This window comes from Chiloscyllium plagiosum, unplaced genomic scaffold, assembly GCF_037043375.1.
Source record: "Chiloscyllium plagiosum isolate Xiang-an unplaced genomic scaffold, Cpla_swu_hap1 HiC_scaffold_33, whole genome shotgun sequence".
Classification (NCBI taxonomy): Eukaryota; Metazoa; Chordata; class Chondrichthyes; order Orectolobiformes; family Hemiscylliidae; genus Chiloscyllium; species Chiloscyllium plagiosum.
This window is the reverse complement of record NW_028270171.1, coordinates 22,097,352-22,385,709: the sequence shown is the minus strand read 5'-3', so window position 1 is coordinate 22,385,709 and position 288,358 is coordinate 22,097,352. Positions and strand designations below refer to the sequence as shown.

General features: G+C 45.0%; 4 protein-coding genes and 1 long non-coding RNA gene across 10 annotated transcripts; 1 reads left to right on the top strand and 4 right to left on the bottom strand.

Annotated features, from left to right (window-relative positions):
- Nucleotides 1–86,369: 86,369 nt before the first annotated feature.
- Nucleotides 86,370–119,765, bottom strand: LOC122542291 (protein Tob2-like). 4 transcript variants are annotated; one of them, XR_006309771.2, is made up of 3 exons: nucleotides 119,639–119,765; nucleotides 91,311–93,283; nucleotides 86,370–91,177 (listed from the first exon to the last, which is right to left on the bottom strand). XR_006309771.2 is itself a non-coding variant. In XM_043679885.2 (2 exons), exon 2 carries the CDS (start codon nucleotides 93,220–93,222, stop codon nucleotides 92,305–92,307), a length of 918 nt encoding a protein of 305 aa, XP_043535820.1. In that variant the 5' UTR covers nucleotides 93,223–93,283; nucleotides 119,639–119,765; the 3' UTR covers nucleotides 86,370–92,304. The 4 variants fall into 4 exon arrangements, 3 of the variants coding, with proteins under 3 accessions (XP_043535820.1, XP_087834480.1, XP_043535821.1); XM_043679885.2 differs by having other exon boundaries at nucleotides 86,370–93,283; XM_087978354.1 differs by lacking the exon at nucleotides 119,639–119,765 and adding an exon at nucleotides 116,487–116,505 and having other exon boundaries at nucleotides 86,370–93,283.
- Nucleotides 119,766–155,806: 36,041 nt separating this feature from the next.
- phf5a (PHD finger protein 5A) lies at nucleotides 155,807–197,882 on the bottom strand. Of its 2 annotated transcripts, XM_043679884.2 has the most exons (4): nucleotides 197,789–197,882; nucleotides 181,429–181,452; nucleotides 159,485–159,651; nucleotides 155,807–158,374 (listed from the first exon to the last, which is right to left on the bottom strand). In XM_043679884.2, the coding sequence occupies exons 1-4, from the start codon at nucleotides 197,838–197,840 to the stop codon at nucleotides 158,285–158,287; spliced, it is 333 nt and encodes a 110-aa protein (XP_043535819.1). In that variant the 5' UTR covers nucleotides 197,841–197,882; the 3' UTR covers nucleotides 155,807–158,284. The 2 variants fall into 2 exon arrangements, with proteins under 2 accessions (XP_043535819.1, XP_087834478.1); XM_087978352.1 differs by lacking the exons at nucleotides 181,429–181,452; nucleotides 197,789–197,882 and adding an exon at nucleotides 173,599–173,667.
- A 322-nt stretch (nucleotides 197,883–198,204) lies between these two features.
- On the top strand, nucleotides 198,205–252,277 carry aco2 (aconitase 2, mitochondrial). 2 transcript variants are annotated; one of them, XM_043679883.2, is made up of 18 exons: nucleotides 198,205–198,340; nucleotides 207,683–207,822; nucleotides 209,914–210,172; nucleotides 212,465–212,557; nucleotides 215,671–215,829; nucleotides 220,094–220,244; nucleotides 221,701–221,805; nucleotides 226,768–226,859; nucleotides 231,437–231,542; nucleotides 233,916–234,073; nucleotides 239,689–239,762; nucleotides 240,861–240,972; nucleotides 242,706–242,828; nucleotides 246,345–246,500; nucleotides 247,578–247,769; nucleotides 248,452–248,584; nucleotides 249,511–249,632; nucleotides 251,716–252,277. In XM_043679883.2, exons 1-18 carry the CDS (start codon nucleotides 198,305–198,307, stop codon nucleotides 251,848–251,850), a joined length of 2,346 nt encoding a protein of 781 aa, XP_043535818.2. In that variant the 5' UTR covers nucleotides 198,205–198,304; the 3' UTR covers nucleotides 251,851–252,277. The 2 variants fall into 2 exon arrangements, with proteins under 2 accessions (XP_043535818.2, XP_087834477.1); XM_087978351.1 differs by lacking the exon at nucleotides 198,205–198,340 and adding an exon at nucleotides 205,334–205,357.
- Nucleotides 252,092–257,276, bottom strand: LOC148141430 (uncharacterized). Its single transcript, XR_015752571.1, has 2 exons — nucleotides 256,192–257,276; nucleotides 252,092–256,053 (listed from the first exon to the last, which is right to left on the bottom strand). It is a non-coding gene; the product is annotated as an uncharacterized LOC148141430 (long non-coding RNA).
- Nucleotide 257,277: 1 nt separating this feature from the next.
- LOC122542287 (GATOR2 complex protein WDR24-like) lies at nucleotides 257,278–285,561 on the bottom strand. Its single transcript, XM_043679882.2, has 8 exons — nucleotides 284,873–285,561; nucleotides 280,355–280,532; nucleotides 277,221–278,000; nucleotides 267,994–268,118; nucleotides 263,537–263,641; nucleotides 262,623–262,960; nucleotides 260,615–260,799; nucleotides 257,278–260,280 (listed from the first exon to the last, which is right to left on the bottom strand). The coding sequence occupies exons 1-8, from the start codon at nucleotides 285,342–285,344 to the stop codon at nucleotides 260,112–260,114; spliced, it is 2,352 nt and encodes a 783-aa protein (XP_043535817.2). The 5' UTR covers nucleotides 285,345–285,561; the 3' UTR covers nucleotides 257,278–260,111.
- Between the last annotated feature and the right edge of the window lie 2,797 nt (nucleotides 285,562–288,358).

The window sequence follows — 288,358 nt, the reverse complement described above, 5'->3', positions numbered from 1 at the left end:
GTGTTACTCTTTCTCATTCCCGGTCCCTACATATGAATGCTGACAAAATCCAATTATACCTCATCGCCACTTCTTTCAATTCCTTCACTGATTGATTTTTTCCCCTTCAGGGGTGAGTACAAATTACCTTAAGCAAACATTGGGAAGGCTGAAGAGACTGTCTTCAATCCCCTCCACAAACTCCATTCCCTCACCAGTGACTCCAAGCTCCGCCTCCTTGTCCATAGCCTCAATGTCCTATTTGAAAGTGAACTTCGACCCCTATGATCTCGCCATCACTAACATAACGTTGCTGGTAACCTCCCACTGCCTCTGTTTTGCTGCTGAAAAGCCTACTGTTACCCTCAGCTGAATATCTCAGTGGCTGCCTCCTGTCTTCCAGCCTCCGTAAACCTCAGCTCACCGAAAAGCTCCTCAGATAGTCAATCCCACCATCCCATCCATCCATCACCCATTTCCTTCACTGACCTCCGGCCTAGTTCTAATCCCCATGTTCAAATCACTACCTGGCCTTATCCAGCCCTCTCATTATAATCTTTGTCATTTATCATTATTATTTTTGTCAAAACATTCCTACTATCAACACCCCAGGGGTTACCATTGGGCAGAAACTGGACTGACCACATCAAACACTGGCTGCAGACGCAGGTCAGAGGCTGGGAATCCTGCAGCGAGTAACTCACCTCCTGACTCCACCCACTTCCAAAGCCTACCCACCACCTACAAGGCACAAGTCAGGAGTCTGATGGCACACTCACTTGTCTGGGTGGGGGCAGCTCCAGCAACTCTCAAGAAGCTTGACACCATCCAGGGCAACTACATCCACCCCCTCCACCAGTAGTGCATAGGGACAGCAGTGTGTCCATAGTATCTCAATGAGGCACTCATACCTGCAAACCCTGACCTCACCAGAGAGGGGCACCAGATGTATACCGCACACTGACACGTTATGAAAGGCGCTACATTAATGCACTATTTCTTTTTAATGTTTAAAAGACATTTTTAAATGCAGCTTGCTTTTGACTGCAGGATATGGACATAAAAGTATTCAATGTTTTTCTCTTGGGCTTCAACGACTATGCAGTCAGGACTTTAGAAGTCAAATATTTGAGGAATATTTTGAGAATGTTTGTGGAGGAATCTACGGTGCTAGCAATGGAAAACTGAGCACAAACATTGAGGGTCACCTCAATGGACGCGAACGTAACTTCCAAGGTGACTTCTGCTGAGCACCCCAGCTCTGTTGGGTGAAACTCATCTCTGTGCAGCCTTAATCTCCCTTTTTTGTTTAAATTCACCGTTCAGACAGTAGAGGTCATGGGTGTGGGATTCCAGCAGTGCATTTTGCAGATGGTATACTAAGTATTGGTGGTGGAGGGATTAGATGTTTGTGCTGATCAAGTGGGCCACTTTAAGCAAGGGTACCCTTGCAGTAGAGATGGAACAGTGGGGGTTCAACTAAACAGGTCCCTGGAACATGGGGGTTGTCCTTCAATGATAGAGGTGTACAAAATCATGAGGGGGATAGATAAGGTAGATAGCCAACAGCATTTTGCCATGCTAGGGGAGTCTAAAACTAAAGGACATAGGTTTAAGGTGAGAGGGGATAGATGCAAAAAGATACAGAGGGACACTTTTTTTTCCACGCAGAGGGTGGTGAGTGTCTAGAACAAGCTGCCAGAAGTAGTGACGGAGGCAAGTACAATGTTGTCATTTAAAAAACATTTAGACAGCTACACAATCCTTTATCCGAAGATCTGAAAAGCTCCGAAATCCAAAGGTTGTTTGGCGTGTGAACAGGTGACCCAACTCCACACCCACTCGACCCATGAGTGAGGTGGGAGCGTGGCCTAGCATTGGGAGGCATCAGTTGTGTCTCAGCGCTCGTACTATTCACACGTGTGTCTGCAGTTAGGCAACTTTGTTTTACTTCACTGTGAAAATGTCATTTATTCTGAAATCTGAAAAAATCCCAAAATCCGAGATAAAACTGGCCCCAAGGATTTTGGATAAAGGATTGTGTACCTGTACATGGATGGAATAGGTGTGGAGGGATAGGGACCAAACGCAGACAAATGGGACGAGATTAATTGTGAAAACTGGGCGGCATGACAATTTGGGCTGAAGGGCCTGTTTCCATGCTGTAGACCTCTATGAGTAAATTGGCCAATATTCTAAGACAAGGCAATCTCACTAAAATGTGCAGAACCTAACACAATGTCAGGATATGCGGTTGTTCTTTTACAATTGGAATAAGGAGGGTTGTGAATGTATGGAATTCCCTATCACAGAGAGTGGTGGATGCTCCATTGTTGAGTATGTTTGAGGCTGGAGAGAGATTTTCTGGTCTCTCAGGCCAAGGGGGTGAGGGTGGGAAAACCATGATCAGGTGGAATGATGAAGCAGGTTCAGTAGGCTGCATGGCCTACTCCTGCTCTTGTTGTTGAGTCGACCTGGATAGTATCGAGCACGTGGGGATCACTGGGTTCTGCTCTGAACTCCGGACTTTCAAAAATGTTATCGAGACCCTGGAGAAGGTACAAAAACAGATCACAAGAATGAAACCGGAACACCTTTCCCTGAAGAGAATAGAAGATTCGAGCCTCTTTTCCTAACAATCAGAGAATGCTGAGAGGGGTGACCCACTGTGGGAATTAAAATGATTTAAAAAAAGGTTGTGTTTGATTAGACAGAGAGAGAAAAACAACATTCTCACTCATGAGGGAAGAACCAAACAAAAGGGCACAGACATGACATAGACACTAATAAACTGATCCAGTGATGGCCTTGTGGGATTATCATGGCATTGTTAATCCAGCTAATGTCCCAGGGACCTGGTTTCATTCCTGCCACAACCAAAATTTATTGAATTCAATAAAAAATCTGGAATTAAGGGTCCAATGATGACCATGAAGCAATTGTCTGGGGAAAAAAGACCATTTGGTTTACTAGCGCCCTTCAGACATCCTTACCTGGCCCATATGTGACTCCAGACCTACAGCAATGTGGTTGACTCTTAACTGCCCTTTGAGTAGCTCAGCTTGGCCAGTGACACTCACATCCTGTGAACGAGCATATTAAAAAGGATGATTAGGAATTCTGTTGTAGCATTTTTACACAGTGTGGAGAATGTGCAAGTTGCTGCTGTGGACAGTAGGCGGGGAGAATAGGAAACTAGACAGCCACCTGAGGGAGTTAGGGAGGCATTAGGGAGTTAGGGAGGCATTAAGGAGTTAGGCTGGTGGCGTGTGATGAATTGATCTGTGGCCTGTGTCTGTGTGAGGGCACAGGCAAGTGGCCTGTGTCTGTGCTGAGCCATCTGCGTTGTTAGCTGATGAGCTGTTTCCGGGATCTTTCTGTGCACCGATGAGCAGCTCTGAGAGCCATGGGGCCTATGTGTCCTTCCTCTGCCTGTCAACCCTGTGCATACTGACATGAACGTCAGCTCCTGGAAATCTCATAACATCAGAAACTAATTACAGAGGATGGAGAGAAAGGGTTCCAAGGCCCGTGTTATAAATTCCTGCCCTGACAGTACCAGACACAGGAGCTGACAGAATCCTTTCCCACTCTAGGACCTCATGCAGCCTCCATGCCCAATACTCACTTTACTGCCTGACCTACTTACCTCAATAACAGGGAGAAAGTGAGGCCTGCAGATGCTGGCGATCAGAGTCTAGAGTGTGGTGCTGGAAAAGCACAGCCGGTCAGGCAGCATCTGAGGAACAGGAGAGTCAATATTTCAGGCATGAGCTCTTCATCAGGAAGATGATGACTCTCCTGCTCCTCGGATGCTGCCTGACCGGCTGTGCTTTTCCAGCACCACACCTTTTGACTCTTACCTCCAATTACAGTCATGCCAATCCTGAGTGGGTTCCTGCTGTTTGTAAGCATAGAGGAGGCCATTCTGCTACTTCATCTCCACCAAATGCCACAAATTGATACACGTTTAACAAGAAACAGGAGCAGATGTAGGCCACTCGGCCCTTGCAGCCTGCTGTGCGACTCAGTCAGGTTTTGATCTTCAGCCCTCTTTCGTTCCATCTTCCCTCGTCCCTAGATTCCCTGAGAGATGAAAGATTTGTCACAGCCAGTTATTTTCTGCAGCCCTGTCTAAGAGACATTTATTATGGAGTCATACAGCACAGAAACAGACCCTTTGGTCCAACTCGTCCATGCCGACTAGGTTTCCCAAGCTGAACTAGTCCCGTTTGCCAGTACCCAGCCCAGATCCCTCCAAACCCTTCCTGTTCATATACCCATCCAAATGCCTCTTAACTGTTGCAATTGTACCAGCCTCCACCACTTCCTCTGGCAGCTCATTTCATACACGTACCACCCTCTGTATGAAAACGTTGCCCTTTAGGTCCCTTTTATATCTTTCCCCTCTCACCCTAAACCTATTCCCTCTAGTTCTGGACTGCCTCACCCCAGGGAAGAGACTTTGTCTATTTATCCTATCCGTGCCCCTCATGATTTTACAAACCTCTATTAGGTCACCCCTCAACCTCCAACAATCCAGGGAAAAAAATTCCCAGCCTATCCAGCCTCTCCCTATGGCTCAAACCCTCCAGTCCCAGTGGCATCCTGGTACATCTTCTGCCAGCCCCAACTCTGTTTATAGGGAGAAGCTGGAGTTTCTTGATCGTATCTCATGTGGCCAGTGATGTGTTTGTTGCAAGGTCCTATTTTCAGCGTTCCCTTCGCTCTCCACACTTTCCCCTCCTTTTTTGCTGCAGGGTCAGGTGTGACTGTGCCTCTTGGCTCAGGTACAATACACAGTCCAGTGAGCATGGGGCAGGGTTGATCTCCCCACCGCCCACCTCACCCAAACAGTATTAGGTCATAGCCAATACAAACAACCATGCACTAAAGTTGTCCTCAGAACACCCATGAGTGAAGACACCAGGCAAGGGTCTGTTTCTGAGCTGTACATCTCTATGACTCTCTGACTCTATAAGAGGGGGTATGTGTGATGCTTGATTTGGGCTCTCAGCGAAATTTTTTTAAAAATCCTTTTACAAAGGACTAAAGTAAAACCAAAAATACTAAAGAATTAAGACAGACTGTCAACCATGATGTGAATAAATATAAACAAAAATTAAATGTGAAAATGTTCTAAGCATTTACATGCAGGTATTTATTTTTCTGACACATTTACAATCAGATCAAACCTCCAGGATTATACTTTTGTTCGGCTCTGACATTTGAGAAATTCAGATTGACACGATATTTAGAAAAATCACACAGTTTCTTCTGAGCCAAGATCCGCAGGGTTGAATTAGACATGAGTGTGTATGGCACGTGTAAGAGATGTCAATGAGTAACTTCTGTGTTTGCCAAGGAATTAAATCAATGTGGCGAAAATAGTTATGGAAATGTCGTCTCTGTCTGAGGTACCGCAACATGTAAACATTATCTTAGATGAGATTACTTTACAGTGTGGAAACAGGCCCTTCGGCCCAACAAGTCCACACCGACCCGCAAACCATCCATACCCCTACATTTACCCCTAACACTAGGGACAATTTAGCATGGCCAATTCACCTGGCCTGCACATCTTTGGACTGTGGGAGGAAACCGGAGCACCCGGAGGAAACCCACGCAGACACGGGAAGAATGTGCAAACTCTACACAGTCAGTCACCTGATGCGGGAATTGAACCCGGGTCTCTGGCGCTGTGAGGCAGCAGCACTAACCACTGTGCCACCGTGCCGCCCACACTTTTGTGTGGAGAGCGATTGTGGGGAGGGGGCTGGAAGCAGAGGAAATGGAAAGGCGCTTGGAAACGTTTTATAGCACTGAAGATCCTGGCAGTAGCAAAAGCTGCCAAAATTGTAAAATCACTATATGTCATAGAGCGGGGTGGGCAGGTGAGAAGAATGGTGGCTCAGTGGTTAGCACTGTTGCCTCACAGCACAAGGGACCTGAGTTCAATTCCAACCTTAGGTGACTGTCTGGGTGGAGTTTGCACGTTCTCCTCGTGTCTGCTTGAGTTTCCTCCAGTTTCCTCCCACAATCCAAAGATGTGCAGGTTAGGATGCATTGGCTGTGCTAAATTGCCCATAGTGACCAGGGATGTGTAGTTATGTGCTATTAGTCAGGGGTAAATGTAGAGTAATAGGGTAGAGGGAGTGGGTTTGGGTGGATGACTCTTTGGAGGGTGGTGTGGTTGTTGGGCTGAATGGCCTGCTTCCCCACTGTAGGGATTCTCTATGGAGGTGCTTCAGTGTGACTGGGAGAAATTGAATGAGCAGACAAACGTGTGGCAGATGCAGGTTAAGATGAATAAATGTAAGGTTATCCAGCTGTGGGCAAGGTACACCCAATGGCAAATTCAACGTTGGTTTGGTCCAGTGTGGATGGCAGTGACGGAGAAATGGAGATGTAGGTGTCATGGCTGGTGAGCTGGCTCAGGATTGATGGACTCTCTTTAAGCTTTATCTCCCTTTTTTTTCTTAAAACTATTCAAAATGACCCCGGCTCCTGGTGACAGTGTTTTACTTATTTTTCTCACTGCAAAATACACATGACAAAAAAAGAAATTAATTCAATCAAACTCATTCTTCTTTCATTCATTCAGACTGATAGCAAAAGAAGGAAGGTGGATGGGTATCGGAACGGGTGATAAATTGGGAATAGGAAGGTGCAATGACACCTGGGGGTCCTTGTACACCAGGCAACTCTGAGGAAGGGATAGCAAGTGATGAAGAAGCTTCATAGTGAGAGGAGTCGAGTACAGGAACAGGGATGTCCTGCTGCAATTATTCACGGCCTTGGTGAGACCACTCCTGGAGTATTGTGTACAGTTCTGAGGAAGGATGTTCTGACGATGGAGAGAGAGTAGCGAGGATTCACCAGACTGATTCCTGGGGTGGCAGGACTGACGCATGAAGAGAGATTGGGTCAGTCTAAAGTCCAGAAGAATGAGGTGGACCTCATAGAAACGTATAAAATTCTAAGAGAGATAGACAGAGGTAAGATAAAGGTAGGATGTTCCTGTTGACAAGGGACGTAGAACATAGAACATTCCAGCGCAGTACAGGCCCTTCGACCCTCGATGTTGCGTCGACCTGTGAAACCAATCTGAAGCCCATCTAACCTACAATATTCCATTCTCGTCCATATGCCTATCCAATGATCATTTAAATGCCCTTAAAGTTGGCGAGTCTACTAAAGTTGCAGGCAGTGCGTTCCACACCCCTACTACTCTCTGAGTAAAGAAACTATCTCTGACATCTGTCCTATATCTATCACCCCTCAATTTAAAGCTATGTCCCCTCATGCTAGCCATCACCATCCAAGGAAAAAGGCTCTCCCTGTCCACCCTATCTAACCCTCTGATTATCTTCTATGTCTCAATTAAGTCACCTCTCAACCTTCTTCTCTCTAATAAAAACAACGTCAAGTCCCTCAGTCTTTCCTTGTAAGATCTTCCCTCCATACCAGGCAGCATCCTAGTAAATCTCCTCTGAATCCTTTTCAAAGCTTCCACATCTTTCCTATAATGCAGTGACCTGAACTGCACACAATACTCCAAGTGCGGCCGCACCAGAGTTTTGAACAGCTGTAGCATGACCTCATGGTTCTAAAACTCAATCCTTCTACCAATAAAAGCTAACACACTGTATGTTTTCTTAACAACCCTATCAACCTGGGTGGCAACTTTCAGGGATATATGTACCTGGACACTGAGATTCCTCTGCTCATCTACCATTCACCCAGTACTCTGCATTCCTGTTGCTCATTCCAAAGTGAAGCACACACTTTTCCACACTAAACTCCATTTGCCACTTCTCAGCCCAGCTCTGCAGCTTATTTACGTTCCTCTGTAACCCGCAACATTCTTCGGCACAATCCGCAACTCTACTGACCTTAGTGTCATCCGCAAATTTAATAACCCATCCTTCTATGACCTCATCCAGGTCATTTATAAAAATGACAAACAGTAGTGGACCCGAAATAGATCCTTGCGATACACCACTAGTAACTGAACTCCATGTTGAACATTTCCCTTCAACCACCACTCTCTGTTTTCTTTCAGCTAGCCAATTTCTGATCCAAACCGCTAAATCACCCTCAATCCCATACCTCCATATTTGTGCAATAGCCTACCATGGGGAACCTAATCAAACACCTTACTGAAATCCATATACACCACATCAACCACTTTACCCTCATCCACCTGTTTGGTCACCTTCTCAAGGAACTCAATAAGGTTTGTGAGGCACGACCTACTCTTCACAAAACCGTGTTGACTATCCCTAATCAACCTATTCCTTTCTTTATAAATCCTATCTCTGATAACCTTTTCTAACACTTTACCTACAACCGAAGTAAGGCTCACTGATCTATAATTACCAGGATTGTCTCTTCTCCCCTTCTTGAACAAGGAAATATTTGCTATTCTCCAGTCTTCTGGCACCACTCTTGTAGACAATGACGACATAAAGATCAAAGCCAAAGGCTCGGCAATCTCCTCCCTGGCTTCCAAGAGGGAGGATAAATCCCATCCAGCCCGGGGATTTATCTATTTTCACACTTTCCAGGATTGCTAACACCTCCTCCTTGTGAACCTCAATCCCATCTAGTCTAGTAGCCTGTATCTCAGTATTCTCCTCAACAACATTGTCTTTTTCTAGTGTGAATTCTGACAAAAAATACTCATTTAGCGCTTCCCCTATCTCCTCTGACTCCACGCACAACTTCCTACTGCTATCCTTGATTGGCCCTAATCTTACCCTAGTCATTCTTTTATTCCTGATATACCTATAGAAATCTTTAGGGTTTTCCTTGATCCTATCCGCCAACGACTTCTCATGCCCCCGCCTGGCTCTTCTTAGCTCTCTCTTTAGGTCTTTCCTGGCTAACTTGTAACTCTCAAGTGCCCTAACTGACTCATCTCATCCTAACATCAGCCTTCTTCTTCCTCTTGGCAAGAGATTCAACTTCCTTAGTAAACCAGGGTTCCCTCACTCGACAACTTCTTCCCTGCCTGACAGGTGCATACTTATCAAGGACACGCATTAGCTGTTCCTTGGATAAGCTCCACATTTCAATTGTGCCCATCCCCAGCAGTTTCCTTCCCCAACCTATGCATTCTAAATCCTGCCTAATCACATCATAATTGCCTTTCCCCCAGCTATAACTCTTACCCTCCGGTGTATACTTATCCCTTTCCGTCACTAAAGTAAACATAACTAGTAATTATGGTCACTATCACCAAAGTGCTCACCGAGCTTCAAGTGTAACACCTGACCGGGTTCATTACCCAGTACCAAATCTAATGTGGCCTCGCCCCTTGTTGGCCTGTCTACATACTGTGTCAGGAAACCCGCCTGCACACAATGGACAAAAACTGACCCATCATAAGTACTTGAACATTCCTATTCCCAGTCAATATTTGGAAAATTAAAGTCCCCCATACGATTACCCTGTCACTGTCGCTCCTATCGAGGATTATCTTTGCTATCCTTTCCTCTACATCTCTGGAACTATTCAGAGGCCTATAAAAAACTCCCAGCAGGGTGACCTCTCCTTTCCTGTTTCTAACCTTGGCCCATACTATCTCAGTAGACGAGTCCTCAAAAGTCCTTTCTGCCACCGTAATACTGTCCTTGACAAACAATGCCACCCTCTCCCTCTTTTACCATCTTCTCTGTTCTTACTGAAACATCTAAACCCAGGAACCTGCAATAACCATGGAGTTACAATCTAAAGATTTAAGGTAAGCCATTTAGGAATCAGATGAGGAGAAATGTCTTCACCCAGAGAGTGGGGAGCCTGGGGAATTCTCTGCAACAGAAAGCAATTGAAACCAAAACATTGAATGTTTTTGAGAAGGAGTTAGAGATAGTTCTTAGGGTTAAAGGGACCAAAGGATATGGGGGAGAAAGCAGCAACAGGGTTGGATGATCAGTCATGATCCTATTGAATGGCAGAGCAGTCCTGAAGGGCTGAATGGCCTACTCCTGCTCCTACTGTTGTGGAGAAAATATAGAGAACTCCAGGAGACGCAGAGAGTTCTTCAATAAGTAGGTATTTTATTTGCAAATAAAAAACCGTGACACTGAAAAAGCAGATTCTCGAATACCCTCGAACCTCAGGGTCCGTGGGTTTTTATATTATTTTTATCATGTTTCTGTTAGCTTATCAGCACGTCCAACTATATTAATCAAAGTACCTCACTCTAGCTACACAATAAACCAGTGATGTTAGTTCCCATTATCTCTTTAGTTGTACATTCCACTTAATGTTATTCTAATGTCACGGTTAGATATTTATTGCTAACTCTGCTATAGATTACATTACAGTGTGGAAACAGGCCCTTCGGCCCAACAAGTCCACACCGACCCGCCAAAGCGCAACCCATCCATACCCCTACATTTACCCCTTACCTAACACTACAGGCAATTTAGCATGGCCAATTCACCTGACCTGCACATCTTTGGACTGTGGGAGGAAACCGGAGCACCCGGAGGAAACCCACGCAGACACGGGGAGAACGTGCAAACTCCACACAGTCAGTCGCCTGAGGCGGGAATTGAACCCGGGTCTCTGGCGCTGTGAGGCAGCAGTGCTAACCACTGTGCCACCGTGCCGCCCACCTTTGGGCTCCACTTTTGCCTGTTGTTTGTTTCTTGTGTATTGAAAGAAACTTTTACTATCATTTCTAATATTACTGGCTAGCTTACCTTCATATTTGATCCTCTCCTTCCTTATTTCTCTCTTTGTTATCCTCTGTTTGTTTTTGTAGCCTTCCCAATCTTCTGATTTCCCAGTGCTCTTGGCCACTTTATAGGATCTCTCTTTTTCTTTGACATATTTCCTGACTTCCTTTGTTAGCCATGGCTGTCTAATCCCTCCCCGGATAATCTTTCTTTTCTTGGGGATGAACCTCTGTACAGTGTCCTCAATTATATCTACAACCTCCTGCCATTTTTGCTCTACTGTCTTCCCCGCTAGGCTCTGCTTCCAGTTGATTTTCGTCAGTTCCTCTCTCATGCCCTCGTAATTACCTTTATTTAACTGTAACACCATTACATCCGATTTTGCCTTCTCTCTTTCAAACTGCAGACTGAACTCTACCATATTATGATCGCTGCTTCCTTAGTGTTCCCTAACTTTAAGATCTTTTATAAAGTCTGGTTCATTACATAGCACTAGGTCCAGAATAGCCTGCTCCGTTGTGGGCTCCATGACAAGCTGTTCCAAAAAGCCATCCTGTAAGCATTCCATGAATTCCTTTTCTTTGGATCCACTGGCTACATTATTTACCCAGTCCACCTGCATATTAAAGTCCCCCATGATCACCCGCGACCTTGCCTTTCTGACAAGCCTTTTCTATTTCCCGGTACATGTTGCGCCCCTGGTCCTGACCACTGTTAGGAGGTCTGTACATAACTCCCATTATAGTTTTTTTGCCTTTGTGGTTCCTCAATTCCACCCACACAGACTCCACATCATCCAACCCTATGTTGTTCAGTGCCATAGATTTAAATTTGTTCTTAACTAACAAGTCCACCCCGTCCCCTCTGCCCACCTCCCTGTCTTTTCGATAAGTTGTAAATCCTTGGATGTTTAACTGCCAGTCCTGAACCCCCTGCAGCCACGTCTCTGTGATGCCTACCACATCATAATCATTGACGATGATCTGTGCTGTTAGTTTGTCTACTTTGTTACGAATGCTACGAGCATTCAGGTAAAGTGCCTTAATGCTAACTTTCTTATCATTAGAGATATTGGAAGTCATAAGATGTCCTAAGTTATCCTTCCTTTTTGTTGCATTCCTAGTCTGCCTCAAACTTAAATCCACCTGCATACATGTTATCCTCCTGCTTATCTTTCCATTTAACTCCATACTCCCTGTCGCTTTCACTTTCCCTTCCCCCCAACTCAGAAGTTTAAAGTCCTACTGACCACCCTATTTATCCTCTTCGCTAGAACATTGGTACCAGATTGGTTCAGGTGGAGACCGTCCCAACGGTACAGATCCCCCCTGTTCCAAAACTGATGCCAATGCTCCATGAAGTGGAATCCCTCTTTCCCACACCAATCCCTTAGCCACGTGTTTACTTCCCTAATTTTCTTATCCCTATGCCAATTGGCATGTGGCTCGGGCAGTAAACTAGAGATTATGACCCTTGAGGACCTGTACTTCAATTTCCTTCCTAGTGCTTGATAATCCCCAAACAGGTCCTCCACCCTAGCTTTGCCAATGTTGTTAGTCCCAACGTGGACCACAACAACTGGATACTCCTCCTTCCGCGCCAATATCCTTTCAAGCCGGTCGGAGATGTCCCATACCCTGGCACCGGGCAGGCAACACACCATGCGAGACTCCCGATCCGGCTTGCATAAGATACTATCTGTCCCCCTAATTATAGAATCCCCTATAACCACTACTTGTCTTTTTGCTCCCCCCTCTTGAATGGCCTTCTGGACCATGGTGCCTTGGTCAGCTGGCTCATCCTGCAAGAATCTCGTACCTGTTGGACAAGGTCAAGGGCTGAGGCTCCTCCACTCCTGAACTCCGGTTCCCCCTACCTGCCTCACTTACAGTCACACTCTGATGTCCCTGATCACTAACTGGATGTGAATTACTTAATCTCCCAGGTGTGACTGCCTCCTGAAACAAAGCATCCAGGTAACTCTCCCCCTCCCGGATGTGCCGCAGTGTTTGAAGCTCAGATTCCAGATCATCAACTCTGATCCGGAGTTCTTCCAGCAACCAACACTTGCTGCAGATGTGGTCACTGCCGTTCACAATGGGATCAGCCAGCTGCCACATCATACAGCTACAGCACATCACCTGCCCAGCCATCTCTGCTTAGTTAATTACTTTATTACTTTGTATAAATTTCAGTTATTTCCTTTAACTTCGGGAGTCCTACCAACCTCACCAGCAGTGCCTTCAAGTCTCCTATAACCAGCAATCACCCTGTGGTTTCATATTCAAAAGCCCTGATCCCCTTTCCCGCTCCCTCATGTAAACTGGGCAGTGCATTCTTCAGCCCTTCCAGATCCTGAGTTCCCCAAGGAACGTATTGTGGGCTTCTCCCCTCTTTTATAAGGAGCGGTAGCATCCTTCCCTGTTGTCCCTTTTTCCCTTTACTGACCCTACATCTCAATAAGCACCCCCCCCCTCGGGCTCTGAGTCCGATGCTATTTATTCTGCCCTACCTATCTATAGGGTCTTATTTTTTTTTAATTACTTACAGTGTGGAAACAGACCCTTCGGCCCAACAAGTCCACACCGACCCACTGAAGCGCAACCCACCCAGACCCATTCCCCTACATTTACCCCTTCACCGAACACTACGGGCAATTTAGCATGGCCAATTCACCTGACCTGCACATTTTTGGATTGTAGGAGGAAACCGGAGCACCCGGAGGAAACCCGCGCAGAGAATGTGCAAACTCCACACAGAGAGTCGCCTGAGGCGGGAATTGAACCCGGGTCTCTGGCGCTGTGAGGCAGCAGTGCTAACCACTGTGCCACCGTTCTGCCCTATCTATCTATAGGGTCTTACATACACCACGTGGAAGTTTTGCTACTTTTTATTCTTACTCACCCCTTACCCCACTGCGCAGTTTTCTTGACCAATTCTCCACGTCTCCTTCAGCCGCAATTTACCTCTCGCCTTTGGATCTTGGATCAGAGAGACCCTCCGGCAGGTTCCTGCATCTCCGAGTCCCCAAGGACCACTCGAAGCCATCAGAATATAGTCAGAATTCACAACAAAAAAATGCTAACTTTTATTTTGTTGGGTACCCTTATTCTGTCAGTCTGGGGAGTGCCCCCGGTGGACAAGAAGCGCCCTGTTACTGCTGCCCTCTGTCTAGGTGGGTCTCTGTATGACCCTGTTCGCTGCGCCAAATTTGTTGTGGAGAAAATATAGAGAAGCACCAGGAGACGCAGAGAGTTCTTCAAGAAGTAGGTCTTTTATTTGCAAACAAAAAACCGTGACACTGAGAAAGCAGATTCTCAAATACCCCCGAACCTCAGGGTCCGTGGGTTTTTATATTTTTTTTATCATGTTTCTGTTAGCTTATCAGCACGTCCAACTATATTAATCAAAGTACCTCACTCTAGCTACACAATAAACCAGTGATGTTAGTTCCCATTATCTCTTTAGTTGTACATTCTACTTAATGTTATTCTAATGTCCTGGTTAGCCGGCACAGTGGTTAGCCCTGCTGCCTCACAGTGCCAGAGACCCAGGTTCAACTCCTGCCTCAGGCAACTGTCTGTATGGAGTTTGCACATTCTTCCTATGTCTGCGTGGGTTTGCTCTGGTTTCCTCCCACAGTCCAAAGATGTGCAGGTTAGGTGAACTGGCCGTGCTAAATTGCCTGTAGCTTGGGTGAAGGGGTAAATGTAGGGGAATGGGTCTGGGTGGGTTGCTCTTCGGCGGGTTGGTGTGGACTTGTTGAGCTGAAGGGCCTGTTTCCACACTGTAGGGAATCTAATCTTAGATATTTATTGCTAACTCTGCTATAATGGTCTTTCATTCCAGAGGAGAAAGTGAGGTCTGCAGATGCTGGAGATCAAAGTTGAAACTTTATTGCTGGAACAGCACAGCAGGTCAGGCAGCATCCAGGGAACAGGAGATTCGACGTTCCCTGGATGCTGCCTGACCTGCTGTGCTGTTCCAGCAATAAAGTTTCAATCTTTCATTCCAGACCCTACTTGATATTTTCCTAATATCATGATTAGATATTTATTATCACTTCTGCTACAGTAATCTTTCATTGCAGACCAACCTATCATGATAGATATTTAGCTATTCCATCTAGTACAATAATCTCCTGTCTCAAGCTGACTCTACTAACTATTAATTAGATATTTTAATGTCATGTCCCAATATTTACAGTCCCAATCCTGTCATAATAACACTTTACAAAGAAACTTGCTTTATTACTTGTGTTATCTTATCACGCCATAGTGACCTTTCAGCCTTAACCTTACCCTGCTAATTGGTGTAAGAATGTTCCACTATGGTTATCCCATCCTATCTTCCACAGAACACAGGTTACCAGTGGTCTTCATGCTTTAACCCTTCCCATGATTTCATACTCTTTATTTTCCATACTACTTCCTCTGTTTCTGTGCAAATTGCACACCCCAGCGCATCACAAACCCAAAGGAAGTGCTGGGGTGAGGTAGCTTCGTCAAAGGGGAAAGGGTAATGTTAATAAAGTTAAAAATCATTTCAATTGCATTTGTAAACACTGCCAGTGAGAGGCAAGTTTACAGATCCTGCAGCAGCTTGCCGTGCTCCCACAGCAGACAGACCGCCTCGAGGCGAAACCTACCTAGTTCAGTCGGCCCTTAGCGGGAGAATTTCAGCCACTCTGGGTCAGGTCAGTCTGAGCTCGGTGATGCTGCCCTGTTGTAACCACAGATTCAGACAATGGTATCAAATGTCTGCCTGTGGAATGATGTCTTTGAAGTCAGAATTGTCCCTAACAATGCCAGGTGGCATGGTGGCTCAGTGGTTAGCCCTGCTGCCTCATAGTGCCAGGGACCTGGATTCAATTCCAGCCATGGGTTACTGTCTGTGTGGAGTTTGCACCTTCCCCCGTGTCTAGTGTGGGTTCCTCTGGGCATTCTCAATTCCTCCTGCAGTCCAACAGTGTGCAGCTTGGTCATGGTAAATTGTGCAGGTTGGGTGGATTAGCCATGGGAAATGCAGGGGTGGGTCTGGCTGGGATGCTGTTTGGAAGGTGAATGCAGACTCAATGGGCCAAATGGCATCTTTCTGCACTGGAGGGATCCCATGAATCCCCTTGCCCTAAGGATCACTGTTCAGTTTTCCCTTTATTCTTGAGTGGCTAAGCCAATATTTACTGCCTCCATCTCCAATTGCCCTTGAACTGAGTATCTAGCGATTCTAAGAGTCATCCACATTACTGGAGTCATGTGTGGGTCAGACATAGTAAAGATGGCCAATTTCCTTCCCTGGAGGCCATTGGTGAACCAGATGGGTTTTTACAACAATCACTGACAGTCACTGAGGCTACCTTTATATTCCAGGTTTATTTTACTCCTTCATTGGGCCAGCATTTTTCACCTGTCCCTAGTTGCCCCTTGAGAAAGTGAGGGTGAGCTGCCTTCTTGAACCGCTGCAGCCTATGTGCTGTTGGTTAACCCACAATGCCCTTAGGGAGGGAATTAAATTTATTAATTGAATCTAAATTCTACCACAGTGAGATTTGAACTTGTTGTTCCAGTGATTTCACAAGCACAGCACCCATCTCCCTGTTACCCTGGGATGGCTGACACCAGCCAGTGATGGGTGCTTTTCTTTTCAGTGCCAGGGTGTGGCCAGTTGGGGGCAGTATCTCTCCTTGTTACGGTTCTGCCAGTTTATTGGTTGCCTGCAGCTGGTGGACACAATGGGCCAAATGGGAGAAAATAGGAACTGCAGATGCTGGAGAGTCGAAGAGTGTGGTGCTGGAAAAGCACAGCCGATCAGGCAGCATCCGAGGAGCAGGAGAGTTGACATTTTGGGCGTAAGCTTGAGGTAGGGCTTATGCTCGAAACGTCAACTCTCCCGCTCCTTGGATGCTGCTTCACCAGCTGTGCTTTTCCAGCACCACACTCTTCGACATTGGGTCAAATGGCCCCCATCTTTCCACGGTTTCTAACCAGCAGTGTTAATGCAAACAGCTCATGGCCTTTGTTTTTTTGGCCTTTGTCATGTCCGCCCATCTTAAAAAAAACAGACGTTCAGATCATTGGGCACTTTACTTATCCAGTACTCCGCAATAAGCAATGAAAGGAGTGAGGAAGAGAGAAGGGAGGATAGAGAGAAAGAGAGGGAGAGTGGGATGATTGGCAGAGAGGTGGGAGGAGAGTAGCAAAGGAAGGCAATGGAGTGAACTTGCAAGGGGAAAGGAAGGGAGGGAGAGAAGGAGCTAAAGGTTGGAGAAGAGAGGATAGAGAGGGTGGGTTATAGCAACAGGAGAAATTAGATGAAACTTGAGACAGAGGGAAGAAGGATAGGTAAAAAATTTGTAATCAGGTCCAAGATTATAGGAAGGCAAGTGGAATTTTAACAATTATTGCAAGGATCAGTGCTGGGTCCTGTACATTTTTATATAAATGATATGGATGTGAGCATAAGAGGTATAGTTAGTAAGTTTGCAGGTGACACCAAAATTGGAGGTGTAGTGGACAGCAAAGAAGATTACCTCAGATTACAACGGAATCTTAATCAGATGGGCCAATGGGCTGAGAAGTGGCAGATGGAGTTTAATTCAGATAAATGCGAGGTGCTGCATTTTGGGAAAGCAAATCTTAGCAGGACTTATACACTTAATGGTAAAGCCCTAGGGAGTGTTGCTGAACAAAGACACCTTGGAGTGCAAGTTCGTAGCTCCTTGAAAGTGGAGTCGCAGGTAGATAGGATAGTGAAGAAAGCGTATGACATGCTTTCCTTTATTGGTCAGAGTATTGAGTACAGGAGTTGGGAGGTCATGTTGCAGCTGTACAGGACATTGGTTCGGCCACTGTTGGAATATTGTGTGCAATTCTGGTCTCCTTCCTATCAGAAGGATGTTGTGGAACTTGAAAGGGTTCAGAAAGGATTTACAAGGATGTTCAACTATAACCTGGTGTTGTGTGATTTTTAACTTGGTACACCCCAGTCCAACACCGGCATCTCCAAATTACAAGGATGTTGTCAGGGTTGGAGGATCTGAGCTACAGGGAGAGGCTGAACAGGCTGGGGCTGTTTTCCCTGGAGTGTCGGAGGCTGAGGGGTGATCTTATAGAGGTTTACAAAATCATGAGGGGAATAGATAGGATAAATAGACTCTTCCCTAGGGTAGAGGAGTCCACAACTAGAGGGCATAGGTTTAAGGTGAGAGGGGAAAGATATAAAAGAGACCCAAGGGGCAACCTTTGCACACCGAGTGTGATACATGTATGGAATGAGTAGCCAGAGGAAGTGGTGGAGGCTGGTACAATTGCAACATTTAAAAGGCATCTAGATGGGTATATGAATAGGAAGGGTTTGGAGGGATATGGGCTGGGTGCTGGCAGATGGGCCTAGATTGGGTTGGGATATGTGGTTGGCATGGACGAGTTGGGCCGAAGGGTCTGTTTCCATGCTGTACATCTCTATGACTCTGTGTCTCTATGAAGAGAGTATTAAAAGAAGGGAACTGTTGCTAACTGTACAAGACATTTTTGAGACTGCATCTGGAGTATTGTGTACAATTTTGGTCCTTTTTGTCTGAGGAGAGATATAATTAGCCAAATGGCCTCCTCCTACTCCTGATTCTTATATTCTTAAGTAAAAGAAGGAAGGAGGGAAAGGGAGAAGGAGAAAGGATAGAGAGAGACGGCGAGAGGGGAGAGTGCAGGGGGTGCTGACGGAACGACAATAGGCGAGAGCCTGAGGGCAAACAGTAGAACGAGGGGAGAGGAGGGTGGGTGGGGTTGGGTTGGTAGCACTGGCAAAGAAAGGAATAAAGAAGGAGTGGAGAAAGAGCAGAGCAATAAGGAGAGAGGGAGTAGTGGGGAGAAAAATGCACCAGAAGTAGGAGGGAGAGGAGAGAGCACAAAGTGGGAAAGAGGTTCGAGAGAGAGTAAAGCAGAGGGAGAGCAGGAAGAGGTGAGGCGGGAAGTCCCATCGACGTCTCTCAGAGACAAGGCAGCTGTGACCAGGAGGTGAATGTGTGTCTACTGCGAGTGTATATCTCGATCCAGTAGTTGGGACAGTCACATAATAGCTCCGTGCATCAGTCAGAGACCTGCCTAACAACTTCTTCCCAATGACAGTAGTGTGCTCTGGTATTTATCAACCGGCCCTCCCTCCTGTAGACAGTAAGACATGCTTCAGGCCGTCAAACTCTCTGGAGGAATGGCCTTCCTGAAGCCCACCCAGTCAACCATCGCCACTGCTCGTCAAGGATGCTTAACCTGTATCAGAGCACAGTGCTTTCATAGAGTCTTAGAGATGTACAGTGTGGAAACAGGCCCTTCGGTCCAACCTGTCCATGCTGACCAGATATCCCAACCCAATCTAGACCCACTTGCCAGCACCCAGCCCATATCCCTCCAAACCCTTCCTATTCATATACCCATCGAGATGCCTTTTAAATGTTCTGGGACTATTTTCCCTGGAACAGCGGAGTCTGAGGTGTGACTTTACAGAAGTTTATAAAGTCATGAAGTTTGGATAGGGTAAATACCCAGGGCAACTTTGGCTTTTGTGCAATCATTGTTAGCAGAATATTATAGATTGAACGAATCCATCCGCAGTTCCTTTGCTGCCACAGTTGATTTTCGCAATAATCCTTTGGCAGGGACGTGGGTGGAAATGGGTATTAAAGTAATGAAAATTGACTCCTTGCTGCTTCTGTGACCCTCTGACAGTAGTCTTGACCATGTCTGCCACACTCAATACCCATCCACAGCATGTAACCATGGGGCATCCATTAGGTCAATCATGGGCCAAATGGGAAGCCTCCACAGCCACCAAACACCTTGCAACATTCAAATCAGGGCACACTTGCCTTTCCAATTGCAAGTTCATTTATTCATCACAGAGAGGCTTTGGACAATAAAGGCATACCAATTTAAGGCTGAGGTGTGGAGGAATTGCTTCTGTCAGAGAGTTGAGTGTCTTTGGAACTCTTTGCCACAGAAGGCTGTGGGGGCAGAGTGCGTGTGTATGTTTAGAGTGGCGCTGGAAAAGCACAGTCGGTCAGGCAACATCCGAGGAGCAGGAAAATTGACGTTTCGGGCAAAAGCCCTTCATCAGGAATGAAGGCAAGGATTCTCTGGGGTGGAGAGATAAATGGGAGGGGGGTGGGGCTGGGGAGAAGGTAGCTGAGAGTGCAATAAGTGGATGGAGGTGGGGCTAAAGGTGAAAGGTTGGAGAGGAGGGTGGAGTGAATAGGTAGGAAGGAAGATTGACAGGTGGGACAGGTCATGAGGATGGTGCTGAGCTGGAAGGTTGGAGCTGGGTAAGGTGGTTGGAGGGGAAATGAGGAAACTGGTGAAGTCCACATTGATGTCATGGGATTGAAGGGTCCTGAGGCGGAAGATGAGATGTTCTTCCTCCAAAGCGTCGATTTTCCTGCTCCTCGGATGTTGCCAGACCTGCTGTGCTTTTCTAGCACCACTCTAATCTTGACACTAATCTCCAGTATCTGCAGTACCCACCTCTGCCTCCTTGTGTGTATTTAAGACTGAGATCAAGTCTCGATTAGTCGAGGAATCAAGGGTTACAGGGAAAAGGCAGAAAAGTAGATGGGACGGACGTTGGATCAGCTGTCATCCTACTTGATGACTTGAAGGGCTGAATGGCCTCCTCCTGTCCCTGTTTCTTCTGAGGTGAGAAAAATCCAGAGCCTCAACTGTGCCATTTTGTGGTTTGATGTGGACCCCAGTTAGCTTGATGGGGTTAACTCGGAATATTTGGAATGTTTCCACCTACTGGAATGGAAATGAGTGTCTCTCGAAGGAGCTAGTTATTTCTGTGGTGAGTCAGCTAATTGTTTATTTTACAGCCCACAGCCCTGTAGCATGAATCTGTGCCTTGTCTCGTACGAAACAATGACAAAGGATGGAAGTGTATAAAACATGACTGTACTTTGCAATTTGGATTTTAAAGCAGAGATAATATAGCTGTGTGGTTTCAGTTCTAGAAAGATTTTTCTAAATGAGGTCAGAAAGTCATTTGGAACAGTCAACAAAAGAGATAATTCCTGAGAAGGCATGTGATCTAAGTTAAGTGCCTAACGGGATATCTGTGAGGCTAATTTATGAAATGTTTACATAGTTGAACGGGAATGACATAAAGAGTAAACAGACCGGTGGTTTGAATTCAATTTACAATCAGCTTTTGATGTAGTACAGGTTAATTCCATCTCGACAGGGGAGGTGATGGTCTCATGGTATTATTGTTGGATTGTTAATCCAGAGACCCCCGCTAATGTCCTGGGGACCTGGGCTCAAATCCCACCATGGCAGACAGTGGAATTTGAATTCAATAAAAATATCTGGAATTACAAGTCTAATGACTACTATAAATCCATTGCCAATTGTCAGAAACCCCCATCTGCTTCACTAATATCCTTCAGGGAAGGAAGTCTGCTTTCTTTACCTGGTCTGGCCTACATGTGACTCCATACCCACAGCAATATGGTTAACTACCAACTGCCCTCTGGGCATTTAGGGATGAACAATAAATGCTGCCTAGCCAGCGAAGCCCTCATACTGTTACAGAATAAAAAGGACAGTCAGTTAGTCACATGGCAATTCTAGACTGGGAGAGTTTGGCTTGAGAAGTTTCTAAGCTCTGAGAGTTTGTGTCAAAGGTTTTCAAGATGTCCAAGCTGTATGAGTTTTAGGTTGTCAGAACTGTAAAGATGTTTCTAGCCAATCATGAAAGAGTCAGTTAGTTAAGGAGCTAGTACAGGAGGGACAATTGACAGGGATTGAGTATCTGTAAGGATTGTTTCTGGGGAAAAGATAGAAACTTTGCCGGTCAGTGGAATCTCTACTATCATGATATGTAACTCCAGGTCACAATGATCATGTAAAAGTGCATGTTAAAACAATAAATCAAACACTTCCAGGGGTCCAGTTGGTCAGTGTGGGTCAGATTGGTGCAAGCAATGGCCCAGGGTGGATTCAAGGTCTGCCTCGTCTCCTACCCTTCACACAGGCTGGAGATGGAGATGGAGATGGAGATGGAGATGGAGATGGAGATGGAGATGGAGATGGAGATGGAGATGGAGATGGAGATGGAGATGGAGATGGAGATGGAGAAGGGTCAAGGTGGGCAGGAAATCAATTAGGATCCATTACTGAACCTAGCTCAGATCACAGCTCTGTTAGGATCTGTTACTGATCCCAGCTGAGGATCTGTGACTGATCCCAGCTCAGGATCTGTTACTGATCACAGCTCAGGATCTGTGACTGATCCCAGCTGAGGATCTGTGACTGATCCCAGCTCAGGATCTGTTACTGATCACAGCTCAGGATCTGTGACTGATCACAGCTCAGGATCTGTTACTGATCACAGCTCAGGATCTGTGACTGATCACAGCTCAGGATCTGTGACTGATCCCAGCTCAGGATCTGTGACTGATCACAGCTCAGGATCTGTGACTGATCCCAGCTCAGGATCTGTGACTGATCACAGCTCAGGATCTGTGACTGATCCCAGCTCAGGATCTGTTACTGATCACAGCTCAGAATCTGTTACTGATCACAGCTCAGGATCTGTGACTGATCACAGCTCAGGATCTGTGACTGATCCCAGCTCAGGATCTGTTACTGATCACAGCTCAGGATCTGTGACTGATCCCAGCTCAGGATCTGTGACTGATCCCAGCTCAGGATCTGTTACTGATCACAGCTCAGGATCTGTGACTGATCACAGCTCAGGATCTGTGACTGATCCCAGCTCAGGATCTGTTACTGATCACAGCTCAGGATCTGTTACTGATCCCAGCTCAGGATCTGTGACTGATCACTTCTCTGTATGAATCACTTTCCCTTCTTCAGAAGGTCATGGATTTCAGAGATTTGAACACAACATCTGGGCCTGAAGCTCCAGCACCAGCATCAGGTGAGTGAGTGAGTGAGTGTGAATGAGTGTGTGTGTGAGTGAGTGCTTGTGTGTGAGTGAGTGAGCCAGTGTGTGTGTGTGAGTGAGTGTGTGAGTGCGTGTGTGTGTATAAGTGAATGTGTGTGTGTATGAGTGAGTGCTTGTGTGTGAGTGAGTGAGTCAGTGTGTGTGTGAGTGAGTGTGTGAGTGCGTGTGTGTGTATAAGTAAATGTGTGTGTGTATGAGTGAGTGATTGTGTGAGTGCGTGTGTGTGTGTGAGTGAGTGTGTATTGTCAGTGTGAGGAGTAAGTGTGTGAGTGAGTGAATGTGGGTGTGTGAGTGTGAGGGAGTGAGAGAGTGACTGAGTTGTGAGTGAGTGCATGAGTGATTGGTGCATGGGTGAGTGAGGGAGTGAGTTAGTGTGTGTGTGAGTGAGTGCGTGCATGTGTGTGTGTGAGTGAATGAGTGTATGTGACTGAATGAATATGTGTGAGTGAATGTGTCAATGAGTGTGTGAGTGAATGTGTGAGTGTGTGTGCGCGTGAGTTAGTGAATGTGTGCATGTGAGTGTGAGGGAGTGAGTATGTGTGTGAATGTGTGACTGATTGGTGTGTGAGCGAGTAATTACAAATATCAGACAGACCCTTTTGCACTTAGGCACAACGTCATGGATTCTTAAGCCTCAGGAGCGTTACTGCTATCTCCAAGTTTCTCCCTTGTCTGGCATAGCTTTAATCAGTTTTAATTTGACAAAATCCTGTGTGTTCTTTAGATGCTAGCTTCTTTCATGTATCTCTCTGAAACACTGACAATTAACTGATAACTCAGCTCACTTATTACTTATCCAGTGTTCCCTAAACTGATGTCTTCAACAGCCTTGTAGGATGTCTCCCTGTCTGTCACTTGCATAGCCCTGTGTCTCTGGAGCTTTCTTCCCAATGATTTCCAAACAACTCAGGATTTTCCCTCAGACCAGCACCTCTTCCTTTCGCTGAATAAATCTGTTTTTGGCTCATCTGTCTCTCCCTCTGGGCTGTAAAACTGAAGTCAGCAAACACCTTCGTAGTTATCATGCTGGGAACCTGCTGATCATCTATTACCAGGTTTCTTGAAAATACTGCTGAGAACTCACTGTTCAAAATTATTTTCTGACTTTTAAATTTATTTACAGAGCTGTAAACTAAAATTCATCTTTTCTTCACTAGGATCCAGGTTTCTAATTGACAATAACACGTTAGGAACCACCATCTAGGTGATTGTAAGTGTCTCCAGGGCATTATTTTAAAGAAGAGCAAGGGGGAGGGAGAGTTCTTCTGACGTCCCGGGGCCAACATTCATCCCTCACCCATTATGACTAAAATCTCAGGCATCTAATCCTGATTGCAGTGATGGTTTTGGGAGATTGCACTGTGCAAATTGTCTGTACAACCCAGTGACAACAATTCAAAAGCCATTGCACTATCTATAAAAGTACCTTTCAATATGCAGAAGTTGTGTAGGATGTGAATACAAGCACAATTTGGGTGGCACGGTGGCTCAGTGGTTAGCACTGCTGCCTCACAGTATGAGGGTCCCAGGTTCAATCCCAACCTCAGACAACTGTCTGTGTGGAGTTTGTACATTGTCTGTGTGGGTTTCCTCCCACAGTCCAAAGATGTGCAGGGCAGGTGAATTGGCCATGTTAAATTGCCCACAGTGTTAGGTGCATTAGTCAGAGGGAAGTGGGTGTGGACTTGTTGGGCTGAAGGGCCTGTTTCCACACTGTAGGTAATCTAGTCTTTCTTGACTATATTATTATATTGCAGGTGGGACCAATTTAATTTGGGAACATGTTCCACGTGGACTAATTGCACTGAAGAGTCTATTTACATGCTGTATTATTCTATGATTCTATTATAGTATAATAATTCTCTATTATTCAGTCCTAATAGTCTGGGCGTTTAAAGTAACGTCATCATTTTTAAAAATTCATTCACGGGATGAGGGCATCACTGGCTAGGCCAGTTAAAGTCAACCACATCGCCGTGAATCTGGAGTCACATATAGGCCAGATCAGGTAAGGACAGCAGTTTCCTTCCTAAAGGAAGTTAGTGAAGCAAATGGGTTTTTCCTGGCAATCAATTCATGGTTACCATTATACTTTTTTAAAAATTGAATCCAAACTCCACCACCTGCCATGGTGGGATTTGAACCGTGGTCCCCAGACCATTACCTGGCTTTTTAGATTAATGGTCCATCAGTAATACCATTAGGTCATTGCCTATCCTTTGTGCCCATTGGAGAAACCTAGTATGCAAATTCAACCACATATTGTGGTGGGATTTGAACTCAGATCCCCAGAACATTAGTTTAGATTAGAGTGGTGCTGGAAAAGCACAGCAGGTCAGGCAGCATCCGAGCAGCAGGAAAATCAACGTTTTGGGCAAAAGCCCTTCATCAGGAAATTTTCTGCCCAGAACATTACCTGGGTCTCTGAATTAATAGCCCAGCAATAATACCACTAGGTCATCAGCTCTCTTCCAGGCCAAGAGAATGGTTGGTGATGGAAGCTGATTCTAACATGGAATTCAACACGAACAAGCATCATGGTTTGAGAGCAAACAAGTTATAATATTTTAAGCTGACTTTGAATTCAATCATTTATTTATGCTTCTACAAGTAACAAAATAAAAGTGGTGATTTTGTAATGACATAAGTGTGTGAGCATGGAACTGTTAGACTCAAGGTTTTTAATTCAATGTGCTAACAATTGACAGCAAAAACAGAACCTCACATTAGCATCGCACCATTCACATTCTATAAACAACTTGCAGTGCTTCACAGAAACTGAGTTACTTTTCAAGTCATATTACTGTGGATGAGTGAATGATTGAATATAGTTATGCTGCTTGGGTAATTCCTCAGTCAATCCTAGAGATCACACTGCTGTGAGTGACAGAGTTTGACATTATATACAGAGGTTGTGTTGTGTGTTATTAGCTCCCATTAACTGCATTTGACTTTTATCAGAGGTGTTGCAGCTGTTTTGGTGACAAGTTTATTTGTTGCAGTTTGTAGAGACTTCTTTTCTAAAAAAAAAGGTTTATATTAGTCATTTGCTGTAGAGCACAAATTGAGTCGTTTCTGTAGACTGTGTATAGTCTAAACAGACTTTTAGATCATTCGTTACACTGCACTGTTGAGATAGGATCCACAGACTGTTCACTGTGCACTATTTATCTAGATTCTGTAGACTGTTTGCTTTTTAAATAAATTCTCGAGGCATTACAGTTATGTACTATTAAGGTAAAATCTGTAGACCCTTTTCTGTGGTGTGCTGTTTAAAACGATTCTGCAGTCTTCCCTGTCGCACACTATTTAAGTAGATTCTATAGGCTGTTCGTGACAATACACCATTTGAATAAATTATGTAGGCTTTCCTGTTGTGTTTTGTTTAAGTACAGTCTGTGCTGGTTGCTGTACTGTGCTGTTTAAAGACGGCTTATTCTATATACTTTCTAATTAAATACTGTAGAATGTTTGCATTGTTTAAATAAATTCTGTAAACTGTGTGCTGCGATGCACTACTTACATAGAATGAAGATTAAATAGACTCTGTTTGCTGTAAAGATTGATTGATTTATTTATTGTCATGTGCATCTTGTTACAAAATACAGTGAAAAGTGTTGCATAGTGTCACTGCTCTCTGGCACCATCTTAAATCACAGAAAAATAAACCAAAACGTAGAATATAAAGGCAGAAAAATGAATAAAGAGAGTGTCCAAGTCTACAGTCCTTCTCGTTAAGTGCTCTATGCTGGGCCAACAGCCTGGTGGTCAGGCACGAGTGTGTGAGGGATTGGTGCATCGTGTGTAAGTGTGTGCGTGTGAGTAATTGGTGCATTGGTGTGTGAGTGATGAGTGTGTGAGTGATAGGTGCGTAAGTGATTGGTGCATTGGTGTGTGAGTGATGAGTGTGTGAGTGATTGGTACGTTGGTGTGTGAGTGATGAGTGTGTGAGTGATGAGTGTCTGAGTGATTGGTGCGTTGGTGTGTGAGTGATGAGTGTGTGAGTGATTGGTGCATTGGTGTGTGAGTGAATAATTCTGTAAATGAGTAGTGTGTGTGAGATTGGTGCATTGGTGTGTGAGTGATGAGTGTGTGAGTGATTGGTGTATGAGTGATTGGTGTGTGAGTGATGAGTGTGTGAGTGATTGGTGTATGAGTGATTGGTGCATTGGTGTGTGAGTGATGAGTGTGTGTGTGATTGGTGCGTTGGTGTGAGAGTGATGAGTGTGTGAGTAATTGGTGCGTTGGTGTGTGAGTGATTGGTGCGTGAGTGATTGGTGTGTGAGTGATGAGTGTGTGAGTGATTGGTGTGTGAGTGATTGGTGCATTGGTGTGTGAGTGATGAGTGTGTGAGTGATTGGTTGTGAGTGATTGGTGCGTTGGTGTGCGAGTGATGAGTTTGTGAGTGATTGGTGTATTGGTGTGTGAGTGATGAGTGTGTAAACGATTGGTGCATTGGTGTGTGAGAGAATGATTCTGTAAATGATGAGTGCGTTGGTGTGTGAGTAAGTGAGTGTGTGTGATTGGTGCGTTGGTGTGTGAGTGATGAGTGTGTGAGTGAATGGTGTGTTGGTGTGTGAGTGATGAGTGTGTGAGTGATTGGTGCATGAGCGATTGGTGCGTTGGTGTGTGAATGATTAAGTGTGTGAATGTTGTGTGTCAGTGATTGGTGTGTGAGTGATTGGTGCATTGCTGTGTGAGTGATGAGTGTGTGAGTGATTGGTGCATGAGCGATTGGTGCGTTGGTGTGTGAATGATTAAGTGTGTGAATGTTGTGTGTGAGTGATTGGTGTGTGAGTGATTGGTGCATTGCTGTGTGAGTGATGAGTGTGTGAGTGATTGGTGCATTGATGTGTGAGTGATGAGTGTCTGAGTGATTGGTGCATTAGTGTGTGAGTGATGAGTGTCAGTGATGGTGCATTGGTGTGTGAGTGATGCGTGTGTGAATGATTGGTGCGTTGGTGTGTGAGTGATGAGTGTGTGTGATTGGTGTGTGAGTGAGTGTGTATGTGAGTGATTGGTGCTTTAGAGTGTGAGTGATGAGTGTGTGAGTGATTGGTGCATTGGTGTGTGAGTTATGAGTGTGTGAGTGATTGGTGTGTGAGTGATTGGTGTGTTGGTGTGTGAGTGATGAGTGTGCGAGTGATTGGTGCATTGGTGTGTGGGTGATTGGTGCGTTGGTTGTGAGTGATGAGTGTGTGAGTGATTGGTGCATTGGTGTGTGAGTGATTGGTGCATGAGTGATTGGTGCATTGGTGTGTGAGTGATTGGTGTGTGAGTGATTGGTGTGTGAGTGATTGGTGTGTGAGTGATGAGGGTGTGAGTGATTGGTGTGTGAGTGATTGGTGCGTTGGTGTGAGAGTGATGAGTGTGTGAATGATTGGTGCGTTAGTGTGAGAGTGATGAGTGTGTGAGTAATTGGTGCGTTGGTGTGAGAGTGATGAGTGTGTGAGTGATTGGTGCGTTAGTGTGAGAGTGATGAGTGTGTGAGTGATTGGTGTGTGAGCGATTGGTGCATTGGTGTGTGAGTGATGAGTGTGTGAGTTATTGGTGCGTTGATGTGTGAGTGATGAGTGTGTGAGTGATTGGTGTATGAGTGATTGGTGCGATGGTGTGTGAGTGATGAATGTGTGAGTGATGAATGTGTGAGTGTTTGGTGCGTCGGTATGTGAGTAATGAGTGTGTGAGTGATTGGTGCTTTGGTGTGTGAGTGATGAGTGTGTGAGTGATTGGTGTGTGAGTGATTGGTGCGTTGATGTGTGAGTGATGAGTGTGTGAGTGATTGGTGCATTGGTGTGTGAGTGATGAGTGTGTGAGTGATTGGTGTGTGGGTGATTGGTGCATTGGTGTGTGAGTGATGAGTGTGTGAGTGATTGGTGCGTTGGTGTGAGAGTGATGAGTGTGTGAGTGATTGGTGCGTTAGTGTGTAAGTGATTAGTGCTTTGGTGTGTGAGTGATGAGTGTGTGAGTGATTGGTGCATTGGTGTGTGAGTGATGAGTGTGTGAGTGATTGCTGTGTGAGTGATTGGTGCGTTGGTGTGTGAGTGATGAGTGTGTGAGTGATTGGTGCGTTGCTGTGTGAGTGATGAGTGTGTGAGAGATGAGTATGTGAGTGATGAGTGTGTGAGTGATTGGTGTGTGAGTGATTAGTGCGTTGTGTGAGTGATGAGTGTGTGAGTGATTGGTGCGTTGGTGTGTGAGTAATGAGTGTGTGAGTGATTGGTGCATTTGAGTGATGAGTGTGTGAGTGATTGGTGCGCTGGAGAGTGAGTGAGTATGTGTGTGAGTGATTGGTGCATTGGTGTGTGAGTGATGAATGTGTGTGATGAGTGTGTGAGTGATTGGTGTGTGAGTGATTAGTGCGTTGTTTTATGAGTGATGTGTGTGTGAGTGATTGGTGCGTTGGTGTGTGAGTGATGAGTGTGTGAGTGATGCATGTGTGAGTGTTTGGTGCATTGGTATGTGAGTAATGAGTGTGTGAGTGATTGGTGCATTTGTGTGTGAGTGATGAGTGTGTGAGTGATTGGTGCGCTCGAGAGTGAGTGAGTGTGTGTGTGAGTGATTGGTGCATTGGTGTGTGAGTGATGAATGTGTGTGATTGGTGCGTTGGTGTGTGAGTGATTGGTGCACTAGAGAGTGAGTGAGTGTGTGTGTGAGTGATTGGTGCATTGGTGTGTGAGTGATGAGTGTGTGATTGGTGCATTGCTGTGTGAGTGAGTGTGTAAATGTTTGGTGCGTTGGTTTGTGAGTGAATGAGTGTCTAAATGATTGGTGCATTGGTGTGTGAGCGAGTGAGCGTACTGGTGAGTGAGTGAGTGTGTATGTGAGTAATTGGTGCATTAGTGTGAGAGTGATGAGTGTGTGAGTGATTGGTGCGTTCGTGTGAGAGTGATGAGTGTGTGAGTGATTGGTGTGTGAGTGATTGATGGGTTGGTGTGTGAGTGATGAATGTGTGAGTGATTGGTGCATTGGTGTGTGAGTGATGAGCGGGTGAGTGATTGGTGTGTGAGTAATTGGTGCATTGGTGTGTGAGTGATGAGTGTGTGAGTGATTGGTGTGTTGATGTGTGAGTGATGAGTGTGTGAGTGATTGGTGCATTGGTGTGTGAGTGATGAGTGTGTGAGTGATTGGTGTGTGAGTGACTGGTGCATTGGTGTGTGAGTGATGAGTGTGTGTGTGATTGGTGCGTTGGTGTGAGAGTGATGAGTGTGTGAGTGATTGGTGCGTTGGTGTGTGAGTGATTGGTGCGTGTGTGATTGGTGTGTGAGTGATGAGTGTGTGAGCGATTGGTGTGTGTGTGATTGGTGCGTTGGTGTGTGAGTGATGAGTATGTGAGTGATTGGTGCATTGGTGTGTGAGTGATGAGTGTGCGAGTGATGAGTGTGTGAGTGATTGGTGCATGAGCGATTGGTGCGTTGGTGTGTGAGTGATCAGTCTGTGAGTGATTGGTGTGTGAGTGATTGGTGAGTTAGTGTGTGAGTGATTGGTACATTGGTGTGTGAGTGATGAGAGCGTGAGTGACTTGTGCACTGGAGAGTGAATGAGTGTGTGTGTGTGAATGATTGGTGTATTGCTGTGTGAGTGATGAGTGTGTGAGTGATTGGTGCATTGGTGCGTGCGTGAATGATTGTGTAAATGATTGGTGCGTTGGTGTGTGAGTGATGAGTGTGTGTGCGATTGGTGTGTTGGTGTGAGAGTGATGAGTGTGTGAGTGATTGGTGCGTTGGTGTGTGAGTGATGAGTGTGTGAGTGATGAATGTGTGAGTGATGAGTGAGTGAGTGATTGGTGCATTGGTGTGTGTATGAGATGAGTGTGTGAGTGATGAGTGTGTGAGTGATTCGTGTGTGAGTGATTGCTGCGTTGATGTGTGAGTGATGAGTGAGTGAGTGATTGGTGCATTGGTGTGTGTATGAGATGAGTGTGTGAGTGATGAGTGTGTGAGTGATTGGTGTATGAGTGATTGGTGCGTTGGTTTGTGAGTGATGAGTGTGTGAGTAATGAGTGTGTGAGTGATTGGTGCTTTGGTGTGTGAGTGATGAGTGTGTGAGTGATTGGTGCTTTGGTGTGTGAGTGATGAGTGTGTGAGTGATTGGTGTGTGAGTGATTGGTGCGTTGATGTGTGAGTGATGAGTCTGTGAGTGATGAGTCTGTGAGTGATGAGTCTGTGAGTGATTGGTGTGTGAGTGATTGGTGAGTTAGTGTGTGAGTGATTGGTACATTGGTGTGTGAGTGATGAGAGCGTGAGTGATTGGTGCGCTGGAGAGTGAATGAGTGTTTGTGTGTGAATGATTGGTGTATTGCTGTGTGAGTGATGAGTGTGTGAGTGATGAGTGTGTGAGTGATTGGTGCACTGGAGAGCGAGTGAGTGTGAGTGTGAGTGATTGGTGCATTCGTGTGTGAGTGAAGAGTGTGTGAGTGATTGGTGCACTGGAGAGTGAGTGAGTGTGAGTGTGAGTGATTGGTGCATTCGTGTGTGAGTGATGAGTGTGTGAGTGATGAGTGTGTGAGTGATTGGTGCATTGGTGTATGAGTGAAGAGTGTGTGAGTGATTGGTGCACTGGAGAGCGAGTGAGTGTGAGTGTGAGTAATTGGTGCATTAGAGTGTGAGTGATGAGTGTGTGAGTGATTGGTGCATTGCTGTATGAGTGAATGTGTAAATGATTGGTGCGTTGGATTGTGAGCGAGTGAGTGTACTGGAGTTTGAGTGAGTGTGTATGTGAGTGATTGGTGCATTAGTGTGTGAGTGATGAGTGTGTGTGTGAATTATTGGTGTATTGGTGAGTGAGTGTGTGTGAATGATTGGTGTATTGCTGTGTGAGTGATGAGTGTGTGAGTGATTGGTGCACTGGTGCATGCGTGAATGATTGTGTAAATGATTGGTGCGTTGGTGTGTGTGTGATGAGTGTGTGTGAGTGATGTGTTTGTGAGTGATTAGTGTGTGAGTGATTGGTACGTTGGTGTGTGCGTGATGAGTGTGTGAGTGATTGGTGCATTGGTGTGTGAGTGATATGTGTGTGAGTGATTGGTGCGTGAGTGATTGGTGCGTTGGTGTGTGAGTGATGAGTGTGTGAGTGTTTGGTGTGTTAGTGATTGGTGCTTGGTGTGTGAGTGATGAGTGTGTGAATGATTGGTGTGTGTGATTGGTGCGTTGGTGTGTGAGTGATGAGTTTGTGAGTGATTGGTGCATTGGTGTGTGAGTGATGAGTGTGTGTGGTTGGGCGTTGGTGTGTGATTGATGAGTGTGTGAGTGATGAGTGTGTCAGTGATTGTTGCGTTGGTATGTGAGTAATGAGTGTGTGAGTGATTGGTGCGTTGGTGAGTGAGTGATGAGTGTGTGAGTGATGAATGTGTGAGTGATTTGTGCGTTGGTATGTGAGTAATGAGTGTGTAAGTGATTGGTGCGTTGGTGTGTGAGTGATTGGTGCATTGGTGTGTGAGTGATGAGTGTGTGAGTGATGAATATGTGAGTGATTGGTGCGTTGGTATGCGAGTAATGAGTGTGTGAGTGATTGGAGCGTTGGTGTGTGAGTGATGAGTGTGTGAGTGAATGGTGTGTGAGTGATTGGTGCGTTGATGTGTGAGTGATGAGTGTGTGAGTGATTAATGCATTGGTGTTTGAGTGATGAGTGTGTGAATGATTGGTGTGTGAGTGATTGGTGTGTGAGTGATTGGTGCGTTGGAATGTGAGTAATGAGTGTGTGAGTGATTGGTGCATTGGTGTGTGAGTGATGAGTGTGTGAGTGATTGGTGCGCTGGAGAGTGAGTGAGTGTGTGTGAGTGATTGGTGCATTGGTGTGTGAATGAATGAGTCTGTAAGTGATTGGTGCATTGGTGTGTGAGTGAGTGTGTGAGTGATTGGTGCACTGGAGAGTGGGTGAGTGTGTGTGTGAGTGGTGCATTGGTGTGTGAGTGATGAGTGTGTGTGATTGGTGCATTGTTGTGTGAGTGAGTGTGTGAGTGATTGGTGCACTGGAGAGTGAATGAGTGTGTGTGTGAGTGATTGGTGCATTGCTGTGTGAGTGAGTGTGTAAATGTTTGGTGCGTTGGTGTGTGAGTGAATGAGTGTGTAAATGATTGGTGCGTTGGTGTGTGAGCGAGTGAGCGTACTGGAGTGTGAGTGAGTGTGTATGTGAGTGATTGGTGCGTTCGTGTGAGAGTGATGAGTGTGTGAGTGACTGGTGCGTTGGTGTGTGAGTGATGAGTGTGTGAGTGATTGGTGCACTGGTGAGTGAATGAGTGTGTGTGTGAGTGATTGGTGCATTTGCGTGTGAGTGATGAGTGTGTGAGTGATTGGTGCATTGCTATGTGAATGAGTGTGTGAATGTTTGGTGCGTTGGTGTGTGAGCGAGTGAGCGTACTGGAGAGTGAGTGAGTGTGTATGTGAGTGATTGGTGCGTTCGTGTAAGAGTGATGAGTGTGTGAGTGATTGGTGCAATGGTGTGTGAGTGATGAGTGTGTGAGTGATTGGTGCATTAGTGTGTGAGTGATTAGTGCTTTGGTGTGTGAGTGATGAGTGTGTGTGATTGGTGCGTTGGTGTGTGAGTGATGAGTGTGTGAGTGATTGGTGCATTGGTGTGTGATTGATGAGTGTGTGTGTGATTGCTGTGTGAGAGATTGGTGCGTTGGTGTGTGAGTGATTGGTGCATGAGTGATTGGTGCATTGGTGTGTGAGTGATGAGTGTGTGAGTGATTGGTGTATGAGTGATTGGTGTGTGAGTGATGAGTGTGTGAGTGATTGGTGTATGAGTGATTGGTGCATTGGTGTGTGAGTGATGAGTGTGTGAGTGATTGGTGCGTTGGTGTGTGAGTAACAAGTGTGTGAGTGATTGATGCGTTAGTGTGTGAGTGATGAGCGTGTGATTGATTGGTGCGTTGGTATGTGAGTGATGAGTTTGTGAGTGATGAGTGTGTGAGTGATTGATGCATTGGTGTGTGAGTGATGAGTTTGTGAGTGATGAGTGTGTGAGTGATTGGTGCGTTGGTGTGTGAGTGATGAGTGTGTGAGTGTGAGTGTGTGAGTGATTGGTGCGTTGGTGTGTGAGTGATGAGTATGTGAGTGATTGGTGCGTTGGTATGTGAGTGATGAGTATGTGAGTGATTGGTGCGTTGGTATGTGAGTGATTGATGCATTGGTGTGTGAGTGATGAGTGTGTGAGTTATTGGTGTATGAGTGATTGGTGCATTGTTCTGTGAGTGATTGTTGTGTGAGTGATGAGTGTGTGAGTGATTGGTATATGAATGATTGGTGCATTGGTGTGTGAGTGATTGGTGTGTAAGTGACGATTGTGTGAGTGTTTTTTGTGTGAGTGATTGGTGCGTTGGTGTGTGAGTGATTGGTGCGTGAGTGATTGGTGCGTTGATGTGTGAGTGATGAGTGTGTGAATGATTCATGTATGAGTGATTGGTGCGTTGGTGTGAGAGAGATGAGTGTGTGAGTGATTGGTGTATGAGTGATTGGTGCGTTGGTGTGTGAGTGATGAGTGTGTGAGTGATGAGTGTGTGAGTGATGAGTGTGTGAGTGATGAGTGTGTGAGTGATTGGTGTGTGAGTGATTAGTGCGTTGGTGTGTGAATGATGAGTGTGTGAGTGATTGGTGCATTTGTGTGTGAGTGATGAGTATGTGAGTGATTGGTGCATTTGTGTGTGAGTGATGAATGTGTGAGTGATTGGTGCTCTGGAGAGTGAGTGAGTGTGTGTGTGAGTGATTGGTGCGTTGGTGTGTGAGTAACGAGTGTGTGAGTGATTGGTGCGTTAGTGTGTGAGTGATGAGCGTGTGATTGATTGGTGCGTTGGTATGTGAGTGATTGATGCATTGGTGTGTGAGTGATTGGTGCGTTGGTGTGTGAGTGATGAATGTGTGAATGATGAGTGTGTGAGTGATTGGTGCGTTGGTGTGTGAGTGATGAGTATGTGAGTGATTGGTGCGTTGGTATGTGAGTGATTGATGCATTGGTGTGTGAGTGATTGGTGCGTTGGTGTGTGAGTGATGAGTGTGTGAGTGATTGGTGTATGAATGATTGGTGCATTGGTGTGTGAGTGATTGGTGTGTAAGTGACGAGTGTGTGAGTGTTTTTTGTGTGAGTGATTGGTGCGTTGGTGTGTGAGTGATTGGTGCGTGAGTGATTGGTGCGTTGATGTGTGAGTGATGAGTGTGTGAATGATTCATGTATGAGTGATTGGTGCGTTGGTGTGAGAGAGATGAGTGTGTGAGTGATTGGTGTATGAGTGATTGGTGCGTTGGTGTGTGAGTGATGAGTGTGTGAGTGATGAGTGTGTGAGTGATGAGTGTGTGAGTGATTGGTGTGTGAGTGATTAGTGCGTTGGTGTGTGAATGATGAGTGTGTGAGTGATTGGTGCATTTGTGTGTGAGTGATGAGTGTGTGAGTGATTGGTGCATTTGTGTGTGAGTGATGAATGTGTGAGTGATTGGTGCGCTGGAGAGTGAGTGAGTGTGTGTGTGAGTGATTGGTGCATTGGTGTGTGAGTGATGAATGTGTGTGATTGGTGCGTTGGTGTGTGAGTGATTGGTGCACTGGAGAGTGAATGAGTGTGTGTGTGAGTGATTGGTGCATTGGTGTGTGAGTGATGAGTGTGTGATTGGTGCATTGCTGTGTGAGTGAGTGTGTAAATGTTTGGTGCGTTGGTTTGTGAGTGAATGAGTGTCTAAATGATTGATGCGTTGGTGTGTGAGCGAGTGAGCGTACTGGAGAGTGAGTGAATGTGTATATGAGTGATTGGTGCATTAATGAGTGAGTGATGAGTGTGTGAATGATTGGTGTGTGAATGATTGGTGCGTTCGTGTGAGAGTGATGAGTGTGTGAGTGTTTGGTGTGTGAGTGATTGATGCGTTGGTGTGTGAGTGATGAATGTGTGAGTGTTTGGTGTGTGTGATTGGTGCGTTGGTGTGTGAGTGATGAGTTTGTGAGTGATTGGTGCATTGGTGTGTGAGTGATTGGTGCGTTGGTGTGTGAGTGATGAGTGTGTGAATGATTGGTGTGTGTGATTGGTGCGTTGGTGTGTGAGTGATGAGTTTGTGAGTGATTGGTGCATTGGTGTGTGAGTGATTGGTGCGTTGGTGTGTGAGTGATGAGTGTGTGAATGATTGGTGTGTGTGATTGGTGCGTTGGTGTGTGAGTGATGAGTTTGTGAGTGATTGGTGCATTGGTGTATTAGTGATTGGTGCATTGCTATGTGAATGAGTGTGTAAATGTTTGGTGCGTTGGTGTGTGAGCGAGTGAGCGTACTGGAGATTGAGTGAGTGTGTAAGTGAGTGATTGGTGCGTTCGTGTAAGAGTGATGAGTGTGTGAGTGATTGGTGCGTTGGTGTGTGAGTGATGAGTGTGTCAGTGATTGGTGCATTGGTGTTTGAGTGATGAGCGTGTGAGTGATTGGTGTGTGAGTGATTGGTGCATTGGTGTGTGAATGATGAGTGTGTGAGTGATTGGTGTGTGAGTGATTGGTGCGTTGGTGTGTGAGCGGTGAGTGTGTGAGTGATTGGTGCATTGGTGTGTGAGTGATGAGTGTGTGTGTGATTGGTGTGTTGGTGTGAGAGTGATGAGTGTGTGAGTGATTGGTGCGTTGGTGTGTGAGTGCTTGGTGTGTGAGTGATTGGTACATTGGTGTCTGAGTGATGAGTGTGTGTGATTGGTGTGTTGATATGTGAGTAATGAGTGTGTGAGTGATTGGTGCGTTGGTGTGTGAGTGATGAGTGTGTGAGTGATTGGTGTATTGGTGTGTGAGTGATTGGTATGTGAGTGATTGGTGCATTGGTGTGTGAGTGATGAGTGTGTGAGTGATGAGTGTGTGAGTAATTGGTGCATTGGTGTGTGAGTGCTGAGTGTGTGAGTGATTGGTGCATTGGTGTGTGAGTGATGAGTGTGTGAGTGATTGGTGTGTGAGTAATTGGTGTGTTAGTGTGTGAGCGATGAGTGTGTGAGTGACTGGTGCATTGGTGTGTGAGTGATGAGTGTGTAAGTGATTGGTGCATTGGTGTGAGAGTGATGAGTGTGTGAGTGATTGGTTCTTTGGTGTGAGAATGATAAGTGTGTGAGTGATTGGTGCTTTGGTGTGAGAGTGATGAGTGTGTGAGTGATTGGTTCTTTGGTGTGAGAATGATAAGTGTGTGAGTGATTGGTGCTTTGGTGTGAGAGTGATGAGTGTGTGAGTGATTGGTTCTTTGGTGTGAGAATGATAAGTGTGTGAGTGATTGGTGCTTTGGTGTGTGAGTGATGAGACTGTCAGTGATTGGTGTGTGAGTGATTGGTGCGTTAGTGTGTGAGTGATTGGTACATTGGTGTGTGAGTGATGAGAGCGTGAGTGATTGTTGCACTGGAGAGTGAATGAGTGTGTGTGTGTGAATGATTGGTGTATTGCTGTGTGAGTGATGAGTGTGTGAGTGATTGGTGCATTGGTGCGTGCGTGAATGATTGTGTAAATGATTGGTGCGTTGGTGTGTGAGTGAGTGATTGGTGTATTGCTGTGTGAGTGAGTGTGTGAGTGATTGGTGCACTGGAGAGTGAGTGAGTCTGTGTGAGTGATTGGTGCTTTAGCGTGTGAGTGATGAGTGTGTGAGTGATGAGTGTGTGAGTGATTGGTGCGTTGGTGTGTGAGTGATGAGTGTGCGAGTGATTGGTGCATTGGTGTGTGAGTGATGAGTGTGTGAGTGATGAGTGTGTGACTGATTGGTGCGTTGGTGTGTGAGTGATGAGTGTGTGAGTGATGAGTGTGTGAGTGATTGGTGTGTTAGTATGTGAGTAATGATTATGTGAGTGAGTTGTGCATTGGTGTGTGAGTGATGAGAGCGTGAGTGATTGGTGCATTGGTGTGTGAGTGATGAGTGTGTGAGTGATTGGTGCATTGGTGTGTGAGTGATGAGTGTGTGAGTGATCTGTGTGTGAGTGATAGGTGCGTTGGTGTGTGAGTGATGAGTGTGTGAGTGATTATTGCATTGGTGTGTGAGTAATGTGTGTGTGAGTGATGAGTGTGTGAGTGATTGGTGCATTGGTGTGTGAGTGATGAGTGTGTGAGTGATTGGTGCATTGGTGTGTGAGTGATGAGTGTGTGAGTGATTGGTGCATTGGTGTGTGAGTGATGAGTGTGTGAGTGATTGGTGCATTGGTGTGTGAGTGATGAGTGTGTGAGTGATCTGTGTGTGAGTGATAGGTGCGTTGGTGTGTGAGTGATGAGTGTGTGAGTGATTATTGCATTGGTGTGTGAGTAATGTGTGTGTGAGTGATGAGTGTGTGAGTGATTGGTGCATTGGTGTGTGAGTGATGAGTGTGTGAGTGATTGGTGCATTGGTGTGTGAGTGATGAGTGTGTGAGTGATTGGTGCATTGGTGTGTGAGTGATGAGTGTGTGAGTGATCTGTGTGTGAGTGATAGGTGCGTTGGTGTGTGAGTGATGAGTGTGTGAGTGATTATTGCATTGGTGTGTGAGTAATGTGTGTGTGAGTGATGAGTGTGTGAGTGATTGGTGCATTGGTGTGTGAGTGATGAGTGTGTGAGTGATTGGTGCATTGGTGTGTGAGTGATGAGTGTGTGAGTGATTGGTGCATTGGTGTGTGAGTGATGAGTGTGTGAGTGATTGGTGCATTGGTGTGTGAGTGATGAGTGTGTGAGTGATCTGTGTGTGAGTGATAGGTGCGTTGGTGTGTGAGTGATGAGTGTGTGAGTGATTATTGCATTGGTGTGTGAGTAATGTGTGTGTGAGTGATGAGTGTGTGAGTGATTGGTGCATTGGTGTGTGAGTGATGAGTGTGTGAGTGATTGGTGCATTGGTGTGTGAGTGATGAGTGTGTGAGTGATTGGTGAGTGAGTTATTGGTGCATTGGTGCGTGAGTGATGAGACTGTCAGTGATTGGTGTGTGAGTGATTGGTGCGTTGGTGTGTGAGTGTTTGGTACATTGGTGTATGAATGATGAGAGCATGAGTGATTGTTGCACTGGAGAGCGAATGAGTTTGTGTGTGTGAATGATTGGTGTATTGCTGTGTGAGTGATTAGTGTGTGAGTGATTGGTGCATTGGTGCGTGCGTGAATGATTGTGTAAATGATTGGTGCCTTGGTGTTGAGTGAGTGAGTGTGTGAGTGATTGGTGTATTGCTGTGTGAGTGAATGAGTGTGTAAATGATTAGTGTATTGGTGTGTGAGTGAGTGTATGAGTCATTGGTGCACTGGAGAGTCAGTGAGTGTGTGTGAGTGATTGGTGCTTTAGCATGTGAATGATGAGTGTGTGAGTGATGAGTGTGTGAGCGATTGGTGCGTTGGTGTGTGAGTGATGAGCGTGTGAGAGATTGATGCATTGGTGCGTGAGTGAATGATTGTGTAAATGATTGGTGCGTTGGTGTGTGAGTGATGAGTGTGTGAGTGATTGGGGTGTGAGTGATTGGTGCATTGGTGTGTGAGTGATGAGTGTGTGAGTGATTGGTGTGTGAGTTATTGGTGCGTTGGTGTGTGAGTGATGAGTGTGTGAGTGATGAATGTGTGAGTGATGAGTGAGTGAGTGATTGGTGAATTGGTGTGTGAGTGATGAGAGCATGAGTGATCGGTGCACTGGAGAGTGAATGAGTGTGTGTGTGAATGATGGGGGTATAGCTGTGTGAGTGATTAGTGTGTGAGTGACTGGTGCGTTGGCGTGTGAGTGATGAGCGTGTGAGTGATGAGTGTGTGAGTGATTGGTGCATTGGTGTGTGAGTGAAGAGTGTGTGAGTGATTGGTGCACTGGAGAGCGAGTGAGTGTGTGTGTGAGTGATTGGTGCATTCGTGTGTGAGTGATGAGTGTGTGAGTGATTGGTGCATTGCATTATGAGTGAGTGTGTAAATGATTGGTGCGTTGGATTGTGAGCGAGTGAGTGTACTGGAGTTTGAGTGAGTGTATATGTGAGTGATTGGTGCATTAGTGTGTGAGTGATGAGTGTGTGTGTGAGTGATTGGTGTATTGGTGAGTGAGTGTGTGTGAGTGAGTGTGTGTGAGTGAGTGTGTGTGAGTGAGTGTGTGTGAGTGATGTGTTTGTGAGTGATTAGTGTGTGAGTGATTGGTACGTTGGTGTGTGAGTGATGAGTGTGTGAGTGATTGGTGCATTGGTGTGTGAGTGATGAGTGTGTGAGTGACTGGTGTGTGAGTGATTGATGCGTTGGTGTGTGAGTGATGAATGTGTGAGTGTTTGGTGTGTTAGTGATTGGTGCTTGGTGTGTGAGTGATGAGTGTGTGAATGATTGGTGTGTGTGATTGGTGCGTTGGTGTGTGAGTGATGAGTTTGTGAGTGATTGGTGCATTGGTGTGTGAGTGATTGGTGCGTTGGTGTGTGAGTGATGAGTGTGTGTGGTTGGTGCGTTGGTGTGTGATTGATGAGTGTGTGAGTGATGAGTGTGTCAGTGATTGGTGCGTTGGAATGTGAGTAATGAGTGTGTGAGTGATTGGTGCGTTGGTGTGTGAGTGATGAGTGTGTGAGTGATGAATGTGTGAGTGATTTGTGCATTGGTATGTGAGTAATGAGTGTGTAAGTGATTGGTGCGTTGGTGTGTGAGTGATTGGTGCATTGGTGTGTGGGTGATGAGTGTGTGAGTGATGAATATGTGAGTGATTGGTGCGTTGGTATGCGAGTAATGAGTGTGTGAGTGATTGGTGCATTGGTGTGTGAGTGATGAGTGTGTGAGTGATGAATATGTGAGTAATTGGTGCGTTCATGTGAGAGTGATGAGTGTGTGAGTGATTGGTGCACTGGTGAGTGAATGAGTGTGTGCGAGTGATTGGTGCATTTGCGTGTGAGTGATGAGTGTGTGAGTGATTGGTGCGTTGGTGTGTGAGTGATTGGTGCGTTGGTGTGTGAGTGATGAGTGTGTGAGTGATTGTTGTGATAGCGATGAGTGTGTGAGTGATTGGTGCATTAGTGTGTGAGTGATGAGTGTGTGAGTGATTGGTGCGTGAGTGATTGGTGCATTGGTGTGTGAGGGATGAGTGTGTGAGTGATGAGTGTGTGGGTGATTGGTGTGTGAGTGATGAGTGTGTGAGTGATTGGTGCGTTGGTATGTGAGTGATGAGTGTGTGAGTGATGAATGTGTGAGTGATTGGTGCGTTGGTGTGTGAGTGATTGGTGCTTTGGTGTGTGAGTGAGTGTGTGAGTGATGAGTGTGTTTGATTGGTGCATTGGTGTGTGAGTGAGTAAGTGTGTGATTGATTGGTGCACTGGAAAGTGAGTGAGTATGTGTGTGAGTGATTGGTGCATTGGTGTGTGAGTGATGTGTTGTGTGAGTGAATAGTGTGTGAGTGATTGGTGCGTTGGTATGTGAGAGATGAGTGTGTGAGTGATGAATGTGTGAGTGATTTGTGCGTTGGTATGTGAGTAATGAGTGTGTAAGTGATTGGTGCGTTGGTGTGTGAGTGATTGGTGCATTGGTGTGTGGGTGATGAGTGTGTGAGTGATGAATATGTGAGTGATTGGTGCGTTGGTATGCGAGTAATGAGTGTGTGAGTGATTGGTGAATTGGTGTGTGAGTGATGAGAGCGTGAGTGATTGGTGCACTGGAGAGTGAATGAGTGTGTGTGTGAATGATGGGGGTATAGCTGTGTGAGTGATTGGTGCATTGGTGTGTGAGTGATGAGTGTGTGAGTGATTGGTGCATTGGTGTGTGAGTGATGAGTGTGTGAGTGAATGGTGTGTGAGTAATTGGTGTGTTAGTGTGTGAGCGATGAGTGTGTGAGTGATGAGTGTGTGAGTGATTGGTGCATTGGTGTGTGAGTGATGAGTGTGTGAGTGATTGGTGCATTGGTGTGTGAGTGATGAGTGTGTAAGTGATTGGTGCATTGGTGTGAGAGTGATGAGTGTGTGAGTGATTGGTTCTTTGGTGTGAGAATGATGAGTGTGTGAGTGATTGGTGCTTTGGTGTGTGAGTGATGAGTGTGTGAGTGATTGGTAAGTGAGTTATTGGTGCATTGGTGCGTGAGTGATGAGACTGTCAGTGATTGGTGTGTGAGTGATTGGTGCGTTAGTGTGTGAGTGATTGGTACATTGGTGTGTGAGTGATGAGAGCGTGAGTGATTGTTGCACTGGAGAGTGAATGAGTGTGTGTGTGTGAATGATTGGTGTATTGCTGTGTGAATGATGAGTGTGTGAGTGATTGGTGCGTGCGTGAATGATTGTGTAAATGATTGGTGCGTTGGTGTGTGAGTGAGTGAGTGTGTGAGTGATTGGTGTATTGCTGTGTGAGTGAGTGTGTGAGTGATTGGTGCACTGGAGAGTGAGTGAGTGTGTGTGAGTGATTGGTGCTTTAGCGTGTGAGTGATGAGTGTGTGAGTGATTGGTGCATTGGTGTGTGAGTGATTGGTGCGTTGGTGTGTGAGTGATGAGTGTGTGAGTGATTGTTGTGATAGCGATGAGTGTGTGAGTGATTGGTGCATTAGTGTGTGAGTGATGAGTGTGTGAGTGATTGGTGCGTGAGTGATTGGTGCATTGGTGTGTGAGGGATGAGTGTGTGAGTGATGAGTGTGTGGGTGATTGGTGTGTGAGTGATGAGTGTGTGAGTGATTGGTGCGTTGGTATGTGAGTGATGAGTGTGTGAGTGATGAATGTGTGAGTGATTGGTGCGTTGGTGTGTGAGTGATTGGTGCTTTGGTGTGTGAGTGAGTGTGTGAGTGATGAGTGTGTTTGATTGGTGCATTGGTGTGTGAGTGAGTAAGTGTGTGATTGATTGGTGCACTGGAAAGTGAGTGAGTATGTGTGTGAGTGATTGGTGCATTGGTGTGTGAGTGATGTGTTGTGTGAGTGAATAGTGTGTGAGTGATTGGTGCGTTGGTATGTGAGAGATGAGTGTGTGAGTGATGAATGTGTGAGTGATGAGTGAGTGAGTGATTGGTGAATTGGTGTGTGAGTGATGAGAGCGTGAGTGATTGGTGCACTGGAGAGTGAATGAGTGTGTGTGTGAATGATGGGGGTATAGCTGTGTGAGTGATTGGTGCATTGGTGTGTGAGTGATGAGTGTGTGAGTGATTGGTGCATTGGTGTGTGAGTGATGAGTGTGTGAGTGAATGGTGTGTGAGTAATTGGTGTGTTAGTGTGTGAGCGATGAGTGTGTGAGTGATGAGTGTGTGAGTGATTGGTGCATTGGTGTGTGAGTGATGAGTGTGTAAGTGATTGGTGCATTGGTGTGAGAGTGATGAGTGTGTGAGTGATTGGTTCTTTGGTGTGAGAATGATGAGTGTGTGAGTGATTGGTGCTTTGGTGTGTGAGTGATGAGTGTGTGAGTGATTGGTAAGTGAGTTATTGGTGCATTGGTGCGTGAGTGATGAGACTGTCAGTGATTGGTGTGTGAGTGATTGGTGCGTTAGTGTGTGAGTGATTGGTACATTGGTGTGTGAGTGATGAGAGCGTGAGTGATTGTTGCACTGGAGAGTGAATGAGTGTGTGTGTGTGAATGATTGGTGTATTGCTGTGTGAATGATGAGTGTGTGAGTGATTGGTGCGTGCGTGAATGATTGTGTAAATGATTGGTGCGTTGGTGTGTGAGTGAGTGAGTGTGTGAGTGATTGGTGTATTGCTGTGTGAGTGAGTGTGTGAGTGATTGGTGCACTGGAGAGTGAGTGAGTGTGTGTGAGTGATTGGTGCTTTAGCGTGTGAGTGATGAGTGTGTGAGTGATTGGTGCATTGGTGTGTGAGTGATTGGTGCGTTGGTGTGTGAGTGATGAGTGTGTGAGTGATTGTTGTGATAGCGATGAGTGTGTGAGTGATTGGTGCATTAGTGTGTGAGTGATGAGTGTGTGAGTGATTGGTGCGTGAGTGATTGGTGCATTGGTGTGTGAGGGATGAGTGTGTGAGTGATGAGTGTGTGGGTGATTGGTGTGTGAGTGATGAGTGTGTGAGTGATTGGTGCGTTGGTATGTGAGTGATGAGTGTGTGAGTGATGAATGTGTGAGTGATTGGTGCGTTGGTGTGTGAGTGATTGGTGCTTTGGTGTGTGAGTGAGTGTGTGAGTGATGAGTGTGTTTGATTGGTGCATTGGTGTGTGAGTGAGTAAGTGTGTGATTGATTGGTGCACTGGAAAGTGAGTGAGTATGTGTGTGAGTGATTGGTGCATTGGTGTGTGAGTGATGTGTTGTGTGAGTGAATAGTGTGTGAGTGATTGGTGCGTTGGTATGTGAGAGATGAGTGTGTGAGTGATGAATGTGTGAGTGATGAGTGAGTGAGTGATTGGTGAATTGGTGTGTGAGTGATGAGAGCGTGAGTGATTGGTGCACTGGAGAGTGAATGAGTGTGTGTGTGAATGATGGGGGTATAGCTGTGTGAGTGATTGGTGCATTGGTGTGTGAGTGATGAGTGTGTGAGTGATTGGTGCATTGGTGTGTGAGTGATGAGTGTGTGAGTGAATGGTGTGTGAGTAATTGGTGTGTTAGTGTGTGAGCGATGAGTGTGTGAGTGATGAGTGTGTGAGTGATTGGTGCATTGGTGTGTGAGTGATGAGTGTGTAAGTGATTGGTGCATTGGTGTGAGAGTGATGAGTGTGTGAGTGATTGGTTCTTTGGTGTGAGAATGATGAGTGTGTGAGTGATTGGTGCTTTGGTGTGTGAGTGATGAGTGTGTGAGTGATTGGTAAGTGAGTTATTGGTGCATTGGTGCGTGAGTGATGAGACTGTCAGTGATTGGTGTGTGAGTGATTGGTGCGTTAGTGTGTGAGTGATTGGTACATTGGTGTGTGAGTGATGAGAGCGTGAGTGATTGTTGCACTGGAGAGTGAATGAGTGTGTGTGTGTGAATGATTGGTGTATTGCTGTGTGAATGATGAGTGTGTGAGTGATTGGTGCGTGCGTGAATGATTGTGTAAATGATTGGTGCGTTGGTGTGTGAGTGAGTGAGTGTGTGAGTGATTGGTGTATTGCTGTGTGAGTGAGTGTGTGAGTGATTGGTGCACTGGAGAGTGAGTGAGTGTGTGTGAGTGATTGGTGCTTTAGCGTGTGAGTGATGAGTGTGTGAGTGATTGGTGCATTGGTGTGTGAGTGATTGGTGCGTTGGTGTGTGAGTGATGAGTGTGTGAGTGATTGTTGTGATAGCGATGAGTGTGTGAGTGATTGGTGCATTAGTGTGTGAGTGATGAGTGTGCGAGTGATTGGTGCATTGGTGTGTGAGTGATGAGTGTGTGAGTGATGAATGTGTGACTGATTGGTGCGTTGGTGTGTGAGTGATTGGTGCATTGGTGTATGAGTGATGAGTGTGTGAGTGATGAATGTGTGAGTGATTGGTGTGTTGGTATGTGAGTAATGATTATGTGAGTGAGTTGTGCATTGGTGTGTGAGTGATGAGAGCGTGAGTGATTGTTGCACTGGAGAGTGAATGAGTGTGTGTGTGTGAATGATTGGTGTATTGCTGTGTGAATGATGAGTGTGTGAGTGATTGGTGCGTGCGTGAATGATTGTGTAAATGATTGGTGCGTTGGTGTGTGAGTGAGTGAGTGTGTGAGTGATTGGTGTATTGCTGTGTGAGTGAGTGTGTGAGTGATTGGTGCACTGGAGAGTGAGTGAGTGTGTGTGAGTGATTGGTGCTTTAGCATGTGAGTGATGAGTGTGTGAGTGATGAGTGTGTGAGTGATTGGTGCGTTGGCGTGTGAGTGATGAGTTTGCGAGTGATTGGTGCATTGGTAAGTGAGTGATGAGTGTGTGAGTGATGAATGTGTGACTGATTGGTGCATTGGCGTGTGAGTGATGAGTTTGCGAGTGATTGGTGCATTGGTAAGTGAGTGATGAGTGTGTGAGTGATGAATGTGTGACTGATTGGTGCATTGGTGTGTGAGTGATTGGTGCATGAGTGATGAGTGTGTGAGTGATGAATGTGTGAGTGATTGGTGTGTTGGTATGTGAGTAATGATTATGTGAGTGAGTTCTGCATTGGTGTGTGAGTGATGAGTGTGTGAGTGATCGGTGTGTCAGTGATAGGTGCGTTGGTGTGTGAGTGACGGGTGTGTGAGTGATTATTGCATTGGTGTGTGAGTAATGTGTGTGTGAGTGATGAATGTGTGAGTGATGAGTGTGTGAGTGATTGGTGCATTGGTGTGTGAGTGATGAGTGTGTGAGTGATTGGTGTGTGAGTGATTGGTGCGTTAGTGTGTGAGCGATGAGTGTGTGAGTGTCTGGTGCATTGGTGTGTGAGTGATGAGTGTGTAAGTGATTGGTGCATTGGTGTGAGAGTGATAAGTGTGTGAGTGATTGGTGCTTTGGTGTGTGAGTGATGAGTGTGTGAGTGATTGGTGAGTGAGTTATTGGTGCATTGGTGCGTGAGTGATGAGACTGTCAGTGATTGGTGTGTGAGTGATTGGTGCGTTGGTGTGTGAGTGTTTGGTACATTGGTGTATGAATGATGAGAGCATGAGTGATCGGTGCACTGGAGAGTGAATGAGTGTGTGTGTGAATGATGGGGGTATAGCTGTGTGAGTGATTAGTGTGTGAGTGATTGGTGCGTTGGCGTGTGAGTGATGAGCGTGTGAGTGATGAGTGTGTGAGTGATTGGTACATTGGTGTGTGAGTGAAGAGTGTGTGAGTGATTGGTGCACTGGAGAGCGAGTGAGTGTGTGTGTGAGTGATTGGTGCATTCGTGTGTGAGTGATGAGTGTGTGAGTGATTGGTGCATTGCATTATGTGTGAGTGTGTAAATGATTGGTGCGTTGGATTGTGAGCGAGTGAGTGTACTGGAGTTTGAGTGAGTGTATATGTGAGTGATTGGTGCATTAGTGTGTGAGTGATGAGTGTGTGTGTGAGTGATTGGTGTATTGGTGAGTGAGTGTGTGTGAGTGATGTGTTTGTGAGTGATTGGTGTGTGAATGATTGGTACGTTGGTGTGTGAGTGATGAGTGTGTGAGTGATTGGTGCATTGGTGTGTGAGTGATGAGTGTGTGAGTGATTGGTGTGTGAATGATTGGTACGTTGGTGTGTGAGTGATGAGTGTGTGAGTGATAGGTGCATTGGTGTGTGAGTGATGAGTGTGTGAATGATTGGTGTGTGTGATTGGTGCGTTGGTGTGTGAGTGATGAGTTTGTGAGTGATTGCTGCATTGGTGTGTGAGTGATTGGTGCGTTGGTGTGTGAGTGATGAGTGTGTGTGGTTGGTGCGTTGGTGTGTGATTGATGAGTGTGTGAGTGATGAGTGTGTCAGTGATTGGTGCGTTGGTATGTGAGTAATGAGTGTGTGAGTGATTGGTGCGTTGGTGTGTGAGTGATGAATGTTTGAGTGATGAATGTGTGAGTGATTTGTGCGTTGGTATGTGAGTAATGAGTGTGTAAGTGATTGGTGCGTTGGTGTGTGAGTGATTGGTGCATTGGTGTGTGAGTGATGAGTGTGTGAGTGATGAATATGTGAATGATTGGTGCGTTGGTATGCGAGTAATGAGTGTGTGAGTGATTGGTGCATTGGTGTGTGAGTGATGAGTGTGTGAGTGATGAATATGTGAGTAATTGGTGCGTTCGTGTGAGAGTGATGAGTGTGTGAGTGATTGGTGCGTTGGTGTGTGAGTGATTGGTGTGTGAGTGATTGGTGCATTGGTGTGTGAGTGATGAGTGTGTGAGTGATTGGTGTGTGAGTGATTGATGCGTTGGTGTGTGAGTGATGAATGTGTGAGTGTTTTGTGTGTTAGTGATTGGTGTTTGGTGTGTGAGTGTTGAGTGTGTGAATGATTGGTGTGTGTGATTGGTGCGTTGGTGTGTGAGTGATGAGTTTGTGAGTGATTGCTGCATTGGTGTGTGAGTGATTGGTGCGTTGGTGTGTGAGTGATGAGTGTGTGTGGTTGGTGCGTTGGTGTGTGATTGATGAGTGTGTGAGTGATGAGTGTGTCAGTGATTGGTGCATTCGTGTGTGAGTGATGAGTGTGTGAGTGATGAGTGTGTGAGTGATTGGTGCATTGGTGTATGAGTGAAGAGTGTGTGAGTGATTGGTGCACTGGAGAGCGAGTGAGTGTGAGTGTGAGTAATTGGTGCATTAGAGTGTGAGTGATGAGTGTGTGAGTGATTGGTGCATTGCTGTATGAGTGAATGTGTAAATGATTGGTGCGTTGGATTGTGAGCGAGTGAGTGTACTGGAGTTTGAGTGAGTGTGTATGTGAGTGATTGGTGCATTAGTGTGTGAGTGATGAGTGTGTGTGTGAATTATTGGTGTATTGGTGAGTGAGTGTGTGTGAATGATTGGTGTATTGCTGTGTGAGTGATGAGTGTGTGAGTGATTGGTGCACTGGTGCATGCGTGAATGATTGTGTAAATGATTGGTGCGTTGGTGTGTGTGTGATGAGTGTGTGTGAGTGATGTGTTTGTGAGTGATTAGTGTGTGAGTGATTGGTACGTTGGTGTGTGCGTGATGAGTGTGTGAGTGATTGGTGCATTGGTGTGTGAGTGATATGTGTGTGAGTGATTGGTGCGTGAGTGATTGGTGCGTTGGTGTGTGAGTGATGAGTGTGTGAGTGTTTGGTGTGTTAGTGATTGGTGCTTGGTGTGTGAGTGATGAGTGTGTGAATGATTGGTGTGTGTGATTGGTGCGTTGGTGTGTGAGTGATGAGTTTGTGAGTGATTGGTGCATTGGTGTGTGAGTGATGAGTGTGTGTGGTTGGGCGTTGGTGTGTGATTGATGAGTGTGTGAGTGATGAGTGTGTCAGTGATTGTTGCGTTGGTATGTGAGTAATGAGTGTGTGAGTGATTGGTGCGTTGGTGAGTGAGTGATGAGTGTGTGAGTGATGAATGTGTGAGTGATTTGTGCGTTGGTATGTGAGTAATGAGTGTGTAAGTGATTGGTGCGTTGGTGTGTGAGTGATTGGTGCATTGGTGTGTGAGTGATGAGTGTGTGAGTGATGAATATGTGAGTGATTGGTGCGTTGGTATGCGAGTAATGAGTGTGTGAGTGATTGGAGCGTTGGTGTGTGAGTGATGAGTGTGTGAGTGAATGGTGTGTGAGTGATTGGTGCGTTGATGTGTGAGTGATGAGTGTGTGAGTGATTAATGCATTGGTGTTTGAGTGATGAGTGTGTGAATGATTGGTGTGTGAGTGATTGGTGTGTGAGTGATTGGTGCGTTGGAATGTGAGTAATGAGTGTGTGAGTGATTGGTGCATTGGTGTGTGAGTGATGAGTGTGTGAGTGATTGGTGCGCTGGAGAGTGAGTGAGTGTGTGTGAGTGATTGGTGCATTGGTGTGTGAATGAATGAGTCTGTAAGTGATTGGTGCATTGGTGTGTGAGTGAGTGTGTGAGTGATTGGTGCACTGGAGAGTGGGTGAGTGTGTGTGTGAGTGGTGCATTGGTGTGTGAGTGATGAGTGTGTGTGATTGGTGCATTGTTGTGTGAGTGAGTGTGTGAGTGATTGGTGCACTGGAGAGTGAATGAGTGTGTGTGTGAGTGATTGGTGCATTGCTGTGTGAGTGAGTGTGTAAATGTTTGGTGCGTTGGTGTGTGAGTGAATGAGTGTGTAAATGATTGGTGCGTTGGTGTGTGAGCGAGTGAGCGTACTGGAGTGTGAGTGAGTGTGTATGTGAGTGATTGGTGCGTTCGTGTGAGAGTGATGAGTGTGTGAGTGACTGGTGCGTTGGTGTGTGAGTGATGAGTGTGTGAGTGATTGGTGCACTGGTGAGTGAATGAGTGTGTGTGTGAGTGATTGGTGCATTTGCGTGTGAGTGATGAGTGTGTGAGTGATTGGTGCATTGCTATGTGAATGAGTGTGTGAATGTTTGGTGCGTTGGTGTGTGAGCGAGTGAGCGTACTGGAGAGTGAGTGAGTGTGTATGTGAGTGATTGGTGCGTTCGTGTAAGAGTGATGAGTGTGTGAGTGATTGGTGCAATGGTGTGTGAGTGATGAGTGTGTGAGTGATTGGTGCGTTGGTGTGAGAGTGATGAGTGTGTGAGTGATTGGTGCATTAGTGTGTGAGTGATTAGTGCTTTGGTGTGTGAGTGATGAGTGTGTGTGATTGGTGCGTTGGTGTGTGAGTGATGAGTGTGTGAGTGATTGGTGCATTGGTGTGTGATTGATGAGTGTGTGTGTGATTGCTGTGTGAGAGATTGGTGCGTTGGTGTGTGAGTGATTGGTGCATGAGTGATTGGTGCATTGGTGTGTGAGTGATGAGTGTGTGAGTGATTGGTGTATGAGTGATTGGTGTGTGAGTGATGAGTGTGTGAGTGATTGGTGTATGAGTGATTGGTGCATTGGTGTGTGAGTGATGAGTGTGTGAGTGATTGGTGCGTTGGTGTGTGAGTAACAAGTGTGTGAGTGATTGATGCGTTAGTGTGTGAGTGATGAGCGTGTGATTGATTGGTGCGTTGGTATGTGAGTGATGAGTTTGTGAGTGATGAGTGTGTGAGTGATTGATGCATTGGTGTGTGAGTGATGAGTTTGTGAGTGATGAGTGTGTGAGTGATTGGTGCGTTGGTGTGTGAGTGATGAGTGTGTGAGTGTGAGTGTGTGAGTGATTGGTGCGTTGGTGTGTGAGTGATGAGTATGTGAGTGATTGGTGCGTTGGTATGTGAGTGATGAGTATGTGAGTGATTGGTGCGTTGGTATGTGAGTGATTGATGCATTGGTGTGTGAGTGATGAGTGTGTGAGTTATTGGTGTATGAGTGATTGGTGCATTGTTCTGTGAGTGATTGTTGTGTGAGTGATGAGTGTGTGAGTGATTGGTATATGAATGATTGGTGCATTGGTGTGTGAGTGATTGGTGTGTAAGTGACGATTGTGTGAGTGTTTTTTGTGTGAGTGATTGGTGCGTTGGTGTGTGAGTGATTGGTGCGTGAGTGATTGGTGCGTTGATGTGTGAGTGATGAGTGTGTGAATGATTCATGTATGAGTGATTGGTGCGTTGGTGTGAGAGAGATGAGTGTGTGAGTGATTGGTGTATGAGTGATTGGTGCGTTGGTGTGTGAGTGATGAGTGTGTGAGTGATGAGTGTGTGAGTGATGAGTGTGTGAGTGATTGGTGTGTGAGTGATTAGTGCGTTGGTGTGTGAATGATGAGTGTGTGAGTGATTGGTGCATTTGTGTGTGAGTGATGAGTATGTGAGTGATTGGTGCATTTGTGTGTGAGTGATGAATGTGTGAGTGATTGGTGCTCTGGAGAGTGAGTGAGTGTGTGTGTGAGTGATTGGTGCGTTGGTGTGTGAGTAACGAGTGTGTGAGTGATTGGTGCGTTAGTGTGTGAGTGATGAGCGTGTGATTGATTGGTGCGTTGGTATGTGAGTGATTGATGCATTGGTGTGTGAGTGATTGGTGCGTTGGTGTGTGAGTGATGAATGTGTGAATGATGAGTGTGTGAGTGATTGGTGCGTTGGTGTGTGAGTGATGAGTATGTGAGTGATTGGTGCGTTGGTATGTGAGTGATTGATGCATTGGTGTGTGAGTGATTGGTGCGTTGGTGTGTGAGTGATGAGTGTGTGAGTGATTGGTGTATGAATGATTGGTGCATTGGTGTGTGAGTGATTGGTGTGTAAGTGACGAGTGTGTGAGTGTTTTTTGTGTGAGTGATTGGTGCGTTGGTGTGTGAGTGATTGGTGCGTGAGTGATTGGTGCGTTGATGTGTGAGTGATGAGTGTGTGAATGATTCATGTATGAGTGATTGGTGCGTTGGTGTGAGAGAGATGAGTGTGTGAGTGATTGGTGTATGAGTGATTGGTGCGTTGGTGTGTGAGTGATGAGTGTGTGAGTGATGAGTGTGTGAGTGATGAGTGTGTGAGTGATTGGTGTGTGAGTGATTAGTGCGTTGGTGTGTGAATGATGAGTGTGTGAGTGATTGGTGCATTTGTGTGTGAGTGATGAGTGTGTGAGTGATTGGTGCATTTGTGTGTGAGTGATGAATGTGTGAGTGATTGGTGCGCTGGAGAGTGAGTGAGTGTGTGTGTGAGTGATTGGTGCATTGGTGTGTGAGTGATGAATGTGTGTGATTGGTGCGTTGGTGTGTGAGTGATTGGTGCACTGGAGAGTGAATGAGTGTGTGTGTGAGTGATTGGTGCATTGGTGTGTGAGTGATGAGTGTGTGATTGGTGCATTGCTGTGTGAGTGAGTGTGTAAATGTTTGGTGCGTTGGTTTGTGAGTGAATGAGTGTCTAAATGATTGATGCGTTGGTGTGTGAGCGAGTGAGCGTACTGGAGAGTGAGTGAATGTGTATATGAGTGATTGGTGCATTAATGAGTGAGTGATGAGTGTGTGAATGATTGGTGTGTGAATGATTGGTGCGTTCGTGTGAGAGTGATGAGTGTGTGAGTGTTTGGTGTGTGAGTGATTGATGCGTTGGTGTGTGAGTGATGAATGTGTGAGTGTTTGGTGTGTGTGATTGGTGCGTTGGTGTGTGAGTGATGAGTTTGTGAGTGATTGGTGCATTGGTGTGTGAGTGATTGGTGCGTTGGTGTGTGAGTGATGAGTGTGTGAATGATTGGTGTGTGTGATTGGTGCGTTGGTGTGTGAGTGATGAGTTTGTGAGTGATTGGTGCATTGGTGTGTGAGTGATTGGTGCGTTGGTGTGTGAGTGATGAGTGTGTGAATGATTGGTGTGTGTGATTGGTGCGTTGGTGTGTGAGTGATGAGTTTGTGAGTGATTGGTGCATTGGTGTATTAGTGATTGGTGCATTGCTATGTGAATGAGTGTGTAAATGTTTGGTGCGTTGGTGTGTGAGCGAGTGAGCGTACTGGAGATTGAGTGAGTGTGTAAGTGAGTGATTGGTGCGTTCGTGTAAGAGTGATGAGTGTGTGAGTGATTGGTGCGTTGGTGTGTGAGTGATGAGTGTGTCAGTGATTGGTGCATTGGTGTTTGAGTGATGAGCGTGTGAGTGATTGGTGTGTGAGTGATTGGTGCATTGGTGTGTGAATGATGAGTGTGTGAGTGATTGGTGTGTGAGTGATTGGTGCGTTGGTGTGTGAGCGGTGAGTGTGTGAGTGATTGGTGCATTGGTGTGTGAGTGATGAGTGTGTGTGTGATTGGTGTGTTGGTGTGAGAGTGATGAGTGTGTGAGTGATTGGTGCGTTGGTGTGTGAGTGCTTGGTGTGTGAGTGATTGGTACATTGGTGTCTGAGTGATGAGTGTGTGTGATTGGTGTGTTGATATGTGAGTAATGAGTGTGTGAGTGATTGGTGCATTGGTGTGTGAGTGATGAGTGTGTGAGTGATTGGTGTATTGGTGTGTGAGTGATTGGTATGTGAGTGATTGGTGCATTGGTGTGTGAGTGATGAGTGTGTGAGTGATGAGTGTGTGAGTAATTGGTGCATTGGTGTGTGAGTGCTGAGTGTGTGAGTGATTGGTGCATTGGTGTGTGAGTGATGAGTGTGTGAGTGATTGGTGTGTGAGTAATTGGTGTGTTAGTGTGTGAGCGATGAGTGTGTGAGTGACTGGTGCATTGGTGTGTGAGTGATGAGTGTGTAAGTGATTGGTGCATTGGTGTGAGAGTGATGAGTGTGTGAGTGATTGGTTCTTTGGTGTGAGAATGATAAGTGTGTGAGTGATTGGTGCTTTGGTGTGAGAGTGATGAGTGTGTGAGTGATTGGTTCTTTGGTGTGAGAATGATAAGTGTGTGAGTGATTGGTGCTTTGGTGTGAGAGTGATGAGTGTGTGAGTGATTGGTTCTTTGGTGTGAGAATGATAAGTGTGTGAGTGATTGGTGCTTTGGTGTGTGAGTGATGAGACTGTCAGTGATTGGTGTGTGAGTGATTGGTGCGTTAGTGTGTGAGTGATTGGTACATTGGTGTGTGAGTGATGAGAGCGTGAGTGATTGTTGCACTGGAGAGTGAATGAGTGTGTGTGTGTGAATGATTGGTGTATTGCTGTGTGAGTGATGAGTGTGTGAGTGATTGGTGCATTGGTGCGTGCGTGAATGATTGTGTAAATGATTGGTGCGTTGGTGTGTGAGTGAGTGATTGGTGTATTGCTGTGTGAGTGAGTGTGTGAGTGATTGGTGCACTGGAGAGTGAGTGAGTCTGTGTGAGTGATTGGTGCTTTAGCGTGTGAGTGATGAGTGTGTGAGTGATGAGTGTGTGAGTGATTGGTGCGTTGGTGTGTGAGTGATGAGTGTGCGAGTGATTGGTGCATTGGTGTGTGAGTGATGAGTGTGTGAGTGATGAGTGTGTGACTGATTGGTGCGTTGGTGTGTGAGTGATGAGTGTGTGAGTGATGAGTGTGTGAGTGATTGGTGTGTTAGTATGTGAGTAATGATTATGTGAGTGAGTTGTGCATTGGTGTGTGAGTGATGAGAGCGTGAGTGATTGGTGCATTGGTGTGTGAGTGATGAGTGTGTGAGTGATTGGTGCATTGGTGTGTGAGTGATGAGTGTGTGAGTGATCTGTGTGTGAGTGATAGGTGCGTTGGTGTGTGAGTGATGAGTGTGTGAGTGATTATTGCATTGGTGTGTGAGTAATGTGTGTGTGAGTGATGAGTGTGTGAGTGATTGGTGCATTGGTGTGTGAGTGATGAGTGTGTGAGTGATTGGTGCATTGGTGTGTGAGTGATGAGTGTGTGAGTGATCTGTGTGTGAGTGATAGGTGCGTTGGTGTGTGAGTGATGAGTGTGTGAGTGATTATTGCATTGGTGTGTGAGTAATGTGTGTGTGAGTGATGAGTGTGTGAGTGATTGGTGCATTGGTGTGTGAGTGATGAGTGTGTGAGTGATTGGTGCATTGGTGTGTGAGTGATGAGTGTGTGAGTGATTGGTGCATTGGTGTGTGAGTGATGAGTGTGTGAGTGATCTGTGTGTGAGTGATAGGTGCGTTGGTGTGTGAGTGATGAGTGTGTGAGTGATTATTGCATTGGTGTGTGAGTAATGTGTGTGTGAGTGATGAGTGTGTGAGTGATTGGTGCATTGGTGTGTGAGTGATGAGTGTGTGAGTGATTGGTGCATTGGTGTGTGAGTGATGAGTGTGTGAGTGATTGGTGCATTGGTGTGTGAGTGATGAGTGTGTGAGTGATTGGTGCATTGGTGTGTGAGTGATGAGTGTGTGAGTGATCTGTGTGTGAGTGATAGGTGCGTTGGTGTGTGAGTGATGAGTGTGTGAGTGATTATTGCATTGGTGTGTGAGTAATGTGTGTGTGAGTGATGAGTGTGTGAGTGATTGGTGCATTGGTGTGTGAGTGATGAGTGTGTGAGTGATTGGTGCATTGGTGTGTGAGTGATGAGTGTGTGAGTGATTGGTGAGTGAGTTATTGGTGCATTGGTGCGTGAGTGATGAGACTGTCAGTGATTGGTGTGTGAGTGATTGGTGCGTTGGTGTGTGAGTGTTTGGTACATTGGTGTATGAATGATGAGAGCATGAGTGATTGTTGCACTGGAGAGCGAATGAGTTTGTGTGTGTGAATGATTGGTGTATTGCTGTGTGAGTGATTAGTGTGTGAGTGATTGGTGCATTGGTGCGTGCGTGAATGATTGTGTAAATGATTGGTGCCTTGGTGTTGAGTGAGTGAGTGTGTGAGTGATTGGTGTATTGCTGTGTGAGTGAATGAGTGTGTAAATGATTAGTGTATTGGTGTGTGAGTGAGTGTATGAGTCATTGGTGCACTGGAGAGTCAGTGAGTGTGTGTGAGTGATTGGTGCTTTAGCATGTGAATGATGAGTGTGTGAGTGATGAGTGTGTGAGCGATTGGTGCGTTGGTGTGTGAGTGATGAGCGTGTGAGAGATTGATGCATTGGTGCGTGAGTGAATGATTGTGTAAATGATTGGTGCGTTGGTGTGTGAGTGATGAGTGTGTGAGTGATTGGGGTGTGAGTGATTGGTGCATTGGTGTGTGAGTGATGAGTGTGTGAGTGATTGGTGTGTGAGTTATTGGTGCGTTGGTGTGTGAGTGATGAGTGTGTGAGTGATGAATGTGTGAGTGATGAGTGAGTGAGTGATTGGTGAATTGGTGTGTGAGTGATGAGAGCATGAGTGATCGGTGCACTGGAGAGTGAATGAGTGTGTGTGTGAATGATGGGGGTATAGCTGTGTGAGTGATTAGTGTGTGAGTGACTGGTGCGTTGGCGTGTGAGTGATGAGCGTGTGAGTGATGAGTGTGTGAGTGATTGGTGCATTGGTGTGTGAGTGAAGAGTGTGTGAGTGATTGGTGCACTGGAGAGCGAGTGAGTGTGTGTGTGAGTGATTGGTGCATTCGTGTGTGAGTGATGAGTGTGTGAGTGATTGGTGCATTGCATTATGAGTGAGTGTGTAAATGATTGGTGCGTTGGATTGTGAGCGAGTGAGTGTACTGGAGTTTGAGTGAGTGTATATGTGAGTGATTGGTGCATTAGTGTGTGAGTGATGAGTGTGTGTGTGAGTGATTGGTGTATTGGTGAGTGAGTGTGTGTGAGTGAGTGTGTGTGAGTGAGTGTGTGTGAGTGAGTGTGTGTGAGTGATGTGTTTGTGAGTGATTAGTGTGTGAGTGATTGGTACGTTGGTGTGTGAGTGATGAGTGTGTGAGTGATTGGTGCATTGGTGTGTGAGTGATGAGTGTGTGAGTGACTGGTGTGTGAGTGATTGATGCGTTGGTGTGTGAGTGATGAATGTGTGAGTGTTTGGTGTGTTAGTGATTGGTGCTTGGTGTGTGAGTGATGAGTGTGTGAATGATTGGTGTGTGTGATTGGTGCGTTGGTGTGTGAGTGATGAGTTTGTGAGTGATTGGTGCATTGGTGTGTGAGTGATTGGTGCGTTGGTGTGTGAGTGATGAGTGTGTGTGGTTGGTGCGTTGGTGTGTGATTGATGAGTGTGTGAGTGATGAGTGTGTCAGTGATTGGTGCGTTGGAATGTGAGTAATGAGTGTGTGAGTGATTGGTGCGTTGGTGTGTGAGTGATGAGTGTGTGAGTGATGAATGTGTGAGTGATTTGTGCGTTGGTATGTGAGTAATGAGTGTGTAAGTGATTGGTGCGTTGGTGTGTGAGTGATTGGTGCATTGGTGTGTGGGTGATGAGTGTGTGAGTGATGAATATGTGAGTGATTGGTGCGTTGGTATGCGAGTAATGAGTGTGTGAGTGATTGGTGCATTGGTGTGTGAGTGATGAGTGTGTGAGTGATGAATATGTGAGTAATTGGTGCGTTCATGTGAGAGTGATGAGTGTGTGAGTGATTGGTGCACTGGTGAGTGAATGAGTGTGTGCGAGTGATTGGTGCATTTGCGTGTGAGTGATGAGTGTGTGAGTGATTGGTGCGTTGGTGTGTGAGTGATTGGTGCGTTGGTGTGTGAGTGATGAGTGTGTGAGTGATTGTTGTGATAGCGATGAGTGTGTGAGTGATTGGTGCATTAGTGTGTGAGTGATGAGTGTGTGAGTGATTGGTGCGTGAGTGATTGGTGCATTGGTGTGTGAGGGATGAGTGTGTGAGTGATGAGTGTGTGGGTGATTGGTGTGTGAGTGATGAGTGTGTGAGTGATTGGTGCGTTGGTATGTGAGTGATGAGTGTGTGAGTGATGAATGTGTGAGTGATTGGTGCGTTGGTGTGTGAGTGATTGGTGCTTTGGTGTGTGAGTGAGTGTGTGAGTGATGAGTGTGTTTGATTGGTGCATTGGTGTGTGAGTGAGTAAGTGTGTGATTGATTGGTGCACTGGAAAGTGAGTGAGTATGTGTGTGAGTGATTGGTGCATTGGTGTGTGAGTGATGTGTTGTGTGAGTGAATAGTGTGTGAGTGATTGGTGCGTTGGTATGTGAGAGATGAGTGTGTGAGTGATGAATGTGTGAGTGATGAGTGAGTGAGTGATTGGTGAATTGGTGTGTGAGTGATGAGAGCGTGAGTGATTGGTGCACTGGAGAGTGAATGAGTGTGTGTGTGAATGATGGGGGTATAGCTGTGTGAGTGATTGGTGCATTGGTGTGTGAGTGATGAGTGTGTGAGTGATTGGTGCATTGGTGTGTGAGTGATGAGTGTGTGAGTGAATGGTGTGTGAGTAATTGGTGTGTTAGTGTGTGAGCGATGAGTGTGTGAGTGATGAGTGTGTGAGTGATTGGTGCATTGGTGTGTGAGTGATGAGTGTGTGAGTGATTGGTGCATTGGTGTGTGAGTGATGAGTGTGTAAGTGATTGGTGCATTGGTGTGAGAGTGATGAGTGTGTGAGTGATTGGTTCTTTGGTGTGAGAATGATGAGTGTGTGAGTGATTGGTGCTTTGGTGTGTGAGTGATGAGTGTGTGAGTGATTGGTAAGTGAGTTATTGGTGCATTGGTGCGTGAGTGATGAGACTGTCAGTGATTGGTGTGTGAGTGATTGGTGCGTTAGTGTGTGAGTGATTGGTACATTGGTGTGTGAGTGATGAGAGCGTGAGTGATTGTTGCACTGGAGAGTGAATGAGTGTGTGTGTGTGAATGATTGGTGTATTGCTGTGTGAATGATGAGTGTGTGAGTGATTGGTGCGTGCGTGAATGATTGTGTAAATGATTGGTGCGTTGGTGTGTGAGTGAGTGAGTGTGTGAGTGATTGGTGTATTGCTGTGTGAGTGAGTGTGTGAGTGATTGGTGCACTGGAGAGTGAGTGAGTGTGTGTGAGTGATTGGTGCTTTAGCGTGTGAGTGATGAGTGTGTGAGTGATTGGTGCATTGGTGTGTGAGTGATTGGTGCGTTGGTGTGTGAGTGATGAGTGTGTGAGTGATTGTTGTGATAGCGATGAGTGTGTGAGTGATTGGTGCATTAGTGTGTGAGTGATGAGTGTGTGAGTGATTGGTGCGTGAGTGATTGGTGCATTGGTGTGTGAGGGATGAGTGTGTGAGTGATGAGTGTGTGGGTGATTGGTGTGTGAGTGATGAGTGTGTGAGTGATTGGTGCGTTGGTATGTGAGTGATGAGTGTGTGAGTGATGAATGTGTGAGTGATTGGTGCGTTGGTGTGTGAGTGATTGGTGCTTTGGTGTGTGAGTGAGTGTGTGAGTGATGAGTGTGTTTGATTGGTGCATTGGTGTGTGAGTGAGTAAGTGTGTGATTGATTGGTGCACTGGAAAGTGAGTGAGTATGTGTGTGAGTGATTGGTGCATTGGTGTGTGAGTGATGTGTTGTGTGAGTGAATAGTGTGTGAGTGATTGGTGCGTTGGTATGTGAGAGATGAGTGTGTGAGTGATGAATGTGTGAGTGATGAGTGAGTGAGTGATTGGTGAATTGGTGTGTGAGTGATGAGAGCGTGAGTGATTGGTGCACTGGAGAGTGAATGAGTGTGTGTGTGAATGATGGGGGTATAGCTGTGTGAGTGATTGGTGCATTGGTGTGTGAGTGATGAGTGTGTGAGTGATTGGTGCATTGGTGTGTGAGTGATGAGTGTGTGAGTGAATGGTGTGTGAGTAATTGGTGTGTTAGTGTGTGAGCGATGAGTGTGTGAGTGATGAGTGTGTGAGTGATTGGTGCATTGGTGTGTGAGTGATGAGTGTGTAAGTGATTGGTGCATTGGTGTGAGAGTGATGAGTGTGTGAGTGATTGGTTCTTTGGTGTGAGAATGATGAGTGTGTGAGTGATTGGTGCTTTGGTGTGTGAGTGATGAGTGTGTGAGTGATTGGTAAGTGAGTTATTGGTGCATTGGTGCGTGAGTGATGAGACTGTCAGTGATTGGTGTGTGAGTGATTGGTGCGTTAGTGTGTGAGTGATTGGTACATTGGTGTGTGAGTGATGAGAGCGTGAGTGATTGTTGCACTGGAGAGTGAATGAGTGTGTGTGTGTGAATGATTGGTGTATTGCTGTGTGAATGATGAGTGTGTGAGTGATTGGTGCGTGCGTGAATGATTGTGTAAATGATTGGTGCGTTGGTGTGTGAGTGAGTGAGTGTGTGAGTGATTGGTGTATTGCTGTGTGAGTGAGTGTGTGAGTGATTGGTGCACTGGAGAGTGAGTGAGTGTGTGTGAGTGATTGGTGCTTTAGCGTGTGAGTGATGAGTGTGTGAGTGATTGGTGCATTGGTGTGTGAGTGATTGGTGCGTTGGTGTGTGAGTGATGAGTGTGTGAGTGATTGTTGTGATAGCGATGAGTGTGTGAGTGATTGGTGCATTAGTGTGTGAGTGATGAGTGTGCGAGTGATTGGTGCATTGGTGTGTGAGTGATGAGTGTGTGAGTGATGAATGTGTGACTGATTGGTGCGTTGGTGTGTGAGTGATTGGTGCATTGGTGTATGAGTGATGAGTGTGTGAGTGATGAATGTGTGAGTGATTGGTGTGTTGGTATGTGAGTAATGATTATGTGAGTGAGTTGTGCATTGGTGTGTGAGTGATGAGAGCGTGAGTGATTGTTGCACTGGAGAGTGAATGAGTGTGTGTGTGTGAATGATTGGTGTATTGCTGTGTGAATGATGAGTGTGTGAGTGATTGGTGCGTGCGTGAATGATTGTGTAAATGATTGGTGCGTTGGTGTGTGAGTGAGTGAGTGTGTGAGTGATTGGTGTATTGCTGTGTGAGTGAGTGTGTGAGTGATTGGTGCACTGGAGAGTGAGTGAGTGTGTGTGAGTGATTGGTGCTTTAGCATGTGAGTGATGAGTGTGTGAGTGATGAGTGTGTGAGTGATTGGTGCGTTGGCGTGTGAGTGATGAGTTTGCGAGTGATTGGTGCATTGGTAAGTGAGTGATGAGTGTGTGAGTGATGAATGTGTGACTGATTGGTGCATTGGCGTGTGAGTGATGAGTTTGCGAGTGATTGGTGCATTGGTAAGTGAGTGATGAGTGTGTGAGTGATGAATGTGTGACTGATTGGTGCATTGGTGTGTGAGTGATTGGTGCATGAGTGATGAGTGTGTGAGTGATGAATGTGTGAGTGATTGGTGTGTTGGTATGTGAGTAATGATTATGTGAGTGAGTTCTGCATTGGTGTGTGAGTGATGAGTGTGTGAGTGATCGGTGTGTCAGTGATAGGTGCGTTGGTGTGTGAGTGACGGGTGTGTGAGTGATTATTGCATTGGTGTGTGAGTAATGTGTGTGTGAGTGATGAATGTGTGAGTGATGAGTGTGTGAGTGATTGGTGCATTGGTGTGTGAGTGATGAGTGTGTGAGTGATTGGTGTGTGAGTGATTGGTGCGTTAGTGTGTGAGCGATGAGTGTGTGAGTGTCTGGTGCATTGGTGTGTGAGTGATGAGTGTGTAAGTGATTGGTGCATTGGTGTGAGAGTGATAAGTGTGTGAGTGATTGGTGCTTTGGTGTGTGAGTGATGAGTGTGTGAGTGATTGGTGAGTGAGTTATTGGTGCATTGGTGCGTGAGTGATGAGACTGTCAGTGATTGGTGTGTGAGTGATTGGTGCGTTGGTGTGTGAGTGTTTGGTACATTGGTGTATGAATGATGAGAGCATGAGTGATCGGTGCACTGGAGAGTGAATGAGTGTGTGTGTGAATGATGGGGGTATAGCTGTGTGAGTGATTAGTGTGTGAGTGATTGGTGCGTTGGCGTGTGAGTGATGAGCGTGTGAGTGATGAGTGTGTGAGTGATTGGTGCATTGGTGTGTGAGTGAAGAGTGTGTGAGTGATTGGTGCACTGGAGAGCGAGTGAGTGTGTGTGTGAGTGATTGGTGCATTCGTGTGTGAGTGATGAGTGTGTGAGTGATTGGTGCATTGCATTATGTGTGAGTGTGTAAATGATTGGTGCGTTGGATTGTGAGCGAGTGAGTGTACTGGAGTTTGAGTGAGTGTATATGTGAGTGATTGGTGCATTAGTGTGTGAGTGATGAGTGTGTGTGTGAGTGATTGGTGTATTGGTGAGTGAGTGTGTGTGAGTGATGTGTTTGTGAGTGATTGGTGTGTGAATGATTGGTACGTTGGTGTGTGAGTGATGAGTGTGTGAGTGATTGGTGCATTGGTGTGTGAGTGATGAGTGTGTGAGTGATTGGTGTGTGAATGATTGGTACGTTGGTGTGTGAGTGATGAGTGTGTGAGTGATAGGTGCATTGGTGTGTGAGTGATGAGTGTGTGAATGATTGGTGTGTGTGATTGGTGCGTTGGTGTGTGAGTGATGAGTTTGTGAGTGATTGCTGCATTGGTGTGTGAGTGATTGGTGCGTTGGTGTGTGAGTGATGAGTGTGTGTGGTTGGTGCGTTGGTGTGTGATTGATGAGTGTGTGAGTGATGAGTGTGTCAGTGATTGGTGCGTTGGTATGTGAGTAATGAGTGTGTGAGTGATTGGTGCGTTGGTGTGTGAGTGATGAATGTTTGAGTGATGAATGTGTGAGTGATTTGTGCGTTGGTATGTGAGTAATGAGTGTGTAAGTGATTGGTGCGTTGGTGTGTGAGTGATTGGTGCATTGGTGTGTGAGTGATGAGTGTGTGAGTGATGAATATGTGAGTAATTGGTGCGTTCGTGTGAGAGTGATGAGTGTGTGAGTGATTGGTGCGTTGGTGTGTGAGTGATTGGTGTGTGAGTGATTGGTGCATTGGTGTGTGAGTGATGAGTGTGTGAGTGATTGGTGTGTGAGTGATTGATGCGTTGGTGTGTGAGTGATGAATGTGTGAGTGTTTGGTGTGTTAGTGATTGGTGTTTGGTGTGTGAGTGTTGAGTGTGTGAATGATTGGTGTGTGTGATTGGTGCGTTGGTGTGTGAGTGATGAGTTTGTGAGTGATTGCTGCATTGGTGTGTGAGTGATTGGTGCGTTGGTGTGTGAGTGATGAGTGTGTGTGGTTGGTGCGTTGGTGTGTGATTGATGAGTGTGTGAGTGATGAGTGTGTCAGTGATTGGTGCGTTGGTATGTGAGTAATGAGTGTGTGAGTGATTGGTGCGTTGGTGTGTGAGTGATGAGTGTGTGAGTGATGAATGTGTGAGTGATTTGTGCGTTGGTATGTGAGTAATGAGTGTGTAAGTGATTGGTGCGTTGGTGTGTGAGTGATTGGTGCATTGGTGTGTGAGTGATGAGTGTGTGAGTGATGAATATGTGAGTAATTGGTGCGTTCGTGTGAGAGTGATGAGTGTGTGAGTGATTGGTACATTAGTGTGTGAGTAATGAGTGTGTGAGTGATTGGTGCATTGGTGTGTGAGTGATGAGTGTGTGAGTGATTGGTGTATTGGTGTGTGAGTGATGAGTGTGTGAGTGATGAGTGTGTGAGTAATTGGTGCGTTGGTGTGTGAGTGATGAGTGTGTGAGTGATTGGTGCATTAGTGTGTGAGTGATGAGTGTGTGAGTGATTGGTGTGTGAGTAATTGGTGTGTTAGTGTGTGAGCGATGAGTGTGTGAGTGACTGGTGCATTGGTGTGTGAGTGATGAGTGTGTAAGTGATTGGTGCATTGGTGTGAGAGTGATGAGTGTGTGAGTGATTGGTTCTTTGGTGTGAGAATGATAAGTGTGTGAGTGATTGGTGCTTTGGTGTGAGAGTGATGAGTGTGTGAGTGATTGGTTCTTTGGTGTGAGAATGATGAGTGTGTGAGTGATTGGTGCTTTGGTGTGTGAGTGATGAGTGTGTGAGTGATTGGTGTGTGAGTTATTGGTGCATTGGTGCGTGAGTGATGAGACTGTCAGTGATTGGTGTGTGAGTGATTGGTGCGTTAGTGTGTGAGTGATTGGTACATTGGTGTGTGAGTGATGAGAGCGTGAGTGATCGGTGCACTGCAGAGTGAATGAGTTTGTGTGTGTGAATGATTGGTGTATTGCTGTGTGAGTGATGAGTGTGTGAGTGATTGGTGCATTGGTGCGTGCGTGAATGATTGTGTAAATGATTGGTGCGTTGGTGTGTGAGTGAGTGAGTGTGTGAGTGATTGGTGTTGATGAGTGTGTGAGTGATTGGTGCACTGGTGAGTGAATGAGTGTGTGTGAGTGATTGGTGCATTTGCGTGTGAGTGATGAGTGTGTGAGTGATTGGTGCATTGGTGTGTGAGTGACTGGTGCGTTGGTGTGTGAGTGATGAGTGTGTGAGTGATTGTTGTGATAGCGATGAGTGTGTGAGTGATTGGTGCATTAGTGTGTGAGTGATGAGTGTGTGAGTGATTGGTGCATTGTGTGAGTGATGAGTGTGTGAGTGATAGGTGCGTGAGTGATTGGTGCATTGGTGTGTGAGGGATGAGTGTGTGAGTGATGAGTGTGTGGGTGATTGGTGTGTGAGTGATGAGTGTGTGAGTGATTGGTGCGTTGGTATGTGAGTGATGAGTGTGTGAGTGATGAATGTGTGAGTGATTGGTGCGTTGGTGTGTGAGTGATTGGTGCTTTGGTGTGTGAGTGAGTGTGTGAGTGATTGGTGCATTGGTGTGTGAGTGAGTAAGTGTGTGATTGATTGGTGCACTGGAAAGTGAGTGAGTATGTGTGTGAGTGATTGGTGCATTGGTGTGTGAGTGATGTGTTGTGTGAGTGAATAGTGTGTGAGTGATTGGTGCGTTGGTATGTGAGAGATGAGTGTGTGAGTGATGAATGTGTGAGTGATTGGTGCGTTGGTGTGTGTGTGATTGGTGCTTTGGTGTGTGAGTGATGAGTGTGTGAGTGATGAGTGTGTGAGTAATTGGTGCGTTGGTGTGTGAGTGATGAGTGTGTGAGTGATGAGTGTGTGAGTGATTGCTGCGTAGGTGTGTGAGTGATGAGTGTGTGAGTGATAAATGTGTGAGTGATTGGTGCATTGGTGTGTGAGTGATGAGTGTGTGTGATGGGTGCGTTGGTGTGTGAGTGATGAGTGTGTGAGTGATGAGTTTGTGAGTGACTGGTGCACTGGAGAGTGATGAGTGCCTGTGAGTGATTGGTGCTTTGGTGTGTGCGTGATGAGTATGTGTTTGGTGCATTGGTGTGTGAGTGATTGGTGCACTGGAGAGTGGGTGAGTGTGTGTGTGAGTGATTGGTGCATTGGTGTGTGAGGGAGTGTGTGAGAGATTGGTGCACTGGAGAGTGATGAGTGTGTGTGAGTGATTAGTGCATTGGTATGTGAGTAATGAGTTTGTGAGTGATTGGTGCATCAGTGTGTGAGTAATGAGTGTGTGAGAGATTGGTGCACTTGAGAGTGATGAATGTGTGTGAGTGATTGGTGCTTTTGTGTGTGAGTGATGAGTGTGTGTGATTTGTATTGATGTGTGAGTGAAGAGTGTGTGAGTGATAAGTGTGTGAGTGATTGGTGCATTGGTGTGTGAGTGATTGGTGCACTGGAGAGTGGGTGAGTGTGTGTGTGAGTGATTGATGCATTGGTGTGTGTGTGTGTGAGAGAGATTGGTGCACTGGAGAGTGATGAGTGTGTGTGAGTGATTGGTGCGTTGGTGTGTGACTGATGAGTGTGTGAGTGATGGGTGCGTTGGTGTGTGAGTGATGAGTGTGTGAGTAATGAGTTTGTGAGTGATTGGTGCACTGGAGAGTGATGAGTGCCTGTGAGTGATTGGTGCTTTGGTGTGTGAGTGATGAGTGTGTGTTTGGTGCATTGGTGTGTGAGTGATTGGTGCACTGGAGAGTGGGTGTGTGTGTGTGTGAGTGATTGGTGCATTGGTGTGTGAGTGAGTGTGTGAGAGATTGCTGCACTGGAGAGTAATGAGTGTGTGTGAGTGATTAGTGCGTTGGTATGTGAGTAATGAGTTTGTGAGTGATTGGTGCATCGGTGTGTGAGTAATGAGTGTGTGAGTGATTGGTGCATTGGTGTGTGAGTAATGAGTGTGTGAGAGATTGGTGCACTGGAGAGTGATGAATGTGTGTGAGTGATTGGTGCTTTGGTGTGTGAGTGATGAGTGTGTGTGATTTGCATTGATGTGTGAGTGAAGAGTGTGTGAGTGATAAGTGTGTGAGTGATTGGTGCATTGGTGTGTGAGTGATTGGTGCACTGGAGTGTGGGTGAGTGTGTGTGTGTGAGTGATTGGTGCATTGGTGAGTGAGTGAGTGTGTGAGAGATTGGTGCCCTGGAGAGTGATGAGTGTGTGTGACTGATTGGTGCGTTGGTGTGTGAGTGATGAGTGTGTGAGTGATTGGTGCGTTGGTGTGTGAGTGATGAGTGTGTGAGTGATAAATGTGTGAGTGATTGGTGCATTGATGTGTGAGTGATGAGTGTGTGTGATGGGTGCGTTGGTGTGTGAGTGATGAGTGTGTGAGTAATGAGTTTGTGAGTGATTGGTGCACTGGAGAGTGATGAGTGCCTGTGAGTGATTGGTGCTTTGGTGTGTGAGTGATGAGTGTGAGTGATTGGTGCACTGGAGAGTGGGTGAGTGTGTGTGAGTGATTGGTGCATTGGTGTGTGAGTGAGTGTGTGAGAGATTGCTGCACTGGAGAGTGTGTGAGTGATTAGTGCGTTGGTGTGTGAGTGATGAGTGTGTGAGTGATTGGTGCGTTGGTATGTGAGTAATGAGTTTGAGAGTGATTGGTGCATTGGTGTGTGAGTAATGAGTGTGTGAGAGATTGGTGCACTGGAGAGTGATGAATGTGTGTGAGTGATTGGTGCTTTGGTGTGTGAGTGATGAGTGTGTGTGATTGGTGCATTGGTGTGTGAATGAAGAGTGTGTGAGTGATAAGTGTGTGAGTGATTGGTGCATTGGTGTGTGAGTGATTGGCGCACTGGAGAGTGGGTGAGTGTGTGTGTGAGTGATTGGTGCATTGGTGTGTGAGTGATGTGTGTGTGATTGGTGCGTTGGTGTGTGTGAGTGAGTGTGTGAGTGATTGGTGCATTGCTGTGTGAATGAGTATGTAAATGGTTGGTGCGTTGGTGTGTGAGTGATGAGTGTTTGAGTGATTGGTGCATTGGTGTGTAAGTGAGTGAGTGTGTAAATGATTGGTGCGTTGGTGTGTGAGCGAGTGAGCGTACTGGAGAGTGAGTGAGTTTGTATGTGAGTGATTGGTGCATTAGAGTGTGAGTGATGGGTGTGTGTGTGATGAGTGTGTGAGTGGTGCATTGGTGTGTGAGTGATAAGTGTGTGAGTGATTGGTGCGCTGGAGAGTGAGTGATGAGTGTGTGAGTGATTGGTACATTGGTGTGTGAGTGATGAGTGTGTGAATGTTTGGTGCACTGGAGAGTGTGTGATGAGTGTGTGAGTGATTGGTGCACTGCTATGTGAGTGAGTGTGTAAATGTTGATACGTTGGTGTGTGAACGATGAGTGTGTGTGATTGGCGCGTTAGCGTGTGATTGATGAGTGTGTGAGTGATTGGTGCATTGGTGAGTGTCTGTGAGTGATGCGTGTAAGTGATTGGTGTGTGAGTGATTGTTGCATTGATGTGTAAGTGAGTGAGTGTGTCAGTGATTGTGTCAGTGATTGGTGCATTGTTGTGTGAGTGATTGGTGAGTGAGTGAGTGTGAGTGTATGAGTGTGTGAGTGATTCGTGCATTGGTGTGTACGTGATTGGTGTGTGAGTGACTGGTGCATTGGTGTGTGAGTGAGTGTGTAAATGATTGGTGCATTGGTGTGTAAGTGAGTGAGTGTATAAGTGATTGGTGCGTTGGTGTGCGAGTGAGTGTGTGAGTGATTGGTGCATTGGTGTGTGAGTGAGTGAGTGTGTAAGTGATTGGTGCGTTGGGGAGTGAGTGTGTCAGTGTCTTTACAGTCCTCCTGGTTAAGTGCTCCATGCTGGGCCGAGAGCCTGGTGTCCAGGCACAAGTCCCCTTCGCCGCTGGAACAAGAGCCCCCCCACGCTCCCCTCAAAGTCAACTTGCCTCTACCAATGTAACAGGCGCCATCTTGGAAAATAAACACAGAAATAAAGGAAACAAAGCCAAAAGGAATGAGAAATATCCAGATATTGAAGTCTTATTTAAGTCTGGGCCTAGCCACGGCTTGGAGTCTTGGGAGGAGCTGAGTGTTTGCCACCACGCACAGGGCCACCTCTGATCTCCTCCTCCTGCTGCCCCCGATCACTGGGTCCCAGAACATGCTCCGGCATGACCTGTCACCAATATCTTGCCGAAGCAAAAGACTTTTAAATCCAAGTGGAAAGAAGAAAAAGCAAAACGAAACAAAATAAAAGCAGAAGACAGTGAACAAGCTTACGGAGAGCTGCTACTCTGCCGCCATCTTGAATAGAGTGTTAAGCTTATTGCATGTTCAGTTGTAAGTCCTGCACTGCCTCCTCCTCCTCATTGTGCAGCACATTGACAGCGTGGTTCCAATAGATTTCTCTGTAAATTAGAATCATAGAATCCCTACAGTGTGGAAACAGGCCCTTCGGCCCAACAAGTCCACACTCACCCTCTAAAGAATAATCCACCCAGACCCATTCCCCTACATTTACCCCGACACATGCACCCAACCTACACACCCCTGAACACTATGGGGCAATTTAGCATGGTCAATGCACCTGAACTGCACACCTTTGGACTGTGGGAGGAAACCCACACAGACACAGGGAGAATGTGCAAACTCCACACAGACAGTCACCCCGAGGCTGACATCGAAGCTAGGTCTCTGGCGCGGTGAGGCAGCAGTGCTAACCATCATGCCAGCACATTGGGAGTAATCTGCCTGCAGAAAAGTCTCGAAATTGTGAGGAGATAAATGAACTGATAAACATTGGTTACTGTACAAGTCTAGTCTACTTGCTGATCTTCCAACAGGGCCACGGTGTCCTTGACAGCAACTCACGCAGCTAGGTTGGAGTCTTGGAATTAAGGGAGGGCATTTGGAACAGAGAACATGGTAAATGTATTTACACCGAGGGCCGTGTGATTGTGTAATTGCTTCACAATGGAGTTGCCAACCTTCCACTATTGTCCTCAAGTCTCCTATGAATCAAAGCTTCATTTCCTGTGCGTTCCTGTGGTTAAAATCCTGGAGAGAATTGCTCAGGGAATTTGTAAAAGTCTTCTTTCAACACCCCTGTTTTATTTGTAAGAAAAATGTTTTTGACGAGTAGGAGAGGAACGAATAGCAACAATCATTTTATCAACAAATGAAGAGTCTCTCTGATCGTCAATGGGAGTCTCGGGTGCCATGACGACAGACAAGTCAATGACCAATGAGGAGAGGGTAGGTAGGTAGGTAGATCACCCTCCTCCAGAGATGATAATCCTATATCCTGGCTCTGAAAGAGTCCATGACAACGTCAACATTGAAGCCTGGATGGGATATTGGAGGAATGGATTTGGGAATAGGGTGTGTAAATGTGATCTGGATGTGCAGGGTGTGCAGGGATTTGTTGACATGGATAATATGCATGTCTCAGATTTTCCCTATCTCAGAATCATTGGATCCCTTGGTTTTCCTGACAAACTGATCAATGTGGTCATTATCCCAGAAGTTAAACTTCCAATGGATGTGTACCTGACATCTGCTTCCCCCCAAAAGAGTCCTAGACTCTGCGTTACAGTCAGAGACTCCCGATTTACAGACTGGGGGTTGTTACCCTGGGTTACCCACTACTCTGACTTCTCACTGATGATGAAACTGATCCCACATCCAGTCATTTACACTAATGCCCCTCCAAAACACCTGACTATTAATCCACCCCAATACCTGCCCCCTCCCTGAATACCCGACCCTCCCCCTCCAATACCTGACTCTCATCCATTTCCTGATATCTCCAGATACGTGATCAACCACACTCCAAGACTCCCCTTTCCCTGACACCTCAACAATATCCACTCCCCCTCACCCACCCCAATACACACAGACCCATATCTTCTTCCTAGTCACATTCCTGGCATGACTTCTGACTGCATGACCCCCTGACCCAACCCCAGCCCAGCAACTGACCTACTCTACCCCTGTCTCTGCCTGGCACCCAATCCCCTCACTCACTCACTTACCTACCACTTTACTCCCTCACCCACCAGTGCCCCCCATCCGACTTCCATGCTAACCCTTCAACGTGCCACGCCCTACTCACTTCCCCACCCAGCATCCTCCCTTTCCCTCCCTGTCACACTGCATTCTCAACTACCCACCTCTCACCCTCACCCACTCACCTGACACCTTATATTCTCACACCTTAGGTAGTGGGAGGGAGTTGTGCCGCCGTTGATGGTGACGGATTTGGGCGGGTTTGGGCCCAGTGCCCAGTGTGGGACCCGGCATCTTCAATGAAGGTTAAATTGCAGAGATTGGTCCAGTACTGTGTCATTGGTGCAGGCAGGATGGCGCTGAAGATTGGCGACATGGCAAAGGGATTTGAGGACGGCTGACTGTCTTGTGACGGTGATGGTTTCTGGATGAGCATGGACCCAGGCCCGTGGGTAAACACTTTGGGAGGATAGTAATATTGAACTTTTAACTTTATATTTTTACCTTTCTCCTCTTTGCCTGGTGTATTTCTGTATTTCGACATGGAGCTGGAGAATGGCGACATTATACAACACTTTTCACTGAATTTGTAACAAATACACTTGACAATCATCAATCAATCAGATGTTGAGATGGATCCTGTGTTGGGAATCAGGCTGTCAGTGGGAAAGTTAATGTTTTGTCTATCCATAGTTGGAAATAGTGGACCATCATCCAGGTCAGAAGATTTGGTCCCATCCCAACAGCAGCATCCCTGACAGCACAGCACTGCCTCCATGATCTCCTTCGTCCTTTCCTCACTGCATTTCATTTCCTGTGCTCTCATGAAGTTACTGACTCCTCCTGCGGTAGGTCCATTACACCGTGCCCACCGGGAGGTAGGCCTGCAGCTAAACCCAATTCTCGGCTCCTGAGCACAGGGCTCAGAAACTGAGAGTCGTGTGATGGGTTCTGCCACATCCACATGGCTCCATCATTATCTTCCCAGCTCAGTAATGTGTTTTTGGAGTTTGGCTGTCCTGGGGCCTCATCCTGATGTCCTCCTCGGGGAGGTCAGGGCCCCGTCATATCTCCATCCCCGCTCCACCTTTGGTGCTGGCATGGGAAGAGAAGCCAGTATGGCATTGGTCATCTTGGAACCAGGATCCATTTGGTCAATTCGGAGCCACGATCCTGTCTGTTGATTCAAAGCCAGGATTCGGTCGGCCGATTCGGAGCCAGGATCCAGTTGGTCAACCCGGAGCCAGGATTCCATCGATCGTTTCAGATCCAGGATCTGGTTGGTCGACGTCCAACTCAGAGAAAGTTCAGGAACTACTCAGTGGGTGTCTCCAGCTCGGAGGAGGTTTGGGATCCATTCAGAGTGAGTGTCTCCAGCTTGGAGGAGGTTTGGGATCCATTCAGAGTGAGTGTCTCCAGCTTGGAGGAGGTTTGGGATCCATTCAGAGTGAGTGTCTCCAGCTCGGAGGAGGTTCAGGAACTGCTTACTGTGAGTGTCTCCAACTCAGAGGAGGGTCAGGATCTGTTTAGCGTAATTGTCTCCGGCTCGGATGGACCCAGTGATGGCAGGAAAGGGGCAGATTGCCAGGACCTCGGGGACAATGTCAGAGTGGAAGGGAGTGGAAGAACAGAGAGGGAAAGATGAACGTTTGAAGCTGTTTCAGTTTTAGTAATATTAATTTAATAATAATTTATTCATTATTTTACTATTTATACATTTTATGCTGTGATTTATTCTGTAATCCAACGTGGCAGTAGAATGTGGTAACATTATCGCTGTATCCAGGTAAGAGCGATAATATTAAATATATCTAAATCTGAAAAACTCCAAGGGAGCATTTGTTGCCCTTCTCTCCGTCAACCTTTCTACACGACGCACTGCAACACCTCCCCAACACTTCTTAGACAGCATCTTCCAAACCAACAGCCTCCACCATCTAGAAGGACAAGGGCAGCAGATACATGAGGACACCACCATCCACAGAGTCAGAAAGATGTACAGCACAGAAACAGACCCTTCGGTCCAACTCGTCCATGCTGACAGGATATCCTAACCCAATCTAGTCCCATTTGCTAACACTTGGCCCATATCCCTCTTAAACCCCACCTATTCATAGACCCATCCAGATGCCTTTTAAATGCTGTACATGCATCCACTACTTCCTCTGGCAGTTCATTCCATAAATGCACCACCCTCTGGGTGAAAACGTTGTCCCTTAGGTGGGGTCCCAATCCAAACTACTCACTTGAAAATATATCACTGTTCCTTCACTGTTTTAAAATTCTGGAATTCCCTCCCTAATGGCATTGTTGGTCAACCTACAGCACAGGGACTGCAGCTGTTCAAGAAGGCAGCTCACCGCGACCTTCTCAAGGGGCAACTAGGGAATGGCAAAAGGTGCTGGCCGACCCAGCAAAGCCCACACCTTGTGAAAGAATTAAAAAAAAGAACAATTTGGGCACACCTCAATGAAAAGCCTTGACTCCTTGCTTAGAGATGATCAACTCTCTGACTTCTTCCAGTTCTGATGAAAGATCATGAAGCATTTAGAGAGGGTTTTCCCTCTCTGTAGATGTTGTCTGACTCGCTGCGTGTTTTCTACAGTGGTTTCTGTTTTTGTTGCAGGAGGTGGTGCAGTGGGAATCAGCATCATCAGAGGAGAGCTTTAACATAAACAACAGTTCACAACAAGGTGAAGGAACGGGGGCACTGTTAGGGAGGAGCACATCAAGCGGCTCTGTTATTGAGGCCTGAGGCCTAAGGCCTGAGGCTGTGTGTGTGTGTGTGTGTGGGGTGGGGGTGAGGGTGGGGATGGGGGGGGAAGAAACGGGCCCACCGTCCATGGGTGGGGGGCGGGTGTGGGGGTCGCGCTGCTGAGCCGGTGTCGGAAGCTGTGGTCCAGCCCAGGATCAGCACTAAGTCTGTGATTCCTGTCCTTGCCTGAGGGGGTTTGTGAAGATGCTAGGGGGTGGGTTGATCAAATCGCTAAAACAGCGTACAGGATCCTGAGCTTCATAAATGGAATACGAGGAAGTTACGCACGAAATGTTCATCAAACATTATTTCGGCCGCAACTTTGGGACTCTGTAGTTTAGGAAAAATGGGAAAGCGTTTAGAGACCAGGAATGGTTTGCAGGAATGGTCATAGATTCTGGTAATAAGGGATTCCACTGTTATATGGGGATGACTGAGAGGAGACTTGGTTCGGAATTACGAGAGGTCTGCACAGGAGATAAGGAGGGAAACTGTACCCATTACTGGGCAGTCAAGAAACTGAAGACACAGATTCAACATGATTGGCAAAATAGCTCGAGCCAACATGAGGAAAAATTATTTTTACTTGACAAGGGGTTAGGCAGAAACAAAAACAAAAACTGCTGGAAAAGCTCAGCAGGTCTGGCAGCATCTGCAGTGAGAAATCAGAGTCAATACTTCTTTTGTCAAGTGACTCGGATTTCTTTCCACTGATGCTGCCAGTCCTGCAGAGTTTTACCAGCAATTTCTGTTTTCGTTTCCGATTTACTGCATCTTTCGGTTTTTATTAAAGGATTAGACAGATTCAATTGTGCCTTCTAATGAGAGAACATTTGGAGGACAACAATAAGGGAGGTGCTAACTACATTACAAAAACAGAAGTTGCTGGAAAAGCTCAGCAAGTCTGGCAGCACCTGTGAAGAGAAATCAAAGTTAATGTTTCGGGTCCGGTGATCCTTCCTCAGAACTGATGGTAGCGAGGAAAATGTCGGCTTAAATGCTGAAGATAGGGTGGGAGGAGGGGGTAAGGAGTAAAGGATAGGTAAGCATAGAGCCCAAAGAGAGAGAAGGACAGTTGGACAGACAAAGGAGTCGACGGTGATCTGGTTGGAAGGATGAATAGTTGCAGTTGTTGTGGGTATGTTCACAGAGTTGGTTTGCAGATGTTTCATCCCCTTTCTAGGTGACATCCTCAGTGCTGGAGCCTCCTGTAAAGTGCTGTTGTACTGTGTCAGTTGGAATTTATTTGGTTTAGTTCCCGTTGCTTCCGGTTACCGGTTCCAGTTGCTCGTTGGGCTGGTCGGTATATTGGGTCTAAGTCAACGTGTTCATCGATGGATTCCACAGATTAGTGCCATGCTTCTAGAAATTCTCTGACTGTCCTCTGTTAGGCTTGTCCTATTATTGTTGTGTTGCCCCAGTTGAATTCGTGGTCCTTGTCATCTGTGTGTATAGCTACGAGGGACAGCTAGTCATGGCATTTAGTGGCTTGTTGATGTTCATGAATGCGGATTGCTCGTTGTCTGCCTGTTAATGGAGACTGTTAGTGACTAACAATAGGTACCGTGTCATAGCAGACTATGTGGTAACCGAAACGTCGATCCTCCTGCTCCTTGGATGCTGCCTGACCTGCTGCGCTTTTACAGCAACACATTTTCAGCTCTGATCTCCAGCATCTGCAGTCCTCACTTTCTCCTAGTTTGTGGTAATAGAGCCTGGTGTGTGGGGTAGGGGGCTAAAACGTGGAGGAGTTCAGGCCCTAAAATTATTGAACTTGATGTTGAGTCCAGAAGGCTGTAGAGTTCTAAACTACAAAATGAGATGGTATTCTTCCAGCTTACCCAAGCAAGTCTGAGACAGAGGGGTTGGCCAGGAAACACGGTGGTATGTTAAAGTGACATGCTTTTGGAAGCTCAGGGTCTTTTTTGCAAAACGGTCACCCCGTCTACGCTTCGTTTCCCCAATGTAGCAGAGACGACATTGTGAGCAGTGAATACAGTAGACCAGACTGTGAGAAGTGCAGATTAGAATGGTGCTGGAAAAGCACAGCAGGTCAGGCAGCATCCGAAGAGCAGGTAAATCAACGTTTTGGGCAAAAGCCCGAAACGTCGATTTTCCTACTCCTCGGATGCTGCCTGACCTGCTGTGCTTTTCCAGCACCATTCTAGCTTAGACTCTGGTTTCCAGCATCTGCAATCCTCATTTTTGCCCTGTGAGAAGTGTAGTCAAGTGCTGCTTCACCTGGGAGGTGTGTTTGGGTCTTTGGATACTGAGGAGGGAGGAGTAAATGGGCAGGTTATAGAGTCATAGAGATGTACAGCATGGAAACAGACCCTTCGGTCCAACCTGTCCATGCCGACCAGATATCCCAACCCAATCTAGTCCCACCTGCCAGCATCCGGCCCATATCCCTCCAAACCCTTCCTATTCATATACCCATCCAAATGCCTCTTAAATGTTGCAATTGTACCAGCCTCCACCACATCCTCTGGCAGCTCATTCCACACATGCACCACCCTCTGTGTGAAAAAGTTGCCTCTTAGGTCTCTTTTATATCTTTCCCCTCTCACCCTAAACCTATGCCCTCTAGTTCTGGACTTCGCGACCCCAGGGAAAAGACTTTGCCTATTTATCCTATCCATGCCTCTCATAATTTTGTAAACCTCTATAAGGTCACCCCTCAGCCTCCGACGCTGCAGGGAAAACAGCCCCAGCCTGTTCAGCCTCTCCCTGTAGCTCAAATGCTCCAACCCTGGCAACATCCTTGTAAATCTTTTCTGAACCCTTTCAAGTTTCACAACATCTTTCCGACAGGAAGATTAGAATTGCACAAAATATTCCAACAGTGGCCTAACCAACGTCCTGCACAGCCGCAACATGACCTCCCAACTCCTGTACTTAATATTCTGACCAATAAAGGAAAGCATACCAAACACCACCTTCACTATCATATCTACCTGTGACTCCACTTTCAAGGAGTTATGAACCTGCACTCCAAGGTGTCTTTGTTCAGCAACACTCCCTAGGACCTTACCATTAAGTGTATAAGTCCTGCTAAGATTTGCTTTCCCAAAATGCAGCACCTCGCATTTATCTGAATTAAACTCCATCTGCCACTTCTCAGCCATTACACTTTGGCAGGGGAAGATGCCATGGGGCTGTGGATGGGTGTGGGAGTGAAGGAAGAGTGGTCCAGGGTGTCCCAGAGGGACCAGTCCCTGAGGAAGGCGGACAATGGAGGGGAGGGGAATATGCGTCTTCTGGTGGCATTTCGCTGGAGGTGGTGGAAATGGTGGCTGATGATCCTCTGGACATGGATGCCAGTGGGATGGTAGGTATTGACAAGGGGAACCTGATCACTGTTGCGGGAGGGAAGAGAAGGGCCGAGAGCGAAAGTGCAGGAGATGGGTCAGGCCCGGCTGAGGACCATGTTGACAATAGTGCTGGGGAATCCTTGATTGAGGAAGAAGGTGGAGCTGAGGGTCACCAGAATTGATTTCTCTTCACAGCTGCTGCCAGACCTGCTGAGCTTTTGCAGCAACTTCTGTTCTTGTTTCTGATTCACAGCAACCACAACTCTTTCGGTTTTTAGTTGCGAACTGCATTAATTGGGTAGCGTACCACACTGACTCTCCATGTGAGATAATTCAAAGACTCATCTCTCCTTCGCTGGGAAACCTTTAGAAACTAATTAATTAGTTTTCAACTGCAGTCTGTCATGGCAACCAATTTGTGTTCGTTGATGGTGCAGTAAACAGCAGTGAAGTAGTTGACGTGGTTATTGTGCCCGTATGGGTTGAAAGATAAATGTTGGCCAGGATCCCACCAAGTCCCCACTCATCTTCAGAAAACAGGCTGCAATTCACTGCCATAACAATACTGGTGCCAAGCACCACAAACTAACTCATTGTGCTGCTTGATCCACCGGTTGCGAATTCTTCTGAGGATTTGCAAGCGGAATAATATTTGACTTTAAAACTGCAGCTGTGGCTCACTGGAGACAGGGTGAGACTGACTGAGATCGGATCCAGCTGCTTTTATGTCCGTGTGGGAGAGAACACATTAAAGTAAGCTGAGGTTTGAATATTTTGGTTCTAATTCTATGATAGCATCATAGGTTCGTGGACAGCCTTGCCAAATCGGCTGTTTCATGTTGCTATGGATCTGGAATCAGATGTAAACCAGATCGGGTAAGGATGGCAGATTTCCCTCCCCTAAGTGAACCAGCTGAGTTTTTATAACAATTAGTAATGATCACCATTTCTGAGGCTAATTCCAGACGAGTTATCTGAACTTAAGTTTTATCAACCACCATGTTGAGATGTCACCTCACGTCTTTAGAGCATCAATCTAGGCCTCTGGATTATGAGTGCAGTGACATTCCAACATTTCTTCCCCTGACACCATCAATGGAACATTCCTTTTTAAATCAGACCAAAATGCTATGCACAAACCAAGTGCATTCACACCAATTCCCAGGGCAGTTGTTAACAAGACTTCCCTACTTATATATTCCTTCCCCTTGCAATAAAGCCCAAAGGTCTACATGCCTTCCTGATTATTTGCCGTATCTCTATGCATTTTTTGATTCAGAGTTCTACAGCACAGAAACGGACCTTTCAGTCCAACCTTCCATGCTGACCATAATCCCAAACGAAACCAGGCCCATCTGCCTGCTCCTGGCCCATATCTCTCCAAAGCTTTCCTGTTCATTTACTTATCGAAGTGTGTTTTAAATGTTGCAACTGTGCCCACATCCACCACTTCCTCACGAGGACACCCAGATTTCCTCTGCGCCACAGCGTTGTGTTTAAATAATAGCCTGCTTTCCTGTGCTGCTGAGCAAATCTCCAATGGCAACCTGGTTTTCTGCAGTGTCTCCCTCTGGTCTTGAACAAGGGTCTTACATTTGTGATTTACAAAGTTTTCACCCTCAAAACGGATTGGGAATTCTCATGTTATCATCACTCCTCCCTAGAAAATCTTTTACTGGGAATTTATCAATCAATCCTAACTTGGTACATGCTGCTCCTTCTCCGCCTGAAGTTTCTTGACAATTATTTACTGACCCTTGGCAATGAGCTTTGGCTTTTTCACCATGAGGAAGGGCAGGCCTTGAGTTTATCTCAAACAGAACAGGGACTGAACCCTGTGCTGTTGGTGTTAATCTGATCCACATGGTGGATATCTAGCTAACTGAGCCTCTGTCATTCCACATTAGCAGCCCAAGACACCTGCTGTTTGGTCCCAGAACACATTATTGGAGATATATCATAGCAGACAACTATTTGGCACATTTTATTGCTGCTACCTCTGAAAGAGCTACCCACCAGCCCAATTCTCTGACTCTTTCCCCAATACAAATGAGTATTTTACATCAGTATTTACTGTGGAAAAGGATGTGGAAGATATAGACCGTAGGGAAATAGATGGTGACATCTTGCAAAATGTCCAGATTACAGAGGAGGAAGTGCTGGATGTCTTGAAACGCATAAGAGTGGATAAATCCCCAGGACCTGATCAGGTGTACCCTAGAACTCTGTGGGAAGCTAGAGAAGTGATTGCTGGGCCTCTTGCTGAGATATTTGTATCACCGATAGTCACAGGTGAGGTGCTGGAAGACTGGAGGTTGGCTAACGTGGTGCCACTGTTTAAGAAGGGTGGTAAGGACAAGCAGGGAACTATAGACCAGTGAGCCTGACGTCGGTAGTGGGCAAGTTGTTGGAGGGACAGGATGTACATGTATTTGGAAAGGCAAGGACTGATTCAGGATAGTCAACATGGCTTTGTGTGTGGGAGATCATGTCTCACAAACTTGATTGAGTTTTTCTGAGAAAGTAACAAAGAAGATTGATGAGGGCAGAGCAGTAGATGTGATCTATATGGACTTCAGTAAGGCATTCGACAAGGTTCCCCATGGGAGACTGAATAGCGAGGTTAGATCTCACGGAATGCAGGGAGAACTAGCCATTTGTATACAGAACTGGCTCAAAGGTAGAACACAGAGGGTGGTGGTGGAGGGTTGTTTTTTAGACCAGTGGAGTGCCACAAGGATCAGTGCTGGGTCCACTACTTTTTGTCATTTATATAAATGATTTGGATGCGAGCCTAAGAGGTATAGTTAGTAAGTTTGCAGATGACACAAAAATTGGAGGTGTAGTGGACAGTGAAGAGAGTTACCTCAGATTACAACAAGATCTGGACCAGATTGGCCAATGGGCTGAGAAGTGGCAGATGGAGTTTAACTCAGATAAATGTGAGGTGCTGTATTTTGGGAAAGCAAATCTTAGCAGGACTTATACACTTAATGGTAAGGTCCTAGGGAGTGTTGCTGAACAAAGAGACCTTGGAGTGCAGGTTTATAGCTCTTTGAAAGTGGAGTCGCAGGTAGATAGGATAGTGAAGGTGGTGTTTGGTATGCTTCCTTTATTGGTCAGAGTACAGGAGTTGGGAGGTCATGTTGCAGCTGTACAGGACGTTGGTTAGGCCACTGTTGAAATATTGTGTGCAATTCTGGTCTCCTTCCTATTGGAAAGATGTTGTGAAACTTGAAAGGGTTCAGAAAAGATTTACAAAGATGTTACCAGGGTTGGAGGATTTGAGCTATAGGGAGAGGCTGAACAGGCCAGGGCTGTTTTCCCTGGAGTATCGGAGGCTGAGGGGTGACCTTGTAGAGGTTTACAAAATTATGAGGGGCATGGATAGGGTGAAAAGGCAAAGTCTTTTCCCTGGGGCCAGGGAGTCCAGAACTAGAGGGCATAGGTTTAGGGTGAGAGGGGAAAGATATAGAAGAGACCTACGGAGCAACTTTTTCATACAGAGGGTGGTACGTGTATGGAATGAGCTGCCAGAGGAAGTGGTGGAGGCTGATACAATTGCAACATTTAAGAGACATTTGGATGGGTATATGAATAGGAAGGGTTTGGAGGGATATGGGCCAGTTGCTGGCAGGTGGGACTAGATTGGGTTGGGATATCTGGTCGACCTGGGCGGGTTGGACCGAAGGGTCTATTTCCATGTTTCACATCTCAATGACTCTATAATACCTTTATTTCCTTCTAAACAATTTATCCAACTTGTTTTCAGATATTACTGTTGTATAGGCTTCCCTCACCAGCCCAGGCGATACAATCCCAATTATTGAGAGGCTCCCACCACCTCCTCAGCTTCTTTACCCAGTAGCTCGGTATACTGTAATTAGTAGGTGCATCCTCTCAAACCTAAATCCGTCCGTTTCAAGCGCAACCCATTAAATTTCCTCTAAGCTTTCTCCCTGCTCTGGAGAAAACAAATCACTTTCTCTAGCCTCACCATGGAATTGACATTTCTCAGCCCTGGCACCATTTTTGTGAATCTGCTCTGAAGTATTTGCAAGGATTTCTTTTGGGTTTATCTACTATCGGATATTGTTAAACTTGAAAGGGTGCAGAGATTTACAAGAATGTTGCTGGGATTGGAGAGTTTGAGCTATCGGGAGAGGCTAAGTAGTCTGGGACTATTTTCCCTAGACCATCAGAGGCTGAGGTGTGACTTTACAGAAGTTTATAAAATCATGAAGTTTGGATAGGGTAAATACCCAAGGCAATTTTGGCTTTTGTGTAATCATTGTTAGCAGAATATTATAGATTGGACGAATCCATCCGCAGTTCCTTTGCTGCCACAGTTGATTTTCGCAATAATCCTTTGGCAGGGACATGGGTGGAAATGGGTATTAAAGAAAATTGACTCCTTGCTGCTTCTGTGACGGTCACTTAAGCACACCAGAAAAAAAATACCTTAGCATAATGAGGCATTCATGATATGATGCAGGAAATAAAATCAAGACCTAATTAGAACAAGATTGTACCAGACTACTGGTTGTTCATAGTGTTTCAAAGCGAGCCCTTTTAATCTAAAAGCTGTTCCTTGGCTCCAGGAGACTCTTATTGCCCTTCTGAAAAAAAATCAAGGGCAACCAGGCCAGGCTCCGATCAGTCTGGTTTGGTACAGACACGAAAAGGATTTTGAGGGGCCTTTTGTTTATATGTAAAACAGATAAAACTTCAGGCCAAAGTGATCATGTTTTAGAAGGCACCTGTATAATGAAAGGGGAGTGGTCAGCTCTCTAGCTGAGCAGTTTTAGTTCAGTCTTGACCTGGGAAGTTCAACAGGGAGCTGTGTGGAATCTCTCTCGTTTCTGCCCTTCAACTTCAACCTGTAAGCATGTGTTCAATTTATATCTGTTTTTAAAGGGATGCTTGCTTACTGGTACTGTTGTATATATTCAAAACAGCATAATTAAGTAAGTGGAATTCTGTAGGGGTTCTTTATCCTGGTCTTTGTGTTTCATTGTGTAATTTTGTGAATAAATCTTTGTCTGTTTAAAAATCTAGTAGTTAACCTAGCTCTCATACTCCAGATAATTTTCACTGTACACTTAGTGAAAACAAATTGCAAAAGTTATGGTCTGGGGATGCCTGCTTAAGAATGTTTTGAGTGGTCTGGACTAGTCTATAACAATAGACTGGTCACAGGTATGGAAGGACTATCTTGAGATGGGAGTACAGGTCCAACCTACTCACTAAGTTTAGAAAAATAGAGGCAAACTTATTGAAGCATACAAAATTCTTAAGACTTGGCTGAATAGATATAGAAAGGTAGCTGATACTCAGGCCTGAAGTGGCAGCCCAGAGCAATCAAGACAGATGTGTGTTCCTGGGCCTTGCTCAGTCGCAGACAAAAATTACACAAAACTAGTTCGAAGACAATCCTGTTCAGGCTGTTCTTTTAAGACATTCAAAATGCTATAATTGCCAGAGTTGTAAAAAAATTCATTCCCAGGATAAGGGTGTCTCTGCCTAAGCCAGTATTTATTGCCTATGCTGAATTACACAAGAGGGCAGTTTAGAGTCAACGTTATTACTATGGGTCTGGAGTCACATGCAGGCCAGACCAGATTAGGTAAGAAAACTGCCATTCTTAAGGCCATGAGTGATCTAAATGGATTCATGGTCCTCATTAGATCACATCACAATCTGCCATGACAGGATTTGAACTTAGGTCACCATGAGCTTCCTGGGCCTTTGAAATATCAATCCAACGATAATAGCACTAGGCCATCATTTCTCCTTTTGCCCAATCCAAAACAAAACCTAGCTGGCAAAATAAAACTCTTGATCCAGTTGCTAAAAAGAAAACCCAGGAAAACAAGTTATTATATTCAGAGTCATAATTAAAGAAACAAGGGTATATTAGCTCTATAATTGATAGCCAGGAGGCAAAGGCTTAAGGCCTACATCTGTACTAAAAAATGAATTATAATGTTAATCAACAACTGAATTGGCCATTACTCTAACATGTAAAAAGTCTGCATTTTGAATCTTGTGTTTTTAAACATTGCTGTTGAAAGAGCTGTTTAGAGTTGTTTATTAAATATCTGAACCACAATAAACTGCTTAATAATCTTAATACCCCTCTCAAGGCCAAGTCGACTATTTTATAATAGTGACTGCACTTCAAAAATATGGCATTGGCTAGAGTGATTGGCACATCCTGGCGTTCTGAATGGTTCTTTCATAAAGATAACTTGGAACAAAACAAAAACAAAATTGCTTGAAAAACTCAGGTCTACCAGCATCTGTGGAGAGAAATCAGTTAACATTTCAGGTCCAGTGCCTTTCATCAGAATTACTCTATGCAGGGCACAGTTATGACTGAGTTAGAACTAGAGAGCAAAATGAATAATCTTACATTTGTGCCCATCTTTTGAAACCTCCAGCTAGAATCTCCTACACCACCTTCCATTCCCCCAAGGTACCATATCTCCTGCTTGTAAGACCCACCATTTGTGATAATTTGTTAAAAAATTCTAGGATTGTTTTCAGATCCTTCACACCCTATACGGCCAAAGCCAAGTTATCACCCATCTCACTGCTGATAGAGCAGATTCAACTTTGCATCTCACTGCCCAAATATTTTAGTTAAAACCTTTATGCCAACCTCCAAGGAGTCAGAGAATGAAAACAGACTCAGTCAGCGCCAGACAGCTATTCTGATCTAGCCCCATTTGCCGACATTTGGCCCATATCCCTCTAACCCCTTTCTAGTCATGTACCCATCTAGATGCCACTTAAATGTTATACCCACCTCATCTGGCAGCTCATTTGCTACACACACCATCTTGTGTGAAAAAGTCCTTCATAAATCTTTCCCCTCACCTTTAACCTGTGCCCTCTAGGTTCCCAACTCAGTGCTCCCTCACTGGAGCACCAAGTGTGTCAGTACATCCCTTGCTTAATCAGACCAAAACAGCACCTGGTATTCTAGATGTGCTCTCACCAACAGACTGATGAATCAAGAGTATGACTTTGTTACTGCTGTATTCCAATCCCCTTACAATAAAGGGCCAACATTCTCTTTAGCAGAGTAATTGGTCCTTGCACATTATCCACCAGCTTCCCCTGCAGCTCACTCTCCCCGAATATCAGCCCAGAGATTTCCCAACAGCCTGGTGACAGTACTGGTCTGGGATCTCTGCTCATTTCTTAAATAGCTCCAAAGACTCAGACCCGCTGGTGCACACTCAGTTCCTCGGTCACTGCCCTTTGCTGTGATATTGAACGTGTTAAGATTAAAGGGGGCCACCGTTATTTTAAATGGGACACTGCCTTGGGTCAGCACCTCCCTCAAACTCCCACCACCCCTTCAAACATTAAAGAAAAAGGAAAGGATACAAATGAAAATGTTTCAGACAGTCAGCAATGCCTATAGTGAGATCCGGCAGTCACTGGCTACAGTGAAGCAGTTCCAACTGATGCAGAGGAGCACTATACCACTGTGAAGGTTTGTAGTCTTGACAACTCATTAAGCCACGATACAATTACTTGTCTCTTCATAACATAATCAGTACAGCCATTTATCTGAAGGAGGGCAGTATAACTGAAGACCCATTAGAAAAGGACAGTTAAATTTAAAAAAGACAAAGTCTCACTATTTCCACCACCAGCAATGGCACCCATTCAAGCTAAAATATTGGTTTGCTTTGTGACCAAGGCATTAAACTGAAGTTCAGATGTAAAATATCCCAGGATGCCATTTTGAAGGGCAGATGATATGTTTATGAGCATCAATATTTATCAATGTAACAGTAGAGATTAATTGATCACAATCTCATTGTGGATGTTGAGAACTGTTTTGCTGGAAGTTTGCTGATTGCAAAGCACTGCAGAGCTTCATAAAAACCATAAACTCATGAACGCAAGTCTTTCACATTCATGTACACAACCACAGCAGTCTTGGAGTATAGGTCTGCCCTCATTGATTTTTAGATCTCAAAGTTTGAAAATATGTACAAATTTGTAATAGTGTACAGAATGCTCTGTGGTCACAAGGGATAACTGGTGACATTTATTCATTTGGCGAATTTTACATGACAGCACAGACTGAACTATTGAACTCAATGAGAGATTTGACAGAGTTATTAGGATTTTACTAGATAAGGATATACACTCAATTCAAGTAGAAATACTCAGCATTATCTGCTAAGGTTGGATAAACATAAGTAGTTCTTGAATTGTTTGCAGTGAATCAGTGTCCATTAGGAATCAAGTCAAAATTTCACCCAAACTCCATTACATGCCCTTGGTAGTCCCAGCTGCTGGAGCAACACACTTCAAATGTCCCATTAGTGCACCATTGAATCATGTCGCTAATCAAAATTGCAATCAGCAATTCCTCTATGTGCAAAATATTCTTCAGCCAGCCATATAAGGGCAACTGGCAACAGGACATTTGCCAATAATTTAAGTACAAAATCAAATGCCCTTATTAAATTTCCACAAAGAATGCTGAGCTACAGCTCTCCCTTGTTCAGTTGTCAGGTCTGCAAAAGATTTTTCTCCTATTTGAATTCAAGTTCTGGGAAGTGAAAGAACAGCTCAATAAAAGTGAAAAAACTCAAGCCTTGTCAAGTCACAAAGACAGATTGTTCCATGACAAGAGAAATAATGGATTGGAAGTGAAGTCTAGTATGAAGAGGCAGTTGGTTTACCAAAATCCCTTTTTCCCCCCCAGTGAAAACCTCCCCTCAAGTCAGTTTGCTTTGCAACCTTCACCCCATCTCAAAAGGGATCAAATCCCTCAAGTAAATTCTACGGGGGGGGGGGGGGGGGGGGGTCAGGAGAAAGAGGAGGGGAGAGGGGGAGAGGGAGGGAAGGGAATAAAAAAAGAGGGAGGAAGTTATTGCTTTTGTACTTCCAAAGAGAAAAAACGTGTAGGATTTACCACAGAGCGGAATGTGGATTTGTGGTTGCCATGAGTCACTTGATAGGAACTACACTTATTCTGTGGTCTCTTTTAAAGACTCTCACTTACACCTCACCTATCACAGCTTCAGGCCATTTCAAGTCAATTTACAGCCAGTTAAACATTGTGTAAACGGCAGAAAGTTTATATACCATGGAGGATAACAATCAGATAATTGGTTTTAGCAATGTTGGTCGGTATGATAAATAGCAGCCATGCCAATGGAAAAGCCTCTTGCTCTTTGAAACACTATTGCAGATGGAGCCTCACTTGGATGTTTCACCGGTTGGTGCAGAACCCTCTCAATATTGTATTGGAGCATCAGCCTCAAGATTTGCAATCGTTTCAGAGGCAGATTTTCAAGCCACAACCTGCCAGCTCATAGACCACAGAGGCAAGACAGAGGTGTAGTGGACTGGATTTGCTGTGGATTCGCTATGGATTCTGGTTCTAATTCTACCATAGCAGCTAGATGAATTCGCAAGTTCAAATTATAGATCTGTGAATTTGGGGCTCTTCTCGCACAGGGAAACCGGAGTTCAAATTCCAGCTGCTGCAGAATTATGTAATAACATATCTGAAAGGTTGATTTTAAAAAAAGACTTGAGTCGGAATTAGCTGGGCTTGGTAACAGAACATAAAACATTACAGCGCAGTACAGGCCCATCAGCCCTCTATAGTGTGCCGACCTGTGAAATTTATCTGAAGCTCATCTAACCTACACTATTCCATTCTTGCCCATATGCCTATCCAATAACCATTTAAATGCTCTGGATGGTGGCCATGAAACTATTGATGGTCGTAAAAACCCTGATTTATGAATGTCCATTAGGGCAGGACATTTGCCCTCCTTAAATTGCTCTGGTCAACAAGTAATCACTGAGTGGTTAATTAATGGCCTAATCACTCAATTCAAGGACAACTAGGGATGTGGCTCTGTGACCATTTGGGAATGGTCAAATAAAATTTAAGCCATTGCGAAGCAAAAAAAAATTTAAATATGTATCTCTCCAATCTGATTTTTCAGCTTGAGAGCATCTTCACTTTCAGAATTTTTCCGGCTGTTTGATCTGTGTAGATTAGCAGCCTTTTGGGGCCTGAATTTGCAAATTGTCACCATTAAGAGACAGGAAAAATCCAAACGGAATGAAGTGAGAATGTCAGACAAACATCCTCCTTGATGATGGGTTGTGTAAGAAACCAGGCAGACTGAGAAAACCTCAGACACACCATTCCCAACTCACGATGACAAACGTAGTCAACAGCAAACATATGAATCAAAACTGCGAATAATGTTCCTTTGGATCCAAAGTTCTTTGTAAAACAGGCTAAGGTTAAGAGCTGAAAACAGCAGGAGACTAAACTTGTTTGCTTAGGCCATTGTTGGAAGAGATGCCTGCTGTTTTAGTGTTGCCTTTAGCAAATTCAGATATCTTTAACTATTCCACCAGTGGCAGCGGTCTTCAACTGCCTTGGCTATAAGCTCTGGTATTTGCATATTTCCACCTCTCTTCTGCTTTAAGATTCTTCGTAAAACCTACCTTTACGGCCATGCCTTCAGTTATTTGTCTGTTTACTCCTTCAGTGACAAGTCAAATCTTTAATTGATAATGCTGAAAGCGCAGAGCTGTTTTGCTACACAAAAAAAACACTATATTCAAGTTGCTACACACCCATCTTCTATTCATTGGTCACTAATTACACCAATTGCAAGCAACTAGTGCATGCAAAAATCAGGAATGAAGAACAAAACCAGAAGTTGCTGGAAAAGCTCAGCGAATCTGGCCGCATCTGTGAAGAGAAATCAGTTAATGTTTCAGGTCCGGTGACCCTTCCTCAGAACAGTTCTGAGATAAGGGTCATGGGACCCGAAATGTTAATGGATTTCTCTTCACAGATGTGGCCAGATCTGCTGAGTTTCTCCAGCAACTTCTGATTTTGTTTTTGATTTACAGTATCTGCAGTACTTTGTTTTTTATTTAACAGAAATGAAGCTGTTATGTTTCATTTGAGGGAGATGCCAGCACCTATTGCGGCCCAGACTGGGAAACACCCAAGCTCCATATTGTGTTGCTCTATGGAGCATGGGGGCAGCATCAAGTTTTAAAACTTGAGTTTTGTTGAACGTTGCAGTGGAGCCAGGCAAGCATAACCTTCCTTAGGCACGAGTTAATTGCTTGAACAATCTGACCAATTTAATCAGAAAAAACAACAAAAAAAAAAGGTACTACACACAAGCAGCTCCAATTTTCATGCTTTTAATACAAACTTAAAAAAGATCCGGAACATTATAAACTATACAGCTCTGACCTCACCTACAACAAATCTGCAAAAAACATTTTAGCATCAAGCAAGTATTGCACAATGTTCCAAAGTAGAAAATTGGGATATTATTCAGTCTACAATAAAGGAATTATTTGCATCCGCTTTCCTTAACAGAAAATAACCATTCCTTTCAAGAAAGTAAAATGTACATAATTTGAAAAAATCCTGCCATCGTTATGTCTTTTTCTGAAGCATACAATGTCAATATCTCTTGGTTTTCAATTTTTTTTGAAAAAATAATTTGTTGCATATGAAATCTGAAATGAAATTACAATGTACATTAGAAATATATACTCTTAACCTTTACAAACATCTTAAATCATTCAAGCAAAAGGAAACCAAAAGGAAAAAGAAACTTAAGATTTCGATCAGTTAGTGCCAAATCCATTAAAAAATAAAATAAAACCAAACAATGTTTTTAATGTTCAAGTAAAGAAAGCTAACATCTGTATAATACATCATTGTCAATGAAGAACACTTAGGGAGGAGTGGAAGGAAGGGTTAAAAGTCAAAGATTTCAGTTTCTCATCCTCCCCCCATAAACCTCTTGAAATAGGGATGCTATGTAGTTACTTAGAAATTAGGCTATTATGCATCTCCGAAAGTTTCCACACATCTCCCTCCCTTGACCATTTTATTCTTTTTCAAGGCAGAAAACTCAGTAGACATCATAACTGGTGTAGCACGCAGCTTCACTAGCTCCAAGTGATTTCAAACTCACCATCATAGCCACGAGTCAAAGACTTGAGTAGCAATAGCATTCGTCAATGAATTTTCATTGCTCTCAAGTCATGAAATCAAAGATACACATTCCAAAAAAAGTGGGATTATCACATTTGAAAACTGCAAAAATGTCGAGGGGGGGGGGGGGGGTTAAAAAAAGAGAGCGAGGTGATCAGAAGCTGGAGTGCTGATTGCCCTCTGAAGCTGCAAGGTCAGAAAACCTCAAGTTTACGTTAAACCTGCCGCCTCGGAGATGGTGAAGCAAGGTGTCTTGCGTTGTCATCTTAACCCAATAGAAACCCCTTGCCCTTAAATTAGGACTGCCTCTTTCTACACAACGAACAGTGAATTCATGAGGCAGATCACCTTTCACTTCTCAACTGTCCTTTGCCAGCCATCCTCCTGTTTACTTGGGTATCCACCCATATGACAGGAGCATGGAGGAACACTGGAGGAATCGGAATGTTCATTGGACATTGATCATGAACAGACATTGTCAGGATTGTTTTGATTTAGAAAGCCAAGTATATAGTGTTCCTAGAATTGGACAGCAATATTTGCAATAGTCCTTTTCTTTACCAATCACCATAGCTTCTCCAAACCTTCCCCTGCCCCGAAAAGAGTGCACCATTCACCTGCAAGTGTTTTCTTTAAAAAGAGAACTGTACTCCATTAAAGATACCAATACAATCGTGCTTAAAAATGCAGAAACCAATGACCAGATCAATGTTTAAATGCAACCCTCTTGTATAAGCTTACACAATTGCTAAATCGCCGCTACAAGATTAGGTAGTGGTAGCACTGCTGCTCACATATTGCACTCCAACAGTGCAGACTGATGAGGCCAGCAAGCCACTTTGGTCTTGCTGGGGAGGGTGGGTGGGTGGATGGATGGGTGGTGGTGGTATGGGGAGGAAAGGAGTGGAAGATGAGATGATCAGTGGCTACCAACTCCATTTCTAACTTCTGTAATTTGCAAATTCACCAGTCTAGGTTTGTTAACTATTAATGCTGCTCATGTTGGAATAGAGGATCGAAGTGGGGAGAAGAAATACCGGCAACTAATGACAGGCTCAGTACTACCATATTAGCTTAAAAGGTCCATTAATGCTGCATCTTACAGTCAGGATAATTATAGGTAAAGTTACTACAGCAGTGAGAGTTCAGTCTCCGTATAGGTGCATTTAACTGCAATTGCTAAGCTCAGGATACATCACTTCTTATGGAATTGTTGGGATAGTAATCAAATGGATTAGACCGTATTTAACTTGCTGATCCATTCTTTATCCCTTTTTTCCATCAATGGGCCTATTCTTGTTCATTAAGTGCATGTAAGAGGCTCAATAAATTTAGGACTGTCAATACAATTCAAGAGCATAAAGACTGAAAAAAAAAGGATAGTCTGACCTTTCATGTTTCTTTGCAGTACCCATTGAGTGTTTTTCTTAATAAAAGTCACTTCTTTCAGTTCAGTGTTTCGGGAAAGGATTCCACACTACAGTACACAAGCCAGGTTAAAGCAGCAGAACCATTGATAGTTCAGCAATTCAATATTCCAGTCACATTAATGCTAAGACCATTATATAATGAAGGTTGGCTTGCTTGCCTATAGTTGTCCCACAGGACGGGGCTGGAACCCTCACTAAGTCAGGTCATGGGTACAGCATTAGTGTGGGAGCAGATCAACACAGCAACAAACTGTACCATAGGCCCAGGAGAGGGCCAAAAGCTGGCGATCTCCACCAGACCAGCAACAGACTGGAATAGTAGGGAATCTCAAATGCAAGTAACCCCAGGGACACATGGACTAGACTCTAGAATACATCTGCAAATGAGTCATAAGCAAAGAGCTAGGAGTCCAAGGGTTATCTGCTCCTGTTTCAAACAATGACAGGTAGTTTCCTAACATTTCTTATCGCTTATCCCAAAAATATTGAGACCCTGCCTGAAATGTAATACACTGGTATAGGTTACAGCCTCTGGCAAAGAAATTAATATTGGACCCAACTGTTCCTCCCATTTCAGCAACACTGTTTGGTTGCGAGATATAAAAACCTGCACAACTCCCACAGGGGGAAGAAGGGGAAATAAATCAGAGAAGACATTTCTATTATCTCTAATAGCCTCTAGCAGAACAATACTGGAAAAAAAGGTCTCCGAGCAGATTGCTTCCTTTGCCAGAGGAGTAGTTTGTAATAAGTGATTAAAAGAACAGCAAACTGATCGAACCTGGCTCAGGCCCAGGAGTCTCACTCCCAACTCCCCTGCATCAGCAACATGTCAGAATGCAGTGTGAAAAACTAGCTTGCAAATTTGAAGTCGAACTCAGACCTTCACCCACCCAATACCCTCTGTGAAACAATTTACTGCAGCTGTTCTGGACATGTTATCAAATTTAAGTGAATCCTTTTGTTTGAAATCAGCTGCTTAGGAGTTTAGTCACTTGATTAGGAGGGGTTACAGCAAGCAGTCAAGAGCTATTTTGAGGTTCAGAATATGCTCAGTATCTCACTGGCTGTAAACAGTACAAGATCCCCTTGCTAAGATCCATATTACATTTACAAATATTTGCTGTTATGCCAAAACCCAGTTAATTCTTCTCCGTGTGGATGAACTAATTAATTGCTGTAACAAACCTTTTAATTATAACTGCAGCAAAAAATGTAATCAGCAATGCTCCAAAGCATTGAGATAAAATATTTAGCAAATTGAAATCATCGCTGCTCATTTCTGGGACTGATGAACCAAGCTGCTCACCCTGGACAATTTAAATATTGCTATTGTTTCAAGGACAGCTTTTGAACTTGAGTTTTTTTTTGTTGCTGTAAATTACAAGGTAGTAAACACTGCTGCATATGTGGTAATGTTTTAACAGTGACTGAACAAGCATGGCATTACAATACAGAAACAGAGGGTTCTGGATAGAATGCTGTATACAGCATATTCAGTTTCAGAGGCCTCTGGCGTTTCCTCTCAATGTTCACTACTAAACTCACAGATGTGGCCAGTCCCCCAGATTTCCCACCCACCCCACATGACACTCCAGTTACAGGATTAGCTGGGACCTAGTTGAATGATGCGGAGGGGTTTGCAAAATCTAGACTGTAGCAAGCCATCTCAACAGGCAGTTGAAGTGCTGTTATTTGTAAATTCAGAACAAACTTTCCAAAGAGGGTCAGGTTCTTGGGAGTTGCACAGACGATTGAAGGACTTTCACCTGTAAGGTTTGCAACAAGGACTGCAAGCTCATTTCCAGATCTCACTTTTCAATTGGAACATTAGATTCAGACCATATGCAAAACACTGACCGCAGACATATGCCACTATTCCTTATAGGCTAAGGAAAGAGGGGTCCCTTGGATTGTCATTTAAACTGCAAAGAATGGGAACATTACAACTTAAGTCAATGCTGGATTTGAAAAGAACTGAAGTGGGAAAACAGGAATGGTCCAGTAGTGCAGCTCCTCAATACCCAACGTACAGGACATAACATTTATTAAAAAAAAGGTGCTGTCAACTGGAGAGGGAGGATAGTTGAAGATACAATACAACTCAACTCTAATTTGGTCACACTCATTCCTTTCTAGGATTAGATCCCACTCATACATTGGACATGGACATATGGTGTGAACCTGGTACATGTAGACAGCTGAACACAGCAGGAACCAGTTGTGAAGCAGAGCTTTTCAACAGATAACATGACTTATGCACTCAATTCCTGACCAGCTACAGACAAGTATCACAAAACACACTCCCTGACTCCAGTTACTCAAATCCAGTGCAGTCTTTGATCTCTTCTCCTTTGTCGTATCTCACAGTTGAGGTGAATGTCTTGTGGCATCCACAACAGAAATTCTTCCTGAGGTTTGGTACTTTCCCTCCCACCAGCCAAACATTTGACTTTTTTTGGAGGGGGGTGTTGACTGATCCTTAGACCAAGTGGAGCATCATTCTCTTCACACAGTAAGAAGAGGAACAGACAGCAGAGCTCAAATAGCCCAACTGGAAAATGAAAGAAATGAGTTTTAAAACTAGAGTACTCCAAAAGGCTCACCAATATCTAGGATGCAAACAAACACCCCGTTAAAAAAATCTCTGAAAACAGCTACTTCTGGCACAATTGTGGAGTGCTCACTTCACCAAACCTGCAGCATAATCTGAAGAGTAGGTGGTTCTCGGTGAGATGCAAGGTACTGTAGATCTTCAATGTAAAACTTTAAACCAGCTAGCACAATGCAGTGTAGTATTTTGTCCAAATAGCAGGATCCACAGTACATGCCACAGCTTCACAAGATTTTTTTTTTGCTAGTTGCCATAGTACAGTAGTTATCCAAAATGAGATTAGCATGAACGAAGAACTTCAAAGCCCTTTAACACCAAGATGACAGGTTCTGCTGCAGTTCAGAGCGAGGTGTTCTTTTTGACAACACTTGGAGTTTTAAAAGGAAGGAGGGGGGAGTGAGGGCAAACAGGAAGAATGTCAAGACTCCGTGGACAACCAGTTAAGACATACACTAATCGCATTAAAATGCTATATTAGCAGAATTCTGCTTCACTGTGAACCTGCCAAACTTAAATTGTCGGTCATGGCTTCCCATCCTGTAGCACTATAGCAATAATTTGAAAAAAGGGAAATAATGTGTTCTCCTAGCAACTGTGATACAGCTGCTACTACAGTGCAAAAATCAAACACAGAAATACTGGCACAGATGTGAGGTAATGCCCCAAATCTAACTGCTGTGAGAAACGGATAAGACTGCCAGTTACAAATAGTGATTTTTATTTTACTCAATTTTGGAGTATTCCAATATTTCAGTCATCCACTTTTCTTTTAAGATGGACTTTGGTGCCCTGTTCCCCCCTCCCACCTTTGGGGGAGTGGAATATAGAATGAGACAGGAAAACTCACTATAACTCAAACCTACAACTTCCCTATGGATTGCATGAATGTGATGGACATATTTCAAAAAAATTTGACAACTCGGGAGATGGTGAACACTGTTTGAGACTGCAAGTGGGGTTTAGAGGTTAAATGTTAAACTGTTCCCGAAGTGCTCTTCAACTTTAATTAATCTTAGTGTTGGCCTTCTTTGTGTTCTATGTATAGAAAGGATTCTTCACTACATATTTTAGTTAGCCAAGACAACTGGCTGAAATGGCTGGTTAGGATACTGCATGGTGTTCAAGTTGAAGTCAAGTCCTTCGACAAATGGGGTCTTCTCTCCCAAGTTGTTATTATTGTAGATTGGTGGCACCTCAAAGGCATTAGGGAATGGAGCTGGGCCAGAGGATGACTGGTTTTCATTCCCGAAGTACAAACTCAGTGAACCAGGGTAGACAAATTCCTTGGCATTTGGAGAAAGGGAGGATGGTGGCATCTGGTTGTTTCCAAGGACCAGTGAGTGCATCGATGTGGACAACCCCTTCTGCTTCATCAAACCATTGGTGGGAGAACGAGCCATTCTCCGGCCTCCAGTTTTCATCTTGGTGGACCCAAATTTGGTGGCAGCAAAGGCTGCAGTCGTGAATGTGATTGGCTGAGTTGACCTTGGGATGAAGGTGGGGCTTACAGAATTCCCAAAAGATGGAGAAGGGGAATTGGACAAGGAGTTGCCCTGGTCAGTGATGGGAGTGAAAACCTGGGCCTCTGGGTTAAAGCTGCTCTTTATCTCCTTGTCCAATTCTGCACTATTCTCATTGTCATCCATGTAGAGGACCTTCACAGCTCCTTTCTCACCAATCTGATAGGACACCTCAAAAGGATCAATCCAGAGGCTCAACTCTTGAGGAACATTAGCCCGAATATCTTCAATATCCAACCCACTCCTCCTCGTGGCCTGCTCAACGATGGGGTCCACAGTTTCTCCAATATGGACACACCTATAACCAGATCCTTTCAGCGGCTTTTCTGGGTACCAATGGCCCTCGTATTTCTGTTTTAGCAACCGCTCCAGCTCCTCCCCAAACAGGTCTGCACGTCGCCGGGGTAATTTGTTATACAGGTAGGAGATAATGAAATTTAAAGCCACCTTGATCTCCAAATGCATTCTTGGTATATGGCGACTGGGCAAGGCAGTGCAGAATTAGCTTCAAATCTTCACACAACCCCTTAAGAAAGAAAGAAAAAAGCAGTTAGTTCACGTATACTTGTACTGTGGGGAATTCTGTCTGCAATCATTAAAACTTTAACAAACAACTCATGTTTCTCATGGCACCACCTGAACTTTGTTTGATTAGGTCACAGACTTGCAAACAACCTCTACTCCCAACCAGAATACCAGGGAGAGTTAGAAATGATGAACAGTTAAATCTATTTGTGGGAGACAGAAGATTAGGTTGCCTGACTAAATTAATCACCAGATAATAAAAGGTATCGGAAGCAGATCACTGTCATCTCTGCTAAGTCCACTCGTTGTGCACAAGATTCTGAAGATTGAGGGAGGATAAAGCAGGACATTCACAGAGCACAGATCGACAACAGAAAAACAAAACAGTTGACCATCTTTACCAGTCTCCACTTAGGCTGACAGGTACATGATACACAAAACAAAACTTGTGATAGTAGCAGCCTGGGGAAGTTTTAAAGATATTCAAACTGCAAAATGGCTTGGTAGATTGAAGACAGCAAGTTTGTTTCCAGCGGTAGTAGGATTGGTTACTCTCGGACACTGAGTTAAAGCACTGGAAAATGAACCAGAGGTGAAATGGGATCATATTTCATGCAGCAAAATCATGGTCTAAGATACACCCCAATTGGGAAAAATCCCTGAAGATAGAAAAAACTTGCAGGCTTAGAGGAAGGGGAAGAAAGGGTAGGAGTGTGGGACTAATTGGATGGCTGTCAAAAAAAGTCTGCACTGTGTTGGGGGACAAGAATGGCCTCCTTCTACGCTGTGTGTTCGTCTAATCCTAATCACTAAAGTTATGCAAGGCACTTAAATCACAAATTGGCTTCACCAGAGTGACAGACTTGTAATCACTGGTACTTCACCTTCCTGCTGGGTAGCTCAAAGTGTTCTTTCTGGACTCTGTTCTGCTTTGGACAAATTGCACTGCTGGTCATTTTCAGGCACTTGTGAAGTTTTGTTCAAAACAAATACAGTTGTATCGTACACCTGACCGCTCCGAGCAACAGCGCTGCCCAATCAGGGGCAGCATACCCTTAAGCAACATGGCATTCTCAGCAGAGGCTGAATGCTTTGATGCAGAAGGAAAAACAAATTCCTCTGGGGCAATGATCAAAAAGCTGCCAGTGCATCTTGAAGGAGTTGCAAAATTTCAGGGAACAGATTCAGGCCTTTCTTTCCCAGTTGGAGTTGGCAACTTCATCCAAATTCCATCACATTGAATGAGCTCCCATATAATCAAATTTCAGACGTCATTTGCAGAAACTATTCTTAGTCCAAGTGATCAAGTTACCATCAGCAAATGCTTACTTGAGAAAGTAAATTAAAAATTAGAATCAACTTGCAATAGACACGAGTAGACCGTTACAGAATCCGAGAACTTGCAAGATCTTGCAAAATCAGTTATTCTGCTGCTGTCTAACCTTTGCAGCTGCACACAGTAATTTAGGAACTCAGTGTTCAACAAGAATTGCTCATTTTCCTAATGCAACAAGAGTCTCAGATGCTATGGACTCCAAGTGCGCACCTTGCAGCAAATAATGCTTCAATAGGAAGATTCAATTACTGGAATGTGAATAGATATTTAGGAGGTGCAGGGCAGCATCCACAATCTCATTGGTACATATTACCCAACAGTGATGATGGGTTATGTTCCAAAATGCTTCTGTTGAGAGAAAATGTACTAAGTCTATTTGCATCTTCCAAGTCCATCTGAGGCAACGTGCTGGTTTGGTTCTTTTTCCTGATCTCCATAGGTTTCTAACTCAAGAGAAGCTTTGGCAAGAACATCTGGTAGTTCACACCATGTTTATAAAGCTCTATCCTGGTACAGCACCAGAGATAGGAACCAGGACACTCAGCATAGCATGAGGAAAAGGATTGTAGGAACACATGAACTGTACAGCCTTGCAACTTGATGGCATTTCATTCAACTAAATGCAGGCAATTCTGAGCTTGGTTCTCACATTTTAGGTCTTTACCCAAAAATCCTGAAAATGTGTCGCTGCTTCCCAATGCAGCCCTCTAGGAAATGTTTAAGGAGTTAGATATAGCTTTTGGACTAAAGGGATCAAAAGGGTATGGGGAGAAAGCAGGAACAGGAGACTGAATTGGATGATCAGCCACCATACTGAATGGTAGAGCAGGACTGAAGTAGCAAGCTTAGACCATTAGGCCCCATTTTCTCAGGTGCATTCTTTTTCCTATGATATCCAGGAAACAGAGCATCCTCAATATTACATTGAATTAAATCCAAGATTTGCTTTACAATTAATTTTAAAAACCCTTCATTTATTCACTCATTTTCACAGCATGTAGATTTGGAAGGGTTTTGCACATACCACGTGGAATGCAATGCTCAACACCAGAATGAACATTGTGGGGCAACTGTTTAACATTGACAATGGAAGATCTGTTAGATCAGCATAATTTACCCATGTAATGGCTTGGTATTAATAGACTGGATGCAAGCTTAGTGTTACAATTGCACATCAGGGACTACAAAAAGAAAACTGCTCAGCAGTCAGTCACACTCCTACTTTACACTTAGTCTAATTAGGCATTGAAGAACAATGAGGCATATGAATATTGAGCTATTTGCCAAGCCAGAGAACACTTGGGCACAAGAATGTATTACAGCCACTGGCACTACAGTAATGAACAAATAAATTATATTCAACTGGGTGGTTGCATGCTTGCCTCGAAAGCCAAACTCATACAAGCTCAGGTGCACCTATGTGACATGCATTTAACAGCAAAGAGAATCTAAACATGGGGATGGGTCAACACCAATATTCTGACATACTACCCTGCAGAGTGGCAAACACAGATCTACACCTAGGCTGAACTGGTGTTGTTCACAACCCACATTGCAAGTTACTTTTTAAAAACGTCCTTTAATTAAGAACCTTTCAAACACTGCTCTGTTTTCAAACATTTAAATTGAGAATAGTCATTGCAGGCAGTGCATAAATACTTACATGCTGCTTAAAATTCCAACAGCAACATCTTTGATATTTCCAGCATTATGTTGATTAAACAGTAATCAAATTCAGTGCTAAGCTGGTTCATCTCAGCCACTGCAGTTACAACTGGCCTCAGAAGCAAAAAAAGGGATGGGGGTGGGTGACTAGGATGGAGAGACCAGCTATAAGTTCTCCCTTGATCACCACCCAGTGATCATGGCTTAAATCTGATTTTGCTGCCATCACATTCAACTTCTCATCAGCACATGGAGCTTAACGACAGCAGCCACAGGCTCTGACTACAAAGGCATCACAGGGCACAATGACGCCCTCATCCACACACCACTTCTCCCAAGTTCACATACTTCCAAAATCTGAAGGCAGCACTTGTGCAGATGCAAATCAGTACATAGCTTATCAGAGCAGTACTTAGTCTGGCAGTATCTTTTGGACAGTTAACAGTCCAATATGACACTTCCCCTAACCTGAATTTCACTATAAATGGGAGATTTTAACACATACCTGCAACATCCACAATTTTTTTTTAAATCAGAGGCTAATCGATGACTGAGAATGGCCTTCTATTGAATTTCTGATCATCATAGCAATGTTACACCTTACTGTTCCAAAGGATGTGGCTTTTTCAAACAAAGATAAACAAAAGGGAGAAAACCAATGCATTGGTCTTACATCTTGTCCCATCTGCCTCCTTTTTTCAGGAACTGAGCACAAACTGTTAACTTGTTTGAAATAGGTTGTCTTTAAAACAGATTAAGAATTCAAACCCAAAGCAAATTTAACACCCAGTATCAAGTTGTCTAAACTACAAGCATACATGTAAAGACCTATTGCACAATTCAAAAAGCTTTCTTATACACTGGCGACAGTCCATTATTCTGACTCAATTAAAGTATCAGTGATGATGTAATGCATCTGTATCACCAATATTTTGGGTGGCATTTTTTTTAGATTAGATTACTTACAGTGTGGAAACAGGCCCTTCGGCCCAACAAGTCCACACCGACCCGCCGAAGCGCAACCCACCCATACCCCTACATTTATGCCAAGTCACACCACTCTCAAGCTTAAGGTCCATAGTTGAGAGTAGATTGAAAACTCTCAGCAGTAATTTACTAGGAGAGTAACAAATCTGATTTGAGCAGACATCAAAGCCAATTACTGAAAGCACTAGCAGAGTGAATAGTACACTCCAGTAACAGGCAGAAAAAACCCAATGCTGGTAGCATGTATTTGTTGCCAAGGCACAAGATGGCATCAACCTTTTGCATCTACAACCACTTACCATCTATATAAAACTTACTGTAGCTACTATCCCACTCAACCAAATTAGCTACTTCCAACAGTAGGATAACCAGTGAGCATCAACACCCCAGAGCTGGACCTGAAGGTACATCTGGAGTTGGAGATTTTGGGGACTGGGAGAGGGGTGATGGTTGGTAATGGAAGTAGTCAGATTCGTAATCAACAATCCTGTGGATCATGCTGGAAAATACACATTTGGCTGAGGTTACTACAAATACCTGCCTTCCTCAACGTAATTACCCACCCCTACCCAATCCGAAAGATCCTTCTGGGAGCTCGCATGACAACGGTTTCCTAAGCACATTGGGAGCTCCTGGAATTATAGTGCAAGACAAAACAACCCCACAAGATTTAAATTAAACTTGACTTCTGCATCTCTTACAGAATAATTGGGAATGCTGACAGAGGAAAAAGGGATAGGCATGTTACCAGTTTAACTAGAAGGAAAATTACAAAATATTGTCAGCTAATCACCCTTGTCTGTTGATGACAAATGATATTCAATGTATTTTATTTAAATATTAACACATTAGAATAGTCTGCCTCCTTAAAGCACTATGTGGCTGTAGGCTACCCTAAAGAGGCCCCATCCTAACGTACCCCCCCATTCAGAATTAATTTTAAATCAGCCTGTGTGGAGTTGGAAATATGACAATCTATAGTTTAAAATTACTCAATTATACACATTATCCATTTTCCAAAGCTGGGGATTTAGTACATTATGCCAAAATATTTCACATTAAAACATTTGATGATGCTCCCCTCCCTCTGATAGGAGGGTGCTTGACCTAAACTGTCATTCCAAGATGAGTTGTGCCTTTTTGTAATGCTATTAGCATCTTGTGACTCTGAAAACTCCTTTCCTAATTGTGAAAATCTGAGAATAGCTTGCAACATTCTGTAGAGAATTGGATGGTGAAACAGAGCACATTTATAGCACCGATGACTTCATCACAAAAGCAGCAAATAGGGACGATGTGCAGTTCAGCTCACACCCTCTTCACACACTTCAGCATGGCTGAACCACAACTTTTAATTTAAAAGTAGTTTTGAAGCAGCAGAATTTTCACCTCAAAAAGGTGCCAATAGCCCACTGATCTCTCAGCACGCCTCTTTAGGAAGGACAGCAGGTTATTTAAGATAGATATGCCTCCCTTAGCCCATACTAAGTTTAATCCAGTTCGTAGCAGACATTTTGTCATGGTGAAATTACTGGATTCAATCTGGAGCACGGGAGATGAACCAGGGCCAATTTTCCCATCTAATTGCACTACATAGCTCAGACTACCTAATGCTGATAATCTTGAGATCAGCTAACACCGGAGACCAGAAATAAAACCAATGTCTCTGATCAATTTGGCATCTTAAGATTTTTGCAACGTCACCAAGGGATCTGGCATTGCAAGCTTTGAGCAAGTTTATTTGCACTGTAGCTATTTAAAAAAGAGATTTGCTTTTAAATTCTATCTGAAGGAAGCAAGTGAAGTTAATTTCCATTACACAGTTTTACAGAAAAAAAAAAGGCGAAGGTTGAGGAAAGTTGCTTCCCCTCAACCTGCCAGTTAACTGCGCTACCAGCATTCTGCACCAGAAGGGAAGTGCAGTATTTCACATTTACTGCCTGTTTAACTGTCAACCAGCCAAGTTGCAATGTTACAATGAGCTAGGTTGAGACAGGGAGAGAAAGCAATGAAGAACCAAAAATATCAACATCTTGATGTTATGACTGACCAGAAACTGAAAGAGGACCAGCTATATAAATTATACTGGCTATGAGAGGGGTCAGAGTTAGGCATTCTATACACTACGTGACTCAGCTTGAAATATACGTCACTTGCCTGAATGAGCACAGCTCCAACACCACAAGCAGCTTAACACTGTCTAGAACAAAAGCAGCCCACCTAATTTGACAATAGACCCATGACCTTCAATATTCACTCCCTTCACAAATGCACTGTCACAAAACTGAATACCATTTACAGGATGCACTTCAGTAACTCCAGGATTTCTTCAACTGCACCTACCACCTAGCAGGGAAGCACAGTCGACTCAAAACACCACCACTTACATGTTTCCTTTCAAGGCACAAACTGTTCTGACTTGGAATGGTCACCATTCCTTCACTTCTTGGTAGGTCAAAATCCTAGATCTCCCTTCCCGACAGCTCAGAATACACCTATATCCCACACACTGCAGCAGCTAGGAGATAGTGTGGACTGCAGGTGAATAGTCAGATGAATTAGTGTGGAACTGGAAAGAGCACAAGTCAGGCAGCAGCTGAGCAGGAGAATTGATGTTTGGGGCAGGACCCTTCAGCCGTGAAGAATCCTGCCCCAAACGTCAACTCTCCTGCTCCTCAGGCACTTTGTCCAGTGCCACACCAACTACCGTAACTCAAGGAAGAGGCTCACTACCCACTTTCAAAGGACAGTTAGGGATGGGAAACAAATGCTTTCATCCATGAAAGAACAGGAAACAAAAAAATCATACTCGTACAAACTGGTTTATATTGTCACAGGGGTTTCACTACAACATTTGTAAACACACTATTCAGTGCATTTTTGTTAATAGCAGATAAGGGCACAATAGAGCTCAGCTGTGATACTATCAAACAACACATTTCAGTTCACAGATGAACACTGGCCACTTTGTGTGAAGTGCCAGTACATGGAAGTCTCTTGCAAGTGCATCCCAGCACAAATGCACACTGCACCTTCAGGTGAATCAAAAGGGCTTACAGTGCTAAATATTTAACATTCAAATATAAAATGAGAAGTAGGTCATTTGGCTCCTCAAACATGCTGTGTCATTCAATAAGATCAGGGTTGATCTGATTATATTTCCAATTTCACATTCTCATCTACTCCCAATAACACTGCATTTGAGGCACAATGGAATCAACCCATCTTCAGTGCCTTTTGGTGCAGGTCTCCAAAGTTGAACAACCCTTGAAAAAAATCCTCTTGTCCCAACAGTGTGACCTTAAACTTTAAAACCATCTTTCAGTTTTAATTTGTCATTAAAATCATAATAGGCTCAAATGAAAGATAGCATGACTGTAATCCTGTCCTGAGGAGGAATACTCCCGCTGCTCGAAGGTTTTAATGTCCTCAACGTGTGCTTTGCTGCCTTTTCTCCCCCTCTCCTGCTTGTGTCACATGCCATTCACCAATCTGTCAGAAGGACAGACAAGTAAGCTGCTGCCATGAGATTGCCAATTCCAGGCAGCAAGCATCTGTTAGAGCTACATGGGTGCGACCCAGATTACATCACCCATTATTTTCCCTTCATGTAGCAGCTTCACCTCCCTCACAAACAAGATAGGAAGCTCATCTCTGTGAAACCTTGCAGGTGCAAACTCTCAACAAGACAATGAGGCGCAGTATCAGATTAACTTGCTGTTTCTAAACAGATGAAACTTTCAGCTGATTTACAATCAAACCATTATATTGCTGTAAAAAGAATGAAGCAAGCCTTCAAAACAGTCAAGCCTCTCAGTTCTGGAAGTTACAAATAGATGAGCATTTAAAAAAGGTACAAATATAAAATTTCCCAGCAGCAAGGATTTCAGAGACAAGAGTGCAGAGTTACTTACTGTTCAGTCACCAGACCATAAAATCATGGCATTAAAGAGCCCCCCAGACCATTCAATATTAATGGCTAGCACAGGAACATCACATGCAACATTTTCCTGATTCCAACTTATAAAGCTGCTCTCCAGATCGGCACCTCAAGAAAGTGCACAAAATTCCAAAATTTGTCTGTTCCTAGGGCTGTGTAACCATGGTGATGCTGACAATGGTTTCAGGTGGAGAATGGGTTTGGTGAATGGTCAGGATGAAAAAGTCACAGTTCCTGATCCAGATTACCAAGGAAAAAGGCCAATTTAAAACAAAATCTTTTTATGTTGCTCATAATAGACTTTTCCAATGAATTCCTGATTTCAATTACAAGAATTCAGTTACAACACAGGCAAACTAGTCCATTGTAGGCATTGATCTACACTGACTCCTGGTCTGAAAACAACTCCATTTTAAAATTCTCAGCCTAATTTTAAAATCATTCCCTTCCCCCTCTTCTCAGGAACTTGCTATCATCCCCCAGTATTGCAGCACTCCAATTTTTGCACTTCTCCAATTCGGACTCCTTGCATATTCTCAAGTTTCCTCACACTCTCATAGGCAGCTATGCCTACAGCTGTCTCAAATAGTGAATGCCAAATTCTCACCACCCCTCTACTTTAAAAGCATCCTTAAAAAGCCATCTCAACTGAAGCTTTGGGGCATTAACTTAATACATCACCCTACATGGCTTAGTAACAAGTTTTGACAACATTCCTTGTGATAGTTGAGATAGAAGTAGACAAAGCCATTCCTGATAAAGGGCTTTTGCCCGAAACGTCGATGTTCCTGCTCCTTGGATGCTGCCTGACCTGCTGTGCTTTGCCAGTACCACTCTAATCTAGACACCGAGATAGAACTGCAAGCTATAACAAATTTTGTTGAGGATTTGAGGGCTGGCAATCTCTTTCGACTCTGTTGTCATGCAGTCACCCCAGAGAGGAGACATTTTCAAAGGATCAACTTTAACAGGCTATACCAACCAATAACAGATTTAAAAAAAAAATGCTTCATAATAGATTCTTAGTTTAAAATAATGTAAACCATCATCTTTTACTATACAGTTCACATTAGCCTCCACTACCTTATTCTATGATGTGGAGATGCCAGTGTTGGACTGGGGTGGACAAAGTTAGAAGTGACATGACACCAGCTTATAGTCCAACAGGTGTATTTGCAATCTCAAGCTTTCGGAGTGCTGCTCATTTGTCAGGTGTTACCTGGTAAAGGAGTAGCGCTCAGAAAGCTTGGCGATTTCAAATGAACCTGGTGGACTATAGTGAGACTTCTAACTTTAGCTCTTAAGTCAGACTGTACCCAAAACTGTGGAAAGTTCCTTGCCCCTTGCTCGCCCACAGCTTGCACATCACTGTGACCCATTTCCAAAAATATTTCCCATAGCTGTTCTACCTCACCAATACTACAACTCATCCATGTCAATGTTAGCTACAGATCTACTTCTCCAACACTACCCTCCATTATTTCCAAGGGCTTCAATCCATGCAACAACTTGTACTTACAGAGTCTGCAATTTGGTAACAAAGAAATAAGAACAAAGGATGGCAATGGGATCGGCCAAATTTATAACAAATGGAGAAGTGCTATGGAGAGTGAACAAACAAGGTCTTCTGAACATAATTAGGAAAAGGGGAGGTCTAATCCCAAGTGAAAACATATTTGGAACAGACAATAGAGAGAAGACGTAAAGGGAAAAAAAAAAGAATATTCACACTGTATGGTTGAACATTAAGGAAAGTTTTGGAAAGTTCAAAGATCTTCTTGGGGGCTAACAGCAGCTAAAGCTCCAATTTCAATCCATAGTTCATCTGCAGCATCTTGGCTGATGTCAGCTGGGGAAGGAGGTAGTGGTGTATGGAGTTACAAATGACCTTAATGCCCTGATTTCAGGGAGGGTTGGTAGAGTAGAATGTGCTAAAGCTCCCAGTCACAATCAGCCAGTAATTCCCAGTCAAAGCACATGATCAAATTATTTGGTTGGGCTGCAATACATAGTTAAACAGCTTGCCAACCAGAAATGTCACCTGGGTTAGGTGTCAGAGGAAATGGGCACTTCTGGAACAGTGTCTTCAGAAATGGAAGAAACTTAAGACAAGAAAATCATGCCACCTGTTGAAATAGCTCAAACTGCTCCGTCCAATTTCATGCAAAGAAATCCCACAGGAAACCAGCGACTTACAAGATACTACGTGTGCATCTCAGCAACCATATCAAGTTACTGCATCCGATTAAGAAAATATTTATAAAGATAATTTCAAATTTTATCACTACTGCTAAATAGTTCCTTCCTGAGATACAAACTATTATTTGGTATTTTACTATGCAAATATCTGAACAAAAAGTCAGAGTAGAAAGTGCATAGGTTAATGCTTACTTTTTTTAAAAAATATTTCAGTAGATATTCTAGCTGTTCAAAACAGTGATTTCCATTAGTATGCCCTTTCTGGTGAAGGGAGAATAACTGCACATCAATATGAGGCAAAATTAAGTGATGGCTTTTCAAAAGGCTTTGGAGGTCAGATAGCATATTTGCAAAATGAACCATTTTACATTACAACCTGAACAACTAATTTCAGAAGCTTTTCATGACCATACTTGCCAATTATTTCCTTCTATTCCCACAAGTGTGCATTCTGTTAAAGAGATCACACCCAAGAAATGGATACACCCACTGTAATGCTTGCCATCTTTGTCCAGAGGGTCTGAGTCATAAATTCCACAAGTAACAGCTTATTGGTACTTTAACAAATGTTGTCATGTGGACAGAATGCCATCACCCTGCCCTCAGCTTATTCAACAGTCAGTTCAAAGCTGACTGGGAGCAGGAGTCCTGGATGAGATTCTATTCACTGGTTTGTGGACATTGAACCAAACTGGAGCACTACTGCTACGCTAGGAGAGAATGGCTAATTGATTATTTATTTTATATAGACCTGTGCATCTGTTGAACAGTAGATCATTCAGCCCCTCAATTCTGTCACTGTGCCCATGACCTGATTGAAATGTACCTAAAACCCATCCTGCATCTTTGTTCCATTCTCAATAGTCATACCTGAAACAATTAACAGATGTCTATCGGCCCCAGTCTTGAGTTATGCTTATTCTTCTTTCATAAGAATATGGACCTAACTTGCTACGCCAGCATTTATTGTTCACTACAGCGCCCTGGAAGTTGGTGGGGAGCTGCCTTCTTGAAATGCTGCAGTCTTTAGGCTGTAGGTACACCAGTGCTTTTAGAGAAGCTATCCCAGGATCTTGACTCTCTCAGCAAACACAAAATAGCTCAAGTCAGGATGGTCCAAAGTGTGGAAGGCAACTTCCAGGTACTGCTGCTCATGTCCTTTTAGGGTAACTGTTCCAGCATCCACAGATTTTACTTGTGGGGGTAAGGTAGAGGAGAATGCTAGATACAGAGGCAAAAAAATACTGTGGATGTTGGAAATCTGAAACAAAGAACACTGGATAAACTCAGGTTTGACAGCATCTGTGGTGACAGGAACAGAGCAAACTGAGGTACTGATGAGTCAGATATGGTAACTCTGTTCCTCTCACCACAGGTGGTGAGTTTCTTCCAGTGTTACGCTGGTGTTAGGTTTCTAACATGCTTTGCAATTAAATGCTGTTAAAAAAATGCAGACAGACAATGTTGGAGGGAAAGTGGCACCATTTTAAAAAAGGTCTACCTTTTTCCTCAAGCCACCACATATACTAACTGGCTCCCTGATCCCCCAAACTTCATCCAAACAAAGCACACAGTACAAAAATGGCCTGGAATTTGCCCCAATTATTCTAAATGGGTAGCTACACATCACTGCCCATATTCTTCAGATGGTGCAGAATGTTATATTTGTAACATAGCTGAACGTGTACAAAAGGGATTAAAAAGCAAAATTAAAACTCATTTCCTCTTCAATTCCTAAAAGCAGCAACTGTGTTCCAGAGTGTTATTTCACAGGTTGGCACTATTACCTGGCCCAAGATGTTGACAGAAGCCTTGACAATAGAACATTTGCTCTTTTGGTTGTGATGTCTGGCACTATCAGCTCCTTGCTCAATACTGGCAGAGTAGATTAGATTCCCTACAGTCTGGAAACAGGCCCTTTGGCCCAACCAGTCCACACTGACCCTCCGAACAGTAACCCACCCAGACCCAACTAATGCACATATCACTATGGGCAATTTAGCAAGGCCAATTCACCCACTCGACACATCTTTGGACTGAGAGAAGAAACTGAAGCACCCGGAGGAAACCCAGGCAGACACGGGGAGAATGTGTCTGTGTGGAGTTTGCAGTGTCACCCGAGGCTGGAATTGAACCTGGGACCCTGGTGCTGTGAAGCAGCCGTGCTAACCACTGAGCCACTGTGTGCCCTAGAGAGTGAGTTGCTGGGAAAGCACAGCAGGTCAGGCAGTGTCCGAAGCAGAAGAATTGAAGCCCTTCATCAGGGATGACCATACAGAGAACACCTCGGACACCCGCATCCACCAAGCCTACCGCCCCATGACTGAATACTTCAACAACCCCTCCCTCCCCCCCAGTCAAGGGCATGCAGGCCTCAACCCATCACCACCTACCACTTTCTCAGCTACCTTCCCCCAATCCCACTCCTCTCCCATTTATCTCTCAGCCCGTCCACAATTCTCATTCCCGATGAAGGGCTTATGCCCGAAACATAGATTCCCCTGCTGCTCGGATGCTGCCTGACCTGCTGTGCTTCCCCAGCAACACACTACTCTGATCCCCAACACTTGCAGTCCTCATTTCCTCCATGTCGATGATCAGGAAATTTTACTGATTATTGCCTCCCAGATGAACCAACTGTGGTGGTTCTAACATTACTTACTAGGCACCAGTTAACTTAGATCAGGAGCCATAGTTGGGAAAATCTGTTTGCATGATCAGTGGCTTGCTAGGAACAGCTGCTACCATCATCAGGGAGGCACTGAAACCTACCATTAAACTGCAAATTTTGCAGTGAGGAAATGCTTCTCTCCAACTACACCATAGAAATGGAAGATTAATTATTATGATTGCTATTGAAAAGCCAAGTGGTAACTACTTTGTAGTAAGTAAAAGGGATTATGAATGTAAAGTGCTGGATTTTTTAAACCAGACACACAAAGCAGTGACTGAGAAGCAAATTTATTTTCTGAAATAAAATAACCAATTACCCAGAGATTATAATGGATGCCACTGAGCTATTAGAACCTGGTCTAGCAATTCAGATAATCTATATATAGAATGGCTACCTGTGAGAATTACAGGCTGTAAGCTGATCAAACAGCTTCGATGACTGTACCACGAGAACAGTGCTAAGTCAGTAGATACTGATAGTTTGAAAAATCACAATTACCCTAAGCTATCAGCTTGCAACATGCAATTTCAATGTTATGGCATATTTATTTTGCATTAAGAGCCCATGCCAGTCAGCATTTTAGGAATGCACACGCACCCACAAACTGCTAGAAAGCTCAATGCTCTAGCTGTGACATGACAGTCACGTGTGGATCAATCTCATTCATGAAGACGCATGAATTCATGCGCATCAGTAGGTTGAACCAAGAGAGCCCATATTTGAACAGAATCTGCAAATCCAGGGCAAACATTGCAATTTTCATCAGTACCCAGAGTGGGGAGTACAGAGGGTTCTGAAATGAGTAAACAAGAAGAATTTGTTCTATTGGTAGACACATCAATAACCAGTGGAGACTGAATAAAGGAGCATTTAACGCAATGTTGTATTTGACTATTACAGGAAGTCCCTTTACAAATTCCATAAATACATACATTGAGGAAAATTACTGGCAAAGAGCCAGACAGGGATTTTTTTAATTTTAAAAAAGTTATGCAGCCCAGTTATGATCTAGAATGCAGTATTTGGAAGGCTGTTGGAAATCGATTCAGCAGTAACCTTGGAAGACTTGAGTTAATATTTAGAGAGAAAATTGCACGGAAACAGAAAGAGTGTGTAATTAGATAGCTGCTTCAAACACTGGGCAAAACACAAAGGGCTAAATGGCTTCCCTCTGTACTACAGGATTTTGTGGTATTCAGGTGGAGGAATTTAATTCTATTGCATCTTACTACTATGTAGTTTGAAGTCCCTAAAACTATGTGGGGATGCTGGGTGAAATGGCCATCAGTTAAACCGCCTGGTGACTAAACAAAATGGTGGACCGAGAGCAGCATAGATCTTGCAGCTGCTTCAGAGTTGCAGGCTTTCGTTTGGATAGCTTCTGGGTATTATAGATTTAAAAAGTGCAAGATTTGTACTAAAAAAAAATTAAGAACTTTAGTCCAAAAACATCAATGGAGTTCTAGTTTGAATACCAGGCCCCTAGGAATTCCCCCACACGTCTTTGCATCCATCCTGGGACAGGCCAAACATGGTCCCAGTTGAACTGATGGCCCTCTTCATCTGTTTATGATACTAGTAATAGCTGGTCATGTCTTTTAATGGCTAGTTGGTGCTCATGTATCCTGGCGGCTAACTTCCTGCCTGTTTGCCCAAAACAATGTTGTTGCAGTCCTTGCTGGGTGTTTTGTATATGACATTCGTTCTGCTGGCTGTGGGTACAAGGTCCTTCAAATTCATTAGTAGAGTTAGTACAGTAGTTGTTTTGTGGGTTATCATGATGCCAAAGGGACCAGGGTAGTCTGATGGTTACCTTGGAAATGTCTTTGATGTATGATAGGGTGACTAGAGTCTCTAGCCATATTATGTCTTCCTGTTTAGGTCTGTTGTGCTGGAATCAGTAGGCTGAGCTTATTGGGTAACTTATTCCAGAATACATTGTATAGGTGTTTCTCTTCGTAGCTCCCGGGTACTGCAGCGTGTTGTGGCTGGTTTAAATAGTATCCTGATGCAGCTCCATTTGTGGGTGCTGGAATGGTTGCTTCTATGGTTGAGTATCTGGTCAGTGTATGTGACTTTCCTGGAAATGCTGGTCTGCAGTTGTCCATTGGCTTTTCATTCTACTGTGACGCGCAAGAGGAGTTTATTATTCTCTTCTTCAGTAAATTTGGTGAGGATGTTGTTTGTGTTTGCGGGTTTCTTCTGGTTTGTCACATTTTACGATGACAAAAGTGTCACCCACATATTGGACTCAAAGTTTAGGCAAGATCATGGGAAGGACTGTTTGTTCTAAGTCCTGGCATTGGTGATCCCAAAGGCATCCTATTGATTTGTATGTACATCTTATTGTTGAAGGTGGAATAGGTTGAAGGGCACAGGTTCAGTAGTTTGCTGTCCTTGCTGATCGAGTGGTGTTGTCAGGTGTTTGTATCCCTGGTTTGTCCAGCAGTGAGTCCAGTGTGTCTTTGGCTAGGGTGATGTTGATAGATATTATGAATAGGGCTGTCACAAAGGGAACCATGACCTTGTCGTCCTCTATCTTGATGCCTTTGATGTTAAGGAATTCCTGGGTAGACTGGATGGAATGGATTGAGACTTTAACCAGGTGTTTTAGTGCTTGTTGCAGTTCCTTTGCTAGTCTATGCCAGGAAGAGAGACAATGGGTCTGTGGGGTGCCCCATGTTTGCCCACACCCAGTAGAATGAACGCAATATACAAAATACCCTGTAAGAACTGCAACAAACATTACATTGGGTAAACTAGCAGGAATGTAGCCACCAAAAGACACGATCACTATCACTCGTATCCATACACAGACAAAAAGGAGCACCAGTTTGACTGGGACACAGCATCCATCCTGGGACAGGCCAAAGGCATGCACAGGAATTCCTAAAGGTCTGGCATTTAAATCACAACAAACAAAGATTTGGACCCCATTTACCAACCTCAGGAACAGAACCAGAATGGATACCACCCACCATACGCCAAGACAAACAGCACACGGGACAGAACACCAACACTTCACTGGAGCCTCAATGACGTTATGTAGTGAGGTGACGAAGCATCAGAGAACAAACCGCAAGCTGATCCACAACCTGAGCTGCAAACCTTCTCCTACATCTCATTATTTTACGTAAAAGCTTGTGGCAAGCCCTGGAGAAAGATTTATGTTAATCCAGAGATTGAAAGTGGACAGTTGGAAGACTTGAGGAGGTGGCAACTTTGTTTCAGCTAAGTGCTCTATTTTAAACATATGCTCATATGTTGAATTTTTAAAAATCTTTTGCATGATTAACATTAAAATCTGTAGACAAGGAAGGGTAGTTTATTTTAAAAAGATGCTATTGAGCTTCTTTTTCGGCTTATTGTCACTGAGGGCATTCAAGAGACACCGATGACTAGTACATTTAGAGAAGGGATTACACAGCAGGATCAGTTAGATAGATGGGTGACTGTCAGGAAAGTCAAAAAAAGTCTCCTGTGACTATTCCCCTCAAGCAGATATTCCATTTTGGGTACTTTTGAAGGGCTCGTCTCAAATGAAAATAGAAGAGGCAGTTAGATCTTGGGCACTAAGAAAAGTCTCGTATTAATGGGGTTTGTCAAGATTTAAAATTGTTATAGGGGACTCTTCATTCAGGGGTAGAGGCAGGAGGATTCAACAGCAGTGTGAATCTAGACAGTATGCTGCTTTCCTGGTGCTAGTGTTAAGGACATCTCAAAGCATTTGACGCACATCAAGTGAGGGAGAGATGTCGCTGGTGTGTGCTTGTGCGTAGAAGTGGGTGGCAGCGTTAGGTGGAAGGCTAAAAAAACCAACCTCTAAAGTAGTAATCTGTGGTTTAACTCCCAGTTGAAAATGTGTTGCTGGAAAAGCGCAGGTCAGGGAGCATCCAAGGAACAGGAGAATCGACGTTTCGGGCATAAGCCCTTCTTCAGTGCCAAGTTCCAATGAGGGAAGGGATAAAAGGATAGGCCAGATAATGGCTAAAGAGGTGATGCAATGTACAGGGATTCAGATTTTGGATCATCTCTGGGGGAGAAAAGACATGTTCAAAAGGTATGGGTTTCACCTAAGCTGGAAAGTGACTAATATCCAGGCTGGGAGATTTACTAGTTGTATTGCAGGAGCCTTTAAACTATTGCAGGGGGCTGGGGGTTCTGAAGCAGGAAAGAGCAACTTAGTTAGAAAAGACAGACAAGAACCAGAGAACAAAGTAACTGAAGAATTAAATTGCATTTATTTCAATGCAAGGGGTCTTACTAGGAAGCCTGATATATTCAGGGCATATATCGGAACATGGGACTGGGACGTCATAGCTATCACAGAAACTTGACTGAGGGAAGGACAAGACTAGCAGGTCAAGGTTTTAGATGTTATTGGCAGGAAGGGTCTGCTTCCATGCTGTACATTTCTATGACAGAAGGAAACGGGGGGGGGGGAGGAGGAATGTGGCATTTTTGATTACGGAAAACATCACTGTAATTAGAGGACATTTCTGAGGGATCATTCAGTGAAAATATGGGTTGAAGTTAGAAATAAGAAAGGGATGAGCACTTTGGCAGGATTGTAATAGAGGCCCCCCAATAGTTAGAGTGAAATGGAGCAGCAAATATGGAGAGAAATCTTAGGTATAAGAATAATAAAGGTTGTCCTAGTGGGGGATTTTAATTTTCCAAACATGGACTTACACAGCCAGAGTGTTGAGTTTAGATGGTGAAGAATTTGTTAAAAAAAGTGTTCAAGAAAACTTTCTATGTACATGTTCCTTCTAGAAAAGGAGCAAAACTTGACCTTCTCTTGGGAAATAAGGCAGGGCAAGTGCCTGAGGTGTCAGTGGGGGAACACTTTGGGACTAGTGATCATAATTCTAGCTTTAAAATAGTCATGTAAAAGGATAAGCCTTCCATAAAAGTTGAAGTTGTTAATTTGAGTAAGGAAATGTTAATGGCATGAGACAAGCTCTTTCAAAAATTGATTGGAGTGGCCTGTTCGCAGGTGAAGGGATGACTGACAAGTGGGTCAAGATGTGTGGTAACGAGCATTCAGAGGCATTATGTCCCTGCTAGAGTGAAAGGTAAGACTGGTAAGGCTAGGGAGCAATTGATAAATAAGAATAGAGCTTTAGTCAAGAATATGCAAGTCAGAGCAGAACTTACACACTTAACGATAAGGTCCTAGAGAGTGTCTAATCTAATCTAAAGAGACCTTGGAGTGCAGGTTCATAGCTCCTTGAAAATGGAGTCACAGATAGATAGGATAGTGAAGGCGGTGTTTGGTATGTTTTTCTTTAACGGTCAGAGCATTGAGTACAGGAGTTGGGAGGTCACGTTGCAGCTGCACAGGACATTGATTCGGCCACTGTTGGAATATTGTGTGCAATTCTGGTCTCCTTCCTATCAAAAGGATGTTGTGACATTTGAAAGAGTTCAGAAAAGATTTACAAGGATGTTGTCAGGGTTGGAGGATTTGAGCTATAGGGTGACGCAGAATACTCAGTGGTTGTTTTCCCCAAGTGGAGGCTGAGGGGTAACCTTATAGAACTTTATAAAATCATGAGGGGCATGGATAGGGTAAATAGACAAGGTATTTTCCCTGGGGTGGGAGACTCCAGGACTAGAGAACACAAGTTTGGGATCAGAGGGGGAGATATAAGAGAGACCTCAGGGGCAACTCTTTCCCGCAGAGGGTTATGCATGTATGGAATGAGCTGCCAGAGGAAGTGGAGGAGTCTGGCACGATTACAGCATTTAAAAGGCATCTGGATGGGTATATGAATAGGAAGGGTTGAGGGATATGGGCCAAGTGCTGGCAAATGGCACTAGATTAATTTAAGAAATCTGGTCAGCATGGATGAGTTGGATGTGAGGGTCTGTACATCTGACTAATAAAGAATCATCATTAGAGATAGATAACTGGGATCGAATGAATCTCTTGAGTATAAAGACTACAGGGGCATTCTTAAGAGAGAAATCAGGAAGACAAAGACAGGATACGAGATGGTCTTGGCTGATGAGATTAAGGATACTCCAAATAGATTCCACAAGTACATTAAGAACAAAATAGCAAAGAGAGAGTCAGGCATCTTAAAGATCAACGAGATAATCTTTGTTGAACCTCAGGAGAACAAAGACAGTTAAATGAATATTTTGTGTCAGTTTTAACTGTGGAGAAAGAAATGGAGACCAGAGAACTCAAATAATTATTTATGTTATGAAAACAATTCATTACTGAACAGCAAGTGCTGGAGGTCTTAGAAATCAAAAAAGTGGATAAACCTCCAGGACCTGATCAAGTGCATCCCAGGACATTGTGGGAAGTTGGGAAACAAATGCAGGACTCAGAGCAGAAATATTTCTATCATCCACAACTGCTGGCAAGGTGCCTGAGGTGGCTAAGGTTGTGTCTATATTTAAGAAACGCTGCAAGGAGAAACCTAGGAATTTATTCCTGAGAGTCAGACGTTGGTGGTGGGTAAATTGTTAGCAATTCGGAAATTTAATATTTACATGCAATTTGGAGAAGCAAGGAATGATGAGGGATAATCAACATGATTTTGAGAGAGAACTAGTGTCTCAAACTTGGAGTGTTTTAAGGAAGTAACCAATAAGATTGAGGGCAGAATAGTAGATGGTACTTAGTTGAATTAGTAAAGCCTCTAAGGTTCTGCATGGTAAACTAATTGGTAAAGTTAGATCACATGGAATTTAGGGAGAGTTCACCAATTGGATACAAAATTGGCTTTGAAGTAGGACAGTGTGGTTAGTGGTGGAGGGTTGTTTTTTGAGCTGGAAACATGTGACCAATGGTGTTCCACAAAGATCAGTACTAGCTCCACTTTTATATAATGATTGCGAGTATACAGGAGGTATACGGTTAGTAAATTTACAGATGACATTAAAATTAATGGTATAGCAAACAGTGAGGTTATCTAAGATTACAAAGGGATCTTGACCAAGTGGATCAATGGGCTGAAGAATGGTCGGCAGAGTATATTTTGGATAAATGTGAAGTATTGCTTATTGGCAAGACAAACAAGGCAGAACTTATACAATTAATAGTAAGACCCTGGGCAGCATTGTAGAACAGAGACCCGTAGGGGTTCAGGTGCATAGTTCCTGGAAATTTGCAGTACAGATAGACAAAGTTGTTAAAAATGCATTTAGCAAGTTTGCCTACACCGCTTTGGCTACTGAGACGGAGTTGGGACATCATGTTCATGTTGTACAGGACACTAGGGAGATATCTTTTGGAAAACTGTGCAGAATGTTATTAAATTGGAGATGATTCAGAAAGAAAGATTTACCAGGATATTGCCAGGAATAGAAGTTGAATTATTAAAATATGCTGGATAGACTGGGAACCTGTTCACAGGAGAATAGGAGATTGAGGATTGACAGAGGTTTATAAATTCATGAGGGGTGTGGATAAGGTGAATAGCAAAGGCCTTTTTCCTAGGGTGTGGAGTCCAAATTTAAGGGTCAGATTTTAAGGAGAGGAGAAAGATTTAAAAAGGATATGAGGAGCAACTTTTCTTACCCCCAACTGTGCACACAAAATGTGGAATGAACTGCCAGAGGAAGTGGATGCAGGTACAGTTCCTACATTTAAGAGACATTTGGATAAGTACATGGATAGGAAAGCTTTGGAAGGATAATGGGCCCAACACAGGTAGGTGGGACTTGTTTGGTTTGGAAAGATGGTTGGCATGGTTTAGATGGACCTAAGGGTCGATTTCCATGCTGTATGACTATGACTCTTACAATGACCATAAATGGCCTCCACTAAGTCCTCACAAACCTAGCTTAATAAAGGTTAGCCTCATTTCCCCAGTTCAACCTTAAATGCATTTTGTATATCTCAGCCTTGCCAAATCAAAAATACTTAAAGATAGAAAAAACTACAGATGCTGGAATCCAAGGTAGACAAACAGGAGACTGCAAGAACACAGCAAGCCAGGCAGCATCATGAGGTGGAGATGTCAATGTTTCAGGGTCAATGTTTCAGGTGTAACCTTTCTTCAGTCCTGAAGGGTCACACCCCAAACACTGTTCTCCACCTCCTAATGCTGCCTGGCTTGCTGTGCTCTTCCAGCCTGTCTATAAGAAAAATGGATCCATAGTGATCATTGATATTCCCTTTAAGTTGATTGCGATTCCTCCAACTGTCTCAGCACAAATTTCACCATATTTGCTCCTTTTGATACCAGATGTTTTCTTTGTATGAGCAATGATACAAATATAAAAAGCTATAATATGTAGGAGCACGAGTGAAGTGAAGTTTTCAGTACAATAGTGGCTGCACAGAAATAGGCAGACAATGCTTGGTGTGAGCTCCTATGTTATTTCACTGGTTTGATACAATATTGTTTTAATTACACTGCTGTGAAAAACATACACTGCAAGAATCCAAATATGAACACTATCTCCCTCCTAGATTTTGTTTTGTGTTCTGCCTGCATGACAATTCCACCCCAAAGTTACATCAATTTTGAAATCTATAATATAGCCAAAACATTTTATAACACCTGCCTATTTTATTTTAATATTCACCCAATTATCTAGCTATCCCATCAGTAGCTAGATCAGAGACAAAGGAAGGCCCAGTTTTCAATCCCACATCAAGTTAATCATCACTATTACAAGAAACTTGAAGTGTGCTGAGGTTAGAGAATTCAACCTCCCCAGACACCAGACAAGTGCTGATGTCAGTGGTATAGAAGTGGGCTCAACGTAATGATTCAACAGAATCCGATCATGGCAGCTCTCGAGCTGATGAGGAAAAGCACAGAAGCCCATGAAAATGTTCCAGAAAAGGGAAAAGATTGGAGGAAAATTAGTGAGACATCTAGACCACTTCTTATCACAGGCCTCACAGATTTAAAGTAATTGTACAGAGTTTCTTGATGTAATCCCAGGTGGTTTATCCTCTTGCCCATTTTGGGCATGGGCAAACATACCAACGGATGTAGAGATGTTGCCACTTGCGACCAAGAGCAAAGCTAGGAACAATAAATACAAAATAATGAGCTATGTCAATAGGGAATCAGGAGATACTTCTTTAATCACAAAATATAAATGTGGGACTTACTAACATGTCCAGGAGTTGAGGTAAACTGCACGAAAGCCGTAAAAGAGAAAACTAAATGCATGCCGGAAGAAAGGAATAAACAATACACTAATGGGGAAGAGAGATGGTGGGTTGGAATGGAAAGTGGTTCATTTGGAGTATAGCACCAATATTGAGCAGCTGGGCTGAATGATCCAAGTTTAAGTATGCAACTGTGGGGGGAGAGTAAAGGGGTTTATGAACCTACGTCTCAGGACCGTGTCCCTCCAGCATAATAAACAAAGGCAGAGGGAATTGCATTAATAAAATTTTTTAGAAATTCACAGCATCGTTGCTGGGAGTCATGACAATATGGATCAATGGCTGCAGGTTGCCACATCCTCAGATTGAGGCCAATCTCCAAAGCCAAGGCTGCAGAACAGACAGTACCTCAGAATTGGGAGGCTGCACAACCAAGAACTGTGCAACAAGCATTCTGCCCACGACCCAATGGATAAAGACACTGCCCTGACTGGAGCTCAGTCATTCAGACCATTCTTTCCCTGATCTGTGTACAGTTATCAGCTGTGGGGTGGGAAGCATGCCACACAATAGGCCAGGCTGGAAGGGAGAGAAGGTTCGTGCACCTGACCAGCAGCCACAGCTGGAAAGTGGGCACGTGGACAGACAAGTGCGGGATCATTTCCAGTTGAAAGGCTTTTCACTGTCACGAGTTGCCACCACACACATACTGCCTTGCCATTGGAAGTTATCCAGCTCAGACTCAACACAGGAGAGGAAGACTGGAACAGACCAACATGAATTCCTGTTTCAAATACATTGAACAGTTGCAAAATCAAGAGAGATGGATGAGCTCCAAAGCTAACTGATCAGAGTTAATATAAAAAAAGATTATAGCTATGCAGTGGTTTTGTACATTGCTCAGGTTATGAAACCAGTCTAGATTGATTGGGATGTCAAGATGTTAATCACCTGAAGGTCAAAAGTAATAGAGCATTTGGAACGGTTTCTGTCCACCCCTCAGGTGCATTACTCCACAAATCACGAACCAGAGACAAAGCATGGCCATTACAGAAATTGGCCAAATGGGGAAAAAAGGTCAAGGAGATTGGAAGATACAATCATACAAATTAGGAGTAGAGGACCTTTCAGCTCCTCAAACATGCTCCTTCATTCAGTAATATCATGGCTACTTTATTGCTTTAAATGCTTCATTCTATCTTTCCACAGCATATACAGTACCTGGCCTTTAACTCCAGGGAGAGCAGAGACAATTCCATCTGTCCCAATTTTTGATAGATTCCCATTAGCGTTGGGGCATTAAACAGCATACCTAATTCCAACCTCTAAGGGGGCATCACATCATCAGCATGAAGGACAATGTCCAAGTCCACTGTGTCACTCGAAATATTTCTTCCCCGACACTGATCAACATATAGATCAGATTGCCAGCTGGAGCAGTGCAAAGCAAACTCTGAAATAATGTATTAACAATTGGTTACAGCTTTCTAAAATCATTTGCAGGCTGTCAGTCAAATATTTCTGTACTAACCCCTTGGAAAAGTAATTAGATTGGATTTTCTATTCTTTCACCTCTGCCCTGTAACCATTGTTTTCAAATATCTCTTATTTTACCAAGCATTTAGATCTACTACTTCTGTTTACTTCATCACTGGTTCACGCAAAGTGTTGTCCTCATCAGCACTTTCAGTCTTGGAAGTATGGTGCCCAGAATTGATCAACACTAGTATAGGGTTCATAAAGATTAGCATTGCTTTCTTGCATTTATTTATAAAGCCAATGCTGCAACATTTTTCTGTGAAGAAATGAACAGCATTGCTAACTTACCCTAAGACTTAGTATATGAATGCTCAAATCTTGTTTCCATACTTTCTTCAGATGGGGACATCATTTATTCACCCATCCCTAATTGCCCTTGAACTGAGTGGCTTGCTGGGCCATTTCAGATGGCAGTTAAGTGTCAATCACGTTGCCGCAGGTCTGAAATCACAGACCAAATAAGTGAAAGGAATCATCTTTCCATAACTGAAGAACAGCAGTGAACCAGACGTGTTTAAAAGAATGACAATTACATGGTCAATATTGCTAGTTTTCAATTTCTGAATTTATAAATAGGGCTTACATTCCACCAGCAGAATTTGAATCACTGTTCCTAGCACATTAACCTGGGTTATTTGTTCAGTGGCATCACTATACCATTTCTCCCCTTCATTCCTGTACGCCTTGTAAACTGTTAATTTACAAAGCCTCCCATTTTCAGTCCACATGCCTCATTTCACCACACTAAATTTAATCGTCATAGGTCTACCCATTTCTATGAGGAGAAAGTGAGGTCTGCAGATGCTGGAGATCAGAGATGGAAATGTGTTGCTGGAAAAGCGCAGGTCAGGCAGCATCTAGGGGACAGGAGAATCGACGTTTCGGGCATTAGCCCTTCTTCAGGAATGTTTCCTCATTCCTGAAGAAGGGCTAATGCCCGAAACGTCGATTCTCCTGTTCCCTAGATGCTGCCTGACCTGCTGCGCTTTTCCAGCAACACATTTCCATCTCTACCCATTTCTATGTCTACTCAATGGGGTCCTTTGGGACGAAAGCAAGATCAAATGTGCCAGGCAACCTTCCTCATCGATGTTTCTGCAAGGTAATCGATCAGTTGTCACTTGCTCGCAAAAAAAGGAACATGTAGAGTTGAGGAAGAAGCTGAAAAAATATTTCTTGGTGGCAGGATGCACTGCATTCAGCTCCCTGAAACACATGGTTTCAAATCCCCAATGATACTACCATCTGTAGATGGGTGCCCTATCCATCCTGCAGATGGACTCTAAAACATGGTAACCTGGAGTGGTAATTGCCAATTCCTTTCAAGGAAAGTTATAAAAAGGAGCAGAAAAGGGCACGACTATAGCAATGCACCAACCCTAGACAATCTCTATTGTAGATTAAGGCTAATAGTGTTAAGGAAAAGTGACTGCATCTGAAAAAAATATAACTGCACTCAACCCAGCTGTGCTGGGCGTCTGTTTTCTTGACATATAACCCAAGCTGAAAGCAGCCAAATAAGGAGCCCTACAGGCTGGAGGCAATACTGCAAGGTTTGGGGGTGGGGTGTGGGGCTGTGGTGGCGCCTCGCTGGCGATGCAGCATGGGAATTGTAGTCCACCCCACCATCAGTGCTGTGGGGATGGGGGCGTGGCATGAACTACAGGTCCCAGAATGCAGAGCAGGGCTGGCCAGCAGCAAGCATGCGCACTGAGCCCGGTGGAGGCGGCCGCCCGCCCGCAGCGCAGGCGCAATCGCGCATCCTCCTCCCTATTGCTCAACATTAAATGTCCCTGAGCCCCATCCCCCTTCCCTCCCCTCCACCCCTCTCTCTCTCTCAAATTCCATTTAAATCCAAACCGGACTGGGAGGGGACGGTGGGGAAAAGAGAGGGGCAAAACGAAATAAAAACCTTCAGAACCTTTCAGGCACTTTTCCCCCCCCCAACCAGTTAAAAATGAGAGAAAACAACATTTTGTGTTCAGCAAAATCTTTCCAACTTTAATGAAAGGTCCAACCCAAGGACTTTAACCTTTCGAAATCCCCTTAAACCTAACCTAAATCCAACACCGTTTGATTAAATTATTTGTTCAGTGCTGGGGGTAACCTCTAAAGTCACCTCTAAATGCGATGAAGGGGGTAAACAACAACGATTTCCCCCGCGACTTTTAAGAGAATTTAATCCTTTTTTTTTGCCTCCCCACCAAAAAAAAAATACCCCGACTTGGCTTTGAAATTACTGACTGAACACGTCAACAATCGTCCCAAATACTGCATGCATATTTTGAAATTCTTTTTTAAAAAAAAAGTGGGGAGCCTCACCACGTATGTTTTTTTAAAAAAATCTCTAACCCGCTGATTAAAAAAAAACAACAATTGGATTTAGAAAACCCTCACATAGGGACATTTTTTTGGTAAAATTAAACAGAAAAATAACACGACCCTTCTTTCCACCAACCCCCCCCCCCAAAAAAAAATAACTTAAGGTCATCAAATAAACCTCACAGAGACCAGCTGAGATCATTTTTAAAAGGGTGCTCTCATCAATAGGATGTTTCGAAGGGAAAAAGGGGTGGGCAAGATTAAAAAAAAATAACAACTTTACATTTTAACCTCAGCATTTTCTTACCCTCCCCGTCTCCTTCACGTACGAATATTATTTCCAGTTTAAAAGGCCTGCTTTCTTTAAGACCCATCGACAGAAATTGAAATAATTAAACTACTCTGCCATAAAATTAACAATAGTGGGAGCCCCCAAGAATGTAAAAGGGATAAATTCCCAGCTTCACCCCCCCCCCCCCCCAACATATAAAGGGGCCATTTAATATTTTTCTGGGGGGGAGGTAAGAAAGGGGCGCAATTTGATTGAATCAAGGTTTTTATTGTTAATTAAAATATTTTATTTTAAAGATGGAGAAGGCTTACTTGCCGCTGTGGGATTCGAACCCGGGTCCTGCTGCTGCTGGTGGTACCGCCGCCGCCTGTCAGCCCCGAGCAGCCTCTGCCCAAACTTTCGCCCCTTGCTCCCTGGCGCACTTATATCAGCTCACCCACCGTGAACAGCCCCTCCGACAACCCTCTGGAACTACTTCAGCCTTCCGTTCCTGTCCGGGGTCTACTTTCCCTCGAAAAAAACGTGGGGCGGAAGGATGGCACGTACGACGGCAGGGAGAGGGGGTGCAGCGCCGCGACGTGACCCCGCCCCCACCCCGGTCCTAAAAATAAACGCGGCGTGCTAGCAACTCGGCTCTGATTGGTCGGGCGCCAGCCAATGGGCAAACGCGTCGCTGACGTCACTGTCCGTCAAGGAGAGGGAGGGTAAAGGACGCTTCTGTATTCATATATCGCCTTTCCCATCCTTTACTTCCCTGAAAAGTTTCGGTGTTTCCCAGATCCCGAAGAAACACCAAAGTCAGCTGAATTTAAATGATAAATATCTACATCATTTGGGTGGCATGGTGGTTAGCACTGCTACCTCACAGCACTAGAGACCTGAGTTCAATTCCAGCCTGAGGCAATGGTCTGTGTGGAGTTTGCACATATTCCCAGGTCTGCCTCGGTTTCCTCGCATAGTGCAAAGAGGTGCAGGTCACGTGGATTGGCCAAGCTAAATTGCCTAAAGTGTCAGGTGCATTAGTCAGAGGGGAATGGGTCTGGGTGGGTTATTCTTCAGAGGGTTGGTGTGGACTGGTTGGGCCAAATGGCCTGTTTCCACACTATTGGGAATCTAATCATTAAGTTGCTTTACAAAATGAATTGCTTCTTTCATATTTTCACGATATCCCAAACTAACCTAACTTTATGTAGCAACTTTCACATCCTCATGCCTCCCTAAACTGATTTGCATCTATATATTATCTTTTGTATCCTCAAGATGCCCCAAACTAACTTAAATATATTATCTTTAACATTCTCAGATGTCCCGAACAGATGTAAATTTATGTAATAATATTTACATCCGAAGGGCTCCCTAAATTGAATTGCGCCTATATATTATCTATTGTATCCTTACGCTGTCAATAGTGCCTTATGTTATAGTAACTTTTATGTCCTCAAGATTCCACAGAACAACATGCATCTATATTTTTTTTTATATTCTCAGGAAGTGACTTGCATTTTCACGTCATCTTATTGAATGGTAGAGCAGATCGGAAGGCTGAATGACCTATTGTTACTCCTAATCCCTATCTTTCACATCTTCCTGATACCTAAATCTGACTTGTGTTGATATGTCAATTTTTGTATTCTTAGGAGGTCCGGAAGTGACTTGTACTTTTATATCACATTTCATATTCTCTGGATGTCCCAGTTGAGGTACCATGAATTAGCAGCTTTTTCGTCCTGAGGACATCCCAATACAACATTAATTGTAAAGCATCTTTTTCATCCTCAGCCACTATATGGTGTCATAGGGTATTAGAGTCATACAGCATGGAAACAGACCCTTGAGTCCAAATAGTCCACACCAAACATATTCTCAAACTAAACTTGTCCCACCTGCTTGTGCTTGGCCCACATCCCTCCAAACATTTCTCATTCATGAACTTATCCAAATGTCTTTTAAGTTTAGTAACTGTACCTGCATCCTACATCCTCCGGTAGTTCATTTCCACACACGCACCATTCTCTACATAAAAAGTTGCCCCTCATGTCCTTTTTAAATCTTTCTCCTCTCACCTTAAAAATATACCCCTTAGTTTAAACTCTCCCATCTTGGGTCAAAGACCCTCATCATGAGAGCCATAGACCTTATCTATGTCCCTCATGATTTTATAAACATCAGTAAGGTTACCCCTCAACCTCCTACACTCCAGTGAAAAACATCCCAGCCTGTCCAGCATCTCCTTATAACTCAAACCCTCCATTCACGGCAACACCCTGTTCGAACTTTTCTGAACCCTCTCCAGCTTACTAATAGCCTGCTTGATTCAATGATGTCTGTCTGTGGTCATGCAAGTTTATCAATCATTTTGTGTACAACAAGCTCCCATAAACAGTAAAGATGTTTTCCATGATCCAGTTGGGACTGGAATCTTGGGGGGATCCACAAAGGTAACCTTGCTTTTGTTTTTGGTAAGACACTGACTTCCTTGATGGTGGTTAACTCTGTGTTAAGCAGCACCTGATTTCGCTCAGGAGCCCCATTCTGGCATAGCACTCTCTCCTACAATTGCTACAGAGGAGACAATGAGCTGAGAAGGTGCTCGATTCAGTGGCTTCTGTTTACTCTGGGCCCTGTTTTCATCCAGAGTTGAGAGTGTGGTGCTGGAAACGCAGAGCAGGTCAGGCAGCATCTGAAGAGCAGGAGAATCGATTTTTCGGGCATAAGCCCTTCATCAGGAATGAGATTTTCCATGATCCAGTTGGGACTGGAATGCTTGGATGTGATCCACAAAGGTACCACAAACCTCTTTTCATCCAAGTGAGCTTTTCTAATGTTTCTCCAAACAGTCAGCCTTCAGAGTCATGGCTATCAGCCATTATCTTCCAATTGTCAGTGACAACATACAACATCTTAATTTTGAATTTGAAGGATGCAAATTCACTGTCCGGAACATCTTCAGTTGTCCAGTCTTCATTGATGTGATGAATGTGATCAAGCCAAAACAGATACCATCCACTTAACAACGTGTGTGTTGCTGCTGATGAGATGAATGTGCTCCAGTACTGGTAAGTTGGTGACCTTGTTCTGCCAAAAGATGCCACAATTATATCTGAAACAATCAAGTAGCATCCACACTGTCACATCCTCTTGGCATCTTTTACGTTTCATAAACAACACCCATCATTCCTGTAAACTCAAACAGAAACCGTCCCTTGAATGATAATCCTTCATCCCAAGTGTCAGTCGGTTGAACCTTGTCTGAACTGCCTCAAATGAATTTGAGTCCTTTTTTTCAATAAGGAGGTTAAGATTGTGCATAGTAGGGTTTAGATCAGAGTGGTGCTGGAAAAGCACAGCAGGTCAGGCAGCATCCGAGGAGCAAGAAAATTGATGTTTCAGGCAAAAACCCTTCATCAGGAATAGAGGCAGGAAGCCTCCAGGGTAGAGAGATAAATGGGGGGGGGGGGGGGGGGGGGGGGGGGGCTGGAGAGAAGGTAGCAAAGAGTACAATAGGTGAATGAGGGTGGGGATGGAGGTGATAGGTCAGAGAGGAGGGTGGGGGAAGGTAGCAAAGAGTATAATAGGTGTACATAGTACTCCAGAGTACTCAAAGATGGTAGCTTGAACTTCAGTCTATCCACTGTCATGTAACTTTACCAACTATTTTGTGCACAGCAAGCTCTCGTACATTGGGGAGATGATGGGCCAATGGTATTATTGCTGGACTATTATATCTATTATCTGGGAGTAAGAATGTAATAATGGCTGTGAATCAATTGTCGGGAAAACCCATCAAGTTCACTAATATCCTTTAGGGGAGGAAACATCTTTACATGTGACTCCAGACCCGCAGCCAATGTGGTTGACTCTTAACTGCCTTCTGGGCAATTAGGGATGGGCAATAAATGTTGCCCGGGCAGTGATGCCGTCATTCCATGAATGATTAAAGAAAATAAATGAATACTGAAGATGTTTCCCTGATCCAGGAATGATTGGAGGATACACAAAAGCAGCCTTTCTTTTTGTAAGATACTGACTTCCACCATAGTGGTGAACTCTGTGTTAAGCAGCTGAAACCAACAAATGCTGGACATCAGAGTGGGTCAGACAGCATCCATGGAGAGAGAGCAAGCTACCGATTTGAGTCTAGATGACTCTTCGTCAGGGCTGAAGTGAAGTGTAGAGGGGGACAGCATAAATGCTGTCTCTCCATGGATGCTGTCTGACCCACTGTGATCTCCAGCATTTGTTGATTGCAGCATCCGCTGTAATTTACTCCTTATCTGTGTTATGCAGCACCTGATTTGGCTCAGGAGCCCATAGCAACAACCTGGGCCGTGATATTTGTCACCGTGATGTTGATGGTCAAACTAAACTCTTTGCCGGTGTGAAAGAATCTGTCCTTTTGCTGCTGAAGGTGTTCCTGTGTATGCAATGCCAGTGCAACATCGATAGTATAGAGCTCTCAGAAGAAAACTTTAAAAGCAGATAATCGAAATAATCCTGCTATTTTAATTTATAAATTTCCTTTGGTTTTGAGATTAAGTTATTTCTAGTCATTTGGTTGTGCAGAAATTGAGTACTGTTGAAAAAAGACACATTTTGTTAAAGCTTTTCATCTTCCACAAGACTTACCAATGTGAAGAAAAATAACATTGATGCTTTATGAGAGGAGAGTGCTGATTGGTCAAGGTGTTGCCATGGAGAATGTACTCATCAGCACTCACATCAAATTATACATGTTCCTTTACCCTTTATTTTTGTATTTCTTGCGAATTGTCCTGATGAGGGCAAGATGAAAAGCTTTGACAAAACGTGGTCTTTTCTCAGAAGTAGTTAAGCTCTTTGCTAATTGTCCTTAATCCTAAGGGAGCTTTAAAAGGGAGCTACTTTTAATCGTTCCGAACAAGAGGGGCATACCCATTAGCCCTGCTTCTCTCTCCACTGATTCTGTCAGACTTGCTGAGTTTCTCCAGCACTTTCTGTTTCCAGATCTTTAAAAGGGAAGCTCTTCAGTTTGATTTTCAGTTCCCTTGTGGATTACTTCAGAAAAAGTTCCCATATTTTGGGTTTGGACACTCCAAACCATGGAAATTAGAGTCATCGAGATGTACAGCACGGAAACAGACCCTATGGTCCAACCCATCCATGCCAACCAGATATCATAAATTAATCTAGTCCCATTTGCCAGCATTTGGCCCATATCCCTCTAAACCTTTCCTATTCATATACCCATCCAGATGCCTTTTAACTGTTGCAATTGTACCAGTCTCCACCACTTCCTCTGCCAGCTCACATCCATGCATGAAAAAGTTGCCTCTCAAGATCCCTTTTAAATATTTGCCCTCTCACTTTAAACCTATGCCCCCTAGTTTTGGACTCCCCTACCCTGGGGAGAAGACCTTATCTATTCACCCTATTCATGCCTGTTATGATTTTATAAACTTCTATAAGGTCACCCCTCAGCCTCGGACACTTCAGGGAAAACAACATCAGCCTATTCAGCCTCTCTTACAGCTCAATTACTGTAATATATGAAATTAAATTATTCAATAATCTGTTTAAGTAACATTAGTTGAGGGATAAATAATGTCCAGGATCACCAGGGAGATGTACCCTGGTCTCCTTTGAATGGTATCGTGAGACCTGCCTGAGAGAACAAAATGGGAACTCCGTTTTACATTACAATTTCAATTTGGTTTCTTCAACAATGCATGTTTGTTCATGTCATTTTCTGTCTCAGAATGTTATTCTGTGTTGAGGATGCTGTATAAAGGCAAATTGCTATTTGAATGAGGTGGTGTTGAGGAAAAGGGTGATTTGAAATCAGAAACATCCCAAAATTATGGATTATACGCAAAATTATAGCACATTACAAATGGACAAAATAAAACAGAAAAAGTTAGCAGAACAGAGTATGTAGCATAGAATTAGTTACAGGCTAGAATTTATTCAAGGAATTAAGATGGATTATATATTTATGTGTAGAATGTAATTAATATCCAGGAGTGAGTTGCAAATGATAATTCAACAAAAGTAGTCAAATAATTTATATATCAAAAGAGTGATACATATCTATTAATGAATAAAAATTAGCTATCTACTTGTGAGTGTGAGGATCTATAAAATAATTAGGACAGAGGTTGACGAATATTGAAAACAGCAGAATATAGATAGATTGGCGAAATGGGCAGAGAAATGGCAGATGGGGTTCAATCTGGGCAAGTGTGAGGTTTTGCATTTTGGAAGATCCAATTCAAGAGCAAACTATACAGTAAATGGAAAAGTCCTGGGGAAATTAAGGTTCAGAGAGATCCAGGTGTTCAGATCCATTGTACCCTGAAGGTGGCAACACAGGTCAGTAAAGTGGTCAAGAGGGCATAGAGCATGCTTTCCTTCATCAGGTGGGGTATTGAGTACGAGAGTTGGCAGATCATGTTACAGTTGTACAGGACTTTAGTTTGGCTGCATTTGGACTACTGCGTACAATTCTGCTCGCCACATGACCAAAAGGATGTGGATGCTTTGGGGAGGGTGCAGAAGAGGTTCACCAGGATGTTTCCTGGTATGGGGTGGCACTAGCTATGAAGAGAGGTTGAATAGATTAGGATTATTTTCATTAAAATAACGGAGGTTGGGGGGGGAGGATCTGATAGAGGTCTACAAAATCATGAGAGGTATAGACAGGGTGGATAGAAAGAGTTTTTTTTCCCAGAGTGGGGAACTCAAATACCAGGGATCACGAGTTCAAAGTGAGAGGGGAAAGATTTAGGGGAGATATGCATGGAAAGTTCTTTACGCAGAGGGTGATGGGGGCATGGAACGTGTTGTCAGTGGAGGTGGTAGAGGCGAGAACAATTGCGTCATTTAAGATGTATCTAGACAGATACATGCATGAGTAGGGAGCAAAGAGTTCTTTAGAAAATAGGCAGCAGGTTCAGATAGAGGAGCTGGATCGGAGGACCGATTTTCTTTGTTCTTTGTACTCCCAGTTTGAAAGCAGGCCATTCAGCCCATACTGACTCTCTGAAGATTATCCCACAAAGACCCACCTCATCCCTATAACCCTGCATCTTCCATGGTTATTGTTGAGACTTTATTGCTGGAACAGCACAGCAGGTCAGGCAGCATCCAGGGAACAGGAGATTCGACGTTTCGGGCACAGGCCCTTCTTCAGGAATGAGCAGAGAGTGTTTAGCAGGAGAAGATAAAAGGTAGGGAGGAGGGACTTGGAGGAGGGGCGTTGGAAATGTGATAGGTGGAAAGAGGTCAAGGTGAGGGTGATAGGTCGGAGTAGGATGGAGGCGGAGAGGTCAAGAAGAAGACTGCAGGTCAGGAAGGCGGTGCCGGGCTGGAGGGATTCGGCTGAGACAAGGTGGGGGGAGGGGGGATGAAGAAACTGGTGAAGTCCAAGTTCATCCCCTGTGGTTGGAGGGTTCCCAGTCGGAAGATAAGACGCTCCTCCTCCGACCGTCGCGTTGTTGTGGTTTGGCGGTGGATGAGTCCAATGACCTGCATATCCTCGGTGGAGTGGGAGGGGGAGTTGAAATGCTGTGCTACAGGGTGGTTGGGTTGGTTCGTCCAGGTGGCCCAGAGGTGCTCTCTGAATCGCTCCGCAAGTAGGCGGCCTGTCTCCCCAATATAGAGGAGGCCACACCGGCTGCAGCGGATGCAGTAGATGATGTGGGTGGAGGTGCAGGTGAATCTGTGGCGGATATGGAAGTTTCCTTTGGGGCCTTGGAGAGAAGTGAGGGGGGAGGTGTGGGCGCAAGTGTTGCACCTCCTGCGGTTGCAGGGGAAGGTGCCGGGAGTGGAGGTTGGGTCGGTGGGGGGTGTGGATCTGACAAGGGAGTCGCGGAGGGAGTGGTCTCTACGGAAAGCTGATAGGGGAGGGGAGGGAAATATATCCTTGGTGCTGGGGTCTGTTTGGAGGTGGCGGAAGTGACGGCGGATGATGCGCTGTACATGGAGATTGGTGGGGTGGTAGGTGAGGACCAGTGGGGTTCTGTCCTGGTGGCGGTTGGAGGGGCGGGGCTCAAGGGCCATGGGCACCCGCATGGGCCCCAGCTATGCCTGCCTCTTCGTAGGGTATGTGGAACAATCCATCTTCCGCAACTACTCTGGCCCCACCCCCCATCTTTTCCTTCGCTATAGATGACTGTATCGGCGCTACCTCGTGCTCCCACGAGGAGGTTGAACAGTTCATCCACTACACTAACACCTTCCACCCCGACCTCAAATTCACCTGGACAGTCTCGGACTCCTCCCTCCCCTTCCTAGACCTTTCTGTTTCTATCTCAGGCGACCGAATCAACACGGACATCTACTACAAACCAACCGACTCCCACAGCTACCTGGACTACACCTCCTCCCATCCTGCCCCCTGTAAAAATGCCATCCCATTCTCCCAATTCCTTCGTCTCCGCCGCATCTGCTCCCAGGAGGACCAGTTCAAAATACGTACAACACAGATGGCCTCCTTCTTCAAGGACCGCAATTTCCCCCCCGACGTGGTCGACGGTGCCCTCCACCGCATCTCCTCCACTTCCCGCTCCTCCGCCCTTGAGCCCCGCCCCTCCAACCGCCACCAGGACAGAACCCCACTGGTCCTCACCTACCACCCCACCAATCTCCATGTACAGCGCATCATCCGCCGTCACTTCCGCCACCTCCAAACAGACCCCAGCACCAAGGATATATTTCGCTCCCCTCCCCTATCAGCTTTCCGTAGAGACCACTCCCTCCGCGACTCCCTTGTCAGATCCACACCCCCCACCGACCCAACCTCCACTCCTGGCACCTTCCCCTGCAACCGCAGGAGGTGCAACACTTGCGCCCACACCTCCCCTCTCACTTCTCTCCAAGGCCCCAAAGGAAACTTCCATATCCGCCACAGATTCACCTGCACCTCCACCCACATCATCTACTGCATCCGCTGCAGCCGGTGTGGCCTCCTCTATATTGGGGAGACAGGCCGCCTACTTGCGGAGCGATTCAGAGAGCACCTCTGGGCCACCCGGACGAACCAACCCAACCACCCTGTAGCACAGCATTTCAACTCCCCCTCCCACTCCACCGAGGATATGCAGGTCATTGGACTCATCCACCGTCAAACCACAACAACGCGACGGTCGGAGGAGGAGCGTCTTATCTTCCGACTGGGAACCCTCCAACCACAGGGGATGAACTTGGACTTCACCAGTTTCTTCATCCCCCCTCCCCCCACCTTGTCTCAGCCGAATCCCTCCAGCCCGGCACCGCCTTCCTGACCTGCAGTCTTCTTCTTGACCTCTCCGCCTCCATCCTACTCCGACCTATCACCCTCACCTTGACCTCTTTCCACCTATCATATTTCCAACGCCCCTCCTCCAAGTCCCTCCTCCCTACCTTTTATCTTCTCCTGCTGAACACTCTCTGCTCATTCCTGAAGAAGGGCCTGTGCCCGAAATGTCGAATCTCCTGTTCCCTGGATGCTGCCTGACCTGCTGTGCTGTTCCAGCAATAAAGTCTCAACTTTGATCTCCAGCATCTGCAGACCTCACTTTCTCCTCTTCCATGGTTATTCCACATCCCTGGACATTATGGGAAATTTAGCTTGGCCAATCCACCCTAATCTGCACAACTTCAAACTGTGGGAGGAAATCTGCACACACATGGGGAGAACGTGCAAACTCCACACAGACAGTCACCTGAGGGTAGAATTGAACCCAGGTCCATGGCACTGTGAGGCAAGAGGGCTAACCACTGAGCCACCGTGGAATGTGTCAGGGATTATCTCAAATCATAGAGCCAGAGATTGAGCAAAGGCTTGTAATCATTCCAATATCTGTCATCCTTCGTAGGCCATTCAGCCCTTCAAGATTGTTCCAACATTCAACAGGTTCATGGGCTGATCATCAATACCCTGTTCCCACTTCTCTCCCCAGAACTTTGACTTTTTCTGCCCTAAGAACTATATTTAACTCCTTTTTGAAAACATTCAACTTGTCACTTGGACCATTTTCTGTGGCAGAGAATTGCACAGGCTCTCTGCTCTCTGAGTGAAGAAATTTCTCCTCATCTCAGTGATAAATGGCCTACCCTGTATTCTTAACCTGTGACCCCTAGGTTCGTACCACAGTGGCAACATTTTGAGTGGGTGGCGTCTCTGCTTCAGAGCCAGAGGTCCTGGGATCAAGTCCCACTCCAGGACTTGATGACTCAAGGAGGGTGGCTTTTGAACTCAGCAAACAGGTTGAATATCAACTTGCAAATCCTTCCAATGCACTTCAATGGCAGGTGGTAACAGCAGGAGAGATTCCTAGTCAGCCTTGGTGATGGCAAAAATTTCCAAGCCCTCACCATTTTTATATTCCAGGCCTCATCATGTATGCAAAAAGTGTATGTTGCCACAGCAACTTGAGCTCCCAGAGTGATCCGTGTTTTCTTTTCAATATGTGCGGTGCGCTGAGATTATTGGGCATCAAGGTTTCTTGTTCCTCATACAAAATGAGCTTTCTGGCTGCAGTTGTCTCCTCTTCAGTCAGTACTTTCCATGATTATACAATAGCTGTGTGGGTTTCCTCCCACCGTCCAAAGATGTGCGGGTCAGGTGAATTGGCCATGCTAAGTTGCCCATATGGGATAGGTGCACTAGTCAGAGGGAAATGGATCTGGGTGGGTTACTCTTCGGAGGGTTGGTGTGGACTGATTGGGTTGAAGGGCCTGTTGTCACACTGTAGGGAATCTAAACTAAAAACCTCCCACCTGCTCCAGAGGTGTGTCCAAACAGAATATAGAGTCATACAGCATGGAAACAGATCCTTCAGTCCAACTAGTCCATGCCAAACCTATTCCCCAAACTTAGCTAGTGCTGTTTGGCTCATATACCTTAAACCTTTCCTATTCATGTACTTATCCAAATGTCTTTTAAATGTTGTAACTGTACCTGCATCCACCACTTCCCCTGGAAGTTCATTCCACACACAAACCACACTCTGTGTAAAATAAAAGTTGCCCTTCATGTCCTTTTTAAAACTTTCTCCTCTCACCTTAAAAATTATGCACCCTAGTTTTGAATTCACCCACCCTCGGGAAAAGACCCTTGTCATTCACCTTATCTATCCCCTTCATGATTTTATAAACCTCTAAAAGGTCGCCCCTTACTACCTCCTACACTCTAGTGAAAAAAGTCCCAGCGGATCCGATCGATTTTTATAACACAAACCCTCAATTCCCAGCAACATCCTGTTGACTAAAAATATCTGCACCTACTCGCTCCCAGCAGTTGCAGAACTTCCACTGACAGAGAGAGAGGAAAAGGGATGATTTCAGTGTGAAAAATTTACCTTTACGGACTCCATTGTGAGAATGAGTACAGGAGTTTGGGACTGAAAAAGTTGTCAGATGTAAGAATTTTATACAATAATCTATATAATTTGCTTTCAACATGAACATTTAAATCAAATTGATTGAGCACTTGTCAGGATTGGGTAATATTATGAAATGTAAATCGGGTGGCAAGCTTGGTGCTCGTTTGCAACAAATGACAGGTTGCTCCTAAACCATGCTTTTGTGTGAATCAATGCATTTGGGAAAATGGCAAACTCTTTAGCAGATAAAGCCCAAAAATGGCATTGATTATCTTTCTCCAAATCTTTTTTTTTTATAAATTCTTTGAGTACGAACTCCATAATCACAAGATGATGACAGCATTCAGTCCGTGTTCCTTCTCTGCCAGTGAATCTTATGAATCTTCTCCCAACTCTCGCTAATCAAATTATCGCCAAACATTCTTTTCTCCCTCATATGCTTTTCTCTCGTCTCCTCACCAATCGCCTCAACACTATTATAGGGTGGCCAATTTTACATTCTTACTATTCTTTGAGTGAATGGGGTTTCCCTGAACTCTTTAGCATATTTGTTGGTGACAAACTTATAATTTTCAAGTGAATTTCTTCTCCATTTCTACATTTTTCCTTTGAGGGAAGGAAACTGCTATCCTTACCTGGTCTGGTCAACAGAATCCAGACCCACAGCAATGTGGTCGACTCTTCACTGCCCTCTGGGCAATTAGGGGTAGGCAATAAATGTTGGCCTAGCCAGTGACCCCCTTATCTGCCGAATGAATTAAAAAAATTGCCAAATATCTTCATGATTTAAAGGCAACTGCTAAACATTGGGTGACTAAAGCCAATGCCAAGCCATGTTGTGGCTATACAGGAATATTTTGGAATATTGTGTGCAATTCTGGTCTCCCTTCTCTCAGAATGTTGTTGTGAAACTTGAAAGGGTTCAGAAAAGATTTACAAGGATATTGCCGGGGTTGGAGGATTTGAGCTACAGGGAGAGGCTGAACAGGCTGGGGCAGTTTTCCCTGGAGCGTCAGACGCTGAGGGGTGACCTTATAGAAGTTTATAAAATCATGAGGGGCATGGTTAGGGCAAATAGACAAGGTTTTTTCGCAGGGTGAGGGAGTCCAGAACTAGAGGGCATAGGTTTAAGGGGAAAAATTTAAAAGAGGCGTAAGGGGCAACATTTTCACACAGAGGGTGGTGCGTGTATGGAATGAGCTGCCAAAGGAAGCGGTGGAGGCTGGTACAGTTACATTTAAAAGGCATCTGGATGGGTATATGGATAGGAAAGGTTGAGAGGGATATGGGCCAAGTGCTGGCAAATGGGAGTAGATGAGGTTAGGATATCTGATTGGCAGAGATGAGTTGGAGAGAAGGGTCTGTTCCCGAGCTGTACATCTCTATGACTCTACAACTCTATACCCCTAATCCTAAGCTTACCCCTAATTCCACTACCAATTCCACTGCCTACCAGTGACTTCATAGAGTCATAGAAATGTACAACATGGAAACAGGCGCTTTGGTTCAACCCGTCCATGCTGACCAGATATCCGAAATTAATCTAGTCCCATTCGCCAGCATATCCCTCTAAACCCTTCCTATTCATATACCCATCCATGCCTTTTAAATGTTGTAATTGTACCAGCCTTCACCACTTCCTCATTCCATACACGCACCACCCTCTGTGTGAAAAGGTTGCCACTCAGATCCCTTTTAAAACCCTCTCACCTTAAACCTATGTCCTCTAGTTTTGGATTCCCCTACCCTGGGAAAAAGATCTTGGCTATTCACTCTATCCATGCCCCTCATGATTTTGTAAACCTCTGTAAGGTCACCCCTCAGCCTCTGACTCTTCAGGGAAAACAGCCCCAGCCTATTCAGCCTCTCCCTGTAGCTCAAACCCTCCAACCCCAGTAACATCCATGTGGATCATTTCTGCATCCTTTCAAGTTTCACAAAAACTGAAATTACTGGAAATGCTCAGCAAGTCCAGCAGCATCTGTGGAGAGAAATCAGAAATCCAGTGACCCTTTCTCAGAACTGGTTTAACAACAGCTTTCCTATAGCAGGGAGACCAGAACTGAATGCAGTATCTGAAAGTGGCCTCACCAATGTCCGTTGCAGCTGCAATATGACCTCCCAACTCCTGTACTCAATGCATTGACCAATAAAGGCAAATGTATCAAACACTTTCTCATCTCTCTCCCTGACAATTTTCTGCTTCTGCAACAGACTGTTTGCAACTGCCAGCATCACAGGCAATCAGGGAACAAAATTCTGAGTACTTACTTGCATCACCATGAAGGCCAGTGATTTGCCCTCCATCATATAATGCAATTCCTTCATGCCTCAGCCATGCTTTTGTTAAACATGGATCTGATTACTCCAGTGGCCTCCAGGCTGTCTTCTATCTTCTACCACTAATAATCCTGAACTAGGCCCCCTGTACTTTAACCGCACCAAGCATTGTTCACCCTTCAGAAGGTTGACTCAGATGATCCCTAGTATGGAGGGATTGACTTGTGAGCAAAGGCTGAACTGGTTAGAGCTCTGCTTACTGGAGTTTTGAAAAATGAGAGGTGATCTCATTGAAACATATGGGATTTTTAAAGGGCTTGACAGGGTAAATGCTGAGAGGATATTTCTCTTCATGGGACTGTCTGCGACCAGATGGCCTACTCTCAGAGTAAAGGGGCACCAAGTTAAGACTGAGATGAGGAGGAATTTCTTCTGTGAGGCCGTTATGAGTCTTTGGAACTCCTTGCCACAGAGAGCTGTGGAGGCAGAATTCATGTGTAAATTTGAGGCTGAGACAGATGGATTCGAGGGGAGTCAAGGGTTATGGGGAAAAAGCAGGAAAGTGGATATGAGAAATGTCAAATCAGCCATGATCCTGTAGAAAGGCGGAGTAAGCTCAAGGGGCTGAAAGGCCTACTCCTGTTCCTTTGTCTTTTACTCTTATGTTCTAGGTAAGTAATGCTTCAATTTTAATATCTTCATTCTTGTTTTCCAATCCTTCCATGGCCTAAACCCTCCATCTCTTTGTAACTATCTCCACCCCCATGACTCTCCAAGACCACTGCATGCACCCAATTTTGGAATCCTGCCCTTTTTAGTGGTTGTCCATTCAGTTGACTGGGTATCACAAATAAATTCCCTCATTAAACCGATCTTCTCAACATCTTTTCTGCTTGAAGCCACCTCTTCCTCGGTAGGTATTTGAGAAAGGAAACCTCATAAACTTTTAAAACGTACTCGGATGACCACTTGAAAGTATGGACCAAGTGCTGGAAAGTGGACTAGCCTAGATTTAGAGTAGGTTTTGTTGGTGTGGATTCAATGGACCAAAGCGTGTCTTCTGTACTGCCTGCCTCTATGATTCCTAAAATCCTTGTCTCATAAAAAAGCTTTCATCTCTTATTCGGACATTTCCTTTTGGATTTTTAAAATACTGAATGGATGACTTTTGGAATTTTGTGACGTTAAAGTCACTATATAAATTCAGGTTATTGCTGTTCTGTTAGGTCAACCTTCTCATTTCTACAAAAGAGAGCACAGCTTCTTAAAGCTTTCTTTATTCTGAAGTGTGTGCCTACTGTATTTGAAATAAATAAAGTAATATTTGTCTTTCCATTCCATTAACTATCTGAGAAAGGATGAGCTCTCAGTTGCTTCCTTTGCAAGCTGAAATGACATCCATTTCCAACCTTCTGAGGCCTTTGGTATGATGGGGCTGTCTTCATGATGATTTGTTGCACCTTATATTTTGCTTGGCTTTGTGTTCTGTTGAACATGACCTAAACAATTTTGTTGAACATGACCTGATTTATCTATCGGAATGTTTTCTCAATGCCCATTATGACAGGATTAGCTAAATGCTGACAGCAATGACAAATTTCTTTTAATGACTAAACATTACCAGAGAGGTTTGCTTAGTTGATAAAATGGTTCAGGACAACGGCCCCTAATGATTTGTTGGCATGTGCACTGTCCAGCTACACCCTTGGCAAAGATCACAAGAGTATGTTTGGATAAAGAAGCCTATTTGGTTTGGCTAGCTCACTCTTTCATAGACACTCAAAGTATCCAGTTTAAGTGCTTTTTGCGCAGTTCCAACCTTTTTTCCTTTATTCATTCACAGGATGAGGGCATTGCTGACTAAGCCAACATTTATTGCCCATCCTTAATTGCCAGTAGGCAGTTGAGAGTCAACTGCATTACTGTAGGTCTGGAGTCACATGTAGGCCAGAGCAGGTAAAGATGCTGACTTTCTTCCTTAAAGGGCATTAGTGAAGGAATGTGTCTTTTCAATCATTGGAAATGGATTCATGGTCGCATTCCAGATTTTTTTTTGTAATTGAATTCAAATTCTACTATCTGCTGTGGTGGGATTCAAACCAGGGCACCTGGGTCTCTGGATTAATAGCTCAGTGATAATACCACTAGGCCATCGTCTCCAGATATTGATCATTCTTTGCAGAATGCACTTCCTGTAACAGGCTGGAACTTGCTGTTTAATAATATACACTCATGCCCCTGGTCTTGCAGTAACTTTAACACAGATGCTGTGGAGAGACCCTGAATATCTTATGGCTGATCGACCCCAGTGGGGCACAGTTAGCTTGACTGGTGAGCATATGACAGAGGAGAGTATCAATTTAATTCCTGTTCTGGCTGATGTGGACTTGGGCCTGCTCTTGATAGTGGAGGGCAATGGCAAACCACCGTGGGTTAAAAACTGCCAAGAAACCAGCTCAGGATGAAGCATTAGCAAGACAATGAGCCAAGGCCCTGACTTCAGGCAGATCTCACATGAATATATCCTTATGAAGACGTGATGCTTAAAACAAAATGCAGATGGAGTTTGCCCAAGGCTCTGTAAGACAGAAGCATCATTTCATCACTTTCATAATAATGAATAGGAAGGGTATAGAGGGATATGGGCCAAATTGTGGCAAATGGGATTAGATTAATTTAGGATATCGGGTTGGCATGGATGAATTGGATTGAAGGGTCTGTTTCTGTGCTGTACAACCCTATGACTCAATAAAGGCGACAATGCATCAGCTTTTTTGATTCCTTTTATATATAGATAGCTAAACCCCTTCGTGATCAATTTGTTTTTCTCAGATGGAAAGACTTCGCACTTCTCCCTGTAATAACTATGTTCCCTCCCTCAGTCTGTCTCCATCCCTTTGTGACCTCCTGACCCCACCCACACACATTATGGGATCTCCTGACTTAATATTACCTGCAAATACCAACCCAGTTACTCATAAACACATCAGAAAGCTGAGGCCCACGATAAATCACATCCAACAATTGGGAGAACATCTCATTTATCCCACACCGATTTCCAGCCTCCCCTTCAGTTATCACTCATGTTAACAAGATCTCCACTCGAGAGCACTTTCATTATCGCTAACTATCCTTCGTGTGGAATTTTATTAAAGGCCTTCAGGAAATCCATTTAAACTGAATCTGTTGACTCCCATTTCTACCACACTCATGACCTCATCAAAATGTACGCGCAGTTAATTAGACGTGACCTTCCCTTCAACAATTCCTGGTGACTCTTTGATCAGTTCATATTTGTCCAAGTGCTCAGTCAGTCTGTCACTGTCAATATATTCCTGTTGTTTAATCACAATCGATGTTAAAATGATGGACCCATAATTACTCGGTCACACATTAATTGAATAACATGGACAACTTTCCAATCCAATTCCTGTATATTGAGTCAATTAAGATTATTAAAATTGGGATGTGGGTCACTTTGGCCAGACCAGCATTTATTTCCTGCCCCTAATTGCTCTTGAAAAGGTGGTGGTGAGCTACCTTCCTGAACCTCTGAAGTTCTGTGCAGTCTAGGTGCAGCCACGGTTCTGTTAGGGAACGGAATTTCCAGATATTTGACCCAGTGACAGTGAAGCAATGGCTGATACGATTCCAAGTAAGCAGGGTGTGTGATTTGGAGAGGGAGTTGAGGGTGACGCACCTTCATTTAGCGAGTATATGAGCTGTCAAAGGATCGTTGGAAAGTTGCTGCAACATGTGGATTGTGCACATTGCTGCTGCTTTATGTCAGTGGTGGACTGATTGAATGTTGAAGGTGGGGCTGTAGGAGATCAGGAATCATTCTAATACCTTGTCCTGCATGGTGTTGAGATTCTTTAGTGTTGGAACTGCACTCATCAAAACAAATGGTACTCCATTACATTCCTGGCTTGGGGAGTCAGAGAGTGAATCATTTATCTCAGAACTCCCAACCTCTAATCCGTTGTTATAGCTACAATATTTATGTGCCTGAGCCAGTTATGTTTTCTGATTGACGGTAACCCCAGGATATTGTTGGCGGAGAACTCAATGATCATACGCAGTTAAATTTTCTCTGATATTCTTTCTAAAATTTGTTGGATGGAGACTGTCAAATGCTGATGGTTTGCGACTGTAGCACAGAATAGAATCTCTATAGTGGAAGCAGGCCATTCAGGCCATCGAGTTCACAGCAACCCTCTGAAGAGCATCCCACCCAGACTCAACCCTCTCCCTGTAACCCTGCATTTCTCATGGCTAACTCAGCTCGCCTACACCTCCAGGACACTGCAGGCAACTTAGCACCATAAATCCACCTAACCTGCACTTCTTTGGACTGTGGGAGGAAACCCACGCAGACATGGGGAGAATATGCAAACTCCACACATAGGGTTGCCCAAGGGTGGAATCAAACCCGGGTCCCTGGAGCTTTGAGGCACCGACACTAACCACTGAGCCACCGTGTCCATGATGGGTTCTGATCTTAAGTCCCCTTATTTCTTTTTTAGATTAGATTAGATTACATTACAGTGTGGAAACAGGCCCTTCGGCCCAACAAGTCCACACCGACCCGCCGAAGTGCAACCCACCCATACCCCTACATTTACCCCTTACCTAACACTACGGGCAATTTAGCACAGCCAATTCACCTAACCTGCACATCTTTGGACTGTGGGAGGAAACCGGAGCACCCGGAGGAAACCCACGCAGACACGGGGAGAACGTGCAAACTCCACACAGCCAGTCGCCTGAGGCGGGAATTGAACCCGGGTTTCTGGCGCTGTGAGGCAGCAGTGCTAACCACTGTGCCACCCACTGTTATCCACTATTACCCATTTTCTCCACTGTTATCTTTATGTTAAGTCCATTCCATTCCAGACCTCAGTTTCGTGATCGTGAAGCTGTTGCACTGTTGAAGAAGAAACAAATTCACCAACGTATACTTGAGAAGGAAATCTGCTGTCATTACCCTGACTTAAAAACCACATCAGCACCACTGACTCAAAATTATCTCCTCACAATAGTTAAAAACCCTCTGTTATCCCACTGCTCAAAGTTGCTCAAGAAGAAAGTGGAGTTGCAGTCAGACAGGATAGTGAAGAACGCACTTGGTATGATTTCCTTTATTGGTCAGTGCATTGAGTATAGGGGTTGAGAGGTCATGTTGCTTACAGTACAATACATTGTTAGGCCACTTTTGGAATACTGCATCATAATTTTAAGGTGATTGGAGGAAGGTATAAGGGAGATGTCAGAGGTAGGTTCTTTACCAGAGAGTGGTGGGTGAGTGGAATGCACTGCCAGCGGTGGTAGTAGAGTCAGAGACATTAGGGACATTTAAGCGACTGCTGGACAAGCACATGGATGGCAGTAAATTGAGGGGTGTGTAGGTTAGGGGGATCTTAGATTAACATAAATGCTCAGCACAACATCGTGGGCCAAAGGGCCTGTACTGTGCAGTACTGTTCTATGTTCTAATTCTGGTCTCCATGCTATTGGAGGATGCTGTGAAACTTGAAAGGGTTCACAAAAGATTTACAAGGATATTGCCAGGGTTGGAGGGTTTGAGCTATAGGGAGACTCTGAATAGGCTGGGGCTGTTATCCCTGCAGTGTCGGAGGTTGAGGGGTGACCTTATAAAGGTTTATAAACTCATGAGGGGCATGGATAGGGTAAATAGACAAGGTATGCTCCCCAGGGCAGGGGACTCCAAAACTAGAGGGTATCCATTTAAGGTGAGAGGGGAAAGGTTTAAAAGGGACCTAAGGGCCACCTTGTTCATGCAGTGGGTGGTACGTGTGTGGAATGAGGTGCCAGATGAAGTGGTGGAGGCTGGTACAATTACAGCATTTAAAAGGCAACTGGCTGGGTATATGATTGGAAGGGTTTAGAGGGATATGGGCCAAATGCTGGCAAATGGGACTAGATTGATTTCAGATATCTGGTTGGCATGGACGAGTTGGACCGAAGGGTCTGTTTCTGTGCTGTATATCTCTTTGACTCTATGGCTGTAAGAAAGTCTGTCTCCAGCTTCCTAAAGGAAATAGGGATGGGCAGCATAAGACATGACATGCTAGCGATATCCACATCTCAAGAATTAATAAATAAAAAGAGGGAATAACACAGGGGAATACTCTGGAAAGAGTACTGGAGGGAAAAGAAACCTTAGCATTTGTATAAAAATAAACTAATATGCTACAACGCGACTGGGAGGGTCATGGAGGGAATTAGGCTCCTGTAGGAAATCAAACAAATGGCCCTTCATCATCCATCATGATTCGAATGGCACAACAGGCTTGATGGACCGAATGGCCTACTCCTATTCCTTTTACTTCTGTTCATAAGATTGCAGCAGCCCATTTAGGAACTCTGTTAGTGAGACATCGCTGATGTAACCATTATTGGTGTATTTTATTTGCCTGTTCCTGAGCTTAGTTGCAAAAATATTGCTGATCACAAAATGCATGGTTGTGGGCAAACAGTGTCAATTCATGAGTTTTTATCTGTGCTGTGTATTTCATAATTCAAGGTCATGAATATTCCTGCACTTCATCATAATAATATGCAGGTCTTAAACAGCAAATCCCACACACTTTTAGTTTCTATGCCATCAGATTGATATACCTACAGGCCCAAGATCATTTAACACCACAATAACAAGAGAAATCATTTAGAGGATGTTTTCACAATCCTTTACATATCCATCTATAACATTGTTGGTATGTGCACATTTCCTGTCATGTTTTTAAGATATTATCACCTCCATCAAAGGTTGCCTGAAAACATTGCTACGCAGCATCGTGGATTGTTTTTTTTTAAAAGAGGTTAGAGCTGCAGTGATCTTTGTTACTACCTGAAATATATTTTATATTTGAAGCATACTTTGAAGAGAAAAACACAGTCATTCAAAGTATTTGGAAAAAATCCAACAAAATGATACTGCAGCCAAAATGTCTGCAGCCTCGCTGTTGAGCTGAGTATAAATTCAGTGCTCAGATAGAAATCGTCTTAAAGGAATGTGTACCTACATTTTGTCAGGAGAATTACACATTGGGTTTTACATGGTGGAATGTTCCTGTAATTATAACAACATAATCTAGGCCAGTGGTGCAGAACTTGAGAGAATACTGCACTGAGAGAAAATCCCACTTCAATCCTATGCCCCTCTCCTCACACTCTGTGGTCCTTCATAGGTATGGCTACCTATATAGGATGGTATAGGTAGCCATCCTATACCCTTCTTTCATCCCTTGGCCCCTTCTATCCTGATGTATCTGTATCCTCCACCCTAGTATTTTATAGCTACTATTCTAATTTGAGCCCTGGTATCCAATACCCCTGCCCTTTAGAAACCCTATATTAACTTCTGCCCTGGTACCCACCACCCCATCCTTTATAACACCTGTATTAACTTCTGCCCCAATAACCACTACTCCACCCTTCAGAAACCTTATATTAAGATCTGCCCCAATAGCTGCCACTCTGCCCCCTATAACCCCCTATAATATCTTGTGCCCGAGTACCCACCACCTCATCCTTTATAACCTTATTCTAACTTGTGCCCAGGTACCCAACACTCCATCCTTTATAACCCTATTCTAACTTGAGCCCCCATACCGACTACCCCCACCCTTTATAATCCCTACAACAACTTAGGGCCAAATCATGCCAACCTAACCCCAACCCATCATCCTTTGTGCCAACTCACCTTGTGTCCACCACAGACAAACCTGAGGAGCCAGGTTGACAGAAAATAAAATTATGTATCTATTGATAATGCCACTTTTCTTTTTAAAATGCTCTTAATTGATAACAGAAATGAAATTCCTCCAGTTATTGCCTATGAAAACAAACATTTATATTCTGTGTTATTTGACAGTTCCAATCGGTTGATGCACTTTTCAGGCAAATTCATGCGTACTGCTAGCAATTCCAATGCGTAATAGATCTCCCACCCTTCGGGCACCTAACCACCTCCCCTCCCCTCCCCACCCCGTGAGGTGTCCTAGGAGCGTCTTCATAGCGTTAACTCAGCTCTGTAGAGGGTTACCCTGACTTTCTACACAATAAATTCACTAAAGCAGTCTTATTTGACCTGCTGTGTTTTGTGTAGTCCGTGGCTACCAACGTGGAACTTAAATGGAGACAGCTGAACATTTAAAGGACCATCAGTCTGCACAAACTGCATGAAGCCTGGACCATTCCCACAACTGCCCCTGAGAAAATCAGAAATTATGAATTCTGGGGCAAAACCTTCGGGGATTGTTGTCATATTCATCAGGGTGGAGATTGCCTCCATCACAGAAAAAATTGTGCTCTTAAAGCTCTGGTCCCCGAGTTATCCTTGAAGGACCATCACCAGGACATTGAGTGACCATTGATTTCTGTGGGACATGGCTGCTGTATTCCTTTTGATTGCAATAGTATCCACACTCCTTCTGTGCTTTATAATTCTATGACTTCATGAATCCTTACAACGTGAAAGCAAGCCATTCGGCCCATTGATTCCACACTGCACCTCGAAACAGCAGTCTAACCAGACCCACACCCATATCCTAACCCTGTAACTCTGCATTTCCCATGGCTAACCCACCTAGCTTGCACACAACAGGCAATTTGCCCTGGCCAATCTATCTAACTCTCACGTCTTGGGACTTTGATTGAGGAAGCAGGAGCACCCATAGGAAACCCATGGGGAGAATGTAAAATCTCCAAACAGACAGTCACCTGAGGCCGGGATTGAACCTGGGTCCCTGATGCTGTGAGGCAGCAGTGCTAAACTCTCTCCAAATGTACATAGCTGATTATGAAGCACATTGGGATGCCATAAGATAGCAAAGGGTGCTATGAAAATACTTAATGTACCAAGAGCAGCGTTGCAGGAGTTTTATAATTCTGTGAATAAAAACACCAGTGCCATTGAAAGATCCGTTGATTCAGCTGTGGCCTGTGAATCTAGCATTGAACAGAAAGTGGACTTGAGAGTGAAATTAATCAGTTATCTGAATAAGTAAAACTAATTAAATGCGCATTTTCTGCAAGAAAACGTCTGCAGAGAATATTGTAATCTACCTCCAACCTAACATCTGCAGGGTATTTTCAGACTCCTGAAGAGTAACACTCTTCATTGCAAATTTTTATCATAGTGCTCTAACAAGATAATAAATACAAAAAGACTCAGGACTCCGATCACGGAAGGATTGAGATCTGATGGCCTTGCAGGCCGTGGCTTATCTGAGAATCTCCATTGAATTGGTATCCAGAGGGATCTTGGGATGCATTTCCATAGCTCCCTGAATGTGGCAACGCAAGGGGATAAGGTGGTAAAGAAGACGTATGGTGTCTTTGTCTCGATTGGTTAGGGCATTGAGTATAAAAGTTGGCAAGTCATGTTGCAGCTGCTTAAAACTGTAGTCAGGCCACATTTGGAGTGTTGTGTGTACCTCTGGTCATCATACTTACAGAAAAAGATGTGGGGTCTCTAGAGAGGGTACAAAACAGATTAGTCAGGAAGATGTCTGGATTGGAGTATGTTAACTATAAGGTTAGACAACCTTGGACTGTTTTCACTCAAGTGTCAGAGGCTGAGGGGTGACATGATAGAAGTATATAAAATTATGAGAAGCATTGAAAAGGGTGGACAAGCAGAATCATGTGTGTGTGTGTTTGGCAGGGGGGGGGGAATGGTGCGGGGGGGAATAAGTTTAAAGGAGTGAGGCAGGTTTTTTACATGGAGGATGTTAGTTGCCTGGAATGCACTGCCAGGGGAGGTGGTAGACGCAGATATGATAGCAATGTTTAAGGGGCATTTGGACATACGCATGAAACAGGCAGGGAATAGAGGGACACAAACCATGTTCAGACATGTAGGATTTGTTTAGAATGGCATTATACTCAGCACAGACATGGTGGGCTGAAGGACCTGTCCGTGTGCGATGCTTTTCATAGAATCCCTACTGTGTGGAAACAGGCCATTAGGCCCAACAAGTCCACACCGACCCTCAGAAGAGTAACCAACCCAGATCCATTCCCCTACTACTCTACACTTCCCCAGTCTGATACACCTAATCTACACATCCCTGAACACTACGGACAATTTAGCATGGCCAATTCACCTAACCTGTACATCTTTGGACCGTGGGAGGAAACCAGAGCACCTGGAGGAAGCCAACATGGACACAGAAAGAATGTGCAAACTCCACACGGACAGTTGCCTGAGGCTGAAATTGAACTTGGTCCCTACCACTGAGCCACCATGCCGCCCATAACTGTGTTATGTTAATGTGGCTTTCCTGATGAAGGGCTCAGGCCCGAAACGTCGACTTTCCTGCTCCTCGGATGCTGCCTGACCTGCTGTGCTTTTCCAGCAGCGCACTCTCAACCTTGATGTGACAGTGGCCTAGTGGTTGTGTTACTGGGTTAGTAATCCAGGTTTCTCATCTGGAGTCTTGAGATCAAATCCCACTACGGCAGTCAGTGAGTTTAATTCCTGTTAAATAAATTAGGAATTTAAAAAAAATTAGCTTGTATCTGCAATGAAACTACTGGATGGATGGTTATGAAAATGGACCTATCACACCCTCCTGGTTAGGGAAGGAAATCTGTCATTCTTCACTACATGTGACTCCAGACCCACAGCAATCCTTGAAAGGCCTGGGCTACTGAATTATATTCAAGAGGATGACTCACTACCACTCAGGTGGGGATGGGTGATCAGAATGCTGACCTTAGCAGTGACACCCATATCCCATGTATAACTAAAAATTCAAAAGCTAGAATATTTTGAGACATTTTAGGTTTATCTGTCCAGAAACCTCCCTTTTTCCGATTGGTTTTGATGCCTATTACCAAATATGGCCTGTTAGCAGTCAATCTTCTCAGCTATCGATATCCGTCCTCCATTGAGATACTGCAGCATGATATCAGCTAAGTATCTCATACCTTCGCAAGTAAAAATTCCAGTAAAACTGACACTATGCAAATTTATCAGTTAGGAGCAGGCTGTTAGGTGCCTCTAGCCTGGACTGTAGTTCGATGAGATCACGATTGTGTGAGGTTGCGATGGTGCCATCCATTTTCCTATCTACCCCCAATCCCTTTGACTCCCTTATCAATCAAGAATCTATCTAACTCAGACTGAAAAATATTCAATGCCTGTCCCTTCCCCTTTCTCAACAGCATAAACCCATCACCCATCACAAGCATGATCAGGAGTAGGCTATTCTGCCCCTCCAATCTGCTCCAATGAGATGTCTGATCTGATTGTAATCTCAAATCTGCAGTCTCGCTTTCTCCTGATATCCTTTAACCCCTTTGCTTAACAGAAATCTATGTACTCTGAAGAAGGGTCACCGAAGTGTTAGCTCTGCTTTCTCTCCACACATGCTGCCTGACCTGCTGAATTCTCAGCAATTTCTGCTTTTATTTCTGATTTTCAGCATTCACTGTTCTTTGGTTTCTTTTTGCGGATGAACCTATCGGCTTCCACCGCCTTTTCAGGGGCAGAGTTCCAAAGACTCACAATCCTCTGAGAGAGAAAAATAAATTGCCTCATCTTTGTTTTAAACGGGTGACCCCCTGGTATTTTTAAACAGTGACTCCTAATTCCAGATTTTCCGACAGGAGGAAACGTTCTCTCCACATCCACATTGTCAAAACCCCTCCGGATCATCCCCACAGTTGCTGCGAGATACAATCAGTATTTTCTGTCTTTATTACGAAGTTCCTTCATCTTCTTCGCTTTAGGGGCTGTTTTCCCTGATGCGTCGGAGGCTGAGGGGTGACCTTATAGAGGTTCACAAAATTATGAGGGGCATGGATAGGATAAATAGGCAAAGTCTTTTCCCTGGGCTGGGGGAGTCCAGAACTAGAGGGCATAGGTTTAGGGTGAGAGGGGAAAGATATAAAAGAGACCTAAGGGGCAACTTTTTCACACAGAGGGCGGTACATGTATGAAATGAGCTGCCAGAGGATGTGGTGGAGGCTGGTACAATTACAACACTTAAGAGGCATTTGGATGGGTATATGAATAGGAAGGGTTTGGAGGGATATGGGCTGGGTGCTGGTAGGTGGAACTAGATTGGTTGGGATATCTGGTCAGCATGGACGGGTTGGATCGACGGGTCTGTTTCCACGCTGTACATCTCTATGACTCTATGACTCTAAATTGCCCATAGTGTCCAGGGATATGTAGGTAAGATGAATTAGTGGGCGGCATGGTGGTTAGCACTGCTGCCTCACAGCGCCACAGACCCGGGTTCAATTCCCGCCTCAGGCGACTCTCTGTGTGGAGTTTGCACATTCTCCCCGTGTCTGTGTGGGTTTCCTCCGGATGCTCCGGTTTCCTCCCACAGTCCAAAAATGTGCAGGTCAGGTGAATTGCCTAAGCTAAATTGCACGTAGTGTTGGGTGAAGGGATAAATGTAGGGGAATGGATCTGGGTGTGTTGCGGGTCAGTGTGGACTTGTTGGGCCGAAGGGCCTGTTTCCACACTGTAAGTAATCTAATCTAATCTCGTCATTGTAAATGCAGGGTTACAGGGTAGCAGAGTGGGTCTCGGTGGGATGCTATTTGGAAGATCAGTGTGGCCTGGATTTGCCAAATAACCTGCTTCCAGTGTAAGGATTTTATGAACCAGATGGAACAAAAATAGGAATTGCTGGAAAGTCTCAGCTGATCTGGCAGCATCTATAAACAGAAATCAGAGTTAACATTTCTGTGCAGTGACCCTTCTTCAGAAACACATGCTTTTGTCCTCAGTCCCCAGTTGCCCTTTAATTTCCTCCTTATCATTTATATATAATTATTTTGTTTTCCCTTTTTCAAATATTTCATCTATTTAGTCTTTAAAGGGAGATTTTATATCAGCAATTGATCCTTGCTGGAGCATTCTATATGCTAACAACTCAACGTGTCAAAGAAATCTCTCCCTTTATTCATTGATAATAATCTTAAAGCAGGAATAACTAGATTCTGTGGAAGGGTTACTGGACACGAAATGTTCACTCTGCTTTCTTTCCACAGATGCTGCCAGACCTGACAGGTATTTCCAGTCATTTCTGTGTTTGTGATTTACACCATCTGCAGTTCCCTTCCTGAACCATTGGAGTTTGCCTTCCCTGATTTACCTGATCAAAGCCCCTCAGAATTTTGAACAGCAGTGTCAGATCTCCTTAAATTTCCTCTGTTCAGATTAAACCAGCTTTTAATCCCTCTTCAATTCTGAAGTCACGTATCCCAGATTTGTAAATCTCTTCTGACCGTTTTGACATTTCTCTGAAAGTAAGGTTCCCAAAGCCAGACACAACTGGAATCATGTCAATGATTAACGTGGGTTTAGCATTACCTCTTTACTCTGTACTCCATTCCTCTGTTGCAAAACGTTGGATACCATGTGCTTTTCGTGTGACTCTAAAAACATGCCCTGGTGTAGGTAAAAATCTGAATCATAGAAGCCCTATAGAGTGGAAGCTGGCCATTTGGCCCATCAAGTCCACACGGACCCTCCAAACAGCATCCCACCCACCCTATGCCTGTAACCCTGCACTTCCCATGACTAATCCACCTAACCTGTGCAGTCTTGGACACCATGAGCAATTTAGCATGGCCAATCCGCCTAACCTGCACATGCTTGGTCACAATGGGCAATTGAGCAGGTCAATCCACCTAACCTGCACATCTCTGGACTGTGGGAGGAAACCGGAGCACCTGGAGGAAACCCACGCAGACAAGGGGAGAATGTGCAAACTCCACATGGACAGTCACCTGAGGGTGGAATCGAACCCAAGTTCCTGGTGCTGTGTGGTAGAGTGCTAAACACTGAACCACCGCAGCCATGAACCTCTACTCTATTCATCAGAACATTCTGGTGAAGGGTCAGTGAACTCGAGATGTTAACTGTTTTTCTCTCTGCAGATGCTGCCAGACTTGCTGAGTTTCTCTAGAACCTTCTGTTTATGTTGCATCTTCAACACTACAATTCTCTAAAGTGTAGGGTTGCAGCCCCTCGAGCCCACCTTGATCGGTGGTTAAAACTGGAAACTAATTCAGTGGCCTCTCTCTGCACCCTTTCCAAAAAGTGTCAATATCCCACACCGAGTGAGGAGATCAAATAGGGCGCAGTATTCTGACAAAGGCAAAACCCAAGGTCTTGTACAAGGAGACAGTTTGTTTTCTCGTCCCTCGTCATAAGAGTGTACTGCAGCAACCTAGTTGAGCAATCGCTTCATGCATCACTCATCATCTAGTGCTGGCCCAGCCAGTGACGCCCACACCCTGTGACTAAATAAAAAAAACTCACAAGCCTTCAGAGATCTACGCTCTAAAATATCCATGTCTCGTTCTCTCTTGATCAGGTATGGTGCATTTCCCTGAGGGATGTCATATGTTCAACATTTATCCCTGTCCACATGTATAACACTGCACTTTTATCACGCGCCAGTCCTTCAGCACATCCAGATCTCGAGGTAACAATTAAACATTGTCTAACTTTGGCACATATCTTGGTGTAAAATCACTTATCGTTCTCTTGAAAGTGAAGTACATTCCCAATTGAGTCATCTCTTCAAATGTGAATACGCTTTTTTTTCTAAAGATTCATTTGTGGCATTGGGCACTACTGGCAAGTTTGAGATTTGTTGCCCAACCCTAATTTCCCTTAACAGCAAGAAAGAATCCACCACATTTGGATCTGGAATCACATGTGGGCCAGATCAGGAAAGGATGGCTGATTATCTTCCCCAAATACATTGTTTTCATACCAATCAGTGATAATTACATGAGCATGATTATTGAGACGAGCTTTCAATTCCAGACTTAAAATTAATCAGCTACCAGTCGGATTGCAACCTGTAAGTATAGACCAGTGGATTACTAGCACTGTGACATTACCGCCATCTCCCTACCATGTTCAAAGCCTTTATATGCACACAGAAGAACCATAGTCCCAACATTTTCCACCATTTACTCCTTCTTAATCTAAAAAACATGCAGTCACCAAAGCTCTCTACTTTCTAATCTTTAACTAAATTCCTGTCCATACTGCCTTTCGGACCTTTCTTATAAATGCAATATTAGTATTCTGAATCATAGAATCCCTACAGTGTGCAAGAAAGCCATTTGGCCCTTCAAGTCCACACTGACCCTCCAAAGAGGATCCCACCCATCCCTGTAACTCAGCATTTCCCATGGCTATATTTGGATACCATGGGCAGTTTAGCATGGCCAATCTACCCTAACCTGCACATCTTTAGTCCATGGGAGGAAACTGGAGCACCCACAGGAAATCCATACAGAGGGAGAATGTCAAACTCCACAGTTACCTAAGGGTGGGATCGAACCATGGTCCCTGGTGCTGTGAGGCAGCAGTGCTAACCACTGAGCCACTGTGCCAATCCATGGATTTGCTTGGCATTGTCAAAGCTCAAGGTGCCACCTGGAAACATGGATCATGGAAACTTGCCACTTAGCTTCCAGTTTCTGGTTCTCTCGTGCCCTTAGGAAAAACAAAATGGCCATCCTTGCTGTTCTGGCTTACACGTGACTCCAGACCCACTGCAATCTGGTTGACTCTTAAGTCCACTTAAAATGGGTGGCGAGCCACTCAGTTCTAGGTCAGTTAGGGATGGGCAATAAATGCTGGTCTTGCCAGTGATGCCCACATCTGTGAAAGATACATCTGCATACATTTCTCTGTCTTGGCTAGTTGTGTGGCTTGGAGGGGAATTGGCAGGTGGCAGTTAAAGAGTCATAGAGCTGTACAGCACAGAAACAGACCCCTTGGTCCAACTTGTCCTTGCTAACTGATATCCTAAATTAATCTAGTCCTATTTCGCCCATATCCCTCTAAATCCTTCCTGTTCATATACCCATGGAGATGCCTTTTAAATGGTAATTGTTACAGCCTCCACCACTTCCTGTGCTCACAGCAGGATTCCTAGCCTCTGATGCGTTCTTCTAGCTACAATATTTATATGACTGGTCCAGTTCAGTTTTCACTGCATGCCAACTCCCAGGATGTTATTAGTGTGGGAATCCAACAATGGTAATGCTGCAAATGTCAAGGAAACACAGTTAGATTGTCTCTTGTTGGAGATGGACCTTGCGCACATAAACGTCAGTCAGATTTTGCTTTCTACAACATGGAATCACACTCTCTGTTACATAGAAACATAGGAAATAGGAGCAGGAGTAGGCCTTTCAGATTCTCGAGCCTGCTTCACCATTCACCAGGTTGGTGAGGCCTCTGCTGGAGTAGTGTGTACCATTCTGGTACACCCTGTTATACCAAGGATATTATTAAACCAGAGAAGGTTCAGAAAAAAATTAACCAGAATGTTGCTAGGACTGGAGGATTTGAGATATAAAAATAGACTGGAAAGACTGGGACTTTTTTCACTGGAGCGTAGTAGTTTGAGGGGTGACCTTATTAAGGTTTATTTAAAAAAAGAGGGGCGTAGGTAAGGTGATTGGCAAGGGTCTTTTTCCTGGGGTGAGGGAGTTAAAAACTCGGGGGCAAATTTTCAAGGTGAGAGGAGAAAGATTTAAAAAGGTCATAAGAGACAACTTTACTTCCACAGAGTGATTCGTGTGTGGACTGAACTGCTAGAGAAAATGGTGGATACAGATACAGTTCCAATGTTTAAAAGACATTTGTGTAAGTTCCTGAATAGGAACGGTTTGGAGGGATTTGGGCCAAATGCCAGCAAGTAGGACTAGTTTAGTTTGGGAACATGATTGGTGTGGACCTGTTGGACCGAAGGGTCTGTTTCTGTGCTCTGACTCAATAAAAAAACCTTCCCAGCAGCCCTCCAGACATACCTACACAAGGTGGACTGCAGTGGTTCAAGAAGGCATCTCCACGAGGGCATTCTAGGATGGGCAGTAAATGCTGGCCAAGCCTGCAACACCCACATCCCACGAAAAAATGCAACAAGGATAAACATTGACTTGAATGGCACTGCTCTTCTTCCAAATAATGGAATGGAGAATCTTGTGTTTGCCTGAGAGGGCAGGTAATTTATCTCTTCTCTTACATTTGCACTTAGCACTTCATACTTTGGTAGCCACCTTTCTCACCATTGATGAGGAAGTTCAACCCCAGATCGCTTGTATAAATTCATTCTTCTACAAGATAAGGCAGTGAGTGTTGACTGGAAAGACTTATGCAAGTTAATAGAGTCCAAATATACAGAGCAATCGTCATTATTATGATTGAAACATACAAAGCAGCAGATTGTTTCCCCTTTTGGAAGAGTTGAGGACCATCGAGCATAATCTCAGGATAAGGAGTCGCATGTTTTAGGCAGAGATGAGGAGGAATTTCTTCTCTCAGAGGGTTGTGAGTTCTTTACTGCAGAGGGACTGTTGAGGCTGGATTATTAAGTATATTCCAGGCTGAGATAGATTTTTTAATCTGTGAAGGAATCAGGAGTTGGGGGGGGTAAAAAGGTAGGAGTTGAGTATCAGATCAGCTGTGATCTCACTGAATGGTGAAGTGGTTCCGAGAGACTGAATGGTCTATTGATGGGGTGGATAGCGTGTCTGGATGGTCACCCCCATGAGATAACGTTCTCTCATTTCACCAACGGCCAATATTCCAGGCAGGACAAAGCAAGTGCTTCAAAGGCATTCTGAAGCTCTCTCCTTGAAGCGTGGTGCCCTTGTCCTCAATAACTGGGAGGGGTTGCGAGGAATTGTTCAGAACAGTGACCACTTGGCCAATTTTCACAGCCTAGTGATGGCATAGAGTGGTCACAAGGAAAGAAAGTAAGCCCCACTCTCCAATCCCACGTGAATGTGGAGCATGTTGTGCCCAGAGCTATGTGCTTTGAGAAATGCCCACTGCCAGTCACACGGAGTAAGGAAGGCCAAATCCAGGAAGAGCTGACAATATTCTTTTAAACCCTTTGTGTTCGCCATATCCCTGATTGTTAGCCTTTCTTTGTGCCATAGGTTTAGAGGCAATTTGAAGAGAACTTATTCACCCAGAGGGTGGAGGAGGTCTGGAGTGCACTGTCTGGGAGGGTAGTTGAGGTGGAACGCCTCACAACCTTTAGTAAGTATTTGGATAAGCACTTGGCATACCATTCAAGGCTATGGGCCTAGTGCCGGTAAGTAAGACTAGTGTAGGTTGCAGTAGCTTTTGAATAAAAACGGAAAAAATTGCAGATGCTGTAAATCAGAAACAAAAACAGAAATTGCTGGAAAAGCTCAGGTCTGGCAGTGTCTGTGGAGAGAATTCAGAGTTAATGTTTCAGGTGGACTGACCTTTCCTCAGAACTCAGCTTTCTCTCCACAGACGCTGCCAGACCTGCTGAGCTTTTCCAGCAATTTCTGTTGTTATACATTAAGGTAGAACTTGTCTGAAGGAAACGCTGAGTGGTGAAATGGGAGACGGTTATGTGGAAACTACCGACTGTGGTATGATTACAATCAGGCACTAACTCTGCCTAACACCAGTAGCCATCATTAAAAAAAAAAGATCTGAATGGAAGTTGCAGCTATTTGGCGAATACTCAGCAGCAGTATCAGAGAGTGAAAATTCAAGTTTATCCAGCTCACAATGTGCTTACTGCTTTGGATAGACAGCTACTGATTGATGCAAACAAAGGCAGTTGTCAACAGAGTGTGAATCCTTACTGTACTGGGCAGAAGCCACTGATTTTTTGCAATGCTCAAAAGCAGAATTGCTTTCAGCAATTGTGTACTGGAACTGGACAATGAACGGCATTGCCTGTGACACCACAATCAGCCATATAAAGTTACAACTACTGGGCTTTGTAGCATTATTTGCCTGGGCAGAAGGGAAAGTGGGGACATTACAAAATTACACTGCAGAGACATTTGAAGCTTGCTCCTATCAGACGCACATGGGTTATTGTGGCATCACTGGGACCAGCAGAACAAAGTGAAACTCAGTAAAGTTTGTAACTTCAGCTCAAAAGGAATGCGCACAATCTATACGTTCAACTATCCACAGGAGCTGAGAAAAGCCATCACTATTAGGAACAATTTAACTCTGAGGAACTTTCGGGGTTGAGCCAACAGAACTGTGAAAGAGGTTGACCATCCAGACGTTACTTGTTTCAGGGTAGAGGAGGTGGGTGCAGGGAGCAAGAGGAATCTGAACGCTCACAGTACGAGATACTCACCAACAAAAACACGATCAGGAGAAACCTACTTAGGCAGGAGTATGAAAACAAAAAAAGCATTGGCGATCACAGCAGGTCAGGCAGCAACCATGGAGAGTGAGCGAGCTGATGTTTCCAGTCTAGATGACCCTTCAGCAGAGCTGGCCAGAGTGGTTACAGGGAGGATGGTCTGAGCGTGTGGATGAAGCAAACCACACTTGGAGAAGGTGGACAAAGACATGAGAGAGGCAGAGCATGTGGGATGAGATTGTGAAGAGGCTTATGTGAATGACAAACAGTGCCTTGGATCAGTTGGGCTGAATGGCCCAGTTTTAAGTGTTGCACATTCTATCTACAATCGGAGGAGGCTGATTCAAGGGTAGCAGGGGAGTCGGTAAAGTTCACTTTGTTTTTAAATTTGTTGACTTAAATAATAGTTTCCCTGCCCTTATGCAACTGAGGCAAGAGGGTAAGTTGGTTAGTTCCTGGGCTGTCCACAATTTTTAGCAAACCATCACCCAGATGAAGATGGTTGAAGGAAATAACAGGAAACCAGGAAGAATAAACACACTATTTTGTCTTCAGACGATGCATTGTTTTACTTGCCATCAGGGCCCACCATACTCAACACCAACTGAGCAGCTCCCTGATAAAAGTGTTGACTCTTTCTATGGATAAGATATTGTTAGCGTAAAAATCCCTCCCACAAGAAATCAGAGTGAAGAGAAGTGGGTCATTTTCAGGTTGGCAAATTAACATGGGAGTTCTCACAGACACGCTCAGGCCTCCACTATTCACAATCTATTTTAATAACTGGAAGAAGGGACTGAATAGGAGAAAGTGAGGACTGCAGATGCTGGAGATCAGAGCTGAAAAATGTGGTGCTGGAAAAGCGCAGCAGGTCAGGCAGCATCCAAGGAGCAGGAGAATCGACGTTTCGGGCATAAGCCCTTCTTCAGGAATGAGGAGGGTGTGCCAAGCAGGCTAAGATAAAAGGTAGGGAGGAGGGGCGTTGGGAACGCGATAGGTGGATAGGCCGGAGAGGGGGTGGGGGTGGAGAGGTCGGGAAGAAGATTGCAGATCAAGAGGGCGGTGCTGAATCTGAGGGTTGGGACTGAGATAAGGGGGGGGGGGGGGGGGGGGGGGGGGGAGTGAGGAAGCTGGAGAAATCTGCATTTATCCCTTGTGGTTGGAGGATTCCTAGGCGGAAGATGAGGCGCTCTTCCTCTAGGCGTCATGTTGCCATTGTCTGGCAATGGAGGAGGCCAAGGACCTGCATGTCATTGGCGGAGTGGGAGGGGGAGTTAAAATGTTCAGCCACGGGGCGGTTGGTGTGGGTGTCCCAGAGATGTTCTCTGAAACATTCCGCAAGTAGGCGGCCTGTCTCCCCAATGTATAGGAGGCCACATCGGGTGCAGTGGATGCAGTAAATGATGTGTGTGGAAGTGCAGGTGAATTTGAGGCCTTGGAGGGAAGTACGGGGGGAGGTGTGGGCGCAAGTTTTGCATTTCTTGCGGTTGCAGGGGAAAGTGCCGGGAGTGGAGGTTGGGTTGGTGGGGGGGGTGTGGACCTGACGAGGGAGTCACGGAGGGAGTGGTCTTTTCGGAAGGCTGATAGGGGAGGGAAATATATCCTTGGTGGTGGGGTCTGTTTGGAGGTGGCGGAAATGACGAAGGATGATACGATGTATCTGGAGGTTAGGAGGGGTGGTAGGTGAGGACCAGTGGGGTTCTGTCCTGGTGGCAATTGGAGGGGCGGGGTTCAAGGGCAGAGGAGCGAGAAGTGGAGGAGATGCGGTGGAGGGCATCGTCAACCACATCTGAGGGGAAATTGGGGTCTTTGAAGGAGGCGGCCATCTGGGTTGTTTGGTATTGGAATTGGTCCTCCTGGGAGCAGATGCGGCGGAGGTGAAGGAATTGGGAATATGGGATGGCGTTTTTACAGGGGGCAGGGTGGGAGGAGGTGTAATCTAGGTAGCTGTGGGAGTCGGTCGGTTTATAGTTAATGTCCGTGTTGAGTCGGTCGCCCGAGATAGAAATGGAGAGGTCTAGGAAGGGGAGGAAGCAGTCTGAGACGGTCCAGGTAAATTTGAGGTCGGGGTGGAAGGTGTTAGTAAATTGGATGGTTCAACCTCCTCGTGGGAGCACGAGGTAGCGCCCATACAGTCATCGATGTAGCGGAGGAAAAGGTGGGGGGTGGAGCCAGTGTAGCTGCGGAAGATGGATTGTTCCACATATCCGAAGAGGCAGACATAGCTGGGGCCCATGGCTTCTCCTTTGGTACTGAATGTTTGAGGCTTGATTTGCTGAGAAGGAAAGGAAACTGTGAAGGCAACAAAAAGTATGCAAAGGGATGTAGATACAGTTAGTGAGCTGGCAAAAAAAAATAGAATGGTGTACCAGTGTGAGAAAATGGGAGTGTTTGCTTTGGTGCAAGAGCAGAATATAGGAACAGCAGACCATCCAGCCCCTCAAGCCTGTTCCACCATTTAATGACTCCTTACTGACCTGTGGCTCATAATGCCACAGGCCCACCTTTGGCCCATATCTCTCAATACTTTTGCTGAATAAAAATGTATCTACCTCAGATTTAAAACTAACAACTGATCCAGCATCACCTGCTGTTTGTGGGAGAGAGTATCATTTTAAGAGATGACAGAACACTATGGTATAGAGGGATCAGAGTGTTCTTGTACATGACTCAATGTTAGCGTGTAAGTGTAACAAGTAACTAAGAAGGTAAATGACATGTTGACCTTTTACACTATAAAAGTAGGGAGCTCTTGCTGCAACTGTTAAGGGCTCTTGTTGCAGTGGTATTGTCTCTACCTCTGAGCCAAGAGACTTGTGTTCAAGTCGCACTTGTGCCTTAGGAGTGTAATGTCACCTCTGACTGGGATGATGAGATAATATCGACAGGGTGTTGGTGAGACCACATTGTAAAGCAATGTGTAGTTTTGATCTCCTGAATGGAAGCAGTTCAGAAAAGATTCACTAAGGTAGGTTCTTTGGGAGGAGAAGGAGTTTTTCTTCTGAGAAAAGATTAAGAGAGAGAAAAACAGTACAATGTGCAGTTAAAACTAAAATCAGATCAGTCATGATCTTACTGAACGATCGAGCAAGCTCAAGGAGTCAAACAGGCTATTCTTGCTTCCATTTTTAAATGTTCTTAAAATCCGATCTCCGAATTTGACAGAGAGGGAGAGGAAGAGGGAGGAGGAGGAGAGAAAAGTATTAACATTTGAGAGATCTGTTCAAAAGTCTGATAACAGTGGGGGTGAAGCTGTTTGTACATGTATTCAAACTCTTCTACCCAAAAGGAGAGGGTGGAAGAGAGTACAGCCAGACTGGGAAGGGGTGTTTGATTATCTTGGCTGCTTTCTACAGGGCAGTGAAGTATAGATGGAGTCAATGCACGGAAGGCTGGTTTGTGGGATGCACTGGGATCTATTTCAAAATTTGGATATAATGCTCGACTCTTTCATGAAAGTTACTGATAACCATGGTGAAAAACTGCAGCTCTGGTAGTTATTACTGGAGTACACCATTTGTAACTTATTGTTCTTCTTGTATGCCACCTTACAGAAATCCAGTTCACATCCAAAAATAATCCCTTACCCACCACACTTGTGACATATCCCTGTTGCCCTCAACATTTTAATACTTCTTCCAAGTTAGAATGACACTTTGAGAAAATACAAGCCGACACATAGAAAAAAAACGGTTTATTAAAAAAAGGTAACAATCACAGCTCAATAATTAAAGCATTCAAACATAATCTTCAAGTGAAAGTGGAGGCACTTCATTTAGAACTGATCACTTTGCTCAAAATCTTTCAGGACTCTTGTAGAATTTAGTTCCTGTCCTGCCCATCAACCAAAACTTGTTCTAGGGAAGTGGAATACTTGCACTCATATCTATTTAGGGGTATAAGTGGCGAGTGGTAGCGTAAAAATAGCAACAAATCACTCAAATCCTCGAAAGTCTTTAGAAATGGTCAATATAACTAAATTCTAAAGAAACCCTTTGGAGAAAATAAAAGTTTCCATTTTGACTCTTCCATTAACTAAATCAATGGTTTTAATCACTTAATATCCTTGCACCAAAAACAGCAACAGAGGTACAAACGTGGAGAGTAAAAAGCTATTAGCTTCTAATAAATTTGTAGTGGTTTCAAGAAGTAAATGCCACTTAGGCCTCATCAGAATATTCCCATCAACTTGGCTAACTTAAAATCAACTCATTCTCACAAAAGGCCTCAATAATGGCCCCATCTTAACTGCACTTCGCTAAATTTGATTGCGATTACCTGCATCTGGAAGACCATGCTTTAACACAGGATATCTGACGCAAATAGAAACTTTCCCTCTTCCAGTTTCCCAACCAAGATGACAGGCACTATGCAACAATATCACAGCATGTCAGATATCATGATGGATAAAGTGATTAGGAAAAGGTTGCTGCATTTAAAAAAAGCCACACTGAACTCTAACTGGCATGTAAAACAAAAATCTAATTAGTAAGTTGTACCTCTATCAAGTTTTCCAAACAAGTCAAAAAGCAATAAAATAAGGACAGTCAACATGGGTGCTGGGGAAAAATAAGCACTACTGCAGTTAGGCGGTAGTGGGAGGGCAAAAAACATTTTAAAAAGTCTCACCTGCAAAAAAAAAACAAAATAAAGACAGCATAATTATCAGGCAGGCTGTTTCACAAAGCAATTTGCTTCCAGAGACAGCCAGCCCGTACTGGGTCACTTCTGCAATTTGCTTTTCCCAGGATTGGTTTCCAAACTGGAAATTTGATTCATTCCTTCAAAAGGTTGAAAAGATGGCAACTGCTTCCACTTCCTTTAGGGGCAGTGCTCTGCAGCATTACTGAGAAATCAATAGATCAAGGTTGCAATTATGCATTCCTCTATCAAAACAAAAAAAAAAGTGTTGATTCATGCCCTGCAAGAGATAAGGACTAAACACAAAAAGAAAAGCACAAAGTTCATCCCTCTTACACTCCAACTCATTTTTAAAAGCACCCCACTGCAATCAGACCGTCCCCAGCAGTTTTGTATCAATTGTATCTGGTAGAATATTCCATTTGCACTAACTGACCAACAATACTATTACATTTAAGTAACAATTATTTAGAAGGATTCCTAGACACCTAGTCTTGCTACTTGACCATTGTGACTTTGTGAAATAAATCACAAGTGTTTGTTTGATTCTTCCCCACCACTCACACACTCTCACACACACACACACAAAAGGTCAAGCAGGCAGTGATCAGAACAGGAATATTAGCTGCTGTTTTTCTCCACTCTAGTCCCAGGGAGTCCTGGCACCTCAGCAGACGCCAGTTACCTCAGAATAGACTGGAGAGCAACCTCCAATTTTGCCTGCTTAGTCCTTCACTGCATTGTGGTTACCTGGGACACGAGGGGCAAACAGCAAATATTTCCGTTAATAAACAAGTCACACCACTTGTTGATGAGAACAGCTTGTTATCAAAAAAAGTATCTGTTGAATATGTTTGTTTAATATCAAGAATTGTGCTGAATGACCCTTGTGGAAAACACAACTCTCAGAAACTGCTTTGGTGTGACCCAAAAATGGGCCTCAAGATTAATCAAATATGAAACTCAAGGTAGAAAAATTAAACACCCAATCTTCTGCCAGAGTAAATCAACTGTTACGAGGAGGAGCTCAGAAAGAAGCAACCACTTCCAAGGTTTAAATGCAACATGCAGAGGATTTTGCAGTGACAGCATAAGTGAAGTTACGGCTATTAACCAACTCACTTAACAATTAAATCCCTATTTGCTAAACTCTCAACCAGCGAACACTGGATAATTTTACAAGCTGTAAATAAAAAAAAAAATGAATTGGTGAGCAGAACTGTCCATGCTCAGAAAGAGACCAATGGTGTTGTTGCTAAAGCAAGCTCAGGCATTAGTTCCTTGGTCAGAAATCGGTTACTTCAATTCCAAACTCACTTTGCTGGGAGAGACACAAAGTATTCCAGTTACTAAACAAAAAAAAACTAGTGTATATTCAATTCCCTTGTCCACACACTGTTAGATTCTTGCCATCAAATACCATTCTTCATATTGTGAAACAGCAATGTCAACCATTCTACACAAGACTATCCCAGTGTCCCCCACATTCATTTGGAAGATGAGAGATTCCACCGGATCACCTCTTCTTAAAGCCGTACTTCTTCCTCTCGTAGAACAGGTCAGTTTTTGAGCTGCCAAGATTGACAATTTTCGGACATCCATCTCTCTAGGATGCAAAACCAAAAAAAAAACAGGGCAAGTAGCATTGGAAGAAACAAAGGAGTTGATACTTTAATTACGTTAGTGCTCAGAAAAGCCACCTTGCCAAATGAGGACTTGCATAGCATAAGTCCCAAGTTTTATCCAGCGTATGTTTTGCATTAGTTACGTCATCAAGGGGAACAGTTGGGATTTTTCAGAGCTTGGTGGAGTGAAGGAGCTGGAGGAATGAGACAGGCTTCTACTTTCCTATTAACTAACAACCTCTGCTCGAAAGTAAGCCTCAGGTAGAGGACAAAAAATGACTAGCCTGCAACACTCATCTGCTTGCCTCATCTCACTCAGGAAGCCTGACCCTTAGGGTAAGGCGCCAGAGGACAGATGGTACCTCTGCAACTGTACCCTGTATCAGGGCATTAGCTTCCTCAAAGGAATAGCAGCTGAGGGACATGGAGAATTTCAAAGGAAAAGATCCACATTGCAATGTTTTGAGTTTCTAAGTTGTGAGTTTCTAAGTCTCTCGTTGAGCAATCAGGCTTCAGAGTTAGGTTTATTATCTTTAGTGGCGTTCCTAATTGGAACTGTACAAACAAACCACTCTTCCATGTCGCTTTCAGTTATTGAGCATAGAAACAACAAATCCACACCGACCATGATGCCAAATTAAACTAGTCCCACTTGCCTGCGCTTGGCCCATATCCCTCCAAATCTTTCCTATTAATTAACTTACCCAAATGTATTTTAAATGTTGTCACTGCACCTGCAACCACCACCTCCTCTGGTAGTTCATTCCACACACATCTCAAAAAAAGGTTGCACCTCGTGTCCTTTTTAAAATCTCTTTCTCTCACCTTAAACTTATGGCCTCTGGTTTTGGACATGCCTACCCTCGGAAAAAGACCCGTGTCATTCACCTTCTATATGCCCCTCATGATTGTGTAAATCTCAATAAGGTCACCCCTCTCAACTACCTACACACCACCAGTGAAAAGAAGTCCCAGCCTTTCCAGATTATTTTTTATATCTCAACCCTTCCCATTCCAACTTGTGAACAATTAGATCACTATTTGATCATTGCACTTTATTAGATTCAGAAGAAAACGTGTTCCAAACTTACATCTTTTTCCTGGATTGTGCACTCCTTGCAGTAATAGGCATCAGATACACCTGGGCCGCCACAAATCACACATCGGCCCTGGTAGGACCCGTAGTTACACTCGTCACAGATACGGACTAGCGTGCATGGCCTGACATAGGAGTCGCAGATCACACATTTGCCATCGCCTGAACGGGTAGACAAATCAAAAAAGAAAGTAATCATTGAACAAACCTTAATCTTTCAAAGATGTTTCAAGGTCATACAATGAAATGCAATAACTATGTAGACAACTTGGCAGTCCATTTGCACACAGGAAAGCTGCACAAACAGCAAATGAGATAAGTGGTACATTTGCCCATTTTAGTGACACTAGTTGACAGATAAACATTAGCGAGGAAACCAGAACTGTCCATTTTTCTCCAAAAAGCACGTTTGCAATAAAGTGAGCTAACAATGACAGCAGATTTTTGGAGGAGTTCAACTGTGGTAGATAGGAAGCAAGCCGGTAAATGTGCAACTTTTCTAACTCCCTCTAGTCCTCTGGAAATTCACCGAGGCTCCTTAGCCAGCACCTTGCAAACCTTTGACCAGTGAGGATGACAAAAGCAGCAGACACATAGGAAAACTGTTACGTGCAAGTTCCTTTCCAAGCTACTCACTAGTCGGACTTGGAAAAATATTGCTGTTCCTCAGTGTTGCTGGGTAAAAGTCTTAGAATTTCTTCCCAGATAGCATGGTGGAGTTACCTACATGAAATGGACTGCAGTGATTCATGAGGCAGCTCGCCACCACCTTTTCAACAGAAATATGCTGGCCCACCAACAAAACCACATCCCCTGAATGAATAATAGCGTTTTCAACACTGGTTTCGGGTGTCCACCCACTCATTTTGCCTCATCATCATTAACTGCGCCTCCAGGATCAAATGAATAATAAATATTGGCTTTGTCAACAAAATCCACATCCATGACGAAGAAAAAAGCAGCACTTCTGGAATTCCCTCTAAATCCCAGTCTCTTCACTTAGAGTCAGAGATGTACAGCATGGAAACAGACCCTTCGGTCCAACCCGTCCTTGCCGACCAGATATCCCAACCCAATCTAGTCCCACCTGCCAGCACCCGGCCCATATCCCTCCATACCCTTCCTATTCATATACCCATCCAAATGCCTCTTAAATGTTGCAATTGTACCAGCCTCCACCACATCCTCTGGCAGCTCATTCCCTACACGTACCACCCTCTGCGTGAAAATGTTGCCCCTTAGGTCTCTTTTATATCTTTCCCCTCTCACCCTAAACCTATGCCCTCCAGTTCTGGGCTCCCCGACCTCAGGGAAAAGACTTTGCCTATTTATCCTATCCATGCCCCTCATAATTTTGTAAACCTCTATAAGGTCACCCCTCAGCCTCCGACACTCCAGGGAAAACAGCCCCAGCCTGTTCAGCCTCTCCCTGTAGCTCAAATCCTCCAACTCTGGCAACATCCTTGTAAATCTTTTCTGAACCCTTTTAAGTTCCACAACATCTTTCCGATAGGAAGGAGACCAGAATTGCACACAATATTCCAACAGTAGCCTAACCAATGTCCTGTACAGCCACAACATGACCTCCCAACTCCCGTACTCAATACTCTGACCAATAAAGGAAAGCATACCAAACGCCTTCTTCACTATCCTATCTACCTGCGACTCCAATTTCAAGGTGCTATGAACCTGCACTCCAAGGTCTCTGTGTTCAGCTACACTGGCCTTGGACTTTACCATTAAGTGTATAAGTCCTGCTAAGATTTGCTTTCCCAAAATGCAGCACCTCACATTTATCTGAATTAAACTCCATCTGCCACTTCTCAGCCCATTGGCCCATCTGGTCCAAATCCTGTTGTAATCTGAGGTAACCCCCTTCGCTGTCCACTACACCTCCAATTTTGGTGTCATCTGCAAACTTACTAACTGTATCTCTTATGCTCGCATCCAAATCGTTTATGTAAATGATAAAAAGTAGAGGGCCCAGCACCGATCCTTGTGGCACTCCACTGGTCACAGGCCTCCAGTCTGAAAAACAACCCTCCACCACCACCCTCTGTCTTCTACCTTTGAGCCAGTTCTGTATCCAAATGGCTAGTTCTCCCTGTATTCCATGAGATCTAAACTTGCTAATCAATCTCCCATGGGGAACCTTGTCGAATGCCTTACTGAAGTCCATATAGATCACATCTACTGCTCTGCCCTCATCAATCTTCTTTGTTACTTCTTCAAAAAACTCAATCAAGTTTGTGAGACATGATTTCCCATGCACAAAGCCATGTTGACTATCTCGAATCAGTCCTTGCTTTTCCAAATACATGGAATCCTGAGGGACAGGATGTACCTCCAACAACTTGCCCACCACCGAGGTCAGGCTCACTGGGTCTATAGTTCCCTGGCTTGTCCTTACCACCATTCTTAAACAGTGGCACCACGTTTGCCAACCTCCAGTGTTCCGGCACCTCACCTGTGACTATCGATGATACAAGTATCTCAGCAAGAGGCCCAGCAGTCACTTCTCTAGCTTCCCACAGAGTTCTCGGGTACGCCTGATCATTACACCTGGGGATTTATCCACCTTTAACCGTTTCAAGACAGCCAGCACTTCCTCCTCTGTAATCTGGACATTTTGCAAGATGTCACCATCTATTTCCCTACTGTCTATATCTTCCATATCCTTTTCCACAATAAATACTGATGCAAAATATTCATTTAGTATCTCCCCCATTTTCTGTGGCTCCACACAAAGGCCACCTTGCTGATCTTTGAGGGACCCTATTCTCTCCCTAGTTACCCTTTTGTCCTTAATATATTTGTGAAAACCCTTTGGATTCTCCTTAATTCTATTTGCCAAAGCTATCTCATGTCCCTCTTTTGTCCTCCTGATTTCCCTCTTAAGTATACGCCTACTTCCTTTATACTCTTCTAAGGATTCACTCGATCGATCCTGTCTATACCTGACATATGCTTCCTTCTTTTTCTTAACCAAACCCTCAATTTCTTTAGTCATCCAGCATTCCCTATAGTTACCAGCCTTTCCTTTCACTCTGACAGTAATATACTTTCTCTGGATTCTTGTTATCTCATTTCTGAAGGCTTCCCATTTTCCAGCCGTCCCTTTACCTGCGAACGTCTGCCTCCAATCAACTTTTGAAAGTTCTTGCCTAATACCGTCAAAATTGGCCTTTCTCCAATTTAGAACATCAACTTTTAGATCTGGTCTATCCTTTTCCATCACTATTTTAAAACGAATAGAATTATGGTCACTGGCCCCAAAGTGCTCCCCCAATGACACCTCAGTCACCTGCCCTGCCTTATTTCCCAAGAGTAGGTCAAGTTTTGCACCTTCTCTCGTAGGTACATCCACATACGGAATTAGAAAATGGTCAGAAAATTAACTCCTCTCCATCTAAACCTTTAACACTATGGCAGTGCCAGTCGATGTTTGGAAAATTAAAATCCCCTACCATAACCACCCTATTGTGGTTAGCTGAGATCCCCTTACAAGTTTGTTTCTCAATTTCCCTCTGACTATTGTCGGGTCTATAATACAATCCCAATCAGGTGATCATCCCTTTCTTATTTCTCAGTTCCACCCAAATAACGTCCCTGGATGTATTTCCAGGAATATCCTCCCTCAGCACAGCTGTAATGCTATCCCTTATCAAATATGCCACTCCCCCTCCTCTTTTGCCTCCCTTACTATCCTTCCTGTAGCATTTTATCCTGGAACATTCAGCTGCCAGTCCTGCCCATCCCTGAGCCATGTTTCCGTAATTGCTATGATATCCCAGTCCCATGTTCCTAACCATGCCCTGAGTTCATCTGCCTTCCCTGTTAGGCCCCTTGCATTGAAATAAATGCAGTTTAATTTATTAGTCCTACTTGTCCCTGCCTGCCCTGACTGTTTGACTCACTTCTGTTCTCAGCTGATCTCTTTCCTCACTATCTCCCTGGGTCCCACCCCCCCACCCACCTTACGAGTTTAAATCCTCCCAAGCAGTTCTAGCAAATTTCCCTGCCAGTATATTAGTCCCCTTCCAATTTAGGTGCAATCCGTCCTTCTTGTACAGGTCACTTCTACCCCAAAAGCGATTCCAATGATCCAAAAGTGTGAATCCTTCTCCCATACACCAGCTCCTCAGCCATGCATTCATCTGCTCTATCCTCCTATTCCTGCCCTCATTAGCTCGTAGCACTGGGAGTAATCCAGATATTACTACCCTTGAGGACCTCCTTTTTAAATTTCTGCCTAACTCTCTGTAATCTCCCTTCAGAGTCTCAACCTTTTCCCTTCCAATGTCATTGGTTCCAATGTGGACAGTGACCTCCTGTTGGCCCCCTCCCCCGTGAGAACATTCTGCACCCTCTCCGAGACATCCTTGATCCTGGTACCAGGGAAACAACACACCATTCTGCTTTTTCTCTGCTGGCCACAGAAACGTCTGTCTGTACCTCGGACTACAGAATCCCCTAAACAATTGATCTATTGGAAGCCGACGTACCCCTCGTTGCATTAGAGCCAGTCTCAATACCAGAAACTTGGCTGTTCATGCTACGTTCCCCTGAGAATCCATCACCCCTACATTTTCCAAAACAGCATACCTGTTTGAAATGGGTATATCCACAAAAGACTCCTGCTCTAGCTGCCTACCTCTCTTACCCTTCCTGGAGTTAACCCATCTATGTGACTGTATCTGAGACTGCCCCCCTTCCTATAACTGCCATCCATCATATACTGTTGCTGTTGCAAATTCCTCATCGCTTCTATCTGTCTCTCCAACCGATCCACTCGATCTGATAAGATTCGCATCCAACAGCATTTATGGCAGATATAATCCGCAGTAACCCTTAAACTCTCTTTAAACTCCCACATCTGACAAGAAGTACATATCACTGCAAAGGCCATTTTTGCTCCTTCACAATCTACAGACCCAGAAAATAACACCCTCTTATTCCTCTACAACCACTGCTCTAGGTTCAATTAATAGCTATGGCTTATATTTTAAGTTTAATGAAGAGACTTATCTCCAAAAAAACATATAATCAAGAAAGAATCCATTGTACCCACTACTGCAGCCTTTCTATTGGACAGACTTAAAACAACAATGAACTTATCTGATTCTGTGCTGTGAACTTCGCCCAACAGTTCCTCCAAGATTAGTTGTGAATTTCACTTTGTTAATTTTCCCAGATGCACTCCAACGTCCAGCAATACATGAATTCAAACAGCAAAGGCGGTAACTGTGCAGGTTTTCTCTCTCTCTCTTTCCTGCACTGTCCTCACCATGTGCTTTCTTTGTCTGCCCTCCCTTTCTTCTTTCTGTAAAACCTACCATATTTGACCAAATACTTCGTCACTTGCTGCCCCCAATACGGTCATCTCTGGCTTGGTGGCAATTCTCATTTTGCTAGATTTCTGCAAAGAGCCTTGGATTATTTGCTAATGGCAAAAGGAGCTATAAAAATGCTAGTTGTTGTAGATTATCTGCTCAAACTCTGTGCTGGAGGGTTGAAACAAAGATCCTTTGACCAGGAGCTGAATATGATCACAGAGCTAAGCTTATTCTATAGTCAAAGGGTTGATGCTGAATGTAGAAATCAAGGTGGAATAGGTAATGTAATGCATGGAGTTTTCTTAGTATTCTGCTATGGCACTATAATTCAATTGCTGATTAGAAAAAATTGAACTATTGCCATGATTTGTTAGTACAGAAACTCAATATGCACATTTACACAACATGTGAACATTTTTGTGCACACGTTGGCAAAATGACAAAAGTGAGTGCTTTTGATAATTATGTTTACTTTATATCCCTGGTTGCTGTGGTGTGCAAGTCTTACATAAATATAAAAGTATATTTACGTGCGTGTGACGTTTATTTGAATTCGCGTCATCAGAGCCACCCAGCCCTGTGGTTGGTGAGAAATTCCCATTGAACAACCGGGCTATTTACTAAACAAACAGGCAACTTGTTCCAGAAGGTCAGTGCTGGTGTCCATGTTCCACATCAGTCTCCTCCCACTCCTCTTCACTGAAACCCATCAACATTTACTTCATCACAAACCCCCCACCCTGCAAAATGCGTTTCACCAGCCTCTCCTTGAATGTGTCGATTCTATTTGCCTCAACAACTCCATGTAGCGGTGAGACTCACATTCCCACCATACTCTGGGTAAAAGGTTTCTCCTGATTTTTTAGTGGATTTATTAGTAGTTAATTTACATTTATGGCCTGGTCTCACCTACAGTGGAAACATCTTGCCTATGCATAACCTAGCAAACCTTTCTATAATCTTAACTTGCATTAGCTTATCCATCAGTCTCCTTTTAGCTGAGGCCACCCTTCACTTACAAATGCACAATGAGCACAAGTTAACCAACATTCTGAGTTATAACTTCCAATGGGAAAGACGTGAGCAACCTGTTCTCAGCAGCCAGCCAAAATCATTATCAACAACATTTTCAGGCTCAAAAATCTGCAAAGATAATATCCCAGGGCAACAGGCTGAGAGCATATCCAAACATTGAATAATTCTGCAGGAATCCCTCGATGCAAACAGGCTAAATGTGGTGTCTATGTTCAAAAAGGTAACAAAACAGAAACAGGCAACGACAGACTCACTAGAAACAAAATCAGAATAAACTGGAAACAAATCAGGTTGGTCAACATCTGTGCTGAGTACAGATGAGTCACCAATGTGTAGAGAACCTGTCAGGGCTGGAATGACAGACAACAGCAATTCAAAAGGGAGAGAATTAAGAGAAAGCAGGGTGGGACATTACACATACCTGTATAAATAATTTGTAAATGGATAAAGAAAAACAGAGATCAACATGATTTTTTAAAAACATAAAATGGCTGAAAGAAGCACAAAATTGGTTTGCTTTTACACTTGTGTTTCCTCATTGACCAAACCTTTGGCCACCTGCCCCATTATCATTGTAGGTAGGTCAGTGCTAAATTCTGGTTTTAGAATACTTTTGTGAAGCACCTTGGCACATTGTAAATAAAAATTGTTGTTCCAAAATAAATAATGGGTGAATAGCTCAGGCAGAAAAGAGACTGGTCAAATCTGAATGAAAACTGGAGAATATAGCTGAACAGGGCGAGGTCCAATAGTTCACACAGAAAGACCCGGGCTCAAGTCTCACTTGCCCCAGAAGTGTGAACCAACACGTCAAAACAGGTTAAAAAAAAAATTTAAAAAAAGGAAAATTAATAAGACAGAGGGCAGAGACTCCTCCTAAAAACAAAAGACAGCGAATTATTTGCCAGATTACAACCCACACTGCCACCTCCCTCTCAGCCCCAAATTTCATTCCAACACATTCGCATTCTCTAGCAAACAAAGAGTGAACTATTGAAGACATTAAGGCTGAAGGGCGACAGTGGCAAGCCTGTGCTGAGCTTACTGACCAACCTCTGTCTTTGACTTTCTGCAGTGGAGAAGGTGAGCAAATCAGAGTGGTGAACAAAAAGGGAATGGAGATCACCTGAAGACAGAATATAACCATACAGATCACCTCCAAAACATACAGCAAGACCGACTGCTGCACTGAACAGCCGCGGCCTATTACTTGACACTTTCAAATTCTGATCTCGTCACATTTGAGTATCTTATTAAACAAATAAGAAATACTCCGTTTGACTGAAGTTAAAGTAGGGGGATAAACTTGCAGAGGAAATGAAAAAACAGCTTAAGAATAGAAAGCAGCTGCTTTTAATGTTGAATTGGGGATAAGGCAGAAAAGCTGTGGGTCTGGCTGGAGGATCACTCACTACTAATAATTTGTTTCAACATGACTTCAGAATACAAAGTAAACCTATTGAATTCAGGATCTCAGTAAAGCAGAAATGGTAGAAGCAGCTTAAAAACTAAAAAAAAAATGATGTTTTTTGATAATATGATCATGGACCCTGAAACGCAAATGGAACGTGAATTGCTACTCATGGCAAGTTTGATTACGTACTCAGGTGAATGATATCGAAACAGCCAAGCACAAAATTAAAAAGAAACAGGAGTCGATAGACCTAGCATGCTGCCCAATTCTGACGGTTAAGAAACGGGTGATGAGAACATGCCAGTGGGTTTATACTGCATATATTAATGCATATGAAAGTCACTGGCTAGACCAATAAGTACTGCCCATCCCGAAGTGCTCTTGAGGAGATGGTGGGTATTTGCCTCTGCTGAGGAATTCAGCAATAGTGGGATGAGAAAAGGAGAAAATGTGTACTCTACTGATCTGGACTGCAGCTCTTTAGGACATTGCTCTGTCAAACAAGGGACTACAGAACTATATATATATTAGAACAGACAACCAAACATTTGAGACTTGTTCACAAAGGTGACATGACAACTTCAGGCAGGGATATAGTAATTGAAAATAAAATAAAAAGGTTTAACATTCCTCAACATTCACACACACACAATTTTCAAAGCCACAACTCCACTCAACCTGCTGTGACTAACATTCTGAGCTTGTAATTATCCCTGTTCGTATTCAGCAGGGAGGGGACACTCCACCCTTTCCATGCAAAAGAAGTTCAGAGACTAGGTGCATCTCTGCAGCTATCTTTCCTCATAGCAAGAATATTTCCAAAAACCAAAAATTACAACAAGTCATGCCTCGATATTCTCTGGAATCACACAGCAGTGTCAACTCAGTAACTAGAGCAAATTATTTACTTGTTCTGTTCAGTTGAAAAATAAACCACTTTTCACAAAATTTAAAAGACTGCTGACATTACTGCATTTGCCCTGCTCACAACAGGAATGGGAACTCAAGCATATCAACAAGAACAGGAATGGAAGAAAAGCAGTACAGGTCAGTCTGCCTGTGTAGAATAAGAACAAGTTAGTATTCTATGTCAGCACTAATGAAGGGCTTGCAAAGAGTCCAACATGCAGAATCATTAACTCATTTACTTACTCCACAAGTGGCGACTGACCTGCTTAGTGATTCCAACCCTCTCTACCATTGTGAACATTACCACACAGAACAGGCCCTTTGGCCCTCGATGTTGCATCGACCTGTGAACATTCTGAAGCCCATCTAACCTACACTATTCCATTTTCACCCATATGTTTAAGACAATTTGCAGCACATGCAGTTTTTATATGTTTAAGGTTGATTCCATCAGTTGATTAAACTCAGATTTTTCAATTTTAAACCATTTAAACAAGACTAGAAACAATTCGCTTCAAGGACACCAACCCAATCAACAAGTCCAACATCAGCCCCAAGTAGCAACATGCATCTTCCAATAACTTTCTTTCCTTCCTCTGAAATTCCAAAAGGCAATTCTAAGCTGGTCTCGTGCCCCTCGGTTGATGATACAGGAGGCTATTCAGTTCATTGCGTATGATGTTAGCTCCTTGGAAGACTGAATCAGATTCCTCAACTTGTGCAAACAGCACTGTAATAACTTGCTGCTAATTTACATTAAATCTTAGGTTAAGTCAAAACTTATTGCACTGGCTGCTATTACTTCTCAGGGCCTTCACTAACTCGTTACAGCCTTGAGTCATCCTTTGGATTTTTACAGTTTATAAATTGAGGAGCAATGTCCAATCGCCCAATCACAAATTGTAACTCATTCTCTGCAACTCTGATGTTGCCCTGGATTATAAGCCCCATTTCTCCAAGGTGCTTCTCTTGTATTTAAAGATGTTATTCTCACTACAAGCGAGTGCAACCAGCATCCATGGAAACAACTAATCAGATTTGTATTCCAGCCTCCAAACTGCCTGACTGGACCATTACTACAGGGCTTCTGCCTCAGGCCACTTGCAAGCTGCAAACATGTAAGAGCAGGCACGCAGAAAAAGAATAGGAAAGGCACATAGCACACCAAATATCTTGAAGATAGCCCGAATTTCTTCATAGCTAAAGAGGCAGCAATATTATGTACGCAAACTGAGGCAATTTCCATACAGTAAGATCCCACAAACAATAAATTCCAGCTAATGTCTTAGCTGATGGCATTAACAGTGGATAGAACAATAAGAACTCTACTTTTTTTAAACATAGTACTACCATGATATATTTTATGTTGGCCAAAAATGCAGAAGAAAGTTTGGGTTAACATCTCACCTTAATCAAAGTACTTTTGACAATAGGTTGCAGAGTGGAGGCTGACCCCACAGTTTCCTGATTCAAAGGCCACCCAGAAACATGGGGTGGAAGGATGCAGATTTCGGCTGTCAAAATGCTGAAACCCTGACCTCAAAAACGTGTTACCAGGGCATCACTACCTGCAGTTCCTGATGGATTAAATCTAGATTAGACTCCGGCACTTCAGAGGTCTCGGAGCAGATCAGCTGCTTGTCTCCATATCCAGAGAAAACAAAAGGGCAAGTTGTGTTAGTGGTTTCTCAATGGTCTATTAATCAGCTAGACAGTTTCCCAACTTTCAATGTATGTATTTTTTTTTTAAATTAGCCCCTTCACTTGAAGAGTGAAATTTTCTATCGCTGCATTCCAAGGATTTCCAGAGCAATCCAGCGTACTGCTGTTTCCATCAGCAGTATTGCTAAACAAACAACACTAGAGAATTGGAGAGCATGTCCGACAGAGAATTACAGACTGGTCAGCTGCTTCGTCAGATGAAAACTAAAAGCTAATTCTTCTGATGAGGCACTTTCCTATTTCTGTGGCATTTCTGTTTGTTTTAACCCCAGAAATGACATATCCATATAAAAGACCTTGTCACAATATGGTACTTGCAAACGGCCTTATGCCAGAGGTCCGGAAGCTGCTTTCTCTTCTCCAAGAGAACCAGAACCACAAAGCTTGCTCTCTTAACAGATTAGGTCTTTACACTGATAATACCTTCATTCCTCACCTCTTTCAGGCGTTCAGACATTCTTCATGTAGTACATGCCTTTCATTTCTCCTTTACTGACTCCAATAATCTCTTATCAATGACTCTTCTGGCTACAAGAGCAGGTCAGAGGCTATGAATACTGCGGCAAGTAATAACTCCTGACTCCCAGTACCTGTCCACCATCTACAAAGCACAAGTCGGGAGTGTGATGGATACTCCCCAATTGCCTGGATGAGTGCAGCCTCAACAACACAAGAAGCTTGACATCATCCAGGACAAAGCAGCCTCCTTGATTGGTTCTACATCCACAAGCATTCACTACCTCAGTAGCAGCAGCAGTGTGTACTTACCTACAAGATGCATTGCAGAAATTCAAAGATCCACAGGCAGCACCTTCCAAAACCACGACCACCTCCGTCAAGAAGGAGTGCAGCAGATATATGTTAACACCACCCCTCTGCAAGTTCCCCAAGCCACTCAAAATCCCTGACTTGGAAATATCTCACCAGTCCTTCACGGTCACTGGGTCAAAATCCTGGAATTCCCTCCTTTAGGGCATTGTGGGTCAGCCCAAGAAGGCAGCTCACCCTCACTTTCTCTAGGGACAGGGCAATAAATGCTGGCTCAGCCAGTGACACCCACATCCCAGAAGTGAATAAATTAAAAAGCTATTTGACCAACTTCTGTTACGACTTAACCATGTTATGCTTGTATGTCTTTGCGCGAGTATCCGTGGGTCCATATATTTTGATGCATACTGCTTTTCTTTGCTTTTTCCTGTTCTCTTATTTTGTGCATCTATATTCTCTGACTTAGAGTCAAAGGCAATTCCTATGGCAGCACCATCAGCATAAAGAACAGACAAGTGTCCCCAGCACACTCACGTTTCTTTCCTTGTATATTCTACCTCCTACCCTGCAATCTTTCAAACTAGTGAACACCCAAAGGGTAATGTTGGTCAACAGGGGTTAATCAGAAACTCAGTCCATTCATGTCGATGTATAAAACCAAACAGCACGGAGCAGCTGGGCCTGGTGTTCTGGTTAACATTCTTCTCTCAACCAGAAAAATTAAGTAGTCATTCATCTTATTCCTGGATGCGGTGAGGCCACCATTTTTATCCATAAAGCAGTTCAAAAAGCAATACATTGCCCCCGAAGGCTTTCCAGTCAATCAGAAAATGTGAACAGCATCAAAAATCGCATCTTTTCTTCCTTTGACATACAGCGCCCTGCAGGGATCAGCATCTGGAGTGCATCTGCCAATTGTAATTTCCACATACATTGCTTTCGTGAATTGTACTTTCAGAAATCTGCTATGTGTACATTCTGAAAATCCACAAGATGCCTCAAGAAATTTCTCACCAACACTCCCTGAATGCACAAATGGCACTTACAAGGAAGTAGAAATGGGCTGACTTCATCCCGGACTCGCACGTTCTAATAAGTGAAGATACGAATTTGGGCAGGAGCAGGTCATTTGACCCACTTGAGCCTGCTTTGCAATTTGATAAGATTGTGGCCTCTACTTTCCTGTCCATTACCTTTAACTCCTTTGTCATGTAGCCTTATGATTGGGAACTGTACAAAATCAAGGGACTTCAGCCAATATTTACTGCCATTGCACTTTGCTCTTCCATTTTGCAGTAATTTTCCTCTATTTTTGTCCTTCAAAACATACCTGTGAGACAGACAAGGCAGGTATGTAAAAGGTTAGAATTTGCCCCCCCCCGCCCCAAATTTTATCTTGTCCCTGTATAACTGCCTGTGCAGCTTTCACTGTTGGTAATTGAGAAGGTTAACTCCCCTTGACCTGATCAGAAGCTTGTAGCAGACCGGTTCTGCCTCATTTACCGGAGATTGCTGCACTGAAGAAATCTACAAAGTCGTCCTATGTGAACACACTTGGGTTTGTACAGCTGCTTTCACTACACTAGAGAGCATGGGATAATGGCTGGCTGCTGTTTATGAGGTGAAGGGATAAAAGCAGTTGGCAAATGTAGGTGCGAGGGGAATGATTCACAGACAGAGATAACAGAATAGGAGAACGGGAAGTGGCGGTGCAGTCTACAAAAATGAAAATGACCTTGAGTTTGACAGACAGAAAGCTGTACAGTATCTGCATCAGTAGTTTGAGGGGTCAGGGGTTGCAGCATGAGATGGGAACAGAGCCAATGGCTGATAGAAGATACAAGGGATGCGGAGGAAATGGTACAGTCCAATCTAACTCAGGTCAGATTTTGCAGCCACTAAAAGCAAAAACAGAATAAAAAGAGCCTGACTGTATCCATTGCTTGTGGGACCATCTTCAGAGCCTGGATTCCCATGGCACATATACCCACTCCCTGGTGCCAGGCAGACTGTTTGCCAGCCAATTTCTAAAAGGAACATTTACTCAAGGGACAGACTCAATCCCCACAGATTGATGCTATAACAGTGGAACATAGCCCAGATTTTCCACAAAGTCAGCCTGAGCTTCAATTGCATCCGTCAAGAGAAATGGTAATCTATCTGGCGGTGGTACAGGAACCAGTGAATCAAGCTTTCTGTGTAGTAATTAGATGACGGAACTTAGAAAAACAAGAACACTGCTAGCTTGAATGAAGTTTTGTTTTTGTTCGCCAAATGCTAGTGACTTGCAATGCATCACAAAAACATAATAATACTTTCTTGGTCCAATTTTCAGAATGTTTGCCTCCCTCCATGCTCTGGACAATAAGGGAAACTGAAACACTCACTCACCATCAAACAGTCAAACACAGAGAAGCTAAAAGAGATTGCCAGCCCATTTCTTTAGACAATGAGGGAGGGAGGGAGGGAGGGAGGAAGGACAAACTTACATTTATACTGTACCCTTTACATCCTCATGACAGCCTAATGCACTTCACAGCCAATAAATTACTCGAAAATACAAGCACACAATTTGCACACAGTTAGGTTCCACAAACAGAATAAGATGACTGACCAGATAATCAGTGTGTTTTTTTTTGAAGACCTGATGGTTTGGGCCAAATGTTACGCAGGAGGCCTGAAGAAAATTCCTGCAAGTCTTCAAATGACATTTTTCTGTATACTGGGGAGAATAAACAGGGCCTTGGTTTAAGATTTCATCTGATAGCCGGTATCTCCCAGCAGTATGGCAATGAAAGGTCTCACCAGCTAAAGAGTGGATGTCGAACTAATAGGCGGAACATTGGAAGAGTTAGTAAAATAACAACCAATCATCCATACATAAGCACTAACAGGTCAGAAAGGTTCCGATCGGTTTCATGCGACCTGGAAGGTTCAGCACAGGCCAAATTGCAAGTTCTTGCCTGTAAAACATCATGTGCATTTCCATGCAAAACAAAATGGTGAAAGACAGACCTGTAAGTGAACAGACCACACACTAAGTCAAGTTAAGCAAAGGGCAGTGGAGTTAGTTTTCTAACAAAGATCAATATCGAGCTGAGGAAATAAAAAAGTAGCCTTGGCTCCCACTTGAAATCACACACTTGTGAATGCAACTCAGGGCAGGACAGGACTGAGTAACTCTGCAATGCCTTCCGTCAACTATTTACTGGAGATCAGACAGTTGGTGAGACAGTGCAGCGAACTCAAATGAGATACCAGAAATATTAACTCTCTCTCTGTAAAAGCTGCCAGATCATTCAGTGTTTCCTACTTTTATTTCACTGATGAACCAGCTGTTAACAAAAGTGAAGCTAATCCCTGACCAATAATTAACACTCAACCAAAAGATAAAAGGAATGTTCTTTCATTCTCATCGCCATGCATACATTGATTGCTGCATTTCTGACATTACATTAGTGTCTACAGCTCCAAAGTACTTCGTTGACTTAAAATGCTTTGGTAGGTCGAGGCCACACAGGTTCGATAAAAATGCACGCCCTTTCCTCTCTCTCCTTGCTCTGGTATTCACAGAAAGCAATGGAGGGTTTAAGCCTATCATTAACTTTCCCCTACTCAGTATGTAAGACAAGTGTCAGGAGGGGTACACCCAGAAAAGGTACTTAAGGTTGGAAAAAAAAATCTTTCATTCTATGAGGAAATTGGGACAAGTATTTAACAAAAAAAAATTCAAAATTACCATGTGGAGAATGAAAGATGTATCCTGGTTTTGAACTCTGCAAAAAGATGCTTCCTGGTCCTAGCTATGCCTGATGAGGAAAGCGAGAGGAGCCAGAAAAGACAGGGAACTAGAAAACAAAAATAAAACCATTCACGGCTAACATACAGTTCTTTTGACTTTCTTGAGGTCATGATTACTCCAGTGGTCACATCCACTCAGTGATGCTACCAGGAACGGCATGAAGTTACCAGCTATGGGAAAGTGTTCGACAGCATAGTAAAGCTTCTCATTATGCTTCAAGAAATGTTCAGATTAAATGCAACATTAGGCTTCATTAGAGATTAGTGCAAATGATCAAAGGCATCAGGAAATGAATTGCATTCGTATAGGTCTTTGATGACGACAGGATACCCCAAAGCACTTTACACTAAATGAAGTACTCTTTGAAGTGTATACGCTGCTGTAATCTAGGAAATGTAGCAGTCAATTAGCTCACAGTAAGATCCCACAAATAGCGACGTGATAAATGATCAAATAATCTGTTTTTGTAATATGAAGGGATTCATACTTATGTGGACACAGGGTGAATAACCCCCTTTCTTCTTCCCAATGGGAGATCTTTTACATCCACCCAAAAGTGAAGATAGCGCTGCAGTTTAACATCGCACCAAAAGACAGTACCCCAACTGTGAAGCACACTCTCAGTAAAGCCATTGGAGTGTCAACTTTTGACTTGCATACTTAGGTCCCAGAGTGGAATTTGAAGCCACATCTTCCTGACTTGATGCTAAGAGCACTACCCTCTACGTCACACCTAAAAATTCAGTGAAAGATGTTAGTTTTCAGGAATATCTTAAAACAGGAGAGGAAGACAGAGGAATGGAGTTCCACAGTATGGGACCAATCAAAATGAAGGGTGCACTGGTGTAAAATAACAGTATACAGGGTGACCCCTCCCATATCTGTGGGTCCTGCTACTGCAGTTTCAGTTACCTGTGGTTTACCATAACCCAAACACATTACAGGGAACATTCTAGAACCAGGGACCAGCGGCTGCTGGGAAGGTAAATTTCCCATTTAAATGAGTGGGTTTGCTCCTATCCATGGTTTCGGGCTTCTTTGAACATATCCCCATGGGTACGGGGGACTACTTAGTTGTACACAGATATTGTCTTTTCAATTGTAACTCAAAGAAAAGCAGATCATTAACCCTTGTGTCCTCATCAAAAAACACACGCCTGGAATACTGTCCACTTGCCTGGTTGAGTACACATTCAACAATACTCCAAGCTTGATAAGATTTGGACAAAGCAGCTCATTTGATTGGCACCTCATCTAAAATCTTGAACATTCCCACTCTCCACCACCGACATGCAGTGAGCACCATCTCCAAGATACACTACAGGACCAGGAGGTCCTGAGCCTGCTCCACCATTCAATAGGATCATTGTGGTTCTGACACAACTCTCGTCTACTTTTCTGGCCGTTCCCCTTAACCCTCTATCTAACCCAAGGGTCGAGCTGCATAAGCCTTAAATGCACAAAAGGACAGTACGGTGGCTCAGTGGTGAGCACTGCTGCCTCACAGCACCAGGGACCCAGGTTCAATTCCGACCTCGGGCAACTGACTGTGTGGAGTTTGCACGTTCTCTCCGTGTCTGCGTGGGTTTCCTCTGGTGCTCCGGTTTCCTCCAACAGTCCAAAAATGTGCAGGTTAGGTGAATTGGCCATTCTAAATTGCCCATAGCATTAGGTGCATGAGTCAGAGGGAAATGGGTCTGGGTGGGTTACTCTTCGAAGGGTCGGTGTGGACTTGTTGGGTTGAAGGGGAATCTAATCTAATCTAGACTCTGACCCCACAGCTCTCCATGGTAATGAGTTCCAAAGACCATCAAACCTCAAGAAAATTCCTCAGTTCAGTCTTGAATTGGTGCACCTTTATTCTAAGACTATGCCCTGTGATTCTAAACTCTCCCATGAGGAGTAACAGCCTCTCAACAATTACTCTGTGAAGCCCCTAAAGAATCCTATACAGTAAATCTGCTGCATCCTCAAAAATCACAAATTTGCCTATCTGCGTTAAAACATAAGAAACAAAAATCACATACCTGTGATTTTTAACATACCTTTAAATAAGCTCTGCATCTTAAATTTTGTTATTTGCAAAGATTCGCAGTAATGTAGCCCTCGCAGATACAGAGAAATGACTACATGTTTCAATGAGATCACCTCTCATTCTTCTAAACTGCAATGAGTCAAGTTGCAATCTGTTCAACTCTTGCTTATAAGACAATCACTTTACACCAGGGATCATCCTAATGAACCTTCTCTGAACTATCTCCAACAAAAACAATATTTTAACTTAAATAAGGGGACCAAACTGCCCATACTACTCCAGATGTGGTCTCACCTGCCCCTCGTACATATGCAGTGAGACTTCCCTCATTATACTCCAACTCCCTTAAAATAAGGGCCAACATTCCATTAACCTTCCTGAGTAGCTGCTGCACCCATGTGCTAACTGAGAGTTTCATAACATCTGTAACATCTCACAAAGAATCCTTAGACAGCACCTTCCAAAACCAAGACTAGGGTAAGAGACATAAGGGACCACCTGCATGTTTCCCCCTTAACCACACACATTGGAAGTAGGTTGCCATTACTTCACTGTCAATGGGTCAAAGTCCCAGAACTCCCTTCAGAACAGCACTCTAGGTGTACCTAGATCACATGACTGCAGTTTTTCAAGACGACAGCTCATTATCATCTTCTAAAGAATTATGGATTGGCATGAATCCCAGTTTAGCCAGCAACACCCACAACCCATGAATAACATTTTTTAAAAAATCACAAACGACAGTTATCTGGTGATAGAAAACAACCACACATTAACATAGTCTGCACAAGAACAAATGAGATTTTTGCTATAACCTATAGGATTTCAAAAGTGTCTGCATCTACTAACTGTCCACTCGCAGTACTATAAATTCAGCTGTAAACCCTGTCAGTGCCATCTATGTCACATGGAATCATTGCAGCATAGACGGGAGGGTGCCATGAACTAGTTCACTCAAAAATATTCTTACAGATATGGGCACAGGAATTTATAATAGCAATACAAATTCAAAAGACACTGCTTCACTTGAAGGCTGAAATTGGCTCAATCAGTACATTAAATAAATCCAATTACAATGCAGCAATGATCTTTAGTCAGAGTGACAGCAGTAATAGAATGCTAACTCTCAATCTCAATGCCATGAACCAGGATTGTGCATCTGTGCGCACTGATAAGCAGGTATGAAGATATGGGCCAGGTTGAGCTGTGGCTTTTTGCACTCATGCCAACAGTCAAGATTACTTGGTACAATCACTTCAGTAATGTACCGGAGAACGTGCCACTTCCTATGGGACAACACTTGGCAAGAAGCACCAGTCAGTCAATCTTACAAAATGCAACTTGGGTCCAAAGAAAAAGACTTGCAGCTACACAGCACAACCTCACTTTTCAAGTACGAAGTAATTCAGTGCGGATGTACCATGAGTATTATATCAATTATCTATTATCAACACAACTGCGCCCTATTGTGTGTGCTACTGATTGATGACATTTGGCCAATATTTCACGGTAGCATCCTATTTAGTTAAAAATTGATCAGTAAAGTTTTCAACATTCAGCTAAATAATCGAACAGGGTGGATTGAGTCTCTTTGACGTTTAGCTGAAGGACAATAAAACATTAAGTGTTGGCCCAAACTTTTAACATAAATTACTTACTCTAATCTGACTGTTAGAAAACTTCCAGTATGCCCCTCACAATTTCCCAGCATGGTCTTTCCAGTCTTGTTTCACCATTTAAAAAAAAAAATGCCATTCTGAACCACAAGTCCATAATCTGATACCTCACCTCTCAGTCTCAGTTGTGCACTCTTCAATTGACCCAGTATTCATGTCTGAGGTTGGACATTCCATATTTCTATTGGTCTTGTAATGAAAAGCACTTCTGGATTCCTCTCTTAAAATGGTCCAGCTTTAATTTCAAAAGTGCTTTGCCTCATTCTTAGTTTCTCTGTCAGAGGAAGCAGTTTCTCTCAATTTATTCTCCAAAAATGATTTTCATGTTTAAAACATCGACTATCTGATACTCAGAAGATTAAAAGCCAACCTTACCCAATCTGTTCTCATAATTAGACACTCTTGGCTTCTTTCATTCTGGTCTGAATGTGATGCATCATCGCCAAGGCCACTATACCCTTCCTGTTGCCAAAAACTGAATGCAGTATGGCAAATCATTTTTCTCCCCCTTTAACTCTTGCCCTCTGAAGTTGTCATAGTCAATTAATAGTCAATCACATTGGTCTGATGTCACATCCAGGCCAGAATGGGTAAGGATGGTAAATTTCCTTCTCTGAAGGACAATGAACCTGATGGGCATTTATGGCACAATGGTCATTTCATTCACCAATACAGATGGCTGACTTTACATCCCTTATTGATTGAATGTAAAATCCAGCAGCTGCTGTTGTGGAATTTGAACCCAGGTCTGCCAGAGCATTACTCTGTGCCTCTGGATTGCTAGACCAGTGATATAATCACTATTTAAGTTGTCTCCCCGAGCTTGACTAAAGTTCAGTACAACATCCTCCCTGTGTGATCCAGTGACCTCTGGAAATAAAGGCCATGGCACACTAGCTTTCTAACTTATATTAGGGATCTGCCCAACAAACCTGTGGAATTCTTGACCACAAAGAGGGTGGCACAGTGACTCAGTGGTTAGCACTGCTGCCTCAGTGACCCAGATTCGATTCAAGCCTTGGGTAACTGTCTTGTGTAGAGTTTGCACATTCTCCCAGTGTCTGCGTGGGTTTCCTCTGGTTGCTCTGGTTTCCTCCACAATCGAAAGATGTGCAGGTCAGGTGAATTGGCCATGCTAAATTGCCCATAGCGTTAGGTGTTTTAGTCAGAGGGAAATGGGTCTGGGTGGATTACTCTTCGGAGGTTTGTTGTGGACCTGTTGGGCTGAATGGCCTATTCCCACACTGTAGGGAAATCTAATCAAAAAGCTGCTGGGCCCAATTTGCTAGATACATTCAAGAGGAAGCTAGATGTGGCTAAGGGAATCAAGGGGTACGGAGAGAAAGTGGGAGTGGGATACTGAAGTTGCATGATTAGCCATGATCGTATTGGACAGTGGTGCAGGCTCGAAGGGCCAAATGGCCTATTCCTATGCCTGTTTTCTCTGTAAATGCAAGTATTAAATGATGTTTGCTGGGCTCCCAAATCAGCTTTCGGAAAACATTCTGCTTGATCTTTTAAGCTTCAAAGCAGGTAATCTCACACTTGTCCAATTTGAGGTTCATCTGCCACAGCGCTTCCTATTCATCGGCTGTCAGTGTTCAATTGCAAATTCCTGCCCCTCCCCCACTCAAGCAATGAGCTATCAGTACAATTTCAATTGGAAGTGACATGGGCCAGACAGGTGGCAGGTAGATAAGCAGGAATAAAAAAGAAGCCAATAGTGAAGTCCCATGACAATGCCAAAACACACCAAGAGGAATGATAGATAAGGATACTCCACAGACAGTTGAAAGTAGCAGTCGTAAATAAGTAATCATCCTGTGCTATTTTATTTCGAAACATTAACTGTACAGTCCCGGTCATTTGTTTATCCCTGAGAAATAAGTAACAGGACTTGACGATAGTTTTTTAAAAAGTGCAGTACCAAGTTTCAGCTAGAGCTGCAACTCACTGTGGGAGGGGGAAGAAAATGTTGAGCAAACTCAGCTGTTTGCAGCCTCAGCTAAAAGAGCACATACACGTTATCCAAAAAATGTAATTAACACCATAAATAAAGAATGAGTGGAATAAATTTTTTTAAAAATAGGATTCATTCAAGCAGGGGTAGTGAAGCAGCATTGGATTGGGGCACTTTTAAAAAAAAAAGCATTTTAATAAATCAACTCAGGAAAACCAGGATGCACAAAATCATGCAAAAGAAATGATTTACTTTTAGTAGAAAATGTTAATAAAAGCAGACAATGTTTTACTGAAGCAAGGGGGTACAAGGTTGGGAGGGTGAAGAGAAAGAGGAACATATGAAGATGCAGAGGGGGCTTTGCAGGGTAAATGCTGAGACGACATCAACATTAGGAAGTGTTAGGGAAGGCAGATACGAGCACAGTAAAGCAGGTAGGTTTTGAAGTTGCTGCATGATGAAACAAAGGGGAAGGATAGGGCAGCTATTACAAACAGAGCTAGGCAAATTGTGCAGTGGCGTTTAGAAAAGATGCAATGCCAGACCTGGTGAGGAGTGACAGGGTCATGATGTACAGTGTAATATAGGTTCCTTGAACAAAAAACACAGTAGGGACAAAGGACAGGGCTGCCTGGGGACTGAAGCGATGGGAACACTGAGAACAGCCACAATGTTTAGGGCTTTTATAATTGAAAGCTGGGACTTTTGGTTGTGATAAGGGGGAGTTGGAAAGATAATTAAATACAGTGTATTTGAGAGTATCTAAGTGTTTCTGTGGCTGTAAAATCTGACCCATTCATTAAAAAGCAACACATCAGCACATTTCATTCCCTCAGGATATGTTGGAAATCTTCCCACACCCCACAGACATTTGCCACATTCAAAACGAATACAGTACATTTTTCTATGAAGGGGGTAATGAACCAATAATGAGACTCATTAGATTGTTTTCTATTATTCTCTTGAAAAGAGAATTTTAACTTTTTTTAAAAACAGACCTAACTGTTAACAGCTCATGATTTGGGTCACCGATGACTGTCACAAACTTTCAGCAGGTTTATGCCAGATCAGCGACCTGGAATGTGAAGCTGTGCCTTTTGCTTTCTGCGCACTTTGTCCTCTCCTGCAGTTTGAGAAACAAACTCATTAGGAGCCATAAAGACCCAGTCACCCACTTGCCAATGTGTCCAATTAGGCAAAAACATGCAGAGGAACAGCAGACTGCAAAAAAAGAAAAATGGTAACAAAATAAAAAGAAAATCAAGGCACAAAAAATACTTACATTTCTCACACAATCGCCCAATAGCTGCAAAAGAAAGGGAAAAAAAATAAGTCAAGTCAGATAGTGATAAGCACTTGGCAATATAATTGGATTTTCTTTTGGCAAGACTGTTAGAGAAATGTATCAGGTACATTTTCTCGAGGATACAAGTTCAGTCAGGCAACTGAGGGAGCATGCAGGGAGTGAAGAGAGAATATTCCTACTCTGCACTTATTTACATCAATGCAAATAGTGAATGGCAGAAATTTTCCCCAGAATAAGGTGTTCCATTTGTATTTTAACTTCTCTTACCTCAGTGATCTATATGTAACATAGCATGGGGTAAACTTTCTACATGAGTTGTCACCATCAGTTACATAAGCAAATAGAAACAAGGAAGGAAGGAGACCAAATCCTCAGGTTGAGACAGAGCAACCCAATGTGACTGTCCTTCCAACTGTGGCCTTTTCAGAATAACACTGACGATAGTACCGGAGCAAGACAAATCTTAAGATAGTTGGAATTGAAGAGTGAGAGTTTGGATTTTAGCAATCAAGCTTGAGTGGCATGAGGGATCGGGAGGAAAGAGGGTGTGGAGCCAAGCTATCAGCTGAACTGTCACCACGAACTGTAATTACCTCCAGGTTCCTTAACCCATTCTAAAAAGTTGCAGCCTTCAAATGGAACAATGGAAGCTGCCTCACTGCAGTTTAACTCCCAGCCACGTTACACGAGGCACAAGAACTAAATGCCGTTTCATTAGACGGTTGCCAGAGATAAAAAATACTGGCTTGGCTCCACACCCTCTTTCCTCCCGATCCCTCATGCCACTCAAGCTTGATTGCTAAAACCCAAACTCTCACTCTTCAATTCCAACTATCTTAAGATTTGTCTTGCTCCGGTACTATCGTCAGTGTTATTCTGAAAAGGCCACAGTTGGAAGGACAGTCACATTGGGTTGCTCTGTCTCAACCTGAGGATTTGGTCTCCTTCCTTCCTTGTTTCTATTTGCTTATGTAACTGATGGTGACAACTCATGTAGAAAGTTTACCCCATGCTATGTTACATATAGATCACTGATGTAAGAGACGTTAAAATACAAATGGAACACCTTATCCTGGGGAAAATTTCTGCCATTCACTATAACACTGGGGTCCATTCCATGAGAATGGCAGAGATTTAACTCTAAAGTTGGCTAAATGCTTCTATAATAAGGCAGGGCACAGAAAGCAGATAGAAGTTTCCACCAATTAAATCCCTCCATTACTCTTCCAGCCCCACAATTCCCAGATCTCCTTTGCTTTTGCCGCTTATTGTATCCCTTCTGCTTCACATCAAAGTTAGCACCTGTGCTTTCAGCTGTCTTGCATTTTACAACTCCATCCCAGAAATGTTTAGCCATCCTGCAACACTCTAAAAATCCAGTTCTTCCAACAAGCTATTAGTTAATCATCTTATTGTCTCCTTTGGCTTGGCATCTAATTTTCGTCAGTTTATTTAATGAGCAAAACCGTTCAAAACACATACGCTACATAACATGGTTTTATAAAGAGAGTGGCAGACTAGATAAAAGTTACTGCTTGCAGGGAAGCAAGCTCATTAAGAATTCTTCACTTTCCAGCAAAGAGAGAGACACCCAATGAAGAAAGCATCTCCATTTTCTCCTTGACAGTCACTGTTCCAAATGGTGCACAAGGACAACGTGTCAATTATTCTTTCCACCAGAACCCAAAGAACAAAGTACAAGTACATTGCATTCCAAGAAAACTGTGAAGGCGGCAATGACTCAACCTACCCCTGGGGATGATGCAACACAAGACATTCAGCCCGTCATGCCAGTGAAGGTCTTTGTAAGAGCTATCCAATTAGCCCCACCCCACTGCTCCTACCCAGAGCCTTGGAAAATTTAATGACCTTAAGTCATGGAGCTATACAGTATAGAAACAGACCCTTTGGAACAACTCGTCCATGTTGACCAGATATCTTAAATTAATCTAGTCCCAATTGCCAGCATTTGGTCCATATCCCTCTAATTCCTTCCTATTCATATATCCATCCTGATGCCTTTTAAATGCTGTCATTGTACCAGCCTCCATCACTTCCTCTGGCAGCTCATTCCACACACGCACCACCCTCTGCGTGAAAATGTTGCCCCTTAGGTCCCTTTTAAACCTTTTGCATCTCACCTTAAGCCTCTGCCCTGTAGTTCTGGACTACCCCACCCCAGGGAAAAGACCTTAACTATTCACCCATTCCATTCTCCTCCCAATTTTATAAACCTCGAAGGTCACCCCTCAGCCGCTGATGCTCCAGGGAAAACAGCTACAACCTATTCAGCATCTCCCTGTAGCTCAAATCCTCCAAACCTGGCAACATCCTTGCAAATCTTTACTGAACTCTTTCAAGTTGCACAAAATCTTTTCTGTAGCAGGGAGACAAGAATTGAATGCAATATTCCAAAAGTGGCTGAACCAATGTCCTATGCAGCCGCAGCTTGATCTCCCAACTCCTGTAACTCAATGCTCTGATCGATAAAGGTAAGAAAGTGAGGACAGCAGATGCTGGAGATCAGAGTCAAGAGTGTGGTGCTGGAAAAGCACAGCAGGTCCGGGAGCATCCGAGGAGTAGGAGAATCGACATTTCGGGCATAAGCTCTTCATCAGGAATGACGCTTGGGGGCCAGGGTGTTGAGATAAACGGGAGTGGGGTGAGGCTGGGGCGAAGTTCACTGGGAATGTGATAGGTCGATGAAGGTGAGGGGAACATGGTGAGGGTTTGGTGAGGAGGGTGGAGCAGAAAGGTGGGAAGAGAAATGGTCAGGTCAAGAGGGCAGAGAGGTGTTGGAGGCTTGCGACTGGGATAAAGTGGGGCTAGGGGAAATGAGCAGACTGGTGAAATCCCCATTGATCCCATGTGGTTGCAGGATCCCAAGGTGGAAGGTGAGGGGTTCTTCCTCCAGGCTGGATAGTTAGGGATCGGCAATGGAGGCAGTTTAGGACTTGCGTGTTCTTGGTGGAGTGGGAGGGGGAGTTGAAGTGTTCGGCCATGGGGTGGTGGGGTTGGTTGGTGCAGGTGTCCCAGAGATGTTCTCGGAAATGATCTACAAGTTGGCATCTTGTTTCCCCGGTGGAGAGGAGACCACATCAGGTGCGATGGGTGCAGTAGATGATGTGTGTTGAAGTACATGTAAATTTCTGTCGGATGGGAAAGGATCTTTTGGGGCCTTGGATGGAGGTAATGGGGAAGGTGTGGGTACAGTTTTGCACTTCTTGCATTGGCAGGGGAAGGTGCCAAGAGTGGGGTGCAGGCTGGTGGGGGGGCATGGATCTGACAAGGGAGTCGCAGAGGGACCAGTCTCTCAAATGCAGATAGGGGTGTGGGGGGGAATATATCTCTAGGTGGTGGAAAATGATGTGATTTATCTGGAAGTTAATGGGGTCGAAGGTTAGGACTGGGAACTGGGGGATAGGCGTGGGTGGGGGGGGGTGGGATCTGTCCTTGCTGCAATTGGAGGGGTGGGGTTCAGGGGCAAAGGTGCAGGAAGTGGAAGATAACATGTCACCTGCTGTATCCATTGCATCCAATGTGGTCTCCTCTACATTGGGGAGACAGGACACCAACCTGTGGATCATTTCAGAGAACATCTCTGGGACACCCACACCAACCAACCCCAACACCCTGTGGCTGAACATTTCAACTCCTCTCCCCCATTCCACCAAGGACATACAGGTCTTGGGCCTCCTCCATTGTCAATCCCTAACCACCTGACACCTGGAGGAAGAACATCTCATCTTCCGCCTCGGGACCCTGCAACCACATGGGATCAGTGTGGATTTCACCAGTTTTTTTCGTTTCCCCTCCACTTTATCCCAGATCCAACCTTCCAACTCGGCACCACCCTATTGAACTGTCCTACCTGTCCATCTTTCTTACCACCTATCTGCTCCACCCTCCTCTCTGACCTATCACTTTCATCCCCACCTTCATCTACCGATTGCATTCCAAGCCACCTTCCTCTCTCATCCAACCCCACCCTCCCATTTACCTCTCAGCTTCCCCCCTCCCCCTCACCAACAAGCCTCATTCCTGATGCAGGGCTTATGCCGGAAATGTCGATTGAGGATGCTGCCTCAACTGCTGTGCGTTTCCAGCACCACTCTCTTGACTCTGACCAATAAAGGCAAGCGCATACCAAATGCCTCCTTCATTACATTGTCTACCTGTGATTCCACCTTCAGGGAACTATGAACCTGCACCCCAAGGTCTCTGTTCGGCAACACCCCCAGGATCTCACCATTAGATGTCCCATTAAGTCCTGCCCTGATTTGTATTGGTCAAGGATTGACCTTTGATATTCGAGCATGGTCATTTGCCTCCTCGATAAGATCATGGATGACCGGTGCCAAGCGTCTCATAGAATTCTTGCAGTGTAGAAGCAGGCTATTTGGTACATACTGACCCCCCCCCCCGAAGACCATCCCACTCAGACCCACCCCCTTTACTCTATCCCTGTAACCCTGCATTCCCCATGGCCAACCCCCAAGCCTGCACATCCCTGGACACTATGTGGCAATTTAGCATGGCAAATCCAATGAGCTGCACATCTTTGGAGTCAACTGATGTTCCCTCTAGGCCCATGTTGACTGATTGGTTTTAGCAATGCTGTTCTCAGCACTGACTTGCAGTTTCAGAAGTCAGTACAATTCATGGACCTTGAAATTTCATGTACGAGAGAAAAAAAATTGGATGGAATGTAGGCCTGAACTCACAACACGTTTTGACTCCCTTATCAATAAAATATATAGTTACCTCTCCCGTATAAAATATTTATTAACTGACCTTGCTTCTACCACCCTCTGAGGGAGAGAATTCCACACTCCAAAACACAAAATAAATTCTCATCTCCATCCTCAATGGGAAACCTATTTTTATAATGTTCCCTTAGTTCTCATCTCTCTTGTCTTACAAGGAAAAACATTATTTCTGCATTTACTCTGTCAAGTTCTCTTGAGATCTTATGTTTCATACGATTACGATTCTTTGAGGTACCAATGAATATGCACCCAATCTGTCCAATTAAGATAGTTGCCCCATTCCAGTGAACCTTCTTTGGATGCTTCTAAGGCAAGTATGCAATTTTTAAATGAGATGACCAAAATTGTACACAGTACTCTCAGTGCGATCTTACCATTGCCTCATACAACTGATTAAAACATCCCTACTTTTGTACTCAAGGTCCCTTGAAATGTGACATTCCTTTTCCTTTCCTAAATCACTTGCTGTACCTGCATACTAGCTTTCTCAGGGTCATGTACCAGGGCCCCAAATCCCCTTCAAGTTCTGCAAACTCTGTTTAAACCATATGCTGCTTTTCTACTCTTCCTGCAAAAGAAATATTTCTTAAGTGCGTAGAAGACAATTTTCTGATTCAGTATGTGGATGTACCTGCGAGAGAAGGTGCAAAACTTGACCTACTCTTGGGAAATAAGGCATGGCAAGTGACTGAGGTGTCAGTGGGGGAGCACTTGGGGGCCAGCAACCATAATTCTATTAGATTTAAAATAGTGATGGAAAAGGTATAGGCCAGATCTAAAAGTTGATGTTCTAAATTGGAAAAAGGCCAATTTTGACGGTATTAGGCAAGAACTTTCAAAAGCTGATTGGAGGCAGATTTCGCAGGTAATGGGACGGCTGGAAAATGGGAAGCCTTTAGAAATGAGATATCAAGAATCCAGAGAAAGTATATTCCTGTCAGGGTGAAAGGGAAGGCTGGTAGCTATAGGGAATGCTGGATGACTAAAGAAATTGAGGGTTTGGTTAAGAAAAAGAAGGAAGAATATGTCAGGTATAGACAGGATAGATCGAGTGAATCCTTAGAAGAGTACAAAGAAAGTAGGAGTATACTTAAGAGGGAAATCAGGAAGGCAAAACGGGGACATGAGATAGCTTTGGCAAATAGAATTAAGGAGAATCCAAAATGTTTTCACAAATATATTAAGGACAAAAGAGTAACTCGGGAGAGAATAGGGTCCCTCAAAGATCAGCAAGGCGGCCTTTGTGTGGAGCCACAGAAAATGGGGGAGATACTAAATGAATATTTTGCATCAGTATTTACTGTGGAAAAGGATGTGGAAGATATAGACAGTAGGGAAATAGATGGTGACATCTTGCAAAATGTCCAGATTACAGAGGAAGTACTGGATATCTTGAAACGGTTAAAGATGGATAAATCCCCAGAACCTGATCAGGTGTACCCGAGAACTCTGTGGGAAGCTAGAGAAGTGAGTGCTGGGCATCTTGCTGAGATATTTGTATCATTGATAGTCACAGGTGAGGTGCCGAAAGACTGGAGGTTGGCAAACATGGTGCTACTGTTTAAGAAGGGTGGTAAGGATAAGCCAGGGAACTATAGACCAGTGAGCCTGATCTCGGTGGTGGGCAAGTTGTTGGAGGGAATCCTGAGGGACAGGATGTACATGTATTTGGAAAGGCAAGGACTGATTCGGGATAGTCAACACGGCTTTGTGCGTGGGAAATCAGGTCTCACAAACTTGATTGAGTTTTTCTGAGAAAGTAACAAAGATGATTGATGAGGGCAGAGCGGTAGATGTGATCTATATGGACTTCAGTAAGGCATTCGACAAGGTACCCCATGGGAGACTGATTAGCAAGGTTAGATCTCACGGAATACAGGGAGAACTAGCCATTTGGATACAGAACTGGCTCAAAGGTAGAAGACAGAGGGTGGTGGTGGAGGGTTGTTTTTCAGACTGGAGGCCAGTGGAGTGCCACAAGGATCGGTACTTTGCCCTCTACTTTTTGTCATTTACATAAACAATTTGGATGCGAGCATGAGGTACAGTTAGTAAGTTTGCAGATGACACCAAAATTGGAGGTGTAGTGGACAGTGAAGAGGGTTACCTCAGATTACAACAGGATCTGGACCAGATGGAAAAGCGCAGCAGGTCAGGCAGCATCCAGGGAACAGGAGAATCGACATTTCGGGCATAAGCCCTTCTTCAGGAATGAGGAAAGTTTGTCCAGCAGGCTAAGATAAAAGGTAGGGAGGAGGGACTTGGGGGAGGGGCGTCGGAAATGTGATAGGTGGAAAGAGGTCAAGGTGAGGGTGATAGGTCAGACTGGGATGGGGGCGGAGAGGTCAGGAAGAAGATTGCAGGTTAGGAAGGCGGTGCTGAATTCGATGGATTTGACTGAGACAAGGTGGGGGGAGGGGAAATGAGGAAACTGGTGAAATCCAAGTTCATCCCTTGTGGTTGGAGGGTTCCTAGGCGGAAGATGAGGCGCTCTTCCTCCAACCGTCGTTTTGTTGTGGTCTGGCGATGGAGGAGTCCAAAGACCTGCATATCCTTGGTGGAGTGGGAGGGGAAGTTGAAATGTTGAGCCACAGGGTGGTTGGGTTGGTTGGTCCGGGTGTCCCAGAGGTGTTCTCTGAAACGCTCCATAAGTAGCCGGCCTGTCTCCCCAATATAGAGGAGGCCACATCGGGTGCAGAGGATGCAATAGATGATGTGTGTGGAGGTGCAGGTGAATCTGTGGCGGATATGGAAGTTTCCTTTGGGGCCTTGGAGGGAGGTGAGGGGGGAGGTGTGGACGCAAGTCTTGCACCTCCTGTGGTTGCAGGGGAAGGTGCCGGGAATGGAGGTTGGGTTGGTGGGGGGTGTGGATCTGACGAGGGAGCCACGGAGGGAGTGGTCTTTACGGAATGCTGATAGGGGAGGGGAGGGAAATATATCCCTGGTGGTGGGGTCCGTTTGGAGGTGGCGGAAATGACGGCGGATGATGCGCTGTACATGGAGATTGGTGGGGTGGTAGGTGAGGACCAGTGGGGTTCTGTCCTGGTGGCGGTTGGAGGGGCGGGGCTCAAGGGCGGAGGAGCGGGAAGTGGAAGCGATGCGGTGGAGAGCATCGTCGACCACGTCGGGGGGGAAATTCACCAGTTTCCTCATTTCCCCTCCCCCCCACCTTGTCTCAGTCAAATCTATCGAATTCAGCACCGCCTTCCTAACCTGCAATCTTCTTCCTGACCTCTCTGCCCCCACCCTAGTCTGACCTATCACCCTCACCTTGACCTCTTTCCACCTATCACATTTCCGATGCCCCTCCCCCAAGTCCCTCCTCCCTTTTATCTTAGCTTGCTGGACAAACTTTCCTCATTCCTGAAGAGGAGGTTATGTCCGAAACGTCGATTCTCCTGTTCCCTGGATGCTGCCTGACCTGCTGCGCTTTTCCAGCAACACATTTTCAGCCCTGATCTCCAGCATCTGCAGACCTCACTTTCTCCTCTGGACCAGATGGGCTAATGGACTGAGAAGTGGCAGATGGAGTTTAATTCAGATAAATGCAAGGTGCTGCATTTTGGGAAAGCAAATCTTAGCAGGACTTATACACTTAATGGTAAGGTCCTAGGGAGTGTTGCTGAACAAAGAGACCTTGGAGTGCATGTTCATAGCTCCTTGAAAGTGGAGTTGCAGGTAGACAGGATAGTGAAGAAGGTTTTTGGTATGCTTTCCTTTATTGGTCAGAGTATTGAGTACAGGAGTTGGGAGGTCATGTTGTGACTGTACAGGACATTGGTTAGGCCACTGTTGGAATATTGCGTGCAATTCTGGTCTCCTTCCTATCGGAAAGATGTTGTGAAACTTGAAAGGGTTCAGAAAAGATTTACAAGGATGTTGCCAGGGTTGGAGGATCTGAGCTACAGGGAAAGGCTGAACAGGCTGGGGCTGTTTTCCCTGGAGCGTCTGAGGCTGAGGGATGACCTTATAGAGGTCTACAAAATTATGAGGGGCATGGATAGGATAAATAGGCAAAGTCTTTTCCCTAGGATCGGGGAGTCCAGAACTAGAGGGCATAGGTTTAGGGTGAGAGGGGAAAGGTATAAAAGAGACCTAAGGGGCAACTTTTTCACGCAGAGGGTGGTACGTGTATGGAATGAACTCCCAGAGGATGTGGAGGAGGCTGGTACAATTGCAACATTTAAGAGGCATTTGGATGGCTCTATGAATCGGAAGGGTTTGGAGTGATATGGGCCGGGTGCTGGCAGGTGGGACTAGATTGGGTTGGGATATCTGGTCGGCATGGACGGGTTGGACCGAAGGGTCCGTTTCTATGCTGTACATCTCTATGACTCTATATAGCAATACATAGTCCAAGTTATTACCCAATTATTGAACAAAGCAAGGAAAATAATATTAAATTGCAGTTACTTGCACCCAACTCAAAAGAGGCCCATGGTATATTTCCAACTCTCTCTCACTCCTTGGATAATCCTGTTGGGATTCCACCAGTGACAAAAATCTACATCAGAACATCAAAACCTGCCAGCATTACCGATTGACACCGTTGCAAAATTAATGGGAACACTGGCCCCGATTCTTCTGCAGTGGTGAGATTGAGGATGTACTCAAAATTTAGCTGACTGGCAAGCCAATGATAAACTCCTCCATATTCACCTGCAATCTCATCAGAATACGCTGCAGTGAAGGTGGTGGAAGACTGGGATTTATGCAACATGTAAACAGTCTTGAGCCTGGTACTTGTGTGAAGCCAGGTTATAGTTCTTACCAAAAATGCTGCTTCTATAGGTGAAGAGAAGTACTGTCTAAATTCAGACCCTGTTTGGACATCACAATTAAAACATTATACTGTACATCTGAGGAGAGATTCTAAGTGTTGGTTACTGGTCACTCCTGCTCTCCAGTTTCAAACTGGCTCAAATTAATTTTTTTTTTCAAAAACTAATCAACTACAATCACATTACTGCCATGCGCAAGAGCCATTATTTAAAATTCGAATGACAGCAACCTTAAAATAAGAAATAATTTAGCACAAATGCTGTCAAGTGTCACAAAAATCTGCTTCATATATTCTTCACCAAATACAAATGATGGATTAAATATTTGACTCTAAATTATTCTTCCTTTGCATCATTGGAGGGTCCCAGTAATATCCCTTACCCGATCACCTTCAAAACAGTGGGCTAGCCCAGGTTTAGTGATTATAGGACAGCGTGCCAAGTGGGGGGCACAGTGGCCCAGTAGTTAGCAGTGCTGTTTCACAGCACCAGGTACCCAAGTTCCATTGATCCCCCGTGTCTGCGTAGGTTTTTCTCTGGCTGCTCCAGTTTCCTCCCACAGTCCAAAAACATGCAGGTTAGGTGGATTGGCCATGTCAAATTGTCCATAGTGCCCAGGAATGTGTTGATTAGGTGGACTAGCCTTGATAAATGCAGGGCTATACAGAGGGGTGGGTCTGCATGGGATGCTGTTCAGAGGGTTGATGTGGACTTGATGGGCAAAACAGCCTGGGCAGCAAGATAGGAGGTTACTCAAGTCCTCCTCTTGCCACTAATGAACTATTTGATATCCAGCAATGTGCAACATCTATAAGACGTACTGGATGAATTCACCAAGGCTCCTTCAACAGCACCTTCCAAACCTGCAACCTCTCTCATTTAGAAAAACATGGGCAGCAGAGGCAAGGAAAGACGACCACATGCAAGTTCTTGTTGAAGTCAGAAACCAGTATGACTTGGATCCAGATTGCCATTTATTTACTGTTGTTGGGTAAAGACCTCTCTTCTTATCCACACTCTGGGTACACTTAGACCACACAGAGCACAGAGATTCAATTCTTTGACATTTATCATCACTCAAAATTGCCCTTGACCTTTCCAGCAAAGCCAACATGCCTTGAACAAATAATTAGAGATGCACTAACTGCATAGCAAAAGTGCTCAGGAAAACCTAGGCCAAATGAGTTAAACCTGATATGTAGCTCTGCAATACAAACCTGCTTAGTAAGAATCAAAAACCTTAGATATCCCTGAACTGGAGAACACATGAGCAAAGCATATATTTCATATTATAATCAACACAACACCAAGTTTTGACCTGCATAAGTGGAGAAAGAGTCATCAATAAAATTCTGAAGGTTACAGCAAGAAGTGAACCTTTCAGATGTTGATAATTTCATATTAGTTGCATTTCCAACATATAAAAGATTTTTTTTCCCAATTTATCACATACTTGCTATTCCAAACTTTAGTGACTGCCCTGGTGCAGCTGTTACTGCAATTTATCAATGTCCCTCTCTACACAAGCCAGAAACTCGTGATCATGGGGCTTCACATCATAACAAATACATGAAGGCAATGATGACTATTAGCAGAAATTGCTCCATGGCCAACCCAGCTTGAGCCACTTCTTTGAAAGAGAGATCAGATTAGTTCCAGTCTTCTGCTCCTCCTCCACAGTCAGCAAGTATTGATCCAATTCCCTTTTGACAGTTATCATTGAATCTGCTTTCCCAGCTTTTAAAGGACAGTATTTCAGATCACAATGATTCACTACCCAAGACAAAAACCCGCTTGTCACCTTGTTCTTTTTTGCCTACAATCCACGTTCTTTCGTTATCAAACCCTCAGCTGCTGGGAATGGTTACCTCTTATTTACTAGCAAGATGGTAAGTGATTTTGAACACCTCTTAATTCGTCCCAACCTTCTCTGCTCCAAGACGGACTCGGCTTTTCCACATAACCTTCTTCATGTACTCCAAGGCCTTGACAATAGTGCGGTACCCACCTGTATACAATATCCCAGATGAGGGGTATAACAAAGGTTTTCCAGCACCACCTTGCTCTTGCACTCTCTGCATTTACGAATGACACCAAGGACTCCCACATGCTTGTCTAAATAATGTTGTTCTGTCACCAATGCATCTCCAGGTATTTCTTTTCCCCCAACCAATTGTACCATTTAGTTCATATCGGGACATGTAATGCAGAGGCTAGCATCCTTGCCTCTCAGCCAGAATCCGAAAACAGCACTCAAAGGCCAAGGAAGGTGTGCTTGTGTCAGGGTGAGTACCAAACTACAACACACACCAACGGCAGGCAGTAAGAACAGGAGAGAATCCCTGGAGCATCTAGCTTCAATATCCATTGCTTGAAACTACAACACGAATGTAACAGTGCAGGTTTCACAACAGCAACTTGGAGATTTTGGGGAACCAGTTGGCTGGACTGCTGTTGTGGGAGAAAGTGAGGACTGCAGATGCTGGAGACCAGAGTTGAAAAGTGTGGTGCTGGAAAAGTGCAGCAGGCCAGGCAGCATCTGAGGAGCAGGAGAATCGATGTTTCAGGCATAAGCCCTTCTTCAGGAATGAGGCTGATGTGCCAAGCGGGCTGAGATAAAAGGTGGTGGTGGGGGGTTGCACTTCTTGTGGTTGCAAGGGAAGGTGCCGGGAGTGGAGGTTGGGTTGGTGGGGGGTGTGGACCTGACGAGGGAGTCGCGGAGGGGATATGGAAGGATCCATTGGGGCCTTGGAGGGAGGATATGGAAGGATCCATTGGGGCCTCCGCAACTCCATCATCAAGTCCACACCCCCCACCAACCCAACCTCCACTCTCGGCACCTTCCCCTGCAACCGCAAGAAGTGTAAAACTTGCGCCCACACCTCCCTCCTCACTTCCCCCCCAATTAGCGACGGATATCTTTCCATATCCGTCGCTAATTCACCTGCACCCCCACACACATCATTTACTGTATCCGCTGCGGCCTCCTCTATATTGGGGAGACAGGCCACCTAATTGCGGAATGTTTCAGAGAACACCTCTGGGACACCCGCACCAACCAACCCAACCGCCCTGTGGCTGAACACTTTAACTCCCCCTCCCACTCCGCCAATGACATGCAGGTCCTTGGCCTCCTCCATCGCCAGACCCTGGCCACACGACGCCTGGAGGAAGAGCGCCTCATCTTCCGCCTCGGAACCCTCCAACCACACAGGATGAATGTAGATTTCTTCAGCTTCCTCATTTCCCCTCCCCCCACCTTATCTCAGTCCCAACCCCCGGATTCAGCACCGCCCTCTTGACCTGCAATCTTCTTCCCGACCTCTCCGCCCCCACCCCCTCTCCGGCCTATCACCCTCACCTCCTTCCACCTATCGTATTCCCAGCGCACCTCCCCCAAACTCTTCCCCCTCCCCCCACCTTTTATCTCAGCCCGCTTGGCACACCAGCCTCATTCCTAAAGAAGGGCTTATGCCCGAAACGTCAATTCTCCTGTTCCTCGGATGCTGCCTGGAGTGCTGTTGTGGACCAGATTGGTGCCAATTGCATGGGGTTCAATCCCTACTCAGTGCTGGATGGATTTGGGTCCTGCTTCCTTTCCCTACTGATAGTAAAGGTTATTATTTGTGTACAGAACCATCTTCAGGTACAGAACAGAAATAACAGTTTTATATTGCCTCTCCCCATCCCACAAACAGAATTTCATCCGCCATGTCTCAGTCCACTTCACCAGCGGTAGGACTCTTGAGGTCTCCCTTACCATCTTCCTCACTGTTTATAACATTCCCAAGCTTTGCATCAGCTGCAAACATTGATATTATGCCATTTATACCCAAGAACAAGTCACTAACATACATCATAAGGAATAATTGTTCTCACACTGACCTCTAGAGGATAGCACTGTATACTTCCCTCCAGATTACACACTGCTGCAATTTTATAATCACTGTCAGCATTTATAATCCAATGGACTTTAATTATACTAAAAGGCGATTTGATATTCCACAATAAGGTAAGAACGTTAACATTAGGGAACAGGATTGATCCCTTCCACCCAAAGATACTGCCCAAGCATTGATTTGGGTTGTTGGTAGTTTGCACTTTATTTTTCTGCCTTGGCTTTGTATCTTTCAAATTCAGATGTGTCCTGACATTCATAGCCTTTTTTGTGGGTGGTTGGGAGGGGGGAAATTCCAGATTCCAACTTGGCACAACTTGGATCCTCAACTTTTTTCTTTCAGCCAAGTAATTAGTAAATTAGATGAGAATTTATGGTCCATGAAGAGACTGCAGGGAACTATAGATCATACGGTCAAATCGGGTTTAGCATGATACAGTACAATTGGAGACCAATCAGGCCATTGAGCTTGCTTGGTTCTTTGAAAGAGCTACCCAATTAGTCCAGTTTCTCTCTCATATAGCAAAGTCCCAATGTATTACATCTGAATAATTCAAGGGGAATAAAAATATGGGATTCTAGCTAAAACTATACAATAATCAGACTTCATCTAGAATATTGTGAAGAGTTTTGCCTCCTTTACCTAAGGAAAGATATATTGGTAGTGAAAGCAGTTCAGAGAAAGTTCTGTCGGTTGGTCTCTGGTATAGAGAGATTTTCCAATGAGGATAGATCGAGTGAGGGGAGGTGATGGTCTCGTGATATTATTGCTACACTATTAATCCAGAGACCTGAGTTCAAACCCTGCCATGATAGATGGTAACACTTGAATTCAGGAATCCATTGGTGATTGTCAGGAAAAGCCTACCTAATTCACTAATGTCCTTTAGGGAAGGAAAATACCATCCTTACCTGGTCTGGCCTACATGTGACTCCAGACCCACAGCAACGTGGTTAACTCTTAACAGCCCTCTGGGCAACTTGGGATGGGCAATAAATGCTGGCGCAGCCAGTGATGCCCTCATCCTGTAAATGAATTTTAAAAAGTTAAGCCTGCACTCAGTGGAGTGAGAAGCAACCTTATTGAAAGGTAAGATTCTTAGGAGGTTTGACAGGGTAGATGTAGAGAGCTTGTTTCCCCTTGTAGGAGTCTAGGACTACAGGGCATTTCAGAATAATGGATTACCTAGTTAGGACAGAGACAAGAAGGAATTGCTTCTCTCAGAGGGTTGTGAATCTGCAGAAAGCTATGACATCTGGGTCATTATATCTCTGTCTTCAATACACTTAAAGATTTTTAATCAAACAGGGAGTCAAGGATTATAGGGAAAAGGCAAGAAAGTGGAGTTCAAGATTATCAGATCAACCATCATCTCATTGAATGACAGGGCAGATTCGATGAGCCAACTGGCATATTTCTGCTCCTAGGTCTTATACAAACTAAGGTTTTGGCAAAAGTGTTACTCATTCCTGCCATCAGGATCAGAAATTCAACAGAAGGATGCCTGAAATAAGGTGAACTTCTGGACCAGTTGAACTCATCCAGCTAGGCTGTCTCAACAAATCAGGATTGGAGTTAGGCCTTGCTGGAGCTCAATTAAACCATGGTTAGAAGTGCAGCTGATTGGAGACAAATTGAAGTTAATGCAGTAAGGGGAAAACAGTGGTGAGAAATGAAAAGCAGACATTGCAAAGGAGTTGGAGATTCTGAGTTTTGTGAAGGATGAGAAGAACAATCTGACAATCAGGCACCCTCTCCATCATGTATACATCTAGAGCTGGAAATGTGTTGCTGGAAAAGCGCAGCAGGTCAGGCAGCATCCAGGGAACAGGAGAATCGACGTTTCGGGCATAAGCCCTTCTTCTGATCTCCAGCATCTGCAGACCTCACTTTCTCCTCAAAGATGTATACATCTAGAGACTGATGATAAGATACACAGTCTCGCACTTATCCAAAGGCAGCACAACATATGGAAAAAGATTACATCAATCTTCCACATCTAATTCCTGAAGATTTACTGTCTGAGGTCAGGCCATGGTAAAGTATGAACAAACTGAAAAATATACTTTTTTCCCATATTCACTGTATTTTTGTGTTTTCAGAAGTAAAGCAGGTTTGTGGGCAACTCAGGTTACATAGGGACTACTTCAAAGCTCTAAGTGCACCAATCCATTTGGATTCAACTTATTGCAGTTTTACTATCCCCGCTATTAAATCTGGTTCCACCACACTTTCAGAACCTGGTGACTCAGGCAATAAGTCCATACCCCATCCATACAAATCTCTTATTCTTTTGACTATCACAATAAATCTCATCTGCTCCATCATTTTAAGACTTTTTTGAACATCCTTCCTAGGATTCAGTGCAGACACTCCCTAACTCAGCAGAACCATGATTCACTAAAATTCTTTTCTTTGGCGCTCGCTACTTCTACTTATAAAGCCTAGCAGCCTACTTTGCTTTTAGCAACCTCCTCAGTTTACCCAGTCGACTTTAAAATGCACATAAGGCCCAGGTCCTTCTGATCACTGCTCTCTGTGCCCTCCCTCCCATCCACCAACTTCCAGAGTTTCTCTCCAACTGACAACCCAGAATACCATGATTCACTGGTCACAGAGGAAGTGGAGGACAAGGGTCGAGAGTGCGGTGCTGGAAAATCACAACAGGTCGAGGAGCAGGAGAATCAACGTTTCGGGCACAAGCCTTTCATCAGGAAGGGAATGTGGTGGGGGACAGGGGCGAGAGGAGAAGGGTGGAATGGGGTTGAAGCCTGGTTCTCCCACGTGGTACACCCCCCCACCCCAAACGAGACCTCGTTGGCTAATTCTGACCCGACCCCCCCCATTACCCACGCTCGGTATAAGTGTGTCCCCCTCCCTCACATACCCACGCCGGCCTGCTTCCGACAGAAGATCAGATCTGGATGATGCTTCGCCATTTTTCATTCCAACCGCCACACACACACACACACAGCCGCCAGGAGGCACTTCCGCTCAACCTTTGACCCCCCCCAACCCCAGCAGATTTTGTTTTAAAACGAAACTTCAGTGCAACCGTCCGGAGCTTTATTCCATTGGAATTCAACAGCAGTCCAAAGAAAAATCCAACCATAAAATTTTAAAAGACGGTGAGGACTTGGACGGTGTGGCCAATCGTCACTTCCGGTAGGACATACAAGGATAATATTTCAACAAAACCCAATCGTGGAGTTGACTCAGAGAAAATATCGCCATGGTATCATTTTGCTTTTGTGATCTGTTTATTTCAACGAGGTGTGTGTTTTCGTTTGTGGTGAAGAAGGATCAGCGATGTTTGTGACTGAGCGGTTAGGACCTGTAGCGGTCGTTTATAAGGGCGGCTCTGTGACGTCATTACGCAGCGACATCTTTGTCAGTGAACAAAATGGCGGCGCGCGTCCTGTTTGTCCGCGGGCACCAGGTAACGACAGCGCGGCCTTTCCCGTAACCCGGGGCGGGGAGGCGGTGGCCGCTTGTGGCGGGGGGTTGCACACTGAGTCGTCTCCACCGTTGCCTCAAAATAAACAGAAAAAAAAACACCTCAGGCCCGACGCCGCGATTCGTAACCGTGGCTTCATCCCCATGGCAACAAGTTCATTTGCCGGGTACACTCCGCTTGGGATTTTATTGAGGGGGGAGCGGCGGTGAAAAGAGAGTTGAACATTTTAAGTTTCGAACTAAGTAAAGGGAGAGCGGAGGGCAGGGTTTAAGGGCAGCAATCTGCTTCTGGGGCGCCAAGGTGACGGCAAGGTGACCCCGGCCCTGCTCCAATCTGCCGCAGCTTTTAAATGTAGTCACTATTAAACTCTCCTATCAACTCCATGTCTCGTTTAAAGCCGTTTCGTAAGCTTCATTTGGATTTTTAAAATCAAACTATAACTGTAAAGAAACCCTGAAAGAGCACAGCACATTCTTGTATAAAATTGACATTGACGAATCTCCTATGTAACGGGGTTTTAAAGAAACGCAATGAAACTTTTATTTTCCAAAATGGGATAAGTACTGAAAACATTCTCGTGGGGCTGGCTGGAGTACTGTTCAAAATGAGGCGATTTGCTTAAATGGTCTCATTGAGTGTAATGCCTGCATGGTTGCCAGTTCATCAATTTTTGGGCACATTGATGCTTTGGGTAGCATCCCTGTTATAGGAATTGGCCGTGCTAAATTGCCCACAGTGTTAGGTGAAAGGTAGGTAAAAACAATGACTGCAGATGCTGGAAACCAGAGTCTAGATTAGAATGGTGCTGGAAAAGCACAGCAGTTCAGGCAGCATCCGTGGAGCAGTAAAATCGATGTTTCAGGCAAAAGCTCTTCATCAGGCATACAGGCAGAGAGCCTGAAGGGTAAATGTAGGGGAAGGGGTCTGGATGGGTTGCTCTTCAGAAGGTCGGTGTGGACTTGTTGGGCTGAAGGGCCTGTTTACACACTGTAAGTAATCTAACTAAAGAAAGATGTCAAGGTGGCTGAATCTGCCCAATGTATTGCACAGAACAGATTGAGTACATGTATAAATCTGGATAGATAAATCTCTTCACTTAGAAGACAACTCATGATTTTATTTAATTCAAATGGTGTGGCTAATATTCAGTAGACTACTATTAAATTTCCATCTCTATCTTTTTGCAAGGTGGTGAGTCATTTTCTTGAGCTACTGCAGTTTGTGTGGGTTTAGGTATGTCTACTGTCCTACCAGGGAGGAAGTACTAGGATTCCGATCCAGTAACAGTGAAGGAACGTGATAAAGTTCCAAGGCAGGAGTGTATGTGCCTGGAGAGAAATGTACAAGTAGAAATGTTCCCATATATATGCTGTCTTTGACAGTTGTAGAAGGCTTGGTGAGTTACTGCAATGCATCTTGTCAGTGGGTTGCTGCCACTATGCATCGATGGGCAAGAATTTTGAAGGTGATGGATGCCAGTTGAACAGGGCTGCTCTGTTACAGATAGCATGGAGCTGGTTGAGTATTGTTGAAGCCACATCCATCTGTGCAAGTGGGGAGTATTCCAATAGATTTGTGATGTTGTCTTGTAAATAATGGGCAGGCTTTGATTGTGAATGTCTTTGGATAGATGAGTATAATAGTATAATGACTTGATAGAATGCTATTTGTGTGGATAGTAGAATTTTTCTTCCTTTTTATAGACCTTTTTTATTTAAAATTATTCCTTTATTTACTGATTTTCCTTCCTCCATGGACTTTTAAAATCAAGCGAGATTGTGGATTATTGGGATACAGCCACTCATTGTGTAATGCTTTTGAAAATACACTTGGTGCAACTTGTTGGCAAGAAAGCTTAAGGCCTACAATATTTACCTTCACTCTGATTAGCTCCCATTTCACTCATGGTGCAAAACCTTAATGCACTGGTAAGGTACTAGGGAGTGTTGCTGAACAAAGAGACCTTGGAGTGCCGGCTTATAGCTCCTTGAAAGTGGAGTCACAGGTAGATAGGATAGTGAAGAAGGCGTTTAGTATGCTTTCCTTTATTGGTCAGAGTATTGAGTACAGGAGTTGGGAGGTCATGTTGTGGCTGTACAGGATATTGGTGTGGCAACTCTTGTAATATTGCGTGCAATTCTGGTCTCCTTCCTATCGGAAAGGTATTGCGAAACTTGAAAGGGTTCAGAAAAGATTTACAAGAACGTTTCCAGGGTTGGAGGATTTGAGCTACAGGGAGAGATTGAATAGGCTATGGCTGTTTTCCCTGGAGCGTCGGAGACTGAGGGGGTAACCTTGTAGAGGTTTATAAAATTGAGGGGCATTGATGGGATAAATAGACAAACTCTTTTCCCTGGAGGAGGGGGCGGGGGTCCAGAACTAGAGGGCATAGGTTTAGCTTGAGAGGGGAAAGATATAAAAGAGACCTAAGGGGCAACATTTTCACGCAGAGGGTGGTACGTGTATGGAATGAGCTGTCAGATGAAGTGGTAGAGGCTGGTACAATTGCAACATTTAAAAGGCATTTGGATGGGTATATGAATAGGAAGGGTTTGGAGGGAAATGGGCCGGGTGCTGGCAGGTGGGACTAGATTGGATTGGGACATCTGGTCGGCATGGTTGAGTTGGACCGAAGGGTCTGTTTCCATGCTGTACATCTCGATGACTATGACTCTTTAGCAAAGGGCATTTGACTAAAAGCCATGGTTTTTCTTTTGCAAATGTAATATATCATTTACTTTGTGGTTGAAAAAGTTGGCAAAATTTCTAAATTGCACATGAGATTGAACATTAACAAGTCAGGTGATATCAAGGACAGAGGCCAATGTGAGGTCTCTTACTTTTGCTCTCTTATGAGTGAGAGTACCACTTTAATATGATTTCTGTAGATGTAATTATTGTGTTCGAACTAATCCAAATATGTGCATTTTTTTAAAAAAGTGGTTATCCGAAAGCAGATTTTGAAATGTTAGGTTCTCTGTAAACATCAATGCTCTTTGACATTTCTGTGATCCAGTAAATTGCCATTGTTTCAGAACCTGTTGTACTGATACAGTTATGAGTATTACCTTACACTGCCCTTGGTCCTTATTGCTAATGGAATAGTTTCACCAGCACTATGCACCATTTCACTCCTTGCTGAGTCTGTTGTAGCAGCATTGGGCCCTCTATGATTTCCTGCCTCGGGAAAAGGTTTCCATCAATCCTCTACATTCATTGTGACTCATTGAAGGAGTGTTGTATCCACCAGTGCTGAGCATCCTTTGTTAATCTGCCTAATTGGGCACTGCCTATCAATCAATTAAGGTATAGCACTGAGTGTTGTATTGCTGTTTGGCCACTTTGACATCAAAGGATGCATCCCTGATATTCAGAGATGCGCATTCCACTCGGAAATTCTCAACAATGCAAGTTTCATTCCTCAGGGAATGTGTGATACTGGCAATAATGGCATTTATTGTCCATTCCAGTTGCTTTGAGGAGTTTTTGATTGACTACTGACTACACCATTCTATCATATTGGGGTGAGGCACGTGGGTTGCAGACTGAGGAAAGGAAAAGAGTCTTTGCTCAGAGGCAGGAACAAGCCAGTGAGAATTTTACGACAGTTTGATGGTTTTGTGATCATGTACCAGCTTTTAATGTTTTTTTAAGTGGAATTCTTATGATCAGACTGGTAAGAATGAGATTTGAACACATTCTCTTGAAATGTCTAAGCTTTAGATTGCTTATTCAGTGTGTAAATAAGCTGCTACTTGGGACTAAGGACCCAGGCTGATTTTGCCCCCCAGACCACAGCCCAGCATGCCAATTGTAATATTTTTGGAAATCCAAACATCTTAGATTGACTAATTCTCCTTCATCTAACCTGTTTCTTACCTACTCAAATATCTGATAAATTTGTCAGACATTATTTGTCCTCCTTGAATCCATATTCGCTCTGCTTGATTAGGTTCTGTTTCTAAATGCTGTGCTATTACATCCTTAATATTAATATTAACTAATCCTTAATCCAGATGTTAAGCTAACTGGCCTTTTTTTGTCGTCTTTTTTGAATCAGGGATTGTCTGGGATTCTTGGAAATGTATCAATGTATCCACCATCTCTATCTACTTCTTTTAAAATCCCAGCTTGCAACATAACAGGTCCAAGTGACATGTTGATGTCTAGCTATATTAGTCCTTTCACTTTTTTTCCTTCTCCTCATCTCTTTCCCTCACATTAGCCTGTTAATGTTTAATATTTATGGAATGCAATTTGTGTCCTGCGCAGTGAAGATTGATGCAAAGTATTTATTCTCTGCCAGCTCCTCTACTTCAATATTATTTCCCCAGCCTATGTTTTACTTTGGCCGCTGTCTTCCTTATATATTTAAAGAAGCTTTTGCTCTTTGTTTTTATATTACTTGCTAGTTTCCCTTTTTTTGTCATCCTTTGGCTATTTAAAACTTTCCTACTCATTTGTCTTATGACTAATCTTTGCCGTGTGGAACTTTTTTTCAATTTGATAACTATATTAATTTGCTTGGTAAACTTCCTAGAATCCTCTTACCTCACGAGTACATACCTTTGCTGTGAGTTGTAAGCTATTTTCTCAAATAGTCTACCATTGTTCCTCATCTGTCTTTTCTGCTAAACTCCTTTCCCAGTTTACTCCAGCCAATTCTGACCTCATCCATATGTAATTACCGCTATTTAAGCTCAGCACAATTGTTTTCAATCCAAATTCCTGTCTCTCAAAACTGAATGATAAATTTTGTCTTGTTATGGTCACTGTTTCCTGGGGACTCCTGTGTTGCATATTACCAGATCCAAAATAGCCTGATCCCTGGTTGGATGCACAATGTCTTGTTCTGAAAAGCTGTTCTGGAATCTTTCCTTGTGGCTACATCTGCTAATTTGACTTTTCTATTCTGCATGAAGATTAACATCACCCTTTTGTTTTGTGTCCTAGAGCAGTGACTGATAGGAGACATTAAGATGACTCCCATCAGTGTCATCTTCCCCTTTTTTTTTGTTTCATACCTATACTCCTATTTGAATGAGTACTCTCATCTTTTGATTCTAGATCATTTCTTGCTATTATACTTATTCCATCACACACTAACAAAGCTACCTCACCATCCGACCGTCTCTGCCTGTCCTTTTAAACAGTCGCATATTCCTGAATATTTAGCTTCCAGCTTTGATCTCGTTGTAACCATGTCTCTGTAATAGCTATAAGATTTGACTCATTTATCTAGATTTGTATCGTTAATTCATTTATTTTGTCTGAATTCTGAGCACATTGAATTGAAGAGCAACCAATTTTGCATTTTTACAGCCCCCCCGCCACACCGCGCAACCCTATTTGCTGTTGTTTTTTACGTTTGTATACTGTTCCCTTCCAGTTCCACTCATGGTCTCATTGTAATTACCCTGCAGTGCCATCATATCCTGCTGATTTGTAAGTTTATGTATCCGCAGCCTCATGCCCAAAAGATAAATTTGTTTAAATCCACTTTACAGCTGAGTATTCAATTTACCAGGACACTGTCCTGCGCACCTTTCTAGTGCATACCATCCCACCAGAACCGTACTAGTGCCAGTGCGCAATGAACTGAAGCCCATTCCTACCATACCACTCTCTTAAGCCATGCATTTGAATCCTTTGCTTTATTTAGCCTGTCAGTTTGCCCATGGCAGAGGTAGTAATCTTGATTATTACATTGGCACTTCTGCTTTTTAGTTTAGCTCCTAACCTTTGTGGTGTTGCTCACGGGCCTGCATTTATTTACCCCAGGGTAAAAACAATGACTGCAGATGCTGGAAACCAGATTCTGGATTAGTGGTGCTGGAAGAGCACAGCAGTTCAGGCAGCATCCAAGGAGCAGCGAAATCGACGTTTCGGGCAAAAGCCCTTCATCAGGAATATTTCCTGATTGAAAATCACAGAATCCCTACAGTGTGGAAGCAGGCCGTTTGGCCTATCTCCCCTCTGAAGAGCATCCCACCCAGACCTAGCCCCCAGTGTCTGTAACCCTGCATTTCCTGTGGCCAATCCACTTAACCCCCACATCTTTGAACTGTGGGAGGATATTGGAGACCCAGGGGAAACCCACGCAGACACAGAAGGTGGTGGTGCGCTTCCTTCTTGAATCTCTGCAGTCCATGTGCTGTGGGTTGACCCATAATTCCTTACGGGAGTGAATACCAGGAGTTTGGCCCAGCGAACGTGAAGGAGCGATGATATATTTCCAGGTCAGGATGGTGACTGCCTTAGCGGGGATCTTGCAGGTGGTGGTGTTCCCATGTGTCTGCTGCTCTTGTTCTTTGACATGGAAGCGATCGTGGGCTTGGAAGGTGGTGTCCAAGGCTCTTTGGTGAATTTCTATAGTGCATCTTGTAGATGGTACACACTGCTGCTATTGAGTTTCTGTGCTGGAAGGAGTGGATGCCTTGGGCGTGGTGCAATCAAGCGGGATGCTTTGTCCTGAATAATATCAAGCTTCTTGAGTGGTTTGGATCTGTGCCCATCTAATGCAAGTGGGTAGTGTTCCATCACATTCATGACTTGTCATGTAGCTGGTGAACAGGCTCTGGGGAGTCAGGAAGGAAGTGACTTGCTGCACTTTTCCTAACCTCTGACCTCCATGGCTGGTACAGTTGCGATTCTGGTCAGTGGTAACTCTGAGGAAGTTGATAGCGGGGGATTCAGTGATGGTTGCACTTGGTTACATTTGTGTGGCCTTAATGTTACTTACTGCTTATCATCCCGACCCTATATATTGTCCACATCATTATGTACTTTGAACATGGACTGCTTCAGTATCTGAGGAATCATGAATGGTGCTGAACATTGTTCAATCATTGGCGAACATCTCCAGTTTTGACCTTATGATGGAGGGAGGATAATTGGCGAAGCAGCTAAAGATAGTTGGGCCTAGGAACTACCCTGCAGAGATATCCTGGAGCTGAGCTGACTGACCTCCAACACCAAAACCATCTTCCTATGTGCCAGGTATGACCCTAACCAACAAAAAGTTTGACCCTGCTTCCCATTGATTCCATTTTTCTTGGGTTCCTTCATGCAACACTTTGTTGAATGCAGCCTAATGTCAAGGGTTGTCACTCTCGCCTCACCTCTAGTGTTCAGCTGCTCTGTCCAAGTTTGAAACAAGGCTGTTGTGAGGTCAGGAGCTGAGTGGGCCTGGTGGAACCCAAACTGAGCATCATTGAGAAGATTATTGCTGAGCAGCTGCTGCTTGATTGCAGAGTGAAGGGACAACCCTTTGGAATAGAAATGAAGAGGAATTTCTTCAGCCAGAGGGTGGTTAATCTGTTGAACTCTTTGCTGCAGAAGGCTGTGTAGGCCAAGTCATTGAGTGTAGTAAGACAGGGAGAGGTTCTTTGATTAGTAAGAGGATCAAAGGTTACAGGGAGAAGGCACTTGAGAAGCATATCAACAATGATCAAATGGTGGAACAGACTCAATGGGCTGAATGGCCTCATTCTACTCTTGCATCTTATGGTATTGTAGTCTTGGTCACGCCTAAAGTGGGTAGTTATATAGGCTCCCATGGCACTGCTTAACTCGCTCACTTAATAATCAAGTTTCAACTGGTTTGAGTTAAGCTATTCTTTCAATGTACCTCTTGAAAATAAACTTGCTCAAAGGTCACACTGCAGATTTTATTTTAATGCCAATTACAAATTACAGACTAAACTAGGCTTGTACAAAATAAATATTTAAACCCATTCTTACTCCGCAAAAGTATGTGCTCAGTCCGAGGCTGAGCTGAATTTGGTAACATTCTTCTCCATAGCCCTGCTCAACTTTCTTTAAATTACAGTCCAGTTGTATTTTGAAGTTGCTGTAATATCTATTTCCAATGCTCCATCAGTCGATGCTCTTTAGATTACAGCATCACGCTGAGTATTAATTTCATTACATGAGTTTTGTTTTTGTTACACCCCTCGACCACAAAAAAACTGCTGTTCCCCACCTACTCCACCCAAAGAAACTTCAATAATTTTGGAAGCATTTAACAAATCTTTCTTCAATTGTCTCTCCTTTACCGATAGCAGCACAGCTTCTTTAGTGCTATTGGATAGGAAGGTCCCGAATTTTGACCGGGTGGTGATAAGGAGACTGTTACATTTCTAAGTCAGGACTGTGTGTAACCTGTAGGTGATGTTCCCTTGTATCTGCTTTCTTTGTCCCATCTAAATTTCCTGGTATGGAAGATGCTGTCGACAAAAAGAAAACTGTTTCCATCCATCTTTCAAGCAGAGCGTTCCAGATCTGGTCAATAATGATCTAGTTTCTCCACAAGTTGTTGAAAAGTATGTACCTGGACTTGGGCTGAGGACAGTGTCAAGCTTGGCTATTACTCTGTTGACGGTGGGACAGCTTGTCAACGCTCTGGAAAAAATTGTGGTCCTGCAGAACATTTGAAAGTTTTGTGCATAACGCTGCATTTACCAACTTGCTATAGTTTGTCTCTTGACAACTAAATATGCAGTTCTCAGAAGTTACTGGATTGTCAGTAAATTGGAATCTTGTTTTTTTCCCAACCCCCCCCCCCCCAGTTCAGGAATCCGAAACCTAACTGCTCCTATAGCTGAATCAGACCTGGGGCTGGGTAACGATTTTGTACTGTGTTCCCTTCCCAGATGCAGCCTCTTAAAGCTCAACCCCCATTCTGAATGTTGTTCCCACCCTATCTGACCTTGGCTTTTGACTTTCCTGCCACTTGATCTTTTATTTTTAAAAAAAAAGCAAAATATCGCGGATACCAGAAATTGGCACTTCAGTAGACCTGAGTAGGGGTGGCACAGTGGCTCAATGGTTAACATTGCTGCCTCTCAGCACCAGGGTTTGACTGTCTGTGTGGAGGTCTTCCTGTGTCTGCATGGGTTTCTGCTGGGTGCTCAGTTTTCCTCTCTCAGCCCAGAGATGTGTAGGTTAGATGGATTGGCTATGCTCAATTTCCCCATCGTGTGCAGGGTTATGTAAGTTAGGTGGATTAGCCATGGGGAAATCCAGGGTTACAAGGATAGGGTTGGGAGGGGTGCCTTTGGGTGGAATGCTCTTCAAAGGGTCAACATGGACTCCTTCGGCCAAATGGCCTGCTTTCTCATTGTAGGGATTCTGTGTTCTGGCAGCATCTATAGACAGAGAAAAAGTTATGTTTTAAGTCTGATGTGACTCTTCTTAGGAACCTTTTGTTTTTTACTGTTGCTTGTGTAGTGATATACTTGTTATCGTTTCATTGAAAATACAAAGCCTGTGTCTTGTTTGAAATTAAAGTTACCGTATTGTGTGTTTTTTTTTCACTTGCAGCTCGCCCTGGGCCATGGTGCCCGGAGGTACCATCTCTCTGCTCTGTGCAGACGAGCCAAAATAGCCATGAGCCGCTTTGAACCCCAGGAGTACATTGATTACAAGTTACTGCAGAAGAACCTTGACATCATTCGCAAAAGGTAAATGGAAAGGCTGTTCTGAGCTCTGTGGAGTGTACAGAACCTGCTACCACAGAGAGTAGTTTATAATCATTGTAGAATCCCTGCAGAGTGGAAGCAGGCCCATTCAGACAATCAGGTCCAAACTGACGCTCTAAAGAGCATCCCACCAAGATCCATACCCCTACCCTATCTCCATAACCCCACATTTCCTGTGGCTAACCCACCTATCTTGCATATCCCTGGATACTTCGTACAATTTAGATTAGATTCCATAGAGTGTGGAAACAGGCCCTACGGCCCAATAAGTCCACACCGCACCTCAGAAGAGAAACCCACCCAAACCCATTCCCCTACCCTATATTTACCTCTGACCAACACACCGACCACTGTTGGCAATTTAGCATGGCCAATTCACCTGACCTGCACATCTTTTTGGATTGTGGGGGGATACTGGAGCACCCGGAGGAAACCCATGCAGACACAGGGAGGATGTGCAAACTCCTCACAGACAGGCTAGAATCGAACCCAGGACCCTGGTATTATGAGGAAGCAGTGCTAACCACTGAACCACCGTGCCGCCCAGTCCACCTAATGTGCACAACTTTGGGCTGTGGGAGGAAACCGAAGCACCCGGAGGAAACCCACACAGACAGAGAATGTGCAAGCTCCACACAGTTGCCAAAGGGAATCGAACCCAGATCCCTAGCAGTGTGAGGCAGCAGTGCTAATCACTGAGCCACTTTGTGACACAGTTGTAGTGTCCCTGCCTCTGAGCCAGGAGACCCAGTTTGAAGCAGTACCTGTTACAAGAAAGGTAACAACATCTCTGGACAAGTTGATTAGAAAATATCTGGAACGTTTTAAGGGATAGCTAGATAGGTACATGAGGCAAAAGTGAATAGAAAGTTATGTTGACCAGGTTATATGAAATCAGGATGTGAGATGATAGTCATGGGACCTTGTGATCATTGACCAGTTACGCCATAACTCTTGCGTTCCTAACAATACGGTTTTCCTCCAAGCAGAGAAGGCTGAGGGGAGGATCTGATTGAGGTGTACAAAGTTCTCAGGGGCACAGTTAGGGTAGGTACAGTCAGTTCTTCTATAATGTAATGGTTGTGTTCTTGTGCAAACCCGTATTCTAGCACAATCATGCTTTAGAAACAGAGCTTAGTGTTGGTGCTGTAATTGCGTTACAGTCAACACTTTTAAAAGTCCGCACTGTAGAAGCAGCGTCACCAACTTGTTAATCACGTCGCAGTGAATTTGCGTTGATGAAACGTGCGTTATAACAGATTGACCTGTACATAGAAACCTTCCCCCTTGGTGGAGGCGTCAGTAACCAAGGGGGCACAGTTTTACGCTAAGGAGCAGGAGCTTTAGAGTAAATTTTGAGGAAAAGTAATTTCACCCAGAGAGTTGTGGGTATCTGGAACTCATTGTCTGAAAGTGTGGCACAGGCAGGCCCCTCAAGATAATTAGCTGTTGAGATAAACACTCGTAATGCCATAGCATACAAATCTGAGACAATTGCTGGAAAATGGGGTTAGAATAGAGAGATATTTGCTGACTTGCATGGACATGATGGGCTGAAGGTCCTCTTTCTGTGCTGTCTAAACTCTGACTCTAATTGTCATAGCTAAACTTAGTCATTGACTGTGGGTGTTTACAGGATGTGAACCATGTTTAACAAAGATAATCTTTGCTTCCATACACTGAAATAATTCCTGGCCTTTGTAATTGGTCTCTGATTGTGTAGTTAATTAGGAATTTGTTTTTGAAAATAATACATTTCCATTGCATTATAATGCAAATGACCTTACTAACGTCTGGAAATGAACCTTTCAGCTCAGCGACCAAACCCACATCGAAAACCTCAACCTGAGCTACAAATCTTCTCAAAACTCGCTAATGCAAATAACACTTATAATCATGTCAAGTAATTACACCAGTGATGGTGTAGACTGGGTAGTTTTCCTTTTAGATGACATAGGAAGTTGTAGTTCCATAGTATATCATAATTTTTTCAAAAAAGAACTGGGGATAATCATATGTTTCCACAAATATCCATGGATCAATTACATTTATTTACTTTTGCCTCCATACCAGGCTGGACAAACCATTGACTTTGTCAGAAAAGATTGTGTACAGTCACCTGGATGACCCTGTTAACCAGGAGATAGAACGTGGGAAGACTTACCTGCGCCTCCGACCTGACAGGGTAGCCATGCAGGATGCCACGGCTCAGATGGCCATGCTTCAGTTCATCAGCAGTGGGTTGCCGAGAGTTGCAGTGCCATCTACAATTCATTGTGATCACTTAATCGAAGCTCAGATTGGCGGAGATAAGGATTTGGCCAGAGCCAAGGTAATTTATTGGGTGCAATGATAAAAGGGGTTTTGATGGTTGATGAAAAGTTACTTGAATGCATATATACTTTTACCACATTAGCATTCAACCTTACTGTTATGTGCAGTTCATAAGAGAACGTAGTCTATTCTGCCTGTTCCTGTTGTCTTCACATTGCTGTATGTCTGTTTCACACACAGACACAGAACAAACATCATGGCGCGGGTGCAGGATATTCAGCAGGTGCAAGGGGGTGAACCAGACATTTTAGTACCAAGACTGAAAAAGGGAAGACATTAAGGTTCTAAGTTCAGATTTTCAGGGGGTTTAAAAACTGGAGCTTGAATGTAGTCAACTTTGGTCCGGCACCAGGAACTATCCAGAGTAGAGATGGGAAATGGATAGGATCAATGTGTGGCTGGGAGCAGACTGTGGGTTAGATGGCTTCAGATTTTTGGGGCATTTGGACCAGAGTGGACAGAAAGTGCCTATTCAAACAGGATAGGTTGTATTTCAACAGAATTGGGACTAAAGGCATTTCAATGGGTATGTGAGTAAGAAGGGCTGAGAGGGAAATGGGTCAAACACTGGCCAGTGGGTCCAGATTAATTTAGAATATCTGGTCGGCATGGACGAGTTGTTTTCATGGGTCTGTTTTCATGTTGTACATCTCTATGATACTATGACCTAGCTGGTGAGGGATGCTGCAAGGTTGCAGGTGGGAGCAGGAGAGGTGACATAAAAATTGTGAGGGGGAAAATGTGAGGGCATGGGGAGTAGAAGGAAGGCACGTGGGGAGGGTAATGGCTGGGAAGGGTGGCAGTGGAAGAGAGAGGAAGTTGGCAAAGGGTGGGATTGAGAGGATTCAAGGGAAAGAACAGAGTCTGGAGGTGGCAGAAATGGCAGGGTCCAAGGCAGCAGCCCTGTGGTGGGTAGAGAGGAGCAGAGGGAGATTGCATGGCATAGAGGATGGCTGCGGAGTGCAGTGGGAGACCAGTCAAGGCTACACCAAGGGAAAGGAAATCCGAGGATAATGGCGGGGTTTGGGAATGAATGAGGGAGGCCACAAAGGAAGAGGGAGCAATGGATGGCCTTAGGGTGGGGCACAGTTTCAGCCACCATGTAGTGGAGTGGTGGAGAACAGGGAGTCCACAAGGGTCAACAAGATGGAGGCTGTGGACAGGGTGGGTGTGAAAGGCCACAAGGAGTATGTGAGAGGGGCTGAGGAAGTTGGGGTGGGGAAGGAAGGAAAAGAGGCTGAATGGTCAGGAGAGAGAGAGAGAGAGATCAGCTGCAAGTGGGGACAGGGAGGCTGCAAAGAGTGGGTTTAATTCTGTTAAAAAATAAATAATAACCAGGAGCCAGGAATCTTGCAATCATTGAAGTAATGTATTTCTTGCAAACAAATGTGGACTCTCTAACTTAGCTTTATTATGTTCAGGAGCTACCATCTCGGGAAAATTATAGTAATTGTAATGAACCTTGAGAGGATGCAGAGGACACTTAGTTTAAAGGTCGTTTTTTTGTGGGGGAATGTGTGGAAATTGTAGTTACAAAGTTTGACTTGAAAAGTGATGTGGTGGTTCTTGTAGGTTGAGACTTGAGTATTAGGGGAGGTGTTAGAATGGTATGCCAGATTATGATAGGGTAAACAAAGAAAAAGCTCTGAAAGATGAGCAAACAGAGACTTAAGTTTTTTGACAAGGAATGCAGGAGGAGTGAATTTTTTGTTTTAAATGACAAGTGGTAATGGAGTGGAATTCAATGCCCACAAGGGTGGTGGAAACAGAAACGATTAGTGTTTTCAAAAGGAGATTGGGCAGTCACGTGAGGGAAGTAAACTAGCAGGGCTATGGGGATCACCTGGGACGGACTGGATAGTTCGACAGGAACCTGACGCACACTCAATGGGCCAAATGGCCTCCTGAAGCTACGTAACTTGAGCTAAATGTGGTCCACAGAGTGTATGGTCAAGCTCACCATACACGTAAAAGGGACTTGTTTGGGCTCGTTGTTTGCCTTTGTGTGCTGAAGAGAATGAAGATACATCACTGAGACGCCGTTGTGTAGAATATATTTTGGATTGATTTCTAATTTAAAAATTTTAAATTTTTAATTTGTAAAAATGCAAAACTGTTAACACTCAAATTCCAGTCGTCCTCAAAATGGATTGAATGGTTTTCTTCGATCGTTTATATCTTTGATTATTTTGCTTCAGTCACTTGGAAAGAGTCATTAAGCAACTGGTTAGTACGATCTCCGTAATTTGCTACTCTTCACTTTGAACATGACTGTTTTTACTTTATACAGGAAATGAACGAAGAAGTTTATAATTTCTTGGCGACAGCAGCAGCGAAGTATGGAGTTGGCTTCTGGAAACCCGGCTCTGGTATCATCCACCAGGTGAGGTGGCCAGCACGTTGCTCTTTAATGCCTCCCAGGCAGTCTCCACCTCACCCTATAGTCAAGTGTGACCAGATGGAGTGAATCAAACAAAGCTGAGCAAGCCTTGTTCTTATCTTCCTGAATCTTCTCAACTAGGTGCATGAGTTAAAGCAGATGCCAAAATCCAAAGATGTGCAGGTCAGGTGAATTGGCCATGCTAAATTGCCCGTTGTGTTAGGTGCATTAGTCAGGAGTAAATATGGGCCAGGGGAATAGGTCTGGGTGGGTTACTCTTCAGAGGGTCAGTGTGGACTTGTTGGGCCGAAGGGCTTGTTTCCATACTGTAGGGAATCTAATCAAATGATTCGCACTTTGAATGAAATTCCCGAGGACCATAGCAAAACTGCAAGCACAGCAGCACAAAGAGTTTTAGCTGACTCTGGCACGCTCAAGCCATGATGAGGGAACACTTGATAATTATTCAGTAGTGCCATTTAACAAATGAATATGTAGCTGTTATAAATTGGATTTCATTCCTGGAAGGTGAGACAGGGCCTGCATTGCTTCAACTTGGCACCTCTGGCAGGCCAGTTGTGACTGGAATTTGGCATTGTAGGAAACTGTAGGCGAGAGCATGTATCCTGTGACTCCGTAGAGCAGCATGTAAAAGCTAGGCTGCCAGAAGACTTACACCGTAGGTATTTCAGATTTGCATCAAATGTCTCCAAAGTGCTGAGATAAAGAATGTCTCCGTAGAATCTATTCAAGTACTTGGCTATCAGAAATTCTGAACATTAATGTATGTAAACCTTAAAATTTAGAAAAATCCCCAAGGTGTAAACATGCAGATAGGAAAACAATTCAGCAGCCCACTGATGGTTTCACGGAGTATTTTGATTATTGGTTTTGATAGTATCTTTGCTTCCATCAGGTTGGGCTCTGAAAATCATTGTGTAAACATTATCTTCACTCTGTTACCAGCAAGCAGTTTGACTATTTAGTTCCTATTTCTAGCATTGGTCTACCTGACTTCTGCATGGTCGCAAGAATGCAAGAAACAAATCAGGGAATACCATATAGCCCATTAAGGCTGCTCCACCATTAATACAATCGTGGCTGATCTTGGGCTTCAAGTGCATTTTCCTGTCCACTCCCCTTATCTCTATTCCCTGAGAAACCAAAGGTCTGTCTATCCCAGCATGGAATTCTCTACTCTGGTTATGGAGCATCCTCTGGTGTAGAGAATTCCAAAGATTAACAACTGTTCATGTAAAGAAATTATCCTCATTGCAATGGCTCAGTGGTTAGCACTGCTGCCTCACAGCACCAGCGATCTGGATAACTGTCTTGGATAACTGTCTGTGTGGAGTTTGCGTATTCTCCCCATGTCCGCGTGAGGTTTCTCTGGGTTCCTCCCATAAACCAGAGATGTGCAGGTTAGGCAGGTTGGCCATGCTAAATTGCCCATAGTGTTCAGGGGTGTGTGGGTTAGGTGCATTAGTTAGGGATAAATGTAGAGTAATAGGGTAGGGGGGCTGTTTTTGGGTGGGTTACTCTTCAGATGATCGGTGTGGACTTGTTGGGCCAAGTGGCCTGTTTCCACACTGTTGGGCTTCTATATCTCAATCCTAAATAATCACCTCTTAATCTACAATTAGGCCTTTTCTCTATCAATTGGATAGATGCTGATATATAGATTCTATCAGAATCTCTCGTGTTTAAATGGTATCAAATCTCATTCTACTAAGTACCAGAGAATATAGGCCCAATTTACTCAGTCTCTCATCTTCGGGCAGCCCAGTCAAGCCCAAGAGCCAACCTAGGGAACTTTGGCTTAACCATCTCCAATGCTTCCCTTCACTTCCCATGTGGCCGAGCTACTGAAGGAGGATGTTCAGCCTCTTCAGCTTGTTCTGCCACCATTTGGTTCATCATTGTCAATCTGTATTCCATTTAACCGCTGTGGGGAGAAAAATCTATCAGAATTGGCTTTGATATTTTCAGCTTTGCTGAGGGACACCTCTAGATGCCCACAAACCTTTTTGTAGAGAAATGTTTCCTGACATCACTCTTCAGTAGCCTTGTTCAAATGTCATAATCTCGTTTCTCATAGCCGGCATTAGGGTTTTATGAATGAAGTATGGAGTACAAAAGTAAGGTAGCAACAAATTATAGAAAATACTAGTAAAGCAATGATTCAAGTAGTCACTGCAATTTTGGATACCCTGTTATGGGTAGGAGACATATGGTGATAAATAGTTAAACATTTAATCAATGATGTTGGTCTTGTTGCGGCTATAATGCAGTTAATGTTCAGAACAGGTAGAAGAAAATGCTGCAGAAAAGTGCTTTTTTTTCCCCTAAAGATGTCAGTAATGTTTGAGAATATTATGGAAGACATTGTTATGGCTGTTCCTGTTGATTTACCCATTGCTCTTTTTCATCCTTGAGTCTAATTTAAACTAAGAGTTGAAAGAAATGTATTAGTGTTTTAGTAAATAACTGGACACAGTTAACCAATATAATTTTAATAGTTTATCCAAGTACTTTTTAAAGCAATGTTTCCATTGCTAATTTAAAATCAGAGACTGTTTTTTCACTGGGATAATATTGGAATACTATAATTGTGAGGAGGGATCATTTCTACTTTGACATTATGGCTGAGGAAATGTTTAATGGAGCCCATCAAATTTGAAGAGTTTTGAAGGAGTGAATCAAGAAAACCATTGCCTTTGTTTATTTAATTTAAAAGTCTGAAAGGGAGATGAGTTTCAAAGCATTTTCTGCTTTGCTGCAGTAAATGATTGGGTCAGAATTGATTGTATTCTAAGGGAAGTAAGATAAACATTCGAAACCAAGTAAATCATAACTTGTGAGAGAGAGGATTATTGTTCTGCCCTAGGATAGAACCGCAGATGCAGTGTGCCACATGGTCATCTCCTGTGCCACAGTTTCTGTGATTGTGGTGACCCTGTTGACACTCACTGTATTAGGTCATGGAGCAAGATGCTAAAGGATGATCAGCTCCTGTGAAACTCCCTGCTAGAAACATAGTTTGGAGCAGAAAGTTAATGGTGAACTAAACTGACAATCTCCACTGTGTGCTTAAAAACATTTAATTTTACTTTCAGATTATTTTGGAGAACTATGCCTACCCTGGTGTGCTGCTGATTGGCACTGACTCCCATACTCCTAATGGAGGTGGTTTGGGTGGTGTGTGTGTTGGAGTTGGTGGAGCAGACGCAGTTGATGTGATGGCAGGGATTCCTTGGGAGTTGAAGTGTCCAAAGGTAAGCTATCTCCTAAAGTATCTCACAAGTCTCGTTGTTTTGACCAAAATGTTCAGTTGCCCATAACTGGAAACTGCATGGCAAGTAACACAAAGGTTATAATGACAGTTTGCATCTACAGAACCCATTCACCAGAGGAAAACATCCTGAGTTACTTCGCTGGAACCTTGCATTAAAATTCCATCACATGGATGTGCTCAATCTACATTGAATTCAGTGGGAAGACAAAATCAAATTATGGTTATAGCTGGGCTTCAGAGTCTCCTTCTGTGCTATAACCCTCTCTGTTTCACTGCATCTAAAATTAGAGGTGCCAATAGTGGTAATGGTAGTGTAATGTTACTGGACTAATCATCTAGAACCTCAGGCTGATGTTCTGGGGTCTTGGGTTCGAATCACAACATGGCAGGTGGTGAAATATGAATTCAATAAAATCTGGAATTAAAAGCCACCCTATTGATGTCCATATAACCATTGTTGACTGTTTCAGAGACCTATCTGATTCGTTCATGACCTATAGAGAAGGAAGTCTGCTATCCTGATCTGATCTGGCCTACAATCCACATCCACAATATTCTGACCAATTTTTAACAATCATTCGAACTGACCTGAACAAGCCAGTCAGTTCAAGGGAAAATTAGGGATGGGCAACAAATACGAGATCAAACGGCTGTGCTAACATCCCATGAAGAAAAATGCAAAATCACAAGTAATTGTGACCCCTTGTAACTCTACATAAAGAGAAGCTTATTGGCATCGGCCAGGTCTGGGGTCAAACATGAACCTGAGAGTTGGGAACAGGAGTGGGTCACTCCACCCTTCAAACCTGCTCCACCAATTATTAATATGCAGCAGCTTTTAAATAGGGATTAAAGGCAAAACTAAAAGCAGTTCCAAGCAAAAGTTATATAAGACTGTCATGCAAGTTTTTGTAGAAACATTGCTAATGACAAGGTGGGGGAAATCTGTGGCTCTGTAATAACCCTCTCCACATATCCTACACTCCAGTAGGGATGGTTTCTGCCTAGCTACTGCAATCTAGCCACCTGACATAATGTGACCTAATAATCTACAAACAAGTCAGCATTCTCTTCTTTGAGAGAATGACACACTCTAGAATTTAAACATTCAATACAAAGGTATATTCCTTTACCATATGCTAATAGCTATAAAAGCAGTCACATACAGATTCTGAGGAAGGGTCACTCAACAGGAAGTGCTAACTTTGATCTCTGTCCACAAATGCTGCCACACCTGCTGAGCTTTTTCAGCAATTTCTGTTTTTGTTATATACAGGACTACATTGTAAACACCTCCTCTTTTAATTTTTCTGGATTTTTAAATTGGAGGCTGAAATGGGAAAAGGGGTTGGGGTGTGGTTACTGCAGGAAGCTGGTTTATTTTCCCTCTTCAGTTGCTGTAATGTGTCGCTTAGAACCAGTATGTGGGAATCTTCATAACTTATTGCTTTGTACCTCCTGCTGTGTGAGAATAGACCAATCAAGGAACAGAACTCCTGTCAAGATTAACTGATCAGCTCAGCGACCCCTGCGGACAGGGACCATTGGACTTCTGTCACAGTTTTTTCCCTTCATCCATAGCACTTTTTTTGTCTGTATTTGTGTAAAGAGAGTTTTATAAGAGGGTTAGAGTTTTATTTTGTTGAGCTATATGTTGACAGTTCAATGATTCTAGCTACAGTTAAGCCAGTAATTTTTAACAACAAATTCTTAAGTACAAAAACCAGATCTGTGCTTTCTGTTAATCTTAGTCTAAAAAGATAGAGGTTGAAGAATTTTGCATACTTTGACAAAATCTTTAACTTTTGTGATGACTGTGAATAATGGGACTTATTTCCAGTTTGCTATTCTCGTGAGCCATGACAGCATGCATTCCTTACAGCAATAGCACCTTGTAATTCCACAACCAATACATCAGGTCAAAACAGTCCTGTTTTCTGCCACATGTAGTTGTGAATATGATGGGTAATTAGACAGCCAGAGGAGGAAACTATGCAAACTTCCTGATTCTCAAATGATATGGGAGCCTGGGGTGTCAGTGCGAACGATAAGGTTGAAGCATTTACACATCTTTTCATCCAAAAGCGTTGACAGCCCTGTAACAACCCCCTCCACAAACTCCATCACAATAGGGATGATTTCTGCCCAATTAATGCAACCCAGCCACCCTACTTAACATGACCATAATACTCTACAAGCAAATTAGTATCCATTTCTATGAGTGGATTATACACCTTAGAGATGCTTCAAAACAAAGGCATATTCCTTTACCATATTGAAATCATAATGGTTACAGCGCAAGCAGGCTGTCATATGTCATATCTGTGGAAGACCAATTCACTTAGTCTCCCTCTTCTTCTCCTTTCCTGAGTTTTGCAAGCTTTTCACTTTAGGTAATTATCGGTTTCTGTAGTGTTTTTATACTACAAAGTCAGTGTATGTTTGCAAAAATGGACAATCAGCCCTGAAGAAGGGTTACACCCAAAACATCCTGATGCTCCCTGGCTTGCTGTATTCTTCCAGCCTCCTATCTGTCTCCCTTGCAAAATCAACAAGGCAGTTGATTTTTTTTAAACGGCTAAATGTTCAGTGAGTACACAGATTGCCCAGTGTAATTTTTAAGCCATGTGGTAGCTTCCAGGGTCCATCACAGAGATATATTAGGTTAGCTGAACTTAACCAGGAAAGCAACAAAAATGTTGGGATTGGACACTTTTGCATGGACCTTGGAAGTATGTGGCTGATCACTATCTATTGGAACGTTCATTCAGGCGAATGTTGGGCGAGGCCACAGCTTTTACCTATGACAACTGTCATCAGTTCATACAGTATGGAAACAGTCCCTTTGATCCAACTCAATCTTTCTTGCTTCAATTTCAGTCCTTCCTCTTCGTTCTCCCTTACTCTTTCACCCTTTAAATAGGATAAAGTCCATCATGTTTCCTCCTTCCTTCAGTTCTGAAGAGCCAAGCACATCTTAATGCAATGCTACTTCTCCCCAGCTACTGTCCAACTGCAGGTCTTGCTTTTGCTTGAGCTCAGATCTGGACTGACTTTTGATAGTCCTTATGTCTTGCTGTTCAACCAACCCGTAAAGACAAGTTATTTAGCTCGCACTCTTGGAAGTTGCTTTTAGTTTGATAGTTAATGGCAAAGTCCTAGTTAGACTACACCTAAAGTGCTCTGTTTAGTTTGAACCTTAGGAAGATTAAATATAGCTTTAGAGGGAATATAGTATAGATTTACCAAACTGATACCTGAACACCTTGTTATAAAGTGCTGGAAGAGGTTACAACATCTTGGATTGTTAAATCTGGACTTTAGTAGGTTAAAGGGTCATTTGATTAAAGTTCTCAGAACATTAAGTTATGCAAATAAGGTTGGTGGTGATAAACTATTTTCTGCTGATTGGGAAGTCTGTGACCAGAGGGCAGAGACTAAATATTAGAGCCAAGGATATTTAAAAGTGAAGTTAGGAACCACTTTGATATGCAATGGGTTTATGAAATTTGGGTTTTTTTTTTTACAATTGGTAGTTGTTTCTGGGTCAATTATTAATGAATTAATCTCAATTTCTTTTGCCATTCTAGTTTGCTATTCTCGTGAGCCATGACAGCATGCATTCCTTACAGCAATAGCACCATGTAATTCCACAACCAATACATCAGGTCAAAACAGTCCTGATTCCTGCCACATGTAGTTGTGAATAGTGATGGGCAAGTAAGTAACCAGAGGAGCAAACTATTGCAAACTTCCTGATTCTTAAATGATATGGGGGTGAAATAGCTGCCCTCCTGTTTGTACAAAAGGACTAGAAGAGCAAGTATCAAATATATGGCGTTGGTGTTGGATTTATGCCTGAATGGCTATATAAATGCAGCTTAACTGCAATTTAAGCTCGTGCAGGTTTTTGTGGGACCATTAAACAGACAGGTGATGCTTTAGGAGGAAGAGAATAGGAGAAGATAAACCTAGCTGTTGATGTCCCTGGCTGCCTGCTCCATTTGTTAATCACAACTCTAAGCTTCAGGCAAAATCCAAAACTGGTGGAAATCCCAGATCTAAGGTGGGTACCTTTCATCGAGCTCTCAACAGAGTGTGCTCATTGGATTGGATTGAAGCACTCTGCCTGTGCCTCTGTTTTTGGCCAAAGGTTGGTAATTCTGGTGGACACTGGTTTCTTCCTGGGTCTCCAGGTTCTCTGAATGCTTTGCAGTAGCTTGTTATATTTGTTTCCTGTGTAGGTCATTGGAGTGAAGCTGACGGGGCATCTGTCAGGCTGGACGTCGCCGAAAGATGTCATCTTGAAGGTTGCTGGCATTTTGACAGTTAAAGGGGGAACCGGTGCAATCGTCGAGTATCATGGACCAGGCGTGCATTCTGTGTCCTGTACAGGTACACAAGTTAGAGCTTAACTGTGATGTGAGATCACTAAAGCAATTATCGTGGTGTGTTTATAATATTGATTCCTCTGTTTTCCTTCCTCCAACTTATGAGCCATTGAAACCAAAGTTTATTCTCACCTAATACTTGACTTGGTTTACCTCATCTTCTGTCCTGTCTCTTTTCATCTTACACTATGTTGCCTTGGCTTGTCAGCTTACCTTGTGCTGGTGAAGCAATAGTATGATTACCCCTGACATGGCTAAATAAGAGGCAAGTATCCTGTTCATCACAATCTATTGACCCCTGCTGGGGTTAGGGACAAGTGTTTGGTGGAGCTACGTGCTCTGTTGTGGTCCATTTGACAGCTAACATTCTGGGTTGCACGTGGATAACTTTGCTTGGATGAGGTATGTGCTTCCCAGCTCCAGCTAGGGGACGATTCTTCAAAAGACAAATGAAGTAGATTCTCGTACCTAAAATTTCATAAACATTGAGAATGGGGAGGATATACTGGAAATCCAGTTTCTGTAGCTTCTCATTTACCTTTTAAGTGGACAGTTGAGCAGTCGATGCACATAGTAAAGGCACTATCTTATGCAATCTACACAGACCACGTTATAAATGTTTATAGCCAAGATAAAGTTGATAAAGTGTGGCACTGGAAAAAGCACAGCAGATCTGGCAGAATCTAAGCAGCAAGAGAGTCGACATATCGGGTTTAACCCTTGGTCAGTCCTGCCTGCCCGAAACGTCAACTCTTTTTCTGCCGGATTTGCTGGGCTTTTTCCAGTGCCACATGTCTCCAGCATCTGCAGTGCTCACTATCTCTTAGGAAAGGTAAAGGCATGTTGAACTGAGAGATGGTTGGAGGGCAGAAAACAGGGTAAGGGCACAAACAAGGTTTCTTGGACTGGTAAACTGGAGTGATTGTATAGTGTTCCACAGAGTTCCTGTTGGTATAGGAGTATTTATGTAAATACAAATGTGAATTGAGAATTAATTGGAAGTATGGCAAATTGTTAAGGACTTTAAAAGATTGTAGGGTAGGCAGAGATAGCAAGTGCGTTTCAGTGTTTGGGATGTTGAGGGATATAAATGTAGTGGCAGAGGAACTGTGTAGATTCAGTTGGATGTTACCAGGATTGAGGGGATTATAGTTCTGAAAAGAGACTTGATTCATCTTTTTACTGGAACTGATGACGCTGAAGGGTGCCAATGTAACACTGTAAGGTACTGGATCCTTGCCTAAAATTATGGAACTCTAAACCGTTAATGTCTGGTCAAGTGGCATGGATGTCCGTCAACAAAAATGGGATTACTGGACCATATCAAACTAAATCCTGATTTTAATATCCTCCATCTTTCAACAATTGGTGATTTTTGTTTCCAAGAGGATGCCGATAGAATGACGGTGCTAGCTGAACAAAAATATGAGAACCCAGTTTGAAAGTCTTTCCCTTTCCAGGTATGGGCACTATCTGTAATATGGGTGCCGAAATCGGGGCAACCACTTCCATTTTTCCCTATAACCCCAGGATGAAGGCATACTTGGACAAGACCGGCAGAGAAGGTGGGTGCAGTGAGAATCGGTGACATAGTTTCTGTTTAACATCATGCCCCGGCAATATACGAGATTTTAATCAATGCGTTAGTGTTTCAGTGTATTTCAAAATAAACAATTGAGAGAACATGATATTTTAATGAAGACTACAGAAGCTGGTCACTTCAACTTGTAGAAAAAGGTAACTTAGACAAAAGCCAAAAAGCAAGCTAAAATTCATAGGTTAGAAAAAAATAACCTGCAGTATACAAATACAGTAAATCCTCAGTATCGTGAAATCATAAATCATGAATTTGCCTGCCATATTTAAAGGTTTTTCGAGACTTTAAGTTTGAGCTCCTTTTGATTGTGTTGCTAAATTCATCAACCAGCATGAAGTTGAGGTGGGCAAGGTGACAATGCAATGAGTTTGGGACTTGGTCTATATTGAATTAGCTGACCCATGCTAAGGGGGTTTTAAGTTGGCCTTCATGAGGGCTGAGCAGGGCTGCTGTTATTTCAATAATGTAAACTGTGCATGTCAAATCAGCTCTCTCCTCCTCCTGATTTCAGCATCCCCACAAGCCTGTTTGCTGATTCTTTATTCTCTCCTGCCAAAATTTGGTTAGTCAGCACTCTCCACTTAATGTGGAGGAGCCAGTTTTGGACTGGGATGGACAAAGTAAAAGAAATCACACAACACCAGGTTTATCACAACCATTTAGTGAAGGAGCAGTGCTCCGAAAGCTAGTGCTTCCAAATAAATCTTCCTCCACTTAAGGCATGGCAAGAGAGGGTTCCATATTTATCATTGTGCTTTACACATGAACCCACTCTGCTATCAACTGAGATGAATTGGGTCTGTTTCTGATGTATCACTTCACAGACACCCTTAAGTGCGCATGCATCCCCATGCACGATGCCACACACCACCTGCACTCCCCTCTCATGCATGTGAGTGTGCATTCTCCCATGAGTGCGAAAAGTGCACTTGAGCACTTATTCATAGGCACTCCTCCAGCTAGTCACTGACCGCTAGCTTCACCAAGCCACATTTCCTTGTGCTTTACCATGAGCTCACATCTTGCTCACTCCCTGAAGCCAAGATCGATTTGTGGATTTTCAACCAGCAATGTTGACCGATTACTGGTATCTGTTCTTGGGAGCCAGCACAGCTTTCAAGACTTTTCCTAAGCCCTGACAGCAATACCCAGATATCTGGTAAGACCTAGAACTTGGTCTCCATTCCATCAGTACAGTGATTTTCAACTGCTGTCAAGAGTGTGGTGCTGGTGAAGCGCAACAGGTCAGGCAGCATCCTGAATTCCTCTCAAGTTGCCAACAACTCTGTATTATAGTGGGCCTTTTCAGCAGTATTGCTGAACAGCTCATTTCTGCATAGAGCTCAATTCCCACTCTTCTAGGATTTCAGTGAGCCCAGCTATACAGAGCGATCAACCAGTCTAAAAATTCTGAGCACTCCAACTCTGCAGTTGTCTCCGTGCAGTACAGTTAAAGGACAGCTGATCTAACATGGAGTCTACCCTGCGCCCTCGGAGCCCCCTCTGTGCACACCACCACCACCACCAACCCCCTCCCAACACACACACACACACCCCTCCATATTTACCTCATCACTGACTCTGAAACTGTACTGGCTGACCTGTTGAAATCTTCCCTGACTGCTGGATAGAATTGAATGTTGCTCCTTAATACTTCTGAGGGGTTCAGTTTAGCTCAGTTGGCTGGATGTTTGGTTTGAGAAGCAGTGTGGTGCCAATGGCATGGGTCCAATTCTCATCACTGGCTGATGTTACCATGAAGGACTAGCCTTCTCAACCTCTTTGCTCGCTTGAGGTGTGCTAGCCCTAGGGTTAAATCACCACCAGTCGTGCCTCTCTAATGATACTAGCTTACTCAGTACAAACAAAATAGATATACTAGAGGATTTCATTGCAATATTCACAGTTATTTCCAGGTTTGCAGTTGCACTCATTCCCACCCCCCCCCCCCCCCACCCCCACGACTGTCTCCAAGCGATTTCATCAAATTTAGGAGAGCAGTTCTTTGGTCTGATGTAGGAAGCAGCAATGAGTTACTGCTTTAGTTTTGTCTTTGGCTTTCAGATACGCTATAATGTGCCTGAATCTACATATGAATATACAAATTAAAAGCAGGAGTAGACAGCTTGTTCCCTTGAGGCTACTTGTGGCTGATCTGATTATAGCCTCGATTTTTTTCCTTTTCTGTCTGCCTCCAATATTCTTGGAATCTAGTGATACTGACAGGCTACTAATCGCCATAATAAAGTACTGCTCATTCCAAACTTCACCTTCCATCTTTAGTATATACAAAATGACTAACCAGATGATCTGGTCCATCAAGTCTGCTATGCCATGCAGAGAGACGGCTGATCTGATAATCTTCAAGTCCCTTTTCCTGCCTTATCCCTAAAGTCTCCATTTCCTTACTGATTAAAAATCTATCTTCGTGCTTTGTGTGAGAGGATAAGAAACTGGCAGGAATATCGCCATCCTCCCTGAGCACTGGGTCATTCCTAAATATCCAGTTTTCCAAGATACTGAATTATAAGTTAGGTGGTGGAATGTTCTGCTTACACCATAGACAGGTGCAGGCAGGTGGGGCTAGTTTAGTTTGAGATTATTCAGCATAGGCTGGTTGGACTGAAGGGTCTGTTACTGTGCTGTTCGATGACTCTGGCTACTTCATGACTCTGTTTTGGTGTCTCCATCCCTTCCATTTTTTGCGGTTTTACTTCTTTATTCTGCTGAAGTTGTAACTGTCTTTTTGAGTATCTGGTCTATACATGCCAAATGGTGAAAGGCATTTATTCCAGTATGCTAAAGGAGGACTAGCAGGGAGATTAGTGAGACGTTGACAGTGAACAATATATTAAATGATTGGACACTCTGGAGGCTGGAAGCATGTTTCTGTTGATGGGTGAGTCCAGAACCAGAGGACACAGTTTAAAAATAAGGGGTAAGCCATTTAGAACAGAGTTGAGGAGAAACTTCTTCACCCAGGGAGTGGTGGATATATGGAATGCTGTGCCCGAGAAGGCAGTGGAGGCCAAGTCTCTGGATACTTTGAAGAAAGAGCTGGATAGAGCTCTTAAAGTTAGTGGAATCAAGGCTGATGGGGATAAGGCAGGAACAGGAAGCCGATTGTGGATGATCAGCCATGATCATTACGAATGATGGTGTTGGCTCGAAGGGCCGAATGGCCTACTCCTGCACCAATTGTCTATTTGGCCAACTGCCAATGCAACAGACAATAAAGTCTGCATTCAAAGAGCGCACCAGGTTACAGCCAACTACAGAATAACTGCATTATTCTAATCTCATGTAAAACAGTGGAATGGATTATCAGGTGTAGTACTTTATTTGAAAATAGCTCAGATTCATGTTTGTGTCAGGGCATCCAAGATTTCCAATGCCATTTTGACGACTTTTTCCCCAAAAGGGCAAGATTTTAGTTAAAATAGAAGGTGTGGAAATCCAAGACAAGGCCTATAAATGGCTAAAGGATGTGGGATAGAACAGCTATATCTGAGTAGGGTGCTGAGTGGTGTGAATGTTAGAATTACTAAATGTATCAGAAATCAAATTTGAAGAGGTAATGTTTGCAATTAATAGCAAACTGTAGTTGGGGGGGGGGGGGGCAGCACAGAAAATGCAGATTTACTCGGCTAAAAATAAACGCGTGAGCAGGACAAAGTTAGCTTTTAATAATGAATATTGACTGCGGGATGGGACATGTGACCAATACACGAGTGAAATTAAAGCAAGGTACTGATTGAATTATGTTGGAATTGGCAAGTGAAAGGGTCTTGGCGTACGTGATGGTCTTTTCCTCTGCGTTGAGTCTATCGCCATCACCGTCTCAAGGGTGCAGCGGTAGTGTGCCTACCTCTGAGCCTAAAGATCCAGATTCAAGTCCCATTAGCCCCAGACAGTCCCAGAATGTTTGAGCTGGTTGATTCAAAATAACTACATTACTGACTTGGTGTTTCTTTTGATCCCCTAGTCCCAACCACGGCCAGAATCATTAACTAACTAACATTAATTTGGTTTTTCCACCACTTTGAAAAGGGGGCTTGTGGCGCAATGGTAGTACGCCTAACTCAAGTGTAACCTCCAGGTATAACATGTCCAAACAGACTGATTCAAAATACATCCATCACACTGAGGCAGTGCATTCCACCCCAGTAATGCTCTCCTGCAACCTCTTCAGTCAGGCAGAAGATACAGAAACTTGCACCAACAGGTTCAAAACAGCTTTCTTCTCTGCTGTTATTAGACTGATGAATGAACTCTAACTTCAAATAATGTTGGTCTTGTCTTGTAGCATCCTGTGCAGTGTAAATTGTGTGCCTTACTCTGTGTTTTTGAGTTAATAACATGCTAAAGTCAAAGGCGATCATGATCCGAAAGGAAGGTGCTTTGGTCAAATTGTAATTTGAATACTTAGTCCATTTCTAGTCATTAGATCATAATTTTTTAAAGGCTGGGCAAGTTGGATCTCTGAGCTGATCCCTAGTTTCTCTGGTCTGAGTTATGAAGAAAGACTGGGGAAATGTTAGCTCTTTGACCTTGAAAGCATGCACTTGACAGGTAATTTTAGAGGTATCAAAGATTGTAAGCAGCTGGGATAAATTCAGCAAACTATTTTAAATTAACTTGCAAGAATAGTTTAAAGGAATAGAGTTCATGATTTCTTTAATCATTCATGGGATGTATGTGTCACTCACTGGGACAATATTCATTACCCAACTCTAATTACCCTTCAGAACGTGGAGGTGAGTTGCTGCCTTAAAGTAGGAAAATGCATTTGCTGCTAATTTTAAAAATGTAATTTTCATATAATGAGCAACTTGTGGAATAGGTTCAGAGATTGTGGTTAGGTGCTATTCTGAGATGGAGAGTTGCAATTGACTAGTTCTTGAAAATATTTTTCTTTCACAATTTTCAGAGATCGCTGCTCTTGCTGACAATTTCCAAGACTTGCTGGTTCCTGACGAGGGTTGTGAATATGATCAGCTGATTGAAATTAACCTCAGTGAGGTAAGCAAACTTTATGGGACCCTCTTGTGGCTCAGTGGTAGTGTCCCTGTTCCTGGACCCCAAGGCCCAGGTTCAAGTCCCACCTGCTCCAGAGGTGCGTAACAACATCCCTGAGCAGGTTAATTAGGAAATATACATGAGGAAACTTCAGAGCTTTATATGTGGTGCAAAGGCAATATCATTGCCTCTGAGCCTGTAGTGTTCATCCCTACTGTGCCAAATGTGTGTCGTAACTACACTGGGTAAACTCTCCTGCTCTTTTGCAGACCGTTGTGTGTCAGCTTTTCAGCACAAGTTCTTAAGAAGAGAGCCCCTCTGACACTGCAGCACTCTTCAGTACTGTACTGTAGCATCAGACTCTGTTACGTGCTAAACTATGGAGTCGGACTTGAACCCACAATCTTCTGACTTGAAGGCAAGAGTGTGACCAGCTAAGTTGAACACTCTCCCCCTGTGTCTTTACCATATGGTTCAGTAGCTAGCCCTCTCTTGGTGGAGGTCATTATGGGGCAAATGATTGTCAATGGCAGAGGTGAAAGTGGAGCAATTTGATAATAATTTAGTCATAAGGTCATATCGCACAGAAACAGACCCTACGGTCTAACGAGTCCATAATCCCAATCTAAACTGGTCCCACCTGCCTACACTTGTCCCATATCCCTCCAAACATTTCTTATTTATATACTCATCCAAATGTCTTTTGTAACTGTACCCACTTGTTCTGGAAGTTCATTCCACGCACAGACCACTGTGGTTTTAGGAAAAAAAATGCTCCTTATATATTTTTACACCTTTCTCCTCTCACCTTAAAAATATACCCCCCAATCTTGAAAGCCCCCACCCTAGGGGAAAGACACCTGCCATTCACCTTATCTATACCTCTTGTGATTTATAAACCTCTGGGAGGTCATCCCTCGGTCTCCTTCATATCAGTGAGGAAAGTCCCAGACTATCTAGCCTCTCCTTATAACTGAAACTCTTCATTCCCAGCAAAATCCTGGTTAAATCTTTTCTGAATCCTCTCCAGCTTAAGTAATAGTCTTACTATAACAGGGCATTCAGGACTCAACACGCTACTCTAGAAGAGGCCTCAGTCTGTATTTGTTTGTGTGCGTCCTGTGGATTATCCTATTCCCCATTTTCTGTCCATGAACTAATCCTCAATCCCTGCTACTATATTCCCATGGGTCATAATTTAATGTAATAACTTCACGTGACATCTCAGGAAGGATGTGCATGCTCCAGAGGGTATACAGCAAAGCTTTAACAAGACTGGTTCCTGAAACTGTCCTATGTTGAGTGTGTGTAAACCTGGTTCTATTTAGAAAAATGAGAGGTGATCTAATTGAAACATATGGAATTATGCTAACAAGGTAAATGCTAATACAGCTGATTTAACCTAAACATTTTATGCTCGCGGTTTGGCTATTTAGAGCTGAGATGAGAGATATGTCCTCAGTCAAAATGTTGGCAATGGTAGACTCTGTGATCGATCTTTAAGTATATTCAAGATAGAAGTTTGAATATGGAGGGAAGTGAAGGTGGATTTGTTGTGTTGGGAAGGTGGGCTGAGCTAGAAGTCATCCAAGAGGGTCAGGAATGAATAGCTTCTTCCTTCCTTAGGTTCTGAGCTCTGTATTTGGCCTTCGCACACCAGAATAAGATTAAAATTGCTGCTTAACATGACGTTACTGTGAGAAATGCAACGAATGCTCGGATGTCAGGTGAAATGTGAGCTAATGACATGCTGTGTCTGGGCTGATGGGGAGGCATTGCCATTTCTTCATTACGTTACAACAGTGACTGCACTTTAACAATACTTAATTGGCTTTGGGACAGCCAGAGGTTTGAAAGTCATTGTTAATTGCAAGTCTGCTGTCTTTCACTCTGGGTGAGGTAGATGGGGAACAATTTCTATCCACGGAGCTAGACTTGATCAACTGATGCTGCCTTCAGATTGGAGTCAGTTGTGGATTTATTCCGATTCATGTTTTTTATTTTATGGTTCAGAGCTTTTGGCCATTTATTTGTTTGGGATGTTTGAATAGACTTTGTATTGAAGGACTGTATTCCTAGACCTATTAATCCACTTAAAACTCTGCTTTCAATGAATACACGCTCATTTCAAACTGAACAATTTTAGCTTTATTTGGTGGAGTGACGCAGGGGGAGTATTTGGTGGGGAGACCTATTCGGCCTTGTTTTTCATGACTTGGAGCACTTTCGTTTTGAGAAGGCAATCTGGTTCTGAATTGCACTGTTCTGAACAGGAGGGGTGATTTGATGTTGCTGCCTGCTCCACAGACAGATCAATGTGTCTCTATTCTCAATCTGTCCAGTGTGCATTAATCCCACAGGACTCCTCGCACACTGCATTATGTTTATCCAGCAAAAAGGCAAACAGTATTTTCTACTGACATCAACAAAACCTTGACTACCCTTCGTACTCAGAACTTAGAATCCTTTGTTTTCCCTTTCCATTTGAAAGTCAAGAGTGAGCAATACATCACGATAGCAAGGAATGGCAGTAGGTACTGGGTACTGTGAAAGCCACGGGCTCTGACAACATTCCAGCAATGGTCCTGAAGGCCTATGCTACTGAATTTGCTGTGCCACAGTTATCAGTGAAGTATTTCCACAGTCCAGGTGATGATTCAGGATACAAGCTTCAGCATGGGACTTAGACCCCCATCCTTGTGATCCCAAAGGAGGAGCCTTTCCTACTTCAAATTGAATTGGTCTTAAATGTATTCAATGATCCAACCTGCTCTGCTCACCGAGAAAGAGAAATTTCTCCCATATCAAATCGGAGGTCTGTTAATTTGAAACACTCTCCCCTAGCTCTTGATTATCCCACAAGGGCAGTGTGCAAAGGATTAAATGGTTTTCCATTAAGACAACCGGGCAATTATTTCAAACCATGCTAGGCAAATGAGACTGGAACATGTGAGGGAGGCAAATCTGGTGACAGGAAAAATGATTGTTATACTTCATGGCGGAAAGTTTGGCTCACAGACAATGAAGCACTTTTGAAGTGCAATCAGTTGTACCTGGCACCAGCCAGTTTTGCACACACTGAACTCCCTTCAACTGCATTGCAATAATTACTGTTTTTGAGTTGCTTGGCAGCAAAATATTGGTAAAGATAGCAATATCTTTAGATTATATATTGTCAGGGGATCTATTACATCTATCAAAGCAGAAAGATGGGGCTTCGATTTAACATGTCATCTGAAAGATGGCCTCTCTGACATCACACCACACCTTCAGTACTACACTGTGCTGTCAGCCTTGGGCTTAATGTGCATGCTTCCTGGGGAGTGGTACTTGAACTCAGAACCTTAGTCATCAGAGTTGAGTATTACTCGCCAAACCGTAGTCACAAACACAAAACAAAGTGATGAAGCTCTTTACTTAAGAGAGTGGCGTGTTTGGATTAAACCACACAGCAACTAAGAGAAGAAACACAAGATAGAGGTTATTCATTCTGCACTGGATGCTATGGTGGAACTGTGAGGGAGAGTCCAAAACTAAAGGGCGTAGGTTTAAGGTGAGAGGGGAAAGATTTTAAAAAGGACCTGAAGGGCAATGTTTTCACACACAGGGTGGTACGTGTATGAAATGAGCTGCCAGAGGAGGTGGTGGAGGCTGGTACAATTATAACATTTAAAAAGCATCTGGAAGGTTACATGAATAGGAAGGGCTGAGGGGGATAATGGTCAAATGCTGGGAAATGGGACAAGGTCAGGCTGGGATGTCTCTTCGGTTTGGACGAGTTGGACAGAAGGGTTTGTTTCCATGCTGTTTGACTTGAATTGAATTCGCTTTATTGCCACATGTACTCCCATTACGACGCTATCTTAGGTACAAAGGTCCCTAGGTGCAGAATCTTTGTTTCAAAACAGAAAAATAAGGAAAACAAAGTTTAAAAAGTTAACCATTATAGGCCTTCTTACTAAAGAGCAGGAAAATAGAGAAACATCGTTTACAGTTCAACACCATAATCTATAAGCGTCTGGCCATAATGGGCTTGACTTTCACTGCTTTGGGCTGACGCTCAACCTCGTTCCCACCGTTAATCCAGGCTTCCTGCTCTCCCCTCCTTGCAGCGGGTTCCTGCTCTCACTGGCTGCCTCAGGTCGCCTTTTCCCACTCCTGCTGCTGTCTGCCCGATCCAGCTCTCAGCCTCACCACCCTGAACTGCCTGCTCCCACTCTCACAGCTCGAATCCCCCAGTCTTTGTCTCAGCTCCCAGCGTTGCAAAACTCGTATGACTGTGGTGGAGGGGCAGGCTTCAGTGGCCAAAGTGAACTTGTCCTAGTTCTGAAATAAAAACCATCTGTGTTGGAAGTAAGAAGCAGGTCATTCACCTGCAAAAAGAAAACTCAGATGGTTTGCTTTTGCTGGGGAGCATATTTCCTCCACTTTCTGGTTTTATCTCCGATTTACGGACTGTGCAACTTTTATCCTCATTTCTGGCTTGTCTTGTGCCATTCTACCTGACACACCAACCTTTGAAAGCATTTCATGTTTTCTCCCCATCACATTGCTGAAAAATGCTTTTCTTTTTATTTCAGCTTAAGCCGCACATTAATGGACCTTTCACCCCTGACCTTGCACACCCAGTGTCCGAGATCGGGGCAGCAGCAGAGAAGAATGGATGGCCTCTTGATATCCGCGTTGGTAAGCAATTGCCACTTTCACTACAAGGAGCCCTGTTTTACTTGGCCTAATGGAGGTGCATTAATATATAGTAAGGTGGGACCTAGGAAATCATTACAGGTATTCCTCTCTCCTCCTGCTGGAATATGAGTTGAAATGGTGTGGTTCGATGGCCCTGTGATGAAAGAAAATATTCTGACAAGAAGGGGGCCCACAAATGCGGAGTTATTTGACAACATCTGCAACATTAAGAGGGCATGTGTTTTGTCCACGGTCTCCCCATAGTACAGGGCAGAGAGTCATCCACAGTTCCCATACCTGATGGTGCGATCCCACATGGAAAGTGGTCTTTGCTGTCACATCCTGCAAAAACAGTGGCTCATGCACAAATGGTGTCGGCCATCCCCAGCAGAACTGTTTCGTGAGATTTAGTGGAAGGGAGTAGAACATTTCTCCTGGCCTGATAGCCTTTGTAGAGTGAACAAATGAAATAGCTGTTTGTGCACCAACCAATGATGGGGTCTGTATCTCAGCACAGTAATGGTTTGAGTATTAATTTGGGTCCTGTTCCACCTCCAGGCTCCAATAAGGTTTTTATTTAAGAGCTAGGGCAGTTTCAACAACTGTTTAGTCCATACAAGCTTTCATCAGTGACGCAACAACTTGCTCTTAAATCAAGCCTTTTGAGGTCAGAAAACATGATAATACAGAGTTGAGAGTTTGGTGGAAAAGCATAACAGGTCAGGCAGCATCTGAGGAGCAGGAGATTAGATGTTTCTGGCACAAGTCCTTCATCAGGATTGCTGATGAAGGGCTTATGCCCAAAACATCGATTCTCCTGCTTCTCGGATGCTGCCTGACCTGCTGTACTTTTCCAGCACCACCCTCTCGGCTCTGATCTCCAGCATCTGCAGGCCCGATTTAGTCCAAATCTTCACACACAGGAATGTTATGAATTGATTTTACCCTGAATCATGTAAGGAGATATTAGGAAAGATGGTTAGTCATGAAGGTCAGCTTTAATGAGTGTCTTTAAAGGCAGACAGATTGGTAAAGTGTTGGAGGAGCTTTAAGAAGGGAGTTCTAGAGTTTAGGTAGCTGAGGTTTTACTGGAGCAATTAAAATCAGGGCTGAGCGGGAGGATGGCAGAGATGTAGAGAGTTCCTAGGCCAAAGAAAGCTGCTGCTTGAGAGGGGCGTGGTAATAGAGGGAATGAGGAAACCAGGAGGGGAACCTTAAACTGAAGTTGTTCCACCAGGCCCTGATATAGGTCAGCAAGCACAGTGGGCAGTGGGTGAACTGCATTTCTTGTGAGTTAAGATATAGACATTAGGGAACATTGTACATGACAAGATTCTCCTAAACTATACCTTCTGGCTCTGCTCCCATTATTTCACTTATTTCAGATACATATGATTGCAGATGTTTCTGTTTGCATGAATTACTGAGTTGGAGGATATTTTGTTTGGTAACAGCAGCAATGATACAGGAAGAGTGATGGCTATACAGAGTGTATGTTTTATACAAAGCTTTTCAAAGTATTTTCTAAATAAACAATCTGAAAATGTTCTAGCACAGAAATTGCCATTGGACTCTTAAATCTATATCATTATGGCTTTCCATAAGTCACCCTGTTCATTTTCTCACTCTTTAATATTCTTGTTTTTCAAGGAGCTAGAGTATTTATTGCCCTTCTTTAATTTAAAAGTATTGAGATGTTCAGCTATATACTGTGGTACATGGGCAATAAAACATATTTGGATGTACCATAAAGGATGTGCCTTTACCGAGTATGTGACTACTGGTTCTCTCAAAGTACCTTATAGCCAATGAAATACCCTTGAGGTGTAGTCACTGTTGTAGGGAACACAGCCAATTTGTAATCAGAATATCCCCACAAATTGTAAGTGATAACGTGCAGATTGTTTGTTTTTTTTTATTTTGCAGTGTTGTTTGAGGGGGTGAATACTGTCTAAGACACCATCGAGAGCTCCCTAGCTCCTCTTCACAATAGTCTAATTTGGTGTTTCATACCCACCAGACCAGATAGATGGGGTAGAGGTGTCAAAGCCAATTGTACCACCCTTGAGAAGTCGGTCAACTTGCAATGGCCAACAATCAAATCAAATGTAGGGGCTCCCTGGTCTTTATTCACTGGACGTACTGAGCCATTGAAGAAGCCTTGGAGCCCAGGCTGCTGGCCTTTTTTGGTTTGTTGGAAGTCTTTGGTTTCTAATAGTGAGAGATTACTTAATTGTTCCATTGCTCCTGCTGAGCGTATTTTTTGTTTAAACATTGTTTGGAGAAAGGGGAAGAAGGAAGAGAGAGACTTTTGCAGGTGAATAATCCTTACTGGATGCCAGTACCGGATTGAAATGATGTTTCTGTTGGCAGGTCTGATCGGCAGCTGTACGAACAGCAGTTATGAGGATATGGGCCGTTCAGCTGCTGTTGCACAACAGGCCCTTGATCACGGCCTGAAGTGTAAGTCACAGTTCACTGTAACACCAGGCTCTGAGCAGATACGTGCTACTATTGAGAGAGACGGTTATGTAAGTATACGATCTCCATTCTGTTCCCAGTACACTGCAATAGAATTGATTTCATGCGGCCTCCCCACTTCAGACAAGCCAGCCACCCTTTTTCTGCTCTATCCTCAATATTATTTTCCTGCACAGAAGCAAAGATGTTTTCTGAAGTACTGTTCTATATCTCCTGAGATCACCATCTCCTCCAATTCTGGACTTTAAATCATATTTATTCACTAGAGTTAATGTCCCATGTGTTTGTCATCCCCCATTACAAAGAACCTGGAATGTTTTACTGTGCAGAGATCCTATTGATCTGATTTGACCTGAACACCCCTTTCCTGCTTGTCCCCTATAACCTTCAACTCTTGTCAAGTTGTCTAACTTACCCCTTGAATGTACTCAGTAACCCAACCTACAGTGCATGCAAGGAGTGAGAATTCCAAATGCTAACAACCCTCTCAATGAGAAACATTTCTCTTCATCTTGACCTGAAATTGGTGATGCTAATCTTGAATCCCTATTAGAATGTAGAACAATACAGTTCAGAACAGGCCCTTCGGCCCTCTGTTGCGCTAACCTGTGAACTAATCTAAGCCCATCCTCCTAAACTATCCCATCATCCATATCCTTATTCAAGGACTGCTTAAATGTCCCTAATGAGGCTGGGTTAACTACATTGGCAGGCAGGGCATTCCACTCCCGTACCACTCTGAATAAAGATCCTGACTCTGACATCTGTCCTAAATTTATCACCCCTCAATTTGCAGCTATGGCCCCTCGTACAATCCGGCGTCATCATGCTAGGAAAAAGACTCTCACTGTTCACCCTATCTAATCCTCTGATCATCTTGTATGTCTCTATTAAATCCCCTCTTAACCGCCTTCTCTCCAATGAGAACAGACCCAAGTCCCTCAGCCTTTCCTCAGAAGACCTTCCCTCCGGACCAGGCAACATCCTGATAAATCTCCTCTGCACCTTTTCCAATGCTTCCACATCCTTCCTGTAATGGGGCGACCAGAATTGGACACAATATTCCAAATGGGGCCACACCAGCGGTTTGTACAGTTGCAGCATGACATCAGGGCTCCGGACCTCAATCCCTCTAACAATAAAACCTAACACACTGTATGTCGTCTTAACAGCACTATCAACCTGGGTAGCAACTTTCGGGGATCTATGTACATGGACACCAAGATCCCTCTGCACCTCCACACTACCAAGAATCTTTCTATTGACCCAGTATTCTGCCTTCCTGTCATTCTTCCCAAAGTGAATCACCTCACATTTAGCTGCTTTGAACTCCATTTGCCACCTCTCAGCCCAATTCTACAGTTTCTCCAAGTTCCCCTGCAACATTCTTCCACACTGTCCACCACTCCACCATCTTTAGTGTCATCTGCAAACTTATTCTCCAGTTAGAAAAGATTTACAAGGATGTTGCCAGGTTTGGAGGATTTGAACTATAGGGAGTAGTTGAACAGGCTTGGGCTGTCTTCCCTGGAGCATCAGAGGCTGAGGGGGTGACCTCATAGAGATTTATAAAATCATGAGGGGTATGGATAGGATAAATAGACAAGGTCGTTTCCCTAGGGTGGGAAATAGGGCATAGGTTTAGGGTGAGAGGGGAATGATTTAAAAGGGGCCTAAGGGGCAACTTTTTCATGCAGAGAATGGTACATATATGGAATGAGCTGCCACAAAGTGGTGGAGGCTGGTACAATTGCAACATTTAAAAGGTATCTGGATGGCTATATGAATAGGAAGGGTTTGGAGGGATATGGGCCGGGTGTTGACAGGTGGGACTTGATTGGGTTGGGATATCTGGTCGGCATGGACATGTTGGACCAAAGAGTCTGTTTCCGTGCTGTACATCCCTATGCCTCTATAACCCATCCACCTATCCCTGCGTCCAACTCATTTATAAAAATGACGAACAGCAGTGGTCCCAAAACAGATCCTTGTGGCACATCATTGGTAACCGGACTCCAGGCTGAATATTTTCCATCAAAGTCTGTGAGAAGATTTGTAGTTCGGGTGCTCGTTGTTGTGGTTCTGTTCGCCGAGCTGGGAATTTGTGTGGTAGATGTTTCGTCCCCTGTCTAGGTGACATCCTCAGTGCTTGGGAGCCTCCTGTGAAGCGATTCTGAGATGTTTCCTCCGGCATTTATTGTGGTTTGTCTCTGCTGCTTCCGGTTGTCAGTTCCAGCTGTCCGTTGCAGTGGCCGGTATATTGGGTCCAGGTCGATGTGTTTGTTGATAGAATCTGTGGATGAGTGCCATGCCTCTCGGAATTCCCTGGCTGTTCTCTGTTTGGCTTGTCCTATAATAGTAGTGTTGTCCCAGTCGACCTCAGGTTGCTTGTCATCTGCGTGTGTGGCTACTAAGGATATCTAGTCGTGTCGTTTCGTGGCTAGTTGGTGTTCATGGATACGGATCGTTAGCTGTCTTCCTGTTTGTCCTATGTAGTGTACAAAATCCCATGCAAGGACTGCACAAAACACTACATAGGACAAATAGGAAGACAGCTAACGATCCGTATCCATGAACACCAACCAGCCACGAAACACACGACCAGCTATCCTTAGTAGCCACACACGCAGATGACAAGCAACATGAGTTTGACTGGGACAACACTACTATTATAGGACAAGCCAAACAGAACAGCCAGGGAATTCCTAGAGGCATGGCACTCATCCACAGATTCTATCAACAAACACATTGACCTGGACCCAATATCCCACCAGTATCAGGAAACCCTCTTGCACACATTGGGAAAAAAACTGATCGATCCAATGTAATGGAGTTGTAGCATTTCCAGTCAATGTTGGGGAAGTTAAAGTTCTCCATTATGACTACCCTGTTCCTTTCACTCCCGCCCAGAATCGTTTTGCCAATCCCCCCCCCCCCCCCCCCCAATCCCTGGAACTTTGCGGAGGCCTATTTTAAAAAAAAAACTCCCAACAGTGTGACCTCTCCTCTCCTGTTTCTAACCACAGCCCATACCACCTCAGTAGATGAGTCCTCGTCAAAAATTCTTTCAGCTACCGTTATACTGTCCTTGACTAACAAGGCCACATCTCTCCCTCTTTTACCACCTTTCCTGATCTTAATGAAAGCGTTAAACCCTGGAACCTGCAACATCCATTCCTGACCCTGCCTTATCCATGCCTCTGAATGGCCACAATATCAAAGTCCTGGGTACCTATCTATGCTGCAAGCCCACCTATCTCAGTCCGCATACTTCTGGCATTGAAGTAGACACACTTCAAACCAGCTTGCTGTCTGCCAGCACACTCCTGTGACGGTGAAATCCTGTCCCTGTATTCCCTACTCACATCCTCCTATGCACTGAAACTACAACACAGGTTCCCATCCCTCTGCTGAGCTATTGTAAACCCACCCAAATAGCACTAGCAAATTTCCCACCAGGATATTAGTACCCCTCTGGTTCAAGTGAAGGCCTCCTGTTTGTAGAGGTCCCAATTCCCCAGAATGAGCCTCCATTATCTACACACCTGAAACCCTCCCTCCTGCACACACTCTTGCAGCCACGTGTTCAGCTGATATCTCTCCCTGTTCCTAGCCTCGCTATCACATTAGAGTAAGCACACTCTCAACATCTATCCTGTCAGTCCCCCGTTGGGTAAGATCAACTTTTGTTCATCTCAGCTCCAAGTATGGGGCTTAGCCTGAAGCCATTTTTTCAAAAGAAAAGCCCCTTCAACCAACCTAGTGAATCGAACCTGAGCAGCCTCCATTGCAAATATGTCCCTCCTGCTCAAGTGTGTGCCGAAATCTGTGTGCAGTACTGTAGGTGCAGTCTCACCAAATAACGGTAACGTTGTCGTGAAACTGCCCCACTTTTATACAATGTTTCCCTTTGCTGGAAATAATGAGTGAGGGGGAGAAGGTTGTGCCTACACCCACAGATTTTGACCCATTGACTGTGTTTACTTCCAGGGGCCGAGTCTTGTAGTCATACAGACCCCTCGGTCCACATCAGCCATGTTCCCAAACTAAACTAGTCTCCACCCTGTCTGTGTTTGGCCCATTTCCCGTCAAACTTTTCCTATTCATGAACTTATTTGAATATCAATTAAAAGTTGTAACTTTACCTGCATCCACAACTTTCTCTGGCAGTTCGTTCCGCGCGCGCAGTAGAAAGCAAAAGGTTGCCTGTCATGCCCTTTTTAAAACTTTCTCCTCTCACCTTGAGAGTATGCCCCCGAGTTTTGAACTCCCCCATGCTAGGGAAAAGACCCTTATCAATGTCCCTCATGAGTTTATAAACCTCAGTAAGGTCACCCCCTCCACCACCTACGGTCCAGCCTTTCCAGTCTATTTTCATATCTCACTCCTCCGTTCCTGACAGCATGCTGGTAAATCGGAGGAAGTACAAAATAAAATTAACAAATACAATTATCATCAGAAAATGTGTACTTTCAATTTATTTTACATTTAATAAAGATGTTTGGCTATTTTGGCTTGCTATAGATAAACTTTTAAACACAGTGGATAATTAGGGGTGAACACTCTGAGAGTCTCTCTGGGTGGGTGGTGGGTGTAAGATATTGATATGGTAGCTCTGATTTTACCAATTCAATATGATGTCCATGTTTCACATGTTTACTGCTGTTTGGGCAGCCCGTACACTTGGCCATGCTGGGGTATTTTCTCTCACTAAACTACTGCCTAAACCTCCAATATGGACATACAGGAGGCACCTGGACATTTCCGTCTGGGAATGCACTGTCCACCCTTTCAGGTGTTACGGATACACTGGTGTTAAAAGTGCAGGGGTTTTTTTTTGCCTTTATTCATTTGCAGCATGTGGCCATTCCTGGCTGGGTCACCATTTATTGCCCCCCCCCTACTGGCTGTTGAAGGGCTGGCGGTGAGCTGCTGACTTGAATATGCTGCAGGTACATTGTGTAGTTCAGAAGGGCGTTTCAGAAGCTCAAAGGAACTGTTGTTACGTCAGCGATAGAACGATAATATTGTTCCTAATCAGGATAATGAGAGTCTTGGAGGGGACCTTGAAGTTGGTATTCCATGCACCTGCTGCCTTTGTTCTTGGTGCTGGAAGTTGCATGTTTGGAAGGGGCTGTCAGGGGAAGCCAAGTTACTGCAATACATCTTGTAAGTGGTACACTGCTGCCATCTAATGAAGGGAGTGCATGTGTAAAGTGTTGTGCAGGGAGGGGGGTGCCAGTCCAGACGGCTGCTTTGTCCTGGATGCTGTCGAGCTGCTCATGTGACAGTGGAGCCGCACTCATCCAGGCAGGAAGTGCTGGACTCGATGAATATAGTATGGCACAAGCTGGATCCCAGCCTCGCAGTGGATTTGGAGATGGGAAAGCAGTGCTCCTCTGAAACCACCTCCCTTTCATTGGCCACCAATTCACCAACCAGCCCTGTGACCATCCCTCCCTGAGACCTGGTTTACCCCCTCCTTGGCCTCTACTAGGACAAATGAGTCAAATTGGCAGCAGCTCCATGGACCTTGTGAGGTAGGTGGAGATTTAGTGTTCTGTGGAGTCACAAATTTACAGAAAGGACTGGTGACCCAGGTTTCTGTGGACTCTGGTGCTTCAGACAAAGATTTCCCAACTTAATTCTACTTTTGTCTTTGCAGGCCAAAATCCTGAGGGACTTCGGTGGACTTGTTCTGGCTAATGCCTGCGGGCCCTGCATTGGACAGTGGGACAGGTAGAGGAGTTGCACTTCCATTTTCTACTCCCTGCACTAAGCAGGAGGTCACATCAAAAATTAGCTTATCTTTCCACCTATGGTATTGGCTGGTGTGCATTGTGTGGAACAATAAATGAAAGATGGCGTCCAAATTGGGAATTTGCACAACCTGATCAAAGAAAACAGCCTTCGCTTTCCCAGATCGTTGGTTTGCAAAGTACTTGGGTGACTTTGCACTGAACCGAGCACTGTTTTGGTTTTCAACAATACTTATTGTTGCTGTTAAATTAATAAAATGAGTGTGGTGGTGTGATGGATTGGAATTGTGTCAAGGTGTGTTCTTAACCAGAGCGTGGATAGCAGTGGATATTAGAGATGGCCACAGCTATGGGGTGAGACTGCAAGGATGAGGTTTGGCAAATAGCCATGGCTTTTCATCACTGATTGCTAGCCAGTGAAGCCAAGTTGAGCTTTTGTGTATTGACATTGCTAAGATATAAGCCTTCAGTCAGGTGATGTGCCAACAGGACTCCCTTATAAAGACCTGCTGCTCAGAGGAAATTGGTAGCAGCAGAAGAGAGAGGGCAAAACTTAAAAGGAAGCTTAGTTCATTGTGATGTAAGTGGGGGCTGATGAACAATGGGAGGCTTCCCACTTCATGCTATAGGATTTGAATGTAGAATGTGGATAGCCTTCATGACTTCTGCCTGCCCAGCAAACCCCCACCACCGCCCAGAGCATAGCCATGTGTTCATTTTATAACTGACACTGCTATCTGAATGCTTCCAGTAATTGCAAACGCTGCTCTCTAAAGTAAGGCTATAAGCCCCCTGTTAGATGCGGTGAGTTCATGTTCTGTAAAGTAGAAGTGTGCTCCACTTTTTGATTCTGTTTGGATGATTAAAACAATTAGTTCCCTCATCTGATTGTCAGCAGATCAGAGCTGCCGTCTAGCTCATTGTTTGGTTAGAATTGATACCACTTCCCTGAGATGTATTGATTAACTTGTTGCAAGTGTTTGAATAAACCCCCTTTAAAGAGTGTTTTCAAGCTGTCCACCACCTCTTCCCGCATGCTATTCATTTTTGTCTCTTTCCTTTTACTTCTCCACGCAAGGCGGGATGTTAAGAAAGGTGAGAAGAACACCATTGTGACGTCGTACAACAGAAACTTCACTGGGCGCAATGATGCCAACCCTGCCACCCATGCCTTTGTCACATCTCCTGAGGTAAAATGCACATGGACACCTTTATGCTTTCACTTTCATTTTCATAGAAATCTGATGAGTTTGTCACGATTGACTCATTAATGTTAGCAAATGCGAGCAAAGAGAAAACATTATGGGTGCAGGAATGGAAGCAATTACTGAAATGGGAGGAGGCTTGTATGAGTCAGTTGGGCAGAACGGCCTGTTTCTGGGCTATAGACTCCAGTGAGTCAGCATCAAGACTCCAGCAGGATAGAGTACAGAGATGAAAGATTTGTCTGGATCTGCATTCTATTTGAAGTTTTCATTTATTGGTGTTTGGAGCTGCTGAGGGGAATGGTCTTTCGGGATCTTCCATGCTATAGGATTTGAATGTAGAATATGGGTAGCCTTCATGACTCCTGTCTGCCCAGCAAACACCCTCCTCCTTTTCTCTCACATGGGTATGCACGCGCACACACTAACCTGCCTCTCAGGTCTGTGTAAAAGTTTACAGGTATTGGATGGGGAGGAGTTGGGTGACCCATCTGCTGTTGGACCTATTGAGGCCCAATCTGTTCCAACCCAGGTAATACTCAACTCCCGAAAGATTAGGGGGGTGGGGGGTGGAATCAACACCCTGTGGAAAGCCCGACAGCACTAGCTATCTGAGCTAGCATCAGGAAAGGTGACAACAAATTCTTTGCATTCTTCCTGGGTCATTGGAGGTACTGCCACCCCTTTTAATGCTTCTCATCCCAGCCATCCCCACCCAGATGTCTTTGCCGAGACTCTTGATCCTGGACGTGTCAAAACGGTTCAGTTTGACGGCATCTCTTGTAATCCCAGCAGTGGCCACCACGCCAAACTGGCACCACTGGGACCAATCCAATTGGCTGCCAGCACTCCAAGCCTGGATTTCCTATTGGGGGGGGTGGAAGTCTCGCCTTCATTGAGATGTACCGCACAGAAACAGACCCCTCTGTCCAACTTGTCCATTGCCGACCAGATATCCTAAATTAATCTAGTCCCATTTGCCAGCACCTGGGCCATATCCCTCAAATCCTTCCTATTCATATACCCATCCAGATGCCTTTTAAACGTTGTAATTGTCCCCAAAGGTTTCTTAGACTAACTTCTGATGTCTCCGAAATACTTGAACTCAAATGCCAAAGGCTGTGCAGATCCACTGCTGTCAGACAATAGTGTCTCTCTCTCTTCTCTTTTTTTTCCTCTTCTCTCTCGCTGATCATGCAGTCTCTGCCTTTGTGACCCTTCCTCCTGTTTTAAAGTGCCATTGTTTTGATCTTTTTTTCCCCCCAAAGTTCCAAAACAATGCAACGGTTTATAAACAGTGATTACTGCTTCTGGAATTCAAGGAAATCCGCTCCAACACCTAAAATACCTTAAAGGAGCAGCGCTCTCAGCCACAACTTTTTTTTTTCCCCGTCCTCTATCTTGCTGTTTCTGGCTTTAAGATACCAAAGGGATTATGGGCAAGTGTCCTCTTACTGCCCCTGCATCCCCACCCTTTTAGATGGAGGTAGGGGCAGAGACTGTGGTGTCCATTTTCTGACACAATATCACTGAGCTGAAAGTGGTGTCTTTCTGCTCTGACAGAGACTAATAGCTTCCTCGGGATGTTATAATGTCAGTTATTGTGATGGTATTGAACTGGATTGATATTTCCAAGTAGTAACATGCACATGCCAGTGCAATCCTATGGAGGTTGTGCAGAAGCTGCAGTCCAATTGATTATGGTTTTCTGTTCCCAGATTGTCACTGCCTTTGCTATCGCTGGAACCTTGAAGTTTGACCCCGAGCGTGACACACTGGTAGGAGCTGATGGGAAGAAGTTCAAACTGAATCCTCCGGATGCTGACGAACTGCCCAGCAAGGTAACTGGCACTCTCTGACAGGCAGGCTAGCTATCAACATGCAGGGTTATGGTACGCTTTCGTTTTAAACCACACACACAGATCCTGTTGTTTACAAGGTGGTTACAAGTATCTCAAATCTGCTTCAGTTTCAGGGTCATAGAATCCCTATAGTGCAATAGCAGGCCACTCAGCCCATTGAGTCGACACCAACCCTCTTCCCCCCCCCCCCCCCCCCCCCAGAAGACCTATTCAGATCCTCCCCAAATACCCATAACCCTGCATTTGCCATGGCTAACCCACCTAGCCAGTACATCCGTGGACACTGAGGCAATTTAGCATGGCTAATCAACCTAGCCTGCACAAGTGGTTAACACCACTTCAAGTGGTGCAATTTCTCTTCGCCTCAGTCCTAAGTGGCTGACCCCTTTATCTTGTGACTGTGACTCCAGTTCTAGATTTTAAGACTGTTTCACATCTATTGGCATCCTCTCTCTTCTCGTGCTCTCTCTCATATCTGTTACAATCCTTCAAGCAGAGAGGCAGGATAAAGTCTGAAATTCTTGAGACATGGTGTTTTCCCTAACGTTTAGGGACATATGATCATGATGCCATCATTCAGCCCACACTTTGTGCGTTGACAATTTCTAACTCATTACTGTCACCAGCACCTTGTCACACTCCGAGGTTGCAATCTCAGCATCCTGCATATTGTTTTATTCTCTTTTGGAAATCAGTTTAATTCCATAAAACCATTTTTTAAAAAAAGATCAGGTGTAGGCCATTCGGCTCCTCAAATCTGCTTCACCATTCAATAGAATCGTGACCGATCCAACATTTGTCACATCCACTTTCCTTGATCCCCTGACTGATCAAAAATCATATCTATCTCAGCCTTAAATATATGCAAGGACTCTGCTTCCCCCCCACCCCCCCAAACAATACCAAATGGCAAGGAGTTCCAAAGACACTTGACCCTGTATGATAGGAAATTCCTCCTCATCTCAGTCTTCAATTGGCACACCCCTTTATTCTAAGACTTGTTCTGTGGTCCTAGGTTCTCCCATGAGGGGTAAAATCTCAGCATTGACCCTATCGAGCCCCTTAAGAATCCTGTATGTTTCAATGTGATCACCTCTAAATCTTCTAAATTTTAATCAGGAGAGTCCTAAACTGTTTAGTCTTTGCTCATAAGACATTCCCTACTCCTGCTCCCTTGAAAAAAGGACCAACATTGAATTAGCCTTCCTGATTACTTGCTGCACCTGTGTGCTAGCTTTCTGTGTCGAGTATAAGCACCCCCATTTCCCTTTGTGTTGCAGCTTCTGCAACCTTTCTCCATTAACTAATATTCTGTCCTTTTTTGTTCTCCCTTCCAAAATGAACAAATTCACATTTTCCCCACAGAAAAACAGTTTTAAAAAGGATTATGCTCCAGGTTATTTATCGCACAGCTGTTTGAGACCTTACTATTTTCAAAACGGTTGACATGTTTGGCTAAACGACAAGAATTATTCATTTCCAAGTTATTCATCTACATGATGCACTTAATGTGTGCAAATTGGTGGAAGCTTTTCTTTCACTATTGTGACTGTTACAAATATTAGACTATTAAACTGTGGAATCTTATGCCGTGCATTTCAAAACAATATTCACTTGGTATTTTTGCAGAACCAAGCCTTGTGGCACATCTTTCACTATATTTTCAGTTCGGTGTCAAAAGCTGCTCACCACTTGGTTTTATTGTCATATTTTTATTGCCGTCTGATTACAAGTGAGTGAAGTGTTGACGTTTGTGTATGCCCAGCTAGTCATCACTTCCTTCAACAATTGTTCGGGCAGCCCATCCCTTCGCTGCTTTCGATTTAGAAGGAGGCGGTGGTGTAGTGGTCATGTCACTGGACTAGCACCCCAGAACCTCAAGGCAACATTCAGGAGCAGCACGGTGGCTCAGTGGTTAGCACTGCTGCCTCAGCGCCAGGGTCCCACATTCGATTCCAGCTTCAAGCGACTGTGTGGAGTTTGCACATTCTCCCCGTGTCTGCATGGGTTTCCTCCAGGTGCTCCGGTTTCCTCCCACAGTCCAAAGATGTGCACGTCACGTAAATTGGCCATGCTAATTTGCCCATAGTGTTAGGTGCATTAGTCAGAGGGAAATGGGTCTGGGTGGGTTACTCTTTGGAGGGTCGGTGAGGACTGGTTGGGCCAAAGGGCCTGTTTCCACTGTAGGGAATCTAATCTAATCTAGCTCTCTAGTTGTTGGAGCTATAAAGATCTACTGTCTTGTATCACGTACTCTGAGGTTTTCAGTGAGATGGAGGAGTGTCTTTACAGCATGTATAAAATTTGTGGTATCCACCTTGTGTATTGCTGAGAAACATACAGTCGAAGGTTTTTGTCCTCCAGATAGATGCAAGAGTGCCATATTTAAAGGCAGAGCTAATAACTTTTACTGCAAGAGAAAATCAATCTCAACCATTCAAAGTTGACCTGCCAACCAATCAGCACTATTTTCCCATGTAGCATTTTTCCCCTTTGAAATGGGGTGTTCCTGTGTCTGTTCTGATGAGTGCAAGCTGAAAGGCATGTCTCTTTTGTTTTTCTCTGTAATACATAGAGTATAGTTTCCAGATGGTGGACAAAGCATTAATCAAATTAAATCTCCAGGTGAGCTCATGACCAATTTAAACGTTGTCAATTTTGGATGCAATGTTGACTGAGAGAGCCCTACCAATGGTCTTGGGTTACTCAGCTGCTGATCAGGCTTTGCATTCAGATTTGAGCGTGACTAGTCCGGTTGCATGATCTTTGCTGAGTTACTTCGCTGTGCAAGGAGGAGGTAAATGGGGTAGAAACACTAAAATTGCTTTGGTGATCCTGAGGGAGGGGGAGAGGTTTTTCCACTTCTGGGTAGTGACTGTGCTGGATAGCACAAGTAGATCTCAGCCAGAGGATGGACCAGCCTCAGCTGTGATGCCCCTCTGTTTAAGTAACCAGTTGATTCTTGCTTACCTGCAAGACGTAGGGCTGCTTGGGTGCAAGAGTGACCACGTTCATCTGCCTGGTGTATGTGGGACCACACCCAGCAAGATCAGCACCTATTTAAGGAGAAGGAAGGGGATAGAGGATCAATAGGTGGTTTAGTGGTTAGCACTATTGCTTCAGCACCAGGGACCTAGGTTCAATTCCAGCCTCGGGTGACTGTCTGTGTAGAGTTTGCACATTCTCCCCATGTCAATGTGGGTTTCCTGCATGTGCTCTTGTTTCTTCCCACAGTCCAAAGATGTGGATTAGCCATGTTAACTTGCTCCATTAGTCTCCAGAGATGTGCAGGTGAAGTGGATTGGCCACGATAAATGTGGGGTTACGGGTTAGGGTGAGAGTGTTGGTGGGATACTCTTCGGAGGGTTGGTGCAGACTCAATGGGTCAAATGGCCTGTATATGCAGTGTAAAGATTCTAAAGTGTGGGGAAGAGAGGAAATTGCTGAGAATGTGTTGAGAGGTCACTGAATGTTTTTTTTATTTCTGTCTTGAAGGGCTTTGATCCCGGTGAGGATACATACCAGTACCCACCAAAAGATTCCAAGGGCATCTCTGTAGTTGTGGGCCCAGAAAGTAATCGGCTGCAGCTGCTGGAGCCATTTGACCGGTGGAACAACGAGGACTTGGTGGACTTGAGGGTGCTCATCAAGGTCAGTTGCAGATTGTGAGAGAACCGCTCCTTAGTTTATTGAATCGTTCATGGTTGTCGTGGTTCACTTATGTCCTTGGGAAGGAAGTCTGGCCTGTGTGTGTGACTCCAGTCCCACAACAATGTGGGTGTCTCTTAACTACCCTCTGGCAATTGGATATGGGCAATAAATGCAGACCTTGCCATCAACACCCACATTCCACATCCCACAAGGGAATGACAGAAGAAAAGGTGCAAAACCATTTTTGTTAAGAAGTTAGTCACTTCTTCCTTGTTTTTGAATTGGCCTGTGCCCGAAACGTCGAATCTCCTGTTCCCTGGATGCTGCCTGACCTGCTGTGCTGTTCCAGCAATAAAGTTTCAACTTTGAATTCTGTGCCACTGTTTACGAAGCCCAGGATTTCGTATGCACACTTCCTCACCCTTCCCCTACTACTTTCAGTGATTGTGGGCAGAAACCTCCAGATCTGTCTGTTCCTGCACCATCCTTAGAAGGCTGTCTGATATTCATTGTAAGAATGTACTTCCCTTTATCTTAGCACGCAGGTCTTTCAGTCGGGACTCGGTGCAATTTGAATATATTGGAGCATTCCACCTTGTCTTTGGAGCCAACCCAACCTAATGGAATGGGATGGAAGACCTATTTTTCTCTCTCTCTCTCTCTCATCCTATCTCCCCCCCACCTCTCCCTCACAACCATTAGAACTATAAGCATGAATTGATGATGGACGTTTTGATTGGAAATGATGCTATTTACCATAAATGTCTACAAAGGCAAATGTCCTTATTACTGTGTCATTTGGAAAGGAGGAATGGTCTTGACTGACTTATTTAGAAACTGCTATTCTTGGTCTGTTGTAAAATAGACCATTTGGGGTGATTGATACTGACTGCAGAAATGACATGAAGGACATGTTCTATTCCTAGATTCTTTCCATGGATGACAAAGATGTGGCCTTTGGTCCTCTCGTAGGAAATCTGCATCCAAATATTGGCACATCTCTGGATTTTAACCATTGGTCTGGGAATTAGTTGTTCTGACGCTTTCCCCATTGTGATTTGTCGCACTATGTTTTAGGTGAAAGGCAAGTGTACAACCGATCACATATCTGCTGCTGGGCCTTGGCTGAAGTTCCGTGGGCACCTTGACAACATTTCAAACAACTTGCTCATCGGAGCTGTTAACATCGAGAATAACAAAGTCAATGAGGTCAAAAACTACCTCACTAACCAGTATGGGCCTGTGCCAGAAACCGCTCGTGCTTACAAGGTACATGAGTCTGAGGAAGATCTCTCGATCACTCATTGTCTTTAGCTGGTCAATGTCGGGCAGAGGTAGGAACTGCTAGGTTTGTTGGCCCTGCGCTAAAGAGAAGGAAGATCTGAGTGACTGCTGCAAAATGCTGCCCTAACAATGGTATCAAGACTCTGGCTTTGCCCACCTTCATCACTTATCAGCAGTTAATTAACCTGAGCATGACCCTGTCAAGGTATCTGAGCACGCTGAGCCAGGACAGAAGGCAGAGTGGTTAAAAAGAGTGAACGAATCAATCTGTGTTAGACCCTGATACCAGATTAAAAGGTAGTCATGATGTGGAGGATCTTGTGTTGGAACTGGGGTGGACAAAGTTAAACATCTCACAACACCAGGTTAGTGTCCAATGGTCGATTTAGAAATACAAGCTTGTGCTCTCAAAGCTAGTGCTTCCAAATAAATAACCTGGTGTTGTGTGATCCTTAACAGATTAAAAGGATCAGGGTATTCAAAAACAAAGCAGTTTGATTCCATTACATCTAAAAGGGTAACAGAGAGAAAACAAGTCGGCTGTTTGACCAAGGGAGTTTTCAAGTGGTCACGTAGAGCCACCTTCAGGGAAATGTCCAATCAGAGTTAGCGGTGCTGGATTAGGGTTTCAGAGCAAAGTCTAAAGTTCTCTTTGGTCCTTCCCCAGAAACAAGGCGTCAGCTGGGTGGTGGTTGGTGATGAGAACTACGGTGAGGGCTCCAGCAGAGAACATGCTGCCCTCGAACCTCGGCATCTCGGAGGTCGAGCCATCATTGTCAAGAGCTTTGCTCGGATTCACGGTAGGTGGATGCTGTGGAAATCGAAATCTCTGAAACAGTCAGCCCATTCACAAAATGTAATTGGTGCATGTGACAGCTACGGAGGAATTTAATGCTGTTTTTTTAAAAAAAAAGACGAACCATGCATTGCATTGTTCATAGACTGAGAGTGACTGTAACGAACAGATCCGCTGTTTGTGCACCCACTGTCGGTATCCAAGATGCTCCTTTGCAACAGTAGGTTTAACTGAAATAATGTGGTTCTGAGTTAGAAGAGATTTCTCCTTTTGGTTTGCTCAGTGGTAGAAGCACAGAAGGCCATTGCTCTGCTCGATGGCTCATCATCACCACCTTCTCAAGGGCAATTCGGGAAGAGTTATAAATGCTGGCTCAGGCAGCAACAAACCAGAGAAAAGGGGCAGAGATTGGAAACGTTCAAGGCTTAGGTTCTCTGCCCTGTAACCTGGGCTGCATGTGATATTATGGGGTCCAACCTACTACTGCAGCTTTTCATTGCCTGTCCAGCGACAGTGTCACTGCGAGAGTAGTGGTTGAGGTGGGCTGAAGAAGGATTTGTCGTCCTCGATGTGTCATTGGGCCTTGAAGAGTAGAATGGAGAGAACAGGTTATGTAGATCCCAGGCACCTATTCCCATCGGTACGGAAAACTAGGCAATGGTCTAATTGCGATGTCGAAACTGACAGGCTAGATTTTTAAAAAAAAATAACTTCCTATGAAAGGGAGTTGGGAAGAAAGTGAGGGACAGCATATGTGTGCATATCATACAGGAGTATCAGCCTAGAAGGTGGCACTGGAGATACAGCCTCTGGCCGTTTCTACCAATGGCAAGTCCAGCTGACACTTTGTAGCCCAATCCTTATACCGTTTCTCTTTGCAGTAGGTGAGAAGTCACCAGGTGCAGTGTGAATTCTGTGGTTTCTTTGCAGAAACTAACCTGAAGAAACAAGGTTTGCTGCCGCTGACCTTCAGTGATCCTGCTGATTATGACAAAGTGCAACCAGACGATCAAGTCTCCATCATTGGGCTGAAGGATTTTGCCCCTGGAAAGGTCGGTACACCGAGTTGGACTTCTTTCAGCTTGGAGCTCCCTTGACATTTGTTCAGACATGTGCTTACAGGTTTAAAGAAAACCAGATGTAACAGTGAGCGTGAAATACTAGAATTTATCCCATCCATTTCATCCCCGCTCATGTTTCATCCATCACATTAAGGTTTGTTTATGTTATTTGTAAAGTTAAGACAAGATGATGAGTATTAATTGTCTACAAGCACATATAAATGAGACTGGTGCAGTGGTAATGTTCCCACCTCTGGGCCAGGAGTCCTGAATTCAAGTCCTATATGCACTAGAGCTGTGCATTAACAGGTTGTTTAAAAATATTCACATATTCATAAATACAGAGGGACTGGGACACTGGGCATGTTTGAAAATGAACTCCAAAACTCTGCAAACCAACAAACTCTATGGAAAAAAATTGAGGCTTTGTTTTTACCTCGCCAGATGGCTTGAGGCCTATTAATATTTATAGCATCTAGCTGTTCTAAATCTCCATTATTCAGGAAAGCCATTTTACCTGACAACTTTCTCCTAATTTTAATACCATATACTCATTTTCTAATTTTAATCTTTACATATGGTTTTACCTTGAGCTGAAAAATGTGTTGCTGGAAAAACGCAGCAGGTTAGGCAGCATCCAAGGAGCAGGAGAATCGACATTTCAGGCATAAGCCCTTCTTCAGGAATTCCTGAAGAAGGGCTTATGCCCGAAACGTCGATTCTCCTGTTCCCTGGATGCTGCCTGACCTGCTGAGCTTTTCCAGCAACACATTTTTCAGCTCTGCGTAACACCTAGGCCATCGTCTGATTAATAGTTTGCCTATTATGTGGGAAATGACTGTGGGCTTCACTAATGCATGCTTAACATCAGGATTATAGGCCTGGTTAACACACAGGCTGTGCTTGAGGACGGGGTGTGTCTGAGAGCTTGTTCTTGTGGCTCAGAATCAGTGATCCCTTTACCTGCACACTCTCTTAGCAAGCTAAATGTGTCAAGGAAATAATAGCACAGAACAGGAATTCAACATCTAGCCCCTTGGCCTGCTCTTCCATTTGTCAAGAGCAAAGCTGATCGACAGTCTAACTTTGTATGTGTTTCAATGTTGAAATCCGCTAGTGAGAGTGTGACACCAGTTAGTTACGTCTACTAGATGTCAGAGTTGTTTTTGGACCACAGAATCCCTGTTTATCAAATACTTTCAAAGGCCTGAGTTCTCGATCAAATTAGAAAGCAGAAACTTCATTATATTTTTCTCGAGACATTTCAAGCTGTGAATTTTTCCACTTGTAATATTTCTTAAATTGTTGAATCTTAGATTTTTGACAGTCAGGACCTCCAAGGGGAAGAGATTCAGATTTTATTGTCATGCAAGCTTGAGCACAAGAGTGCAGTGAAAAATGTACAAAGTTGCCATTCTCAAGTTCCATGTTAGTATACAAAAGACAGGATTAAAAACAAAAGGAGAAATAAAAGAGACAGCCAAAAAGAAACATCTGCCTTCGTGCTTCCAGGGTCCTTGCTATCAGAGAAATAAAGCCACAAAATCTGTCCCTCAGTCTGCAAACTCTCAGGTGCCCGAATCCCCCACATGCTGCCATAGCCATGAGATGCTGGTGTTGGACTGGGGTATACATTGGGGTCGCAACCACCTGACGAAGGAGCAGCGCTCGGATTGTAACCTGGCGTTGTGTGATTTTTAACATAACTGTGAGAGATATGGAGAAGTAGGGGTTAGATGAAGTCAGACAAAACTGAGTTTGTAGGAAGAAGACTGAATTACATAGAAATTACAGTCTGACTGGTCCGTACCAGTGTTTATGCTCCATCTTAATCTCACCCTGTCAATGCACTACAGCCTCGAGGCCCTGGGAACGAAGTTATCATGATGTGGCAAGTAAGGAGAGGAACAATTTTAAGTACAACTACCAGAAAGGAAGGGCAATAGCATTGTACCCAGCCTAGTTTATTCATCGACAGTAGCTGGGTGCCTTCTGTGTTAATTTAGTCACCCTCACCACCTCCAGGCAGGTCTCTCGTTTCTTATTGGTTCTTTTCTTCCTCATCCTCTTTCAGCCTCTCACTTGTATCCTTAAGCACAAGGACGGCAGCCAGGATAAAATCGTGCTCAACCACACCTTCAACGAGGGCCAGATTGAATGGTTCCGAGCCGGCAGCGCGCTCAACAGGATGAAGGAGTTGCAGAAATAAAGCCACCTGCTCCCATAAGGGTAGGGAAAAGGGAAGACTGTGTGCCCAAGGACTCGGTTGTACTCGTGTCGCTATGCTCAGCCTTGATTGCTGCTTTTTGCAGCAGTGATACACACCATGACACTCAGCAGCTGTGCACAGTCCAGTCTGACAATCCCAAATCAGCCTGTGTTAACCATCAATTTTAAAATATAATTTGTTCATTTGTCTCCTACCGCGCTGTGAAGTCAATGGAGCCTGATTTCTGTTGTCCTCTTAGATGGTATTTATTTTTTATTTTCTGTACATTGCATTTGCCAGGAGAAGCCAAGCTAATGAGTTTGCTTCCTTTTGAATGTTTCAAGGTGTCACCAAATCACGTAACATTCGGTTCCCTGTGGGTTTCAACGAAAAGACTGACCTAATAAAATTAGAAAACTGAAACTTATTCTTGCGGGCTAATAAATGATTTCTGTGGAAGGTGCGTACTTTTGTTTTCCAGAAGAACAGGGAACCCAGACAACTGGGGAATGACTGCCAGTCTGTGTAGGAGATTTGTGTGGCATTGGTAGGTTATATTTGCCTTATCCCAGTTCCTCTCAAAGTAATGATGGTGGCCCTTTATAGAATACCTCCTAAAACCTGTTCACCATCTACAAGGTACAAGTTAGGAATATGATGGAATAGAATCAATTGCTTGGATGAGTGCAGCTCCAACAGCACTTTAGGACAAAACAACCCACTTGATTGGCACCACCAACAGTGTGTACCGACTACAAGAAGTTCACCCAAGATCCTTCCAAACCCATGCCCACTTCTTTCTAGAAGGAAAGAGCAGCAGATAGATGAGAACACCACCCCCTGCAGGTTTCCCTCCAAGCCATTCAGCGTTCCTTCACTGCCTCTGGATCAAAATCTTGGAATTCCCCCTCTAACGGCGTTAGGGGTGTCCCCTCAGCACGTGGACTGCAGTAGTTCAGGACGGCCTCTCACCTACTTCTCAAGGGGCACCTAGGGACGGGCAGGAAATGTAAATGGTGGAGATGCCCAAATTGCATGGATGGTTTTTTTCTAAAAAAGCTGCAGTTCTCATCATGAAGCAAATCCCATGGGACTGTTAGTAAGGACATACCCAGATTTTGACTCACTGGTATTGAAGGAATGGTGATGTATGTTCAAGCTCTGTTAATGTGGTGATTGTCGACTGTCTTCTGAAATGGCCCAGCAAGCCACTTGGTTGAAGGGTATTTAGGAATGGGGAGCAAATGCTATCCAAGTGTATAAGGCAGAAGGAAAATATTGTGCCTTGGAGATGGTACAAGGGCCTTGAGTTATTAGAACCTGACTCACTTGTTGAAGAATATCCCCGTTCTGGCCTGCTGTAATACCCCCATAGTGTTTATGTGGCAGCTCTGGTTGTGTCTTCACTCACTGTTGGTGCCAGGATGTTAATATTGGGAGAATTGGTGGTGATGATGTAATTCAGTGCCAAGGGAAATTAATTAGGTTCTATGCCAGTGGGAACGTTTTTCTCACTCTCTACTCCCTCTCAGGTCCCCCCAACCAACTCTTGACCTTATCCACACCCCCAACCTTCTCTGAGGAGGGTAGGCCCCAGCGTTTCCAAGAGATCCATGTCACTGAAGGCTCTTGTTCCCTGGAACAATTCATGGGAATCTTTCCTGTATCGTCTCCAAAGCTCTCCACATCATTCCTTCAGTGCGGCTCCCAGAACTGGACACAGTCTTCCAACTGAGCAACACAAACTGAATCAGGAGCTGAACGTTATTTAAATGGAGAAAGACTGGAAAGTTACCGAACAAATGGTATTGGGAGTCCTCATCCATGAATTACAAAAGTTAGGGAAGGCAAATGGAATATTCCAAAGGAATGGAATATAAAACTAGAGAAGGTTTTGCCAAAACTACAAGGCATTAGTCAAATCACACCTGGAATACTGTGAACATTTTGGGGTCCTTATCTAAGGAAAGTTCACTTGGCTGATCCCTGGTGTTGAGGGACTATCATATGAAGAGAGGTTGAATAGGTTGGACGTGTATTCATCGGAGTTTAGAAGAATGAGAGAAGACCTTATTGAAACTTACAAGGTTCTTAGGGAGCTTTAAGCTTGGAGGAGAGTCTAGGACCAGGAGGCATAATCTCAGAATAAGGGTTCACCTATTTACGTCAGATTAGGAGGAATTTGTTCTCTGAGGATAGTGAATCTGTGGAATTCTTCACAGGTGGAAACTGAATTATTGAATGCATTCCAGGTGGTGAGAGAGATTTTTAATTAGTGAGGGAATGGAAGGGTTATGGGGAAAAAGGCGGGAAAGTAATCAGGTCAGCCACAACCTCATTCAATGGGCTGAATGGCCTACTCCAGCTTGTTGGAGCTGGTCATGGCTCACTGCTAAAGTAACCTGCCACTTATCACTTTAAATCTGAATATTGTTTGGTTGATTGGTGGTTTGATCTAGAAGCTCCACCAGGTCATCTGCATTGGTGTGCTGTGGCCGAGATGGTGGTCTTTGGGCTTCACCCAAAGGGGAGCACACACCAGCCTACCTTATGCGTGTCAGTGTTCCTTCATTGTCACTGCACTGAAATCCGGAAACTACTTTCCCATAGCTCCATGGCATCACCTTCATTAGGCAGGCTGCAGTGGTTCAAGAAGGACTAACACCTGCAACAGAATTGATTGAAGGCTGCCTTGATGCCAAGAGCTGTCCCTCTGACCTCACTTGGAAATTTCAGCTGTTTGTGTCCATGTTTAGACCAAAACTGACATGAGGACTGGAGTCAGAACTGTCCTGATAGAACCCTAATGTATTGGTAAATAGGTGCTACTCGATAGCATTTCGGATTACCTCTTGCATCACTTTACTAAGGATATGGGAGTAGGTTAATGGGATAATAATTTGGCATGGTTAGATTAGATTTTTTTTTTACAGACAGGACATAACCATGCTATCCCATGATTTTTCATTTGTTCACAGTATATGGGTGTCATTGGCAGGTCAGCATTTATTGCCTATCCCTAGTTGCTCTTTGAGATGGTGGCCTGAACCTCTGCAGTGCCTGCGGTGTAGGTAGATGCACAATGGTGATATATTTTCAAGGATTATGGGGTGTTGAGATAGATGCTCAGCTGTGATCATATTGAATGATGGGAGGAATGGCCTCCTGCTGCTCGGCATTCCTTCTAATGTTCTTACCAGCTGTACAGGCCTCAAGGTCAATGTACGTCACAGACTTCAGTAACCAGAGGTCAGTGCCAGTCGCCGTGCAGGAACCATCAGAGCAGCTGTGTGCACTCCCAGCCTAGAGAGGATTTTGTTCCTGCTGTCTACATTTCTGAAAAGACAACTCCCCAGAGCTCAGCTCTTAAAGTCCTGGATGATATTTAAGCCCCACCCATCACAAAAACAAAGTTTCTGTTATCTGAAAATAAAAACATTTAAAAAAAAATACATGAAACTTTAGTTCAAACCAGCTTATCTAATATTCCAGGAAGATATTGTGGTCATTATTTCTGTGGGTGCTTGCTACAAACTATTTCATAGCTGCATTTTCTGCAGTCCAAGTGTAACTTCATACTCTATTGGTTATAAAGTACTTGGGGATATCCTGGGGTCATGAAAGGCGACATATAAATAAACACCAGTTTAATTTTACTGACCTCACGTCATGACTCACCATTGCTGACAGGCCACCTGACACCTCTCTGCAAGAAATCCAATAGGAGATGGAGCAGGGAAAATCTGTACACATGTAAGAAGTCAATGACGGTGAAAGAACTCTTGTGGTGCAGTGGTCAGTCAAAGGGTCTGGGTTCAACTCCCACCTATTCCGGAGTTGTATCACAACACGACTGAAGATATTTTTAATCTGTTCAGATAAGGTATCTCATCTGAACAGATTAAAAATATCCTCAGTCAAGGTGAAACCTCTGAATTTTCAAATGAACCTCTGCCATTGTGGCTTTGCTCCGTATTATTAATGAGTTTTATGTCTGGGATGTGCTTGTTTTCTCGCCTTGGTTAATTTGTCGAGCAAGGACACAAGAATGAGGAGAAGGCTGTTCGGCCCCTCAAGCCTAATCTGCCATTCCGTAAAACAGTGGCTGATCTTTTGGTCAATTTGTTCGTTGCCTTGACTCCAAACTCCTGCCTACCTTCTGCTCCTTTGACAATCAAAGTTCTATCTAACTCAGCCTTGAACCTTATTCCTGAAGAAGGGCCTGTGCCCGAAACGTCGAATCTCCTGTTCCCTGGATGCTGCCTGACCTGCTGTGCTGTTCCAGCAATAAAGTTTCAACTTGGATCTCCAGCATCTGCAGACCTCACTTTCTCCTTGAACCTTATTCAGCCTCCATCACTCTCTGAGAAAGACACCATAGACCAACAACCCCCAGAGGGGTCTCCTCATCTCCATTGCAAATGGAGACACCACCCACCACCCCGTTCACAAACTATGTCCTTTAATACTGGTCTCCCCCAACAAAAGGGGGATATTTCCATTTCTATCCAGTCTTGTCCCTTCAGGATCTTGTATGTTTTTGATTAGATCACCTCTGATTCTATTCATCTTCAGTGAGTAAAAGCCCAACCTTTCCCTATAAACTATCATCTTTTCCCCAGGAATTATGCACATCTGGACTGTGAACACCAGCTACGGTGCTGGTGGATTCTGAATTGACCTACTATTTCCCACTGGTAAATAAACATACATTGATAGTCAAACTGAATAAATCCAGCAGCTGAAGCAAATACAGACCATTAAATACCATCTGCACACTGCAGTTTTGCAAGCTTCCTTTTAAATTAAAACATAGCATTAGTTAAAATATTACAAACACTGAGGACGGTTAGACAGTACTTCCCTTTCTTGCCTTCAACAAAAATTCAAGGTGAGACTTGAGGATTAATTTAGTGAGTGAGTTAGTTGTTAATTTAGTGAATTGGTGCGAGAGGCCGGAGGATGAACTGAGCAGAGTCTTGAGTTACAACAGACAAAATAAAGGCGAGAGAAATGAGCTGCGGATGACACTCTGACTTCCTAATTTCCTGCCTGGTTTGCTGATAACTAGATTTGTTTCCTTTGTTCTGGCTGCTCTCTGGAATCTTGTCCTTGTGCCTTTTCTTTGTTTAGTGGTTTAAGAGCAATAATGCTCTTTGTGAATCCCAATCTCTCTCCTGCCATCGACAAGGCAAACGTCAGGAGTGTGATGGAATATTCTCCTCATGCCTGCATGGATGGAGCTCAGTGCAAGGTAGCTGAGAATGCAATAGGTAGATGAAGGTGGGGGGAGAAGGTGATAGGTCAGAGAGGAGGGTGGAGCAGATAAATGGGGAAAGATGATGGACAGGTCAAGAGGGCGGGGCTGAGTTGGAGGCTTGGGACAGGGATAACATGGGGGGAGGCAATATGAGGCAACTGATAATGCGATGGGGGGAGTGGAAGGCGAGGACCTGGTGGGGGGGTGGTTTGTCCTTGTTGTGGCAGGAGGGGTGGGGTTCAAGGACAGAGGTGCAGGAACGAGAGGAGATGCGCTGGAGGGTATCATCGACCATGTGGGAGGTGGTGTTAGCAAAATGTACATTAAGAGAACAGATACTTTTAAAAATGTTTGGAAACTGTTAAATCAGGGGAGCTGATCCTGTGTTGACTATCTGGCTCTGCAGCCCACTAGTCGTCAGTATTAATGCCAAGGTACTGTCAGGGGACCAGTCAGGGCTTTCTGCTGTTTCTTAACATCACATGGGATGGCGTAAATTGAACGAGTTGAAGACTGGCTTCTAGCCTTCCTGAGGATGGGGTTCAGTCTCCGGTTCAGAAACCGAAAGGTAGTAGAAATGCAGATCTTTACCTTATCTGTAGATCATAGAATCAAATTCTAGAATCCCTATAGTGCAGAAAGAGGCCATTCAGCTCATCGAGTCCACACTGACCCTCCAAAGATCCAGCCCTCACCCTCTCCCCATAACCCTGCATTTACCATTGCTGCCCCACCTAGCCTGCACATGCCTGGAAACTCTGGGGCAATTTAGCTTAGCCAGCCCACTTAACCTGCAGATCTTTGGACTGTGGGAGGAAATCCACGCAGACATGGAGAGAACATGTAAACTCCACACTGACAGTCACCTGAGGGTGGAATCAAACCCGGGCCCCTGGTGCTGTTAACCTCTGAGCCACTGTGTTGTCTAGCTGTCTCCAGTTATGTTCTTATTTTAAGTGGATGAACGTGTGCCCTAAGCCTCTCTTGCTGTTTGTATAAAGGAGTTCAGTAAACTGGCTTTCAGGCATGTCTGCATAGCTCTGACAGCTGGCTAGGTATTAACACTGGGCAGAGAGCTGGCCGCAGGACTTTGGCCCATCTGACTGTGTTTGGGGACCAAGTGGGAGAGATTTAATTCAAGCTCCTCTCCTTGCCCTTCTCTGTTCTTGTCAGTGATAAGCTGAACTAACCGGATTTATTGTGGTTCAAAGCGAATGCCACCAGCATCCAGCCTTGTGTTTATGGACAGTTGCATCTCTGAGAAGACCCAGAGATGTCAGAGTTAAGGGAAGGAATTACATCTAATCTGCAGCCCCAGCAATTGAGACCGTTTTTCCAATCTGCTGTACTACCTTCCTCTATTTAATTTTGTAAAATATTGTTTTACAGATGTGGGTGTCACAGACTGCACCAGGCAGCACAATGGTTAGCACCTGCTGCCACACCGCCAGGGATCCGGGTTTGAGTCCCATCTTGGGCGACTGTCTGTTTGGATTTTGTACATTCTCCCCGTGTCTGCGTGGGTTTCCTCCCACAGTCCAAAGATGTGCAGCTTCGCTGAATTAGCGATGCTAAATTGCCCATGGTGTTAGATGCGTTAGTCAGGGGTAAATACAGGCTAGGGGAATGGGTCTGGGTGGATTACTCTTCGGAGGGTCGGTGCGGGCTTGTTGGGCCGAATGGCTTGTTTCCACACTAAGTCTAATCTAATCTTATCACCCTTGAGGTGGTGGTGAGCTGCTGCCATCCATGTGCTGTAGGGACACTACAGTGCCATCGAGGAGAGGGTCAGGTACACTACAGGAAACTTGAAACAATGAGGTGTCAGCCTGGTGGTTGCTACAACACAGGAGCAGCATGCAATAGGCAGGGTAATGTGATCCCACAACCAATGCACAGTAAGTCAGACTCTGTTAGTCTTGCCCTTCCTGTTGTGAATTGTTTGCCACCTTCAACAGGAGGAAGCAATTCCATAAATATCTCTGTCTTCAATCATGGGGCAGACCAGCCTTATTGATGCCTTCAGCCCAAAAATGCATGAAACCTTTACTTGAGCACGAGAGGAGTAATTTTCTGTTTGTTGTCTGTCGTTGCAGCCCAGGCCATTGCTGCCATGTCCCCTTCTGTGGTTTAATACCCTCGATTGGAAAGGCTCCTCCTTGCTGTAGGCTGCAGGATTTAGGAGCTGAGACATTACCTAGCCCCGAGTCAATGGAATCTACCCCTGTGGCTTCTCTTCTCTGGAGAGAACATTCTTTGACAGTCATGATTCAGAGATGCTGGGTTATAGTCCAACAGGTTTAATTGGACCTCACTTTCTCCTCGAAGGTTTAATTGGAAGCACACTAGCTTTCGGAGCGACAATCACCTGATGAAGGAGCGTCGCTCTGAAAGCTAGTGTGCTTCCAATTAAACCTGTTGGACTATAACCTGGTGTTGGGTGATTTTTAACTTCTTTGACAGAGGCTGCAATCCGACTCCATGTAACAGTGTTAGCAGCGAGACCTGCAGCATCCGTCTACAGATCAAGCAGGGGCTGGAGGTATGGTGAAGGGAAATTAATCGCATCACATAATAACAGAATACAGTGCTGCTTCTTGTAAACTTGCCAGGATTCCTGAAGAAGGGCTTATGCCCGAAACGTCGATTCTCCTGCTCCTTTGATGCTGCCTGACCTGCTGTGCTTTTCCAGCAACACATTTTTCAGCTCTGATCTCCAGCATATGTAGTCCTCACTTTCTCCCAGTCTATGTACAGTTCATAATGGACATGCAGTGTCTGAAATGTGCCCACGCTGTGGGTGTATCCAACAGATGCTTGTGCTAGCAACACATCTCTCTGCACCAACACATACTTTCCAGGCCCCCTCCATTCCAAATCACATCTTGCTGGGAGGAGGGGAGTAACCAAACTGCTTCCACTCTGTACATCTCAGCCCAACACATGCTATTGTGACGAGACACGGTGGGGGTTTTGGGAGGAAGCGAGGGTGTGGTATGGACTATGTGTATTCACAAAGGTGTCCACATCCTGTCGGGCAATGGGTGTGGAACTGAAACCAGTCCATGAGATGCTGCAGGTGTCCTCCATGTGTACAGCCCTGGCACCAAACAAAGAGCCCCTTCACTGCGTGGTGGCACACTGCACATGTACTGGCACCACGCCGACACCTAGCAACAAAGAGCACAGCAAATAAAAAGATATAAATAAATATCTGTGCACCTGGATTCGTTTACCTGTACCACACTCCCAGACCTACCTTGTCTCTTTCTGTCTTGTCTGCCCTCCATGTACCCCCCCCCCAATCCATCTCTCCCTGTCTGTCTGCCACTCTGTCCCTTCCTCCATCGCCCACCCTCACTCCCTCCCTCTGTCACCCGCCGCCCCTCCCCATCTCTCTCTCTCCCTCCCTCAAGGACGATGGGCAGCTCCCAACACTGCCATGGATACCCGATGCAGCTGGCAAACCCCCTCGAGGGTTTACTCATGGCGGAGTTCACTTACCTCTCACACATCCAGCCTCGAGTGTTCATTGGCCGTTTGCAATTGTTGCAGTTGACGTGCAGGGTGGTCGAAGCCTGGTTCAGGCATGTGATGGATCTGCACGTGCTCAGTTTGATCACCTCGTTGGCTACATTCCAGAGTTGGAAGCGCTGGAGAAGGTCAATGTAGGAGGTGTACCAGTGTTCCTGGAGGGTTTCAAAACAACAACAGCTATAAATCCTACCAATTTAAATAGAACATTCCAACAAGCAAACTAACTCCTTATAAAAAAAATACAAATCTGGAGACAGAAGCAGACCATTCAGCCCCTCAAGCTTGCCAACTATTCGATAAGTTCACAGCCAATCTCATTGTTGTCTCAAGTGCCTTTTCGTGTGTGTGAGTGTGAGCGTGAGCGTGTGAGAGTTTGTGTGCGAGTGTCCGGTAATCCTTGATTCCTTTGCACATCAAACATCTCTCTAACTCAGCCTTGAATGTGTTCAATCATTTATTCTTTCATGGACATTTATTGCCCATCCAGCAGTTAGGAGTCAACCACGTTGCTGTGGGTCTGGAGTCATGTGTTGGCCAGACCGGGTAAGGACGACAGATTTCCTCTCCTAAAGGGCATTAGTGAACTAGATGGCTTTTTACAACAATCAACAATGGATTCACGGTCATCATTAGAATCTTAATTTCAGATTTGTATTGAATTTAAATTCCACCATCTGCTGTGGCAGGATTCATATTTAAGAGTATATTTAAGACTAAGATGGAGAGGTTCTTGAGTATCAAGGGTTACATGGAGAATGGGGTTGAGAAACGTATCAGCCATGGTTGAATGACGGAACAGACTTGATGGGCTGAATGGCCTAATTTCAGCTCCTGTGCTTTATGGTCTTGTGGTCCTCTCAACATTACCTGGGTCTCTGGATTAACCATTCAACAACAATACCGCTAGGCCATCACCTCCCCATAGGCTCCATCATGAAAGAGAATTCCAAACATTAACCACCTGCATCTCAATCCAAAATAGGAGAATCCACTCTGCAGCCACTGAAGTGCAGGGATGTACTTTGGAGGCTTATATGGCTCTGGTCAGACCACATTTGGAATATTGTGTGCAGTTTTGGGCCCCATATCTCAGGAAGGATGGACTGGCCCCTGGAGCGTGTTCAGAAGAGATTCATAAAAATGGTCCCAGGAATGAAAAGCTTAACACGTGAGGAACTTTTGAGGACTCTGGGGCTATACTCAATGGAGTTTAGACGGATGAGGGGGGAATCTAATTGAAACACACAGAATACTGAATTGTTTTCATTGGTAGAAGATATGAGCACCCGAGAGCATAGCCTTAGAGTAAAGGGAAGACCTTTTAGAATGGAGATAAGGAGAAATGTCATTAGCCAGAGAGTGGTGAGTCTATGGAATTCATTGCCACAGAAGGCTGTGGAGGCCAGGTCTTGAGTATATTTAAGATGGAGTTAGATAGGTTCTTGAGTATCAAGTCTTATGGGGAGAAAACAGGAGAATGGGGTTGAGAAACTTCTCAGCCCTGATTGAATGGCGGAGCAGACTCAATGGGCTGAATGGCCTAATTTCTGCTCCCATGTTTTCTGGTCTAAGTGGGAAGAGTGTACCTTGTTGTGGGGGCGATGGTCACATGATGTGCCATCACTCATTCCAGTTTCAGAAAAACATCCTCTCAGGACCTACCCTGTCACCCCACCTCACAACCCTTTAAGTTTCAGTAATAAGGCACAGGAGCTAATGTAGGCCATTCAGCCCATTAGCCTGCCCCTGCCATTCAATGAGATCATGGCTGACCTAATAATCCTCAACTCTAGTTTCCTGCCGTTTCCCCATAGCCCTTGGCTCCCTCACCGATTAAAAATCTATCTCAGGCCTGTATATATTTACTGACCCAGCACCAGCTTTTCCAGCACCACTCTAATCTATATTTACTGACCCAGCCTAGCCAGGCGAGACACAACGGAGTCAGCTTGTCCCTGATGACATTTGGCCGTACCTGTGTCTGCTCATCAATTTCCTTTTTGATCCTGTCTCCGAGTACAATGAGGACAGAGATTGCCATCTGCACGTCGCCTTGCTCGGCGTAGAAGCACATCATGTCCCTCACGACGAGGTTGAAGTAATCGGCGGAAAACCCGTGCTCAAAGGGCAGCTGCGAGACGGAGACCAGAGAAATGCCCTCGGTCGGGGTCAGTGACACCAGGTCTGCTTCGTTGCCGCTGATGTGGGGCGAGTCAGTCTTGTCCTGGAAGTGGTCGAGGGTAGTCGGGTGATCGAGAATTTCGTGTCGCAGTGGGAAGCCTTCTTGTGGAAGGATGAACTCGGAGTCCTCTCCTGCAAACAGAGCAAAATGAGTCAATCTGGAAGGATGTTCTCCTGTCACAGAGGAAGCTGCCTCTGAATCTCCGAACGAAGACAATTAGAATAGAACAGAACCCGTAGAAAGAGGCCATTCGGTCCATCGACTGCCAAAGACCATCCCACCCAGACTTACCCCCTCCTACCTTATCCCTGCACTTCCCATGGCTAACCCACCTAGCCCACACATCCCTGGACACGATGGGCAATTTCCCATGGCCAATCCAACTAACCTACACATCTCTGGGAGGAAACTGGAGCATCCAGAAGAAACCCACACAGACACAGGGAGAACATGCAAAGTCCACACAGACAGACAGACAGACTCCCAAGGCTGGGATTGAACGCACGTCCCTGGTGCTGTGAGGTAGCAGTGTTAACCACTGAGCCATCGTGCCACCCATGTACCTATCAAACTCCTCCAGAACCTGACAGAGCTCTGTTAGCCCGCTGGTCATTGCCTGGCTGACAGAGGACCCACTCCCCAGTCAGATTGGATTTTCCTGATACTCAGCGAGCTCCTGCTCAGTGCCGGAGCCGACGCTCACTCACCTGGAGCGTTCTCGTGGCCGATAATGAAGAAGTCATCTTCATCACCTTCACCATCGCCAAACAGATAGTCCGCTGGCGCATCACTCCCCTCCGTCTCCTCGTTCTCTGAAAGGAGGGGAAATGCTGAGAGACATCGATCGACACAAAAAGCATCCTCATATAAAACCTCAGTACGAGAGCCCAGCGGGAGGGGGGAACACAAAGGTGTGATCAGGCCATGCTACTCTGCAAGATCTCAGGGCTCAAGACCCTGAGCAGCAGTAGGCCATTCAGCCCCTTGAGCATGTCCCACCATCTGAATGGAGCATTGCTGCTCTGACTGTGGCCTCAGCTCCTCTTCCCTGCTTGGCCACCTGTGACCCTTGACCTCCTCGTCAATAACAATATCTTTTTGTTCACCTGTGAGATGTGGGTATTGCTGGCTGGGCCTAGTTGCCCCTTGAGAAGCTAGTCGTGAGCTGTCTTCTTGAACTGCTGCAGTCCATGTGCTGGAGGTAGACCCACAATGCTCTTGGGGAGGGAACTCTGTCTAAATCCAGCCTTGCGTACAGTCAGTCATGGAGCGAGTGGGGACAGAGAACCCCACAAGCTTCAGGGATCACACGAAGGATTGTAAAAAGCTGATTCCTTATCCCCCACCCCACAGAACCGGATTCTTCAAGACTTATTCTTAGAAAATTTCCAGCCAGTGAAAGGTTACCAAGGTAAATGAAAGAGGCTAAGGGTTAATCAGTCACATTCTAATTGAGCAGTGGAGTGGGCCTAAGGCTGTGAGTGGTCTATTGGCATTCTTGTGAACTACTAAATGTGGCAGGGCAGTGGGACACAATCAGAAGGGAGGTCCTGAGAGCAGTACACATTAACGGTTCCTGTTCTCGCAACAGTCACAAGCACAGAGGTCTCCTGCTAACCCCCACCAAGGGGAGGTGATAGCCTGGTGCTATTATCGCTGGACTGTTAGCCAGAGACCCAGCTAATGTTCTGGAGACCCGGATTCAAATCCCGCCACAGTAGATGGAATTAAAAGTCAAGTGATGACCATAAATCTGTTGTCAATTGTTGGAAAAACCCGTCTGGTTCACTAACGTCCTTTAGGGAAGGAAACTGCCAGCTTTACCTGGTCTGGGCCTACATGTGACTCCAGACCCACAGCCAATGTGGTTAACTCTTAATCTACCCTCTGGGTAATTAGGAATGGATAATACATGTTGACCTGGCCATCATTCTGTGAATGATTAAAAAACATGCTGCTCCATTTTGAACATCACATGGAAGGAGCACTGACAGAGAGAGAGAGAGGCAAAAGTATACCTCGAAACCTGGACTGTGGGACTTTGTTATCAATCACCAAGAGTGACTGGGCAGCATCACTTCTGACTGAGCTAAAGGACAGAGCTACTAGACTGGGTGCACGACCAATCCAACAGGAGGGAAAATCTACTTGGTTTCATTGTCATGAACCTCCCCACAATAGTCTCTGACCACATTGACTGGAGTGACCATCACCCAGTCCTCGTGGAGATAAACTGTCACACTGAGGCCACCCTCCATCACACTGTGTGGCTCTGCCTTTGAGCCGAAAGGGATTGATTCAAAACTGGGCATCCATGGGTCCTCCGGACAGTCAGCAGCACAGAAGAAGAATCATAGAGATGTACAACATGGAAACAGACCCTTCGGTCCAACTCGTCCATGCCGACCAGATATCCTAAACTCATCCAGTCACATTTGCTAGCACTTGGCCCATTTCCCTGTAAACCCTTGCTATTCATATAGCCATCCAGATGCCTTTTAAATGTTGTAATTGTACCAGCCTCCACCACTCCCTCTGGCAGCTCATTCCACACATGCACCACCCACTGCACGAGAAAGCTGTCCATTTGGTCCCTTTTAAATCTTTACCTTCTCGCCCTAAACCTTTAGTTTTGGACTCCTCCATCCTGGAAAAAGACCTTGATTATTCACCCTATCCACGCCCCTCCTGTTTTTATAAAGGTCACCCCTCAGCCTCTAGCACTTCAGGGAAAATAGCCCAGCCTATTCAGCCTCTCCCTGTAGCTCAAATCCCTCCAGTCCCGGCAACATCCTTGTAAATTTTTTTCTGAACCCATTCAACACATCTTTCCTATAGCAGGGAGACCAGAATTGAACACAGTCTTACAAAAGTAGCCTAACCGATGTCCTGTCGGGCCACAACATGACATCCCAACTCCTATACGGAATACTCTGACCAATAAAGGAAAATATACCAAATGTCTTCTTCACTATCCTATCTATCTGTGACTCCACTTTCAATGAGCTATGAACCTGTGCCCTGAGGTTTGTTTGTTCAGTGACCCTCCCCAGGACCTTACCATTAAGTATACAAGTCCTGCCCTGATTTGCTTATTTCCAAAATGCAGCACCTCACATTTATCCAAGTTATACTGCAACTTCCAATCCTCAGCCCATTGGCCCATCTGATCAAGATCCAGTTGTACTCCGAGATAACCTTCTCCATTGTCCACTACACCTCCAATTTTGGTGTCATCTTCAAATTTGCTAACCATTCCTCCTAGATTCACATCCAAATCACTTATATAAATAAGAAAAAGCAGTGGGCGCAGCACCGATCCACTGGTCTCAGGCCTCCAGTCCAAAAAACAATCACCACCACCACCCTGTCTCTTACCTTCAAGCCAAGTTTGTATCCAAATGGCCAGCTCTCCCTGGATTCCATATGATCTAAAGTTGCTAACCAGTGTACCATGCGGAATCTTGTCAAATACCTTAGTGAAGTCCAGATAGATCACGTCCCCCAATCTGTCCTCATCAATCTTATTTGTCACTTCTTCTAAAATCTCAACCAAGTTCATGAGGCATGATTTCCCACACACAAAGCCATGCTGACTACCTCTAATCAGTCCTTGCCTTTCCAAACACTTGCAAACCCTGTCCCACAGAATCCCATCCAACAACTTACCCATCACCAATGTCATGCTCACCAAACTATAGTTCCCTGGCTTTTCATCACCACTTTTCTTAAACAGTAGCACCATATTAGCCACTCTCCAGTCTTCTGGCACCTCACCCATGGCTATTGATGATACAAATAGCTCAGCAAGGGGCCCAGCAATCACTTCCCTAGCTTCCCACAAAGCTTTGGGGTATATCTGATCAGGTCCCAGGAATTTATCTACGTTTATGCATTTTAAAACATTCTGCACCTCCTCCTCTACAATATAGACATGTTTCAAGTTATCACTATATATTTATCCAAGTTCTCTTGCTTCCATATCCTTCTCCACTGTAAATACTGACACAAAATACTCATTTAGTATCTCACCCATCTCCTGCGGTCTTGTTGAGGCCCTATTCTCTCCCTCGTTACTCTTTTGTCCTTAATGTACTTGTAGAATCCCTTTGGATTCTCCCTATCCTTATCTGCTAAAGCTATCTCATTTCCCCTTTTTGCCCTCCTGATCTTCCTCATGAGTATATTCCTATTTCCTTTATACTCTTCTAGGGATTCACTTGACATACCTGACATATGCTTCCTTTCTTTTCTTGATCAGAGCCTCAATTTATCTAGTCATCCAGCATTCCCTACATTAACAGCCTTTCCTTTCACCCTAACAGGAACATAACTGTTTCTGGACTCTCATTATCTCATTTCTGAAGGCCTCCCATTTTCCAACTGTTCCTTCACCTGAAAAACAGCCTCTCCCAACCAACTTTTGAAATATCTTGCCTTATACCATCAAAATTGATCTTACTCAATTTAGATCTTCCACTTTTAGATCTGGTCCATATCTATTTTAAAACAGGAGAATATGATCACTGGCTCCAAAGTGCTCCCCCAGTGACACTTGCCCGACCTTATTTCCCAGTAATCCAGAGGCTCAGTTTAATACTCTGGGAGCACAAATTCAAATCCTAAACAAGACGGTTGCTGGAATTTAAATTCAGTTCTTCAAAATCTCCAAGCTATCTTAAGGGATGGTGACCGTAAAACCGTTGTCAATGGCCAGAAAACCCAAACTGTTTCACCAAGTACCCTTTAAGGAAGATCTGCCATCCTTACCTGATCTGATATACTCCAGACTCACAGTAATGTAGTTCACTCATACCCACCCTCTGAAAATATCTCATGGGCCACTCAGTTCAAGGGCACTTAGGGCTGGCCAACAAATACCAGCCTAGTCGGTGAGCTCACAAAATGGCCGATCATTAAGTCTGAGACTGAGGGGGAATTTCTTCATCCAGACGATGGCAAAGCTTCAGAATTCTCCATCCCAGAAGGAAGTCCGACCTTGAGCATTTTAGAGACTGAGATATTTTTGAACGACGAGGGATATGGGAAAAGTGGGATTGAGGTGGAAGACGAGCTGTGAATACTGGAGTAAACTCAAGGGGCCAAATAGACCACTCCTGCTCTCAAGTTGCAGTGAGTAAAAGATGATTAAAAACAAGGATACCTTCGTTTGTTTGTAGTGAGGTGACGGTCGAATCCAGAGGGAGACTGTCCTGTCGGTTCTCCATCCGACCTCGCTCCAATTTGGCTTCACCTCCCAATGCAGCTGTACCGTCCTTTAATGTAAAGCTGCAGGGTCAGGGCGTGGGGCAAACGGAGAGGAGAACACAAGAAGAGAATCCTTTACAAACAATGATTTTGCCTGTCCTCAGATGCTGCCTGAATTGCTGTGCTCTTCCAGCACCACTGATCCAGAATCTGGTTTCCAGCATCTGCAGTCATTGTTTTGACCAATAGCAACACCCTACCCAGTGTCTGGTGATAAAACACGGGGTATAAGGGGGCAGTGGGAGAATCCTTACATCCAGTTTAAGGAGCAAAAGGCCTTTGTCAATTCGGGAATTACCATGTTCGAAATGTCTCAAACACTCCACTCAATGAATCCCTTGTTAAAAGATACCTTACTTGGTTCTCCTGTTCCATCCCTGCATCTCCCCATGGAGTCATAGACTCAGAAATATACAGCACGGAAACAGACCCTTCGGTCCAACCCGTCCATGCTGACCAGATATCCCAACCCAATCTAGTCCCACCTGCCAGCACCCGGCCCATATCCCTCCAAACCCTTCCTATTCATATACCCATCCAAATGCCTCTTAAATGTTGCAATTGTATCAGCCTCCACCACATCCTCTGGCAGCTCATTCCATACCCGTACCACCCTCTGCGTGAAAACGTTGCCCCTTCGGTCTCTTTTATATCTTTCCCCTCTCACCCTAAACCTATGCCCTCTAGTTCTGGACTCCCCCACCCCCACCCCACCTTGTCTATTTACCCTATCCATGCCCCTCCGACACTGCAGGGAAAACAGCCCCAGCCTGTTCAACCTCTCCGTATATCTCAAATCCTCCAACCCTGGCAACATCCTTGGTAAATCTTTTCTGAACCCTTTCAAGTTTCACAACATCTTTTTGATAGGAAGGAGACCTGAATTGCACGCAATATTCCAACAGTGTCCCAACTCCTATACTCAATACTCTGATAAAGGAAAGCATACCAAATGCCTAGGGGCAGTGCACGCTCAATCTGGATGTGTCGGCCGAGGGAGGAGGGTCAGGCTGAGAGATACAGACATGGGAGCTCTAATGGCTCCAATCTGAGCCAGCAGAAAGCCAGGTCCTAGTTAAACATTTCAACTGAAGAACACAGCACTGGCTGGCAATGTAGCACTCCCTCAACACCGCAGGGTCCAGATAATAGAATTGTACAAGAAACAACGCAGCTAGAGGCCATTCGACTGATTACATCTCTCCCTGCTCTTTGCTGTCTAACTGTGTAAGGTGGTGAATGGGGTTAACACTTAGGCGTGCCCTAAGCACCACCCATTCTGATGATGTAATATGTTTGTGGGCAGACCAGCTTATAATGTCAATGGAGTGAGACTGGAAGATTTGATCTTCTTGGAATCATGGAATCCCTACAGTGTGGAAACAGGCCCTTCGGCCCAACAAGTCCACGCTGAAATTAAAAGCTAAGATCATGGAGATCTCAGAATCAATTGTTGTTAAAAACCCCCATCTGGTTCACTGATGTCCTTTAGGGAAGACAATCTGCCGTCCTTACCCTGGTCTGGTCTGTGTGTGACTCTAGACCCACAGCAATGGGGTTGACTCTTCACAGCCGTAACAAGCCACTCAGTTCAAGGGTAATTAGGGAGGGGCAATAAATGCTGCTCTTGCCACATCCCATCAATTCATTTTTTATAAAATGTAAATGACAACCAGTTGAGAACATGTAATAAACAACATGTTAATGACAAGTTTCATCCAGCTACACCCGGATGTGGCATTCCGCTGTTACACCAGACCCTGTTGTTTCCTTCATACAGTCACAGAGTCAGAGTCAAACAGCACAGAAACAGACCCTTCGGTCCAACCAGTCCATGCTGACCATAATCCCAAACTAATCTAGGCCCACTTGCCTGGTCCTGGCCCCCATCCCTCCAAACCTTTCCTATTCATAAACTTATCCAAATGTCTTTTAAACGTTGTAACTGTACCCGCATCCACCACTTCCTCAGGAAGGTCATTCCACACACGAACCACCCTCTGGGTAAAATATTTGCCCCTCATGTCTTTTTTAAATATCTCTCCTCTCACTTTAAAAATGTGCCCCTGAGTCTTGAAATCCCCCACCCTAGAGGGAAGACATTAACCCAAGCCATACCCCTCATGATTTTATAAACTTCTGTGAGGTCACCTCTCAACTTCCTACGCTCCAGTGAAAAACGTCCCAGCCGATCCAGCCATTCTTTCTAACTCAAAGAACATGGTAGTCTTAAACATTGCCCATGGACACAGACTTGCTTTGACATTACCAGTCCCACAAAACTTGTCACTTCTGTTACTTCTCCAATTGCTATTGAACCTGCCCCTTCCTACAGGTGGTGCACTTCAGATTGCAGTTAATTGCCATCTATATCCTGGAGATATTATGCACAGTTAAAGATGGCAGCTCACTACCGCCTTCTCAAGGGGCAACTAGGGATGGGCAATAAATGCTGGGCCCAGCCAGTAACGCCCACATTCCACAAGGGTCTGTTTCCGTGCAGTTTGACTCTGTGACTGTACGAAGGAAACAACAGGGTCTGGTGTAAGAGAGGAATGCCAGTTGCTGGTCTAACTGGATGAAACTCATGTCATTAACACAGTATTATTTATTACGTATTCTCAACTGGTTGTCGTTTATATTTTCTTTTTAAAATGAATAAATGACTGAATAAATTAAAAAAACTTATTGTACAGGAAGTGTGACTGAAGTAATCCTTGCCTTAAGGAGAGATTGAAGAAACCAGGTCTGTATTCTCCAGGGTTGCAAAGAATGAGGTATGATCTTGTAAGCATTTTGTAAATTTCAACAAGGCATGATGGGGTAGCTATAGATAGGATGTTTCTCTAGGTTGGTGACTCTATAATTATGGGGCATAATCTTAGGATAAGGGGCTGGCCATTTAGGACTGTGATGAGGAATCTCTTCACACTTAGATCAGGGATTCTTTCAAATCTGTGCTACAGAGGAGTGTGGAAGCACCATCATTAAGCGCATTTGAGACAGAGGGGTTTCTGGAGACTAGTGATATTAGGGGATACAAAGATGGTGAGATGGTGCAGGAAAGTGGCATCGAGGCAAATTTTCTTTTAGTTTTGCATGGGATGAGGGTGTCACTGGCAAAGGCTGGCCATTTATTACCCATTTCTAATTGCCCCTGAACTGAGTGGCATGTTAGCCCATTGCAGAGGGCAGTTATGAGTCAACCACATTGCTGTGGGTCTGGAGTCACATGCCAGCCAGACCGGGTCTTCCTCCCTAAAGGACATTAGTGAACCCGATGGGTTTTTATAGCAATGACAGCCTCAAGGTCACCGAGACGCGATTTCAATTCTGGATTAACTGACGTGAGGCCAGCATCAAATTACAAATGTAACGGTCAACTGCCTGAGATCATCCATGACCAAATTCAATGGGCTGAACGGCCTACTCAGGCTCCAATATTCCAACATTCCTCATGTCCCCATCCTGGTCCAGATGAGAGGTTCCTCCCATCAGCTCCTGTGCCGAGTGGAACACATCTGGGGCCCTCCTGACTCTGAACCTACAGAATAAGACCATGGTAGACAGTGACAGTAATCCCTAACCCTCCCTAAGATGGCACCAGGACAGCCAAGGCTGCGTTTCCGTAGAAACCCCTAGGAGAACCTGGGTGCTTTCCCCGTCCCGTTTACAGTGAAAATATCGGCTAATTAGATCCTGGCGAGTATTGGCTATTACACTTGGGCTTAACCCCACTCTGCTAAGAGAGAAGAGTCAGAGCAAAGTATTCTAATGAATCGAGCTTGCATTTACTTAGATTACTTACAGTATAGAAACAGGCCCTTCGGCCCAACAAGTCCACACCGACCCACCGAAGCGCAACCCACCCATACTCATTCCCCTACATTTACCCCTTTGCCTAACACTACGGGCAATTTAGCATGGCCAATTCACCTAACCTGCACTTTTTTGGACTGTGGGAGGAAACCGGAGCACCCGGAGGAAACCCACGCAGACACGGGGAGAATGTGCAAACTCCACACAGACAGTCACCCGAGGCTGGAATCGAACATGGGTTCGTGTTGCTGTGAGGCAGCAGTGCTAACCACTGTGCCGCCCACCTTTTGTGACCGCAGGACTGCTAAAAGCCCTGTACATCCAATGAAGCACTTTTTGAAGTATCGTTGATATTTCATAGGAAAAGCAGCTGTCAATTTGCTTGTAGGAAGCTCCCACAAGAGGGTTAACACCTGACCATTTGCTTTGGTGATGTTGGTTGTGGGATAAATATTCGGCTGGAGACTGGGGAGAACACACTAGCTCTTTAAACTTTGCGAGGGGCGCGAAGCAGACTCCTGCCAAAAGAATTATCCGACAGACTGATCCGTATCTGGGGTTGGTTAACCGAGGAGTAGCAAATACCCACGACTCGCGTCTATTCCCCAGTGAAAACAACATCATCAATGAGGCAGACAGAGTGGAGGCTGAACACGTCTGTTCTGTAGAAGGGTCACTGCACCCGAAACATTAAGTCTGCTTTCTCTCTCCACAGATGCTGCCGGACCTGCTGAGCTTTTCCAACAACTTGTTAGCATTTGAATAGCCCTCCATTCCGATACTCAAGTCACCAGCAAGAGAAACACCCTGTTATCGTGAACCAAAGGAATAATGGCAAGATTCAGTAAAAAGAAACAAAAGAAACTGCAGATGCTGGAAATCTGAAACAAGCACAGAGAAACTCAGCAGGTCTGGCAGTGCCTGTGGAGCGAGGAACAGAGCTAACTCTTCCTCAGTGCTAAAGAACAGCCACATCAGACTCGAAAGGTTAACTCGGTTTCTCTCTCCACAGACGCTGCCATTTCCCCTCATCCCTGTCCTGAAAGGTTGGCCCCTATTTTTTAAAATAGTGACCTGGGGTTCTAGACTGCTGAGGAATCATCATCCCCACAGGCACTTGGTACAACATCTTGTAAATTCAACTAGATTTCCTTTCATTCTCTAAACTCGAGCAAGTGTAACAACTAGGAGCAGGAGTAGGCCGTCAGGCCCATCGAGCCCCCTCCACCGTTCAATAAGACCACGGCTGATCTTTTCACGGACTCAGCTCCACTTACCCGCGCTCTCATCATAATCCTTGATTCCTTTACTGTTCAAAAATCTATCTTTGCCTTAAAAACATCCAACGAGGTAGCCTCAACTGCTTCACTGGGCAGGGAGCTCCTCAGACTCACTAACCTTTGGGTGAAGGTTCCTCCCTCAGCTCCGTCCTAAATCTATTCCCCCCCAGTTCAAGTCGGCCTGGACTGTTCGATCGCTCTGCGTAAGATAAATCCCTCCTCTCTGGAATTAATCTAACGAACCGTTTCCAACCTGCCTCCATGGTTGAATGTCGTCTGAGGCAAAGGCCAGGTCAGAGGCCACAGTGCCCCTTCCGACACACTGTACCTGCCGAGATGGGGAGGAGGGGCGACGGTTCAGCTTGGGGGGCACCGTACCTGCTGAGGGGGGGGCAAGGGGATGGGACAGGTGCACAATGTACCTTGTGAGGGGGATGAGAAGGTGGGGGTGACTGTACCTTGTGAGAGGGATGAGGAGGTGGGGGTGACTGTACCTGCTGAGGGGGGTGAGGGGGAGGAGGAGTTGGGGGTGACTGTACCTTGTGAGAGGGATGAGAAGGTGGGGGTGACTGTACCTGCTAAGGGGGGTGAGGGGGATGAGGAGGTGGGGGTGACTGTACCTGCTGAGGGGGGTGAGGAGATGAGGGTGACTGTACCTGCTGATGGGGTGAGGAGGTGGAGGGGTGACTGTACCTGGTGAGGGGCGTGAGGAGGTGGGGGTGTCTGTACCTGCTGATGGGGGGTGAGGAGGAGGAGGGGTGACTGTACCTGCTGATGGGGGGTGAGGAGGAGGAGGGGTGACTGTACCTGCTGAGGGGGTGAGGAGGTGGGAGTGACTGTACCTGCTGATGGGGGGTGAGGAGGTGGGGGGGACTGTACCTTCTGATGGGGGGGTGAGGGGGTGAGGAGGTGGGGGTGACTGTACCTGCTGAGGGGGGTGAGGAGGTGGGAGTGACTGTACCTGCTGAGGGGGGTGAGGGTGTGGGGGTGACTGTACCTGCTGAGGGGGGGATGGGGCGGGGAGGAGGTGGGGGTGACTGTACCTGCTGATGGGGTGAGGAGGTGCGGGTGACTGTACCTGCTGAGGGGGGTGAGGGGGATGAGGAGGTGGGGGTGACTGTACCTGCTGAGGGGGGGGTGAGGGTGACTGTACCTGCTTGGGGGGGTTAGGGGGATGAGGCGGCGGGGGGACTGATGGGGGGATGAGGGGGCTGAGGAGGTGGGGGTGACTGTACCTGCTGAGGGGGCTGAGGAGGTGGGGGTGACTGTACCTGCTGATGGGGGGGTTGAGGAGGTGGGGACGATTGTACCTTCTGATGGGGGTGAGGAGATGGGGGTGACTGTACCTGCCGAGGGGGGGGTGAGGAGGTGGGGGTGACTGTACCTGCTGATGGGGGTGACTGTACCTGCTGAGGGGGGGATGAGGGGGCTGAGGAGGTGGGGGTGACTGTACCTGCTGAGGGGGCTGAGGAGGTGGGGGTGACTGTACCTGCTGATGGGGGGGTTGAGGAGGTGGGGACGATTGTACCTTCTGATGGGGGTGAGGAGATGGGGGTGACTGTACCTGCCGAGGGGGGGGTGAGGAGGTGGGGGTGACTGTACCTGCTGAGGGGGGTGAGGAGGTGGGGGTGACTGTACCTGCTGAGGGGGGTGAGGAGGTGGGGGTGACTGTACCTGCTGATGGGATGTGAGGGGGGTGAGGAGGTGGGAGTGACTGTACCTGCTGAGGGGGGGTGAGTAGGTGGGGGTGACTGTACCTGCTAAGGGGGGGTGAGGAGGTGGGGGCGACTGTACCTGCTGATGGGGGTGAGTAGGTGGGGGTGACTGTACCTGCTGATGGGGGGGGTGAGGAGGTGGGGGCGACTGTACCTGCTGATGGGGGTGAGGAGATGGGGGTGACTGCACCTGCTGATGGGGGTGAGGAGATGGGGGTGACTGTACCTGCTGAGGGGGGGTGAGTAGGTGGGGGTGACTGTACCTGCTGATGGGGGGGGTGAGGAGGTGGGGGCGACTGTACCTGCTGATGGGGGTGAGGAGATGGGGGTGACTGCACCTGCTGATGGGGGTGAGGAGGTGGGGGTGACTGTACCTGCTGAGGGGGGGTGAGGAGGTGGGGGTGACTGTACCTGCCGAGGGGGGGGTGAGGAGGTGGGAGTGACTGCACCTGCTGATGGGGGTGAGGAGGTGGGGGCGACTGTACCTGCTGATGGGGGTGAGGAGATGGGGGTGACTGTACCTGCTGATGGGGGTGAGGAGGTGGGGGTGACTGTACCTGCTGAGGGGGGATGAGGAGGTGGGGGCGACTGTACCTACGGGGGGGGGGGGGTGAGGAGATGAGGGTGACTGTACCTGCTGAGGGGGGGGGGGAAATGAGGGGGATGAGGAGGTGGGGGTGACTGTACCTGAGGGGGGTGAGGGTGTGGGGGTGACTGTACCTGCTGAGGGGGGTGAGGGGGATGAGGAGGTGGGGGTGACTGTACCTGCTTGGGGGGGGTGAGGGGGACTGTATCTGCTTGGGGGGGGAGGGTGAGGGGGATGAGGCGGCGGGGGGGACTGTACCTGCTGAGGGGGCTGAGGAGGTGGGGGTGACTGTACCTGCTGATGGGGGGTGAGGAGGTGGGGACGACTGTACCTGCTGATGGGGGGTGAGGAGGTGGGAGTGACTGTACCTGCTGATGGGGGGGGTGAGGAGGTGGGGGCGACTGTACCTGCTGAGGGGGGTGAGGAGGTGGGGGTGACTGTACCTGCTGAGGGGGGTGAGGGGGATGAGGAGATGGGGGCGACTGTACCTGCTGAGGGGGGTGAGGAGGTGGGGGCGACTGTACCTGCTGAGGGGGGGTGAGGAGGTTGGGGTGACTGTACCTGCTGAGGGGGGTGAGGGGGATGAGGAGATGGGGGTGACTGTACCTGCTGAGGGGGGTGAGAGGGATGAGGAGATGGGGGTGACTGTACCTGCTGAGGGGGGGTGAGGAGGTTGGGGTGACTGTACCTGCTGAGGGCAGGGTGAGGAGGTGGGGGTGACTGTACCTGCTGAGGGGGGGTGAGTAGCTGGGGGTGACTGTACCTGCTGAGGGGGGGTGAGGAGGTGGGAGTGACAGTACCTGCTGATGGGGGGTGAGAGGGATGAGGAGATGGGGGTGACTGTACCTGCTGATGGGAGGGGTGAGGGGGGTGAGTAGGTGGGGGTGACTGTACCTGCTGAGGAAGGTGAGGTGTTGGGGGTGACTGTACCTGCTGAGGGAGGTGAGGGGGATAAGGAGGTGGGGGTGATTGTACCTGCTGAGGGGGGGGGCGGTGAGGAGGTAGGGTGACTGTACCTGCTTAGGGGGATGAGGAGGTGGGGGCGACTGTACCTGCTGAGGGGGGGGTGAGGAGGTGGGGGTGACTGTACCTGCTGAGGGGGGTGAGGGGGATGAGGAGATGGGGGTGACTGTACCTGCTGATGGGTGGGTGAGGAGGTGGGGGTGACTGTACCTGCTGATGGGATGTGAGGGGGGTGAGGAGGTGGGGGTGACTGTACCTGCTGAGGGAGGTGAGGGGGATAAGGAGGTGGGGGTGATTGTACCTGCTGAGGGGGGGGGGCGGTGAGGAGGTAGGGTGACTGTACCTGCTTAGGGGGATGAGGAGGTGGGGGCGACTGTACCTGCTGAGGGGGCGTGAGTAGGTGGGGGTGACTGTACCTGCTGATGGGGGTGAGGAGAGGGGGGTGACTGCACCTGCTGATGGGGGTGAGGAGATGGGGGTGACTGTACCTGCTGAGGGGGGGTGAGTAGGTGGGGGTGACTGTACCTGCTGATGGGGGGGGTGAGGAGGTGGGGGCGACTTTACCTGCTGAGGGGGGTGAGGAGGATGGGGTGACTGTACCTGCTGATGGGGGGGGTGAGGAGATGGGGGTGACTGTACCTGCTGATGGGGGGGGGTGAGGAGGTGGGGGCGACTTTACCTGCTGAGGGAGGTGAGTAGGTGGGGGTGACTGTACCTGCTGAGGGAGGTGAGGGGGATGAGGACGTGGGGGCGACTGTACCTGCTGAGGGGGGTGAGGGGGGGTCCTGTCTTTCCAGATCCTGGCACTATGTTGCCAGTCGCTCCCGTTCCTGTGTAAATGATCTTCAGCATCCTCCAGATCTGCGCCACCTGGTGGCGGCTGAGTTGCCGGGCGACGGCGGCGTTACGGTCACAGAGTTCAGGCAGGGGCCCTCCGCTCAGGCTATACCGGGCCGCTGTCTCAGCGAACCAGTCCATGGAGGCGGCACCGGGCCGCGTCTCAAAAAGGCTGAGGGCACTCGAGACGTTGGTGAACTGTTCAGCGGGGTCCGGACGCCGGGCAAAGAAGAACGGGTACCGGCGGTCGGCAGCCAGGGCCTTGCGGTGGCTCTCGGCCGAGCACAGGCCCTCCTTGACGGCGAAAGCCACGTCCCCAAATAGGCCGAAGCACAGGCCCTCGGGTACGGCCTGGCCTGCCGGCCGCTGGGCGTCCTTGAAGAAATGGTGGTAGAGGGTGCTGTCCTTTGAGCCGGACAGGAGGAAGTGGGGGTCGTGGCTATGGCGCCAGGCAATGCCAGTGGTGACATCCCGGTGCTCCTCAAACATGGCGAAGGGGACGTAGGGTCTGCGGACATCCCACACGTAGATGTTGTGGTCCACCATCATGGAGCAGGTGGCGATGTGGTACCTCCTGTCTGGCCGCCAAAGGACGTGTGCCACGGAGGCGATGGTCTGTACACAATACATCTCCCTGGCCTTGTAACCAGTCAGGTCCCAAACCTTCACCATCTTGTCCCGGCCTCCGGTCACCAGGCAACCCCTGCACAAGAAACAGAAAGAGGCGAAGGCTAGATTCAACCAATAAGGAGCAGGCTGGAAACCTCTAGCTGTACCCGCTCCCCCAACTCATTACGTTACCATTCATCGGCACAGAGAGCTCCCCACCATACTCTGCGGTTATAGCCGGTAAAGACAGAGTTAAAAACTCATTTGCCTTCGATAGCAAAATTTGAGGAATAACAAAACATGAGGGTGATGAAACTGACTGCAGTGGGATGGGGGGGGGGGGGGGGTGAAGAGTGGGGTGGAGAAGGGGGGGAGAAGAGAGAGGGGTGGAGAGGGGGGTAGAGATGGGGGAGATGGTGAATAGAGAGGGGGAGAAGAGAGGGAGGTGGAGATGAGGGGGTGAGAAGAGAGAGGGGGGAGGAGAGAGAGAGGGGGGAGGAGAGAGAGAGGGGGGAGGAGAGAGAGGGGGGGGAGGAGAGAGAGGGGGGGAGGAGAGAGAGGGGGGAGGAGAGAGAGGGGGGAGGAGAGAGAGGGGGGAGGAGAGAGAGGGGGAGGAGAGAGAGGGGGGAGGAGAGAGAGGGGGGAGGAGAGAGAGGGGGGAGGAGAGAGAGGGGAGAAGAGAGAGGGGTGAGAAGAGAGAGGGGGTGAGGAGAGAGAGGGGGTGAGAAGAGAGAGGGGGTGAGAAGAGAGAGGGGGTGAGAAGAGAGAGGGGGTGAGAAGAGAGAGGGGGTGAGAAGAGAGAGGGGGTGAGAAGAGAGAGGGGGTGAGAAGAGAGAGGGGGTGAGAAGAGAGAGGGGGTGAGAAGAGAGAGGGGGTGAGAAGAGAGAGGGGGTGAGAAGAGAGAGGGGGTGAGAAGAGAGAGGGGGAGAAGAGAGAGGGGGGAGAAGAGAGAGGGGGGAGAAGAGAGGGGGGTGAGAAGAGAGAGGGGGTGAGAAGAGAGAGGGGGTGAGAAGAGAGAGGGGGTGGGAAGGGAGAGGGGGTGAGAAGAGAGAGGGGGTGAGGAGAGGGGGGAGAAGAGAGAGGGGGGAGAAGAGAGGGGGGGAGAAGAGAGGGGGGGAGAAGAGAGGGGGGGGGAGAAGAGAGGGGGGGAGAAGAGAGGGGGGGAGAAGAGAGGGGGGGAGAAGAGAGGGGGGGAGAAGAGAGGGGGGGAGAAGAGAGGGGGGGAGAAGAGGGGGGGGAGAAGAGAGGGGGGGAGAAGAGATGGGGAGGAGAAGAGATGGGGAGGAGAAGAGATGGGGAGATGGGGTGAATAGAGAGGGGGAGAAGAGAAGGGGAAGGGGGTGGAGAAGAGGGGAGGAAGGGGGGAGAGAAGGGGAAGAGAAGTGGCAGAAGGGGGGAGAAGATGATGGGGAGAAGGGGGGGGAGAAGATGATGGGGAGAAGGGGGGGGAGGAGGAGTGGGGGAGAAGAGTCGGGGGGGGTGGGGGGGAAGAGACCATCTAGACATGGTGGCCCCATTCTACAGAGCGAGCAGGGACAGAGGGGTCTGGGAGTTCATGGGCATCGATCTTTCAAAGGTGGTAGGATATACTGAGGAAGTCGTGAGAGACGTGTATAGGATCCTGGGCACTGAGTACAAAAACAGACCTTTATACTTTATAAAGGTCTGGGTGGGCCCCAACAAGAGAATTACCTCCTGATCTGGTCACACTTGAGGACAGATGTGAGGGTCCCTGAGTGGGTAGATGTTATCAGAATGGTTCCAGAGATGAGGGAATGTAGCTACAAGGGTTAGGTTGGAGACAGTGTGAACAGAGGAGACTGAGGGGAGATTCAGTGGAGATGGAGGTCAGGTCTCATTAGGGTAAATGAGGAAAAGCTGGGTAGAGGTGGAGAGGAGAGACAGATTGAATGCTTTGGGAGAGTGATGCAGGGTTTGGATGGGAAGAGACACTAATGAGCTGGAACTCGGAGCTCAGGAAGTGGAGATGATGAACAATCCATTTAAAAAGGAAATGGTGGGCTTTTGGAGGAAGACAATCACAGGCCAGGAAATGGAACTGCTGCTCAGAGAGCTAGCATGGACTGAACGGGATGAATGGCTTCTTTAGTGCAGTAGGTGACTCAATATAACTAACCAAAGGAAATACATCGCTGTTCCTTCAGTTTTGGGTCAAAACTCTGGAGGTGAGTCGCCCTACACCCACATGGAGTGCAGCGGCTCATCTGGAGGGCAACTAGGGATGGACAGCAAATGATGGCCAACGCGATGAAGCCCATGTGCCCTGAGTAAGTAAATTCCTCCACAACGGAGCAGCACTTTGTGAGGTGGCACTGACCCAAACGGAAGGGAGGAGTCTCTGAGTACGCTGTCACATGTACCTGAATGTGTACTTTCACATGCCAGTGTACAAACACACCTTGTCCCCTCACCCAGGCTCTGTCCTACCTGTCATCCGGGTGCCAATCACAAGAGAAGACGGGCCCGTTGTGGGCTGTGAACATCCTCTCACACCGGTCAGGTCTCCGCATGTCCCACAGCTGGACGTTCCCATTCTCAAAGGTAGCAGCGAAGGTGAAGAAATCACGGGCGCTGAAGTGGACATTGCGCACGCTCTCCGACTGACCTGCAGGAGGCAGTTGCAGCACAGTAACATTACAAGGGAGTCCCAGCCTAACAAACCAGACCAGAGTTATACTTTCCACAAACAATAGGAAGCTGGGCGATGTGCCCGTGAAATGGGGTCACCGTTGTGACATAGAGAGCACGGAGGCCAATTTCTACACAGCAAGCTCCAATAAATAGCAAATCGACAGTCACCACGCTGTCCAGTTTCAGTGACAAATAAACATTGGCCAGATTCCCTTGAAGAATGGGCTCCTGCCCCGAGACCTTTCCCATTGACCTGAGAGAGCAGGCAGTGTGAAAGACAGCACCTCCAATAGGGCTCTGTTGGTACTGCACTGTGGATTGGTACTCATTCGACAGAGCTAACAGTACAAGTCATTGCATGATCAGGATGATCATATTGAGCTGTGGTGGTGGCTCAAAGGGCTGAATGGCCTACTCCTGCACCTATCCTCTATGTTTCTACTAATTAAAAGAGCCTTTCTGATACATTTAACCCCTGCCCTTCCTCACCGTTGCTTTTAAGCAGCATATCAGGAGCACATGGTGATGAGAAACAGGGAGAAATTTCCAAAGCTTGGAGCATGGTTAAAAAAAAAGTGGGAGAAGAGATTGAAGAAGAGGAAGCCAGAGATTACGTAGTCAGAGGGTGGGAACGCTGCAGACGATTAGAGATAGGGAAGGGACTCCGAAAGATTTGAACGGAACAACAATTTTAAAAATCAATGCTTACCCTGAACAGTAACCGGTGTAGATTATTAAAAAATCACATGACACCAGGCTATAGTCCAACAGGTTTAATTGGAAGTGCTTTTGTACACCCCAGTCCAACACCATCATCTCCAAATCCGTGTAGATTAGTGAGCACAATGAGTGAGGGTTAAACAGGACTTGGTACAAGAGACACAAAGTGAGCATCAGAGAAAGAGTCCCCAGACAGGATGGCAGTGGAAGAGCTGGGTGTGGACCTGGCAAACGCATGGGTGAGAATCCCAGCAGCTGATCAGGCCAGGGCACAGGAAAATGTCACATTGACTGTCACCCAGGAAGGTCAGGAGGTCAGACAGGAATCCAGGATTGTTGTTGAGGAATCACTACCATTTGGAACCGAGGTGGGGGGAGATCAGGGTAACCTCCCTGGACTAGCAATCCATGCTAATGTTCTGGGGACATAGGTTCAAATCCCGTCACGACAGACGGAGTTTAGATTCAATGTGATCGATTAAATCTGGATTCGAGAGCGAGTCTCAGTGACACTGACCACTGTGTGGTTAGAAACTCTCCCTCTCAGGTCCTTTAGGGAAGGAGAATCTGCTCACTCTGGCCTACACGTGACTCCAGGCCCAAAGTGACATGGTAGGTTCACAACTGGCCTCTGAAATGGCCCGGAAAGCCGCTCATGGCCAATTAGGGATGGAATGACACACACAGCCCATGGAAGGAAGGAGGAAGATGATTTTTAAAAAAGAATGAAGTTTGTGGCGGGCAGCTAAGCACATGGCCAATTGTAAATCTTATATTTCTGTAAACGTGGGACATTCTCGGTAACTGTTCAGCAGCACATCCATAAGAAATAGGCTGGCACAGTGGCTCAGCAGTTAACACTGTTGCCTCACAGCGCCAGGGGCCCTGGTTCGATTCCAGCCTCGGGTGACTGACTGTGTGGAGTTTGCACATTCTCCCAGTGTCTGCGTGGGTTTCCTCCGGGTGCTCCGGTTTCCTCCCACAGTCCGAAAAAAAATGCAAGCCAGGTGAATTGGCCACGCTAAATTGCCCGTAGTATTAGGTGCATTAGTCAGGGTAAATATAGGGTAGGGGGTCTGGGTGGGTTACTCTTTAGAGGGTCGGTGTGGATTTGTTGGGCCAAATGGCCTGTTTCCACACTGTAAGGAATCTAATCTAAATAGGAGCAGAATTAGGCCATTCAGCCCATCAGGTCTGCTCCACCATATGTTTCTCGAACCCATTCCCCTGCCTTTTCCCTGTAACCCTAGATTTCCCCTTAGCAGACAGGAACTATCTGTCTCTGTTTTAAATACCCTCAATGACATGGCCTCCATAGCCCTCTGCAACAATGCACTCCACAGATTAACCACCTTCTGGCTGAAGAAATAGTTTTCTTCTTTATTATTCATACAGGATGAAGGTGTCACTGGCTAGGTCAGCAATCATTGCCCGTCACTAATTGCCCAGAAGGCAGTTGGGAGTCAACCATATCGCTGTGTGGTCTGGAGTCCCATGTAGGCCAGACCGGGTGAGGACAGCAGATTTCCCTCCCTCAAGAACATTATTGAATCTAGATGGGTTTTTACCACGGTCGACAATTGTTTCATGGTCATCAGTAAATTCTTAATTCAAGATTTTTCTTTTAATTTGCATAAGTACATGAATAAGAATTTTTTTCTTTTTTTATTATCCCCCCACACTACTGCCTAATAGCAGTAGTATGTATTTTTCCGCAGCACCCATGGTGTGTGTGTGTGCAGGTGTGGGACACAGTGAGAGACAACAGGTGTACAAATCTTTGTTCAATTTCCACCACCAGGAAGATAGGAAAACACCCGGGTGGCCAGTGACAAGCACTGCCCTTCACATCAAAGGGCAGTGCTGTGTGATCAAAACAGTGAAGGGGAGGGCAGGGACTACATCAAAATAGAGTTGGAGGGGGATATAATGCACTCCACTCCCTGCGGCGCCCACCGCTCCCTGAACAACTCCAGGGTGTTGGTGGTCACCGCGTGCTCCTTCTCCAAGGACACCCGGGCTCTAACGTAACCGCGGAAGAGGGGCAGGCAGTCGGCCCTAACGACCCCCTCCACGGCCCGCTGCCTGGACCTGTTGATGGCCAGTTTGGCCAGGCCCAGGAGCAGACCCACGAGGAGGTCTTCAGACCTGCCCTCCTTCCTCCGTACCGGGTGCCCAAAGATCAGGAGCGTGGGACTGAAGTGCAGCCAAAAGCAGAGGAGGAGGTTTTTCAGAAAATCAAAAAGGGAGTGCAAACGCCCACACCCAATATATACGTGGTCCACGGACTCCACAGCGCCACAGAACAAGCAGTTGGGCTGGGAGTCCGTGAACCACCGCAATCTGTGGGACTACCGCATGCAGCACCCTCCATCCCAGATTCCCGAGAGGAAGGGGGAGGACTCCCGCGTATAGAGCCCTTCACTGGGGTTGATCCCCACCGCCCGGTGGTAAATGGGCACCCCAGGGTGTGTCCAGGTGGATGAGGGTGTGCAGCAGCAGTCTGTACAGGGCCCTCTGTGATACACCCCTGAAAGGGACAAAACTAAAACTCCAGAGACAGCTCAGGTTGTGGGGCACAGGCTCCCGCAGGAAGTACAGGACCCTGGGGGCCAATGTGAAATTCCGTCCGGGCAGGAGTGAGCACAGACGGGATCCCACCGCACACCTGAGCATCCTCCAACTGGGGCACTACGTCAGGTCCGAGCACCGCCGTTTTAAGGTGCCGAACGGCAGTGGCCATGAACCAGACGTCTACCGCTGCCCTGCTCGCTATGTCCTGCGGCAGCGTCAGCCCAGACCCCAGCCACCCAGCACGTCCCCGACTCCAAGGCCCTCCCCTCCACTCGAAACCAGGAAACCAGAAATCTTTGGAGAGATAGGGGCCAGGAGCAGGCAGGTGGGATTCGTTTAGTTTGGGATTATGGTCGGCACAGACTGGTTGGACCGAAGGGTCTGTTTCCGTGCTGGAGGATTATGACTCTTAATTGAATTCAAATCCCACCAGCTGAGGGATGACCTTATCGAGGTTTATAAAATCATGAGGGGCATGGATAGGGTAAGTAGACAAGGTCTTTTCCCACCTTGGGTGGTGGAGTCCAGAACTAGAGGGCATAGGTTTAGGGTGAGAGGGGAAAGATATAAAAGAGACTTAAGGGGCAAATTTTTCACACAGAGTGTGTGAATGTGTACATGTATGGAATGAGCTGCAAGAGGAAGTGGTGGAGGCTGGTACAATTACAACATTTAAGAGGCATTTGGATGGCTATATGAATAGGAAGGGTTTGGAGGGATATGGGCCAAGTGTTGGCAAATTGGATTGATGAGTTTCGGATATCTGGCTCGCATGGACGAGTTGGACTGAATGGTCTGTTTCCGTGCTGTACATCTCTATCTGCCCTGGTGGGATTCAAATCCCTCCTCACCTCAGTTCTAAAGGGTCATCCCTTCACCCTGAGGCTGCGGCCCCAGGTTCTAGTCTCTCCTCTGAATGGAAACACCTACCCCATGCCCACTCTACCCAGAGGCCTCTGCGAGTTTCGATCCGATTTCCCCCGCTCCCCTCCCCCACATCGAGCTCGGTCAGGGGCCTACCTGAAAAGGTGCAGACGGACTCCTTCCTCCTCAGGTCAAAGCACTTCATGGAGCCGTCCTGGGATCCGCTCAGGAGGATGTGCAGCTCCACGGGGTGGAAGCACACCTTGTTGACTGTGCGCTTGTGCTCCATGAAGAGCTGGTCCTGCTTGTTGCGTGACTGCTTGCCCAGGTTCCAGGTCACCACTGCCCCATTGGTAGCCGCCGTGGCCAGCAGGTTGTCCTCCGCCTGGTGCCAGGCCACATCGGCACAGCTGAGGTTAAGCGAAGGCTTGCGGCCTACCCGCAGGTTGGCCTTCTCGCACAGCTGCTCCTCCTCGATGGCGTAGACCTTGAAGATGTTGCGCCCGGCTACCGCCACCTGGGAGCCGTCACGACAGACGCTGATGGCGTTGGCGGGTGCGTCCAGGTTGCAGGACATGGTCCTGCCCCCGACGGCGCTTCCGCCCAAAGCTGTGGCCATTCTCGCCATGACGCGGGGTGGTGAGGGAGCGCGAGCAAGTCACTCGGCCGTCCGTGGTGTCCTCCACCCACCGAACCTAACTGTCATGGCTGACATTGCCGATCGTTGATGTGCATTGCCACGGTTACTAGGGCCTGCAGAATGATGGAAACAGGTGGGTCACAATTGAATTGGAACAAGGCTGATTGCAACCTCCCCTCCCCCTCCAAACACATCCACCCCGAAATCCAGATTGGCGACCATCTTCCATAACAACACACCTAGCTCGGCAGTAACTCTCTGTGCCCTTTCAGGTCAGAGGATGTTGGTGGCTACATCCCAGCTCTGTCCACTTATTCTTTCCTGGATTGTGGGCATCACTGGCAAGTCCAGCATTAATTGCCCATCCCTAACTGTGTCTGAGACGGTGGTTGGACCACTGCACCCCGGTGGGCGGTTTGAGAGGGATTTCCACGATTCTGACCCAGCAACAACAAAGGTACAGTGATATATTTCCATGTCAGGATGGAGGGGATGGTGTATGGTTTGGAGAGGAACTTCCAGCTGGTGGTGTTCCCAAGTATCTGCTGCCTTTGTCCTTCGAGTTGGAAGTGGTCATGGGTTTGGAAGGTGCTGTCCCAGGAGTCTTGGTGAATTTATGCACGTTATTTTGTGGATGGTATGACCTGCTGGTACTGAGTCTGGGTCTGGAGTCAAATGTAGGCCAGACCGGATAAAGACAGCAGATTTCCCTCCCTACGAGTTTTTACACCAGTGGACGGGGGTTACAATCCGCCCCGGATCCATGACCGAATGATTCCCCTCATCAATGCCACTAGACGAACGCACGGTTAACCTGATTGCAGTTGGTGGGATCTTGCTGTGCACCTGTTGGCTGCCAGGCCTGCCCTAAGTGACAGCACCTAACTAAGCGGCCGACTGAGCCGACGAAGTGCCGGCTAGGAGAATGGGAAAGGCGCTATGTAAATGCCAGAAGGTGAGAGAATGATTTCCCCCTCGGCTGGTGCTGTGGTCCAGATCACACTGTCCCCTTCAAGCAGCAGAGATGGATTCAACCAATAAATTCCCACAAAACACATTTCTCGGTGTTACAGGGAAAGAGCGGCCGGAGTGGAATTAATTGGAAATGTTTTTCTCTTCAAACAGCGGATGCAGGGTCGATGGGCTGAATGGCCTACTGTATTGTATCAGCCTGCACTGCTATCTGTCTTGATGTGTTAACTGGGAGGAATCAGTGAACTCTATCCGGGTCTCTCTCTCTCACAGGGCTCGGGTGACTCAGGGGAAAGCTAAGGCTAAGCAAAGAGTCAAATTCTTACAGCTGCTCCCTCCAAATCATCAAGTTCCCCTTCCTAATTACAGAAATGTGAAACTAACCACTGAAGTAATACTGGGCCTTAACAAAAACAGAGGCTGTTTTCACCAACAGCTTCGCGAGCTGCTTCTCAAACACTCTCACCTTCGGACGAGAGCTCTCCCTGACTCCCACCCCTACAAACCCAGGCAAACCAGTCCCCATAAACCTCTGAAGCAGTTGCAGTAATGTCAATTTAACATATATTTATTCAGTATTTCACCATTTATACAATTGCTTCAATAGTTTATTCTATAATCCGGATGGGGCCAGAATGTGGTGACATTATCTACTTTTCACTGTACCCAGGTACAAGTGACAATATATCTACACTAAACTTCACATTTCTTCCTCGCTGGGGCTGTTACTTTCTGATTTAATTTACTCCCGCAGGGGTGAGGCCAGCACTTGCTGCCCGTCCCTGATTGTGTTTGAAATAACCAATTCAGGGGGGCATTTAAGAGTTGACTATTTTGCTGTGGGTCTGGACTCACATGTAGACCAGACCGGGTAAGGGTGGCAGATTCTCTTCTCTATTTGGACACTGGTGAACTTGACTGGGTTGGTAATCGACATTAGTGTTTTTCTTTTAAAGAATTGAATTTAAATTGCCCCGGCTGCCTGATGGGATTCGAACTCACATCCCCAAAACATGGGCCAAGGCCTTTAGTGTGAGTGAAACGACCAGTACGCTAAATCCCTGTGTACCTGGTGAGCCAGTCGGAGGCTGTTCTTATGCTGAATTGAACACCAAATTTCATTTAGATTTAGATTAGATTACAGTGTGGAAACAGGCCCTTCGGCCCAACAAGTCCACACGACCCGCCGAAGCGCAACCCATCCATACCCTACATTTACCCCTTACCTAACACTACGGGTCAATTTGCATGGCCAATTCACCTGACCTGCACATCTTTGGACTGTGGGAGAAACCGGAGCACCCGGAGGAAACTCACGCAGACACGGGAGAATGTGCAAACTCCACACAGTCAGTCGCCTGAGGCGGGAATTGAACCCGGGTCTCAGCGCTGTGAGGCAGCAGTGCTAACCACTGTGCCACCGTGCCGCCCACGATGTGTAGCATCATTGGAGTGAAACAAGTCCACAGCCACATCCGACAATAACAGGGCAGGTGACTGACAGCCTAACCAAGGGGGAGATTTAAAATGGAGCTTCGTACAGGATGGAAGGCACAGAAAGGTTTCAGAGAGGGAATCCCAGAGTGAGCTGAGGGCATGGCTTGCCATCGTGGAGGACAGACAAATGGGATCCCAGAGATTCCATTCAGAAATGGTACTGACGAGTATGTTGAAAATGGTAACAAACTCCACCCCATCTGATGGCACCATGCAGTTCTGGTTTGGAAAATGTGAATATTTCAGGTTTTGAAGGGGACAGATGTCTCCCAGCTGTCTAAATTGTGCATAATTCTGGTTATAACCTCTAGCCTGCACCTCCCTGATGCCGCGGGCAATTTAGCATGGCCAATCCATCTAACCTGCACATCTACATGACTGTGGGAGGAAACCCACGCAGACATGGGGAATGTGCAAACTCTACACACAGTCACCCGAGACTGGAATCGAACCCGGGTCCCTGACGCTGTGAGGCAGCAGTGCTAACCACTGAGCCACCGTGCCAATGTCTGACACAGCTTGGTGCTGCTTAA

Excerpts from the sequence above, each read along its gene's own strand:
- LOC122542287 (XM_043679882.2), bottom strand. The coding sequence starts at position 285,344 with ATGGCGAGAATGGCCACAGCTTTGGGCGGAAGCGCCGTCGGGGGCAGG. Across the intron at positions 280,533-284,872 it reads GTCCGTCTGCACCTTTTCAG|GTCAGTCGGAGAGCGTGCGC; the intron begins GTAGGCCCCTGA and ends TGCCTCCTGCAG. Across the intron at positions 278,001-280,354 it reads GATTGGCACCCGGATGACAG|GGGTTGCCTGGTGACCGGAG; the intron begins GTAGGACAGAGC and ends TTTCTTGTGCAG.
- aco2 (XM_043679883.2), top strand. The coding sequence starts at position 198,305 with ATGGCGGCGCGCGTCCTGTTTGTCCGCGGGCACCAG. Across the intron at positions 246,501-247,577 it reads ACTTGAGGGTGCTCATCAAG|GTGAAAGGCAAGTGTACAAC; the intron begins GTCAGTTGCAGA and ends ACTATGTTTTAG. Across the intron at positions 249,633-251,715 it reads AGGATTTTGCCCCTGGAAAG|CCTCTCACTTGTATCCTTAA; the intron begins GTCGGTACACCG and ends ATCCTCTTTCAG.
- LOC122542291 (XM_043679885.2), bottom strand. The coding sequence starts at position 93,222 with ATGCATTTGGAGATCAAGGTGGCTTTAAATTTCATTATCTCCTACCTG.
- phf5a (XM_043679884.2), bottom strand. The coding sequence starts at position 197,840 with ATGGCGAAGCATCATCCAGATCTGATCTTCTGTCGGAAGCAGGCCGGC. Across the intron at positions 159,652-181,428 it reads TGGGCGATTGTGTGAGAAAT|GCGATGGCAAATGTGTGATC; the intron begins GTAAGTATTTTT and ends CTACCCGTTCAG. Across the intron at positions 158,375-159,484 it reads GCACAATCCAGGAAAAAGAT|AGAGATGGATGTCCGAAAAT; the intron begins GTAAGTTTGGAA and ends TTTGCATCCTAG.